Here is a 237,012-nt window from a genome sequence, read left to right on the forward strand (position 1 = left end):
TTAGAGACTGAGGTGCACTCAGAATGAGTCTCCTAGAAAAGGCTCAACTGGCCAATGACAAAGCAGCCAGGCTGACTGCCGTCTCGGAGCAGTCCATCTTAGGCCAAGGGCGGCCACCAAGGCTGAGAGCTGCCTGCTCGTTCCTGCAGAGGTGAGGAGATGATATATAAGGAGAGAGGCTGGCAGGTATACAAGGAGCAGGCCCTGGGGAAGGGAAGGGACCATAAAGGGCCCTGGATACTGGGGCGGGGGTTATGAGTTTATCTTGGCATGAATGAGAGGCAGCTTTTGCAGGGTTCACGGCAGAGGAGGCACAGGACCTGTGCCTTGAGAGTTCACAGTGTGATGTCGAGAACTGCCAGAGATGTTGAGAACTGCGAAGTGTTTGGATTCTGGGTGTATTTTCATTAAGATAGCTATTCTAGTGTATGGGATATGGGCTGTGGTGAGAAGACACAGGCTGCGGTGACATGACATGACATGACATGAAGAGCAACCAGTATGCTGCCAAGCCTCCTGACAGAACCAAAGGATGTTTGCAGCACCAGGATGCAGTTGGGAGAGGCATCAGTTCAATCAGGTTTCAGAGGAGGATTAAGAGTTCCATTTGGGGTTGTTGTGGTAGTGCAGTAGGTTAAGCTGCTACTTGCATTGCAAACATCCCAAGTGCCTGGTTCAAATCCTGCTTCCATTTCCTAATACAGCTCTTGCCAACATGCCTGGGAAAGCAGCACAAGAGGCCCTAGGTGCTTGGGCCCCTGCATCCACGTGAGACCAGGTTGAAGTTCCTGGCTCCTGGCTTTGGTTTGGCCCAGTCCCAACTGTCACACCCATTTGAGGAATGAACCAGCAGATGGAAGATGCCTGGGCAGCGCTCTCTAACTCTGCTTTACAAATAAATAAGAAATCTCTGTTTTATCTCTCTCTTCTTTTTTTTTAATTTTTTTAAATTAGAAAGTCAGATTTATAGAGAGGAGAGACAGAGAAGATCTTGCATCCACTGGTTCACCCCTCAAATTGGCCACCACATCACACTTCCTTATCCATCAGTTGACAGACATTGGGTTTTTACTTTGGGGTCCTAATCAATAATGCTATCAGTGTCCGTGTGAAAGTTTTCGCATGAACACACGTGTTCAGTTGTTCCAAGTGGATGGTGAGGTCTCAGTGTAATTCTCTCCCTTTGAGAAACTGTCAGACTGTTTCCCCAGGCAGCTGTGCCATTTCACATTTGTTTAAAAGGCTTTATTTCTTTGAAAGGCTGAGTTGCAAAAAGAGAGGCAGAGACACAGAGAGATTTTCCATCTGCTGGTTCATTTCCCAAATGGCCGCAACAGTCAGTTCTGGGTTTGGTCAAATTCAGGAACCTGAAGCTCCATGCAGATCTCCCACTTGGTGGCCGGGGCCCAAGAACTTGAGCCATCCTCTGCTGCTTTCCCAGGCTGTTAACGGGGAACTGGAAGTGGAGTGTCCGTGACTTACACTGGCGCTCAGATGCCGGCATCGCAGGCAGTGGCTTCTACCGCTGAGCACAATGCCAGCCCCACCCAGTGTTTTCCATGTTCACCTGCAAGCCGTGAAGGTTGCTGCCAATATGTGCTGGTGTTATCCTGGTGAAACGCAATCTCACTAGTTTTACTTTACGTTCCCCAAATGACCAGTGACATTCTGTTCCTTCTCATGTGCCTCTTGGCCTTCAAATGTCGGTTCAAATCCCTTACCCATATTTATTAAAGAGTGGAAAAAGAAAATATACGTGTTAGTTCAAAGGGAGAGTGGCAGAAGGGGAGAGACACACAGAGAGGTAGCTTCCCTAGCAGTCTCCGTTACTAGACCTCACACCGCCTTTTTGTTATTTTTAATTGTCTATTTATTTGGGAGACAGAGTCAGACTGAGACACTCCCCTGATGTCCACAACGGCTGAGAGTCCAAGTGGAGCTCCAGCTCCGCCCAGGCCCAGGTGGGCAGCTCCCACGGTCCACCTTCTCCGAAAGCTGGAATCAACGCTGGAGCCAGGACCCATACCCAATACTGTGGTACAGATCACATGCGTTCTAACTGGGGTCTTAACCACTAGGCCAAGCATCTCTCCTCTTCATTATTGAATTGCAAGCGCTCTTTATATATTCTGGATACCAGATCCTAACAGGCATATCTTACAAGTATCTTTTCCCACTCTGTAGGGTGTGTGTTGTAAGATTATTTATGTATTTGAAGAGATGGAGAAAGAGGGAGGGAAGGAGAGAGAGAGAGAGGGAAAGATCTCATCTACTACTTCACTGCAGAAATGTCTTAGGCCAGGGCACTGTGAGACCAAAGCCGGGAGCCAAAAGTTGCTGCAAATCAGCTCTAGCTCCAGGATGGGCAGGGTTCTACTCCGTGAGCCCTGAGCCACTGCCTCCCAACCACAAGCAGCAGCCTGGTTCTGGCCCATGCAGCTCAGGTGTGCAAGGTGAGCGTCTTCACCCCAGGGCCACAGCTGGGCTCCTGCAGTCTTGGATTCCAAGCCGCATTCGGAGGTCTCTCCCTCCGTGAAGCCTCTGACCCCAGACTGGGCCGCAGCCTCCTGAGCGGGGGTTTTCACCTGCTCTCTGCCCCCAGCGTATGAAAGAATGAGTGAGCCGCGGCAGGCCTGGGGCACTGGCTTTGAGTGCTTTTCAGAGGATCCTGACTCCTGAAGCAACACTTTGAGCACCCCTGCTGGACCAGAATTCGCCCTCTCCCATCTCCCACCGCACTCCCCGCCCCACCCCGCCCTTGCAGCACGGACTCTGCGGCTTTAAGGACCGCCCCCACATCCCCAGCCGGGCGGTGGTTGGTGCTTTATTCTAACGGATGCAGGATGAGCTCATCTGCAGCCAATAGTCGGGGCCAAAGCCGGCGGGGACCCCCTGCACCTGCTCCGAGCGCGGTGCCGGCTCGCCCGCGCGAGTGAAGGGGAGGCAGCGGTGGCCAGGGTAGGTCTGGCCCAGCGAACCGAGCCCCTGACTCGAGCAGGTATGGTGTTTGCTCGGCTCCTCCTGTCGCTGCATGGTCGTTTTCCGCAGGGCGATGCACCTTGCGTGTCGGGGAGACCCATCGGCCGGGTGGGGTAGCCCCCAGAGGCTGAGCTTCCTGGAGAAGCTGGGTCCAGGTCTCAAAGCCAAGGATGCTGGGCTGGGCGAGCAGGGTCGGTGTGGCCACCCTCTGCCTCCTGACCGCACGCTGGCAGGCTCGGGATGCAGGTTGCCTCCCCACTCACTGCCTGCCTATGGTCCTTCCTTGTCTGTCTTAATAGAGACACCTTGCCCATGGCGAGGAGTGGTCACGCCCATGGCCGGAGGACCGGAGTGGGGGGCAGCAGAGTGTCTCAGAGGTGCCCCCCTTTCCCGCAGCCACCGCTCTCATCCCTCTAACCCCAGGGAGGAGCTGCTTTCAGGGGAGGCCACGTGGCTTCCGGGCCTGCTCAGCATTAGGGTGATCACCCTACCGGCCATCCTGGGCCAATCGCCTCTCAGCTCCGTGGCCTTGTGGTTGCCCATTCCCGGGCTTGTGGGCAGAGATCCTTGCTAATGGACCACACTGAGCCTGGCCCGGATGAGACCAACACATGGGACAGCACGTCCTGCCCAAGTACAGGGGCCCTCTGGAGGAGCAGGCGAGGTGAACCAGGGTGCAGAGGGGCCTGAGGATCTGGGTGTGTGCTCCTGCGCCCCCCTGTGCAGCCCAGAAAGGCAGGGGAGGAGGGGGAGCAGCGCAAGTACCTGCAGATCCGTGGTGGTTGCTTTCGGAATCCTGTGGCGTAGAATTGGAACAAGCAGTGTCATGTCCCTTGAAGACCCACTAAGAAGGATCCTGCCCCACAAGGAACCTTGCCCCCATTAGCTCTGATCCTCTGACTCCCGACCCGGCTCCTTCCAGATCCCGGGCTGCAAGCCGGCCATGAGCCTGGTGGCCTGCGAGTGCCCGCCCAGTCCCAGCCTGGAGACTGAGCCCTGCTCACGAGCCCGGTCCCAGGCTCAAGTGTACCTCGAGCAGATTCGTAACCGAGTGGCCGCGGGGACCTCTGACATGACCAAGCGCGACTATCTAGTGGACGCAGCCACTCAGATCCGGCTGGCCCTGGAGCGGGACGTTAGTGAGGACTACGAGGCGGCCTTCAACCATTACCAGAACGGCGTGGACGTGCTGCTCCGCGGAGTGCACGGTAAGGGCAGCGTCAGCCCAGCGGGCGGGAGGGGCATGGCCCATCTCCCGAGCGGAGCACCTCGCGTGTGGGAGTGGGGAGTGTGTCAGAACAGACATCATTCATTCATGCATTAAGAGGTTCCTACAAAGATGTTGCCAGGAGTTTTTGGGGAAATGCAATTTAAGGTCTATTTTTGGTGCAAAACAACTTTTTAAAACTTTTTTTTAAAAAGAGTTGCTTATTTAAAATGTACCGTGTGGTATTAAGCCTTTGCCTGTGCTGCCATCATCCCATATAGGCACTGGTTCGAGTCCCAGCTGCTTCATCTCCCATCCGGCTCCTTGCTTGTGGCCTGAGAACGCAGCTGAGAGTGACTCAGATGCTTGGGTCCCTGCATCCACATGGGAGACGCAAAGGAAGCTCCTGGCTCCAGATTAACTCAGCTCTGGCCATTATGATCTTTGGGGCAGTGATTCAGCACATGAAAGACCTTTTCTTTCCTGTGTAAATATGCCTTTAAATCAAGAATAAATATATTTTTTTATGGCTATGGCAGGAAGCAACGCGATGGCTCAGTGGCTAAATCTTTGCTTTACATGCACCGGGATCCCACATGGGTACCAATTCATGTCGCTTCCCATTCAGCTCCCTGCTTGTGGCCTGGGAAAGCAGTCAAGGACAGCCCAAAGCCTTAGGACCCTACACCTTCATGGGAGACCTGGAGGATGTTCCTGGCTCCCGGCTTCAGGCTGACTCAGCTTTAGCTGCTGTGGCCACTTGGGGAGTGAACCAGCAGATGGAAGATTTTTCTCTCTGTCTCTCCTTCTCTTTGTAAATCTGTCTTTTCAATAAAAAATAAATAAATCTTTAAAAATGGCTGCGGGAGCAAGGATAAACCAGACCAAAACCAGGAACCAGGAGCTCTGTTCGAATTTCCCTTGTTGGTGTCAGGGGCCTGTGTAGTTAGGCCTTGTCCTGGTGCTGCCCCAAGCACATGAGCGAGCAGCTACCCCAGAAGTGGAGCAACCCGGACTCGAATCAGCACTCTAATGTGGGATACCAGCAGTCCAAGCAGTGGCTTTACCCACTACACCACAATACTGGCCTTGGTGCAAAAAAAAAAAAAATTGAAATCTGTGTGTGATGTTTTCATAATATGTATTTTCCAGGAACTCTTTTTTTAAGAAATTGATTTGAAAGGCAGAGAGACAAGGAGTTCTTTCATCAGTCAGTTCATTCCCCCAAATGCCTACAACAGCTGGGGCTGGACCTGGCTGAAGCCAAGATCCCGGAACTCCATCCAGGTCTCCCATCTGCGTGGCAGGGACTCAAGTCCTTGAGCCACCACCTGCTGGCTGTCAGGATGTGCACTGGCAGGAAACTGGGGTGGGCTGCGGAACTGGGACTGAACCCCGGGCGCTCTGCCGTGCGTTGTCCCGAGCAGCATCTTACCCACTGTGCCAGATGCCCTTCCCTGGAAACCCTTTGCACACATGAACTTGGAAATTGCTTGCAGCAAAATCATCTTCTCACATTTTTTCCATGAACTTCAAATGCCTTCATGGATACCAGGCAGGGTTTTACCTGTCACATGGGCCTCACAGTCACAGAAGCTTCTCTATTTGCTGTTGACTGTCGCTCTCCATCACATAGGAAACGTTTTGGTACGGACTGATCTTTTTCTGGGGAGGGGACCAAGATGAGGGCAATTTGGACACCAAAGTTGTCAAACGGCAAAACAGAAATCAGAACCATGTTGGCTCCAGAGGCCTGTACTGGACACATTTCACTTGACTGGCTGGGCTGGGCTAGGCTGGGCTGGGCTGGGCTGGACTGGGTTGGGCTGGGCTGGGCTGGGCTGGGCTGGGCTGGGCTGGGTTGGACTGGACTGGGCTGGACTGGGCTGGACTGGGCTGGGCTGGGCTGGACTGGGCTGGACTGGGCTGGGCTGGACTGGGCTGGGCTGGGCTGGACTGGGCTGGGCTGGGCTGGGCTGGGCTGGGCTGGGCTGGGCTAGGCTGGACTGGGCTGGGTTGGGCTGGGCTGCGCCTCTGCCCTTGGGAGCTTGGTGCCAGGAGACTGACAGGTTGATGATGGATAATTGTAGTGGCAGGTGCAAAGAGTGATGAGGGAAAGGTACCGTGCAGGGAGGGAAGGGGACATGGAGCCAGCCTGGGGCTGAGGCTTGGGGCAGACCGTAGGCCCTATGTCCCCCACCCCTCCCACCTGCCTGCCCAGGACATCTCTCCAGGCCTCAGCTTTAAGTCTGTTTCCACCCTGACCTTTGACTCACCGGGCATCACAGAGAGAAGAAGCAATGCCTCTGGAAGCTTCTATATTCTGCTCTGAACCAGATGGGTGTGGTACCCCCACCCTGTGTGAGGTTGGCTTGTGCCACCTGGAAAGCAGGGTGGGTCAGGGAAGCGTGGCAGCCAGCCCAGAGGAGGGGCTCCAAAGTGGCTGGAGATCAGGGTCCCTGGCACCCTTGTCCCCACAGTTGACCCCAACAAGGAGCGATGCGAGGCTGTGAAGCTGAAGATTGCCAAGTACCTTCGGCGGGCAGAGGAGATCTTTAACTGTCACCTGCAGTGCACACTGGGCAGCGGCACCAGCCCGGGCACGGTGAGATGTCTTTCCCCAAAAGCCTGAGCTGCTGGTGCAAGCGAGGGCTACTGCTCCTCGGCTCCTCCAGCTTCCTGCTCCCCCAGCCTGCACACTGCGTTCCTTTTGGTTTCTGCACACTCCCTATCTAGCATCACATGCCTGGGCAGAGCCCTGGTCACAGTGATCAGCACACAGCCTCTCTGGGCACAGGCTGGCACATGTGTGTGCATCAAGGTATCTGGTCTGGTTTCTATTGTGAATTCACACACGTGACAAGTGTGTGGGGCGCGGGCAGCTGTGAATGTGTGGGGGCTTGAGGAAGCTTGTGGAGCAAGAGATAGAAAAATATATTTACCTGTAGTGCTAGAATATTGTGACCATGCACCTCCATGTGCCTGGGACTTTGCCCAGTCCAGGGGGCTTGCAGGAACCTGTGCTCAGGTCACAGGTGCACTCAGGAAGATGCACACAGACCCACAGGCGTGCCCCCCATGGACTGCCTGTGTCTGGGAGGCTACCTGGCCCCAGAACAGGTGCTAGGTGATCCCAGGTTCTTGCCCATCCCATGCTGGGAGCACCTGCCAGCTGGGGAGAGGACTTCAGACACTGGGTTCTGAGGCCCCCAGGACGTCCTGGGCCTTAAATAAGACAGGGTGGTTGGCATGCATGCTGAGTGAAGAGATTAAGCTGGGTCCCCATGGCTGAGTGGGTGCGCAACATGTATTTCCCTTCTGCAGGGTTTCAGCAGCCTGAGGCTCAGGCCCATCCGCACGCTGAGCTCTGCCCTGGAACAACTCAGGGGCTGCAGGGTGGTCGGGGTGCTGGAGAAGGTGAGTGGCGCCCCCTGGTGGCGGTGGGCAGAAAGCAGCACGTGAGCTGAGAGCCTTGAGGGACAGTGCAGGGAAGGACAGAGCAGCTAGGGGGCCCCTCCCAGAGCCCCCCTGCTCCCCTGGAGTCTGAAGACAGAACCCTCAGGGGAAGCTGCGCCCTCGATAACCTGCCAGCACTCCCTCAAGCACCCCATGGCTGCAGCCAAGAATCTGTCCCCACCAGGCCCCATGGAGAACTTCCTGCAGCTGGGGTGTGCCAGTTTCCAGACACCTATTGGGCACCTCCCTCCCCACCAGGATGGTTGGAGGCCCTCTCCACTGTCCCCGTCTTTCCTGAATTAGGGCAGAGGGGGTTCAGGATGGGGTTGGGAGGTGCCAGTTCAGTCTCCAAAGCAAGCCTGACCCAGCCTGGGTCTTTATCACGATCACCTGGGGCAGCCTTTGGAAAATGCAGATGTCCAGGCTCCACCTTCCTCTTGTGCAGTTGAGTATTGTGCATTGGACTGTGTAGTTCAATGCCCCACCACGGCTGCAGGAGGGCAGAGAGAGGGGGTGGTCTCAGGCTGATAGAAACAGGAGGGTAGGGTGTGGTCGTGCAGCTCAAGCTCTTCTCTCCAACTTCCTCTTTATCCAGGCCAGGGCTGGGGTGAAAAGACGGAGGGGAATCTTCCCGCCAAGGCACCATCTGGGAAGGGAAGCCAAATCATTTTTGGGAAAGGCCTGGCACACGCTAAGGCGTTTGGTGTGTGTCTGGTGGCTGTGGAGAGAAGTGACAAGGGAGTGAGCGTGGCGGACTCCCAGCCCCGGGTCTGCCTACAGCTGCTGATCCCAGGCCCTGGACGAGGCCCCGGCTGTCCGCAGAGGCCCAGCCAGTCTCTCACCGAGCTGGTGGCCATGGCTGCAGCCAGACCTCGACCAAGCACAGCTGCTTGCTAGCTGCGCAGGCCAGGGTGGACCACGAGATCACAGCGAACTGTGGGTGAGAGGCAAGAAGGCTACTACAATCAAGGAGTAAGGAGAGGGGACAGCGACCTAAATTCAGAGCAATTAAAACAACAAAAAAGAGATTTATTTATTTTTATTGGAAAGGCAGGTCAGATTTACAGAAAGAAAGATCTTCCATCCACTGGTTCACTCTCCAAATGGCTGCAACAGCCCAAGCTGAGCTGATCCGAAAGCAGGAGTCAGGAGCTCTTCGGGTCTCCCACACAGGTGAAGGATCCCAAGGCTTTGGACCATCCTTTGCTGCTTCCCCAGGCCATAGGCAGGGAGCAGGATGGGAAGTGGGGCAGTTGGATCACAAACCAGTGCTCACATGGGATCCTGGCGCTTGCAAGGTGAGAATTCAGCTCTCAAGCATTGCGCCAGACTCAAAGTTCTATTACTACGTGTGTGTGTGAGTGTGCTATTACTTTTTTTAATATTTATTTTATTTTTTATTGCAAAGTTAGATATACAGAGAGGAGGAGAGACAGAGAGGAAGATATTCCATCCAGTGAGTCACTCCCTAAGCTGCCACAATGACCAGTGCTACACCAATCTGAAGCCAGGAGCCAGGAGCCTTCTCCAGGTCTCCCACGTGGGTGCAGGGTCCCAAGGCTTTGGGCCGTCCTTGACTGCTTTCCCAAGCTACAAGCAGGGAGTTGGAAGGGAAGCGGGACCACCAGGATTAGAATTGGCTCCCATAAGAGATTCTAGCACATGCAAGGCAAGGACTTTAGCCACTAGGTTACCATACCGGGGCCAAGGTTCTATTACTTTAAAACACAATTATATGTATTGAATCATTACTTTTTTGAAAGGCATAGAGACAGAATATCTTCCATCCACTGGTTCATTTTTCACAATGTCTGGAACAGCCAGAATTGGGCCAAGCTGAAGCCAGGAGCCTACAACTCGATATGGGTGTCCCTCATGGGTGACAGAGGCCCAAGGACCAGAGCCATTGGCTGCTGCCTCTCGGGCTGTGCATCAGCGGGAAGCTGGGATCGGAGCAGAGTTGGGATTTGCACCCAGGCAGTCTGATGGTGGGGGGTACTTTCAGGAAAAGGCATAGGGTCTCTAAGAGGGTGAGCTGAGGTCCAGAATTCCCAGTTGTGTTCAATCCCAGACCACACAGGAGCTGCGTGCCAGACACATCCCTGGCTCTGGAACCCCAGCAAATGCAAAGCCCAGCTCCAACCAGGCCCCACCTGCTTCCTCTTTCTGTGTCCTGGCCAAGCCAGGAGCAGCCCTTCCTCAAGTTAGGAAAGGGGTGAGGGCACTGGACATGGAGACTGCCTAGGCCGTTGGGACCAGTGGCAGCCTGGCACCCGGACCCAGATGAAAGGGCTTGTCGGGTGAGCCTTCTGTGCTCCCAAAGCCATGGGCTACAGTGAGCTGGGCCAGGCAGAGGCCACCTGGGGTTAGAGAATGAGGAGGGAGTCGCTGGGCAGCAGCATACTGGAGGATCTGCCCCCACCCAGGGCAGGGGGGAGTCTGGCGGACAGGGAGATCTTCCTGGGTGTCTGCCGAGCCCGAGTCAGGATTAGGAAGAAATCGGAATCATCCAGATCACTTCTCGCACTTGGCTCAAGCCCAGAGGTTTCATTCTGTTACCAGCACTTTAAAATGTGCAGATTTCATAGAAAACTCCAGATTTTCTACTTCTTCAAAACTCAGTAAAGTCTGGCTGTGCTGAGCTCACAGTGCCATGTGGCAGCAGGGAACGGGGGAGGGACAGGGCCCTGCTGCCCACGTCTATGCTCACGCTGCCCACGGGCACCACCAGACATCCCCTTCTGCTTTTGATCTAAACTTCCAAGCCTCGAGCCATCCTTTTCTATTGCGTTACTTATTGCAGCTTTTCTTGTCTTTTATTTCCTTTCTCTGATTTTTCCACCAAGTTAACCTTTTTTTTTTAATGTAAAGATTGATTGATTGGAAAGTCAAATTTATAGAGAGAAGGAGAAAGATGTCCCATCCACTGGTTCACTCCCCAAGTGGCCACAACAACTGGAGCTGAGCCAACCCAAAGCCAGGAGCTTCTTCTGGGTTTCCCATGAGGGTGCAGTGTTCTAAGGCTTTGGGCTGTCTTCCACTGCTTTCCCAGGCCACAGTCAGGGAGCTGGAAGGAAAGTGGAGCAGCCGGGATATGAACCGTCAGCCATATGGGATCCTGGTGCATGCAAGGCAAGAACGTTAGCCACTATGCTATCACACCAGCCCCTCCTTTTAAAAAATTATATTACTAATTTTTTAATTGGAAAGGCAGATGTACAGAGAGAAGAGAGAGAGAAAGCTCTTTCATCATCTCAAGTGGCTGAGATGGCTGGAGTTGAGCTGGTGAAGCCAGGAGCCAGGAGTGTCTTCTGGGTCTCCCATGCAGGGTTCCAGGGCTTTGGGCCATCCTGACTGCTCTCCCAGGCCACAGGCAAGGAGCTGAATGGGAAGCGGAGCAGCTGGGAAACAAGCAGCATCTATATGAGATTCTAGCACATGCAAGGCGAAGGGAGTGAATCAGTGGACAGCTTCCTCTTTGTCTCTCCTCTTTGTGTATCTGACTTTGCAATAAAAATAAATAAATCTTTAAAAAACAAAACTAAACTAAACAAAAAGCAAAGCAGCCAGGACTGCAAGGGCACTCAAATGGGATGTTGGCATTGCGAATGTCAGCTTAAGCTGCAGTGCCACCATACTGCCCCTCCCCCTTTCTTTTTTGGACTCTCAAGTTTGTGCGTCAGCTTGAAGCTTTGGGGCCTGTGGGTCCCAGGGGAGGTCAGAGGGTCTTGGTTGCCATTGGTTTCAAGGCCAGTGGCTGCACATGGTGGTCAGCCCATGTGTGTGGCATGGCACAGGTGCATGCACTCTTTCCACCATAGGAGTAAGTGTTGTTGTTTCAAGACTTTGAGAAACAGAGGGACAAAAAGAGAACTCCCACCTGCTGACTTACTCCCCATGTGCCAGGAGCCAGAAACTCAACCCAGATCTCCCACGTGGGTGGCAGGGATCCAAGGACTTGGGCCATCATAGCTGCCTGCCAGGGTTGGCATGAACAGGAAGCTGGAGTTGGGAGGCGGCTCCGGGGATTCCAGCATGGGAGCTGCCGGTATCTTCGTCTGATCTTAGCCTGCCTGTTCCAGGGCTGCCTTGTAATTCTCACCCCAGCGGAGGTAAAACTGGAGCACAGAGGTCCAGAAAGGCATCTTTCTTCGGGTTGCATTCATGAGAAAATACCTCTGCTGTTGTACTTTGGAGATGTGATGGAAAAGAAAGGGGTTTCAAAAGCCCCTACATCCCCCAGCTCCAGATAAGCGCTATTCTTGTTTTTATCTGACTCCTTCTGGATGAGCAGGAAGATTGAAATGCTCACACAGATTGCTTCCAAGTGTGGGTCTAGTTTTCCATCTGGCTGCCCCCACCCTTCCCCGCTAATCCTTGTGGGGAGTCCCACTTGGCAAGGGACGGTGGGGAATTATCTGGGGCGGCGGCACTTGTGGGAAACTCTGTTCTCCTAAGTGACCCTGGGGTTTTCTTGCTTTCTCTTTCACACGTTATGCAAGATGGGGCAGGAGCCAGGACCACTATCGCTGTTGGAGGAGCGCCCCCTGGTGGTTGGAAGGCACACCTGCTGCAGGCAGGACAGGAGTGCTGTCTTGGCCATTGCCCTTGGGCAGTCCAGTGAGGACACAGGACACTGAACACTGTGCTCTAGATTCTAACCTCATCAGGGCATCTTGGAGGAGGTAGCACCTGAGCTGATACCTGCAGGCTTAGCATGGGTAGACCAATAGGCCAAGATCACGGCCAGCTTAGAAAATGGGGGAACTCTGTACCCCAGTACTTGCCCTGCTGCCTTCCACAGGAGGAAGCAAGTACCTGAACCAGTGCCTTCTGACTTTGGCAGGTGCAGCTGGTCCAGGACCCAGCCACAGGAGGAACCTTCGTGGTGAAGGCAGGTGCTGCCCAGTCCCTGCCCTTTGGCCATCTCCCTGGGGCATTCTCGGGGCGGTCCCCAGAGATTGCAACAGAAGTCCACACTTCTCCCAATGCAAAAGCTGCTCTTGCTCTGCCCCTAGGCACCCCTGCGTATTGGGGACACATGCACACTGAACTCACACCTACCTGATCACACACACACTCATGTACACACATTCCCACATGCACTCACACGCACAGTCTCACACACAGACATATTCATACACAAGCGCTGGCAGCCACATACACACAGTTACACATACACTGAACACACAAGCACTTGGACATTCATTCACATACTCGGACACACATACAGTCGCCATTTCCCTCTTGGCTGGGCGGGCTGTGGGAGGACCTGGGGTAAGGGCCAGGCCAGGAGCTAGAAGGCCACTTTCTTTATCCGAGCACCCATGCAGCCAGGGCTGTGATAACCCCAACTGCAGAGGCTTCTGGCCCACCCCCAGCTGACCACTCTGCCCTGCCCCTCTTAGAGCCTCCCTAGATGCCACACAGCAAGCCAGGAGCGGCTGACGGTCATCCCACATGGGGTCCCCTACATGATCAAGTTACTGCGCTACTTCGTCAGTGAGGACTCCATCTTCTTGCACCTGGAACATGTGCCAGGTGAGGGGCCCCGGGCAGCTCCTCAGGCCTGAAGACACCGTCACTGCCTGCACCCTTCAAATGCGGAGCTCTGGGGCAGGCTAGGACTGCCATGAGGGGAGCCAGGCGATCTGGGGCTGGCCAGAGGGACCCCTGCGTGGTGCTGGGGGCAGAGGGTGTTCCAAGGATGAGGTCACCACCCTGGGTGGACAGAGGGCGTTTGTGCAGCCGTCTGGCTGCATAGAATTTGGTGAGGAAGGAAGCTGGAAGGACAGGACTACATGGCAGTTGGCCCTCCTAGTCATGGAGGTAGTTTTTCTTTAAAAGAAAAAAAAGATTAATTTCAAAGGTAGAATTATATATATAGAGAGAGGGAGAAACAGAGATTTTCCATTGGCTAGTTCACTACCTAAGTAGTTGCAATGGCTGGGTTTGGGCTACTCCAAAGCACCTGGACCATCCTCTGTTGCTTTCCCAGGTGCATTGGCAGGGAGCTGGACAAGTAGTGGAATATCCAGGACTCGAACTGGCACCCGTATGGGATGCTGGCACTGCAAACAACTTTATCCACTACCCCACAACACAGGCCGAGTGATGACATTTTTTCTTAGTTATCTACCATCTGTCTAAAGATCATGTAACTATTATTTATCATCTCTGTCATCCATCCATTCATCTATCATGAGCTATCTGCCTACAATTATTTGAAAGCCAGAGAGTTAGAGCCAGAGCAGGGCCAGCCTGAAGCCAGGGGCATGGAACTCAATCTGCATCTCCCACGTGGCTGAGCACACCTTATATTAGAGGCAGAGGTGGGATTGAACCCATACAATCTGACATGGGGTGTAGCCATCCCAAGCAGAGATGTAACTGCTGCAACCCAAAGCCCACCTGGGTCATTTTTCTTGACTTTTTCTTTTCTGTTCTTATTTTTTCTGAGTTATCCACCCTTGAGTGGTGACATAGCAGTCACTGCAAATTGTGCCTAGTCTTCTTTCAATGTCAGCCTGCCAGAATCATGATACTTTGTTCAAACACACCCTATCCCCAAAAACAGGTCCCTGTTTCTCCTCCTTGACATCTGCCCTGGGAGTGAAGGGTCTGTGGTCCAGAGAGGAGGGGAGGATTTCTAGACTGAGGGCTGGGAGGGAGCAGAACAGGACCCCAGCAGGAGTGCAGGGCAACCATGCCCCAGACCAAGAGGAGGTGGGGCTGGGCTGGGCCTAGTGGCCATGCTCTTCTCCCATCCCATGCTTGCTGCTCCTGGCCAGGAGGCACCCTCTGGTCCCACCTGCTCTCCCAGGCGTGTCCCCAGCATCCCAGGCTTGGGTCCAGCTCTACCCAGGAGAGGACAAAGGCTCAACTCAGCAGCTGCCTCAGCCTCCGGACCTCTGTACGGCTCCCTAGCGGCTGCAGCCCCGGGCAGAACAGGACCCCACTGGAGTCTGCGCGGATCTCTCCAGGCGTGCCTCCCCTCACACCCCGCACTGTGGCCAGCCGTGAATCCACAGCCAGGACCTCCTTCTCCACAGACCTTCCACAGACCGCCAGCAGCCTCCTGCACCTTCACATCAGGCAGACGGGCCAGAGCGAGACCCCAGGACTTTCTCGGGGACTATCTTGGGTTCACGAGGGGGCTGGCAGGGTGTTGCGGGGCTGTGGTTGGGGCAGAGGTCAGAGCCAACCACCCACAGCTGCTGCCAGTGCCACTGTCACCACTGCAGCCAGCCTGGGGCATGGTCGGGCCTGGAGCGTGAGCGAGGAGCAGGTGAAGCGGTGGGCAGCCGAGATGCTACTGGCCCTGGAGGCGTTACATGAGCAGGGGGTGCTGTGCCGGGACCTCAACCCCCGTAACCTGCTCCTGGACCAAACAGGTGGGTGTTTTGACCCTTCCCACCCTGCCTCCCAGAGGGGTTCCACTTAGGACTCAGGAATGGGAAACATCTAGCCCATGGACCACATAAGCCCCACAAAACCAGCTGGTCTGGGCAGACAACCGTGGCTGAGTTAAGTTAGTGATTGTGTATGTCTTGGGAATGACACAACGATCCACATACCCAGGGCAGAAAACAGGCTCCCTGCCCCCGCCCCCCCATGACCCAGGATGTCTGCTGCCACCTCCTCCAAGCAGCCTCTCACACAGGGGCCCATGCTGGGGCTGGCTGGCCATGATGGAGCTTCAGAACAGGCTCCCAGGAGCAACCTGTGGCCTCTGCTTCAAGGGACCCCTGGCACCTGCCACGTGGGTGCATGCGGGGTGGGGGAGCCCCTCTCCGTAGTGGCTTGGAGTGACAGCAGCCCTCACCCTTGTCTCCCTCCCCCTCCCTCCACATACCGGCTGAGCAGGTCACATCCGGCTCACATACTTTGGCCAGTGGTCGGAAGTGGAGCCCCAGTGTTGCAGCGAGGCCTCCGAGCGGCTATACAGTGCCCCAGGCAAGAAGGGGTGTGAGGGGACACTAGGTTTGGTGTTGGCAGGGAGCTTTGTGTGGGTTGTGCCTGGGAAGCAGGGGACAGGCAGGGAGGGTCTGAGTGGGATGAGGAGAGACCAGATGGGTTGTTCTTGATCCCGCAGAGGTGGGCGGGGTTTCTGAGCTGACAGAAGCCTGTGACTGGTGGAGCTTCGGGTCTCTGCTCTACGAGCTGCTGACGGGAACGGTGAGTCCTGGGTAGGGCAGGGAGCCCTTCTGGGAGTCTGATTCTTTGGGTCATGCCCACAGGCCACAGCCACAGGAAGTCCCTGCTGCACAGGCCCAGGACCCGCAACAGTGAGTGGCCACGGCTAAGACTGTCAACTTCCGTAAGGCAGTTAGGAAGGGCAGGCTGTTTCAGGAAGAGAGAGCCTGGCCACTGGGGCTGGAGGGAGTGTCCACACTGGCTCAGACCTTCTTCCCTAAACCACCCCTTGCCCATCCCATTTCCCCGCCCCTCCCCCGCCCCAGCACTCACTCCCACCTCCCGGATGTGCAGCCTGGGTTAGTCAAGAGCTCAAGATTCTCTTTCACCAATGCACCACCTTGCTCAGTGTGCCTGTGCTTGCTGACTTAGCATACCTGGGAGAGGCTAAAGTGCAATTGAGCAGGACTCAGCTGTAAGGAGGGCATTACAACCAGACTGGCCCATACTGGCTGCTTCATGCTGGCTGCTTCCTGCAAAATACAGGTTGCCTCCCAGAGCGAGAGCAAGGCTCCTCCTGGGAGCTCCCCCGACTCCCACCCCTTCTCTCACCACGCCCTGACAGGCAGTGTGCCACTGCTGCAGCCATAGGGATTGCGTTCAGGAGCAGGCCAGTTCCAGGGCTGGACCTTGTATTGTAGGCCATCTGCCCTGATTGCAAGCTAAAATGGCTGCTTCTAGCAAGTTTGCAACCAGGGAGACCAGGGCCCAAACCCTGAACTCAGCACAAGCCCCTTCCATTCCCTGAGAACTGCTGATACGTGTCAGGACCTGGGCCAGATGATCCAAAGCTAAGGGGGAACTGTCCACACCCTCATCAGCATCCCATGAGCACTGCCCACAGGCAATGGGACTCAGAGCCAAATCGTGCAGCCTCACAGGTCTCCTCCCCATGTCCTCCCAGGCGCTGTCGCAGAGCCACCCCTCAGGGATCCAGGCCCACACCCAGCTCCAGTTGCCCACTGGGCTCAGCCGCCCAGCAGCCTCCCTACTGACTGAGGTGAGGTGCAGCCCAGCATTTTGACCTAGGGGTAAGGACAGAGGGACTGTCGTGATTTGCTCATGTCTGATGTGGTGTGGGAAAGCATGGGGGTGATAAAGTTTTACATCTTAGTGGCCATTTGCCACCAACATCTCCCCTCCCCAGGGCAAAACTGGAGGAGGGGTCTTCCTTGGGCCTCCTAAGAGCTGTGGTGATCAGAGCTCCTACAAGTGGGCCCACACTGGTGGTGGTATCGGAGTGGGGATGCTGATGGGGTCTCTCTCTGCAGCTGCTGCAGTTCGATCCCGCCAGGCGCCTGGGTGCTGGGGCAAGTGGTGTCAGCAAACTCAAGGCACACCCTTTCTTCAGTTCTATCCAGTGGAGCACATTGACTGGGTAGGGCATGAGATGGCAGTGCCAGCCAGTGCCCATCTGGACCTATTTCGTCTCTGGTTGGCACCAGGGCTGGCCTTCTAATCCGTGAGCTTCAGTCAAAGCCTGCCAGGTAGCTGGCCCTCATGGCCACTGCCAAGAAGGGCCAGTTCTTGGAGAAGCCCCAGGGAAGTGATGGCCAGGTTGACACACCTACAGCCAGCAGGCACCTGTTGCTTGCCAACCAACCACTTGCTGCCACACCGACTCCAGACCACTGACCAGCTGCCAGGCTCTCCACTCCTTCACTGCCATGTGGTGCCCCCTGGAAGACCTGGATTTCCTTCTCAGAGTACCATCCCACTGGCTCAGTGGACCCCAATCAGGGCTGTCTTGATTAGCCCAGTCGTTGCAATGAGCAGGCTAGTCTCATCAGAAGCTCCTGCCACAGGGCTGGGAAGGAAGTGGGATGAATGGGGCACAGAATGACCCGGCCCCATATTGACTTCATACTTTGGAAGGCAATTAGGAGGAGAGGGAAGTGAGGGCAGGAGGGGCAGGAGGTACTGTGTGCAGCTGGGCCACAAGGAGTTGGTATGAAAACACTGCCTTCCCCCAGCAACCACATCAGGGGAGAGCTTCATGGGGATGCAGGAACTGGGGTGAGGAAGTGGCTGACAGGCCCCGTCTCTTAGGAGTCCCTCCTGGGCCCTGGTTCTTCTGGGCATCCTCCTGCACTGACCTTGCGGTTCTCAGCTCCTTGCCCACTGATGCCACGCCCCAGCCCGAGTAAGAACCCACACAGCTCACTAATGGCTTCTGGTATGCTCAGCCAGAGGCAAGATGTTTCTGGACTCTGGTCTGGACAGTGGTGGCTGCAAGAATAACCCCTCTGCCCTAGGCTTGGGGGCTCCTCTCAGCACTTGCTGCGTCACTGCATTGCAGCACTTGAGACACACTCTGGCCGACCAGGGCAAAGACGGGAATAGGCAACTTTGGAGTCTGCCCAGCCTGCTCTTGTCCTTGCTTCAGGGGTACAACAGAGCAGCCTGGGGCTGGAGGAGCAGAAGGGCTGGCTTCCCACCGGGATTCCAGGGTGAAGCGGGGGGTGGGGGGGTGGGGGAGAGTCTCCGGAAGCCAAAGGCAGAGCTGCAAGGAGAGTGGGCCAGCTTGCAACCTGAACTTTGGACCCCAGGACAAGTGGGGGGAGTCTGGGGCTCCACAGAACTGAGCAAAAGCAGCCTGGGAAAGATCTGTGCTGGGAAGGGCACCAGCTCCACCCTCACAGGGACCCTGGGACAGCCATAAGCTCCTGACAAGGACTGGCGCAGGGGCCTGGCGTCACCTCATCCACCTCACTCCTGGGGCTCCAGTCTACCATATGGTAGCGCCAGCCCTCAAAGTATGTTCGGTTGACCTCTTTTTGATAAACTGGGCTAAAGATGCCTACTGTGCAGTTTATTAAAGCTATTCACACCAAATCTGGGACCTAACTCCTTCCCTAAAGACAACCAACAGTATTTTCCGCCTACCAGCCTTAGCCCTCACCCCTGCTGAGGGACAGCCAGCCTCATCACTTGCAACATCAAGGTGGGGCCTCTGGAAAGAGAAGGCAGGACTGAGTCAAGACATAGAGCCCACTGTGCAGTTGGCCTAGCTCAACAACCGGTCCAATCCACCCACCCTTGGGATGCTGCTCCTGGCAGGTGCCATACCTTCAACTATCCCAAGAGTGCTGCAACTTGCATGACCATTCTGAGATGCCCCGCCCCTTGCCAATGCCAACCTGTCCTGAAGGGCAGGTGGGAACAGAGGTGTCCCTTCAGGAGCGGAATGCGGCCCCCGGGGCTTGCTGGGCAGAAGCCAAGCACAGGGACTACACCGCTTTCCTTGCAGTGACCGAGAGGTGGCCTCCTCCTGCTCCAGCCCCACCATGTTTTACAGCTTTCTTGGAATGATATTCTACCCACTGGGTCACTTCTCAGATGGCTACAACAGCCGGGGCTGGGTCAAGCTGAAGCCAGGAGCTTCAGCCATGGGTGGCATAAACTTGACTTGGGCGCCACCCTCACCCCTTCCAGGTGCATGTTAGCCGGAGCTTGAGTACAAGCCAAGCAGCTGCAATACAAACTGGCAGTATGATACAGGAAGTGGTGTCCCTACTGCACCACAAGGCCCACCACGGGGCCCACCTTCTACCTACCGTTAAGAACTAGAGCGCCTGGGATGGCATCTCGCTTTTTCGCATCCAGCTTCCAGCTAATGCACCGAGAGAGATTTTGACCACATTGTTTGAATCCCATACACTCAGGCCAGGGCCAAGGCACTTACCAAGTGAAACAACTAATCAGGCATCTATCTCCTCTTCCCCACCCCACCCCCAAAAGGAGGGGGAATGAGCCACCACAGGACAGCCAAGGGGACTTTAAGTGGCTTCAAGGTTCATGACCACGAATGGTGCTGCCACTGCTGGGATCTGTTTATTCTCAGTAACCAGAAGATGCAGAACCTTGTTTGAGAATATTTGCCCTTTAATTTTCATTCAAAATCCGTTTCTTTAAATACTTTAGTTACAAGTTCTGAGCAGTGGAGACAGAGTAGTAGATGCTGCAGGCACTCAGTACTGGCACCCCCATCCCACCCCTCCCCCCACCCCCAGGTCTTGTTTCTTGGTTCAAGATACAAAAGGGCAGTCTGCACTAAGCAACAGCCCAGTGGCCAGGGTCAGCAGCCTCAGACCTAAATGCAGCTGGTGACAGTCATAGAGCCCCATGGCTTCTACCATGCTCCAAGGAATTCTTCTGACTGTGCCCAGACCCACAGGACAGCTCCCCAGAGACGCCATCAGCATTTCACCAGGGAACATGAACACCTGAAGCTGGGCCCCCCGCCTGTCTTCTGCATACTCCCATACTCCCATCCCGCCCTGCAGAGTGCAGACCCCCCACTTGCCCTGGGCCAAAGTGGGAAGAGCAGGGCCTTGTCAGTCCACTCGCCCACCCGCCCAGTTAGCTGGCGGTGCTCCAGGGAATGCCTGCCCTCCCCTGGCTCTGCCAGGGCCTCCTTTGGCCCACAATCTGCCCCATGGCCAGGACATGCCAGAATCTGCTCTAAGTATGCCCAAATGGGTCCCAGCAGCCTGGGAAGGGATCAGGAAAGGTTGGCTTGAGTGAGGTTGTGATTGTGCCCAAACCCATTTTCCTGGCATGGGCCTATGACAATGTGAGGGCCAGCCCGGGGCTGCTCCCACCCTGATTCCAACATAGGGACCCCCCCCCAAACCCTGCCCACTCCTCCCACATGCGAGTCCCTGGCATGTGCTTCCTGCAAGAGGTAGAAGAGGCAGCTGACAATCAACCGCAGCTGAGAATGCGGGTGCCACTGAAGAAGCAAAGCAGCCCTTCCCAGCTGCATCCACAACCTCTGCAGAGCCAGGACAGTGGCTGCCCTGGGCGCCGGGGCACGGCAGCCCCCCGGATGTCTCTGGAAAGCAGCTTCTAAGACCTGCAATTCCGTGGTCCCCAGGGACTCCCCCAGCACCCTGGCACTGGGGGGAGATGAGGCATCTCTGCAGAGGGCTGCTGGGAGGCCAGCAGGAGAGTCACTACGCATCCAGGCCGGCTCTCTCGCTCCCTACGAGCCTTAGGACAGCTGCTATGTGAGGGTGGGAGGACTGAGCAGAGAGGGAGAGAGCCTGGCAGGAAACCAAGACAAGACCTGCCGGTTGACACAGCGCCCTGGCTTCCCTGCTTGAGGCCAACAGCATGTGCCTGCCTGTCCCCAGGCTAACCCAGGACCCCGAGGGGACTGGGAGAAGAGTGGTTCTCAGTTCCTGTGTGGTCAATTTGTAGGGCATGTGGCTTCCTCCTAAAGGTCCAGGAGGAGGACTCTGGGATCCTCTACCGCTGCCTTGATTTTTCGGAGAAAAGTCACGGCCTCTCTGCCATCAATCAGCCGGTGATCGTAGGTCAATGCCACGTACATCATGGGCCGCACTTCCACCTAGAGAGAAGAGGTCAACAGGTTTGCCGGCAGGAAAGCTCCCAGCTCCAGAGCCGTCCCCACTGATGTGGCCTCTGGGGACTTCAGACCCACATCCGAGCCTTGGCACAGGCAGCCACTCCCGACTCTGAAGCAGTTGGAGAGAGCAGCACTGTCCTCAGGGCCACTGCCTCAGGCCTCACTGCTGCCAGGCAGGCTTCCTTCGGATCCTTGCTGCTCACAGCAGCTTTTTGGGGTTACAATTTTAAAAAACTGACAAAAATTCTCAACCTAGGGTCCACAGAATGCAGTTAGAGACACAGGTTTCTCTGGGGAAATTGATGGTTTTTGAATTCATAAAGGAGTTAGTGGCCCCAAAAGGTTCTAAACACAGAAGTCCCAGAAATGTTTTTCCCACTAATACAGGAAGGAGGGCATTTTGAGAAATGGAATCCACAGAAAATGGAATTCCAAGGTGAGTTTATTTTGGTGCAACAACTTGTGAAATCCATGAGTAGTTTTTCCTCATAATATACATTTTCCATGAACTTTTTGAAGACTTCCTATGTCTTCCAAGATTAGCTGAAACCCCTCTGACTTCCTGCCCTGAACTCTCCCAGCACCTAAGCCTAGAGCTTAGAGACCTGTGTGCTGAGTGAGGACCCTGTACCTCCCTCCCCCCCAGCCCTCAGCCCCCAGTGGAACAACTTTCTGGCTGGTCCCAGACCAAGACCTGAGCCTTCCCAGCCTTAATCAGAACCATCTGCCAGTCTGCTTCCACAGGTCTGGACAGGGTCCAAGAGCGAGCATTTTTAACAGGTCCCTGGATGATGCCAATTCAAAGGCATGCTCTGAGAACCAGCACCTCCTCTAGACATCAGAAACTGAGAAACGGGGCTGAGGCCTGCAATTACAATTAGCTAGACCCTCTCATAGTCACTCGGCCACAGGGACATCAGAAACAAAAGTGCCTACCTTGCCTCCCACGGCCACTGGCCTGTCGAAGATGCCATGCATGCCCAGGATGGCAGACTGAGGGGGATTGATGATGGGCGTTCCAAACAGTGAGCCAAAAACGCCTCCATTGCTGATGGTGAAAGTACCTCCATCCATGTCTTCAATGGCAAGTTCATTCTTTCTGGCCTAGAAAGGTTTCATAATGGAAATGTTAACCCAACCCAGTGCAGAAAGCTCCAAGAACAATAGGCTCTGGTCTCAACGGAAAGCTGTTCAACTGAGGGACTCATACTCTGCGAAGAGACACGCTCACCGTGTCAGAGGCTCACGTCAGGAGTCTGGTCACCAGCACACCCTGAGCTCCACTTCTCAGGGCCCCGCACTTCTTACAGGATAAGCGGAGCTTCCACAGCTTGAGTGCTGCTTGCTGGCGAGCCTAGTCTCCCACATTCTCCTTGCACACCTGCCCAGGAACCAACACACACTTCTTCCTGCATTTACCTTTTCTCCCAGTTCGTTGATAGTTCGTTCGATGTCAGCATAATTCATGGTTTCCACATTCCGGATGACAGGAACCACCAGACCCTGAGAAGAGTGAAAAAGTCTTTCAGCTCCAAGTTAACAGAACCCTTTCTGGTGGCAAGTTACTGATCTTCTCTCTCAGTACCTTCAGCACATAATATATTTAACAGAAAGCCTATACTATTTAGTCTTGATGTTAACAATGTGGTATGCTAAATGGGATACTGTTACCAATTCCCTCCTAAAAACACAGCACTACAGAAATGAGCTCTGCCATGCGACCTGCTTCTTCACAAGGCTGAGTAGGGTGAGGATCTAAGACCAGCACTCCCGCCTGCTGTCTCAACATACCCGTGGGGTGGCCACTGCAACACTGATGTCGATATAATCCCTGTACACCACCTCTTTGGTTGAATCATCAATCACTACAAGAGAGAAAGCACATGTTATGCAGGACTTCCCAGGCCGAGGCCATGGACAATATTTGCACCAAGAGTGAAAACCCACAGAGCTGGTGCAGTGTGGGCCGACATCCGACAGGACAACCCGCTGCCCTACAGGTGGCACCTGGCAGTCCACTTCCTACCATCTGAGCAACAGTGGCCTAGGCTAAGTGATGGCTGTCCCCAAGCTGCCTGGCAGGGGATGCCAGCGCACACTAAGTTCCTGCCAACTTGCTCTACACAGGCCCACCTCTGACAGAGAACAGCTACAGTTATGAAGCACTCCCACAAAGGGTAAATCAGCCAAGGAGAGGGGGTATGGGCATGCTGCCCATCCCGTTGCCCACATCCAGAGCTGGGAAGGAGGAAGCCTCTCTCCAGGAGACTGAAGAGGCAGCAGGTGGTCTGGCCTCAGATATGCGTGGCAGACAACAGCTGGAAACTTCCCTCCAGCACTCCTGAGGGAATAAAGGCTTGGGAACCTTCACACCCAGTTTGTATCATATCATCACATGTGACACCCAGGGAAGGCAAGTGGACTGAAAAAAAGAGAACTTGTATTATGTCTAAATAAAGGGAGCCCACAAAACAGAGAACCAGTCAAGAAGACACGAGTGAAATGGGGCAAGGCTTCTAGTCCTAGTTCTTTAGGTACCTCGGCATTGCTCAGGACTGCCCTCTCAATGATACGAGAAGTGTCTCAACAGAAATAAGAACTGCTCATTAGGCCAACACTTAAATGACACAGGTGGGTAAAAGAAAATGAGCCCTAGGAGCATGCCTCACATCAGGGACCCTGGGGTGGCGTCAGGTGGCTGTCCTCCATCCCAGGGTGCAGAGGCAGTTGGGAGGCTGGGTGTGGCTTCTCTGCTTGTTCCCCATCATTCCAGCATACAGGAAGGAAAAAGTTTGTGGAAATGGTGATCTCACCCACTTTCCTGTAGCCCTTCACCCTTATCATCCTAATCAACTATCAAAAATAAATATAGTTATTTAAAAAATACTAAATTGGGCCCAGCAGCGTGGCCTAGCAGCTTAAGTCCTCGCCTTGAACGTGCCGGGATCCCATATGGACGCTGGTTCTAATCCTGGCAGCCTCACTTCCCATCCAGCTGCCTGGTTGTGGCCTGGGAAAGCAGTCAAGGATGGCCCAGGGCCTTGGGACCCTGCACCCATATGGGAAACGCGGAAGAGGTTCCAGGTTCCCGGCTTCGAATCGGCATAGCATTGGCTGTTGCACTCGCTTGGGGAGTGAATCATCAGACGGAAAATCTTCCTGTCTCTCCTCTCTGTATATCTGACTTTGTAATAAAAATAAATAAATCTTTTAAAAAAATACTAAATTAATTTTTTTAAAGTATCAAGTCCAAAAAAGAGGGACGAGACTTCCCAGTGACCTGAGAGAGCTTACACTGGGCAAGAGGCAGCCCAGGCCTGTGCTGCCAGAGCCACTGCTGAGCTCTGCAGTAGGAGGAAAAGCTAACTATTCTCTCCAGCTGCAGGGAAAGGACTCAAGGTGCTGTTCAGGACAGTCACTCAGAAATACCAGGGGAAGACACTCCTACGTCCACAGCCAGGAGAGCAGAGCCCGCCTGGGAAGGGGCAGGCCTGCGTCCACAGGGCCACCTCCCAGGGCCCCCATGATCCTGGTCCCAGGCTACTCACCTGCATTGACGACAGGCTGCTCCTGCAACGCAAAGGCCGAGGCCTTCACGAATGCCGACATGAAGCCGAGTTTGAGGTTGTGTTTCTTCAGGAAAGCCTCTTTATGCCGGGCTCTCATCTCCTGGATGTTACTGTGGAGACAAGTGATGAGATCCTGACCACCAGTGAAGCCTTGAGCGGACTTTCAAGTGGGAACTGACATCACCACTAAGATACAAAGATAAGACAAGGCTCCTGCCCTTGAGATTAGTTTAATGGGGGCAGGTTTTTTGGCACAGCGGTTATTAACCCTGTTTGGGACATCTACATCCCATATCTGAGTGCCATGGTCCAGACTGAGGCTCTTCTTTCGCTCTAACCTCCTGTTAATGTTCATCAAGAGGCAGCAGGTGGATGGCTCAAGTGTCTAGACCTCTGTCGTCCACATGAGAGACCTAGATTTCAGTTCCTATCTCCTGGTTTCAGACTGACCAGTCTTCACTGTTGGGGGAATTTCTGGAAAGTAACACAGCAGAAGGGAGCTGTGTTTCAAAAAGATATCAACAGTGACCATGTGTGGACCCAAGCTCTTCCCTCCAGGTGAAGTGGCAGGGCCTTCTGAGAAGCTTCTGCAGCACCAACAGCCTTTGCTCCGTCAGAATTGGGGTCTTTACATACACGCTGCAGTTTGTGGAAGAAGGCTTCCCCATCATTGTGCTGCCGAAACTTCGGTATTTATAGGAACAGAGTTCATACTGAAATTTGAGTTTAACTTCATCTCAGGTCCCAATGTCCAGCTCTCTCCTTCTCCCTGTAATGGCCTGATTCAACATTAGACAAAGATAAGATGTGGTGCAACTTTAACTGCCCCCCACAGACCCTTTTGCTTCTGAAAAAGGACATTTTCCCAGGGAGACTTATTGGGTTTAAAATGTTTATTTTCCTGAGTCTAACCTTATTTAGTGCTAGGATTACCACCCTAAAGACATTACCAGTTCCCAAGATGCAAGAGCAGCAGCAGAAGGAGGGCGAAGTGATAAACATCTCTGCTCTCAGCCCTGCTGAAATGCGATTGTGTGGTCATTAAGCAGTTTCTGTTTCAGAATTCGGCTCTTGGAGGCAGCAGTTGGGGCTCCGGGGGAAAGCAGGAGCTCAGAAAGGCCCCTCAGAGGGTAGCTGGCCAGTACAAGACCCAGAGGACACTCGATCTAAACCAGATTACTCTGCAGCAAGATGCCAGGCCTTTGTTAGGTGACACCTTGATTAGCTGCTAAAAGGAGGCCCCACAACCATCCCTTACTTCCAATCAAAGCTGCTGGATCAACAGTGTCTTTCAAGGCCACAAATATTTACATGTTTTGTCTTAAGAAATGGAGTAGGATTTCAAAGTCCAATTTAATTTGTGTACCATTCGGGCTTAATGCACTGAAACCCAAGCTGCAGTCCAGGAGTCATTACTCGGTGTCCTTCCCCCTGCACACTACAGGAGAGAAAGCCTGGGCATGGGTGATTGTCCAGCGTCCTTAGAAAGCTTCCTGACATCAGCCACATAGCCCTATCTGGTGAAAAACGCCAAGAGCGTAGTCAAACCACACCCTTCTTTATTTGTCAGACTCTTTCCAAAGGAAATCAAAATTTCCTAGTGAGATTAGAAGACTAAATATTCAGGATGGAAAAAAGCCACAAGCCGGCCTGAAAACTGAGTAATCTGCTTCCTAAATCCAACGATAACTCTGAACCTGGCATTCACAACATGCTGAACTATGGCCGTTCTGCCCTGTGCTCTGGTCCTTCCTTTATGTTCCTGGTTACGTCTCCGTCTCAGCGTGTTTTCTACTGCCCTGCCTGTTAGGGTCCACACCACAAACAGCAGCTGGAATGCCACCCGAAGGCCTAATAACGGTCTCTTTGCTCCAGGAATTTCCAGGTCTACACCTGCTACCTCTACCCCCAATCTCAAAAACAAATTATCTCACTTTCTTCTCCAAACTGTTATTCTTCTGATTTTTAATTTTTCTAGATTTCACTTTATGTCTACCCAAAACAGCAAGTTTAGGAGGCTATGGTTCTTGTTCACTCATCATTATACCCTCTTGAAATCCGCAGCGTAAGACCTTATAAACACCCAGAAAAAAAAAAAAAAAAGATAATTTGTGCTTTAACCTGCCTGACTGTGAACTACTCAATAACACACATGAGGAAAGTCACTAGTATACTAGGCATGGTGCCCTGGTCCTGGGCAGGCTGTTAAGGATTCTCTAGCAAAGGCGTTAGCTCTGGGCAGAAGCTCTGTCCATCTGGGTGCACCATATCTTCTAGACAACCCAACAAAGGTCACCAGAGTCTGAAGAATATTACCAACCTCACTGATCAGAAATCCCAAGATTTGGGTCAAAGATCAGAGATGAACCAGGCATAGTATCAGCAAAGTCAAACACGGGATTAAACTAGGGGGTCACATTCTTAAGTCAACAATCAGGAAAGGAAAGAAGCACCTCCTTCCCATCAAGCTAGTGTTGGCATTGGCACTAGGTAAGAACTGGGACAAGCTCACGTGTTCTCCAAGAAAGAAAGGGCATGGGAGCGAGAGGGGCTGGAGACCCCACCTCATGTCAATCTCATTGAAAGTCGTCAGCATTGCACATGTATTCTGGGCCTCCTTCAGACGCTGGGCAATGCGCTGCCGCATCCTGTTCATTTTCTCCTGCAAGTGAAAGTGCAGCAAGTATTGAGGTGCTGGTCTCACGGGATCAGAGAGGAATCAGCTTGCCACGAGGGGATGGCCAAGAACTGGCTCCAGTATCTGAGTACAACATGCACTTGTTGCTTCCCACTTCCTGTGGTGGCCTTTCTGCTTCAAGCAGAACAAAACACAAGCCAAAACTGTTCTCTCCGATGTGCCTCATGTTTAACCAAGAATGGAGGCTCAGGAAATGGTCTGATTTAAAAACCAAAACCAGTTTATAAAAAGGAAGAATGTGGTGGAGGTTTAGCCAGCCTAAGAATCATCACAGGAAAGGCAATTTCTGTTTAGAAAGACTTACATGAGAACAGTGGGAACTCACAGGCAACAGACTGGAGGCTACAGTATTTTTAGGAAGTATTCTCAGGCAGGGGAACCCACATTCTTGACCACACTTCCTTGAGGTTTTATGTCTGCCCTAACAGCTAGTGCTAATGTTTCGTATCCCCTAGCAACAGCCAAATATTCCGCAAGCATAGGAATAAAGCACTCTCAGAGCCATCTCTCTGAAGCAGACATCACCGTAGGAGGGAGAGGGTTGTGTTACCAAGCTACCACCTCTGCAAATACATTTAACTTACCCAAGGCATTTCCCTGGTAACATCATACAGTGGAAAAAACCACTGGACAAGCAGGCAGAAAACCTTGTAGTATTATCCTTTGATGGATACAGAGAGATGAACACGTCACTTCCTAGACCTGAATCTTTGTCAAGGTCAAGGAAATGAGTTGCTGCTCACACAAAGGTATATACCACACCCAGATTCCACTAGCCTCACACTGGCCAAGGCTTACCCGATGTTCTGAACGCAGTCCTGTGTCAGCTGGCGAAGGGGCAGCAGCAGGTTTTATTGCAGACACTACAGAGAGGACACAGTGGCATCAGAGGGAAGGAAACATGTATGTGAGTACATACCAGTATTTCCAGGCTACATTAGCATTTAATCCTGAAGAGATTCAGAAGTGGATCAGTAACAGATGAACTTCTGCTCAGAGAAGTAAAGTGATTAGCTAAAAGTCACACAGTTACACACAAACAGAAAGCTAGGAAGCAAACCCAGGTCTTCCATGTTTACAGTTCTACGAACAGCCAAGCCACTAATCAGGGCCACGATTAGTCTCAGACTGCACGACACTACATAGATGGTCTTTCTCCACATGAGACATGGGAGGGAGTTCACCTGGTTTGCTAGAAGGAGGCTGTGAAGGTGAGGGCACCGGAGGCATCTGAGTGGGTATGGGTGCTGCAGGAGGCGGAGGAGCTGCTGCAGGCTCTGCCTTGGGGGCCGCAGCAGGGGCTTCAGCTGGTTTGGCCTTGGCAGGAGCAGCTGGAAAATGAGAACAGAAAAATAAGAACATCAACACTGCCTGGAACTAAAAGCAGCCCAATCAGTTCAGTGGCAAGCGCTCTATCTCAATCCTTGCTGTGTACAAGGAACTAAGCCAGAGTACTCTACCATAGTCCCAGTGTCTCAAACTGTCCCGTATCAGCTACTCACTCCACTCAACTGCCTTCCTGACTGCTCAGCAAACTCAACAAGCCGTTTCGGAACCAGCTCTCTGCTTACAGCCTGGGAAAGCAAAGGAGGATGGCCTAAGTGCTTTGGCCTGGCTTAGCCCTGGCCTTTGTGCCACCAGAGGGCTCAACCAGTGAATAAAGAGCTGTGTTCCTTTGTAGCTCTTGTAAAGCCTTGGGACCCTGCACCCACGTGGGAGACCTAGAAGAGCTCCTAGCTCCAGATTGGCTCAGCTCCAGCCGTTGTGGCCACGTGCGGAGGGAATCATCAGATGGAAGATCTTCCTCTCCGTCTCTCCTCCTCTCTATAGATCTGCCTTTCCAATAAAAGTAAATAATCTTTAAAAATAAATTTTTGCAACATCTTTAAAAAGTTTCTTTCATTCTGACAGTAACGAATAGGATGAACATTTCACCTGGTCTTTTTCCTAGTTAGCTACTACATATTTTTCCCACTTTGAGCTTCTGATTTGAGTCTGATTACAATGTCAGAAGTAGCCCGACTTCCATAGCCCAACTTCAAGAGCCTGACTACATTAATAATGAAAAGGAAACAGACTTTGGTATTACAGCATTTAATTAAGAGCAACCTGAGGGCCTGGCACAGTAGCCTAGCGGTGAAAGTCCTCACCTTGAACCAATCACTCCAGGAAACATTTTAAAACTATGTCATATTACCAGGCTCTAACAAATCAGGATCTCTGGGCCATGGGGCATCATCATCTGCATTACTTTAAAAAGCTCCCATGTGGGCCTGGCGTGGTGGCGCAGTGGTTAAGGTCCTTGCCTTGCACGCCCAGGATCCCATATGGGCGCTGGTTCTTATCCCGGTGGCCCTGCTTCCCATCCAGCTCCCTGCCTGTGGCCAGGAAAGCAGTCAAAGACAGCCCAAAGCCTTGGGACCCTGTATCCGCGTGGGAGACCCGGAAAAGCTCCTAGCTTTGGATTGGCTCAGCTAGAGCCGTTGTGGCCGCTTATAGAGTGAACCACCCGGATGGAAGATCTTCCTCTCTGTCCTACTCTATATATCTGCCTTTCCAATAAAAAAATAAATAAATACATAGGTCTTTAAACAAAAAAAAAGAAAAAAAGAAAAAGGAAATCCAAGGCAGGCATCGCTATCACTTGGGATACCTACATTCTATATCAGAGTGCCTGACTTGCTTCTAGGCCAGCTTCCTGCTAATACACCTAGGGGCATCACACAATGGTGTAAATACCTGTGTCCCTGCCACCTGAACAGGACACAAAGATGGAGTTCCTGATTCATGGCTCCTGCCTGGACCAACTCTCGCTGTCAGATGTTTGGGGAATGAGCCAATGAATGCAAGATAGCTTTCTTTTTTCTTTCCTTTTCTAAGATTTATTTATTTTGAAAGTCATTTACAAAGAGATTTTCCATACACTGGTTTACTCCCCAGACAGCCCAACAACCAGCACTGGGCCAGGCCAGAGCCAGGAGTCTGGAGCTTCATCCCAGTCTCCAAAGTGTGTGGCAGCGACCCAACACTTAGGCCATCCTCTACTGCTTTTCCAACACATGGAACTGCATTAGAAGTGGAGTTGCTTCCGCCCAGCATGATGGCTCGATGGCTAAATCCTCACCTTGCATGCACCAGGATCCCATGTGGGCGCCAGTTCGTATCCCAGCTGCCCCACTTCCAATCCAGCTCCCTGTCCATGGCCTGGGAAAGCAGAGGACTGCCTAAAACCTTGGGCCTGAACCTACATAGGAGGTTCAGCTCCAGCCTTTGTAGCCACGTGGGGAGTGAATCAGAGGACAGAAGATCTTTATCTCTCCTTCTCAATTTGACTTTGCAATAAAACATAAATATTAAGAAGGAAAAAAGATACAAAAGCAGAGCTTGGACATGAACCAGCACCCATACCAGATGCCAGGATCACAATCAGCAGCTCTACCTGCCATTCCACAAGGCTGGTCCTGAAAGGTCTTCATCACCCTGCCTTTCAAATACATAAAAAAATTTAAAATCCAGAATAAGAAAATCTGCAGGAAGGGATCAGCATTGTCATGTAGTACGTTGAGCTGCCATCGGTGACACTAGCACCCTATAAGCACCAGTTTGATACTGGCTGCTTTTCTTCCAATCCAGTTCTGTGCTAATGACCTGAGAAAGCACAGGAAGAAGGGCCAAGTATCTGAGTCCCTGCTACTCATGTGGGAAACATGTTCTAGGCTTCAGGTTTCAGCCTAACCCAGCTCTGACCATTTTGGTGATTTGAGGAAATGAACCAGGGGATGGAAGATAGCTGTGTGTGTGTGTCCCTGTTTCCCCTTCTTTCTCAAACTGCCTTTCAAATAAATCTATTAAATAGAAGAAAAAAAAATAAAAACAGATCATGAGGGTTTTTTTTTTTTAAATACTCCTTTTTTCCTGAATTTTAAATACTCCTTTTTTCCTGAAGGGTAGCTCATACTACCCTTCTTAGTCCCTCAACTAAGAGCAGTTGGACTATGAAGTATCAGCCCCAAGCCCAACGGAAGACCTTGACCACCAAGAGAACTTCTTTACCACCAGTTTTCCTGAGTGTGAAAAGAGGAGTGCCTCCTTCGACCTTCCCCCCATCAGGTACTAAAAGAGCTTCGATCACGCCATGGGCCGGTGACGGAACCTGTACAGACGTCTGGAAAAAGAAGATAGAGTCTGAATTTTTACACAGTATTAGAAAATTAACTATACAGAATCTCCAATATGAGTCACAGACTTGCTGCACAGTTATAAAAGACCTTGCACGTAAAAGCGCCTAGAGCCCCCTCCAGTTTCAGAGCGATTACAAGCAGTGGCACTGTGACATGTAAACTAAGCCATCCCGAGAAGCCTGCATCCTCTTCGGAAGTGTTTGGTCTAGTCCTGGATTTTCTCCCAATTCCAGCTTCCTGCTAATGCCCAAGAACCTGGGTTTGTCCCCCACATGAGGCCTGCGTGGATTTCTAGCTTCTAACTTTAGCTTGGCCCATCCTGACTGTTATGAACATTTGCTAAACAGCCCAGGGATTAGGTGATCTTTGTTACTCTGACTTTACACGAATTAAGTTGGAAAGAAAAAAAATAAAAAACCATAAAGAAAAGTGATCACGACCCTTGTTATCGTGAAGATTGGCCCCTTCTGTCCTTTCTCAGAAATACTAAGGCAAAAATTCAGTTTCTATGTTTCCAAATGATACACAAAAGCTAGAAATTGTTCAAACATCACACACACAAAAAGCTGCTACAAACTAAACATACTCTAGTTTATGGCATACATGTAGAACTATCTACAACTAAACCTGAATTGTATCCTCTTAATGAACTATTATTTCTAATTGAGGTTACAGTCAATTAAAAATGATCTCTAATGCTTAAGCCCCTGTTTCTTTCATTAGGTCAAGAGACTAAGGGAAGACCATACAAAATTGGCATTAACACAGGTCAAGCCTACCTTATCAGTTTCAATCTCACAAACCACTTCATCTTCCGCAACGGTGTCTCCAACAGCTGAGAAGACAACCAAAGGCTGCTGGTCAGTGGGAGCTCCCTTCTGTTTTCTGGTTCCAAGGTCCCTCTCCCTCAGGCCCAGGGCAACATGCAAGTGTAGGGGTGGGAGCTAACCGGCGGAGCTGGTGGGTCCACGGGGGTAGGCAGGGAAGGGAGACTGAGAGGGCAGAGGAACAAACACCTTACCTTTCTCCCACCTGACATCGCCCTCTGTGACAGACTCTGCAAACGCTGGGGTTTTTACTGTAATCACATCATCCTCTAGGAGAAACAGGAAAGTCATAGTAGTTTTTTTTGTTTTTTTTATTAAATTCAGTCAGTTCTGCTCTTCCCATTCAATCTCCATTCCCAAGCGGGTGGTGTCGGGAGTTATGACGCCAGTGACGATGCCTGCATCCCACATCACAGCGCCTCAGTCCAATTCCTGCTCTATCTCCAGACCCCAGAAAGCAAGTGATGGCGGCTCAGGTAACTAAGTTCCTCTCACCAATGTGGGAAACCCGGATCGAGTTCTGACTCCCCACTTCAGCCTAGCCCAGACTGTTGCAGGCACTTGGAGAATGAACCAAGCACACTGTCTCTCAATAAACAAGCAAACGAAACAACCACAACACCCCACACCCAAGAAGGCACTGAGGTGCGGGAGGGTACTTACTGCATGCAGCTGTAGTTCTGAAGAAGCGAACGCTGAAGACACTACTGCTGTTAATGCTACAAAAGAAATGCCAACTTTAATGCCTAAAGCAGATAAACCACTCACATTTTAGTCCAGTTCAAGTGCCGCATGCTGCCCCTCCTGAAACAGTGATTGCTCACCAGGGGTGTTCACTAATGTCACACAATGGAATTTTTCCAACATGCACGTGCCCCAGCTCCATCTGTAAACATTCCACCTGGCCGGGGGAATTGGCACAGCCTGATGCCCTGGGTGTCTTGAGCAGTGTGCCCTGTGTTGCAATAGAATGCCAGTTCTCACAAAACAGATCTACCACTGGTTCTCTGAGGAAAACAGTAAGCCTCGTGGTCCTTTGCAGATCCACCAAAATGATTTAACCTATTAACCAGGTGTTGTTTTTAAGTAACCACACCCACATGAGAAATGGTAAGCTTCAGGGTTAATTGTCATTATGCCAAGCATAATGGAATCTGTCCTCAGGATTATGGGTTTAGATAAGGCAGCAAGATGAGACACTTGATTTGGAGGTAAATGCTATGGGGGTGAAAGAAAACCTACCAAGTCAATATGACAACTCCTGTTTTTTTGGAAGGCAGCTACATTAGCCCATTCTGGGCTAATCAAAAAGAATTTCAAAGACCAAGGCATTTTCTGGTATGACATATACTATAAAAACTTAACTGGAGAATGACAGACCCTTGTACACATAAAATCATTAACTGGTTACTTCTGGAAGTGCTAGATACAGACACACACAGTATCTACGGCTATCAGGCACACAGCTTGGGAGAATGAATTGGACTGATGAGAGCTTTCACTTTTACACTTTCAGAACTGTCAATATTCTACAAAAAAGCAATTTCATAATAACAAAGTAAAATAGATTTAAATGCTTTTTGATAATTTTACTCCTGTAATGTCAAAACAGCTGTGGTCTATGTATAGTCACATGACATGCAGACTGCTTTTAAAGATAGTGTTCACAGGCCCGGCACGATAGCATTGCAGTTAAGGTCCTCGCCTTGAACGTGCCAGGATCCCATATGGGTGCCAGTTCTAATCCCGGCAGCTCCACTTCCCATCCAGCTCCCTGCTTGTGGCCTGGGAAAGCAGTCGAGGACAGCCCAAAGCCTTGGGACCCTGCACCCATGTGGGAGACCAGGAAAGAAGCTCCTGGCTTTGGATCGGCTCAGCACTGGCCATTGCGGCCGCTTGTGGAGTGAATTATCAGACGGAAGATCTTCCTCTCTGTCTCTCCTCCTCTCTGTATATCTGACTTTGTAATAAAATAAATAAATCTTAAAAAAAAAAAAATCCCAGAAACGCAACTGTTGAGCCAACTAGTACACACAATTCAAAGACAGGACAGCCAAACTGCCCCTCCAAGAGAAGCGCAGGAATTCAAAATTACAGTACTAAGGGAGAGAAGTGCTTTTTCAACTGAAGAAAAAAAAACAGGGGCAAGTGCCATGGCATTAAGGGTTAACTGGCTGCTTGGAAAGACTATTGCAAATTGTCTAGAATGGAGTTCTGGCACTTCCACTTCTGATCTAGCTTCCTGCTAATGCCTCTGGGTAGGCAGCAGCTGATGGCTCAAATGTTTGCACCCCTGCCATTCCCATGGGATTCCTGGATTAAGCTCCAGGCTCCAGGCTTCAGCCCTAGTATAGCCCTAGCTGTTGTGGGCATCCTGGGAGTCAAGCAGTGGGACCACACTTAAAAGACAGTATTAGATAGATATTAAAGGGAAATGCCCACCTTTAATTGCACAGAAAGAAGTTGACCTGCTGTTTACACTGAAGAACCTCCCTGCAGAACCAGCAGCTTCCCAGCTGCTGAACAAGCTGCTAGACAGCATCCTCGCCCCATCGCCTTTTCACACAAGGAATGCCAAGCCAGCACTTAAGTCACAGTCAGAAGTTAATCTGAAACCCAAGTGGTGGCCTTTCTCCAAGCTATATTATGCAACCACCACATTTCCTCCAAACCAGCCCAAGGCTCCAAGCTCCACTAGTCTCCTGAACTGTTCCTTAAACAAGTAACTATGCTACCAAGAGGATGCTCTCAATCTCCACAATAAATGCAACCTCTAGCCCCTGGCTGCACATACACCCACAGATTCTTCAGGAATACTCTTTGGTTGACCTCAACTTCATTATAATCTAAACACATTTGGCAGACAGGTACTTCACACACACATTAAAAAATATGTAACATGAAGGTTATATCTAGGAACTCAATATAACCACTTCATTTCTAGTCCTGGGAGCCAATGAGGAAATGAGAAGGCAAATTTAGTACTGGTGTCATGGTCACGTTTTCTGTACTCCCCCGTGATACTTACACAATCTTCCTGCTGTCGGGGCAACTTGGTCCCTGACATGAGGAGACCCCTACAAGAAACAAAACAACTCTTAGCCAACTCTGATCTGATGCAGGACACAAACAGGAAGTAAGGCTGTTAGCCCAGGTCCCAACTCAGCAGGGCCAACTGCAGACAGCACAATCCGAGTCCCCTTTCTCACTTTTCCACCAAGGTAGCCTTAATGGTTACATGGGACTGGGGTTAAGAGCAGGCTTTGTTTGGAAAAGGGGAGAAATATAATGGCACAGCCCATTATAGTCACCTTAAAAATCCAAGAAACAGGGTTGTAGTGGGGTAAAGCATTAGGCTGCTGCCTGCAGGACCAACACTCAATACGGCGACAGCTGGAGTTCCAGCTGCTTCACTTCCGATCCAGCTTCCTAACAAGCCTTGGAACCCAGGGGAAGGTGGCCCAAGTGGTTGGGTTCCTGCCACCCACATGGGAGACCTGGCTCTTGGCTTCAAACTGGCCTGGCCTCAGGTGACTTGCTGAAGCCACTTAAGGAGTAAACCAGGAGATAAAGTTCCAAAAGATTTCATCAAAACATACATGGATACCTCTATACTTTCATACATCTCTACTCCTCACAGCTCTCCAAACAACTAAAGCTTGAGAAACGATGGTTGATTCTGCAACTATCTAGCCTAACCTCAGACACAGGGGAGCGTTAGAGCTGCGTTCACAGCCCGAAGCCCAGCAGCAGAGCCTGGGCTATTTGAGGCCCAAGACAGAGCAAACCATCTCCTCACCCCTCAGTTTACCCTCCTCCCATTCTCCTTTTAAAGATGTCTGCCTTCCTCATCACCCTCAACAAGCTGCAAGCCCTTTCTACCCGCCAGCTGCCCTTATCATAGATAACTGCATGTTCCTACTTGATAACCAGAAACTACAGCCACCTCAAATATATCCTTTCTAATGGTTTTTGTGTTTGCAGGTCTATTAACAATTCCTCCTGCATACTGGGCTCAGGGAGCCACCCATCCGGCTCAGAATTCATCCTCCTCTGACAGGTGTCATTTACACAGTGCTTGAAAGCTTATAAAAGCTTCCCACGGTGAGCTCACTTTGATGCTCACATCTCACAGCAGCTCTGCAGGACCACACCACCTACCACCATCCCCACCTCATACACGAGATGACAACTCGTCCCGGAGGAGCGGGGGAATCCTACCCAAGAAGCAACCTCATATGCCAGGGCCTTGCCCTTGTCCTGCCACTTTGCAGGACTCCTACCCCAGAAATCCCTCATGGAGCTGGCCCGGTGGTAGGCTTCCAGCGATCTCATGATTAAGAAGCAAGTCCAGACACCCAACATGGTCCTGCCCCGCCCAGACCATCCCATTTCTCTGACCGTGAGATTCCTGTCCTCTTCCCTCACTGGCCAAGTCCCTTCCCCACCTTCACCCAGAAGTCTGCTTCCACGGAACCTCTTCAGGGAAGTCTGTACCACACGCCCACAATACCTCCTCTCCCAAGCTGGGGATACCATCCCATCCCAGCCTTCTCTTGGTAACCACGTTGCAAGTACGTCCTTCTGTACACACACACACACACACCCCACACTCCCCCACCCCTGTTTTCCATCCCTTCCAGGAGCGGGCTCATGTTCCTGGAGAATGGAGCCTATTTGTTTCCCTATGGCCAGGCATGGGGGGCCGGCGCTGTAACACCCGATAAATCATTTATTGAGCACACAAGTTAACAAGGACCTAAGCGATTCAGCGTCCAGGCCTGAGAAAGAACTCAGGTAGCCTGGCTTAACCAGCGGCTGACTGAGTGACCTTGACCCAGGGACCTAACGCCTCTTGCCTTAGCTTCGGCATTTACAGACACCATCTCTCATTGGGCTTTGTGATGATGAACTAAACAACGCACAGGATACACCGAGCAGTGGACGTGACACCACGGAAGCCTTCAACAAGTTGAACTCAACTGACACATATCTTATCCAAGACAGAGTGTAAAAAGTTGTGGACCATGAACTATTAATAATCTCTGCACCCCACCCCGGGAGGGATTAATAAATCCAAAATCATTCCAACAATCTCCACACCATTTTCTCTCTCACGCCTCTCTCTCCCTTAGCCACACGGCCCTAGCCAAAACCCCATTTCCTCCAGCTGCCCAACACCTGCAACCCCTCTCCTTCCTCAGGGGCCTAGTGTAAGTCCCTCCGGCTCTCCCTCCTGCTTCACACCTGTGCCTCCATCACACCCCAGGGGATGCACCTGGTCCCAAGAGTCTCTGACACCCACCTGCCCGGCTTCCCTCCTCAGCCTACTGTCCACAGTGTGCCTGGTAAGGCATGCTGAGCTGGCAGCCATAGGAGGGCTAGTTAGTGCGAACAGTTGCTGCTGGATTCCCAGCTTGGTGCCTGAATACCCACACAACTAAGAAAAACTCCTGAAATGGCACGAACCCTAACGAACCAGGTATGCAGCTGCGACTACCAGAACTGCAGGTGTCTTTGGCGCTGGCGGGGAGGGCACGCGGGAGGGACAGCCCCACTTCCTGACACATGCACACGCCAGGGGGTGACGCCAAGGGCAGTACTCACCGGGCAGGGAGCGTCTCCCCAGAGGGCAGTTCCCCTGTTGAGAAAGACAAGACATCACCCCAGGCTTAACAAAGGGGGAAAAAAAGAACGGTTTTTGGTACACCTCCAAGCTGCACTGGTTTGGGGACGGGGCCATCTCCCATGGACAAATGTGACACCTGCAGACCCAGCCCAGCGACACGTAGCTTCCCAAGGGAGGAGAGCGGAGGGTCCCTCCATCCTGGCACCCCAGCACCCCCAAGCCGAGCCCGTGCAGGGCGTATGCCGCAGCGCAGCCCCCCAAGGCCAGGCGGCCTCCGCGTCCCGGTGCCCTTGGTGCCCGGCCTGGCCGGCGCGGCTGCGCCCTCTGCCTGAAAGGCCCCGCCCGGGTGTGTCCACCGGCAGGCGGCTCTCCCCGCGACCACCGCCCGCAGCCGTGCAGCTCAGGGCCCCGGCCGGACCGCACCTTCTGGAAGGCGGAGAGCGAGCGGCTGAAAGCCCGGGACACGCAGCGGGAGCGGGACAGCATCGCGGAGCTGCGCCGAGGGCGGGCGGGCGGACACCGGATAAAGGGCCCGGCAACAACCGGAAGCGGGGCGGGCCTCTGCACCCGCCACCCCGCGGCGGGGGAGTATGGTTAGGAGCAAACCATTGGCCGGGCGGGGCAGGGGCAGGCGTTCAGGTTTAGGCAGCTGGTGGGATGGTGGAGGGATGGGGCACGGGGAACGCTGGGCTGCCACGCTTCTCGCCTGCCTGGGCTGTTCCTCTTGAGGGTGCCGACGACTGTAGGCGATCGGAGAGCTCCCGGGGTGGCGCCTTCCCGGGCCTTTCCGCAGAGCTGGCTTGGAGTTTGGCCGCCTTCTCGGGAGATTCTGGGGCTCCCGAGGTCCCTGAGCCATTTTGCCCTAACCCGGAACAGAGAGCCAAAGGCCAGGGCTCGCATCTTGAACTCGGAACCTGGCGGACATGGATGCCAGATCTTACCCTTGTGTGACCTTGGGCTGATGTCCTTACTTCTCCTTGCTACACACACACACACACACACACACACACACACACAAACACACACGTGTGTGACTCTCCTGGATCCCTTACCCAGAAACAGTTCAAGGGCTCCCATTGTCCTTTTAGGAGCCAAAGCTCTCCTGCCAAGCTAGGACCTCACTACAGCCTGTTGGTTGCTACCCCAGCACAAGAACAGGTCTAGCGTAGGGGAGCAGTATTGGTGGGCCAAATTTGGGCCTCCTGCTATCAGTGCACAGCTGTGCTAGTGCCTTAAAGTAAAACCACGGGGCCTCCTCCTCCTCAAATTCCTAGGACCCTGTGGTATGGTTCACCTTTCTAACAGAGAGCTTGTGCCATACACCTTTGTTGTTGTTAAAGATTTACTTAGTTTTTATTGCAATGGCAGATTTATAGAGAGAAGGAGAGATGGAGAAAAAGATCTTGCATCCACTGGATCACTCCCCCAAATGGCCACCACAGCCAGAGCTGAGTCAACCAAAGCCAGGAGCTTTCTTCTGGGTCTCCCACTTGGGTGCAGAGTCCCAAGGTTTTAGGCCGTCCTCGACTGTTTTCCCAGGCCACAAGCAGGGAGCTGGATGGGAAGTAGAGCAGCTGGGACATGAACCAGTGCCCATATGAGATGCTGGCACTTGTAGGTGGAGATTTGGCCACTTGAGCTGTCACACCAGCCCCCCTACACCTGTTGGCTGAACCGAGGCGTGAAAGAGCGAGTGAGCTGCCTGCCCTATACCTGTCCATGCTGCTGTCGTCGCCTGAATCAGCCCACCTGGTCAGGAATCTCCCAGTAAACCTCTCACCCACCTGCCCTCTCACTACCACTACCCTTCTGGATGAATGAGCAGAGGCGGCCCCCAGAAACAGGGAGGAGAAAGGATGGGCATGGGCACTGTGGTTCAGTCACTGCCTTGGATTGCCCACAGCTCACGTCACAGTGCCTGAGTCAAGACCTGGTTCCTCCGCTTCCCCCTGGTCTGTGGCCCCGGAAGGATACAGGAGATCTGAGCCCCCTGGGTGCCTGCCACCCACACGGGAGACCCAGATGGGGTCCTAGGCTCCTGGCTGCAGCTAGCCCAGTCCTGGACGTTACAGGCATTTGGGGAAGTGAGCCCACGGATGGGAGATCTCTCTCTTAATCTTTCTCTGTATTTCAAATAGAATAAAAATAAGCAGATAAGTTAAACAAATGTAACAAGGGAAATATCCATGTCCAACTGCTGCCATGACATTCTTCCTTACCCAGGTTATTTTCAGAGCAAGCGAGCAAGCAAGCAAGCTCTCTCAGATTTATTTATTTATTTATTTATTATTTATTTATTTATTATTTGAAAGACAGATTACAAAGAGAGAGGGAGAGCAAGATCTTCCATCCCCTGGTTCATTCCATACTCTGCAATGGCCAGGGCTGGGCAAGGCAGAAACCTGGAGTCTCCCATGCAGGTACAAGAGCCCAGGTACTTGGACCATCTTCTACTGCTTTCCCAGGTGCATTAGCAGGGAGCTGGGTCACAAGTGGAGGCAGAGCAGGTAGGACTCAAACTGGTGCCCAGATGGGATGCTGCTGTTACAGGCAGTGGTTGTATCCAGAGAATTTGAAAGACAAACCTAATCCTGCCAAAATTCCTTCTCCCTCTTTGTCCAAACTCCCTCAAGTCCAAACTCTTTTTTTAAAAATTTTTTTAATTTATCACTAAGTCAGATATACAGAGAGGAGGAGCGACAGAGAGGAAGATTTTTTGTCCAATGACTCAATTCCCTAGTGAGCGCAACGGCCGATGCTATACCGATCCAAAGCCAGGATCCAGGAACTTCTTACAGGTCTCCCACATGGGTGCAGGATCCCAATGCCTTGGGCTGTCCTCGACTGCTTTCCCAGGCCACAAGCAGGGAGCTGGATGGGAAGTGGAGCTGCCGGGATTAGAACCGGCACCCATATGGGATCCTGGCATTCAAGGCAAGGACTTTAGCCGCTGGCCACTGCACCGTGCCCTGAAGTCCAAACTCTTTAACTTGCCCAGGCACCTGATAACCTGGCTTCTCTGACCTATGCCAGTCTTTGTTCCAGCCACCCACTGCTGGCCAGGGTGCTGTTTCACTGGCTGGCATCTTTGCCCAGTCATTCCCTATTTACCTAGGCACTAGCAATCATCCTTTAAGTCTCCTTCTGGAACCCTCCCTAATGCCCTCTGGCAGCCGCAGTGGTACTTTCTCTAGACTTTCAAGGCAATGTGGCTGTACCTCTCATTTGGATTGTATTATAACGTTCCGCTCACCTGGCTATTTCTTCTATTGGGCAGAGCAATAGGTGGGAGAAACAATGGGCTCAGCTTTGCTGAACCTTCTGAGTTTGACACAGTGCCTCATTCTCTTTAGGCTCTCCAGGAACATTTGGAAAAATGACCATCCTTCTATGTGTGACATTGATAGACACAGTCAAGGAGGCCAACAGCAGAAATTAGGAGCTGAGGCAGTCTTTAGCTGCTGTTGCTGTTAATGGTTCTTACATAGCTACTTAATCCTTTCACTGTTTTTAATCATTAATTTTTTAATTCTTATCTAAGGTTTAGAAGCTCAAGCCTGGTTATGATGGTAGCAAAGAACAGATCTGAAGTTTTAGGGTTCACCCAAGTTAACCTTAAATTTTATGGCCTTAGACATAGCATATATGCACAGCCTCATGTAGGTACCATGCAAAGTCCTTCTCAGAGGCCAAAGACTGAAATTGATTTTCTTGTATTTCACATCTATGCTTCCGTGGAGTCCAAGGTACAGCCCAGTCAGCTAGCGTCACCTTCAACATTCAGAGTCTCTCAGAACACAGCATTATTAGGACAAAAGTTATAAATTCAAAATGTGACAGGGTTCAGAAGAGAAAGAAAAAAAAAGGAGGGGAACATTCATATGCCCAGTTCTGTGGCATAGCAAGCTATGCTCCTGCCTGCAAGTGCCAGCATCCCATAGTATGGGCACCAGTTCAAGTCCTGGCGGCTCCACTTGCCATTCAGCTCCTTGCCTGTGGCCTGAAAAAGCCATTGAGGATGGCCCAGTGCTTTGGGATCCTGCTCCCGTGTGGGGGACCTGGAGGAAGTTCCTGGCTCCTGGCTTCGAACAGTGGCTGTTGCGCTCACTTGGGGTGTGAATCATCAGACGGAAAATCTTCCTCTCTGTCTCTCCTCCTCTCTATATATCTGACTTTGTGATAAAGATAAACTAAATATTTTAAAAAATATATAATGAATAGATGAATACACCATGAAAATCTAGACTGACTTTAGGTGGGTTTGGGGGGTGCCTAGTTTTGAACTTCCTGGAAAGGTAGCATTCTGTGGCTTCCCTTTCCCCTCCCCTGCTATGATTGGGGGAGTTCTGCATGTTTTTCAGTCGAACAGAAACAGTCGAGCAAAAACACAGGTTTTTGTTCCTGTGTTTTGGCCCACCTCGGGGGACGGCCGCATGCCAGGGTTTGGTGCTGGGCCAATCCTAGGCTCTTCCGGATGCTTCTGGGACAGGAGGAAAATGGCTCTCTTTGGAGCTGTCTCGCTAGAGAATTTGGAGGCAAAGGAACAGAGTACCTCGTAGGGCCATAGGGCCTAGGGAGCAGCTGGGCAGTTCAGAGTTCAGTCCCTGCAGGTCCTCTCTCCTGTGCCTTTTCAGGCCACCTGAGTTGGAGTAGGGTTGGGAAATGGCAGGGGTGGTCAGCCAACCAGCTCTGGCCTCCGTTTGCATATTCATAGGCAGCCCCCAGTGGTTGGCTATGCTGAGCAGCCCCCTAGGTCCCCAGCGGCAGAAGCTGCAGCACAGCCTGGGGCTGTCAGCTGGTGCCTTGCATTGCAAAGGGCAATAGGCTTCCCTTACCCAGCTAGGGGCACCAGGCCTGCCTGGGGAGGAAGCAGGGAAACCAAAATCACTTCCTGACCCAGACTTTGTCTACCCAACACTGGTGACCACCAGCTGGCCGCCTGGATGTAGGGCCTGACCTGTCCAAAGGGCCCAGCCCCGGACCACCTGTGAGGACCTCTGCTTTTCCGTAAGTAACACTGTTTCTTCTCTTTATCTTGCCAGAAGGCTGTTGCTGATGAAGCAAGGTTCCTTAGGAGGTTAACTTGTTTCCATGTATATTTCATCTTTTTGCCTGGGCTAGGAGATTTTCAAGTTAAGTTACTGGTTGTGGACAACTTTTAGCCCCCAGCTCTCCCCTCAGTAACACCCACCCTCCAGCTGGCCAGGGACACCTCCCAGGAGTCCTTTGGGAGTTCTTCTCGCCTTTGCTTCTCAAACCTGTACCAACTGGCAGGGTGACTATTAGTTCAAAAAAATAGAAAGAGCAGCAGTGCAGCCGGGGGGCCAAAGGCTTGGGAGATGGGTCCAGAACTCCTGCCTCCCAGCCAGGGCACCCGGGCACAGCATGCAGGGAGCATGGGGCAGACTTCCTAGAGAGTAACCAGGTGGTGCAGCCCTGGAGTGACCTTGGGCCGGTTGCTTCACCATACGGCGCCAGTCTTCTCTTTCCTCATCCGCTAAGCAAGGGCGTGCTTTGCACAAAGCCTCAGGGATCCCTCACACGAGCTAGTGTGGGTGCTTGTGAGGAATGCTGGTGGGGACAGCTTTTCCCAAAGTTTATTTGCATATTGAAATAGATCCTTCTCTTCAAAATGAACAGCAGCCACTCCCAAACTGGTCCAAACGTTCTGTTCTTCCCCTTTTGTTCATCAGTGAGGCCGGAAGGTCCAGAAAGCAGCGGTTGTATGAGATGCCCCCCCCGACACACCCCCTCCCCTGAGTCTCTTCCAGCACTGGAGTTCATGGCTGCCATCCTCCCACCACCACCTAGGAGGAAGGGAAGCTGTATCTGTACCGGTGTGCTTGGTGTATGTGATCCTCCCCGCCACCCCTGGAGCTGGGATGATATCAACCCAGATGAGAAACTCAGAGAGGCAAGAGGGAATATTGGTTCGCATGAAGTCACACAGAACTAGTAATTCCGACCAAGATGCTGCACTATGTCCTTCCACAGTTCACAGATATCACAGACCACTGTATCTGTAGAGGAGCCCGGTCAGGACCCCCGTGAGCTGTAAGCATATTCCAACATAAATATGATGAAGGGGCCTTTATCATGGTGGACCCTGAGGTCCAGAACCTGCACAGGAAAGGCTGTTCCAGGAGAATGTATACTCTCCCCACCGCCCCACCCCACTCCCCAGTCCCTGCCACCTTAGCATTGGGGGGAGCGTAAGGGGCGCTCCACTATCAGCCATTTGGAATCCAGCTGCAAAAATCCACCTGAATCTAGGAAATGAGCTGGCACAGTACCGCAAAGAAAAGCAACAAAACCCACTAAGCCCTCTTGAGTACAACCTGGCGGGGACTTTACCGAGGAAAGAACAGTAGTAAACCTTGGAAAGATCTGGATTGAGCCTGGAGGGCAGACATGAGAATGGGCTGGTGTCTCTCCAGCTGAGGGGTCCCCACAGCCCACTCTGCTTTGTTGATTGGTGTCCACCCTCCCCCAAGCTCCCTGCTACGGCCCTGGAAGAGAGCACCAGAGGTGTTTGCTAGTCTGGCAGTGTGGACACGCAGCCTTGTGAGCCATGGCCTCTGCTCCACTGATCCCAGAGGCACTGGTCCCCTGGGCCCACGTGGGCAGGCCTTGAAGAGACCTTGGGGGCAGAGGCCGGGACAGGCACAGGCGCACAGTGAGAGCGGCTGACAAGTGGGAGGGGATGTCTGCCCTGGGGAAGTCACTGTCCCCCTGAGGGGCGACCCCACCCATCGTCTGGCTGAGGTGCAAGCCTGCAGCTGCTTCTTTCCAGTGACAAAATCTCACATCTCTGAGTGGTCCTGTTGGCCCTGTCTCCCGTGCTGCGTCGGCAGCGTTTTTTGCTTCTCTCATGGGACTGCTAATGTCTTGGCATCTGGGGAAGAGGTCAGGAGAGAAACTGCGAGTTGGTGTGTCTTCAAGTCAACTTCTCTTTCAGATTTACAGTAGGACTGGGCGACAGAGACAATGATTTCCCTCCTAGCCCCTGCCCCCAGAGGGCCTAGCCGCCCCCATAAATGCAAACTTTTAATGCACAAATGCCAAGTTCATTTTTTTTTTAAGTATGAAGGGAAAACATATTCATTGAAAATATAGAAGAAAATATAGAAGATAAAGAAAAGTAAAAAGATGATCTAGAGAAAAAATGACCTGTGATCCTGTCATCCATAAAAAGTGCTAATACCTTGTTATGTTTCTTATCTTTTCTCATTGAATTTTTCTGTTTAATAACTTTTCAGTTATTGTAAAACAAGGTTATATCACCTTTTTATACTGTGGCCACATACTGACATTCATGAAAAAAAAACCGAGGCTAGATAACGACATAATACTACTTTGTTTTCCAACAACAAAAAACGTGTTTAGTAGCTTAGGTTATTCAATTCAAAGTGTTCAATTATGAGAGCTTACACAGGGGTCGGTGTTGGGATACCCGCTTCCCACACCCAAATGCGTGGGGTCAAGTCTCAGCTTCACTTTTATTTTTAACTAATTTTTTAAAAGTAGTATTTGCATAGTTTAGATGGCTCCATGCCCATGTGAGCCTGCGATTAGGGTGGAGAGAGAGGGTATGGGTGTGGTCCCCTCTACTTCTGGACCATTTTATGGCTAATATGCATCCCACCCTGTCATCCACGTGGGAGCCCACAATAGAGCTGCTGGCTTCACCTGGCTCCACTCTTGCTGTAAGCATCAGAGTGTGGGCAAGCCCATGGAAGATGGTCTCCATTCCTTTCTCCCTCTCCTCCCCTAATCCTTCCTGCCTTTCAAATGCATGAAAAAATATTTAAGACATGATATAAATTGGTCTGCATGGTAGGAGAAAAGCTTAGGTAACAATGCAGAAATGTTCCCTTTGGGTACTCCCCCCGACACATCTCTCCACAGGCGTCCATGATTCCCCAAAAGCAAAGAGGCGGTGTCTGAGGGGTTGGGGTGCGGCTGGTCCTCCCGGGGAGAGCCAGATCGCGGGGACCGCCTCACGCTGGAGCCGGGAAGTTCGCCACCGCCCCAGGGCTGTGGGCGGTGCCCGCTTCCTGCTTCCAGGCTGCGCCCAGGCCGGGCCTGCAGAGGGGCGGAGCGGCCTCCGGGCGGCCTGGCTGCTTCTGGAAGGACACCGGACGGCTCTTACCCTAGTAATTTTACCTCCGTGCAACCTTGGGAAAATGTCTTAAACTTACCAAGGAGACTTGGCAAAGTCGGCGCTGGCCCTACAATCTGCATTTTTAACAAGATGGCAAACCAAGTTATTTACTGGGGGCCTCACATTCTATTTTCTTCCTTTGATTTCAGACACGCCCAAGAGGTCTGCCGCACACCGCCCCCCTTGCCTTCCCAAATCTGCCAAAGCTGTCTTGTGCTGTTCTAAGGACAGACAGGGTTCCCCAGCTCTGGTCCTGAATGCTCTGAAGCCCTTGACTCCTTAGTGCCCTTGCTTTCGTCTTATTCCCAGACTTGCTGCCACCTGGCAGCGCCGTTTCCCATGGAAGGTGAGCAAAGCCCCTTGTCCCCAGAGATGGGTGAAGATGGCCCCTCGTCCTGGAGCCTGGTCCGCAGCTCTGGCCTTGCCCGCCCCAACGGGCTATGGGATGAGCACATCCAGGCCAAGAGGGCCAGAGTAGAGACCATCGTCCAAGGCATGTGTCTCTCACCCCAGCCTCTGGTGCCAGGAGATGCCCGCCGAGCCAGGGGTGGCCCAGGCTTCCTTGAGAAGGCCCGGGCACACAGGAGGAAGCAGAACGTCCCAGCACACCAAGGGCCGTTAAGGTCAGGCGCTGCCCGGAAGGTGGGCCCCCGCGCGGCGGAACAGCTGGGACACTTGCAGCAGTGCACAGGACAGGTTGTGGGGCCTCAGCGTCCAGCGGACTCCAACAAGGCTAAGGGCCCTGGGAGTGGACAGCAGCAGCCCGCCTGCTGCAGACCGGGTCCCTGGAGCATGGACGGCGACCATGGCTATGGCGCCAGCAGGAACCGGTCAAGGGTGGAAAAGGCCAGAGCGGCTGTGGTCCAGTGCCTGTCGGAGCCCAGCTTCCCTCCCCCTGGGACTCAGGCTTTGCTGGAGAGACTGCGGGAAGAGCTGCCCGGGGCTGTGTCCCAAGCTGTGGATGCGGTCTTGCAGAAGATCCTGCTGGACCCACTACGCCTGCCGGCTCAGTGGGACAGAAACTTCCAGGTGCTAGTGCCGAGGGGCAGGAGGGAGCTCTCCCCTCCTGGCACAGATGTCCATCCAGAGTCACTTGCTTTGGCCGCCTTGCCCAGGAGGGTGCAGCTGCAAGCTGGGGTTCCTTGGGGAGACTGGCCGATGGCCAAGCCTCTGGAGTCCCCTCGCCACCCTGGCTCTCCAAGCAGCACCCCCATGCCCTATCAGGCTCCCCCGGCAGAGTGCCCCTTGGCTGGGCCTTCCTACATCCAGGAGAGTCAGCTTCTGGGCCGCTGGGGCGGCAGTGTACGCCAGCCCTCGCCTCTTCTAAGCCACCAATGCTCGGAGTCAGTGCCTGCACCCTGGGAAGCCGCTCGGCCAACGTCGTCGGTGCCGAACCAGCAGCAGCGCCCCCTGCCGGCCTCCGCCACCGGCCTGGGGCGCTTCCCCTTCCTCCCCAAGGTGAGGATGGAGCCGCAGCGCCACCTGCCGGCCGTCACCGAGACACCGGCCTTCGCTCCTGGTCCTATATCCTTTACTAGTCGGTGAGGGGCGTCCCCAGAACCTCCCGCGGTTGTGGAGGAGGTGAGGGTGAGGGGAATTCAGCGATTACGCCAGACACGGTCCCGCCTCCCCAACCGGCTCCCTTCTCATTACATCCTGGGAAAGTGGTAGCACGCCTGTATTCTAGAACGTTGTAGGATGCAAACATGCTAGGGTGTTCTTTTCTCATATGTGACTGTTTGCTACTCTTGGCCGGTTCCTTGGAGAGAGTTTTGATTGTAAACTCAGATGAGCTTCCAGGATGCACTGATCGGGCTACAGTGGCTCTCTGTAGCTTGCCAGCTACCCATGTCCCCAGGTAATTTTGGGGGCACACGCTGCACCCACCCAGCAGCTGGGGGCCAGAGCTGATGGCACCAACCTTCAGGCAGACCCCCCCATGGTCTCTGACAGTGTCTCCCAAAGGAAGGACAGTGGTAGTGGCTGAGTTAGAAGGGAAAACAGATTGGTTTGTAAATTCTGGGTTAGTTCCTTTCCCGGCCAGCTTCTCGGGGGCTTTAGACAGGTTGCAGTCTGATGTGACACGAAGAGTACCATGTATGTAGCCTCCCACTCATGCGACAATAAACACTCTTCCAACAAGTGTCCTGAAGAACTAGTTTCTGAGGACATTTAAAAATTTTTCTCTTAAAGATTTGTTTACTGGAAAGAGTGAAAGAGAGAGAAAAAGGGAGAGACAGATGGCCACAGTAGCTAGGGCTGGGCAAGGCTGGAAATCCATCCAGGTCTCCCACATGGGTGGCAGAGGCCCAAGGACTTGCGCTGCCTTCTTCCGCCTTCCCAGCCACATTGGCAGGGAGCTGGATGACAAGTGGCGCTCTGATCTGGGATGCTAGTGCCAAGAAGCGGTGGCTCAAAGCACCTGCAGGACAACACCAGGCTCTGGAGGGTGTTTTGGGGGTGTTGCCCTTTGAGTGAACTGTGCCCTTGCTGCTGCTTTGTGTGGGCAGCCTTCAGTCCAGACTTAGCAGGTTACCAAGTCCTAGGAGTCTCGTAACCTGCAGGGAACAGGGGTGTCCTATGCTTGGCCGCTGCTACAGAATCCCAGGGGCCGGTTTATTATCTCCTGAGCACTCTACCTAGTGTTCTGGGTGCGCCCTCTGCTGGTCATGGGGGTTAGAAACAGCTAAAAGCTCAGGATTTCCTGGAAGGCAGTGAGCACCTGTTAAACCCAACTCCAAGGACGCTGCCTGGCACCTCATAAGCCGATACCAGCTGGACAGGCCTTGTGCAAGAGAAAGACTACCTGACTGGACCTTTCTTAAGAGACTGATGTTAACACACATCACCCTGGGGTCCCAACTACTCCCTTGGTCCTGCTGCCTATAGCCCAGCACTAGAGTTGGGAGTCTTGGAGGCCCCTACAGCCACCTACAGGCAAGCAGCTTTAAAAATGTGAGAGTATGCTGTCACTCACAAATTCCTGTGGGGCAGGGAGGACGAGTGCAAAGACCAGGAGGAGGAGAGCATCCTTTGGTGCTTTGTGACAAACACTGGGGCTAGAGACTTCCGGGTACATGGTCCTCTCCATTCAGCCACAGTTCTAGATTCCAAGAGACTTGGGAAAGCTCTAGGATTTTTTTCCCTTCTAAGATTGATTCGGACTTTCCCAGTGGCAAAATTTGTGCTCAGCTTGGAGGCTATTTATAGATTCTCTCTCTGCTTAAGCAGTCATGGGTTTGCTTTAGCAATGGCAGTGTATTGGATTACGCAGCGGCTCTGTGTATACACCTCTCACCTCTACAGAACAGCAGTTCTGAGTTCTGAACTCCAGGTGGCCCAGAGGGGCTGATGGGCTTCTCTTATCTCACAATCAAGTAACCCCATTTGGGTCAGGTGCTGACTGGAGCAGCAGGAACAAAGATGTTGAACCAGCTTGTCTGAAGTGGGGAGATGGGATTCAAACCCAGGTTGTGATGGCCAACCACAAGCCTTCATTACACTTTGAGAGTTCAGTGGCTTCCTGAAGGCAGAATCAGCATCTGAAGCTGAGCCTGTGGCTCCCAAGTGCAGGGACTTCCCCTGGCAGATGTGCATCTGCCAGAATTATGAGGACAAAACAGGGTCTTCTGTGCAGTGGCCTGGTGCCCATGGCAGCTGTAACCACAGTTGGTTTGGTTTCTTCTGACCAAACTTAACGATCTTACTGGGAAGTCTTTCTCTCAGATTTATTTATTTGAAAGACAGGGAGAGCCAAGGAGCAGCAAAGAGACTTGTCTAGCTTCTCTGGCTCACTTCCCAAAATAGCTACAAGAGCAAGATCTGGGCCAGGCTGAAGCCAGTAGTCACTTGAACTCCATCTGGATCTCCAAATGAGTGGCAGGGCCCAAGCACTTGGACCATCCTCCAGTGCTTTGCCAGGCACATTGGACGAAAGCTGCAGTACAAGTGGAACAACTGAGACTTGAACCACATGGGAAGCCAGAACTGCAGGTGGCTTTAATGAAGCCACACTAAAGCGCTGCCCCTACTGGGAAGTCCTTAACTGTCCTAAAGCTAGGGCTCTCACATGAGCCATGGTGGTTCTGTGCAATGCTTATTCCTAAGCTGAGCCCTGTCTATGCCACAGCTCCCCAGCTCTTGCTAAATGGGAAGGATCTGCTGCCTGATTTTTTTTTTTTTTTAATTATTTATCTTTTTCATGATACAGTTCCTTAGGCTGAGGTATGATTTTGAACACAGGTTTCCAATGCATGCATATGGATTAATGTTAACCATTCACTCACTCCTTCAGTCAACATTTCTTGGGTACCTATGATGTTTCTAGCACTGGACTAGGCACAGGGAACACAGTGATGAAGAGATGACGTCCTTGCCTTTGGGAGCCCACAGTCTACAAGGGGAGATAAATAGAGCAAAAATTCCTACAAAAAAGGCTTGTACAAAGAACCTTGATGGCCCAGGGCAAGGAAGTCTGACCTAATTCAGAAAGAATGGGTTCCCAGAATAGGCAGCTTTTGGTCTGAGAACTGGGATTCTGGGGAAAGCTTTGCTTGCCAGGCAAATAGGGATGGGGTGCAAGTGCAGGTATACACTTTTTTTTTTTTTTTTTAGGATTGATTTATTTTATTGTAAAGGCAGATCAGATTTACAGAGGAGATAGAAAGCACTCTTGTAGTCACTGATTCACTCCCCAAATAGCTGCAATGTCTGGAGATGAGCTGATCCTAATTCAGGAGCCAGAAGCTTCTTCTGGGCCTCCCATGCAGGTACAGGGTCCCAAGGCTTTGGGCTATCCCCGACTGCTTTCCCAGGCCATTAGCAGGGAATTGGATGGAAAGTCGAGCAGTTAGAACATGAACTGGCACCCACATGGGATCCTGGCACTTGCAAGATAAGAAGTTAGCCAATAAAGCCATCATACTGAGCCCCATCCACATTTCTTGAGCTAGTGCTCAGTTTATTTAGATGTTAGCAGGCAGTGGGGACTACCTCATCACACTCTATCCATCATTCGTCCATCAACTCCACCTTGTTTTAAATGAGGAAACTAAGGCAGACAAGGGCAGTAAATCTCAACTTGGAGTCATCTAGGGTATATTAGCCATCTCATCCCCTCCCATTCTGAAAGCAGGCACCACATAAAGCAAATTGGACAACAGATGTGTCATACAACTTGTGCACACCAAGATGCCTTTAAAATCCTGCAATCTCACTGCGTATATGGTATCCAATTTATTTGATCAGGGCTTTCAGGGACAGAAAAATGGAGCAAAGACATCATTCTGTCAGAAAAAAATCACAAACAGCACAACACATCATTTCGATAATGATATTGGATAAAATTATCGATGACCTCTAGTGTTTTAAGATGTTGGTTTTCCTTGACACTAAGCTAAATCCAGGAGAGCCTCACTCCAGGTCACTTGAAGAAGGCCAAGCTGATGTTTTTCTTCACACGGTACCCCAGCTCCAACCTCCTGAAGGCCTGTTTCCCTGATGTGCAGGTAAAGTCATTCTGCAGAATTCCCAAGTGTGCTCTGCCAGTGTTAGCTCATGGTCACCATCATAATTGTGCATGAGATCTCCTTTGAGTGGTTGATGGAATCAGCACAACTGAATTCTGGGCTGAGATTCTGCCCAAATAATAACACCCTTTGGCTTGGAAGATTTGCCATCCAAAGCTTGAAAGTTTTGACCTGTAGATAACTCCAGAATCAGGTGAAAAGGAAAGTTAGGTGCTGAGAAAAACACCAGTAAGAGGCATCTTGTGCCAAGCTTTCTGTCTCTAGGAGAGAGGGAACATTTAAAAAAAATAAATATGTTGAGCCACACACTGCCTAATGCACACCCAAATTGCCATGATTTAAAATCAGGCCAAGTGTGACAATGAGCAAAACCAAGTTCAGTGGGAAGCAAACTTCACTTGCTCCCACACCGTGTGCAAAGGCATTCTTCATCCTGGGAGCTGGGAGAAGGGCTGCTGATACTTTAGATTGATCTCATCCATGTTTTTCAGGTCTGACTCTCATTTTCAGTTGCGTGGCTGCTCTCTGCACAAACTCTGATTTCAATTTCAGTTCATCCTGCAACTTGGAGTTGCTGATAAACTGCTCTCTGGCTGTGCACCACACCCCTTCTCTTGGCCCTCTTCCCGGCAGAAGGCTACAGGGCTGCCATGCAATTTCCCTGAACATAGCAAAAGTTGGCACCCTTTTGCCTTGACCTGGGTCCCTTCCAGTCCCACTTTACATTGGCGAAAAACCTTTGTAAAAAAAAAAGAGACATTTCTAAAGGGCATTGTAGCTATTTTGGAGTGTAACTGAATAGGCTCAGTAGATAGACATGGCTGGCAGCCCTTGTTAATGTTGGCAACCCCTGCTGAACTGGAAGCTGACTGCTTTCATCCTGAGAGCCTCCTGCCCAGTCTGACTTGATGGGCTCTTTGTCTGCACAGTTCAATCGCTGCATCACCTCCCAGATGATCAAGTGGTTCAGCAACTTCCGTGAGTTTTATTATATCCAAATGGAAAAATCTGCCCGGCAAGCAATTTCGGATGGCATCACAAATCCCAAGATGCTGGTGGTTCTCCGTGATTCAGAACTTTTCCGAGCTCTCAACACGCACTATAACAAGGGAAATGACTTCGAGGTAAGACTAGGTCCTCAGGTCCCCTGAGGTCTGACTTTCAGTCCCCGAGAGGGGCAGTCTCCATCTCTTCCCCAGAGACCACAGTTTCACATCTTGTGGCACACAGCATTCTGAATGAATGTCCTAAGGCTTAGATAGAGGTTGACCAGATGTCCTGCCACTTTAACCTCAATATTTTTCCATGACCAGGTCATGTAATATGTTGCCTTAGTGCCAGGAGGCTCAGGACGAAAAGCTGAGTTCCACTGGAAACCCTCTTCTTAGTCTAGGTTTTCTAAACAATGATTTTTGCCCACCATCTGGCTCTCACTCATATTCTCAGTTGAAGACTTTTCTTTCTGAAATCATGACTAAACAGTGCTAGAGCCACCTAGTCCCTGGCGATCTCCATGAAGGCATGTGGTGGCACCTTAAAGGTCAGGAGGGGGCCCAGGTGTCAAGCGCCACACCTTGCCCCCAGGCAGCTGGCAGCTGTTGGGTTGGCACCTTTTCTTGGAGCTGCCATCTGCATCTGCTCAGCCTTCCCTCTTGTCTTCCTCACTCGACTGTGATGTCAAAGGGCAGGTGACTGACCTCTCCAATAAAGAAAAGAACCACTGGCACCCCCTGGTTGGATGCTCAGATTATCTTTGGGCATCTGTGCCCACCAGATGGGAAATGGACTAGGTAGGCCTCCCTTCTGTGGCTCAAGGGATCCAAGCCAGTGTAGCTCAGGGGTAGTTGTCCCATCTTTCTGCATGGGGATGGTTATGTGCCAACTAGTAGGTACTGCTAGATCTGGAGGACTTGTGGGTGAGGGTTCTGCTAGTTTTGCTCAAATGGCATTGGAAGCAGGAATGCATGCCTCTGGGTTCCAGCCTTGAAGGGCATGGCAGCTGTAAACTTGGAGCGCTCTTTCTACAATAGGTTCTCATGGCAAGGATGACCAGACCAAGCCACAGACCTGATTCCAAGGAGAATATCCTACTCACTAAAGTCATGCTGTGGAATGGGCTCCTCCCACAGGGGAGTGGTCCCAACACCCCTGTCTTTGTGGAGCCTCCTTAAGGGGTTTGTGCTGGACGGGGCTGCAGGGGATTCCTGGGGATGTGGACACCAAGGGCCAGTGGAGCTGCTGCCCGAGGTACAGGGGGCCTGAGCCAGGGGGACCGAGAGGGGGACCGAGTGGCGCCCGTGCTTCCCAGCCTCACGTCTTTCCTTTCTTGGGGGTCTCTTTGTGATCACAGGTACCAGACTGTTTCCTGGAGATCGCCAGCTTGACCTTCCAGGAGTTCTTCAGGGCTGTCTCCGCGGGGAAGGACACAGATCCGTCCTGGAAGAAACCCATTTATAAAATTATTTCCAAACTGGACAGTGACATCCCAGATATATTCAAGTCTTCCAGCTACCCCCAGGAGCTTCTTCAGAGTTAAGGTTCCATTAAAAAAAGAGTGACTTGGCTAGTGTTTCCTAGGTTTGTCTTAAATGGCTGCTCAGCTATCATCCTATCGAAAAGGTGCAAGGACTTGCCTACCCCTCCCCTCCCTGACCTGCCCCTCCACAGCTACCATGATCATTTTGATCATTTATTTCCTTTCCCAGAGTCAGTTCCTGGACTGGAAAGTTCATCACACCAAGTGCAGTGACGTGATGGTAGGATGCTGAAAGAGAACTCAAGTTTGCAATCAGGAGACTTGAATCTCAACTCTAGTGTTTCTGGTCTCTGTACCACGAGGTTGCAGGCACTTGAAGGCCTCATGTCCTCAAGTGGCCTGTAGGGTGTTGTGCCCGGCTCCTTGGCCTTCAGAGATTGTCTGTGGCCTTCACAAACTGCTGTTTTTAATTCTGTGTTGATCAAGGCTCCCTTACCTGCCAGATATTTTTGTGTAAGTTATCTTTCAGCTTTCAACCCTGAAAAGGACTTAACCCTTTTTACAAAATGACCGCGCAGTTAGACTTGGTTTGGGGGTGGGGTGAAGGCTATGAGGCTAGCAGGTTTGGCTGTCTAGGGACTGGCAGGACTGCGAGGAAGCACAATCTTTCCTGCTGCGCTGCCTGCTGGACATGCTGTCGCTTAGGATCTCAAACAGGCCCCCACCCCAGCAGCACTCAGTGCTGATGGCACGCTGTCATCTGACCACTTCTGTCTGGCACCTGGGTGTGTTCCATCACCCAGGAATTTCACTGATCAGAATCTTTGCAAACCTGACACAAGCTTTCTGCAGCACTTGAGCGTTACTGCTGGAAGAGCTTATCGGCCATTTCTAATTAACCAACATAACTGAAGTTCAACTACCTATGTGTGTAAGAAACTGAACTTGAGACTGACAGCCAGTAAGGGCCTCAGGAGCCCGACTGTTCAGCCCGTTTGCTTGAATTGGGAATGAGGAAACCGAGGACTACAGGAGGGTCGCATGGCTTGCACACAGTCCCAGCAAATGTGTTACGCACAGAATTTGGCAATTCTCCCTCCATAAAGAAATTATACTCTATGGCCGACTTTCTGCAGAGAAAGGAATTCATGCAGTCAGTGCCTTTTTTTCACCTACTGGCCGGACACACTGTCACTCACTGTGAGCACATGACCAAGACACATCGCCAAGGCAAAGCTGTTCCCCTGCACTTGTCTTCCAAGCCAGTCAGGATCAAGTCCGTCAGCTCGGCCCAAGATGCGCAGGTTATGGTGGGTAATATGTAGCCTGAGCTTTGCCATCTTCTTCCACGGGCATCTGAGACTTCACTTGCTCAAAACAAGCTTCCTTACATTCAGTTCCTCTGCTTCCTGGGACCTTTTGGGTGGGCTGCGAGCTGGAGAGCAAGAAGACCCCTAAACGAAGCAGATCAGCAGTGAGGATGAAAGACATCTCCCTTGCTTCAAACAGCTGGGAGGAAAAACAGATGTACCAGCTCAAACTGGCCTTGGCAGGTTACTGAGATGTTGTTTCAATGTGTCCTTTAATTCTTCCACTTGCACTCAGATGTTCTTTGCCCTGTTTTCTCTGAGTGCAAGGTATTAAAATGAAGGGCTCTACCAAACTTGGGACACTGAAGCAGGGAGCACCGAACACCTAAGTGAGGCAATGTGCAGGGCCTGGAGGCAGCAGCACGACCCAGCCTCTGCAGGAACGTAACTGAGCCACCCGAGACAGCTGCAAGAAGTTCGAGTTCACGATTGTCTGCATTGGAGCAGTCCTCTTTGTTCCAAAGCTGAAATTCATTAGTGTGTTTGAAAGACTGAGCCAAGTCACCTCTAGGGCAGTGAACCTTGTGTCCCAAGGACAACTAGAAGAAATGTACTTGCTCAAATTGAAAACACTTGTGTACCATGGTCTTTCCAGGAAGCGCGCTCTACTCATTGAGCTAATCACTGAAGAACGCACAAATACATATGTTCTGCCAACAGAGGAATTCTAGTTTATTAGATTTTTATGTTTCCACCAAGAGTGTCTCTTTCTCTGGTGGCAGCATACTCTTGAGTAAGCTGAATTGGCTATTGTGCCCTATAAGCAGGTACAGCATGGCAAAGGGCTAGTCATTCTTTCCATGGTGGGTGCAGTTCTGTCAGGTGAGACGTGCCTAAGGTCTGGTCCGATACTGTGTCATGGGCAAAAGTGTACAATGGGCTGCGGAGTGTGGTTTTTAGTGAAGCTCTCCTGAGGTGTCAACATCCAATTACTGATTAAAAAGCTGGCAATTAACTGGCATTCTAGCCAGAAACAGGTTCATTGGGACGCTCTGATTCAAAGATGGTTTCACACGGTATACACAACTCCAAAGCAGATGCAAACAGTGGAAGGCCAAAAGCATCTCCTGGACACATAAGGCAGCAGAGGGACAGTGGTATCATGGCATCTTCTGTAAAGTCCTCCAGACCAGCTACAGGATGGGAAACCATTTTTAAAATACATTGTTTTCAATGAAAAAAAAAAAAAAACTAGAATCCTCAGAAAAGTTATTTCAAACAGCACTTTCATAGCCTACTTTGTACATACGCTCTTTTCTTTTAAAAATCCTTATACAACTAACCTAAAAATTTGGTAGCTAGCTTCCTGGATGAAATATTCTATGTTCTAAATTTCTATAATTGCTGTTTCTAGTTCATTTCTTCATAGCTTTGATCCTTTGCTCTGTAAAGCAGATCAAACACAGTTGGGTAATGTATGTATTCAAATACAAAATGTTAAAAAATATATTTTCACACAGACTGTTAAAAAGCATCTGAACACATTTCACACATGTAAGATCACTTTTTTTTTTCAGTACTGAGAAAATTAACAAAATCATGAAGCCATGTGACAGGTGGGAAAGAGCTCAAGGATCCTTGAGCTCCAAGATGTTCTGGCTCCGTTGGGCTGGCAAGGGGCTGTCAGGTTCATTATACATGCTTGAGTTTCAGAGGTGCTCTGCAGTTCTTGGCTGCTTCAGGGCTTGATGTGGGGAAAAAGATACACTTGCAGCAGCGTGGCAAACCCAGCAGTTCTCACTAACGTATATGCATGTGCATCTGTTGGGACTGAGCTCGGATGGCCTGCTTGCGGTAAATGAAGCATGGTGGACCATGGTACCTACCCTTAAAGATTTATTTATTTTTATTGGAAAGTTAGATTTATGGAGAGAAAGATCACCCATCATCTGGTTCACTTCCCAAGCAGCACAACAGCTGGAGCTGATTCAATCTGATCTGCAGCCAGGAGTTTCTTCTAGAGCTTCCATTGGAATTCAGGGTCCCAAGGCTTTGGGACATCTTCCATTGCTTTCCAGGCCACAAGCAGGAAGCTGGAAGGGAAAGGGAGCAGCTGGGGATATGAACTGGTGCCCATATGGGATCCTGCTGTGTGCAAGGCAAGGACTTTAGCCATTAGGCTACTGCTGACAATCTGTAAAGCTTAGCTATGCCATGAGGCCTGCCCTTAGATTCCAATCTGCAATCACCAAGGACAGCCTGAGGGTTGGCAGTCTGGAAAGTTCCCCAAAACACTGCTTTCACAAAGCAGCTCTTCACATTTCATCATCTTCCAAACACTGTGTACTGAGCAGAATTCAAGTGATTGTTTCATTGAAAGCTGATTCACGAGTTATGGCCTCTATGTACAACAGCGTTCTCCTCTGCTCTGACAATAAACACTGATCTAGTTAAAGCAGATTACCCTGCAAAAGAGACAACTCTCACAGCATATTTTCCATAAAAGCTTCACTGTGTAAAGCAGATCAACAAGACTCCAGCCACGAAGTAGGCATTCCAGACTTCACTAAATACCTTTAAAAAATTAGTTCTTGGGCCCGGCGCAGTGGCGCAAGTGGTTAAAGGTCCTCGCCTTGCACGCCCGGGATCCCATATGGGCGCTGGTTCTAATCCTGGCAGCCCCACTTCCCTTCCAGCTCCCTGCCTGTGGCCCGGGAAAGCAGTGGAGGACGGCCCAAAGCTTTGGGACCCTGCACCCGTGTGGGAGACCCGGAAGAGGTTCCTGGCATAGCATCGGCCGTTGCGCTCACTTGGGGAGTGAATCATCGGACGGAAGATCTTCCTCTCTGTCTCTCCTCTCTGTATATCTGACTTTGTAATAAAAAAATAATAATAAAATCTTAAAAAAAAATTAGTTCTTTTCTATTTGTTTGACAGAACCCATTCAATCCACTAGTTTACTCTCCCAAATGTCCACAACAGCTGAGGCAAGGCCAGGGGAAAGTTAGAAACCTGAACTCTCATGTGGGTGGCAGGGACCCAAATACTCAAGCCAGCACCTGCTGGTTCCCAGGGTGCACAGCAAAAGGAAGCAGGGATCGGGAACAGAAAGCTGAGACTCTCAATGGGCACCCATGGGTGGTGCGGGTGTGCCAAGCAGCACCTCAGCTCCTCTACCAAACTCCTGTCCCAATAACACCCTTTTGGGGAAGGACACAGAACCAAAATCTTTCCCAGGATAATTTAAACTACCAAGTGCAGTGTGATGCATTTAGCACCTGTGAATCCAGCTGTTGTAATCCTAAAGGGAGTTGAGGCTGATGCGGGAAAAAAAAGAACTGTATGGTGAGGAAGATTATCATTTCAATCAAAGTTTTAATGTTTCCACAACTGAAACATAGCATCTATTCCTGCAGTTCATTAACCATGAACTACGCTACCACTTGAAATCAATCTTACTTGTAGCAATTAAAAAAAAAAAATCTAGATTCAAAAGAATTCAAATGAAAGCGCACATATAACTGGAATTTTAAAATATCAAGAATTGTTTCTGATATTTCATACACTAAGGATTTTTTCCTTCCTTCCCTTTCTTTCTTCTTATTGGAAAAACAGATATAAAGAGAGAAGGAGAGACAGAGAGACAGATCTTGAATTCAACTGCTGGTTCACTTCCCAAGTGTTCTCACAATGGCCGGAGTTGAGCTGAACTGAAGTCAGGAGCCCCTCAGGAGCTTCTTCCAGGTCTCCCACATGAGTGCAGGATCCCAAGGCTTTGGCCCATTCTCTACTGCTTTCCCAGGCCATAAGCAGGGAGCTGGATGGGAAGTAGAGCAGCTGGGACATGAAGTGGCATCCATATGGGATTCTGGCATGTGCAAGGCGAGGACTTTAGCTACTAGGCTATCACACCAGGCCCTAAGGATTCTTTCTTAAACATAGTAATTATATTTCTATTTTCCCTGCAAAAAAAATCTCTACATATTACCAATTACCAGGATGTTTAATATAACATTGTTATGACAGCAGATAATTCAGAGAGAAGGAAAAAACCATTACATATATGCCATGCAATATACACATGCACACTTATGCTTATACATAAATGTGTGTATCCCTAGAAATAGTGGGTCTGTAAAATATGTAAAGAATATCACTCATGAAAGCAATATAATTATATTTTTACAGATGTGTATGTATGTATACCAACACATTAAAAAAGCCAACCTTGGGAAGCCACATTCCAAAACACCAATAGTTACAACCCCTAAGATCTAAGGTATTTGTGCATAAAAATTGATGGTGGTGGTGGGGGTAAATGGTTTTGAGAATGTCCAAAAACACACTTTAATAAATTAGTGTAAGGTATAGCATGATGGCTCAATGGTTAAATCCTCACCTTGCAAGTCCAGGATCCCATATGGGCACTGGTTTGTGTCCCTGCTGTTCCACATTCCATTCAGCTCCGTTTGTGGCCTGGGAAAGCAGTAGAGGATAGCTCAAAGTCTGGGAACCCTGAATCCGTGTGGGAGATCCAGGAGAAGCTCCTGGCTTTGGATGGCTCAGCTCTGGCCATTGTAGCTACTGGGGGAATGAATCAGTGAATGGAAGCTCTTTGTCTCTCCTTCTCTCTGTAAACATGATCTGCATGTACAATAAAAATAAATCTTTAAAGAAAAAAAATTAATGTACTCAAACTATAGCCACCTTGACTGGGGCCAACAAGTTCACTGTAATGACACTGACCCTTTCCCAGAGGAAACAGGACGGAAAGGTTAGGGCAGAACACATGTTCACATCTAGGGATGGCCTCAGTGGCTATACCTTTCCTCCAGCCCAGGTTTGTGTTTGGTGTTAATGGTGTACACAAAAGGTGTTTACATGAGGCTGTCACTGAGGGGTAGGCAGTAATCAGACGCATGTGTGAAAGCGAGCAGTGGCTGAGAATTAATTAAGCACTGCAGATTTAGTGTTGGTGTCATTACTGACACAACACCATCTGGCTGAATGAAGACAGCGCTGCTATGCCCAAGTTAACAATTTTAGTATATGTGCTGCTGAAGCGAGCAACTGCCCAGGATATCAGTAAAATGGTACTGGTCAAAATATGTACAATCTACAAAGTGTAACCTACTGAAAAAAAAATTTTTTTTTTTTTTGAGAAATAGCTTCTTTGCATGGGCCAGGTACTGTGTGGCACATGTGGGTTAAGCCTCTGCATGTGATGCTTCAATCACATATGGGTTCAAGTCTGAGGCCCTTTGATCCAGTTCCCTAATTACGCATCTGGGAAAGCTGCGCAAGATGACCAAGTGGTTTGGCCCCTGTACCCACGTGGGACACTGGGAACAAACTCTTAGCTCTGCAAGCTCTTGGCTTTGACCTGGTCCAGCCTTGGTTTGCAATCATTTGGGAAGTAAACCAAAGGATGGTAAATTCTCTCTACTCCCCTCTAACCCTGCCTTCAAACACGCACACACGCACGGTTAATTTAGGACAAAGGAAAATAAAGGTGGCAGAATGAGGACAAGGACCATGAAAGTTGAATAGGAAGACAGGAAGAGAATAGCTTCAAGGAGGTGGTCGCAGAGACTGGGCCTTCAGATAATTAAAATTCCTGAAGGATGAGAAAGAGAGATGCAAACAGCAATAAGTGGTGGGAGTGCTCAGGGAACAAGTGAACAGTGTCCCGCAGTGCTCGGATGGGGAAGGAGCACTTGGAGGGATGGTTGGGATCACATAAGCAAAGACTCCAATGTCAAGTTGATGAGTTTGTCCTTAATCAGGTAGGAAATTGATCTACCAAGTAAGTAGGCAAGATCTTTGCCACTGCAGCTAAAGCAAACAGACTAGGTACCTAAGAAATTACACATGACAGAGAGCAAAGTACTCTTTGCACACCAATACGAAGATGATTCACTCTGTGCACACCATCATTCTTGTACAAGAACTGAATTCAGTACTCACATTGTCTTCAAGCTTCCATGATCAAAAAGCAAAACCAAAGAAGTAACATACATGCAAGTGAGAGTCTAAGTACACAGTTCAAGAAGAGTTTCTGAGTGACAACACCGCTCCCAACAGAGGCATTCAGACAGAATACACATTCAGGATCACAGGTTAGTGCACACACATGTGCGCGCACACACACACACACACACCACTGTGGAACTCAAAACCCTCAACTTCATGAAGGTCTGCATAAAGGGGGCGTGCCTGAAGACAAAGCGCCACATTGTGTTCTGTTCCATGTTCCGTTCTACTATTGAGTACTAAGATTTATATTCTTTCACTCTTCAAAGTGGCAGCATCAAGTCAGATGTGGCAGGCAGGCTGAATGAGCTAAAACCAAACCACACCAAACTGAAGAAGCCAAAACCTACAGTTCCTGGTGCTGAGTTATCAAATTATCTCACACACACATACATCTCGGCTGTTTTCTTAAAAACTCAGAAAATCTTTCAACAGACATAAATTCCCAGTGCCACAACCTGCCAAGACTGAACAGGTGGTGTCACCTTCTTCCATCGGATCTCTGGCTTCCCTTCTTACCACACTCTTCCCCTCGTCTCACTCCTGTTACCTGCCTAACTCTGAACCCACTGGACTCCTGCCATGTGCACAGGCAGCAGCTCCCCATTTATTATTGTAGAGACACAAGAGTTAAGTGCTGAGCTGAATGGTGTAAATGAACCAAGTGTTAGGGAACACTCCTTCTACTTTAGGAATGAAGTGTTGCTCAATTCTGGTGTCATGACTCAGGTCTTGGAATCTGTTGAAGTTCCTTTTTTTGTTGTTGTTGTTTAAGATTAATTTATTTTTATTGGAAAGGCAGATATACAGAGAGGAGAAGAGACAGAGAGGAAGATCTTCCGCCTGCTGCTTCATTCCCTAAGTGGCTGCAATGGCTGGAGTTTGTGCTGATCTGAAGTTAGGAGCTTCTTCTGGGTCTCCCACACAGAGTCAGGGTCCCAAGGCTTTGGGCCAATTCTCTACTGCTTTCCTAGGCCACAAGCAGGGAGCTGGATGGGAAGTGGGGCCACCAGGATTATAACTGGTGCCCAAATGGGATCCCGGCACGTGCAAGGCGAAGACTTTAGCCACTAGATTACTGCGCCGGGCCCAAAGTTCTGTCTTTTGGCAGAAGTTCTGGAGCTCACATACAGAAACTGGAACTACATCACCGAGTCCTTGGGAGGCCCCAAGAGAGGCCACTGATTGCTGCTGGGCTCCCTCATGCATTGTATGTTACACACACACACACCATACATATCAATGATAACATATGAAATACAAAAGCACAAACATTTGGAAGAAGGTTCAAGCTTCTTCAGTAGAACACTGACATGGTCACGCCTTTCCTTTCACAGTAAACCATGAAATCCATGGGCTCCTAGCCAAGCACTGCCTCAGGCAAGGGGCTGTCCTGCATTATAGCAGCTCAGCCCTTGTGGCATGGCTCTGGCCACATGTGAGACAGAGATGAGAACAGCCACAGAAGCTTAGGTTCAGGAACTACCAGGTCCTGAGCACTCAATTCTTAGATGCGTGCAGGTGGTGCAGCCGACCGTCAGTGTATCTGTCTGCGCTGCTGCTCTTCAAAGATGCACGAGGGCTCTCTGCTTCACCAGAACCTATGAGGCCCTGTCACTGCATTACTGTCATGCCCTCTTGACTGTGGCTTTTGGAGGTGCTGTGCTGGCTCTGAATGTTCATCACCCTACGAGGCCACCCATGTGAAGGATGCGATTGAAATTCTTGCTTTAACAGCTAGAAATCAGGTAAGCAGAGGCATGGAATATATACGAAATCAATGATTTTCAGCTAAGAGACCTGGTAAGTTAAATTGCAGTAAAGACAGAAAATTCTGTAGCCAACAAAGAGAAAGGAATAGCATCCTAGTTAGCAGTGAGACGGAACAAACTGTCAATGGACCCAATGACCTGCACCAGTCTCAAGGGAAACAGGCCAAGTGGAAAAAGCCCAAAATCCCAAAATGTTATGTCCTATACAATGTCACATTTATCTTCTCTTAAATGATGAAATGACTGAAACGGAAAACTGGTTAGTAGTTGTCAAGGGTTGCAGATGGGGTGTGTGTATGGGGGAAGAGAGGAGAAATAGGAAGAAAGCAGAAGATACACAAACTCACACATAATAAGACTGTATACAAATATTACCATACCATATATTACACACCACAAATACAATTCAAATAATTTCTAAAAAAATATCCAGGAAATCTTACGACACCTTTGCAAAACTAAATAGCGGGAAAGAGGGAATATTTTATATATGATTCAAATGACCTCTAATGCGTAAAGGGAGAAAAAACCTGAAGGTAGCCATGTGCATAAAAGCCAGTTGAAAAGGTCACTAGAGCACAGTCACTGATTTCTTCTAGAAGAATATGAATGAAATGTACCTCTACACAGAGGCTTGAGGCTGAGGGCCACTGGGGAGGAACAGCTCACATGTACATCTTCTGCATTTTATGTAATGTGTGTTATTTATACATAAATCACTATCTTCTTTTGAATTTGTGGTCTGGCAACTGCTTCTTGGGATGGTTCATCCCCTCTTGGGTACCTACTTATCTTTTTTTTTTTTTTAAAGATTGATTCATTTGTTGGAGTCAGATGTACAGATAGGAGGAGAGACAGAGAGGAAGATCTTCCATCTGATAATTCACTCCCCAAGTGACCGCAACGGCCGATGCTATGCCAATCCGGAGCCAGGAGCCAGGGACTTCTTCCGGGTATCCCACACGGGTGCAGGGTCCCAAGGCTTTGGGCCATCCTCCACTGCTTTCCCAGGACACAACCAGGGAGCTGGATGGGAAGTGGAGCTGCTGGGATTAGAACCAGTGCCCATATGGGATCCTGGCGCGTTCAAGGCGAGGACTTTAGCCACTAGGCCACGCCGCCGGGCCCTGTAACTGATCTTGAACCTCCACACTAGTTCTGAAGCTCAGGGTCCCTGGCACATCAAAAGCAAGTGCCCATACTTCTCCAACTCAACACATGCTATATTATTTCATAAAGAGCAGTTCAGTCTACAGTAGCTGACTATAAAAAGAAACAACTATCTTCAGGCCAGATGGACATTTTGAATTTCAAAAGAGCATGTGAGAACAAGTGAAAACATAATCACGATACGTTGACAGCCACCGACTGTGGAGATGTCACCATATGCTTGTTAACAGTGCCAAGCAGCTTCCATGCATGATCTCAATTGAATCCTGGCAGCCAACCATTGTGATAGGTGTGTTTTACTATTTTCATTTTATAGTAAATGAGGACAAGGAATATAGATTTTTAAAAAAAGATTACTTAAGGTGTCAAAGCTTCTGAACGTGTACTGAAGTCTGTAAAAATGTGTATTCCATTTCATGGCTTAGTCAAACTCATTAAGTATTAGAAATTATGCCAGTCTTGAGCCTGGTGCAGTGGCCTAGCGGCAAAAGTCTTTGCTTTCAACACCCCAGGATCCCAAATGGGTGCTGGTTCTAATCCTGGCAGCTACAGTTCCCATCCAGCTCCCTGCTTGTGGCCTGGGAAAGCAGTCGAGGACGGCCCAAAGCCTTGAGACCCTGCACCTGCATGGGAGACCTGCAGGAAGTTCCTGGCTCCTGGCTTCGGATTAGCATAGCACTTGCCATTACGGTCACTTGGGGAGTGAATCATCAGACAGAAGATCTTCCTCTGGGTCTCTCCTCCTCTGTGTATATCTGACTTTGCAATAAAAATAAATCTTAAACAAAAAAGAAAAGAAATTATGCCAGAGTCTAAATAACTATCGAGACTTGTAGTAGGTGGGGCAAAATACTTAACAAAAAAGTTGGGGGACATCCAAAGAAAGAAATGCAAATTGAAATTTTTACTCAGTTCAGTTCAAAACTTAATACTTGGTTTCCAGATGAGAGAACACTCACTTTGGCTCAATCAGCGATCAAATTTCTTCCAATAAGGAAATATAACCAAACAAAAAAATGTAAGGTTTTACCTTTGTCAATAAACTTCTGGATGGATCACTGATATGGGAATCAAATCAACTTCCTAGAAATTACAGACATCAAATTAAATGTCAACAGACAGCATATTATTGATGGCTCCTGATTTCTATAATTTAGTCATTAAATTATTTTGTACACGTCAACTTAATTCTAAATAAGTGATTCCAAAATAGAAAAATAAATTTAAAACTCACCTACTAAGTTCCTTGTGTAGCAAGTTTACTAGTAGAGTTGAACCATGGAATTGAGAGACTATACATGAATGTTATTAAACAAATATGACATGCAAGATTGCCAGAAACTTTTCCTAAAGTCAGATTACTTTGTACTGACACAAGATATCATGAAAGATTTATAATAACAGCACGATTAAAATAAACATTTACAAACATACCAAGTAGTTTTCTGAGGTAAGAACAGTGTGAAATAACCAAATTTCTCCAAGGTACCCCTGCACTTTCTGCTCTATTCTGTTTCTAGTGTTAATACAAATTCAAAATCTATTTAACAATTTCATTACTGGACCAGCAAAATTAAGTATCAACTGATCACCTTAATTAAATACTGCTTTGTGTGTGTGTGTGTGTTTTTTTTTTTTGGGGGGGGTGCCTAACCTCTTTTCATTTTACAATGAGTTTATCTGTTACACCACTTTCCTATAGACAACACTGAGTTAATATCCTAAAATCATGTTAATCTAGATCTCCTAAAAACTGGATGATAATATTTCTACTTCTGAGGACTCTTCCACACCTCCTGATGTGAGTACAGACATAAACCTACAGCTGCAAGGCAAAATCATGATTCTGAAATGATTACCACTGCTTATCCTGCAGGCATTCTGAATACTTTCAGAACAGAGAGGGCAACCATCCTCAGCCTAGAAGAACACACAAGTTCCCATTTCTTCTGAACCAGAGAACACAGTTTGAAAGTTTTGCTTTTGATCACAACAGATATCAGGTAGCTTTAGTAAGCTGCAAATGAGTCTTCATATAATAACAATTCTATCTGGCTACCTTGTGATACATCCTTAGCCAACGAAATAAAGGCAGCTGAGAAAGATCAATGTGTAGAAACGTATTGCAGGCCAATAAGCAATCAACTGCTTATTAAATAGTACAAACAGTGGAAATTACTTTATGCAGCAAATTACACATTCAACATTGACTTGTTAATGAATTTAAAGTCTCTTATGGTTAAACATTCAAATTTCAGGGAACCACATAGAATTGGTCAGGATTTGGATTAAATTAAGCCTTCTGGACTATAAAACCAGGTTGTTGAACTCAAAGTGATACTACTAAGTGTTAGTAAATATTAACTCTATTTACACAATATTTGCTGTAGGCCATGACACTACAGAAAATTTGTCTGTAGCACAAAGATACTCAAAATATTGAAGTCTTCAGTGAATACATTTACCACCTGCTGAATTCAATTACAGAATGGAAACGGTGTTCAAGGAAGAAGGCTCTTCTCCATCTTCTTTCAGGTTAGAAGACGACTTTTTTTCCCTCTCTGCAGAATGAAAAAGGGGAAGAGCCCCTTTATGTAATGAAACGGGAACATTTGGGCTTTAGCTCTGTGTTTTGCACTCTGCGTGGAATTATAGCCACATGAAGGCAGAAGGCCATGCTCCCCAAGAATCGGCAATCTGGCAAGAACCCACAAACCTGACAGGTTTACAGGCTACACGCCAGAGGGCTCAGCAACTCCACTCTACTTCCATGCAATCTTGATTTTTAAAGTTCAAAATAAGGCAATAAGGTTGATTTCCATGAAGTATGGTAGTTCTTTCCACCAGGATTCAACATCAGATCAGGTGAAAACTCAAAGCCTAACAAAAATAAAGGGAGAAACCTGAAAGAAGAGAGGGAATAACAGCAAATGGACTCCAAAAACATTTAAGATAAAACATCACATCAATCAACAGACACACTGTAGGGAGCCCACAATATTTAACTTGGTCTCGGTCAGACTTCAAGACACAAAGATGAAATCAACTACAAAACAAAGACGAGTGTTTCTGAATGTCATCGGACCTTGTGTTATACAGTATGTGCTAACGAATCATAGCACTTTGAAATATCCAACGGGAAAGAAGTTTTGAGGATGTTCAGTTAGCATGTAATTAAGACACACCATATTATAGCAGTAATAAACATGAAACTAAGAAAACAAGAGAAATGGGCCCACTCCATATAGCCCATGAATCTCATTGGCTTTATCATGAAAGTTTATTGTTTTTAATTCTATTACAATCAGCTACCAGTTACATACAGTAAAAAACAAAACCGGTCACAAAGCAATGATGGTAGAGATAGTCTGTGACACTGTACAGTGGAGGAAATATTGTCTGTCGGAATCCTCCAGTGGACTCCCACTTGGTTTCAGTGCTTAAGCTATCACTCCCTCCCTCCCCAAAATAGTTAAAAAGAAAAATTAATGTCTTGCTTGGGTATAGCAAGATCCTAGAAACTCTTGGGGGCACTGAAGAACTTTAAAAAAATGAAAGCAGTAGAAACAAAACAGAACTGAAACGTGGAGGCAAGGTGACACACAAAGAAGCTCCGTGAGGCCTCAGCTTCAGGTCACCTCAAAGCGAACCACCTGGAAAGAAAAGACAAGATGGTCAGGCCAGGAGGGACAGCAGCCCTCCATCTCGCATCCAGCTACTCCTCCCCAGCTCTACAGTGTCCAAGCTCTCCTTAAGGCGTGTCTTTTTTCTAAGTGATCCAGACTGCAGAAGCATCCAGGATGCTTCGTTTTCTAATACTTTTGGCTATATCTATCAGCAACTAGTAATACTTACTCTTCGAGAACTAGAACCACAGGAAGAGGGCATTTCTAGCAAAGCATGCGGTCTTCTTTATCTCAAACCCTTTGAAGCAAACACACAGTAGGCCATTTGCAAACCTGTGCACTCTTACCTCAGAGAAACCATGACTCCGTTCAAACACTAAGTCTCAAATATATTTGGTTCGATTGAGGGCTTTTTCAGCCAGGTGACCACTTTCATCTGTGATCTTCTCCCAATCAGTCTGTCCGACCACAAAACCTATGGCCCTTTTCCTATCTGCATCCTTCTTTTCTTCCAGGTCTGCCCATCTCACCTAAAAAGAATATAGCATTAGGCTGGGCTTCAGAAAAATCAATATGCAAAAGGCCCCCTTCTCTCTGGACAAAGGGGCCAGATAACAAATTTGAAACCATAGTTTGGAAAACTTATCTGGAAGAGGTAGAGAAAGTCATTTAAGCCACACAGCACAAATTCTCTGGTCAATCACCAAGTCCTAGTTGTTTCAACTCACAAAGATCTCTGCTCCTGGCTCTCCCCTGTCCTTGCCATTTCCTCTGCCACTCCTTTGTAACTCAATGACTTCAGGACCAAGCACAATGCCTCAACAGCTAAATCCTCAAAATCCTCACCTTGTAACTTCCAGGATCCTGTACAGGTGCCAATTCCTCTCTCAGCTGCTCCACCTTCCATCCAGCTCTCTACCTACGGCCTGGGAAAGGAGCAGAGGATGGCCCAATACTTTGGGACCCTGCACCTGCATGGGAGACCTGGAAGAAGTTGCTGGCTTTGGATCAGGTCAGCTTTGGCCTTTGTGGCTGTTTGGGGAATGAACCAGTGGATGGAAGAATTTTCCCTCTTCTTCTTTCTGTAAATCTGATCTATCTTTCCAATAAAAAGAAATAAATCTTTAAGAAAAAAAAAAAAAGGAAAGAAACTAGGTTATTATGCCAGGCCCCTGATGTCAATTTTTTTAAGATTCATTTATTTCCACTGCAAAGTCAGATATACAGAAAAGAGAGACAGAGAGGAAGATCTTCCATCCGATGATTCACTCCCCAAGTGACTGCAACGGCTGGTGCTGTGCTGATTCGAAGCTGGGAGCCCGGAACCTCCTCCAGGTTTCCCACGCGGGTGCAGGGTCCCAAGGCTTCAGGCTATCCTCCACTGCTTTCCCAGGCCACAAGCAGGGAACTGGATGGAAAGTGTAGCTGCCAGAATTAGAACCAGCACCCATATGGGATCCCGGCACGTCAAAGGCAAGGACTTTTGCCGCTAGGCCACTGCACCAGGCCCTGATGTCAATTTTTGATGAGTGGCTTGAGAATTAAGATATTTGAAATTAAGACACAAGACAGGGGAAAAGAGTTAAGGAGGAGACATTTTAAAGGAATATACTGGACACCATTCAGATCTTTACTTTTCAACTTAAAACAAAAGAAAACCTAAAAAACTCCTACATGGGATTATTATATTTTTCAGTGCAGAGAATGGCAGTTTTACCTAGATAGAACTAATCAGAGAAAAATAGTCTTCATTTCAGATTATTCATTGTTACCCAACTACAGTGAGCTGTCATTTCCAAGGAGAGCCACCAGCATCCTGCATCGAGTGCCTGCTCCTTGCTGCTAATGTGCACTCTGCAAGGGAAGCAGCAGAGGATCGCTCTAGTACCTGTTATGGAGTTCCCTGGCTTTGGCCTCACCTAGCAGTGGCTGCTGGATATTTGGGGAATAAATCAGTAGATAGATGATTTCTCACTCACTCTCTGCATTTCAAATAAAGTGAAAATAAATTTTAAAAACAAACTGCAGTACCAGTCATCACTTAAGTAGTCCGTGGGGGGGTTGAGCACAAATGGAAGGCCATTAATGGCATCTACCTTCCCCATTCCCTTGAACTACACAGAAAACAGTTGGACACTGGACTTTCTGCAGTATTTGGAAGCTTTGAAACTTGGATTCTTTCAAATGGTATTCACTGTAACACTGTACTGCATTGTTGTTCACCATTTTAATTATCTTAAAATGAAATATTCCATTATTATTGAACACTGAGGAAATTCATAAAATACAAAGAAATGCTGCACAAACATGCACTATTAAGGAAATGCAAAATATCAGATTATCAAATGTGAAACAGTTTGATAACAGCAATAGTAGGCTAACTGTGAAACAACAGGCATTTACAGTTAAGTAAACAGGGCAAACAAATAGAAAATCTATTCAAGAGAATAATCTTTAAGTATGTCAGAAGGACAGCCTATGACCTGCAGCTTTAATGTTAAATATTCTCCTTAAGGATGTATTTACAAAAAGTTGTCAAGACACATGCACTATGATTCTCAATCAATGTTTGTGCTGGCAACAACAACAAAAAAATCAGTAAAAAAAATGTATAAATAACTGATTATACAATCAAACAATGGGACAATGCATTGCCTTTTACAAAGAACAGCAGATCTGTATAAATTTACACAAAGATCAAGGTGGGTAAGCTAAAACAAGTTTGTGTTCAACAGTATATGTACTTTGATCTCTGTTTTAAAGGACATTATAGAACTATCACTCTTACTGAATTTAATATCTGTGTAAAGATGCATCAAGTCCTGCCTTTATTTCTCTGCTCTCTCCCATAACAAAAAAATTTTAATCTTTTCTATTTATACTTTCTTTGTGCAAAATCATTCAGTCCAGTGGTTCTAAATATGATTTCCTCAAATTTTTCAGTCATGAATTTCGTGACTTCATACTAACAGCCTGACATCTTCTCTGAGGTTTCTTAGGTCCCTAGCTTAATGGCTGGTTTTCTCTCTCTTTTCTTTTTCCTTCTTCCTTTTTTTTTTTTTTTAAAGATTTATTTACTTTTTATCAGAAAGGCAAATTTATAGATGGAGAGACAGAAAGATCTTTCATCTGCTGGTTCGTTTGGCCGGAGCTGAGCCAATCTGAACCTAGAAGCCAGGAGGTTATTTTGGGTGCAGGGCCCCAAGGCTTTGGCCATCTTTTGCTGTTTTCCCAGGTTGCAAGCAGAGAGCTGGATGGGAAGTGGAGCAGCTAGGGACATGAACTGGTGCCCATACTGAACACCAGCACTTGCAAGTTGAACCATTGTGCTAACCCCGACTCTCCATTTTCTACCTTCAAGCTTATGACTCCAATTCTCAAACAATGCTCATGACCAGAACCTCCAGGAGTCACCAATGATCCCATCAATTCCTGGACCCTCCATCCTGAATCTGTTTAAGAAATCCCACAGATTCTCTTCAAGACCTGGCCCCTTTGCCCCGTGATGAAACGGCAACTCTCAACTCATTTAGGGTTGGCAACATGCTATTCATGTGAAGTTCTATTGTCCATTTTTAAGTTATTTCTACATTTGATTTAATAATCTGTAAGGCCTGACATTTCTTAGATGTGTACTAGGATACAGCATAAACTAAATTGCTCTTAAACAAAAAAAATTTGTTTCATTTTATGCCTGCAACTTTTTCAAACCAGATGCTTAAATTAACCCTTTATCTGTTGGCAGTTTCTTACAAAAAGTTTCTTACCCTCTTCTTCCCAGGCTCAGAAGCACGAGTATCATAGTCATCAGGCAGTTGAAGATAATCCTCCATTCTGCTGGCAATCGCCTCCCAGTCACGTTTCCTTTTAGTGCCAGTCCTCAAGCCATCCAACTTGTCTGGGGGATAAACACAGAGCCATGGCATTAAGGATGAGTGTGAGATAGCATACAACACATACACAGATGGAAAGAAGGTTGGGGTACTTTTGGAGGGCACAGCCACATGGCTGAGTGAAGCATCACTTGCAGATCCAAATTATCTTCTTGGGTGAGACCACATCAAGTTCTGTGCAACTACTATAGTTTGTCTGCTGTCTATCCATATAGTCATTATATCACGACAGTGGGCTAAGTAGCAAACATGAGCAAAGCACAAAGCAAGCAAAGGCACCTATGTCCTAGCCTTCTTGTCCTCTCACCCTCTAAAATCACAATTCAGCTCTAATATTCTGAAGGAAAGGCAAATTTTCCCCCAAAGACAACGGATTCCTTTTTTCTTTAATGCAGTATTAACACCACCCATTTGATCTTCAATCAGGAGTGATACAATGTTATACGAAAGCGAGACAGTACAAACAATTCAATGAGCCAAGCTAATGTTTAAGAAGGTTTAGATTAACAGCTTCTTAGGAATTTGGTTGTTGTGAGAATATACACCATGAATTAACATTTACAAATCAGCTGACTATATGAAATCACCACTTTCTTTGTTTAATACTGTGAAGTGTTGCTTAACATTCTGAGGCTAAAGGCTGGTTAGCCAAGTGACAAAATGTGATATTTCTCTCTGAACCCTGAATCTGGAAGGGCTATCCAGGGGCTAAAAGCTGTAATCAATTAAATAAAAAGGGATTGTGAATTCAGAAATTATGAGACATAAGTTTAGGAGTCCTACAGAAAACACAATGGAAATGTACCACATCTCTTTTACTGATGTTAATATTCAGTCTGAATATTATATATGGAATACTACGAGTCATACACATTTTTAGCTACACTGAAGTACTAAACTTTTGAATCATTTGAAGTTAGATAAACACACTATTGTTAAGCAGGCCAATAAAAAAGTCCCAAAACTACAGAAGCACATAATAACCACTTATCATCAAACTCCATAAAGGGTGAGAATGTATATAGCAAGTTGGACAGTATTTGATATGAAAAAAAAAAAAAGTGCAATGGAAGCAGTAGGCATAAGAAGGGTGAGTTTATATCTCAAACATAAAAGTTTCACACACAACTAACTGTGTAAGTCACAAAAACCAGCAAGATTTTTCATACTTGGCACAGTTTTTAGTTCTTAGGCCCTTCCCCCATAAATGCAATTAGCACTGAAAAATCAGTAAAGCAAATGACAACACTTTACAAAACTCAAGGAAATTTTATCATCTCATTTGGCAATATTTTAACATAGATGAATTTAGCAGAACCAGTCTTCTAATTCCTCTGTAAACCAACTGCTGTACCAAATGTGCATGGAAATGACACTGTACATGAGCTTAAACAAAGGATCCTTTAACTATACATGATATCTGACAATCAAGTCCCACAAACAAGAAATATGCTCTTTGATCAACGTGTACAGAAGTACTTGAAGAGCAGAAAACTCCAACACACTTAAACAGACCGCGAGAATTCCAAACTTAACACAATCAACTTTGTCATCAACATACTTCATAGGAAAAACCTTCACATCTCACGTTCAAGAACAGAACAGTCAGGCAGCAATGCAGAAGGGCAGTGTGAGCACTGCAGAACTTTCCCAGGCGCTGCAAACAGGATGGGAGTTACAGATCCCGAGTTTTGTATTTTTAATGCGGGAACTCAAAAAAGAAGATCCTTCTCTTGCGAATCTCCTTCTTTGAAAGGTTGACTTTCATATTTCATCCAAACATGCTTAACATTCCCTTCTTAGGGCTGAGGAACGGCTCACACCTTTTCCATAGGGCACACTGGAAACCCAAACACACAAAGGGGTGGCATAAGGTGGAGTATTAACCACACAGATGGATGGCATAAGGTGAGGCATTAACCGCAGAAAGAAGCCTGGTGTCCAATATCCTTACGTGAATGATGTTTTGGAGGCTTGAGTTTCAAAAGATGAAGTTTTAAGATCAGATGAAACTCTATATCTACCTTGAGAGGTCAGAGAACTTTATCACATCTTCTAAACAGCATATATATAAATATATATAATCAGGAAACAAACAAAAAATTTCTGTAGACCCATCTATGCATTTTCTAAATGTAAACAGTATTTGTGAAAATTGGTTCAAGGAGAACATACAAAAGCAATGTGCCTATACAAACAGCAATCATACTCTAACTATGAAAAAATAAATCTGCATGAAAGATAGAAGACCAACACACAAAACAACTCCTAGGTGATACAAATGTCACCGAGACGAGAAAAACAAAAGTACTTCATATGGAGAAACCGGACAGGATGAAACAGTCTCAAATATTCAAGTTCTTACAGTTAAGGAACTAAAATCATGTCGCTGGAATTTAAGTAACAAGAGTGTTGAATTCTAGCAAGCTGAATCCCACACTTGCAACAAGGTGACTGTATCATCTGGAGAGGAACCAGTCAGGCCTGCCTGGAGGTACTGCCTCCATCAATTACATGACATCTCCACCATCTGTGTCTCAGTCTTGTTCTCATTTGTTTTAAAAGCATGCCGTTTCCAATTTAGCATTTAGACATAGACTGAGCAGCATGCTGCTCTTGGTGAGCACTGAATAAGAATCTGCAAGGAATCCCAGCCAACTGTTTTAAAGATTTTAGATAAGTATTTTCTCACTGGCAGACTAATCCATGAATAGATGTTCCTCAGTGTCAGATTCTGTTCCATTGGCTCAATGTGGGCACCGCTAAACCTTAATTTTCCACCAAAGAATTAGAATGTTATCAGGAGCAATCCAAGAACATTGGTAAAGTACTCAGAAGAAAACATTTGTTCCTGAGGTACAATTTGTTATAAGGTAGATCATTTTTTATAAGGAAGACAATATATATAGGCAAAATCTCAGATGCAAGATTCTCAAGTTTTGAAGAACTTTTCAAGTTTTCAAGAGCTTTTTGAAGAATCTTTTTTTTTTTTAAGATTTATTTTTATTTTTATTGTAAAGGTGGATATACAGAGAGGAGAGACAGAGAAGATCCTCTGTCCGATGATTTACTCCCCAAGTGAGCGCAACGGCTGATGCTATGCCGATCCGAAGCCAGGAGCTTCTTCTGGGTCTCCCACATGGGTGCAGGGTCCCAAAGCCTTAGGCCGTCCTCGACTGCTTTCCCAGGCCACAGGCAGGGAGCTGGATGGGAAGTGGGGCTGCCGGGACTAGAACCGGCGTCCACATGGGATCCCGGGCATGCAAGGTGAGGACTTTAACCACTTGCGCCATTGCGCTGGACCCTTGAAGAATCTTTCAACAGGACCAATGGGCCAGTGTCAAAGAAGTAAGTACTTTCAAGAATGCGAACAATCTGCCTTCCTCCATAGCTGGATTAGTTCTCAAGGTAGTACTCATACAATTAGACAAGATCAAGCCCTTACATAAATACTAAAAACAAACAAACCTAACTGTAAACAGGATAAAATTTATTTTCTAGATCTATCACCAGACCTTTAGTGCCTTTAACTGAAGATTTATTTGATAAACTCATTTCTGGTATTCACTGTCCACCACTCAGCTTTTAAAATTGAATGTGTAGAAAATGAATTTTCTGAGAAGCAAATGGTAGATAAGCCAAATAATCCCCAGAAATTAATACCAGCATGATATCACATTTTTGGATAACATAATTCCATTTTCCTTTGTCCTAAAAACTAGACATGAAAGTAGAAAATGGACTGGCTCAAGAGTAAAAAAACATCCTCCCAAATTACACAATATAAATGTCTCTGAAGTGAATTTATTTTGCTAAAGTATTTATCATTTGCACAATCCCCTGGCGTATCTTTGTTGTGATATTTCCTTGATCCCCAAAATAACCACCAATTAGATAATATGAAGCTCTAAGAGTCTTACGGATTATTCTAAAAGTTACAGTTTCAAACAGTTTAATGTCAAAATAAGCAGAAGGCATTATTATTTTAAAAATTAACATGATTATTGTTTCTCTATTTAATCTCATTTTAACACAGAATTACTTCTACAGAAGAAAATAGGTGGTTATCAAAGGTTTCCCAAGATGAAAGACTGGCAGAATAATGTGCTGGGTAAGCACATGGAATTTTCACACCATGAAGTCCTACAAATACTTTATAACAAAGCACCTATCCAAATAATATAGCAATATTATAGTCTGTGGAACTATTTTTAACATCAACTGTTTAAAAAAAAATCGGGGCAAAATGAAAGCAATAATGTATGCAACTGTATTCCAAATGAACCCCTCCAACACCAGAAACACAGATAAACTGCTCAAATATGTGTGAATCCAAGACATTTGAAAGGTTCCTTCCATTTAGCAATGACAGTGTGATGCCAGACACTGAGATCGACAGCCATGCTTCATCTATCACTACGGTTCGTCTCCCAAAAAAGCCCTTAACATGTTTCCTCATATTTTTATTACCACAACTTAGCACGTTAAATGTTCAAATAAAGTAAAAAAGCAAAAAGCAAAAAAAAAAAAAAAAAAAAAACCCTATAAAAATGCTCTGCAGTTTCACTCCAAACTATTGGAGGAATCCTATAGATCCACGATTTTTCGCTCAGAGACATCCTCACATTGAAGTTTCATTTGGGCAAACACCTTAATCAGTATTGTGATCTGGCACTAAAGACAAAGAAAACTTAGCAGGTAATCTTATAAAGCGGGTTCCTCAAAAAATTTTATTCAGAAACTAAAGTATAAGGGAAAAAGCTCTTTTAATCTTAATATTTATTATTATTCTTATCATCACCCACAAGTTTTCATAATCAAGTTCAACTTTGGACTGCAGTTAATTAGCTTGAAAAAAATTCTCATCAGAACCAACATTTCTTATTAATATGAAAGAACAGATGTTAGAAGTGACATTTTTGTTACTAAATTTAACAAATATCCCTGATTACTTTAAAAACTTTAAATGACATTGAAGATAGGTCATTCAAAATAGTCTTTTATTTCACTGTTACAAGATGTAACTACTGACACCAAAAACTAGTGAAACAGACTAAAGGATGTAAGGCAGGTCAAGAATCTTGGTCTAAGCGGAAGTTTTGGGAAAACTTGTTCTTCTTACAGCAGAAAGATCTATGACCATTACCATGAGGTATCACATATAAAAACAGGAAAAAGGAAATACCCACCTAGCTTTGCCTCAGATGTGTCCATCTCCCATTTGCTTTTCGGAATGTAACCCTAAATCGTACACAGAGAGAAGCTCGAAGGGTTAGAAAGAGACACATACATGCATAAAACTTTTGAACTGGAAAAGCATTAAAACTGGGAATGGATTCAGTTTCCACTCAGTAGTTACAAAAATATCCTTAGGGCAAACACAATCTCATTATTTTTGAAGAGACCAAATTGCCAAATTCATCAGACTTCACTGCCCAGATTTCAGAGTAGGCAATTCAGAATGGTATAACAAAGGTGCTTTGAGGCAGTTACAGTTTAAGATTTTAAAAAAAAAGCCTGCAGTTGAACAACATCTGTACAGCAAATATTATAAATTGTACAGGTAGTTATTGTGGTAAGATTATTATTGCTCAGGCTATCAGAGTATTTGTCAATACCACCTAGGTTACTTCCTAAATACAACTGTTGTTTTCAAGTAAGTAGACATGAGGTCCGAAAAGCATTAAGACAGTAACTTTATGTTTTGATGTAATCTTAAGTACTCAAAAGAAAGGAGAAGGATTGCCAGCACTGAACCCAAATACTCAAGCTTGAAGTTCAACCTCATCTTAAAATGATTCAATTTACCAGTTAGGTCTTGCAAAAAGTGGTTATATTCAATCAACTGCCTTCGGCAATCTACAAAGGTAACTTATATCATACATTTCTTAAGAAAGCAGTCTATTCAAGCAAACTCCCAAAAGATTTTCCAATTTCCCATCGTGCCTACAGAACTAAGTATTAACTTATTCTGTTTAATCATCAGCTAGTGGATGCTTTTCCCATGTGATTTATCACAATGTCCTCTTTCTTCACTTGGACTGTTTTTCTGTTAGATTCTACTACACAAAAACTTAACAGAGCTACTAAACAGATTCATCAAAGTGTCAGCATCTTCTTTGATGAGCCACTCTGGCTCACTACTGTTGGGGATGTTCAGGTTCACAGAACAGACTGACACAGAGCTAAGTCAGAAAGCACGTTCAAGATTCAAGACAGTAGCATTAATGTAAGAGTTTGAAAGTATCATCACTATTCCAGGAAAACTATGGATTTTAAACATCTCTAATCTTTAAGCCAGTACTAATACTTCAATTCCAATTTACTTGGTTGTTATTTCAGGTTACAAATTGTCTCACTGTTTCCGAATACATCGTCTAGAATAAACCAAGACAAAGCTAGGCTGAAGTGAGGGTGCTCCAAGTACTGAGGAAACCTGCACAAGTTATGTCAGAAATCATTTGAAAACATTTAGAGTTATTATAGTAATATTTCGTAACTATTAGATTCATTGAGGTATTAAAGACGACAAACTTTCACACCAATGATTCCCCCCAAAAAGATTCTCTTTATTAAGAGAAGTGTTGCTTTAGCCCAGATCTATTAATGAGTCAGAATCAGAAAATTCAGAGTTTACTGAGAAGTCCATTAAACAGTCTGAATGACTTAAAAGCTTTCTCTTAACCCTTTGGTTAATATCCTCCAATAATCTTTTACTCTTGGACTAGCCTCCAACAGTAGAAGATCTGGATATTGCAACCTTCTAGGTTAAGGAAAGTTTCATGACAAAGTTAAGCAGAGGAATATATTAACATCTCCCTGCTGGAACCACCTTATTCTTCCTTAAAACTGCATCATCCTCCCACTGGTTTCAATGGTAGGTGATGAGAAAAAAGAGACAGTCCAGCAGGGTAGAAGTTGAAAGCTTCCTTGCCATGTTTCTGATGTAAAAATACAGTATTACAGTGTGTTTCACTTTTAAAAATACAACTAAATGCCATTTAAAGTAGTTTGAGCTACACCTAAACAAGTCAGATGTTAGGAATCCTACAGTGAACTGAAATCCCCAGAAATTGAAGAAAGAGCTGCAGAAAGCTAGAAAGCTACAGCATTAGACTTCTCACATAACTGTGTTCTGGCCCACACGCTGCAAATGGAATAGAGATCGTTAGCCATATTCCAGAACAGTGTGAACCTTTTAGTGGATTTCCGGCCTACAAGGAATGATGTGTGTCAAAATATAGCTTAATTACAAAAAATAGTTTTAAAAATAAAACAAACATAGTGAAACTCAAATGCCATTAACTTTAAAGCTTAGCTTTTAATCCATGTTTAAAACCTAGGAATGTAGAAATCGACACCATCTCTATATAATCACAGTTTCTCTCGAGAGTCCTTTACGTCACGCATGCACTTATTGGGACCACTCCTTGGAGATTGGCTATGTTCTACAGGGTAGCAAACAGGCTCCTGCTTTCTACATTTTCAGAAGAATGTGAGAAGCAACTTTAGCAAGGGCTGAGTTTTAAGTAAACCAAGTAGTATTCTGGATTTAAAAAGCAACACTATTTCAAGCCATTGCTACTCTTCGTACCTCAACAGCAAACATTGAAAAGTCAACATATCTCTACAGGCCGCATATTTTTGAATGACAGAGTAAGGCAAACATCTCTACAGCAGTGTCATCAAAAGTATTTATAGCAGGTACACAAGAACTTGGAATTCACACATTAAGCTTTTAATCAGTTTAACTAAAATCCATGCTCTACACAAATTATTTCCCATCACTTAACATGATAAAATGCAAAACAACAAATCCAGCAGCCAATGGCAACCCTCAGCCTCCTCATTCAATAAATTCTGCTCAGTTGTCAGAAACTCAATTTTGAAATCTCATAGTGAACAAGAAATAATCAGAAGTTAGATGGGTTACACCACATTATCTGCTGGAATGTAGTAAGCCCTTTAATATCTATGACTAATTTTTTTTAAAAAAGTATACTCCCCTACTAAAAATCACCACAAATATGAGTGCAAGGGCAAGTTTTTTAGCAGCCTGGAAGATTTTCTCTCAGCAACACAGTAGAGGATTCTTTTGGTTTGCAGAAAAGTAAAAACGATCCAAAAGTCTCCTTGATAATGATTATGGCAAACTTGCACCATTTAAATGTATATCAACAGTAGTGATCTGATCATAGATCAGAATTTAAACCCTTAATAATTCTAGTAAAGAGACACTTTGCTCAAAGTGGTTGGTCTGTCTCCTACCAGTTCGCTTTCCTCTTCTTCTGCATCTTTCTTTTCTTCCTTCTGCTCTTCAATATTTGCATCAAAATCTTCCATCTCCACCTACACCATGAAAATAATCATTTAGGAAAAAACCATGTTAACACTTAGGATAACGCTGAGATAGAATGAGAGCAGCAACAGTAGAGAGAAGGCAGGTTGGTCGAGTCATTTTAAACACCCAAATTCTGAAAGAGAACTGATAAAAAACAGAATGATACTTCAGCCTTTAGTTTTCCCTGGATATTTATCTTTTTAATTCCCTACATAAACTATAAAGCTCTGTTTTGAGAAAATGTCTCGTTATTTTAATTATCTATGGATTACCACAATTTCTTCTTAATATTTTTAGCATGTATTTTGCTAAGCAGGTAAAACAAAAAAATGATATGAAACTCAAAATATTAAAAAAAAATGTATAGTGAAAAGTAGGATGAAAGTAGCTAGGCACACATACACACACAAAAAAGTAGCTAGGCTCAGGAGAGCAGTAATGAATATTAGAGTAGAAGGAGTAGTAAAAATATTTGAAAAGAAAATATTTTAATTATTGAACTATATTAAATATATTTAAATGTATTAAGTATTTTAAATATTTTAAAACATAGTATTTCAGGTGTTTAAATTATTTTAAATATTTAAGAATATTTTAAATAGAAATTTTTAAAAAGCTGACAGCACTCGTTAACTGACCGCACAGTGGAAGGTCAGGGCTGACTGCACACTGCTCAGCATTCGAATGACTGCTGGATCTAATTACTAAAATCAAGAATAATAGCAAAGAAAAACATTTGGATGAATTACATTTTGGACAGGTTGTATTTGAGGTATACCAAGAAAATATATAGTCTTTTGGTAGAAAATTTTAAAAACAATCATAATTGTTAAGGAGTCGAGAGAATGCAAAGCACAGGGAGGAGGAAGATGGTCGTTGAGAAGAGTGACACAATGACAACAAAGAGGAAAATGGCAAATCTCCCCTTTTCCACGGTAAAATTCTCTTCCAACAAATTAACAGTTAATTCAGAAAAGTATTAATGACCTATGAAATGATGTTGGGGACAGAATATTAACCAAGTATTTGCTATGGATTACTTACTACTAAATAAAAGGTAGTGAAAAATCAAGAGACACTACCTAAACCAAATGATCAAATCACCAACAACAAAACAAAGCGACATCTTACAGCTTCCAGTACAACTCACTGAGGACATACCAGCAATAAGCAGCATTTCTGTAACTATTTAACCTAAACCTCAGCATGTACAACCAACCAACCAACGCTAAACTGAGCAGCACTCCGTCAGGCACCTAGCCAGTTCTCTTCAAAAGTTCTTATGTCTTTCATGACAGCTTCTCTCTACATTAAAAGAGGGACTGAATCCTGGAGTTGTGAAAATTGTTATGGATCTGGTGCAGTGGCCTAGCGTCTAAAATTCTTGCCTTGAACGCACTGGGACACCACAAGGGTGCCGGTTCTAATCTTGGCGGCCCCACTTCGCATCCGGTTTCTTGCCTGTGGCCTGGGAAGGCAGTCAAGGACAGCCCGAAGCCTTGGGACCCTGCACCCGTGTGGGAGACCTGGAAGAAGTTCCTGGCTCCTGGCTTTGGATTGGCACAGCACCAGCCGTTGCAGTCACTTGTGGAGTTAATCATCGAATGGAAGATCTTCCTCTCTATCTCCCCTCCACTATATATCTGACTTTGCAATAACAAATAAATAAATCTTAAAAAAAAAAAAAGAAAAGAAAATTGTTATAAAAGGAGCCCGGCACAGTAGCCTACTGGCTAAAGTTCTCACCTTACATGTACTAGAATCCCATATGTGCACTAGTTCATATCCTGGTGGCCCCACTTTCCACACAGCTTCCTGCTTGTGGCCTGGGAAAACAGTAAAGGATAACCCAAAGCCTTGGGACCCTGAATCCACCTGGGAGACCGCGAAGAAGCTCCTGGCTTCAGATCAGATCAGCTCTGGCCACCGGGGCCACCTGGGGAGTGAACTGCAGAAGGAAGATCTTTCCTTTCTGTCTCTTCTCCTCTCTGTAAATCTTTCAAGTAAATAAATAAATAAATCTTAAAAAAAAAATCACTCTAAAACACAGCATGAGGACAACTGACAAAATCTGAGCATGGCTACATGACAAGTTAATCCAGGGAATTTTTATTGCTTAATATAGTACAGTATCCATGTTACCTTTTTGGAATTTGATAATTAATTGGTTTAGGACCTCTCTTCTTGGGAGTTACATGCTAAAGTCTTTTTTTCTTTTTAAGATTTATTTTATTTTAATTACAAAGTCAGATATACAGAGAAGAGGAGAGACAGAGAGGAAGTGGAGCTGTCCGGATTAGAACTGGCGACTATATGGGATCCCAATGCATTCAAGGCGAGGCCCTTAGGCACTAGGCCACGCCGCCAGGCCCTACATGCTAAAGTCTTAGAGATGAAGGCTGTGCTTCCCTCTTAACTCTCAGATGGTCCCACAACAATAATGACATTAATAAAAATAATAAACAGAAAAACATTAACAGATGGTGAATTTCAATTAAAGTTTTACAGGCGTTTTCACATTTTACATGTGACTTTTCTGTAAGATTCTTAGCGCAAAAATGTGGAGTAAAAGCTTGTTGTGCAATGCTTTCGAGCTGCAGTCACTTACTTCTTCAATAGCAGCATCCTGCAGCAAAGAACGAATGTCCAGGCGCATCATGTGCCGAGGCGCAGCTTCCCAGTGGTCGGCCATCTAGGGACATTCAGTTACGTTACTTCTACAGTGCTTGGGAAACTCCGCAAACAAAGACCCCGTGAGCATCCCAGATATACTTAACTAATACCAGGCCACACCTTTTTACAAAAAGAAAAAATTACAAATAAAAACATTTACTAAAGCAACTAGAAAAGATATTCTGAAGGATAAAGAAGAGGTTCCAGATAGCAATGCTCATGTCAATAAAATGAAGTTTAGTGTGCTCCACCACAGTATGTGTCTGAAAATCACCTTATTTATTTCTTTAAGTTTTCTTCCATGAATATTTCTCTTGCCACAAGTCTGGTTATCTGCACTCATTTCAGCCAAATACACCTATGCAAGAATGAGAAATGATTAAGAAATATTCACTTACATAGTAATACAAACGCTTGGAAGATCTCTTAATACCATACCTCAAATCCTTTAGTTTTTGCTGCACTCCAAAACTGGTCAAAATGTCGTACTCTGTCATTGATGGCATCCAGAATGATGAAGGGGAAAAAGCCATCGTCCAGAGTCTTTTTGAAGGTTTTGAACATGCTGGTGCGGTAGGTCTCTTCCATCTCCGCTTCATACTCATACTCCATTACCTATGAACCCCCAAGAGAGAGCTGGCATTAGCAAAAGCAAAGAATCATCTTAAACCCCTTCCTCAGTTTAGTATAAGGATACAGATGACTTTACAGTCCGTCACTCACCCCTAAGTTATAAAATTCAGATTCAGGGGCCCAGTGTGGTAGCCTAGCGGCTCAAGTCCTTGCCTTGTACATGCCTCTGGGAACCCATGTGGACGCAGGTTCTAATCTCGGCAGCCCTGTTTCCCAACCAGCTCCCTGCTTCTAGCCTGGGAAAGCAGTGGAGGACAGCCCAAAGCCTTGAGACCCTACACCCACGTGGGAGACCTAGAAGAGCTCCTGGCTCCTGGCTTCAGATCGGCACAGCTCTAGCCATTGTGGCTGCTTGGGGAATGAATCAACGGATGGAAGATCTTCCTCTCTGTCTTTCCTCCTCTCTGTATATCTGCCTTTCCAATAAAGACAAATAAATCTTTAAAAAAAAAAGTTCAGGTTCAGAAAAGAAAGAAGTTTTTGTCTTCAAATATGTCCCCTCTCTCTCCAGGCACTTTTTCCTTTATGTACTATTAGTGAATCAGAGTGTGATTCAAGAGGAACACCTCACCTTCTTTTTCACTTTCTTTCCAGAATCTGGATCCTTTTCTTCTTTTTCCACTTCAGTGATGAAGTAGTCATCCAAGCTTAGAACTCTGGGTGCTGGTCCTCCAAATTCTACCTCCTTATCCTAAGAAGCACATAGTTAAGAAGGTTAAAATGAATTACAGAACAAATTAATGTTCACATCAAAGTTCCTTCTCATGGTGAAAGAATACACAATCTGGGTGATTCCAACAGAAGCACATACACTTATCTAAGTTTGATGCAGCAGTTAACATGTCACTTAGGATACACACACCCCTTGTCGGAGTGCCTGGCTCGAGTCTTAGTTCCACTTCTGATTTTGTGCTTCCTCCTCATGCATACCCTGGGAGGCAGTAGGTGATAGCTCAAGAGCCTGGCTCCCAACCACACATGTGGAAAACCCAGAATAAATTCTACATTCCCAGCTTTGGCGTGGCCCAGTCCTTTTTGGGGGCACCTGGAAAGTGAATCAGAGGATGGAAGAGCTCTTCTCTCTGCCTTTCAAACAAAATTAAACTAATTTAAATGAGTATCAGGGGCCATAGGTCAATTGAGAGTTACCTAAGTCAACCTAACTCTGCTTACTAAGAAAGCCAAGTGGCTAACACAAGCAACTGGCTTAGTTAGCTTTCACATACTCACTCGAATAAGCTTTGCAACATGAGTCTTCCCGCTGCCAGGCAATCCTCTCATTATAACAACAATCTGAAACAAAACAGATCAAAAAAGTCACTTAGATACTCGTTTTGCAGTAAGAGCTCAGTTAACAATGATCTGTCCTCACCAAATGATCACACAACAGGTCACGAACCAAATCTTCCCACGTTGAGAGGGAAGTAATTGAGTTAAGTTATCTGACCATATGGAATGAGATCAGAAAGTAACTGGGGTAGGGGAAGGGGACAGTAATGCTGTACAACAGGGTAAGTCGCCAGCTGGGATGCTGACATTCCACAGTGGAGTATCAGTCAAGTTCCAGCTGCTCTCCACTAACAAACTTAGGAAAATAGAAAACAATGGTGGAAGTAGTTAGGTCCCTGCTACCCCATGTGAGAAATCAGGATGGAGTTCCTGGAACCAGATTTCAGTTTGACCCAACCCTGGTTGCTGTGGTTATCTGGCAAAGGAACCAGTGGATCCAAGGTCTCTGCCTCAGTCTTTCTCCCTCTTTATAAGCCAGTTAAAAAAAAAAGTAACAGGAGAAAAAAAAAAAACCTGGTAAAATTACAAAATATGTGGAAATAATACATTCCTAAAAAATCGTTGATCCAAACCACAACAGAAATTAGGAGTTACTCAGAGAAAAACAAAAATGAAAATATAACACCAAAACTATGTATGGGATGAAACTAAGACAACCATTTGAAGGAAAACTTAGGCTGGTGTTGATGCTCTACTGGCACCTCCTTTCAGTTACGGCATAGTGGATTAAGCTACAGTCATCTGTGATGTCAGCACCCTATACTGGAACGCTAGTTCAAGTTCTATCTGCTCTGCTTCCAATCCAGCTCCCTGTTATTTACCTGGGAAGGCAGCTAAAGATTGTCCTAGTACTCACACACTTTCCAGCTCCTGGCTTCCCTGTCATGGCCATGTGAGGAATGAACAGGCAGATGAAGTACTCATCTGGGTACAACTGCTGGAGCTGAGACATTCTAAACCCAGAACCCAGGAGCTTCCATGTCTCCTATGTGGGTGCAGGAGCCCAAGGATCTGGACCATCTTCTGCTGCTTTCCCAGGTTGTATGCAGAGAACTGATCAGAAGTGGAACAGCTGCGACACAAACAAGTGACCATATAGGATGTTGGCACTGTGGATGAAGGATTGGTCTAATACGCTTCCATGCTGCCCTCCACCCCCACCCCACTGTTCCACTTTAGATCCAGCTTCCTGTTAGTGGACCTGGATAGGAAGCAAAAGATTGTCCAAGTGTTGGGCCCTGGACACCTGCATGGGAGACCACAAGTGTTCCTTCTCCTATTGCGATCATCAAAGGAGTGAACCACTAGGTGCAAGATATTCTATTTCTTCCTCTCTCTGTCATCTTGCCTTTCAAATAAATAATTCTTAGAAAAGCAAAGAATACCATGACCAACAGAATTTATTTCAGGGATGCAAGTTAACATGCAAAATTAATTAATATGGACTGTAAAGAGTGGCCCCTCCACTTCCTTCCAGTGGACACGGGAGAAAAAAAGTTGAAACTTTTGCTCCACTCTCTTCAACCTAATCAGAGATCCAGAGACCCTCTCAACTAGGTAAACAATATTAAAAATAAAGATACAATACCAATAGACTATAAAATAAAAACAAGCATGTTAAATTGATGCAAAATAAGGCATTCAATAAAATCTAATTTCCTTTCATTGTAAAAACATTCACCAGACTAAAAATAGAACTTTCTTAACCTGATAAAATGCATCTCTGAAAATCTATAGCTAACACCATCCTTAATGGTAAAAGAGAAGATGCCTAAGATCACAAGTCCATTTTTGCCACATATATTCATTACTATGCTCGAAGGTTTAGTCAGAGGAAGAAAAGGCGTTCAATGTAGAAATGAAGAAGGAGAACTGCATTTCCAGATGATAGGCAGAAATCCTAATAGAATTCAATAAAAACCTGCTACAACTGACAAGCGAGTTCAGCAATGCTATAGAAAGCAAAATGGGCACACAAGTCAAATGTATTGTTATACACTGCACTTGCAATAATCCAAACAGTGAAATCAATCAATTATATATTTAAAATGTGAACAAGAAATCGATTAAGCAACACACTCAAAAGATGCAGGCCTCTGACTGCATAAAAAAATACAACCCAATTAATTTTTTCCTACAGGAGACATATTTCACAAAGACAGGAAGAAACTGGAAGTAAAAGAATGGTGGAAGACATACAGTAGTACCCCTTTAACCACGGGGAATACATTCCAAGACCCTCAGTAGAACACTACTGAATCCTCTATACAAGCACTGTAATACTGTGACAGCTGATGTGATAACCAAGAGAACTAATTAAACAACTAACAGGTGAACAGCATATATAGCAAAGAAAAACTGGGTAAAATTATGGTTTGCTTCCTGAGTAGGACTGGCAGAAGATATCATCACACTACTGTAGAATGATTTATTCCTGGAACTTCTTAATACTTTACTTTTACTGCTGACGATGGGCAGTAAAAACTAAGAAAAGACAAAGTGGACTTCCATATCATGCAAGCAGTAAACACAGAATAGATGAAGTAGCCAAGCATTAAGCCTGCAACAGACTTTAAAGATTTCTCTTGTGATACGTAAGCACACTTGTCAGCTGAGACGAACTCACTCTTTCTGGTCGGCTTTCTCGGCCTGGTGGCTTCAGAATGTCATCCACATTCTTTGACTCAGGCTTCTTTTCAACCCGAGGAGCTGGAGGCGGCTGATGGCTTAGCGAAGGGGCAGGCAAAGGCATCCGCTCCTCTGGGTAAGTCCTCCGTTCTCCTAGGATCCCAGCAGTCGAGCAAAATTAATATTTATACTATAATTATCCTGAACATGAGTAAGGAGGTGATTGTCTTCTTGGAACTGTATTTATGAAATGCACAAAAACCTGTTCTCTTTATATATAAATAATAAAAGTTCATACAATACTATCACGTCTGTATTATGTAACAGTGTTATTTTATTATATTCATAACTTTCCGTAAAACAGCTATCCCCAACTTATCTTAATCAGAATTTACCTTGAGCGAAATTTATATCAAGTTTTAATGGTTCAAGAGCTACTTTTAATAAATAGAAAAGATTAATATAATTCCACGGAAATCAAGATTTACTTATACTTTCTAGCAAACAGAATATTCTGCAAAATACTGAACACATCTTTGAATGTATTAAATGCAGGAAAAAGGGGAGTGGGTGTCATGGTGCAACAGGTTAAACCACCACGGGATGCCATATCAGAATCTTGGCAACTCTACTTCTGATCCAGCTCCCTGCTAATGTGCCTACGAAGCAGCGGATGATGATTCAAATACCTGGGTCCCTGACACCCATGTTGAAGATCCAGATGGATCTAAAAGCAGTGCCTGGCCTGCTCTGTCAGTTTTACAAATGACAGTTTTACAGAGCCACTGACAGTTTTACACATGGAAAAATATGTATTGTGTTGCATTGTCAGAAAAAAACACTAGAGTTTAGTGTTGTGGCACAGTGAATTAAGCTGCTGCCTACAAAGCCAGAGAGAGTACTGGTTTGGGTCCTGGCTATTCTATTTCTAGTTCAGTTTCCTGCTAATATACTGTACTTTAATGACAACAGATGATGGCCCAAGTACTTGGGACCGTGCGACTCACGTTAGAGAAGAGGTGGAGTTCATGACTCCTGCTTCAGCCTGGTCTATTGCAGGCTATTGCAGTTATTTGGAGAATGAAATCAGAGGATAGAAGACTTCTTTCTCACATTGCCTTTCATCTTAGAAAAAGCACTATAAAGAAATTATATTTTGTTACTATATTTGATATCCTTCTAATCATAAGAATCACTCTACCTCCAAACATGGACGGGCCTTCATAGGCTGGCCGGTCAGACTTCCGGTCATAGGATGGCCTATCAAACCCCCCTCTTCTGGAGGAAGAATGGTCTTTTTTGTCTCGATACGACTGAGTCCTAGAAGGTAAAACAGGAGATGCTTTGGCAAACAAAACACCAGTGGGAGTCCCTGTCTTAGAATGTAATACAATCATTTGCCCAATCTTCTCTCCAGACAGTTTCTACACTTAGCCAAGGTGTATATTTGCTTTTGATTTTTGACTTAATCTGTTTCACAAAAATATCTAAAAAGCTCAAAAATTGCAAACATTAATCAGTTACCTACTAATTAAGACATGAATGCCCCTAAACTGACAATAACATTTCCTTTCCTTTCTGTCTCCATTTCTTATTTAATTCTCTGTAATTCAAGCTAGCAAACCTCCGTTACCTACTTTTCTGAACACTCGTTCATAAACATTCTTCCCTTCCCAGATTAGACATCCACACGCACGAGAAAATGCCATCAACTACATTTCCTTTAAATATCCTGACTTTTGCTGAACTGCTGCCACCCAGTAACTTGCACACCTGCTGAAGACATTTTTGGTAGCACACCTGTCATCTCGGGGGCGGCGCTCTCTGTCAAAGCGATCACGGTCATACTCGATAACACCACGATCCCGCTCTCGATCTCTATGTGTCTCTCGATCTCTTTTAAAATCCCGATGATCTGCTATAATATTACTTTGACGATCAAAATAAGGCTCACGGTCCCTGTCCCTATCGTAACGATCACGTTGGCCTGCATGCTCTATAAAAACAATTAGCACAAACAACAATTATATCCCTTTTTCAGCAAGAAAATTGGAAAAGCACAAATCTAACTTTAGAACTATGATAAACTGCTGCCTTAAATCCAGTAAGATTTTATCCACAATAAAAGAAGGCCCTCATAATCTCACCAAGAGGAAATTGGTATTACAGTGTGGGCCTAAAATGCGTAAAATACTACTCTTGGGAGCTGGAGCCATGGGTCACTGACTAAATCCTCACCTTGCAAGACTTAAGATCCTATACAGGTGCCGGTTCTAATCCTGGCTGCTCCACTTCCTATGCAGCACCCTGCTTATTGCCTGGGAAAGCAAAGATGGCCCAAGTCCTTGGGTTCTTGTACTCATGTGGGGATCAGAAGTAGTCCTGGCTCCTGGCTTCGGAATGACTTAGCTCAGGCCTTTGCAGCCATTTGGGGAATGAACTACTGAACGAGAAAACTGTCTCGTTCTCTCTGTAATTCTGCCTTTCCAAAAAAAAAAAAAATCTTAAAATCTACATCAAAACCTACTCTAGGTGCCCATGCAATAATACAATGGGTTAAGCCAACACTTGCAACGCTGGCATGCTATTTGGGTGCTGGTTTGAGTCCTAGACGTTCCACTTATGATCTGGCTCCCTGCTAATTTGCCCGGGAAAGCAGCAGAGGACAACCTCTGAGGGTGGGTCCCTAGACCCACATGACACACAGATGAAGCTCTTGGCTTCCGTCTCATCATTTGGGAGTGTATCAGCAGATGGAAGATCCTTCTTTCTCTGTTTCTCCCTCTAATTCTAATTTTTTTAAAAAATAAATCTATTCTGGGCCCGGCGCGGTGGCGCAAGTGGTTAAAGGTCCTCGCCTTGCACGCCCGGGATCCCATATGGGCGCCGGTTCTAATCCCGGCAGCCCCGCTTCCCTTCCAGCTCCCTGCCTGTGGCCTGGGAAAGCAGTCGAGGACGGCCCAAAGCTTTGGGAACCTGCACCCGCGTGGGAGACCCGGAAGAGGCTCCTGGCTTCGGATCGGCATAGTATCGGCCTGTTGCGCTCACTTGGGGAGTGAATCATCGGACGGAAGATCTTCCTCTCTGTCTCTCCTCTCTGTATATCCGCCTTTCCAATGAAAAAATAATAAAAATAAATCTTTAAAAAAAAAAATAAAATAAATCTATTCTGACTCTGATAGTTAAATGTTTTTTTTTTTTAAGATTTTTATTATGTTTTTATTGGAAAGGCGGATATACAGAGAGGAGAGACAGAGAGGAAGATCTGTTGTCCAGTGAGTCACTCCCCAAGTGAGCGCAACGGCCGATGTTATGCCGATCCGAAGCCAGGAGCCTCTTTCAGGTCTCCCACGCGGGTGCAGGGTCCCAAAGCTTTGGGCCGTCCTCGACTGCTTTCCGGGGCCACAGGCAGGGAGCTGGAAGGGAAGCGGGGCTGCCGGGATAGAACCAGCAACCATATGGGATCCCGGGCGTGCAAGGCGAGGACCTTAACCACTTGCGCCACCGTGCTGGGCCCTAATTCTAATTTTCAAATAAATACATAAATCTTTAAAAGATAAAATTTAAAAAGTTACTACTCTCTCTGGAAATCCTACCTGTCTCAAAGGTTGACCTTTCTGGTAGTGGATCTGGGCGCAGAGTTATTCTTTCTCCATAGGGTATCTGCTCAACTTTATTTGAGGACATATCTGGTAAACAAAACCAGAATAAAATATAACCATGAGCTTAAGGAAACAGTGAACGCTTAAGATCTAAGGCTAATAATTGCCACAGAAACCCAAATGTCAGCGCACTACCATTACTCACCTCGACCATGGCCATAATCAACAGTCTGCTGCACAGGTGGAGGCTTGGACATTGGTGGCATACCTATAGGCATCGGGCCAGGAGGTGGCATGGAAGGGTGAATAGGTGGGGGTGGTAACACTGGAGCAGGTGGAATAGGTGTCGTTTCTGCCTTAAATTCTGAATTTAATCCTTGTTCATCATTGGTATCCCAGAGCCCATAGAAAGAATCTTCATCCCAGCGTTCCTGTTCCACAGCTGCACTCTGTGGTTTCATCACTGGAGGTGGAGGCGGAGGCGGAGGTGGCAGAGGAGGAGGTATTGGGACAGGAGGTCTGGTCAGAGGAACAGACGATCTTGGTGGAGCAGGGGGTCTGACAATTGGACCTGGTGGTTTGCCCATGGGAGGGGGTGGCCTATAGGATCCTGGAGGCTGGAGAATAGAGCAAATGGTTTAGTGGATGAGCACATGGCAATCTTTTCCCAGACTAGCAGAAATTAAAATCAGGTTCTGACACATAAAAGAAAAAGTTAGGAGTGGAATCGTTACACAGAGGATTGAACCACTGTCTACGACATTAGCATCCCATATAAGCACTGGTTCAGGCCTGGCTGCTCCATTTCTAATCCCAGCTAATGGTCCTGATCCAGGCACATCCAAGATGACTTTCTTATTGCGCCAGGGCCCAGATACATGACTCTTAGAACTCAGTTAAAAAAAATTAGTGAGATATATTTGAAGAGTTATGTCTCCAAAGCAGATATTTTAAGGTCAATAAGCACAGAAAAAAATACTCAGTCATTAGAGAAATGCAAATTAAAATCATAAGGCAGTACCATTTCATAAACAAGAAAAACTCTAATAAGACAGATTAAAAGCAAAGAATGCCAAGGAAATGTTACTACATTAGAAAATAGTTTTGTCATTCTGAAAGCATATGGAAATATCATTCCTAGGCACTATCCAAGAAAAATAAGAACATATGCTGACCTAAAGACTGCATACAAATATTCACAGCAGCATTAGGCAACAACCCTAATGTCTGTCAACTGGTGAATGGATAAACAAAATGTAGTGGGGCCTGTGTGATGGCTCAATGGCTAACAAGAGGCAACACCCAACTCCCTGCTTGTGGCCTGGGAAAGCAGTAGAGGATGGCTCAAAGTATTGGGGCATGAACCCGCATGGGAGACCTGGAAGAAGCTCCCAGCTCCTAGGTCCTAGCTTTGGACTAGATCAGCTCCAGCCATTGTGGAAACAGCAGATAAAAGATCTTTCTCCCTGTATTTCCTTCTCTCTATAAATCTACCTTTCAAACAAAATAATTTTTTATGTAAAAAACAAGAAACTGCTCTGTATATTATCATTCTCTCCATTATGTACCACATCCTTTCTTTCCTCCCCTTAATTCAAACTAGGGTAGTATTCATCTAGAATCTAACGTTTCAGGCCAACCCTTTGGGTTGAATTTCTGTGTCTGGGGTCCTGGCCAATCGTTCCTCCTCATTTTATTTTAAAGATTTATTTATTTTTATAACAAAGCCAGATATACAGAGGAAGATCTTCCATCCAATGGTTCACTCCCCAAATGGCTGCAATGGCTGGAGCTGTGCCAATCTGAAGCCAGGAGCCAGGAGCTCTTCCAGGTCTCCCACATGGGTACAGGGTCCCAAAGCTTTGGGCCGTCCTCAACTGCTTTCCCAGGCCATAAGCAGGAACGTGGATGGGAAGCAGGGCCGCCGGGATTAGAACCTGCGTCCATATGGGATCCCGGCGTGTTCAAGGAGAGGACTTTAGCCACTACACTATCGCGCCAGGCCCTTATTTTATTTCTTAATGTATTTTATATTATGATTATTATTTTACAAAGTGGCTCCATAGGCTCTGGGCTGCCCTTATTTTAAAACAAAAACCAAACCTTCACAATAACTATGATGTTCACCCACTTGATTAAGAACTTTAGCTACAGCCCAACATGGTAGGCTGGTGGATAAAGTCCTCGCCTTGGATGTGCTGGGATCCCATATGGGAGCCAGTTCTAATCCCGGCAGCTTCCTGCTTGTGGCTTGTGAAAGCAGTCGAGAACGGCCCAAAGCCTTGGGACCCTGCACCCATGCGAGAGACCTGGAAGAAACTCCTGGCTCCTGGCTTCAGATCAGCTCAGCACCGGCTATTGCAGCCACGTGGGGAGCAAATCAGCAGATGGAAGACCTTTCTCTCTGCCTCTCCTTCTCTCTGTAAATGTGACTTTATAATAAAAAAAAAAAAACAAAAAAACAAAAAAACCCAGCTATGAACTTCTTCCCACCCTCAGCTCCTTAAACAAAAGCAGTAACTTTCTAGATGAGAAATGCAGTATAAAAGGCCTCTGGAAAGCTACTTCTTCTTCTTTTTTTTTTTAAAAAGATTTATTTATTTTTATTGCAGTCAGATATACAGAGAGGAGTAGAGATGGAGAGGAAGATCTTCCATCCAATGATTCATTCCTCAAGTGGCTGCATTGTTAAGGAGCATCTTTATGGAGGGAAAGTGTAGCACAAGAACAGAGAAGCAGGACGTGAAGAACAGAGAAGCAGGACGTGAAGAGCAGAGGTCAGTCAGGCCAGCTTTGGAAGCTCACAAAGAATCATGCAAAGCACTCAGATTTTAAAAAAATCACACACACACACACACACGTATAAATGCATGAACGTGCACACAATGCAGAGTGTGAGCTTCCATCTGCTGGCTCACTCCCCATACGTCACAATAGCCATGCCTGGGACTATAACCCAGTTCTCCTTGGTGGGTGGCAGGAGCCCAGTTACTTGAGCTATCACACTGCCTCTACAGCATGCACTAGCAGGAACCTGGAATGAGCCGTTGGGAACTGAACCCATGTGCTCTGATGTGGGATGCAGGCATATTAGCCACTAGACAGCCTTTCTAACAAGGTAAGCATCTTTAAAAAACAGAAGTTTTGACCCCACACCATAGCCTAGAGGCTAAAGTCCTTGCCTTGCACATGCCAGAATCCCATATGGTGCCAGTTCTAATCCTGGAGGCTCCACTTCCCATCCAGTTCCTTACTTGCTGCTGGGAAAGCAGTTGAGGATGGCCCAAGACCCTGAGACCTTGCACCTACATGGGAGATCCAGGAGAGGCTCCTGGCTTTAGACAGGTGCAGCTCTGGCTGTTGTGGCCACTTGGGGATCGAATCAACAAAGATCTTCCTATCTATCTCTCCTCTCTGAGTATCTGCCTTTTCAGTAAAAATAAATCAAATCTTTAAAAATCTAAAAAGAAAAGTTATTTTAGGCAAAAATCACATCAACACAGTCTGGAATATGAGAGCAGTCCTTACTAAAACTAAGAGTTTGAGAGAACTTTTTGAAATAATGGATATTTTCTTTACTCCTTGGTATTTACTCACCAAAATTCAAACTACAGGTTTCAAATGGATATATGCTACTATATGTAAATTCTACCTCAAATTTTGATTCAAAACATCAGATAGAAGCAGGCACTGTGGCACCATATGTTAAACCACTTCATGTGATGCCCACGTCCATACTGGAGTGCCTGCTTTAAGAGTCCTGATGCATCCTGGGAGGCAGTAGATGACAGACCAAACACTTGTGCTCCTGCTGTATCTGTAGAAGACCCAGATGGAGTTTTTGGCTCCTGACTTCAATCTGGCCTATCCTTGGATGTTGCAGATGTTGTCTTTCATGAAGATGAAAGACAATATTTGTGAAGTCATCTAGGCAAGAACTGAGATTATAGCCATATCTGAAGAGTATTAAAAAAGGTATTAAAAAGATAGCAAAATGATGCATAGGACAGAGAAAAGAGATGAGGCACATTTTCAGGTTTTGAGTGATTATCAGTAGGAAAAAGAACAGTTTAATCAGAGACAATTGTGAGATCCCTTCTGAGCATGTTGTGTTTGACCAGAGACAGAACTACAGACAGGATATGGTGTCAACAACTGCGCATGAGTGTAACACGTTAGATCAAAATGGAAAAGAATATTGAGAAATGAAGCTATTTTGACAACATGGCTCAACAGTCATTTTTCAATGTGTTACCATTAAATTATTTGCATAATTTAAAAGAGTATCACTGGCTTAAAGGTTAATCACAAGCAAGAGAAACAAATTTCAAAGCAAAACAAAATATAAGCACCACTTTCTACAATACAGTGAACAGTAGTAAAGTAGGTAGTGCGGTGTGATATTGGATGCCTTCTGTGGCTGGTGTGCTGCTAGTTGAAATGGGCAGGTGTCAACTACAGGTTCACATCTAATCCTGCCTCAATGGACTTGAAACACCTCATTAGGAAAATGCTACAATTCTGCAAACATGAAGCCATACAGTTCACTTCGCTTGATATCCACCTCAAAACCTGGGAAGAAGAGCAACTTCTGCCACGTTTTTGACTACACCCAAGATGTGAAAAAGTCAATTACTACTATTTTTTCAAAATGTACACCTTCCACAAATATTTACGCTTCTTGTAACAGGAAAAAAAATCAAACAGCATTTAAATGTACCCATCTCATTGTCTGAGAACACCTTTTCCCGTACCGGGTACATGGTGGGTCTTGACGCATTCTGTAATCTTGAGTCCTGCGGCGGTGGGTGGTCAGCCATCTGTGGCTCACACCCAAAGTCCTTCATTTTTTGAAGCTGTTCTTTCTGTTCCCTGTAAACGATAAAATCACCACTGCACATAAGGCACATTTATTCCATTCCTAAATGACTACAGTTAGTATCAAAACTTAAAAAGAGGAGAGAGAGAAAGCTCAAAACCTGGCCCTACAACCCTCAGCAGTGCCCAGATCACACATCTAGGTAGCTACTCCTGCTTTCATGCTGTTAACTCATCAGTTATATGTGATATGTAATTATATATTATTGAGATATTCCAGATCCCACAATTTGCTTCTTCAACAGTAATTCTAACATATCATCTACTTGTCAGGTTTTTCTTTCATTCAACCAAAACCTCTATTATTTTTTTTTAATTATACTTTAGATCAGAGAATGCAAAATGGTCTAAAAAAAGTTCTTTACTGGGCATTCACATTAATTCTATAAGCTTGAATTGATTGCTCTTATTTACTAAGCAAAATATTTCACATATAAACTCTAATTCTAAAGAGATTTGTAACATAAAGCTTATGTGCCTAGATGCCAACAATGAACCAAGCGGAGCAGTAGTTACACATGTTAAAGAGTTTTCCATAATTCCCACCACACTACACTGCTCCACTTTTACCCATTTTTGTTAACTTTCTGATTATTGTGGATATTTTAATCATAGGCCAAGGCACAGAAGAAGAACAAATGTTAGCCTAATTATGTAGTCCTAGGTTTTTCTTTAAATTCTAGTTAAATCCTCTCCCCCCTTTTTTTCTTACCAAGCCTACGTCAAACATGTTTAACTCTCTACAGCTTTCTAAAACCATTGCGAATTCCTGCTCACAAATTACACAGTGAAGTGGTCCAAAGGGACATAAGGTAACACTTTAAGTATATAAGATTATTTTCAGCTTCAAGTGAATCACATTCCTGTGATACTACCTACAGCTGCACCCCAATGCAACATAATCCATTTCTATTCACCTACATCACTGGTAATGATTCTTTCATTTATTTTAATTATGTTCATGTTGCCTAGACAGAGCTTTACACAAAAATTTTAAGCAAGGGAGTGTGGGGGGGAAAATGATGAAGAAGAAGCACCTTTTACCCAGCCAAAGCAGTAGTGGATGAAAAGGAAATTTTAAAAAAGGAAAGTAAAGAAATCCTGGCAGGTTAGCAACAGCAATCAGCCTGATGTTCTCCAAATATCAAACAGATCTTACAGAAGAACAGAGTCTGAATTCTTAGTTTGCCACTTGATGGTGGAGTAAACTTAGCTTGTCTGAGCCTTTGTGTCATTTGTGAAGTGGAGGTGATTCCACTTATCTTGGCAGGCCTTTGAGAGATATAAAGATTTGAGATTATAAGAGCATTGAGACAATACCCTTAAGTTATTAGCACAGTGCCTGGCACACAGTAGGTGTCAATCAGAGGTATCCACAGTTCAGATGAGAACAGGGCAGCAGCTAAACATTCTGACACGCTTTCCACAACTTGCTCATGATGGATCTGGCAAGAATAAACCTCTCATACTGTATTCTCCAGAGGCAACAGAGCCTGTTTCACTTCCTGAGGCAAGGGGTCTTTCATCTGTTGTCCGAATAAATGTCCTTCCTCATACTTTCCTAGACCTAAGATTTCTATTAAAATTTCTATTGCATAATCCACAAGTATAAACCAAAACAGAAAGATGAAAGTACCCCATTACATTAGAATCTATTCAAAACATATTCATTTTAACTTATTTTCTCAAAAAAATTGCTTTAAAAGCTATCATGGACTTAACTTCCTCTCTTGGGATATAGTTGGTTTAAGGATTACATGAGTTATTATACAAACACTTTAGATCAGTTCCTGGTAGAGTTAAGCATGCAGTGTTAGCTTTGTTATCATTGCCACTACACGGGAAACATTACTTAGATACCAATACATGGCTGATTGTAAGTCAAGAAATCCAAATTTTTATTTTTCACAAACATCTGATTATAAACACACAAGTAAAACCCTCAAGTAGAAAATATCTGATTCATTGTAACGAAAAGATAACTAAAAAGAAAGTACCAAAAGTTAGACAAACCTGGGGATGCTCCCAAGTGAATCACTCAACAGAGAAAAAAAATACAGCACTTTCCAAAGTTTCTTATCAAAGATTAGTGAACATAAAGTCTAGCAGATTTAATACCAAAGGAAAAAAAACTGCCTACTGGAAAGAGGACGTTAGGTAGGAGCCCTGAGAGGCCCACGGCCTGAGAAGGTCAAGGTTGATACTTGAAACATGCACAGGCATGGCAGGGCAGCAGCACAGGGACAAGGGTCAAGAACAGCAAGCCTTTCTCACACCTCGGGCACAGGTGTGAGAACACAGCTCCCAAACACCCACCCTAGCCCTAAAATGTGCTGGATGATGAGAAACAGAAATTAAAAGGATGGGACAGGAACTTGAAGTAAAAGGATTCCATTCAAATACATCACGTCACTTTAAAAAAGAGCAGTCTGAATTGTGGTGTTGAGTTAAAAAAAAAAAAAAAAGAAAGAAAGAAAAAGAAATGATCTTAAGGTGTCAACTTACCGAAGCATTTTCAGTTCTTGTGCAGCTTTCAAAATGATTTCGTGCTGCCTCTGACTGAGAACCATCACCCCTCCAAGGCCTTGATCAGAGTCTAAGTTTGCATCGGACCCCATCATTTCAGAGGAGTGATGTGAGGAGGTCACATGCTCCGCCATGGGGGAATGTCTCTCCACATCAGATGGGTACCATCTGTCTGACAACCGTTCTCTTTCCCAGTCCATTCTGTCAGGAACATAATCTCGCTTTTCCCGCCATGTATCTCCTCTTTCTGGATACTCTCGGATTCTCAACTCACCCCTATCACGGAAATCTCGATCATACCCATGGTCTCGATTTCTTTCTTCTCTCCATCTATCATCCCGATATCTATCCAGAGATGGAAGAGGTGGGAGGGGTGGTAAAGGCGGAAGAGACGGAATATCACGTTCATGAAACTGTGATTCTTGTTCATCCAGTGGTCTCCCATAATCTCTGTCCCACTCATTATCCAGATTTCTATCATATAGCTCCATGGGTCTTCCGATTCGATCCACATCCCTATCCAGGTCCCTGTCCATTTCCCTATTGTACTCCTCGTCCATATCCTGGTCTCTTTCCCAATCATCCCACCAAGGGCCTCGCCTATCTCCGTCATGAGATCGAGATGGGGGCCCTGAGAACCTGTCCTCTCTGTTATAGGGATCTAGTGTATCATCTTGATAGTCATGCTCACACTCTCTCCAGTACCTTTCTCTGTCCCAATCGTCAAGTCTCTCTCGGTCTACTGGAGCATTTCTACCATCTAATGGGAACTCTTCATGCCCTCTCTCTTCCCCGTGGTTCCATGGAGCCCTAGGAGGCTCATCTCGGTGGTATGGATACATTTTTTCCCCACCATCTCCTGGTTCTGGTCTAAACGGGCCTCTCTCACGACCAAAATCTGGTCTTCCCAGGCCCCTTTCCCGACTGCCAGGCCCTCGAGGAGGTCCCCTTTCCCTGCTCCCAGCTCTGCGAGGTGGTACTCTCTCCCTACTCCCAGCCCTTCGAGGGAGACCTCTCTCCAGACTTCCGGCCCTCCGAGGTAGCCCCCTTTCCCGGCTACCTGCTCTACCCCTTTCCTGGCTGCCTTGCAGACCACCTGGCATTTTCTCCCGACTGCTTCCTGGTCTCATCAAACCCCTCTCCCGGTTGCCTTCTCCTCTGTTCATCTTCTGACTGTCTTCTCTCCTGCCCATCATCTTATCACGAAAATCTTCTGGTTTGACCAACCCTGGACCTCGATTAATTGGCTGGCCACGCCCTCTGTTTACTAGTCCTTTGTCTCGTGTATCTTCCATCCTACTTTGCCCTGGACTTCTGTAAGCTGAGCTGCTCCCTCGATTGCCTTCTAACCTATTATCTCTGCTATCTAGCCGGGGCAACCCTTTTTCTTGGCTGTTTTCTGAATGGGGTAGATCAATGCCCATAGGTTTAAAATCACTATCTGTAGTTACTGATGATGATGGTGCTACTGCTGCTCCTCCCTCCATCCCCCCAGCTTTTGAGGGAAAAGTAGATTGAGTAGGTACAGGTTTATTTGCAAGAGATACAGGCTGAGTAACAGCTTGGGCTTTGTCCATGTGAGTGTCCACACTTTGAGAATTCGGGTCCCAGTCAGAAGGCTCTATGGGCCCTTCCGAGACTTCGCTTTTAGGTGGCTCTTGTTGAGAGTCGCTTAGATTCTCATCTGCCTGAGCCGCCTTGGCATCCTTTACATCTGCAGCCACGGGAAATGCAGCTGATTGCATTTTAAAATTCTTCTGATGGTTACTATTGGTGTCTGCTAATGGTTCTTTGCTTCCTGAAAGAGGCTCTGCTTGTGACTTAGGCTGCTGCTGCTGTTGCTGTCCAAAAGCTGGTTTGGGGCCTTTCCACTGTGGTCCACTCTGTCGAGGACTTAGGGATGTATTGGGGGTAATATAAAATTGAGATGCTGGCCCCCGGGGAATCATTCCCCATTTGCTTTTAGTGCCCTCTGCTGGGTGACCTTCATATCTGGGTCTTGGCCCATCTGGGCGATTTCCTTCAAAACGAGGCCCTTTGGGTCTCGGTCCTTCACACCTTGACCCTAAATCCTCAAATCTTCGAGGACCATCAAATCTACAAGTAAAACAAAAGATATTACTCAAGACAGTAAAGCAGAAAAAAAATTCTCCATGTAAGTATATTTAAGACACTCTTGTCTTAGAGTTTGTTTACAACAATGACTCTTGCAGCCATTAGCAATTCTGAGCCACCTCTACATTCAAACCAGGCTGTTAAGGTGGCAGTGCTCAGAAGGTCTCAGGACAAGCTTTGGAAATCATGTCAGTATTATTAATCCACTTCAACACATTTCCTGTAGCAAGTCACAAATATGCTTAATCGTTAAAAAGCCATGACAAACATTGTTGTCTTAAAAACAGCAAAGCCCACTCATTTTAAATGAAAAAATATTCAACAAACTGCATAACTAATTCTGAGTACTTAATTTAAAACAAGAAAATATAGAGTGGTTACAAATATCATTGGAGCAAGCACTCACACCTTAACAGACACAATTTTAGAAGAAAAAAAAAACAGACATATTTTAAGAGTGTGCACTGACATTTTAAAAAGTCTACACAGAGATGTATTCTGCTAGGAAGCCACTCAGTCGGTAAATATTTATTGCACATCTCCTGTCTGTCAGGCACTGTACTATTTTCCAAGAGATTTAGGAGTGACATGTCATCTGTGATCCCAAAGAACTTACAATCAAGCACAAAGGGAATCTAAGCATAAGTAAGTGCCAACTGATGGAATGGTTAACACAGATCTGCAAACAAAGCAACAGAGAAGGGCACAGCCAATGGCACCGGGCTGGGGGTTGGGATGAAGGGGAGGAGGAGCAGAGTGCTGTCCAGTAAGGGCTGCAGGTGAGTGCAGAAAGACAACCCCTCAGAGAGCAGGCCCAGAGCATGTGGCAGATGAGAACATAAGGTGGCCAGAGGGCAGAGAAACACAAAGCAACAGAGCAGAGTTGAGCAGGAGAGATGGGGCTGAGGGAGGAATGGAAAAATCAGCACATAAACAAACAGGAAAGAAAGCATCAGTCTTTAGAGACCTGGCAGGTCTCCTGTGACACAACCTGCTACTGCTCCTCCAAACACCCACTCCACCATTCTTGGACAGAGCCTGACACAAGGCCGCCCAGGCTAGAGACGCTCATTTCCAACTTCTCTTACAGGGCAAGGAACGAAATGAAAATGAGTTATATATCTTTCTGGAAGGAGGCACATCTTCCTCTTTCTCATTTTCTTTTTCATGTTATCTCAGGACCGTGGAATCAGAGACAACATACTGAGGGGTGGCTAAGATACAAACCAGAAAGAGTCTGGATTTCTGACACTGCACATCTTTCATGTAAGTTCTAAGATATATATATAGTTCACAAACATATAAATTGTTAAAGCTACCTGCTTCTGGATCTACTAAACAGATGAATTCTACAGGTTAAGGAGTTTAGAATTGCCTTCTAAAAGCCCTTAAAGCCACTAAACATGATTTTGAAAAGATGGCTTTAGCAGAAAAAAAAGAGAGCAGTAAAATTTTTTTAAATTATTTTTTCATTTCAATAGGAGAAATGGGAGAAGAGAAAAGGGACAGAGAGACTGAATGAAGGAATAAATATCTTCCACCTCTTTGTTTACTTCTTAAATGCTAACAGCAGCTAGGGTCGGACTAGGCTAAAGCCAGGAGCCTAGAACTCAACCCAAGGGTGGCAGGGACCCAAGTACCGGAGCCATCACTTAAGCTCTGCCCGAGCAGGATGCTGGAACTGGAAGCAGGTCCAGCACTCAAATTCAAGCTCTACAATGGAATATAGGCAATCCAAGTGACACCTCATCCACTGCATCAAACACCCATGTGATGAGCGAAAAGAATTCAGACTATTTCTACAATCTGAGTAGCTTAAGATGAGACCTACTCTCTTAAAAAAAAAGTGTTTACTTTCAAAGGCAGAGAGAGATCTTATCTTCCATCTACTAGTTCATTCCTCAAATGATTGTAGCAGCTGGGGCTGGGTCATGCTGAATCCAGGAGTCAAGAACTTTACCCAGGTGGCAGGAACCCCAAATATCAAGCAGGCCATCACCTGCTGCCTCTCAGGTGCATTACCAGGAAGCTGGATCAGAAGCGGAGATGGAGCTTAATTTCAGGCACTTTGATATGGGATACAGGCAACCCAAACAGTGGCTGAACTCAGTTATACCACAACACCCACCCTGGAGATGTCTACTCTACCATAGTAACTGATATAATGATTCAGAGGAGGGGATAGAAGTGAGATGTCCAAGAACGTAGAACTTACAGGATTCTCTAAGGGGGAAAGAGGGGAATAGTGATAAGAAAAGGGAGGAATTTAGGATGCTTCCAACTGCTCAGAAGACTGAGTGGCCAGTGATAACCTTTCATGCTTTTAAAGCCAGTAACACGGCCTGTTTAACTTGGGGAATCAATGAACAATAAACTTATTTTAGCGAAAAATAAAAAAATAAAATTCATCCCTGTGACTTAAGGCTTTGCTGGTGTAACACTTTAGCCAGAGAATATAGCAAGCATTCTATGAAGCTGACGTTGAGACTCTGGAAAGGGTTTACTGTACTGAATGGGAGTGACTAAGCCTGATTTTGGAAGGGACACTTGGGTCACTGTGACACAAGGCGGGTAAGAGAGTACGTCTGAATGAAATACAAGAGATCTTTGAGGATGCCTTGCAGCACGTCCTGAGATTACAGTCTGCAGACAGGAATCCAACCAACCAAAGAACCAGGACCAGGTGAGCTGCTTGCTGAGAACAAGGGGAGCATGGAACAAGTATGGAAGAGTTATGACTACATGACCAGCTGTAGAAATAACATTACAATGTTTATAAATATCTCTTCCTTAATTTAATGTGTTTCCCATTATACTGTAAAGTATTTTGGGTTCACCCTGCTTTTGTTCCTTATCATTTAATGTAAAGTATGCTAACAGTTACCTTTCTATTTCAGCATTTATATTATGGAAAATCCAAAACAAGGAATGTGACCCAGATAGAAAAACGAATGGCAGCCCCCTCAAGACTTCGTATTCTCTTCCAAGCAAAGGGTTACAGAGGCTTTAATGGTCCAGGGATACGTGCTTTACATCAGGTACAAAAACTTCCCTGTGGTCTGCACTGATTAGAAAAAAGTTAGAAAAGGAATTCTAGGAAATGTACTTCTGCACAGCCAGGTCAACACGTTACAAACCAATACAAGGAATTTAAAAATAAAATAACCCACACTAAATAGAGAAGGGGCTAACAGTAGTTAGGAACCTTTTAAATTCCATATGCAAATATGAGTAATAACTTACAGAGCTGAAAGAAGCTGTGACTTAGGGTACTGGCAGCAAATGGGCACAAAATAAAAGGTAGGCCAGGCTTTTCAGACACCATGGGTGCTGAGGAAGAACAGGAGTGAAACTTGGGGCTAAAAACATGTCAACTATGCCCAGCATGGTGGCCTAGCAGCTAAAGTCCTCGCCATATGGAAGCTGGTTCTAACCCCGGCAGCCCTGCTTCCCATCCACGTTCCTGCTTGTGGCCTGGGAAAGCAGCCAAGGATGGCCCAAAGCTTTGGGAACCTGCACCCGCATGGGAGACCCGGAAGAGCTCTTGTCTCCTGGCTTTGGATTGGCGCAGCTCTGGCCGCTGTGGTCACTTGGGGAGTGAATCAGCAGAAGGAAGAGCTTCGTCTCTGTCTCTCCTCTTCTCTAAATAGCTGACGTTGTAATAAAAAGAAATAAATCTTTAAAAAAAAAAAAAGGTCAACTAACATCCACATATAGAACCATAAACCAGCCTTTCCCTAAGCTAAATGTCTCTAAATTCCTGCATCTGGGAATTCCCTAGCAGTATCTGACAGTTCTTGGCCCTATCACCTAAAACAAAACTTCAAGGCTGGCATGCATCTTCCAGACACACAGGGCCCCATCCTTCAATACACTGAAAGAATTAAAAGTCAAGGTGTATCAGTACAACGAAACAAGAGACAAAGACAACCAATTCATTGGACCCAAAGAAATTTCTCAGGGTTAAGACACATCACTCTCCAACAAAATCTATAGCCAAATTACTAGTCAAGTGTAAGGTAAGGATAAAAACTTCTTCAGACAAAAGAGAACTCAGAAAAACAATCTTGCTATCCACACTTTGTAAGTCCTACCAAGAAGCCAAAGACTCCATGGCAAATACAAGTCAGAGGGTGGCCAAGGGAGATGCAGTGCTGCCAGCCACGTGTCAGTCCAGGAATGAGGATGCCTCATTTTGTGAAACGGATTGGATTTCTCCCAGGAGAGGGAGGAGATGGTGCTTTCAAGAGTGGGTGTGGGAGAATATTTGAAAGGATAAATGATGAGAAAAAGGAGAAATGGAAAATCTCAAAAAAAAAGTTACACAAAAGAAAATGTGATGCTGGTATCCTACTCAGCTCTACAACATGCATTTATCAATATCACAGTCTTTTCAGCAGTGATAGAAATATATTGAGGAGATGGAGTTAGACAGCAGAGGAAGAATGAAACCTTTATCAGAACAGGAAGTAAATAGATCTAAATTGGTAAGAGAGCAGCAGGATAGTACTGAGGGTTTGAAGCTAGTTCCCAAAAGAGAGCTGAAAAACCCAGAGAAACTGCCATTGGAAAACACATCTAGGGCTGTGCAGAGCAGCAAAGGGCCATTTCATTTGATTTATTTTTAAACCATATCAACATAAAGGCAAACTTCAATAAAAATGTAAATGTTTTTAAAAGCACAGAAAGGACCAGGCATTTGGTCTAAAGGTTAACACACTGGTATGCCCACAGCCCATATGGGAGGTCTTGCGTTAGAGTTCCAGCTGCACCCATGATTCTACCTTGTACGCAAGGTACCCCTTGCAAGGGAACATGTGATGGCTCAAGTAGATGGGACCTTTCACACACACACACGAGTTCCTAGCTTCTGACTTTGGCCTGGCCCAGCCCTAGCCATTGCAGGAATCTGGGAGTAACCAGCAGATGGGCATAGTCTCTGTTACTCCACCTCTTTCGGGAACCAGGGGCAGGGGGAGAAAAACAGGGGATTTGTCTTCAACTGAACATGGACTGGGCTAGTTCTGACACAAGAAAGATGAACACGGTAAGGTCATCTTAAGGGGTGAGGGGTGGAAGTGAGGCATTGCACTGAGCCTGACGGATGTCCCTGATTCTCCTGTGAGGAGGTAGGAAGCTAAATGGAAGATATAAAACAAAACAAAGACATCTGCTCATACTGAGAAGTACTAGTATAGACTGGGAATGGCTATCAAGAGAACAGGGGAAAGAAGATGAGTGGAAACTCAGGTGCTATGACTCAGTCAACAACAAATCCAATCTGCAAGCTGACCAGGGACTCACTGAGAACCGTGTCAGGCATGGAGAACATACCTACAGAGTGCAATAAATATGCTGTTTCAGCGCTTGTGATTGCTGGGCTCCTTTTTTTTTTTTGAGTTACATTTACTAGTTCCAAGTGTTAGAAAAATACTATAGACCATTCAAAGTATATAAACTTATCTGCTCAATTAGATTATTATTAGTTTACATAGTGAAGAGACTATCTTTCACAATGTAAAAGTTGGTACAAAAACTATCAACACGTTATCTGATATTATAAGGTATGAATATGAAATAAGCTGCTTTCCTAATTTAACTGTGAATACCTTGACAATTTTTATCCAATCCATGACGCATTTTACTGGACACCTACTAATGGCAGGTACTGTGCTAATATCAGAAATAGAATCCGACTTGTATGGAATCCACAAGAAGAATAAAACAAGCAACAAAACAGAATCTGATGAACATGGAACATGTTTTTCTTGCTAAATAAATTATCCCCAATGTCTGACTCATTAAAAGATCCCAATTGATAATTAATAAAGTGCTACCCCTAGGGCAGGAAAAAAAAAAGGAATTAGTAAAGCCAAGTATGGCAGGAAGGAGACTTCAGTGCAAGAGAAGAGAGAGTGTATACAGGCAGAGGGAGGAGAAAGGAGGTAGGAAGTACTAAGTGGGGTTCAGATGAGGACACAGCAGGAAGACTGGTCACATGATACCAGGGTAAGGTGATTGACTTGCAGAATTCCCCATGCACAGACAAGGACCACCATTTTTATCTTCATATTGGAGAGAAAGAAAATGTTGAGGTCACTTGAAACATGTATTCAACATGACATATAAATGGCAATTACTTATCACTATTGTACTTTAAAAGCTTCAAAGCTTAAAGATACACAAAATGGTAACAAGCAAGCACATTTACATTTATAAAACTAAAAGTCATTTACACTTTTGAAAGCAAAGTTATTTAAAAATTAGCGATGATTGGTGTTTAGACCAGTGGTTAAGGTATTGCTTGAACATCTGTTTCACACTGGAATGTCTCAGTTGATGGCTCAAATACACTTGGATCCCTGCAACCCACATGGGAAACTTGAACTGAGTTCCAGGCTTCCGGATTCAACCTGACCCAGCACTGGCTGCTGTGGACATTTGGAGGGTGAAATAGTAAATGAAAATCTCTTTCAAATAAATAAATTTTTGAAAATTTGTATAAAAAGACACCACCTCCACATAAACAAAATAACTTTTTAACATATAAAAACATGTATTTGAAACAACATAAAAGCATAAGATTTACTACAGTCACATAAAACTACACACATTACATATTTGATAAAAACAAAAATTAACAAATATTTGGTATTCAAATATCTTAAAAACTAATTTCATAAATTCACAAAAATGAAAACCTTAAAACTCAGTACAAAAATTATGCCTTAGGTTTAAAAATTTCAAAATTTAATATATAAACTTTTAAACTAAATATAAAAATTCAAGAGGTATGCAGAAATACAATTACCCTTAAATGAGTTGTTATCTGTATCACACCATTTGCATAAACACTAAAATCAACAGACCATTGGAAATAAGATACCAAAGTTTGGGAACAAACTTCTTCCTTCTCAGTTTTTATGTGAAACAATCACTATTTTCTATTAGCCAATGTACTAAAATAAAAACTCTCAAAAGTAAGTAATCATGATAAATGGGAACAATCATGACAAATGAAAATGAAGAAAACTATAGACCCTTGTCCTGGAATTGTGGCACAGGGTGTTAAAGCACTACTTGTGGTGCTGGAATCCCATGTCAGAGTGACAGCTGAAGTCTAAGCTACTCTGCTTCACATTCAGTTTCCAGCTAATGTGCCCAGCCCCAGAAAGGCAACAGAGGTGGTCCAATGGTTTTGGGTCATAGACACATATATAGGAGAACCAGAAGGAATGTCTGCTTCCTAGCTTTTGTCTGGCCTAAACATGAATAATGTGACAATTGAGGGAGTGGGGTAGGTATGAATAAATGAATGGAAGCTCTGTGGTGTGTGTGTGTGTGTGTGTGTGTGTGTGTGTGTATCTCCCTCTGTCACTCTTTCAAATAAATACCACAGCCAAACAACTCTCCCCTCCCGTCATCGACAAAAATCCGCTGGGCCCAACACTGCAGTTCAGCAGGCCAAGCCACTATCTGTGATGCTGGCGTCCCATGAGTGCTGGTGCAGGTCTGGCTGCTCCACTTTCAATCCAGATCCTTGTAATACGTCTGCAGCACAAGATGTCTCAAATGTCTGGGCCTCTTGCGCCCATGTGAAAAGTGTGAATGAAGCTTCTAACTTCAGCTTGAATCAGCCCTGGCCACTATAGCCATCTGGAGAGTGAAACAGTGGATAGAAGATCTCTCTACTCTCCCTCTCTGTAATTCTACCTTTCAAATAAATAAGTAAATCTTAAAAATGATTAATTTTAAAATCTACAGTCCCTTATTAATCCTACCAAGACATCTAAAACTGAACAGCTCCGTAACTCCAATCCTTTTTTTAAAAACATTATTTTCAAAAAAGATTTATTTTATTTATTTTTATTGCAAAGTCAGATATACAGATAGGAAGAGAGACAGAAAGGAAGATCTTCCGTCCGATGATTCACTTCCCAAATGACTGCAATGGCCAATGCTGCGCTGATCTGAAGCAAGAAGCCAGGAACTTCTTCCGGGTATCCCACGTGGGTGCAGGATCCCAAGACTTTGGGGCCATCCTTGACTGCTTTCCCAAGTCACAAGAAGGGAGCTGGATGGGAAGAGGAGCTGCCGGGATTAGAACTCGCATCCATATGGGATCCCGGTGTGTTCTAGGTGAGGACTTTTGCCACTAGGTCACCATACTGGGCCCAAGATTTAATTTTTTTTTTTTTTATTGGAAAGTCAAATATACAGAGAAGAAGAGAGAAAGAGAGGAAGACCTTCCATCCAGTGGTTCACTTCCCAAGTGACCGCACAGCTGGAGCTGAGCCAATCCAAAACCAGGAGCCAGGAGCCTCTTCCAGGTCTCCCACATGGGTGCAGGGTCCCAAGCCTTTGGGTTGTCCTAGACTGCGCTTTCCCAAGCCACAGACAGGGAGCTGGATGGGAAGCGGACTGCCAGGATTAGAACCACACCCATATGGGATCCGTGTGTGTTCAAGGTGAGGATTATAGCCACTAGGCCACCATGCTGGGCCCCAAACAAATCTTTAGAAAAAAAATTCCACTGGCCCAGGCATTAAGCCTAGCAGTTCAGCTATTCCATGCCACACTGAAAGGCTCACAGTTGGAGTCCCAGCTCCAGCTCCTGACTTCAGCTTCCCCCCCCAGCCCACCCTCAGAGGCAATGGGTGAACACTCAGTAGTTGAGACCCTCTGGCCCCCAGAGACCTGAATTGAATTTCTGGCTCTTGGCTACAGAGCCAATACCACTGTGGACATCTGGGGATGAATTAGCAGGTAGGAGCCTTGTCTGCTTCCTTCACTCTCCCCCTTTCAAAGTATGTGTGTGTGTGTCCTCTTTAGAGTGTATCAGGTTGGATTTATTTTATTTGTAAAGTTTATTTCCTGGCTTTCCTATGTCTCAAATTAAAATCTCTTGCCCCACCTCCTATTTCCAGTTGCCTGCCAATCTAGATCATGAGAGGCAGCAATGATGTTTCAAGGTCCTGCCATTTTTTACATTAGCCAAGAAATTCCAAAAGCCATCAATATTAGAATAGACAGACTATGGTATTTTCACATAACAGGGAAACTTGGATTATGTTCTCACCAACTGGCTTTGGACTTGGCCCAATCCTAGCACTGCCAGCATTTGAGCCAGCAGATGGAAATTCTTCATTTTAAATATTTTATTTGAATAAAACAGATACTTGAAATCCTGCATTGCCTTGCAATTACTAGAAGGATCTACTGAATCCTTTAATGAATCTAAGAAACAAGAGCGAATTCTACTAAAATTTTCTCTATATTTTTAAGCATTCTGCAATTTCCTCACCCTATATTATATGTCAGTTGTCCTGAGGTATAATTTTTTTAAAGACTTATTATTTTTATTGCAAATTCAGATACACAGAGAGGAAGAGAGACAGACAGGAACATCTTCCATCCAATGATTCACTTCCCAACGGCCGATGCTGCGCCAATCCGAAGCCAGGAGCCAGGAACTTCCTCCAGGTTTCCTATGCAGGGTCCCAAGGCTTTGGGCCGTCCTAAACTGTTTTCCCAGTCCACAAGCAGGGAGCTGGACGGGAAGTGGAGCTGCTGGGATTAGAACCAGTGCCCATATGGGATCCCTGCGAGTTCAATGCAAGGATTTCAGCTGCTAGGCCACCACACCAGGCCCTGAGGTATAATTTTTAAAAATTAAAATAAGAAAACAAAAGATAAAATTGTCTAGAAGGATGGAATAAGGGTGAAATAAATTTTCACTAACCTAAATATTATGTTTTACTTATAAGCTTCATTAAGTACAAGTGAAAATTAATAATTTTTCATTTCCTGATAGCCAAGAAAACTAAAAGTCCATTCAAAATTATTAGCCAAATCAAAAATACAGAGATATGGGGTTAGCATGACAGCCTAACTGATTAGTCTGCCACCTGCAAGCACTGGGATCCCATATGGGCACCAGTTACTGTCCTGGCAGCTCTGCTTCCCATCCTGCTCCATACTATGGAATGGTATATTCCACAGCAGAAGGCAGAAGAGATTGGCCCAAGTCCTTGGCTTGCTGCTCCCATGTAGCAGACCTGGAGGAAGCTCCTGGCTCCTGATCAGCTCAGCTTCAGCAACTGCAGCCATCTGGGGAATGAACAAATGGATGGAAGATCTTTCTGTCTCTCCTCCTCTCTATAAATCTGATTTTCCAATAAAAATAAATAAATCTTTGAAAAACAAAAAAGCTTAGAGCATTCAAGGCTCTCTAAAAATGTTATCAAATTATCATATAAGTGAAATCTGCACATGAGTCCTCAGATGACAATATCCTAGATGAATATTCTCAATCTCAAAACACAATCAGCAAGCAATTTCTGAGGTACAAACGAAATGTGGTACTGTTACACACTTAAAGCCTAAATAGGAAGGAAGAACCTGGATATCTTGAGTTGTTAAAAGGATATCTCACAGGATCATATTGTTCTTTATAATATTTGTGTATCAAAATTTATTGGATGCAACATAAATTTATTCTTTAATGTTTTGATTAAAATTCATAATTAGGAGCCTGGCACAAAGACTCAACTGGCTAATCCGCCCTCTTTAACCACTGGGCTTTCACATGAGTGCCAGTTCGTGTTCTGGCAGCTCTACTTCCCATCCAGCTCCCTGCTTGTGGCCTGGGAAAGCAGTCCAGGACAGCCCAAAGTTTTGGGATCCTGTACCCACATGGGAGACCTGGAAGAAGCTCCTGGCTCGTGGCTTCAGATCGGCTCAGCTCTGGTCATTGTGGCCACATGGGTAGTGAACCAATGGGTAGATCTTTCTGTACCCCCATCTCTGTGTAAATCTGACTTTCCAATAAAAATAAATAATTTTTAAAGTAATTAAATAGAAAGAAATGTAACCTCAAAAGCCATCAGAAAGTATAAATCAAAAGTTACCAGAATTCACCAAAATTATTAAAATTTAAAGTTTAATGCAACCAAGTGTTCCATAAGGATAAAAAGAAAAAAATAGAACACTGAAACACTACCAATTCAGCAGAAACGAAAAGCCACTTGGGAAAACTGTTTAACAGCACTTATCAATGCAAAACATGTATATACCAAAGAAAATCAATTCCATTCCTTTAAACTGATAGTCATATAGTTACAACATGGACTATAGTACAGGAATCAGAATGAATAAATGACTGATGCAAACAATAAAACAATGTAAAGTGAAAATATCAGACTCAGGAGAGTACATAAACATGATTCCATTTGATACATTCAATATATCCAGACAAAATTAAATACAGACCAACATACACATTGCACACCTACAGGGACATACACAGCACTAGGGGACACAACATATTTTGTTAAATAATCAAAAAAAAATTGCAATTACCATCAATATTGTAATAGACCACGGTATTTTCATACAGCAGAATACTGTCCAGAATGAAAATGAAAAAAACCACCACACTGTCCACTACAGATGAAGCTTATGATAATATAATGTCAAGTGAAAGATTCAAAATGATAAATACAATGGAGGGATGTGTATTTAGCGTAGCAGCTAAAAGGCCAGTGGATGTACCAGTATTTCCCTACTGGGGTTCACAGGCTCAATATTTGTCTCTTTTTACAACTCAAATAAAAACAAATAAATGAAAAAGTATAAGAAAGAATATACATAAATTACAATTCCATAAATATGAAATCCAGAAATGAGCAATTTTGGGTAATAAAAAAATCAATCTACTGGTTATTTTCAGGCTGGGAAACAATGACTGAGAAAGGGACAGAAGAGGCTTCCTTAACTATGTAGTGACAATCTCGACATTCTATTTTGTTAAAATGTACTGAGCACAGTTGAGAGCATGTACGCTATCCTTCAATAAGTAAGCTAAATTAATGAAATATAAAATATTTTAAGAAGTCAGCATCCACTGACAGGACAGTTTTCTGGGGAACAGTGGTCTTCTGGAAGACTTAGTAAATCCAATGGGGTAGGGGTGCGTGACCTGCACATTTAATTATGTGGTACACTATCTATATGTAATGCAATGTTGTCACTTGATGTTTTTAAATCTTGAGTTTTTAGAAAGCAGACCAAAATCTGGATTTTGCAATAATTCAAAGCTATTGAAACACTTCATTTTTTTTTATGACTTACTTTATTTTTATTTGAAAGGTAGAGTTATGAAGAGTAAGACAGAGAGATCCTCCATCTGCTGATTCATACTCCAAATGGCAGCAACTGCCAGAGCTGAGCTGATCTGATCTGAAGCCAGGAGTTCCCTCCAAGTCCCCCACTTGGGTGCAGGGACCAAGGACCCAAGCCATTCTTTTCTACTTTTCCAGGCCACAGGCAGGGAGCTGGATCAGAAGTGGAACAGCGAACAGGCGCCATTGGGATGACAACACTGCATCCCACAGAGGCTTAGACCACTACACCAGCCCAAAGTACTTCATTTGAACAGAATGCTGCTGATAAATTAGTTTGGGTATGTTCTCAATTCTTATTTCTCTATTCAGCTTTAAAAAAAAAAAAAAAGAATAATTAAGCAAAATCTGAATTCAACTAATAAAGATCCCGATTTTCCTTAATAATGTGATTTACTCTTTCATTCAATAACCAAGTTTGCAAAAGACAGAATGTGTATTGTGGGGGAGGGCTGGTTACATTGTACGAAAAAAGAACTAGGCTTAGGTGATAGTAAAAAATTGTTGTACTCTGTGGGAGTTCAGTAAGCAAAAAGTAAAAGTGTGACACAAATGCCAACATAAGCTGCCTTAGGGAAAGGCTTTCAGAATAAGGAGGACAATATGAGCAAAATCAATTCAAGGATCAAAAAAGCCATCCTCATCGAAATCAGCAGAAAAAAAACATACCTAGAGCAATATAATTAAAATTCAAAACATTTCAGCAAGCTAAAATGTTGGCCCAACCATGGCAAGATGAAATTTAAAGACAATATAACTTAAAAACTAAAAATGAAAAACAACTATACAAGTTCAAGTGTAATAACCTCCAATGTGGGCGCTAGCATTATGGCACAATGGGTAAACTGTTGCCTATGATGCCAGAACCCCCTGAGCACCAGATTAAGTCCTGGCTGACCCACTTCCAATCTAGCTCTCTGCTAATAAACTGGGAAAACTTGAAAGCTGGGCCAAGTTTGTGAGCCCAGTGACCCAAGCTGGGACACCTGGACTGGGATTCTGGGTTCCAGTTTCATGGCTTTGGCCTAGCCCAGCCCCATCCATGGCAGCCAACACAGAGAATCTGTGGCTGTCGTTCTCTCTCTCTCTGTCACTCAAATAAATAAATAAGTTTTGGTGCTTTTTTTTAAAAGACATTTTTATTGGAAAGTCAGATATACAGAGAGGAGGAGAGACAGAAACATCTTACATCCACAGATTCACTTCCCAAATGATTGCAATGGCTGAACCTGAGTTCATCAGAAACCAGGAGCCAGGAACCTCTTCCAGGTCTCCCAAGTGGGTGCAGGGTCCCAAGGCTCTGGGCCATCCTGTACTGCTTTTCCAGGCCACAAGCAGGGCACTGGATGGGGCGAGGGGCTGCTGAGATTAGAACCGGCAGACATGTAGGGCTGCGGGCATGTAAGGCAAGAACTTTAGCCACTAGGCTACTGCACTAGGCCCTGTTTGTGCTGTTTTTAAAAATTAGCTAATGTGAAAAGGCCTGGGAAGCCCAACTGATGGTAAGGCTCTTCATCAGTCAATACTGTGTAAATGCTGATTTAAAAAGTTTGCTAGTTTATAAGCATACTACTTATAGCAAGGTTGGTAATAGGCCTTGGTGTTCTGTAGCTGATGTAAGTGCTCATTCAAAGGTATGGTTACAAAGATATGGGGGTGAGAGAGGCAGTGATGAAGAGAGGGAGCTTGGAGAAAAAGAGAGGAAGTCTTCCATCTGCTAGTTCACTTGCCTAATGATCACAACAGCCAATATTGGGGTAGGCCAAAACCAGGATCCAGCAGCTTCTTCTGGGTTTCCCATGAGGGTGCAGAGACCCAAGCACTTGGACCATCCTCCACTGGTTTCCTAGGCACATTATCAGGGAGCTGGATTAGAAGTGAAGCAGCCAGGTTTCAAAAAACCAGCACTTTAGGCAGCACCTTAATGTGCTATGCCACAGCACTGGCCCTAGTTAAGTGTTCATTTTAAGGAAGACTAACAAACACAAGGCTCCTCCAAAGACAGTGATCAATGCAGACAGAAACTACAGCTAGAGTTATTTGAAAAGAAAAGGTGAGTTCGTGATGGTCAGAGCAGGAGGAGGAAGATGGGTGGCAGAGACTAGCAGGCACATTTACAGTAACTGGCTGACACATGCAGAAGGACAGCTCAGCTAACTGCTGCTCCACAGAAGCAGATCTAGACAGAATCCAAGTTGCAGAGATTTATTTAGGATCCAGGTAAAACATAAACATCCCAGAAAAAATTGTCAATGACTTGCATGGCAGTGTTCCTTATCACACTGCCAGTATTTTGGTTTTTTTCTTATGTTTGCTTGTTTTTTTTTTTTAAGATTTACTTTTATTTGAAAGGCAGAGTTACAGTGAGAAGGAAAGATGGAGAGATAAAGATCTTGTACCCACTGGTTCACTTCCTAAAAAAACCAGAGCTGAGCTCAGCTGACCCAAAGCCCAGAGCCAGAGGCTTCTTCCAGGTCTCCCTAACGGCTATAGGGGCCAAAGGATTTGGGCCATCCTCCACTGCTTTCCCAGGCCACAAGCAGTGAGTTTGTGGAGCAAGCTGCAATATAAGCCGGCACCCATATGGGATCCTGGCAATTGCAAGGTGAGGATTTAGCCATTGAGCCATCATGCTAGGGCCAAGAGAAAAATTTAAAATAGGTCCTAAACTTATAAAACCAAGACTTGGTAGACAAAGAAAGAAAATACTGAAAGAAATCCAGGGAGCAAGAAATATCCTTCTTGAGGGATTAAAAAGGTAATTCACTGACAGCAAATTATTCACCAGGTCTGAGAGACAATGCTCAATCCAGGAGACAGATACAAGTTGAAATAAGAAAGATGCATTCACTAAATAAAGACTACAAATGTGTCAGTAATTACTGACTGCATGATCTGAATCATGGCATTCAAACCAGTGCTTACAGGTACCTTTTGCTACAGCTCCATCTAAGTATAGACTCAGCTTCTACTACCCCAGCACCGTGATCCCAACTGAGTACACCACCTTCGCCACTCAGCTCCCACTTGCAGGGCACAGAAGCAGAATAAGCTACCTCACTTACAAGAGATAACACCGTGTGTGAAGAAGTCTCTATCAAGGCTTCTTAGCATAAACTTAGGAAACAAAGTAAAAGTTCTGTTTTATAAGACAATGTACACAGTGTCTTATAGTAGTTATCTCCTGATGGGAAAATTACGACTTTCACTTTTTTCCTGTAATGTTTGAATTTTATGTAAGAAGCATGTATTTCTCTCCAACTGATTTTTTTTTAAATCAGATTGAAAACTCACTTTTTTCTATAAGAAAATGATCATTGATGTAGACATGGGAAGAAAGTATGTTTACAAACTTGAAAAAAATGAAATTAATAATTTTTAACATATAGAAAAAGACAGAAATCACTACTTTCTAAAATTTTTCCTACAGAAAGATGTAGTTCAGACAAAAGATAAGCAAGTCTCTACTTGAGGAAACTATAAAGGATGTAAGTTCCATGGGAGCAGAGATTCTGTCTAGTTATTTTTACTGCTCTAAGCACAAAATAGGAACTTAATAAACATTTGCTGAACAAATGGAGAAAAATAAAGTTCCATTTACTCTTACACTAAATTTAATAATTGCTTTCCTTATTCCTGTAGAATATCACCTTAATTCAGTTTCATCTCTAAAAACTGGCAAATTACCTAATAAAATGAATTTGTCTATTCATCAATGAAAAGCAAATAAAATCAGTTGTGTAAATGTTATTTCTGAAGCTAAAAAGTCAGTAAGTAGGATAAGCATTATTCTAAAACACTATATTCATTCTGGACTGTAATCTCCACATGTGTGATAAAAGCAGCCATATCACATCATATTATGTTCAGTAAGTGAGCAATAATAACATCATTAACTGTAAACTAGAAGTGTACAAAAAGCACAGAATAAAAATTGTATAAATGAAGTTTTGATTCTTTCAAAGTCTAAGCGCATAAAATAAGCAAATTCAAGAAAACAAACAAAAAAAAAGTGGACCTACCTTGGGCCTCTTGGACCTTCCATATAACTGCTTCTAGGAGGATCTGGAAGCAGTCCACCTGACCTCCCTGGCATGTCCTTGGCTGTAATGATTGGCTGTGGTGGAGCAGCTGAAGACTCCCCAAGTCCTTGCTCAGATGAGAATGAACCATATGGTAGAGTAGACTTGCTCAGAGGACCTTTAGAATTCATTTGATCCGACGGACCAATAGAGGACTGCAATGGAGGATGGTAAATGGAGGGTGGGGCTGAACCAAAAGACACAGGAGTGGGAAGTAGTGCTGGTCTAGGCTTCTCTGGATGCTGTGAGCTCTGAGACCCAGAGGCTGGAGGAATTGGGACTGTTGCTAGTGGTGGAGGCATCCCTTGTGGAACTCCAGGAGGCGGTATTCCTGGAGGAGGTGTAGCTGAAGACAGCGGTGGGAGGGGTATAACAGGTGGTGGTGCCGAGGAAGAGAGTGACGGTGGGGGGAGAACTGGCGGTGGCCCTGTAGAAGAGAGGGAAGGAGGGGGGAGAACTGGAGGCGGCCCTGCTGAAGAGAGAGATGGAGGTAGCCCTGGTGGGGGGACAGAGGTTGGTAGAGAAGGAGGCATCACTGGTGGGGGCATGCCAGGTGGTGGCACAGTTGTAGGTAGGGCGGGGGGCATCACTGGCGGTGGCAATGATGGAGGCAACACTGGAGGGGGTATTGCTGGTAGAGGTGGAGGCATCTGAGAATATGGCCCAAAAGGAGGTGGCATTGACATGTTCCCCATAAACTGGTTCTTCACGTTCTGAAATGTGGTGACTCTCTCCTGGAGATAGCTCTGGGCGGCCTTCATGTGCCCCTGCCACGTTTTCCACTGCTTCTCATACTCCTGAAGCTGGTCTTTGTGAGGATAGGCACGGAGCTGCTCCTCCCACAGCTGGAACTCTCTCTCCCACTCCTGGTAAAGATGCTGAAACTGTTGCTGCTGCATCTCGTAATGCCGCAGCTGCACATCCACAGACATGGTCTACAAACAAAAGGGGAACATCGGGTCAAGACACTCATGAGAAGAAGTCCCAAATGAAAGCAGTAAGGAACCAGAGACATATGAAGTCTTAGGGAATGAGATCTCAAGAAACTTTAGCAGGGCCTGGCGGCGTGGCTTAGCGGCTTAAGTCCTCACCTTGAACACCCCGGGATCCCATGTGGGTGCCGGTTCTAATCCCGGCAGCTCAACTTTCCATCCAGCTCCTTGCTTGTGCCCTGGGAAAGCAGTCAAAGCTTTGGGACCCTGCACCCACGTGGGAGACCTGGAAAGAAGTTCCTGGATCCTGGCTTCGGATTGGCATAGTATCGGTCGTTGCGCTCACTTGGGGAGTGAATCATTGGACAGAAGATCTTCCTCTCTGTCTCTCCTCTCTGTGTATCTGACTTTCCAATAAAATAAACAAATCTTTAAAAAAAAAAAAAAAAGAAACTTTAGCAGGCTAAGGATAAACCTGTTTAATCTCCTTTCAATGATAATCATTGTTCTTTCTACTTACTTATGTAATTTATCACAGATATGGAAAATCCTATTGTATATTAAAGCATACAGCTATCTCAGCAATATATATTTTTCATGTTGTTAATATTACTGAGTTATTTTAAGAACTGAAAATTGGGGGAGAGCAAATTGGGTAGCTGGGTTCAGGTCCTGGGGTCTACCTATATAGTGGGGGCTCGGTTCCTGAGCCCCAGGGACAGGGGAACTGGTGGGACTTGGGCTGCTTGGCCCAGATCCTGGGACCTGTCTTCTAGGTGGATGTTGTTTTTGTGAACCCCGGGAGTGGGGAATATAGTGGTGCTTGGGTTTCCTGGCCCAGGTCCCAAGGCCCACCTACTAGGTATGTGTCATGTTTGTGAACTCCAATGGTGGGGAATTTGGCGAGGCTTGGGTTGCCTGACCTGCGTCCTAAGCTCCACCTTCTAGATGCGTGTCAGGTTCATGAACCTCAGGGGTAGGGGACTCAGTGGGGCTCAGGTCACCTGGTCTGGGTCCTGAGGCCTACCCGCGGGGTGGGTGCTAGGTTTAGGGGGATCCAGTGGGGCTTGGGTTGTCTGACCCGGGTCTCAGGGCCTGCCTACTAGGTGGGTACTAGTTCTGTGAGCCCCAAGAGTGGGGGATCCAGCAATGCTTGGGATGCCTGGCCCGGATACTTAGACTCATCTGTAAGAACATGTCCTACTTAATGAAAAAGGTGGAGCAGGGGACACGGACCCTGTTGCAAAAGGAGAATATGGCAGCACATTTGGTGCTGCAGCAGAAGGAGAACAGAACAAACTGGACAACAACCCCAAGCAAACGAAGAGAGGAAATAACTTTGGTGAATGGAGCCAATGGACATTGGGAGGGTGACACCATCCTCGGATCAGTGAAATCGGCAGCATTTCAGAATTATCCAAACCACTTGGACAGAACCTTCAGAACATGTACACAGTGAGACTCTAGGTTGATATGAGGTGGCGGTTCCTCATTCCTGGGTACTGGGATTTGTGGAAAGTCATGCATGAGTGGTATTCCCTTTTGCCTTTCCCTTTTCCCCAGGAACAACAAGAAGAAATAGCAAATTTGGAAGCAATGAGTTCACCCAACTTTCCCTAAATCTTGATCCTTCCCACCCTGATCAACCATGTAATCATTATTTTTAAAAATAACATTAAAGGGCCCGGCCCAATAGCGTAATGGTTAAGGTCCTGGCCTTGAACACACACAGATCCCATATGGGCACCGGTTCTAATTCTGACAGTTCCACTCCCATCCAGCTCCTTGCTTGTGGCCTGGGAAAAGCAGCTGAGAACGGCCCAAAGCCTTGGGACCCTGCACCCACTTGGGAGACCTGGAAAGAAGTTCCTGGCTCCTGGCTTCAGATCAGCGCAGCACCAGCCATTGCGGCCACTTGGGGAGTGAATCATCAGATGGAAGATCTTCCTCTCTGTCTCTCCTCTTCTCTGCCTTTCCAATAAAATTAATAATAATAATAATATTTTTTAAAAAACCTGAAAATTGGGGGACAGCACCATTACACAATAGGTTAGGCCTCTGCCTGTGATGCTGGCATCATATATAGGTGCTGGTTCGAGTCCCAGCAGATGGAAATGTTGCATTTCCAATCCAGTTCCAGCAAATGTTCCTGGGAAAGCAGCAGGATGGCCCAAGTCCTTCAGCCCCTGCAACCACATAGGAGACTGGGAAGAAGCTCCAGGCTCCTGGCTCCAGAGCTTCCTCTGGGTCTTCCATGTGGGTGCAGGGGCTCAAGAATTTGAGCCATCCTCCATGCTTTCCCAGTCCATAAGCAGGAAGCTGGAGTGGAAGTAGAGTAGCCAGACTTAGAACTGACAACCATATGGGGTGCCAGCACTGTAAGGAAGAACATTAGCCTTTGAGCCACCACACCGGCCCCAATTTTTAAAATTTATTTATTCCTTATAAAAGTCAGAGTTATAAAGAAAGAGGCAGAGGCAAAGATAGAATCTTCCATTTGCTTGTTCACTCCCCAGAAGTCATAATGGCCAGGGCTGGGCCAGGTGACTCCTCTGTGTCTCTCAAACGGGTGGCAGAGGCCCAAACATTTGAGTCATCTTCTGCGAGGCCACTATAGGCAGCTGGATTAGAAGTGGAATAGCCAGGACAGGAACTGGTACCCATATGGGACACTGGCGATGCAGGCTGTGGCTTTTACCTGCTATGCCACAATTTTAGTCCCATAAAACTATTTTTTATACTTTCAACGTAGTGAGATGGAAGAACAAAGGAGAAACAGAAGAGAGAAATACACTCTCACACGCTGGTTCACTTCTGAGATGTTTGCAAAGGCTGGACCAGGGTAGAAGCCAGGAGCCACAAATGCTAGGCAGGTATCCCCACTCGAGGGACAGGGACCCAAACAGTTGAGATGCCTCCCAGGGTGTGCATCAGCAGGAAGCCAGAGTCAAAAATGAGAGCTGAGTATCAAGCCCAGGTACTCAGATTTGGAACATGGGCATCTTAGCCACCAAATGCCAGCCAGGCCCTCACATTCATTATCTTTTACATCACATTTGCTTAGATTTTCTTGGTGAGGGTTGTTTTAGTCTTTTGGGTGGGTTTATTTTCTTGTCTGTTAACTAGGGATTTGCAGCAAATCACAAGCAAACTTAGAGCTACATGACAAATTCCTCAGCAACAGTACTCCAGCATCTGTCCTAGGCTTACACACTAAAAGCCTTCACCACAGCTACCACACCCCAATCCCCAGGGCACCCCAACTGATAAGAAAGTGGGCAACCCTTGGAAAATAAGTGTCAACACTCCACACTGTTTTTCACACTTCTTGCAGGAGTTAACAAATCCTTAAATGTCTTAGAGCAACAACGACCGTGTGTCCGCTCCAGAAGCACTCGCCTGCATATGTGGCGGCTGCTGTATCATCTGCTGGTACTGCTGCAGGATCTGCTGTAACTGGGTGTGCTTCTGCATGATTCCCTGATACTGGAAGCCGACCCGGTGTTGCTGGTGCTGCTGCCAGTGCGCTGCTGCAGCCTGCAACTGTTTTAATCTGGCATTTTCTTCTGGGTCCTCAGACTAAAGACAACAAATGAAAGTTTCTTTATGCAAGTCATCAAATAAAAAATCACACTAACATCTCATAAATGTATTATCAAATCAAGATATGGTTGACAAAAGCCATTCTAAAGCACCTAGCTTCATCTTGTTATCATGGATACTCACACACAGTTTATCAACTCCACACGCCTCACTTTTCCTAGAACAAAAACGACTTCATCAGCAGGAAGTGAACCTACAGTGATAGCCTTCTTCACTCAAGAAGCCATCCCTTCCTTTTGGGGGGCAATGGAGTCACTTATCACCAGTGGAATACAAAGCAGTCATTATGGATCAATGAAATTTTTACATAAGGTTCTTGAGAGACTAAAGACCCCTGGATGGATGTGAGAATTTTCCATGTGCCAATTATTACAGTTAAGATTTCAGCAACTCTCCAAGTTGACTTCTGGTTGGAAAGTGCATGTTTCAGATGAAAACACTGAAAACACTTGCCCACAGCTGTCATGAGCAAGTGACAGGACCTGGACTGCAGCCTGGACAGTCTGACCTTAAAACCTGGAGCTTTAAACCACTGCCCGGTGCGGTCATCATGAACACATCCTGGCATTTCCCTGGAGTGCTGAGACATTCAGAAAACTTTCTGATTTTTCACTCTCAAACTAGGAAAAAAAATCTCTCTAAACATGATGTTGTAACATACTACATTAGTACAAACACAATTTTATCTAAACATGAAAACACAAAAACTAAACAGCTTCACAAATACCAAATCATCGTATGGTTACCTGGGGCTCCTCAGGTGGGAGAGGGGGCGCAGCCTCTTCCTTCAGAGGAGGTAAGGGGGGCTCCTCAGATGCAGGCGGTTCTGAAACTTGACTTGTGCCAGGCACTGTGACTTCTTCTTTCACTGGCTCTGGTGCATCCTTTGCTACCACAGGACCCTTTTTGTGGCCTGGCAAATGCACCTTAGTCCTCTGCTGCAAACTGAGCAAGTGCTGTCGATACCAATACTGCTGCTGTTCCTACAACAGAAACCATTTTTAAGGATCTTAATTGACAGGCATCTATCTTTGCAACTTGGTAGTAACAGGAAACTACACCAATATGAGTTCAATTGTCTATATAGGTAAGAAAGGCAAAGATGGTCTGATAGAGGCAGTTTAACAAAAAGCTGGAAAAAAAAATCCAGTTTCCCTCTCAAATTGATACATTTAATTCAGCATACGACTTTACTACTTAAAATGTGCTTCTAGGGACCAGCATTGTGGCACAGCACATGAAGGTGCTATCTGCAATGTCTGTATTCCATATGTGTTCCAGCCGCTCCACTTGTGATTCAATTCTTGCTGAAGGTCTGGCAAAACCAGATAACCCAAGTACCCAGGCTCCTGTCACCCTCACAGCAGACCTGGAAGAAGCTCCTCGCCTCAGCTTGGCCGAATCATGGTTAATGAAGAGTCAACGTGGAAGTGAATCAGCAGAGGGAAGACCTTTCTCTGTTTCTCCTTCTTCCTGTAACTCTTTCAAATAAAAAATAAATAACTCTTTAGGGCCTGGCATGGTGGCCTAGCAACTAAATTCCTTGTCTTGAAAGCGCTGGGATACCTATATAAGTGCTGGTTCTAATCCCAGCAGCCCTTCTTCCATCCAGCTCCCTGCCTGTGGCCTGGGAAAGCAGTCCAAGATGGCCCAAACCCTTGGGACCCTGCACCCACATGGGAGACCTGGAAGGGGCTCTGGCTCCTGGCTTCGGATCAGCGCAGCACCAGCCATTGCAGTCACTTGGGAAGTGAATCATTGGACAGAAGTTCTTCCTCTCTGTCTCTCCTCCTCTCTGTATATCTGCCTTTCAAATAAAAATAAAATAAATCTTAAATAAATAACTCTTAAAAAAAAAAACAGGGCCTGACGCAATCTTCACAATCAACAAAAAACAGCAACAATCAACCAAACGAACGAACAAAAAAACACCAAAAACTTGCTTCAGGAGAGAACAGCAGATGTCTTGCTAAGCAATAAAAGTAAATTCTGTCAATATTCTAAGTATTTAATTTTGGGGATGGACAGTACCTTTTATTTTTTTAAAGATTTGGTTATTTTTATTGGAAAGACAGATTTGCAGAGAGGTGAGAGAAGATCCTCTGTCTGCTGGTTCACTCCCAAGTAGCTGCAATAGCTGGAGCCGAGCCAATCTGGAGCCTGGAGCCAGGAACTTCTTCCTGGTCTCTCATATGAGTGCAGAATCCCAAGGACTTCAGCCATCCTCCACTGCTTTTCCAGGCCACAAGCAGGGCGCTGGATGGGAAGTGGAGCGGCCAGGACATGAACCAGCACCCAATTGGGGATGCTGGTGCTTGGAAATGGAAGATAGCAGTAAGTTTTATTAATTTTCTTGAGAGGCAGGGAGAGACTATTGCTGGTTCACTCTCCAAATGCCCAGGAAGAAGGAACTCAAAGATCTCCTATGTGGGAAGCAAAAATTTAACTTATCACCTGATGCCTCCCAGGATATGCATTTGCAGGAGGCTGGAATCAGCAGCAGAAGGGATTCACACCCACACATTCAGTGATATCAGATGTGGGCAGCCCACGCAGCATCTTAACTGCTACACCAAACATTCATCTCTACTTGTTCTTAATCTCCCTTTAATCTATACAGATGAATCCACAGGGGCTCTTATGTAATGAGAATATCCAATCTGCCTTTTGATCTCACCAGTGTTCCTCCCTTAATTTTTAAAATTTTTATTTGCTGGGCCTGGTGCAATGGCTAAGTGGCTAAAGTCCTCACCTTGCACGTGCCAGAGTCCCAAAGCCTTGGGACCCTGTACCCGTATGAGAGACCCTGAAGAAGTTCCTGGCTTCATATAGGCTCAGCTTTGGACACTGCGACCATTTGGGGAATGAACAAGTGGACAAAAGATTTTTCTGTCTCCCCTTCACTCTGTGAATCTGCCTTTCCAATAAGTATTTAAATAAATCTTTAAAAAATTTTAGAGAATACATTTAAGCTTCATTATTTGTGAATTTGCTACTTACTAAGATTTTTATATCTAATCCTAAAATCCACACTCATCTTTCCAGGTCATTCATGAACATGCAAAGGTCCATGAAAACTGCATGTGGCTTGGAACACAGTGATGCCCTGCTTTTTTGTTTCTACCTTCTCTTTAATAAACAAAGTACCCTTTTTTCTTTTTTTTCTTTCTTTTTTTTTTTTTAAATTGGAAGGTCAGATTTACAGAGAGAAGGAGAGACAGAGAGAAAAATCCTTTGACCACTGGTTCACTCCCTAAGTGGCTACAACAGCCAAGGCTGAGCTGTGCAGATCCAAAGCCAGGAGGCAGGAACTTCTTCTGGGTCTCCCACGTAGGTACAAGGTCCCAAGGCTTTGGGCTGCCCTCCACCGCTTTCCCAGACCACAAGCAGGGAGCTGGATGGGAAGCGGAGCTGGAAAGAAACCAGCTATAAGGGACCCTGGTGCATGAAAGACAAGTACTTTAGCCACTAGGTCATTGTGCCAGGCCCAAAGTATCCTTTTCATGATCTATTTAGTGCCTCATTTTCCACACTTGGTTGCGCTTTTGCACTTTAAAATGGCCCTCAAGCATAGTGTTCAAGTGCTGCTCAGTATTTTTTCTCCCCCCCCCCCTTTTTTTTAAGATTTATTTTATTTGAAAGGCAAAGCTACAGAGAAAGAGAGGGAAAGACATCTCCAAGCTCCCCTCCATTGATTCATTCCTCAAATGCCTACAATGGCAAGTGCTGGGCCAGGCCAAACACAGGAGCCTCATTTGGGTCTTCCGTTTGTGTAGAGGCCCAAAGACTTAGGCCATCCTCTACTGCTTTCCTAGGTATATTAGCAGAGAACTGGATTGGATGTGTAACAGCTGAGAATTGAACTGGTGCACAAATGGCCAACACTGCAGATGGTAGCTTAACCAGTCACACCACAATGCTAGTTTCACTGCCCAGTGCTGCTGCTTTTTTTTTTTTTTTAAGATTTATTTATTTTTATTGCAAAGTCAGATATACAGAGAGGAGGAGAGACTGAAAGGAAGATCTTCTGCCTGATGATTCACTCCCCAAGTGACTGCAATGGCTGGTGCTGTGCTGATCCAAAGCCAGGAGCCAGGAGCCCCTTCTGGGTCTCCCACACGGGTACAGGGTCCCAAGGGTTTGGGCCATCCTTGACTGCTTTCCCAGGCCACAGGCAGGGAGCTGGATGGGAAGCGGGGCTGCCTGGATTAGAACCAGTGCCATATGGGATCCCGGTGCATTCAAGGTGAGGACTTTGGCAGCTAGGCCACCGCGCTGGGCACTGCTCAGTGCTCCTAAGAACAATAAGCTGTGATGTGCCTCAGTGTTGCTGGCTGTAATGTTCAAGGTTTGACTGGTTGATGAGAAGGTAGCCACAGAATCACCTAACTTTGCATGTCCCCAGAAGCAATGGTTCAGAGCCATAATTCAGGTGACCAGAACTGCAATGCAGAGGGTTAAGCCACAGCTTGAGACACCAGCACCCTGACAGCCCAGGCACTTGCCACTCATTCCAGGCTTCTTTCTCCAGCCTGGACCTTTTGGGGAGTAAACCAGAATGAAAGGTCACTCTTCCAAATACATAAATAAGTCATTTTTTTTTAAAAAAAAGCAGCAATTGTCCAGTATTCACTAATTCAGAACACAAACAAGAAAATTTTTTTAAAAAGTATAACCAAAACAAGCAAAATCTTAAAAATGGAACGTTCAGATAAGCAGTGACTAACTGAAGCATCACCTCTCAGAAACAACTACAAGGGGGGGGAAGAAAGAGAAACAACTACAGGACTTCAATATCCTAGTAACCATTATATAATACTCCAGCTACAAGGGTGTTTAAGAAAAAACAAACGTTGCCTTAACCCTAAATTGTCCAATGAAGAACAGCCCCATCTACCAGCACTTCTATGATTCACAACACTACACTGACGAGGCTGTAAGATCTTATGACCGCTACACTGGAGAACTTCACAACCCGTTACTGACAGTTGGGCATCTGACAGCAGTGCTTCAATACAACAAGACAGGATCTTACAATAAGTGATGTAAGAGAGAATGACCGAAATACCAAAGGTTGACAGACAGTCCTGCAAAAACTGGTAAATCCTTGCAATGTGTTTTCAGTAGATCTAAAAATAAAAAATGATATAGAATATCACTGTAAAACTTCACACCCAAAACTGCAAAGAAACCAGATTTGCACTTTAACATTCAAATATAATCACATTTATTAAAAGTCTGAAATTTGCCTATTCTTATCATTTTGAGATTTTTTTTCGCAGACTATGTTCCAACAAACTTTACTTTTTACAATAATCTTTTGGTCTCTGTGTTAAATGAATTAATCTGCTTTTATCTGTCATTTTACAATCTTTGGAGAACCAGGATTCTTACTTTAATATTTTATTACATAATTCCCCCCAATTTTCCATTTGCAAATATATATATATATATCTTTTTAAAACAAATTACAGATTTCTTATCTTTTTAAATAATTACTTTTTCATTTAAAAGGCAGAGTATCAGGGAGCAAGAGAGAAAGAAAGATCTTCCACCTGCTGATTCACCCTCCCACAAGCTACATCAACCAGGGCTGGGCTAGGCCAAAGCCAGGAGCCAGAAAATCTATCTGGGTCTCCCCCAAGTGCCAGGGATCTGAGTCCATGGGCCATCTTCTGATGCCTTCCCAGCTGCATGAATAGGAAGCTGAAGGGGAAGCAGAGCCCTGGGACGAACGAAAACCAGCTCTCCTAAACAAGATGCAAATTATAGCAAGCAGTAATTAAATCTACTGTCCTACAACACCAGTTCCCTTACTTTTTTTTTTTAAAGGACAGTGTTTTTGGGCCCTGTGCGATGGCATAGTGGTTAAAGTCCTCGCCTTGCAAACCCAGGATCCCATATGCCTGCCGGTTCTAATCCCAGCGGCACTGCTTCCCACGCAGCTCCCTGCTTGTGGCCAGGGAAGGCAGTTGAAGACAGCCCAGGGCCCTGGGACCCTGCACTCATGTGGGAGACCCAGAAGAGTTTAAGGCTCCTGGCTTCGGATTGGCTCAGCTCCGGCTGTTGTGGTCACTTGAGGAGTGAACCATCGGACGGAAGATCTTCCTCTCTCTCTCCTCCTCTCTGTATATCCACCGTTCAATAAAAATAAATAAATCTTAAAAAAAAAGTGTTTTCATTGCATTTTTTTTTTTTAAGATTTATTTGAAAGGTAGCATTACAGAGAAACAGGAAAAGACAAAGTGAACTTCCACCCACTGGTTGATTCCCCAAATGGCTGCAAGAGCCAGGGCTGGGCCAGACTCAAAGTCAAGAGCCAGGAGCTTCATCCAGTTATCCCACGTGCATCCAGAGGCCCAAGGACTTGGGCCATCTTCCATTGCTTTCCCAGATATATTAGCATGAAGCTGGAGCCAAAATGCAACAGCTGACAATCAAACTGACACCCCTATGGGATGCCAACATTGCCAAGCAACAACTTAATCCTCTATAGCACTATGTTGACCCCAAGGATATTGTTACAACTAATAAATAATGTTTTTTAATTTTTAAAATTTATTCTCACTGCTTCTAACAATCACAGAGATGGAGATCACTCATTCGCTCTCCAAGCATCCCTTGTATCCACCACGGAGCCAGGCTGCAGCCAGCAGCCAAGAACTCAAAGTAACCCATGCAATTGGCAGGCACTCACGGCTTGACAGCCACCACCTGCTGCCTTCTGGATGCACTGTAGCAGGAAGCTGGAATCAGGAAAAAGTCAGGACTCGAATCCTGGCATTATTATATGGGAATGCAGAGTCCCAAACACCATCATACCTACCCCTGTTCCTTTTTTTCATGCACAGAACTTAATTTTCTTGGAGAAATGCCTTCTGCTTTTCCCACACCCCATCTGGCACTAACCCAGAGTAGGATGTCAGTGAGTGTTTATTAATCAACTGAAGACTTCCCCTCCTGGCCACATTCTCATTTGTACCTGAAACTTGTTCAAATCTATAGGGAACAATCAATTCTAACTTACTAACTCCATCTTGAAGTACAACTCATAACTGTTAGTTTTGTTTTTAATTACCAAACACAGAAACAGTTCCCAAGATATAATTATTTTCTATTCAACATAAAAAAGAGCACACTGATCATAAAAATAGACAATAAAATAGAATTTAAAAATTTTTTTAATTTCAATCTTCTTCCATTATTTTAAGAACAAAATTTTTTTTTAATCAATAGGGTTATCTTTTAGCTTTTAAAAATAAATTATAGTTCTTCAAACAAAAGCTAAAAGTTGCCCTTGCTTTGGTTGCTTTGAAAGTAACCAAGGGGCCCAGTGTGGTAGCCTAGTGGCTAAAAGTCCTCACCTTGCACGGGCCAGAATCCCATATGGGCACCAGTTCTAATCCCAGCTGCTCCACTTCCCTTCTAGCATCCTGCTTCTGATCTGGGAAAGCAGTAGAGAACGGCCCAAAGCTTTGGGACCCTGCAACCGTGTGGGAGACCCGAAGAAGCTCCTGGGTCCTGGTTTCAGATCAGCTCAGCTCTGGCCATTGCAGCTACTTTGGGGAGTGAACCAGCAGATGGAAGATCTCTCTGTAGCTCTTCCTTTCACATAAAAACAAGTACATCTTTTAAAGACAGAGTGAATGAAGGGATTCAAAATTCCCTACAAATAACATTACTAAAAATATGTTGATCTAATCAGGAAGCCGTTTCTGCCCACTGGCTCCTGCCACAGCTGTAAAAAAGGTACTAAATGATTTCCAGGGAAGGAAATGTAAGGCAGGTTGTTCGTGTGTAATGATTTAAAGTGAAGAGTTACTTTCTCTATACTAGCTGATTATTATAAATACCTGCAATACTGAATATTCAGTCTTATATCCTAAAGCAAAGAGGGAAAAGCCTGGTAAAATAATAATAAAACAGATTTCCACTTTAGAAGTTTGTTAAAAATATTCTGACCTAAATACTTTTTAGGTTTGCATTCTACTCAAGGAATTGGGATCAACAGGTAAACTCAGCCCAAACCTTCCTCCAGCCTTCCTCAGTCTCTCTCCTTCATTCCAGCTTCTTGCAAGAACTGTCTTTCCCTACTACCCGCTCTCCCTCATCTTCCATCTCTTCTGATCAGTGCTATATGGCTTTGCTTACTACGAAACTGCTCTTGCCAGCATCAATACAATCTATGTTATTAGTACACTAACTTAGCCGCACTCTCTTGCCTGACTTCTGAGTAGGACTTGACCCAGCTAACCATTCTCTTCCGGCTGAGAAGTATCTTCCCTTCTTGTCTGAGGTGCTCGGGCCTTTCTTCAGTGGATCTCTTAGCTGTTGCTCTTCTGCGGTGAGGGTGTGGAGTGAGCTGGCCAGTGTTAAACCTCTCACTCTACATGCATTGCCTAGGAGACCTTATCTACTTCTGTATCTTCACTGACCTTTTTCTTGCTAACTTTCACCTGAACTTTATTTCTGAAGGGCCTCAAACTCAGGAGTAAAACAACTCATTTCCTCCTCATCCCCAGATTCCCTCCTTCCTGGGTGCGGTCCAGGGACCCAGGACTCATCCTCAATGTCTCCTACCTCTTTACAAAAATTTAATCTCCACTTGAATCCTAGCAAATAAGCATTTCCAGTCTTTCCACTTCACTCCATTTCTGCTGATACCATCCAAGTCCCATCCACTTTTATCTTTTGCCTGGGGTTATTTCAATAATCATTCTCTCCTTTCAATCCACTCTACAATCCAAGCACAGCAGGCTTACAAAAATACCAACGTGTCACATTCATCTATACCAAATCCTTCAGTGGCTTCCAACTGCCCATACAATAAAGTCTTTGTAGGCCTTTTATTTTTTTTAAGATTTATTTATTTTTATTGCAAAGTCAGATATACAGAGAGGAGGAGAAACAAGAGAGGAAGATCTTCCATCTGATGATTCACTCCCCAAGTGGGCGCAACGGCCGGTGCAGCGCTAATCTGAAGCCAGGAGCCACCAGCCACCTTCGGTCTCCCACGCATGTGCAGGGTCCCAAGGCTTTGGACCATCCTCGACTGCCTTCCCAGGCCACAAGCAGGAAGCTCGATGGGAAGCGGGGCTGCAGGATTAGAACCAGCGCCCATATGGGGTCCTGGTGTGTTCAAGGCGAGGACCTTAACCACTGTGCCACCGCGCCAGGCCCTAGGCACTGGTTCTAATCCCGGCAGCTCCACTTCCCATCCAGCTCCCTGCCTGTGGCCTGGGAAAGCAGTGGAGGACGGCCCAAAACCTTGGGACCCTGTACCCGTGTGGGAGACCTGGAACAGGTTCCTGGTTCCCGGCTTCACACGGCACAGTACCGGCCATTGCGCTCACTTGGGGAGTGAATCATCAGACGGAAGATCTTCCTCTCTGTCTCTCCTCCTCTCTGTATATCTGACTTTGCAATAAAAATAAATAAATCTTTAAAAAAAAAAAAAGAAATGGATCAGACAGAACCTGAACGTGCACTGCAACATGGGATACCAACCAATGTCCTAAGTGACAGCTTCACCTGCTGCACCACAACGACAGTATCCCAAGGATCTCTTCGGTATTTTGTGTGGATCCTGACTTCAACAAGACAAGAGAGCCCAGCGCAATAGCGTAATGTTTAAGGTCCTCGCCTTTGAATGCACACCAGGATCCCATGTGGGCGCTGGTTCTAATCCTGACAGCTCCACTTCCCATCCAGCTCCCTGCTTGTGGCCTGGGAAAGCAACCAAGGACATCCCAAAGCTTTGGGACCCTGCACCTGCATGGGAGACCTGGAGGAAGTTCCTGACTCCTGGCTTCAGATCAGCGCAGCACCAGCCGTTGTCGTCACTTGGGGTGTGAAACATCAGACGTTGATTTTCCTCTGACTCTCCTCCTCTCTGTGTATCTGACTTTCCAATAAATATAAAATAAATCTCTAAAAAAAAATAAGCAAAACAGTCCTTGTCTGCAAGGAACTTCCAATCTGAAGCACAGAATCAAACCAAATGCATGAGGTTAGGCATGGCTTCATGGAGATCTTGCCACTAGACATGGTCCTGAATCAGAACACTACAGTGAAGGAGGGAACTAGCCTGAGTTCAAGATGGAGGTAAAAGACTCATGGATTTACCAAGCCCTTTGTACACTCACCCCTCAATTTACACCTTCTGCCACTTTCCCTCTGCCTTTCAGAATGGAAGTACAGAGGCCAGCAGGTGAAGATGCTGCCTGCAACAATGACATCCCAATTTCAATGCCAGGTAGGAGTCCTGGCTGCACCTCTTTTGATCCAGCTCTCTGTTAATGTACCTGGGAAAAGTAGCAAAGCATGGAACCAGTGCTTGGGCCCCTGACACCCACGTGGGAGACCTAAATGGACTCCAAGCTCCCGGTTTTGGGCCTAGCACAACCTAGACCTTTAAGGCCACTTGGGGAGTAAGTCAGCAGATGGAAGACCTCCCTCCTTGTAAGTCTTTCAAATAAATAAGTCTTTAAAAGCAAAGGAATGGAGGCACAGAATGCGTATACTCAAAGTACTTAATAAACTTAACTGCACTTAAGCAAACAAAGGCGGAAAAGCAGTTTATAGTAAGTATTTCTGTTGGGACCCAGTCCAACATACATTGTCCTCCCCCAAAACTGTCAGAAACATTTCTGGCTTTGGCAATTGCAGGCGTCCAGGGGGTGAGAAGGGGGTTGAACAAGTGGATGTGAAATTCTTATATTCTGTCTTCTTTTGAAACAAAAATTGGGTTTTTGTTTTTACGATTTATTTTTTTTTTTATTAGAAAGTCAGATAGGAGGAGAGGAAGATCTTCTGTCCAATGATTCACTCCACAAGTGACCACCACAGCTGGAGTTCCGCCGATCCAAAGCCAGGAGCCTGGAATCTCCTTCAGGTCTCCCACACAGGTGCAGGGTCCCGAGGCTTTGGGCCGTCCTCCACTGCTTTTCCAGGCCACAAGCAGGGAGCTGGATGGGAAGTGGGGCTGCCGGGATTAGAACCTACACCCATATGGGATACCGGTGTGCATTCAAGGAGAGGATTTCAGCTGCTAGGCCACCATGTCAGGCCCTCAAACAAAAGTTTTTAAAAACCCAAGAACATAATACATGTGTTCCTGTAAAGGGCCAGAAAATCATTCTAGCAGAGACTAAGCAATAAATGTTACATTTTAGTGTGAGACAACTCTAACAGGATTTGACAGTAAAACACACTTGCTAACAGAGAAATCTGCAGCGATCAACCTGGTGGGGATGTACAAATTTGGTGCTGGTGGGCAAAGCATCAATTCCTGGAACAACCTGCTGCTTCCCTGAGGTTCTCATGTCAAATTACTGCATGGCCCAAACACTGCATCCCTTACTTTTAGAAACCTTTGCATATGCAAATAGGAGCTTAGCTTTACAGGAGCCTCATTCTATTTTCTTAAGAGACTGTAACTTAGGTTGGTAACCATCAAAACTGTTTTTTTTTTTTTTAAGAAACAACAAATGATTAATTCTCTTTCATTTCTACCTTCCCTTACAGAAGAGTTGAATTATTTCTTATTCTTCTCACCCTGTCAACCTGTGACTGTTGCGTGGGCAGCAATCCTTCAAATCCAAGTTCACAGGGAGGGCTCTAGCTCACACAACTTTTGTCTCCCTGCACCAAATTCCATAGCTATTGCTTACAAGTGAGTGGCAGCAATAATCAAACCCAACAAATTGGCCCAGTAAAAAACTATCTTCCAACTGAGAAAAGGATGTATGGATGGATCCTAAAACAGGACCAACACACTCCCTTAACACAGACTCATCTCCACACAGCACATACACCTGTAAGCAGACTGGAACATTCAGGTCAAATTTTGCATACTTTATTTGCTCGCATCTCTAAATCAGAACACTGACGTGATCTTGGGCCCCTAAATAACATCAAACCTACCCCCTAGGAAACTAACTAATCACACAGATTGCCAGCCCTTTCAGAAACTTTTTTACCATGCAAATGCAAATGATAGTTTAAAACCCAATTTTACAACCAGGCCCTTTGAAGTCGGGCCAAGAACATCAAAGAAGGATCTGAAGCAGTGTCTCTTGAGCCTGCCCGCTCTTTGTGGCATGCAGACACACCTGCACACACACCTCCCGTTCAGTAACAGACACTTTCAAATCACTCAGAAGCCGGCTGTCAAACCAGTCGCCACAGAATCCGTGTGCTTGCAGGAATGCGGCTAAGCACTGCTCAAAGCCCAGCAGCCCCGTTCTTCACTGGGCCGTCCACGGAACAACAGGCACCCAGTGGGATGCTTTCTTACCTGTGGAGTCATCGTGGAGGGGTCTGGCTCCGGGGCGGCTTGCTGCTGCTGCTCGCTACTCTTGATCTTGGCCCCACTTTCCAAAGGTTCTTGTTGGCCACCTGTCCTAGTTCCAGCGGGGGTGGACGGTGGTGGTGGGGGGAGCAGGCCTTTCGAATGGCCCTGGGAGGGGCGGGAAGGGGATGCCTGAGAAGACGGCAGGTAGGACTGGGAATGGCTCAAATAGGATTGCGAGGAAGAGGAGGAGGAAGAATAAGAAGGGGTAGGCCCTAGGTAGGATTGGGAAGGTGGGGACTGCGAAGGAGACGGCTGAGCAGGAGGAAGGTAGGGCTGAGACGAGGACGGAGGGTAGAAGGAGGGTGGTGGGTGAGGCGGGGGCATGTAAGATTGAGACGGGGGCATATAGGACCCGGGAGGTACAGGGGGAGATTCAGGGGGAGAGTCCAGCTCCATCGGAACCAAACCAGGAGGCCCGTCTCGTTGGTGGTGGAGCATCTGGTGTTTGTACTGCTGCTGCTTCTGATAGCTGAGGGCCGGACCGGGTGGCGGGGGCATCGGTGGCGGTGGCGGCTGCCAGTCTCCATAGCCACCCCCGGGCATCCCCGGCGGGGGCGGCAGCGGGGGCGGAGGAAGGTGGTGGGGCTGGAGCACGCACTGCATTTGCTTCTGATGCATCTGCTGCAGCTGCTGGAGCTGCGCCAGGTGCTGCTCGCGGAAGCTCATGAAGCCCGAAGAGGAAGGGGCCGCAGAAGTCGTCGAGCTCGAGTAACCGGGCCCCGGCGAGGCCTCAGGAAGCGCCACCGGAGGCGGCGGCGGGACCGGCGGCGGCAGGTAGTGGCTGCTGCCGCCATACCGGCCCCAATTCGGGTACATATCGGAAAAGGAGGCGCAAGGCCCGTCCTGGCGCCGTTACTCGTCGCAACCGACCTCCAAGAGCCACGGCGTTGACGGCGACGGCCGGAACTCGCGGCGTCTCCAGGCCCCGGAGCGTGTAAACGGAGCGCGCCAGTGCGCCGGCGCTACCGAACTGGGCCTGCGACCGGGAAGGCGGGGACGGCCCTGGACCGACTACGCCTGCGCAGAAGCAGCGAGAGGAGAACAAAGGCGAGATAGAGCTGCCCGTGGCTTGCTGGCTCGCGGTTGCCATCTTCCGTCGTATTCTGATAAAGCAGGCGTGCGTCGAATGTTCTCATAGAACCGACGAACCATAGAGTCTCGCAGCTGAAAGGGGGGCCGAGATCCTGCGGCTCCAGGGGTTCATTTTTGAATGGGGGGAGGGGAAAAAAAGGTTCCATTCACAATGGCAACAACCGATGCATCAACCAAAAAGAAAAAGGAAAAGAAAAACCCGCATAAAACCGCTAGAAGTTTACTCTAGTAAAGATGTATCGCTTATATGAAGAAACTTGCAGAATCACAGATTTGAAGTAATAGGCTTTTCTCATGGTCCTGAGCTGAAAAGAGGAAAAATGGTGAAGATGCGAGCAGTTGTTTCTGAATTAAATAGCTTCCCTTCAGTTCTGCCAAGAAAAAAAAAAAAAATCCAGTTGGGAACAAAACTGTTCCCAGGAACAGAGAGGACCCTATTTAGAACGGCCCCCAATTCCTGCCGGAGTGTCATGGATTAAAGTAGAGAAATGGAGCCTTTCCGATTCACACACAGAGAGATCCATGTCGGACACCCTCGAAGCTAAAGCCAAGATAGCAAGGTTTGGCCACAGAGATTGTCTAAAGAAGATGGCCCAGGTGATAATCCACCGAAAAATGTTTCGTCCTAATGCCACGGGGCACCTGCTTTAGCTTGCGGGAGTTGTTGAAAAACACAGATGACACAATGAATTCTGAAGATGGGGGTAAGAACTAGCAGACTTTTTTTTTAAAGTGTATTTATTTATTTGAAAGGCAGAGTAACAGAGAGAGAGAGAATTTATATTTTTTACATTTTAGCTTAAATCCTCTTTGGAAAAATGAATAAATGTAACTGTAGTACAAATAAATGTAATTCACAGTAAGAGACTAAAGGAGAAAAACATGGTGGTCTTTTTAGAGGAAAAGCAGATATACAGAGAGAAGGAGAAACAGAGAGAAAGATTTTCCATCCACATGTTCACTCCACCAGTAGCTGCAGTGGCTGAAGCTAAACTGATCTGAAGCCAGGAGCCAAGAGCTTCTTCTGGGTCTCTTGCATGGATGCAAGGTCCCAAGGACATGGACCATGGTCTACTGCTTTCCCAGGACACAAGCAGGGAGCTGGATCAGAAGTTGAACAGGCAGGACATGAACCGGTGCCCATATGGGATCCTGGTGGATGCAAGGTGAGGACCTTGGCCACTAGGGTATCGCACTGGGGCTAGTGTAGTGTTATGGGGTAAAGCTGTTGCCTGTAACATCAGCATCCCCTACAGGTCATCATGGCTCATGTCCCAGCTGCTCTACTTCCTATCTAACCCCTTGCTAATGGCCTGGGAAAAGCAGCATGAGATAACCCAAGTGCTTGGGCCTGCAGCACCCACATATGAGATTTGGAAGAAGCTCCTAGCTCCTGACCTTGTATTGGCTCAACTCTGGCCATTGCGTATATTTGGGAAGTTAACAGGTAAGTGGAAGACCTCTCTGTCTCTCCCTCTCTCTAACTGCCTTTCAAATAAATAAATGATGAAATCTTTTTTCAAAACACCAAGTTGAAAGGAACAATTAGGCTCATGATTGACTTCTCAATAAAAACAAAATCCAGTGGAATGATATTATCTTTCATTTTTTAAAGAGATTTATTTATTTTCATTACGAAGTCAGATACACACAGAGGAGAGAGGAGGATCTTCTATCCGATGATTCATTCACCAAGTGGTCACCACAGCTGGAGTTCCGCCGATCCAAAGATCTTTCTCTCTGTCTCTCCTCCTCTCTGTATACCTGACTTTGTAATAAAAACAAATAAATCTTAAAAAAAATTCCTTTCTGTCTCTGAATTTTCATATAACCTTATCTTCATTTTTTTTTAAGATTTATTTATTGGAAAGTTAGATATACAGAGAGGAGGAGAGACAGAGAGGAAGATCCTCTGTCCAATGATTCACTCCCCAAGTGAGCGCAATGGCCGATGCTATGCCGATCTGAAGCCGGGAACCAGGAACCTTCTCCAGGTCTCCCACACGGGTACAGTGTCCCAAGGCTTTGGGCTGTCCTCCACTGCTTTCCCAGGCCACAGGCAGGGAGCTGGAGGGGAAGTGGAGCTGCCAGGATTAGAACCGGCGCCCACATGGGATCCCGGGGCTTTCAAGCCAAGGACTTTAGCCGCTAGGCCACACTGCCAGGCCCCTGTTCTGATTTCTATCCTCCAATGAGGCAGGGATTGTCCCCTGCTAGCTTAGATGAGCTGGGTATCATAGCCCCCATGTACATCTGGACATGGCTATTCACTGCACAGGCATCAGCAACTAAGGAGGCCTACTCCCAGTATATGCTCTCCAAGGCCAGACCACACCCCTTGTGATTTTCCCTGTGGGCAGGAACTGAGTTGGGTAGTCCCCCAAGAAACCTTACCTGAGGTGACCTCAGACTTTTGTATGCACCAACCAGTGCAACATCGGGTCCAGTCTGTCATCTGCACCAGCCAACACACATACTGGTGGACGCAGCTGCCTGGTCAGTTCTGCCCCAGTCCCATATCTCAGATGAAGTGATGGGTGCTACATCCCAGCCCAGCCAGCCCGCCACAGGCCAGACTTCACACATATTGGTGGGTGCCTCAGCATTGTCAGGATGATCCTCAGTAATACCCACCAGACCCTCCCCACGTCCTGGCTTTTTGCCAGCCTCTGCTGCAGCCTAACCCGGCCCAACCCATATCCCAGGCAGCTCTCATGCACATGTACGGGTGCTGTGGCTTAGCTTAGCCTGCCCTGCCCCAAACCTGACCCTCACATATGCTAACAGGTACTACTGCCTTGTCCAGATTGGTTTGTTCCCAGCCCTGGTTCTTGTGTTTACCAGCAGAAGGTAATGCCTAGCAGGGGAGTGCCCACCGTTTCCCTAGCAGACATGTTCCCAGCATTGAATCTTAAACCTGCCAGGGTACTGTGGTCCAGCCTGACATGACTCGTACCCAGTTCTAGCACTTGGCAGCTGGTGCTGCAGCCTAGCCTGGCTAGCCTACACCCAGTCCCAGGTTTCAGGCTCACCCATGGAAGCAGCAGCATAGCAAGGAAGTCCCCAAAGCAGCCCCAGGTCTTGTGTGTGCCTACAGGTTCTGCAGCCCAGTCCAAGATGGGTCACCTCCCATCTCAGCATTTACCAGCAGGTGCTACAGCCTGGCTCAGCCTGGCCTGCACCTAGTTGTAGTTCTTGCCAGCAGGTATACCAGCCTGGCCCAGCCTGGCCCACTCCCAAGCCTCATGTGAACTAGCAGGTGTTATGGTCCAACCTAGCCTGGCCTGTGTCCTGTCCTGGACCAACCCAGCCCACCCCTGATCCAGCTCACATATATGCAACAGGTGCTGCTGCAGCTTAGCCTGGCCTGCCTCCAGCACTGCCCCTTGTGCTCACCAGTGAGAGCTGCAGCCTAGCAAGAAAATTTCCAAGTTTCCTGTCAGACTCACTCCCAGCCTCAGATATTGCATGAGCCAGCGGGCGTTGTGGCCCAACCTGATCCAGCTTGCTTTTGCACTCACCAGTGGATACTGTAACCTAGCAAGGGAGTCCCCTAAGTTCCCTTACAAGGCATATTCCCAGAGCCAGTCTATTTTAAGTGTTTTAGTATTCATCTCCAGTTTTAAAAAAATTACTTTTTTTAAAAGCTTCATTTATTTTTATTGGAAAGTCTGATATACAGAGAGCAGGAGAGACTGAGAGAAAGATCTTCTATCCACCGTTTCACTCCCCAAGGGGCTGCAGCCAGAACTGAGCCAGTCTGGAGCCAGGGGCCAGGAGCTTCCTCTGGGTCTCCCACGCAGGTGCAGGGTCTCAAGGCTTTGGACCATCTTCTATGCTTTCCCAGGTCACAACAAGGAGCTGGATGGGAAGTAGAGCAACTGGGATACAAACTGGTGCCCATATGGAATCCTGGCGCATGCAAGGTGAGGACTTTAGCCACTAGGCTACCGCAGCTGGCACTGTATGTGGTATCTTTAGGAAATTTTACGTACAAGCATATCACTCATGAGCAAAGATAATTTTACATATTTTTCAACTGAATGCCTTTTCTTTTTTTAAGGCTTATTTACTTTCATTGGAAAGACAGACTTCTTATAAAGAGAAGGGGATACAGAGAAAGCTCTTTCACCCACTGATTCATGCCCGAGTAGCTGTCAGAGCCAGAACTGTGTCGATCCAAAGTCAGGAGCACAGTGAGCACAGTGAGCGAGTCCTGGGCTTGCCTGGACCCAAGAGGTTTCTCTCTTCCTGGTAAGTATGCTGGGAAGGGATCTTTTGGGAGCAAAGGCAGGGCCTGGCTCCACCCACTGCCACCATTGTGCAGCTGGAGAGACCTTGGGGAGTTCGACCTTAGGGCCTGGTTGGAGAAAGCTTCCAGCAGCCTGGCAGCTACTGGGAGTACCCAAGCCAGGTTGGATTCAATGCTTGGGGCCCTGGCCAAAGCCATCGCTGCTGCACAATGAGTTAGTCCTGGGCTTTGGACAGCCAGCATGCTAATTGGCACCGGGCTCTGCATGCTGGCCACCTGGTGGCAAGCTCTGGGGTCTTGGGGGTGTGGAATTGCTGCTTATGTACATTCATGAATGAGGCCACTCTGTGTGTTGGTGAGGCATCAATCCTAAGGGACTCCCAATGTCAGGGTAACTTTACTTGAAGGTAAGCGAGGGTACTGAGACCTGCTGATTTGGAGGGTAGAGGCTGGACGATCTGCATGGGTCAGATTGATAGACCAGCCTACATGTGAATCCTGTGTAGGACTTTGTTACCACCAAACAATGCTGACCACCACATGCCTGTCCATGTGAAAGCTAGAGCTGTGGGCACGTCCAGCAGGGCTAGATCTAGTACTTGACAGAATGTTGGAACAGAGGATGGATCACATTAGGCAGGGCTGTAACACTGACCAGCACATGAGAGCCAGGTCTGGGGTAGATTCTGTTGGGGATATTTGGGCCCAACCCTGTTAAAATACAAGTCTTGCTGGTTAGCTCAAGAATTGGGGTGGTGATAGGGTGAGCTAGGTGTGGCCACGGAACCTGCCATCCCTCACGGGTGCAGGGACCAATAACAGTCTGGGCAGGTCCAGGCTGTAATACCTGCATGAGCATCCTAAAAGAATATGTGGGGCAGGACAAGCCACAGTGTTCACCAGCTCATTTAAGGTCAAGATGGAAGGGTAGATTATGCTGGGCACTGGCCTAACACCCACTGGCATGCATGAAATATGAGTCTGGGAGTGGGTTAAGTGGGGGAACTTAAGAAACTCCCTTAAGTGAGAGTCATAACTCACTGATGATCACATGGTCCAGGCCTGGGGGTGGGGCAAACTGGACAAAGTAGCTCCAACTGTTGGCTAATGTACGAGTTGGTATGGATGGGGCAGACCAGGCAGGGCCCAGCAAACCTTAGCTCACCAGTAAGAACAAAAATCAGGCTGGAGCACAGGTCATGCTGAGCTAGGCTCTCACACCTACTGGTTTGCATGAGTCAGGGATGGGAGTAGACTGAGCAGGGCCAGGTTCTATCACTTGCTAGCGAGAATCGGGATGGGTGGGGGGAGGCCAAGTCAGGCCAGGCTACACATTTAAGGCAAAGGCCAGGACAGGTGAGGGACTATGCCAAGCTGGGTCAGAGCAACCATTGGCACATGCATAATCTAGGGCTGGAAACAGGCCTGGTTGGGGAGCTAAGGGGACATCCTAGCTGGGTTGGGGTTCCCACTGGTATGTGCAGGTGCTGGAGTGGGAGCTGCATTCTGGTCTGGATATGGCTGCAGTGTTCCTCAGCACAAGTGTGGGCTGGGGCTGGGCACACTGAACTGGGCTAGATTCCAGCACCAACGGGTGCTCTGGAAGACCAGGGTAGGTGGAGGACAGCCTAGGCTAAGTCTCTGCCCCTACTGAGACATGTGTGAACTGTGTCTGGGTGTGGACCAGCTTGGCCCAGTAATTGTAACCACCAGCACAGGCATAAGTTGATTGGGATGACGGACTGTGATGGAACCTGTTCTGGCATGTACACACAAGAATCAGGTCTGGTATCCTTCCAACTGAACTGCTGAACTCGGAACCTCAACTATGAAGAGAAGTGTAGGTTCTATGGTCTGATCATGGAGTGCATGTGTCAAAACTGAGCCTTTTGAGGCTCAGACAGGGCAGTGGACAGCATATCAGGGCAGTGGACAGCATATCCAGGTGCACATGGAGGATATGGCAGTCCATCAGAACCTGAAGAGGACAGCTCACACCAAAACAGAGGACGGAGGACAGAACAAATCAATCAACTACCCCAGCCACGTTGGCAGTGAAAATCTGGGCAAACGGAGACTCTACGGTGGACTATGTCAGCCAGTAGATTCTGGAGAGATTTCATTGTGCTGGAAATCATGAGACTGGCAGCAATTCAGAACTGCTGAACTATCATAACCACTTGAGCAGTGACCTCGGAACATACCCCATATCAGGGACCCTGGGATGGGTGAGAGGCTGGGTGGGGCTTCTTCTTATCTCCCTCCAAGCCCCAGGTACAGAAAAAAAAAAATTAAAAAAAGAATGTGGAAACAATGGTCTTACCTGTTTTTCTGTAGCCCTTGACCCTTTGTGCCCTAATCAACTATGTAAAGATTATCAAAATAAAATAATAATTAAAAAACAAAAAGAAGTGAAGAACTGATCTGTCATCTCCCTGTTCAAAATTAATAGTAAAACACACGATTGTTCTCAGGATCACAGCCAAACCCTTGAGCATTCCATGTAACGATCCTTCTCCCCAGAACCTCAGATGTGGGTACTGGTCCCTTCTCCCCCAGGATTTCCCAACGCAAGTCACGAACCTTTTCTGGCAGCTCTCTGCTTAAGCCAAGCACATCCATGCCTATGGCATTCATCCTGCCATCTTTTCTTGACATCGCTTCCCATGCCCCATCTTCTCTCTCTCATTTACAAGGGCAAGCCTCTTTTCATTGTGAACTCAAACAGCATCACCTTTAGCCTTTTCTCTCTCCCCACCCAGCCAAGGATAAAGACTCCATACTGCCCTCATTTACGCATTCACAATTTCCCTGACACTTTCACCTCCATCACTGTTATTTCACCATTTACATGTTACACAGATATGAGTGTGCTGAAGGCAGGACTGTGTATCATTAAGTCTGCAGGATAAACTGAGTCCCATAGATTAGCATAAAACAATGACCATCCAATTATGTAAGCCTTAAGTGGGATATCTATATCAAATAAGACAAAATACCACTTTCAAATCAGCATTAAAAAGTGAGTATATTTAATCATATTGAGTTCATAACACAGCAAATTTGTGAAAAAAATAATAATTCCTTCTACAGCATGTCCAATGAACTAGCAACAGATAAAGTTGGTCGTGTGCAGGTCAGGAAACTTCACCTTGGCAGGATTAGAACCGGGGGGCTCCATAATCATCTGGCATCCGCTCGATGTTGTATCTGAATGGGATGAAAAGATAACAGTGGAGACAAAGGTCCCATGTGAAACCCCCCGCTTACCACATCCAACACTCTCATTGCACTGATGCTGCTTTTGATGATAAGAACACTTTAGAGGGATGTTGGAGTGACTGATTTACAGGGAAATGTCAACTGTAATGTGTTTTCTCTCTCTTTCAAATGAAAAGGAAAAAAATTATATTTTGGGCCAAAAAGATTATCTTGATTTAAATGAATGCTTTATATTTAAAATAATGTATCTGTTTCTGCTTGTAATCTTACTTTAAATGTAACTACACAAACATTTGATTCAGTAACTTCTTTCAAGCAGTTGTTGTATAACTCTAAAACATGAACCAATTTTAACTGACATCAAGCACATACTTCCAATCACTTCCCAAAGGGAAATTTCTTACCTGTGGTTGGAGATGTACATGATAGGAACTCCAGGGATCTTTCGGATTCTTCGTTTAAGGTCCCTGTCAACTGTGGCCACAATGTAACACTTGTGCTGGAAGACACATTCATCCATATTTACACAGAGCTCAGTATGCACCTCAATGAGCAATGCAGAATGGTACAAGCACTGACTGGTCCTTCCCTTCCACTTTCAGAATCAAAGGGAAGGCTTCCATGAATGTCATTCATATTTACAAAAACATACAATAAATTGCCTGGGCTAAATGGAGCCCTAACAATATTATGAGCAAGAACACCAGTTACAAGCTGTGACTAGTTTTCTGTCTCCTGAGTGGAAGGGAATATGTTAGAACGGGAGGTTGGGGATCTTGGTCTTTTGAATCTCAGGCTGGGATGAGGTCTCAGATCTGCAGGTGGCACCGGTAGCCTGCCCGGGAGAAGGAAGCAAGACAAGGATCTCCAGGATCTTAAGCTTGAATCTAGCAGCTCTGAAAGCAGTAACACCTAGCAGTCAGCTGAAGTTATTTTGGGATTGTACTTTGCTTCTTTATAGGCTCCCACTGGATCTTTTTTGTTTGTTTGTTTGTTTTTACTCTTATATCTTTTTATTGGAAAGGCAGATTTTCAGAAAGAAGGAGAGACAAAGAAAGAAAGATCTTTCATCTGCTGGTTTACTCCCCAAAGTCAGGAGTCTCTGCCAGGTATCCTAAGCAGGTGCAGGAGGATGAATGGGAAGTGGCACCCATATGGGATGCTAGTGCTTGTAGGCAGGGAATTAGCCAAGTAAGACATGCACAAGCCTTAATTTGGTCTTAAGTTACAGCATGGTGTAAGGTGTGCTGTGAAAAATTAAGAGAAATTCTGGGCCACCCAAAGGATCAAGTGGCTACAGGGATGGCTGGGATGGTATTATCGTCACCAGATGAAGACGATCACATTTAGCAGAGAGAGGTTCTTACAAGAGCAATCAGTCATAGAAATTGTAGAGTGCTTGACAAGGAAGCCAGCAAGGAAGAATTAAAAAGCTACTTATGGGCCCAGTGCAGAAGCCTAGTGGCTAAAGTCATCATCTTGCATGCCCGGGATTCCAAACAGGTGCCAATTTGTGTTCCGGCTGCTCTGCTTCCCCTCCAGCTCCCTGCTTGTGGCCTGGGAAAGCAGCCAAGGATGGTGCAAAGCCTTGGAAACCTGCACCCGTGTGGGAGACCTGGAAGAAGTTCCTGGCTCCAGATGGGCTTAGCACCAGCTGTTGTGGTCGGAAGATCTTTCTGTCTCTCCTCCCCTCTGACTTTGCAATAAATATAAATATATTAAATAAATAAATAAAACTATAAATATATCTGACTTTGCAATAAAAATAACTAAATTAAAAAAAAAAAGGCTATATATTCCAACTGACATATGACACAGTTCCCTGACAGACGCTGGGGAAGAACTGACACAATTTTGGGGGCAGGCTAGTGGATGCAAAAATTTATTTATTTATTTATATCACAAAGTCAGATATACAGAGAGGAGGAGAGACAGACAGGAAGATCTTCTGTCCGATGATTCACTCCCCGAGTGACTGCAATGGCTGGTGCAGTGCCGATCTGAAGCCAGGAGCCAGGAACTTCCTCTAGATCTCCTGCATGGGTGTAGGGTCCCAAGGCTTTGGGCCGTCCTGGACTGCTTTCCCAGGCCACATGCAGAGAGCTGGATAGGAAGTGGGGTGGCTGGGACTAGAACTGGCGCCTGTAAGGGGTCCCAGTGTGTTCAAGGCAAGGACTTTGGCTGCTAGGCCACTGCACCAGGCACAGAGACAAAATTCTTTACTGAGGAGTAAACGGAAATGGAACCTCATCTCAGATCCAGAGGAAGGTAGAATCTGACACATCTATATTTACTCATAATCCTTTCACAGAAGTTTGTGGAATGAAAGTCAGTAAATGTCCCAAATCACCAACCTAGGAAATACAGGTGTGCTGAGAACTGCAACTCGTGCCTGCTCCCAAGCCTGTGCAAATGCTCTGCAGATTTTCAGTGCATTTCCACCAGTGAAGACACTATGCTCTTACGAAGGGATGCTATAGGTTTTTTTTCTCCCCATTTATTTTCCTAGATGCTTTACTGACTGAACATTCAGGAAATAAATCTACCTATATATGTATACTTTTAAAGTAAACCCAGAGAACTGATGGTACCTGAGTCACTCTCTGGACGAGGCAGTCGTCCGCATAGGTTCCTTTGTGTGAACATGGTAATCGTTCAAATCGCGGATCCTTGGCAATCCTGTAGGATTATAAAAGTGGTTTAAACATTCAAGTAATCCATTTATCTTTCTCTTTGCATGTGAAGCACAAGTAACACTATCTTAGGAGATTTTCAGGTATTGCCTCTGCCACCCTGAAACTCACACTGTAACTGGAAACACAACTTACTCGTAAGGAAAAGAGAATTGTGCATGCTGTTGGCCACTGCATCACCTCAAAATTGAATTATTTTATTTTCACTTTAGAGATAAGAAAGCAGGCTCGAGAGGGTCAATTAATTTACCCAAGGCTACACAGCTGGGAAAAGCCAGGAGTCAAAACATGAAGAACATTAACTGTCACTTTACTTGTAGGAAGTTGTCTCTATACAAATGAATACCTACATAGGCATAAGGGTGGTAATTGCAGCACAATTTCAAAGACTGAAATATTGGGGGCTGGCAAGGTAGCCTAGTGGCTTAAGTCCCCACCTTGCACACACTGGCATCCCATATGGGCGCTGGTTCTAATCCCGGCTACTCCACTTCCCACCTAGCTCCCTGCTTGTGACCTGGGAAAGCAGTAGAGGATGGGCCAAAGCCTTGGAATGCTGCACCTGTGTGGGAGACCTGGAAGGGGCTCCTGGCTCCTGGCTTTGGGTCGGAACAGTTCCAGTAGTTGCAGCCGCTTGGGAAGTGAATCAACAAATGAAAGATAATCCTCTCTGTCTCTCCAACTCTCTGCATATCTGACTTTCCAATAAAAATAAAATAAATTTAAAAAAAAGAAAAAAGACTGAAATATTGGAGACCATCTAAATATCAGCAAGATGAAAGTGAAACATTCTTGTACACTCATCCTATTTTTAAAATTGAAGCAGAGTTGTATATAAGAGGGACCTACTAAATTGTTGAATGAATACAGCAATACATATTGAATATGATCCAATTAATACAGTACAAATCCCTTTCACTGACACTCTTCCTCTAGATTTATCCCCACCTTTTTTTTTAAATATATTTAAAGAGGTAGAAAAAAAATTGTGTTGTGTTTGGTAAAGCTGACCCAGCTCTCCGGAATAGCAGTGAAAGATGACCCAAACGTTTGGGCTTCTGCCACTGATGTCAAACACCCAGATGAAGCTCCTGGCTCTTGGATTTGCCCTGGCACAGCCCTGACCACCTGGGCAATGAACCAACAGATGTAAGATCAGCCATCTGAAAAAGAGTTGGCCAGTCTTCAGGGAAGTCTGAGCTCATCTTCAGGTGGCAGAGACACCAGTGCCAGCTGAGAAGTGGGCATTTCTTCACACAGGTGAGTCCATCACTGAAAGACTTCTGAGCAAAGTGTGGTCTCAGGAAGTCTAAGCAGGCTGTGGCAAGGAGCACGCGCTAGTAGGAAGAGAGAATACTGGCTGAGAAATGTGGTAGGCAACAGTCTAGCAGGGGTGGGGAGTGTCTAGCCCATGCAGCATAGAAGGCCTGTGAAATCATTTGATCTAGTTCTGCCAAAATAACCGCAGGCGGGACTCAAAATCCAGCAAATTTACAGCAGGCTAATTTTTAACTTAATAATTTTGTATGGCCCATGAATGATGTTATAAATATTCAAACTGCTCTTGGCAGGAAAAAAGATTCCCCACTCCTGCCTGGTCTTAGAGCTTTGCTCTGTACATTACCACTTTAGGAACCACTCAGCTCTTCTCTACTAGCTCTCTCTCTTTCTCTCTCTTTTTTCTCTTTGTAAGATTTTCTTTCTTAAATTGGAAAGGCAGATACACAGAGAGAAGGAGGGACAGAGAGAAAGATCATTCATCTGCTGGTTCACTACACAAGTGGACTCAATGGCTGAAACTGAGAAAATCTGAAGCCAGGAGAAAGGAGCTTCCTCTGGGTCTCCCATGAGGGTGCAGGGTCCCAAGGCCATGAGCCATCTTGACTGCTTTCCCAGGCTACAAGCACGGAGCTGGAAGGGAAGTTGAGCTGCTGGGACATGAACCACAGTCCATACAGGATCCCAGCGGATGCAAAGTGAGGATTTTAGGCACTAGGCTATTGTACCGAGCCCTTTTCTACTATTTATTAACAAACCAAAACAAAAAACAAAAACAAAACAAACCAAACCAAAACAAAACAAAAAAATGAACAAACAAGCTAGCAACATTTTTTTTTGTTCACACCTGTCTCCAGTTCTCCAGTTAATATTTCTATTTCTCCTTGCGGCCAAACTACTTCCATCTACTAATACTTTTCAGTATACACTACAACATGATAAAGAAAACATCATATCTCCGTTGGTGTTGCAGAAAGGTCTTTTAGTATTGGGCTTGTGATAAGCTCACAGTCTTTCAAATCTAATTTTCACCTAGAGCAGCTCAAATTTAACAATGGCAACACACATTGTACATTGTTTCCCTTGAAGTGACAGAGTGGATCCCCTGCTGTTCATGTAGGAGAAGTGGCCAGCATTAGGGGCAGCAGTAAGATGCTGCTGGGGCACCTACACCAGAAAGGAGGGCTGGGTTCAGATCCTGGCTTCCCTCCCAAGTCTAGGGTCCTGCTAATGAGCACCTGAGAGACAGGAGCTGATGCCTTAGTACTTGGGTTCCTGCCACCCATGTGGGAAATCTAGACTGAGATCTAGACTTCTGGTTTCAGCCTGGAACAGTTTCAGCTATTACAGGCATTTGCAATAAAACAGCAGAAGGGTCCTGGCATGATAGCATAGTGGTTAAAGTCCTTGCCTTGAATTTGCTGGGATCCCATATGGGCGCTGGTTCTAATCCCAGCAGTTCCACTTCCCATCTAGCTCCCTGCTTGTGGCCTGGGAAAGCAGCCGAAAGACGGCCCAAACCCTTGGGAGCCTGCACCTGCGTGGGAGACCAGGAAAGAAGTTCCTGGCTCCTGGCTTCGGATTGACGCAGCACTAGCCGTTGCGGCCACTTGGGGAGTGAATCATCGGACAGAAGATCTTCCTCTCTGTCTCTCCTCCTCTCTCCATGTCTGACTTTGTGATAAAAATAAATAAATCTTTAAAAAAATTAAAAAAACAACAACAGCAGAAGGGAGACCCCACCCTGCTACTGTCTTTTGCTTTTCAGCCTTTCAAATAACTAAAAACAAAGAATTATTTTAAAAGCCTGCCAAGAGTTGGTAGTAAAGAGTGTAACCAATACAAGAATTGTATGAGTCCGTTGCTTTGATTTGTGCTAAGGCAAGTTTGCAATCAGCATAGGTGCTAACATAGTTACAAAGGCAAGGTCTCTGTGTTACCATGGAAACCATTTTGTGGACTCCCTGCCAAGATCTTTGAGAACTAGGAGGTCAGGTCAGCAGATATTCTTTGAAAACACTGACTGTAATTCCAACAATGCTTCTTGGAGAAATCCAGAAATCTTATTTTAAGATTATTTATCAATTTGAGAGGGAAAGCAATAAAGAAAGAGATGGAGAGAAAGAGAAAATGGGAATATTCTGTTTGCTAGTTTGGTACCCAAATGGCCACAACAGCCAGGTTTGGGCCAAGCTGAAGTCGGGAACTCCATCATGCACACAGGCGGCAAGGGTTCGTGCACTTGGGCCATCCTCCACCCCCTTTTGAGGCTCATCAGTGGGGACCTGAATCAGAAGTGGAGTACCAAGGACTCAAAACTGTGCTGCTGTATGTGGCACAGGTGTCGCAGCAGTAGCTTCCCTCACTGCACCACAGGGCCAGCCCCAAGACTAAACTAAAAATTAAATGCCAATCTGAGTGTGGGATTGTGAAGACATCTAGGGAAGTAACTGACAGTTGAACATAACATAACATCAGTATGACCATGTAATTCAGTTCAGAGCCTCAGTTTAAGGCTTTTTAAAAAAGATTTTATCTTTTTATTAGAAAGACAGACCAGATTTTTGGAGAGGAGAAACAGAGAGAAAGATCTTCCACCAGCTGGTTCACTTCCCAAATGGCTGCGACAATTAGAGCTGAGCCAATCTGAAGCCAGGAGCTTCCTTGAGGTCTCCCACTCGGGTGCAGGGTCCCAAGGGTTTGGGTCATCCTCTACTTGTGCCTTCCCGGCCCATAAGCAAGGAAGTGGAGCAGCTGGGATACTAATCAGTACCTATATGAGATTCTGACGTTTGCAAGGTGAGGATTTAGCCATTGGGCCATCACACTGGGCCCAGTTTAAAACTTTCTAAAAGTGAAATACTTGCTTTGTAAATTTCATAGAGTATTTGAATGCTGCTATACTTCTGATCCAACCCATTCCTTATGACCTGGGAAGGCAATGGAGGATAGCTCAAGTCGCTGAGTGATTATACCCATGTGGGAGACTCAGAAAAAGCTTGTGCCTTATGCCTTTCGGCTGTCCCAGCTCCAGCTGCTGTAGCCAATTGGGAAGTCAACCAATGGATGGAGGTACTCTCTCTGTAAAATCTGCATGTCAAATAAAATAAATAAATCTTTTTATAAAAAGAAAGTAATTGCTCAAGGAATATTTGGACAGTAACCAGAAGAAGGAGAGTCAACAGAATCTTCAATATACACATCTAAGAAAAATCCAGACTGGATCTTCCTTACCTTAGTGCCACTCGATACTTCTGCCCCAATTTTTCAATTTCTGCCATGACACAATCAGTTATACAAGGGATACCTGCCAGGAAAAAACAAACAGATATTAGTAACTCAACCAGTGAAAAAATTCTGTGAAATATATCCTGTTTAGAATCTTTGAAAGACCCAGGAGACTTCTGGAAGGACAAAAGACAAAGAACTAGAGAAGAAACCCCTAGTCAACATTAACAGTAATGGGGGAATTGCTCCAACCCCACACCACAGTTCCCAAAGGTATGTGTCAGCATCTGGGAGAAACAAATTTAAGTTAGATTCTGTTGTTACTTTTATTTTAATTAAATTTTTATTTTTTAAAGACTTGTTCGTTTATCTGTTTTTTAATTAGAAAGTCAGATATACAGAGAGGCAGAAAGACAAGAAGATCTTTAGTTCGATGATTTACTTTCCAAGCAGCTGCAACAGCTGGAACTGTGGGGATCCTAAGCCAAGAGCCAGGAGCCGCTTCTGGGTCTTCCACACAGGTGCAAGGTCTCAAGCCTTTTTGGCCGTCCTCGACTGCTTTCCCAGGCCACAAGCAGGGAGCTGGATGGGAAGTGGAACTGCTGGGATTAGAACCGGTGACCAAATGGGATCCTGGCACATGAAAGACCAAGATTCTGGCCAATAAGCTACAGAACCAGGCCTTTAGTTTTATTTTAAAGCGCTTATTTTGGGCCTGATGTGGTAGTCTAGCAGCTGAAGTCCTCGCCTTTTATGCGGCAGGATCCCAAATGGGTACTGTGGCCAAGCTGCTGTTTGGGTTGGCTGAATCTTCCATCAGCATGCCGGGGTTTGGGTCTTTCCTCCAATTCTGACCCAGCTTCCTGCTGATACACACCCCAGAGGCAGCAAGTATAGGTTCAAGTACTATTACTTCTCTGTCACCCACGTGGGACATTTGGAAATTCTAGCTTCTGGCTAGAATTGGGCATTTGGGGAATTTAGGGAATAAATCAACAGATGGAAGGTATGTCTCTTTGCTTTTCAAATAAATATAAACAAGTAAAATTTCTGTAAGAAGTACTTTATCAATTTTAAAAGGACCTACATGAAAAAATAACTATGTTCTATTTTCTACCCTACCAAGCCTGATCCTCACTGATGACTAGTTTACTACACTCTGCCTCATTTTTCTCAATTGGCGTTATCTTCACAGATAATAAGCATATATAGTAGTTCTTATATATTAATTTTAGCTCCCTGCTTGTGGCCTGGGAAAGCAGTTGAGGATGGCCCAAAGCTTTGGGACCCTGCACCTGTGTGGGAGACCCAGTAGAGGCTCTGGGCTCCTGGCTTCAGATCAACTCAGCTCCAGCTGTTGTGGCTACTTGGGGAGTGAACATCAGGATGGAAGATCTTCCTTTCAGTCTCTCCTTCTCTCTGTATATCTGCCTTTCCATTAAAAACAAATAAATACATCAGCTTTCCTATTTATTCCAAATTTTAAAATATCTAGCATTCTAAAAAGCATTTATTCGTATTGGAAAGAGAGGTTCACAGAGAAAAGGAGAGACATAGAGAAAGATCTTCCATCTGCTGGTTCACTCTGCAAATGGGCTACAATGGGTGGAGCTGATCCAATCTGAAGCCAGAAGCCTCTTCCAGGTCTCCCACACCAGTGCAGGGTCCCAAGGCTTTGGGCCATCTTCTGCTGCTTTCCCAGACCATAACCCAGGAACTAAATGGGAAATGGAGAAGCCAGGACATGCGCTAGTGCCCATATGGGACATTACTGCTTGCAGGTGGAAGATTAGTCAATTGAGCCATTTGCATGCCCCCAAAATCTAACATTCTAAAACAGAAATTTTTCACTATAGGCCCGGCATGGTAGCCTAACAGATGAAAGTCCACGCCTTGCACACACTGGGATGCCATATGGTCTCTGATTCCAATCCCAGTAGCTTTGCTTCCCATCCAGCTCCCTGCTTGTGGCCTGGGAAAGCAGTTGAGTACAGCCCAAGGCCTTGGGACCCTGCACCCGTGTGGGAGACCTGGAAGAGGTTCCGGGCTCCTGGCTTCGGATTACCACAGTTCTATTTGTTGCAGCCATTTGGGGAGTGAATCAACAGATGGAATATCTTCCTCTCTGCTTCTCTTCCTCTCTAATAAAAAAAAAAATCTTAAAAAAATTTTCCCACTTTGTTAAAAATTACTGTCCAGAATGATGGTTAAAGCATTCTGTTTTCTGAACCTTGAGTGCTAGCTATTCCCAGTCAAATATGCATTACTTCAGTTTTCTGAGAATGGTTATTCTCTGGTGACCACTGCAAAGTGAATGGCCAACAATCCTATTAACTAGAACTCCACATCCCTCCTTGCATGCAGATCATTTTGTACAAGTGTTGCACAGATTTGAAAACATAATACTCACACTTGGCATACAGACAATCCATCATTGATTGTACTAAGTCCAGCTTGGCTTTAATGGAAAAGTTGATAAAGTTAGTGTCAACGAGGATGTGGTAAGGTGGGCCCAGTTGTGTGTTATACTGGAAGAATAAGCAGGAAGGGTGCTGTGGGCTGATGGGAAAACAAAAACATAGAGTCAAGCCTACTTGGCACTTTGGAGTTATCAACAAAAACAAAAAAGGAAGTCTCCAGAAAGTCTGCTACACATTAAACTTGTTGGCGCTTATTGGAAGGGAGGAAGATAATGGTATGGCTTAACTTCAGGTTTGTTACCACACCTCACATGAGGTGGATCCACTCCAGGGGCCCTCTAGTGGACACCGTCCAGCAGCTCAGGCTGTGGGAAGGTAGAACAGAGCTAAGGTGGTGAGAACTTGGCTGCAGGTCTGTGCTTCTCACAGGCTCCTGAGATGGCCCATGTGCAGGCAGTGTGGAGAGCAGCCTGCCCCATGTCAGGATCCTGCACTGGACACAGCAGTGTCTGCTTTTCCTCTAACAGCCCGAGATGTCTGGGCTGAACCTGACAGTGACTCTCAGCACTAGTTTATCTGTCGAGTATCCAAAAACAAAACAAAACACAATCCATTTATTTAAAAGCAATAACCTTCATTCTAAACATATATCCTTACTTCTTTTTTAAGGTGTTTATCATGATCAAGACTTTAAAAAGACTCCTGGTAACATAAGAGATTAGCAGTATATTATACTGCTAGGATTTCAGAGGCTATTTCACTGCTCTTTGAAATCCCAAAACCTTCAGTTCGCTGGAAGTGACATATGTCCACCAATACTTCTTTTATTTGCATCATTGTGCCAGGCACACTAATAAAAATTGAGCAGACTGGTTATGGGAAAGCAAGGCTTTTTTTTTTAAGAGGTTTATGGTTTTAGAATGTCTCTTCTAACTTAAGTCAACATTTTGACTACTTACACTTCTCTTTCCTTCAGTGCACTGGGATCTTTCTTCTCCTTCTTCTTAGGTTTTAATCTATCCTTTTCTTTACTGAAATAAAAAAAAACCCACATAGTAGTTATCATCTCATTCTACAATCAAATCTCTGTTTGTTTTCAGTTCACATTTACTTTGTGACTGCTCTATGGCAGCATCAGCGTACACTTTCTGAGCAAATAACCACAGTGCGAAGTCACCAGGAAGCATCAAGCTTAGTTTATAAACCCTGTACTTCAGACTGTCAATGCCTAAACAGAAACTGATGAGATGCATGAACAGATTCTCCCACAGACCTCTTCCCAAGGCTAAACCCTCGAAATGCACCAACATTTAACTGCTGGAAACAAAATACTACAAAATGGAGTGTCATTAAAAACGACATGATCAACTCATTAAGGATAAACTGTGAATCTCTTAAACTCCTCCAAGACCAATCCTTCCTTCCTAACTTTACACCCTTCCCTAGAACAGAGTTAGGGGCCACCTGGCAGCAGGGTCTCAAACACCACTCTTCTTCCACAGCGACCTGGCTTCCTACAGGATTTGTAAAATGGAGAATGTTTCCTATTCTCTTTCAAAAGGAGGCTGGACACAACCAATGCCTAGGGTCTCAGATCTCAGTATCCTTCAACAACGGCTTAAAAAATAAATAAATAAACCCAAGCCAAAGCATATTTCCCTCCACTTGTAAATATAGTACGCAATAATAGCAAGACAAAAACCATCGAGCTCACAACCCTGATAATCCTTAATCATAATAGGATCGACAACCCCAGGGCGGAACAAAGTGGACACTCAAGAAACATTGAATCCCTCGTGTAACCCCTCAGGAATTAAAGGAACACTACCCCACGGTACATAAATCTGAAACAATAACATCCAAAACAAACCCCAAAACCTTTTATTGCTTATTCCCTCCAGTCTCCTGGGTCCCCGGCCATCTACGGACCCCGTTGACCATGGACACTTACAGCCGCTCGTCTCTGAGACTCAGCATTCGCTTCATGGTCGCATACTTCCTCGCTTTCTTCTGCTTCCCCTTGAGACAGAAATAATAAAGTTAAAAACACTGAAAATACCCTGACTTTTATTTATTAAGATTTAATTTTTCTTGCAAAGTTAAATACACAGAACAAAGAAAAGACAGAGAGGAAGATCTTCTGTCTGATGATTCCCCAAGCGGCCGCAACAACCAGGGCTGAACTGATCTGGAGCCAGGAGGCAGGACCTTCCAGGTCTCCCATATGGGTGCAGGGTCCCAAAGCTTTGGGTCGTCTTGGAGTGCTTTCCCAGGCCACAAGCAGGGAGCTAGATGGGAAGTGGGGCTGCCGGGATTAGAACTGGTGCCCATATGTGATCACCGGCATTTCCAAGGCGAGGACTTTAGCCGCGAGACCACCGCGCCAGGCCCCAATACACTGGCTTTTTAAAGGCCCCTTTCTTTTTCCTTGTCCATACTGCCCTTATTCCCCGAAGCACAAGTCCCTTCTCCCCATGTTGTAAGGAGTCACCTGCTCCGCTCGAGGCACTTAAGAAGACCAGAAGGGGCACAAGCAAGGCTGAGGTGGGTGGAATACTGCCTAGCCCCAGTTTGCCTCACTGTGGGGTCTCACAACACTTTTTCCAGGACCCTCCCCTCTCACCATGCTGCCGCCGCGGTCTTGTTTCTTCCGGAATCACCGACAGCGCGATGATTCTACGTCATCGACCACTGTTTCCGGCCGAGGCGAGCCCGGAAGCGGAAAAGCCCCGAGCCGAGCCGGCTCATCTTCCCCAGCAGAATCTTTTACTGAGGGGTTTTTTGGTGGGGGGAAGGGTTGCGGGCTGGTGTTCTTCTCCTGGGTGTCACTGTCACTCTATGGCAGCCCCAGGGCTGGCCCTAGGCCGCGCTGTCAACTTCCCTCGCCCCCGCCCCCGGCTCGGGTAACGTTCCTCTCCAAGCCTGAGGCACAAGAGCTGGCTGCACCTGTGTTCCAGAAGCAGGGAGAACAGACAGGGTAGGGAAATCGGGAGCTTGGGGTTGCCCGGCGGTGTGGGGAGACACGTCCTGCTCCCCCAGGGCTCTGCGTCAAGCCTCTGCCGGCCAGCTAGCCCTGCGGCGTTGGCTGCTCATGGGGCTGGGGACGTCAGGGAGGGCGACTCTGGGCGAGGTGCCACTTTGCTGGCGCGACAGGGGGTCTCCCCTAGAGGGCCCCCGCCTGGCAGGGAGGATGGTGGGGAACGGTTGACCGTTTATTATAAAGGGGAAGGGAGATTGGTGACTACAAAAAGGGGAAGATAATTTTTTTTTAGTACCTTCTTAACCGTTTAAAGAGTGCCTATCCTTTAAGAGTCGGTGGGAAGCCAGAGATGGGTCTTTTAAGGAAGAGGGTGCGCACTCCTCCGTGGATGGGCGAGGTCTGTAAACTTGAAGGACTGGTGTCCCGTACGTGTGACTTACGTGTTCTGTGCTTCACCATCACTTCAGGACCCTCGCTTTACAACCTGGGGAAGCGGCGCCGACACTCTCCTGGTGCTAGAATGCCAGTAGTATTCTCAGATATCAAAACAAAAACGGCTGCGGTTTAACCCTTACCGTGAAGAATAGTGTACTGGTGAACCGGGGCTCCCCAGGTGAGGAGAAGGCGTACCTTCCTTCTTGGCTCTCACAAGCAGCATGGGTTGGCCGGCGTGTCCGGTGGTGGTAGCCCTCAAGTACCTTCTGGAGTGTTCGGTGCAGGGTGGTTTTCTGGTGTTGGTCTGGGGATAGACAGTATTCTTTCTGTTTCTCGTTGAGGCATGCGTTCAGAATGCTTTACTTCACCTTCCAGAAGGTTTTAGGTTTTTGATGTTGAGCTAATGTTAGAGGTGAGGCTCTGCTGTGATTGAAGGGGCATCTCTCTGCTAGACTGTATTTCATGAACAGGGCCAGAACAGCCACTTTTCTGCCTGCGTTTGACCTTTTGGCAAATAGACATACATACATACATACATACATATGTATTTTTGCAACAGTGGTCAGATTTTTCTTTTCTAACAGTAAAGGGGTTGTATAAAGGTTCAGAGGGAATCTTGTGTGCATTTAAGTAGTAATTTGCATGTAAATTGCTTCAGCCCAGGCCCAGCCCTGGCTGGTTGACCAGCCATTGTGGCTGTTGGGATAGTAAACTAGCCAATGGAAGATCTCTCTCTTTTCTGTGAGTCTGCTGTTCAGATAAATAAATCCTTAAAAAAAAATTAAGACACTCCTTTGAGAATGTGTATTTTGTAATCCATGAACAGTAACATTATTTTTAAAGGTTGTAGAAATTTCTGTTCTGAGAATTTTCTGATTTCCTTGAGCGTTAATACTTCGTGAGGATTAAGTGAGTGTAACAACAGCATGCAGATCAGAAAATACTTATAGAAATAGGTTCAGTTGTATTGTAATGCATTGCAGTCTAGCGTTTTTGGTAGCCTGGAATTAAAGCAGTAGGATACTCTATTGCGTTCGTTGAGATAGGGATTGGGGCGGTTGTGTTGACTTGTATTGAATGGGAGTAGAAAGCAAATGCTTTAGGATACATGCTTGCGAAAAAAAGATTATTTTAGTACTTCTCATGAAGAAGGAAAATAAAAGCCAGGAGAATTGTGTTCTGCTCTCCTGCACACTTACAGATAAAGAATCTCAAAGCATCTGGCCCGGAAATCATCTGCACTCTGATCCATCTACGTTATCATTGAAGCTGACAGCACTTTCTAAATTGTGGATAATGAAAGCTTCCTTAAAGAACGCCTTGTATTTCAGTATTAGAAAATTTTAGGTAGATCCGCTTTTGCAGCTGTCATGGAACAAGTATAATTTATTTTCTTTCAAGTTAGAGTTTTTACATTTATTTTTATATATCATGACACCCCACTCCCCGCACCAATAAACATTGGTTGCTGTTAAATGTTGTTTGGTAATTGTGGTAGCTTTGGGTCTTGAGATTGAATTAGCTTGTAAGGGGACATCAGAGAGAGAGATTGCATTGGCATGTTTGTTCATTCAGAAAGCTTTTCCTGAGGGCCATTCTGTCCTAGAAAATGTGCTAGATATTCTATAAGACTTCAGTCCTGTGGTGCAGAAAAGATGGGTGAAGAGATCAATTATGGCAGGAAGTTGAATTAAGGAATATAAATTGAAATTTTTGAGAGAATTACTCTACCAATCCACCTTTCTGGAAGTGGTCTCAGGTTAGAGTACTGTTGTATAATACTTAGTTAATATGTCAATATGCATATGGTAGATGCTGTGGTATGAACAGATTCTGATATATTCTTTTTCTTTTTTTTTTTTTAAAGATTTGATTGTTTTTTTTTGAAAGATAGAGAAGTAGAGACAGATACATCTTCCATTTGTTGCATCACCCTCCAAATGGCCGCAATGGCCAGAGCTGAGCTGATCTGAAGTCAGGAGCTTCTTCCAGATTTCCCTTTGTGGATACAGGGGCCCAAGAAACTCGAGCCATCCCGCACTACTTTCTTAGACCATAAGCAGTGAGCTAAATTAGAAGTAGAGCAGCCAGAAACAAGAGCTGGTTCTTACACAGGATGCTTGTCAGGGGTGTAGGTGGATGATTAGACTACTGTGCCACTTGCTGGCTCTGACTCATGTTATTTTAACCCTTTTCTTGTTCACTTTGGTAAGCTCTAATCCAAAGATCCTTGCTAGTGTATGTAGTGAAGCTATTAAAAAGAGAAAGTAATTAGGACTTCCCAGTCTAGTTTTTCATGTCTTGAGGAAACAGAAACCCAACTGGGTTATGGAGATAGTTTGTAGAAAAGGGATTGAAGGGAATTTGAAAGAAGTTTTAGCCCAGCACCAACTAATGAATTGAGACAGTGATTATGGCACTGTGGTTAGAATCCCAAGGGATGGGCCTACCGCAGTAGCTAAGTGGCTAAATCCTCACCTTGCAAGAGCCAGGATCTCATATGCATGCAGGCTCATGTCCTGGCTGCTCCACTTTCCATACAGCTCCCTGCTTGTGGCCTGGGAAAACAGTAAAGGATGGCCCAAAATCTTGGGACCCTCTACCCCTGAAAGACTCAGAAGAAGCTCCTGTCTCCTGGCTTCAGATCAGCTCAGCTCTGGCTGTTGTGATTGCTTGGGGAGTGAACAGATGGAAGATCTTTGTTTCTCCTTTCTGTAAATCTGCCTTTCCAATAAAAATAAATCTTAAAAAAAAATCCCAAGGGAGAGTGAGAATATAGATTTGGGAACCATGTACAAATTAAAAATTACTGTCTAATGGTTTTGAATTTCTAGAACATTGGAAAGACTTCCCAGTGTTTCTGTATACCTTTCCCCCAGCTTCTTCTGTGCTAGCTTCTTACATAACCATGATTCACTTGTCATATTTAAGAAATTAATGTTGATGTAATGCTGTTAGCTAAAGTACAGCCCTCATATGCATTTCACTGATTTTTTTCATTGATCTCCTTTTTCTGTCCTAAGATCCAGTTCAGAATAGCACATGGCATTTAGACGTGTGGAATTCTGATAAATAGGTCGAGGCTTCAGTGAGTACCTTTTTGGTGCTCTGTATGTGGTCCAGTTATCTCCTCCGACCCATGCTGAAGAGTGGAAGTTGTTGGCCGTGAGGATGAAGAACTGCCTAGATGGTTTTGTATCCCTTGATTCCCAGAGTGCTGCTGAGTACACGCAGGAATGTGGCATGATGCCCCTGAGAAGCTAAAAGCCAGTCCTGCATGAGGCCCCCTCCTGAGCTCCAGTAGCACCGGTGCCCATCTTGGAGCGTTCATTATGTAAGACAAGAATGGATTGGATACTTGTCAGTCTTAGCTAACTTGTATGGTTCTAGAGCACTGAGGGCTGTTTTACTCATTTTAGAATCCCCAAGGGCCAGCATATTGCTTGGTATGCAGAAGGTTCTCAGTGCACTTTTGAAGAAATTCATAAATCCTCGTGTATGTGTGTTTTAAGATTTATTTGAAAGGCAAATGGTAGTGGAAAGAGATCAGTGTTCTTCCACTGGTTCATTCCCCAGATGGCTGAGTGAGGGGCTGGGCCAGGCTGAAGCCAGAAGGCCAGAACTCCGTCTGCATCTCCCACATGACTGGCAGGGGCCCAAGCAGTTGGGCCATCTTCTACTGCTTTCCCAGGTGCATTTACACAGGGAGCTGGATCAGAAGTGAAGCATCCGGGATTCAAATTATTATTCCTGTGGGTGCTGGCGGTGCAGGTGGCAACTTAACTTGCTGGCCTCAATAAATTTTTGCTTCATTTCATTGATTGGTTTAAAAATTTTTTCACTTGACCTAACAATTATCTATTTGAAGTTAAGCCATTTCTGATTGTCATTTCTGTGACTATGACTAAGTTTCTCTTCTTGTAATATTAAATGCAGAACTATTCAATGTCTATTTAAAGTTGTTCTTCATTTCAGCTACATCAATAATCCATTTTATTTAAGGTAAGAGAATTGGAAGCAATGGATTATAGTAACCATAGAAAATTTTGTTGGCTTTTAAGTCTGTGAGTGACAATTCTAGTTCATCCCACTGGGCTGAAGGTCTGGCCTTTTGCCTGTCACTTCATGCACAGTTAATGAAATAACAACTTTCTAGACTTATTGAGGGAGACGGCCTGTCAGATTCAGCGAATTTGTTTAAAAATCTTAATAGCCAAAACTCAGTTCCCAGAGTCACCTAAGCATAAACGCTGCCATGGGATGGGGACATGGGGGCCTGTCCTAGTTCTGCGGGTCAGCATGTAGAGTCCATTTTACTACAGAAAAAACACCAGGATAAGAGGGAGGAGTAAATTGAAGCTAGTATTGTTTTTAAATACTTGAACAAAAATGAATAGAGCTTTATGAATTTGTTGTTTAGATACCATCCTTAATCTTTCTGACTTGGGACTGTTGCAGTGGCTCAATTGACTGGTCCTCTGCCTGCAAGCACTGGTGTCTACTGGGCACCGGTTTGTGTTCTAGCTGCTCCACTTCCTATCCAGCTCCCTCCTTATGACCTGGGAAAGCAGTGGAAGATGACCCTAAATTTTGGGACCCTGCACTCTTGTGGGAGACCCAAGGGAAGCTCCTGATTCTTGGCTTTGAACCAACTCAGCTCCAACCATAGTGACCATTTGGAGAATGAACCAGTAGATGGAAGAGCTTTTTCTTCTTCTCTCGCTTTCTCTCCTTCTCTGTAATTCTGCCTTTCTAGTAAAAATCTTTAAAAAAAAAAATCTGTCTGAGCTAAGCTAGGTTTCATGAAGACTGACTTGGTGACACATACATTGGATGAATGTTTAGAGGGAATACCAGGGGAAATATAAATTCTAGCGGAAGGAATAGAATTGTGCTTTAAACTTATTTAATGTCTACATAACTGGCAGTTACTACTTATGCTTTTTTTTTTTTTTTTTTTTTTTAAAGATTTATTTTTATTATTTTTTATTGGAAAGGCGGATATACAGAGAGGAGAGACAGAGAAGAAGATCTTCCATCCGATGATTCACTCCCCAAGTGAGCCGCAACGGGCCGATACTATGCCGATCCGAAGCCAGGAGCCTCTTCCGGGTCTCCCACGCGGGTGCAGGGTCCCAAAGCTTTGGGCCGTCCTCAACTGCTTTCCCAGGCCACAGGCAGGGAGCTGGAAGGGAAGCGGGGCTGCCGGGATTAGAACCGGCGCCCATATGGGATCCCGGGCGTGCAAGGCGAGGACTTAACCACTTGCGCCACCGCGCCGGGCCCTACTTATGCTTTTTTAAAGGATTTTTTTAAAGATTTATTTATTTTTGTTACAAAGTCAGATATATATATACAGGAGAAGAGACAGAGAGGAAGATCTTCTGTCTGATGTTTCACTCCCCTAGTGAGCGCAATGGCTGGTCCTGTGCCGATCTGGAGCCAGGAGCCAGGAACTTCCTCCAGGTCTCTCACACAGGTACAGGATCCCAAAGCCTTGAACCATCCTCTGCTGCTTTCCCAGGCCACAAGCAGGGAGGTGGAAGGGAAGCAGGATTAGAACTGGCACCCATATGTAATCCCAGTGGATGTAAAACGAGGACTTAGCCACTATGCTAACTCTCCAGGCCTGGGTTTATTCATTTTTAAGGAATCGGTTTCATTGTCTCCACTTTCTTCACTCTCCAAAGCAGAGTCATCTTTCTATTTTTTTAAGATTTATTTATTTTTATTGGAAAGTCAGGTATACAGACAGGAAAAGAGACAGAGAGATCTTCCATGATCCAATGATCCAATGATTCACTCCCCAAGTGAGCGCAACAGCTGATGCAATGCCGATCTGAAGCCAAGAGCCAGGAACTTCTTCCAGGTCTCCCATAGGGGTGCAGAGTCCCAAGGCTTTGGGCCATCCTCGACTGCTTTCCCAGGCCACAAGCAGGGAGCTGGGGGGGGAAGTGGAGCTGCTGGGATTAGAACCGGCATCCATATGGGATCCCAGTGCGTTTAAAGCGAGGACTTTAGCCGCTAGGCCATGCCGCCGGGCCCCAGAGTCATCTTTGTCCTCTTTTTGTCCTCCACATTTTGTTTATGCCTCCTGTATGAATAAACAATTTCCTGTCTCCATGTTCCGCCAAGATCATCAAGGTTAGGAGAGCACTTGTCTTATCTACCCTTGTGACTTTAGCATTTGGTACACAGCCTGTCATACAGCAGATGCTTAAGCAATATGAAACGTGCAGAATGAGTGATGTAAAAGAACCTAAACATGTTGGTAGTCTAAATTATAAAATATAATGCAATAGAAAGTTTTAGCAAATGAATTTAGGCAGAAAACAGAATAAATAAGAAAACCTTGAGTTGTGGAAACAGCAGAAAAATGTTAAGATGTGAGAATGGGCAGTTGTTTGGCCTGTTAAGATGCTTGTTAGGGTGTTGGGATGTCCTTGCCCTACTTTAGAGAGTTTGGCTTGGACTCCCAGCTCCGAACTCCACCTTACCTGTGCAGCAGCAGGTGATTGCTTAAGCACTTGGGTTCCTGCCATTCCTGTGAGTCCAAATTGGGTTCCTGGCTGCTGGCTTTAACTCCCCCTGGCCATTGCAAGCATTTGGGAAGTGAACCATAGATAGGAGTGGTGATATTGCAGGTGGTAGTAGCTTTACCTGTTATAACACTGGGCTCACCCCGTGTTTGTTTTAACATAAAAATATTTGCATCTCCCTATTCTCTGTTAGTAAAACAGGTATTTCAGGAACATTTGTCCTTTATCCTCTGGCTCTAGCACATTCATGCCGGAGTGCCCAAACCTGGGAAGCAAGGAAAGGGGTTAGAGTTTGATATGGCAACATGTTAGCATTTTGTGATTTGGGGGCTTGCCAGCTCAGGAATATTGTGTTGTGGAACCAAGGAGAGTGAGCTCATCTTGTTCTGGCCATTTCTGGAATGCTACAGTCAGTTGGAGGCACCTCATTACTGGATTGCTGGGGACTGGCTGGACAGAGTTCACAGAAGACCTGCAGAAATGAGTAAGAGACTGAAGGGGCTGGACTCAGGCAGAAAGAATATAAACAAAAATTTATAACTTGGCTGGACCAAGATATCAGAAATGTACAACTGTATAAATATCTCAGTGATGTATTCTTGATAGCAGAGGGCCATCTCTTGCAGTGCATTTGGGAATGGGCAGAATGAGGATGAAATTAAGCCCAGGTAAATACAAACTGTAATTCAAAGTGTCTGATGGCACAGTTTAGTTCTTGCAACATATTATAATTATTATTATTTTAAATATGGACTTATTTATTTGGGTGGAGTTGGTGGAGGACAGACACAAAGAGAGTGAGACAGAGTTCCTCCCTCTACTGGTTTACTCTCCAAGTGGCTGCAACTGTTGGAACTGGGCCAGTCCAAAGCCAGGAGCATCTTCTAAGTCTCCCTTGTGTTACAGAGGCTCCAGCACCTGGGCAGTCTTCTGTTGCCTTTCCAGGTGTACTAGCAAGGAGCTGAATTGGAAGAAAAACAGCCAGGGATCCACTTGGCACCCATAAAGGATACTTGCACTGTACCACAGTGCTGGCTCTGGTTCTTGCATGTTTTTTATTGCTGTACTCTAGGTTAGACTACTGAAACTCATGAGTCTTTTGTGAATTGAATAATTTGGTATTTCTGGAAATGTGGCTGGTGCTCTGTTCAGAAAATGCTGGAGACTACTTGCTGCTAAGCAGGTATCTTTTATCCTCTTGTATTTTGTGGAGATGAGTAGGTGATATCAGATCATTTTTGTGTTGTCATTGGATCTATATAACAGAATTCTGAAATAGGCTTATTTTTTTGCATGGATTTTTAATTTTGTCAAAAATACATATTTATTTTGAAAGTCACTGAGAGAGAAGGGAGAGCCAGAGAGAAATGTGCCATCCACTGGTTTACTGTCCAGATCACTGCATTGGCCAGCACTGGGCCAAGCTGGTAAGAACCTTGTTTCCCATGTGGGTGACAGTGGTCCAAACACTTGGGCCAGATTTTTCCCAGGCCATTAGCAGGGAGCTGGATTAGAATTGGAGCAGCCAGGACTCACATTGACATCCCTGTGGGATGTGAGGATTGCAGCTAATGATTTTTCTTGCTATGCTACAGTACTGATGCCTAATTTATTTTCATTTTATTTGAAATGTAAACAGAAAAATCTGCTGGTTCACTGCCAAAATGCCTGCAATAGCCAAAGCCTTGCCAAAAGCCTGGAATGCAGTCTGGGTCTCTCACAGGAATGGCAAGGACCCAGGTACTTGAGCGATCATCTGCTGCCTCCCGGAGGCACATTACCAGAGAAGTGGAATCAAGTGGAGCTGAGATTTGAACCCAGCACACCAATATGGGATGCGGATGTCTTAGCCCTGCACCAAACACCCACCCTTCATGGCTTTTTAGAATAGCACTTTAAAAAGTAGATGGAGTCAGTAATATATACTGCATCATGAGGAACCTGGACTCAGTATTTGATCCCTGAGATACTACTTCTAGGAAATAGTTAGCCTTGATGAAATTTAAGCGCAATTGCATACAAAACATACTTTGGGAAATGATTGTTTTACTTCCTAATTGGATTATGGGTGGCATGAAGCTTTTAAATAATAATTGAAATTGGAAACATTTACATACCTTTTTGAGTTTTACAGCCCTTTTCCTAAGAGGAAGAATAATTTTTATGATTTCTCTGAATTGTAATAAAGCATTAATTTATCAAAGACAGTTACATACTCTAAGACCTCTACCCTAAGAATCGGGGCACTTGTTCTGTGAAGGGTCGGAGAGCAACATTGCAGGGTTTAGATTTCTCCCACAGCTGTTGGGCTCTGCTCTTGTAGAGGGAATTCAGCCACAGATAGTTATGTGAGTGAAGGAACTTGACTGTTTTGCTGAGGCAGAAAGATGTGTGGATCTGGCTTGCTGTCTGCTGACTCCTGTTCTGGACTCTGGCTCCTGAAAACATGGTCTAGGATGTGGCACAAGGAACGTCAGCAGAACCTAGGAGCCTGTTAGAGACGGGGAGTAGTGGGCGTCTGCAGGCCTGACTTCTGCAGTCCAGACCGTGCTTCAGACTTTTGCATGCGTAGGACTCACCCAAGGTTCTTGTGAAAGTACAGACTGTGAGCTAGTAAAGATGGCCACCATTCTAGTCATGGAGAAAGAAAGATGGACAGGACCTAGCTAATATCCTCAGGATGTCAGTCTAATACATTAGGAAAGACTGCTACATAATTCACTATTTACTATATGGCCTTACAAATGCTGTACTAGAGGGATCATCAGCATAGCAGTGTTCCAAAGGAGGAAGTTACTGATTCTGCCTGGTGTGGGTCAAGTCCTCTTTGTGTTCTGGGAGCTGGGCGAGGCAGAGGGGTGTGGGATACTTGAATGGAGTGCTGCAACTCATTACAGGCATTGAAGCATTGGCATGAATATGGTGGCTCATGATAGAGACAGTGAAGGTTCTGAAGGATCGATGAGGTAACTCAGCACAGGGTAATGAGTACAAGTAAGAGTTGAGTGCATTGTAATCCTAACTTCATTATTCCAGTTCTTTATCTGAGGGATAAAAAGGATAACTTGTCTAAGCTGCTTTTGTAGAAATTATTTTTCAGGTTTTTACAAGGGTTATATTTATTTAAAAGGGTGACAGAGGAAGAAACAGATCATCCGTCTGATGGTTCACTCCCCAAGTGGTTTCGACATCTGGGGCTGGGCCAAGCTAAAGTTAGGAGCCAGGAGCTCTATCTAAGGCCCCCATGTGGGTGGCACTTGGGCCATCATGTGCTTTCCCAGGCTCGCTAGCAAGGAGCTGGATTGCTTCCAATACAGGGTAGTACATTGTGGTGCACAACAGTGCTACCTCCTGTTCTCCTTAAAGGAAGATTGATCCCTAAAAAGTATTTGTCACCCATCAGTGCAAACTTGTATTGTATACCCTTGTGCCATTATAAATTTACAAAGCACTGAAAGGTACAGGTAAAATTGGGAGCAGCACTATGGCATAGTAGGCAAAGCTTCCACCTGTGGTGCCAGCATCTCAAATGGGCACTGGTTTGTGTCCCAGCTGCTCTACTTTAATTCCAGCTCCCTGCTTAAGGCCTGGGAAAGCAGTGGGGGATGGCTCAAGGCCTTGGGCTGCTATACCCATATGGGAGACCTGGCAGGATAAGCTCCTGACTTTGGTTTAGCTCTGGCAGTTGTGGCCTTTGGAGAGTGAACCAGCAGATGAAAGACCTCTGTGTTTCTCCTTCTCTCTGTAACTCTGCCTTTCAAATAGAGATAAAATAAATCTTGAAACAAAACTATTATTAACATTTTGGTTTTGCCTTTCAGTCTGCTGCTTTTTTGTTTGTTTTTGTTCTAAGATCTATTTATTTACTTGAAAAGTAGAATTACAGAGAGGAAAAAAGACAATGTGATCTTCCAGCCACTGGATTACTCCTGAGATGGCCACATTGGTTGCAGTTGGGCCAGGCTGAACCTGGAGTTTCTTTTAGGTTTCCCATGTGGGTGGCAGGGCCCCAAGGGCTTAGGACATCGACTGCTGCTTTCCCAGGCGTGTTAGCAAGGGACTAGATAGGAAGTGGAGGAGCTGGGACTTGAGCCAGTGCTCACTTGAGATGCTGACACTACGCGCAGTAGCTTAACCTCTTGTGCCACAGCACCAGCCCTAGTGTGCTGCCTTTTTTTTTTTTTTTTGGTAAAGATGTGGTTAGTTATTTGAAAGGCAGAGTGACAGACACAGAGAGAGATCTCCCATTCACTGTTCACTCCCCAAATGGTTGTAACAGCTTGGGCTGGGTCAGGCCCAAGCCAGGGTCCTGGAATGCTGTTGCAGTCTCCCATATGGGTGGCAGATACTCAACTATGTGGACCATCACCTACCACCTCCCATTATGTGCATAGCAGAAAGTTAGATTGAAGTTAAGGGATCCAGGGTTTGAACTAGCACCCCAATGTTGGATGCAGCGTCTCCAGCCCTGGTTTTATCTGCTGTGCCATGATGCCTGCCACTTTCAGTTTCCTTTGTGTAATCTTTTTTAAAGGTTGGTCTCATGTTGTATTAACAGTTTGGTGCCTGGTTTTTAATTTAACATTTGTGAGCATTTCCCCGTGTTGTCATCCTTTAAAAGTGTTGTTTTAAAAATCCTTGCGAAACATTCTATCACAGGGATCTCTTGTGGTTTATGTAACTCTCTCATGTTTGTGGATCCTTTAAACCAGTTCCAATTGCTAGCTGACCCAGGTTTTGGCTCACGTACTTGGCAAGTCTATTGCCATGCTTTTTTTTCAAAGTACATAACTTGTTTATTTTTAATTATAAACGTTTGCCAACTTACTTGAGCGGCTGGCCTTCTCTCATTCTTTGTTCTTGCTAGCATTACATGTGTCCCTCCTTGGTTTCTCTGAAAGTATGCTCTTCAGGTATAATCTAGCTCTTTGGTTTGGATGTCCTCTTGGGAAGGTACCTCCGTTTCCCCATCTGTAAGGTAGGGATAGGTGTCTTCTCTCAGGGCCGTGATTTAGTGCTCAGAGAACACCAAGAACAGTTGCAGTTAGGGCTCAGTAAGTCCCCTTTTCAGCCATCCTAACAATGGTTCTATATGCGTTACCTGCTTCTTGCTTTGTTTAGTCCATGAGTATCTTTGAGAGTTACCAACCGACTGTACTGGACTGTGTGACTTTGTTTTTGAAAGTTCACAGATTTTCCCCCCTTACTTGTAATAGCAGATTTTACTGTTCTGAAGATAAAAAGTTATCTTTGTTTAACCAGATTTTAGTAATACACAAAAGAAAAGCAGACTGCGTAGGCAGCTAGATTAGGTTTTAGAGCTCTTTGCTGGGTCCTCTGTAACAGCTGTTGTCCTGGTTCCCTCCCATACACACCAAGCCAGGGTATTGGTGACCTGGTTCTACCTGCCTGTGCTTTCATCTTGTTTCTCTTCAGGCTTGGTCCCGGACCCTGCCCTCCTGCCTCGTAAATGGAAATGGACATGTGGTTGTGATAAAGTGCCTTCTTTAAGGCCTGTCCTGGTTTGCCTCTGTTCAAGGACTACATTCACCAGCAATGGTGGAGTGTCCTTCCAGGGAGAGACATGGTTACCAGCCATGAACTTAGTTGCTAGTTGACTTTTTTTGGTTTTGTAAGATTGATTTATTTAAAAGGCAGAGTTAACAGAGAGCCAGGGAGAGACAGGGATCTTTGCTGGTTCACGCGCCAGAATGCCTGGGCCAGTTGAAGCCGGAAGATTCATCTGGATCTCCTGGTGTCAGGAGCCCAAATATTTGGTCCATCTTCTGCTGCTTTACCAGGCACATTGGCAGGGAACTCAGAGTATGTGGAACAGCCAGAATATGCACCTGCACCCATGGGATGCCAGTGTGATACAGCACTAGCTCTAGCAGTTGACTTTTGGTGTGGGCTTGGAGGGCTGACCCCAGGGAAACTAACCAGTGCCTGGTTAGTTCACCAGTCTTTGGCTATTTTTTGTGTCTCAGGGTTCTCCTACCTGTTCTAACTCTTCTTTGTTGTTTTCTAGGGACTTACTTTCAGAAATAAAAACCTATTCTACTCATCTGTTTTTCTTTCAGGGTAAGATCCTGGGATACTGGACCAGATGTACCCTTTGGCAATTGGCTGCGACCTGTGCTGGAGAGACATATAGGAATGATATATTCCTGGGCTGTATTTCTCCTTCTTGGGATTCATTCAGTTCATTCTAGAAACGCTGATCCTCGGCTTACTGTGAAATACCCTCAGTGAAGGTCTAATGGACAATGACCTTCTGGTGATTTTGTAACTTTTTTCCTTCATGTGAAAAGTTGGAAGACAAAAGGAGGAAGCCAAAAATTACCTGCTCTGGTCAGTAGAGTGCTGTGCTTGGTTCTCGGAACATGGGCCCTCGGTTAAAGGTAAGGTGAGAGTAAGTTCCTGGGAAGTAGAACATGGATCCAGTGACTAGTTCTTAAGACTTGGCAGGCAGTTCTGAGTATGAAGAACCAATTCTTCATTGTTAGAAAATAACTTTCTCATAACTGATTTTCAAGGTTGGGGCCTATACATCTGTAATTATACATCTTTATACACAAAAGGAAAGTTTTAACAATAGAAAAGGTTGCTTCTAAAAGATCATGGACATACATATTATGAAAGACTATGCATGAATTTCAATTTTTTTGGTACCGAATAAATTTACCTTTCAATTCCCTTTCCCATGAGCTTTTTGAAGCACCCTGTTAACAACTTTCTAACATTCTCTTGAGGCAAGCCTTTTTTCAAGTATTCCCCCCTTTTTGCCTTTTTTGTAGGTAATGTGAGGCAGAGTATGTAATTTTTGTTTTTTAAGATTTATTTTTATTGCAAAGTCAGATATACAGAAAGAAGGAGAGAGAGAGAGGAAGACCTTTCGTCCAATGATTCACTCCCCAGGCGATTACAACGGGCGGCACTGCACCGATCCGAAGTCAGGAGCCAGGAGCTTCCTCCAGGTCTCCCATATAGGTGCAGTGTCCCAAGGCTTTGGGCCGTCCTGGACTGCTTTCCCAGGCCACAAGCAGGGAGCTGGATGGGAAACGGTTCTGCTGGAATTAGAACTGGCATCCATATGGGATCCCGGCATGTTCAAGGCGAGGACTTTAGCTGCTAGTCACCATGCTGGACCCAGAGTATGTAATGTTAAACAGATTGCCCAGGACCCTAAACTAAGCAAGTGGTATTTCTGCACTAGATAATTAGTGCTGCATTCCACTTTTGTTCGTCATTTTTATTTTTATTTCAAAAGATAAAGGGTTGTAAAGGTTTATCTTGCTAATTTTAGCCTGACTGAGATTCTTCACAGTAGGATTGGGTAATGTTTTTCATACTTTGTTTTACCTATTTTTCTTCCCAAGAACTTTGCTAAACCTATGACTTCATCGGATTTGATGATTCAGTGTTGTGTGAGGTTAAGGGACCTGGGCCTGCGAGTTAGACACTGGCTGGAGCTGCAGCCCTGTCTCTTAACCAGCTGTGAGATGTTAACTTCTCTAAGCCTTGCTTTAAAAAAAAAAGTGTCTGTAAAATGAGTTTTATAGTGGTTATCTCACCAAGTTGTTGTGGAAACAATTACAGTACTTGGACTTACACAAGTAAAGCACTTAAGACAGTGTTTGGCCAATGATAAGGCTGAGAAGGTGGCAGAGTTACTGCTTTACTTACTACCATTTGCTTTCTGCTAGCTTCCAGTATCATAGTTTACTAAATTGTATAAGGGCAGGAGAAGAGATAAATTTGAAAACGTACAAAATACTTTTGTAACTGTATTGTGTGAAATAACCTAGGAACAACTTAAAATACTTGTTTATATTCGCATTTTAGACTACCAAAATAATTTTATACAGGAGAAGCATAAGCCACTGAAAGTAGGGATAGAAGGTAGAAACTGCTGTAGAGAAACGCCAGGCCCAAGACTTGAAGCCCTGGTGGTGGGTGTTTGGCAATGTGTTTATCATACAGAATTTTCAACTGTCTCATGTGAATGCTGATTAAGGAAGATTTGACACTGTAACTCAAAAAGCATTCTCTGGAAAATTCCTGACCTTTAGGTATTCTGTGTGTATTTAAGATTTATTCCTTTTTAAATTAGAAAGCTTTATAGAGAGGAGAGACAGAGAGAAAGATCTTCCACCTGCTAATTGATTCCCCAAGTGGCCACAACGGCTGAAGCTGAACTGATCCAAACCTAGGAGCCTTCCTCCGGGTCTCCCACACGCGTGCAGGGTCCCAAGGCTTTGGGCTGTCCTCCACTGCTTTCCCAGGCCACAAGCAGGGAGCTGGAAGCTGGAAGGGAAGAGGGGCCTCCAGGATACAAATTAGCACCAGTATGGGATCCTGGTTCATGCAAGGTGATGATTTTTAGCCACCAAGCTACTGCTCCAGGCCCAGTATATAAATTATTTTTAAGATTTTTTTTTGGGCCCGGCACGATGGCGCAGTGGTTAAGGTCCTCGCCTTGCACACCTGGGATCCCATATGGGCGCTGGTTCTAATCCCGGCAGCCCCGCTTCCCATCCAGCTCCCTGCTTGTGACCTGGGAAAGCAGTCGAGGATGGCCCACACCCTTGAAACCCTGCACCCATGTGGGAGACCTGGAAGGGGCTCCTGACTCTGGCTTCGGATTGGCTCAGCTCCAGCCGTTGCGGCCGCTTGGGGAGTGAATCAATGGATGGAAGACCTTCCTCTCTGTCTGTCCTCCTCTATATACATCTGACTTTTCAATAATAAATATGTAAATCTTTAAAAAAATTTTAAAGGTCTCCCACATGGGTGCAGGATCCCAAGGTTTGGGCTGTTCTCAACTGCTTTTCCCATGGCACAAGCAGGGACTGGATGGGAAGTGGAGCAGCTTGGACAGAAACAAGAGCCCATATGGGATCATGGTGGTTGGAAGGTGAGAATTTAGCCACTAGTGTCACACAGAGCCTGAGTACCAGTTTTAGTTTTGAGTCCAAGCTGTTCCAGGACTTGCCCTCTAGCTTTCTGCTAATGTGTCTGAGAAAGCAAAAGATGTTCCACGTGTTTGGGCCCCTGCCATTCATGTCGGAGACCCCTGGCTCTTAATTTCAGCCTCTCTCAGCCCTTGTCATTGTGACAATTTTGTGGGAATGAACCAGCAAATAAAAGATCTCTACTCTGCCCCCCTCTCTCTTTAACTTAACCTTTCAAATAAAATTTTTTAAATCTTTTAAAAATAAAAGGTTACTTCCATGAGTTACCCTGGTCGTTAACAAAGGGAATGACTTTTTCTTTTGACCATGCTAATATATTTCAGTGAGGATATAATAAGGCTAGGGGTTGAATAGTGACTGGTGAATCTGGACCCCTTGTTAGATCCACTCAGTTTGTACCTTAATCTGATCAGCTTTTACTGTTGTATGATCTTAGCAAAACCCTGTTTTGCTGTCTAGCTTTGGCAACCAGGGGACTGCTACAGATGTCTCATTTGTATTGTCTCCTTATGCTACTCTTGATAAGCATAATGTGTATTGACAATTCTAATATTATCTCTGTGTGGGTTTCCTTTCTAATAGGATTTTAGACACCAGTCTAAAAAGGGCTATCCATGGAATTTGACAGTCATTCCTCAGATTACCTACTCTCTGTGGGCGCTCTTGAGTAAATAGGCCTCAAAGGGGCGACTGGCTCATTTTCTCTTTCTAGCTTTTTTCCAAGCATAAGTAGACATAAAAGCATATCTTCTCAAACAAACAAGCAAGCACAATTAACTTCAGTGTTTCCAAGATTTGATCCTAGACATTTTACCTAAGTTAATATTCTAATGTTGATACATGATTCTCAGTGGAGATAACGTGGATAACCTTGATATAGACTGACTTGAAAAGAGTGAATCCAGCGCATTGTAGAGGAGGCAGCCTGGATAGCCTGTACCAAGGTCAAACTCAGTGATAGGATATGAACATCAGTGTATGTTGCGTTTTTCCTGGGTGGACCTTTCATGATTCAGATGATCCAGTGAGTAATGAAGATTACAGACTGCTTGTGGTCATGAGTTTTACGACAGAGTTTGCCCTCAGTCTCTCATCTTGGCAGGCTTCCCTCGGGATGAGAAACGCCATGTCCTCCCTGGCCTTTCTGCCGAGCTCATCTTCCAGAGGGCCCATTAGTTTGTCTAATTGGCAATGGAGTAAATGGCTTCTCTTACATGCTTACTGCTTATTAGGGAATGACCCGGAGTTCATTTTAATAGTATAATGCAAATAAAGTGAAAATAATACTTTAAAAAATCAACTTTTTATGTAGCTATTTTTACTTAGCTGGATTACTTCCAGAAGGCTGATACTGTATAAGGGGAAAGTGTCTCCATTGTTCTCTCTGCTTGTGCTAATTGGCACCACTAGCATGGGGAGGGCAGCTGTCTTGGGAGTCCTGGATCTAGGAAGATGAAAGCTGTGTTGCTGCCTTTGTAATTCACAGTAGAACAGGAGGAGTCTGTGTGTGGTATTCCTAGGTGGCCAGAGACTTGAAGGTCTTAAGGGAGAATGATGCAGTGTCTCATGCTAGGAGACATGCGCTGTGTCATAGGGCACCTGTCATGCTGGAGAGAGGGGAATGTGGATAGGAAGGGCTGGATTAGCACGTTGGTTAGCTCAAGCCTTGCGCTTTGCTTTTTCTCTCCCTGAGAAGGCTGTAGGGATGGGCTGCAGAAAAAAACTAAACACAATTTCTTTTGCAGCTACAGCTGTGATCCTCGGCTCTCTGTGGCATTGAAGGGACCTGATGTTTTACGTTATTGGTATGTTATAGAAAGAGTTCTTTATTATCTTTTTTTTTTTAAGATTTATTATTTGCTTAGTTGAAAAGCAAAGCTAGAAAAGGAAAGACAGAGAGAGAGGTCTTCATTCACTGGTTCACTCTTCAAATGGCCACAATGGCTGGAGCTAGGCTGGTGTGAACCTAGGAACCAGGAGCTTCCTCTGAATCTCCCAATCGAGTGCAGAATCTTAAGCACTTGTGCCATCCTGTACTGCTTTGCATGGTGCAATAGCATGGAAATGGATGGGAGGTAGAGCAGCTAGGACTCAGGCCATTTCCAATATGTGATGCTGGCACCGCAGGCGGTGACTTAGATGCACCCCATCTCTTTGCTGTCTTTTTGTCAGAGTTGCTTAAGTCCCTTTTCTTCCCTGACCACATTTTTCAAAGAGAGCTGGAAATACTTGTTGTGGTGCTATGTTGTGCCCTCCAGACTTGGCAGAACTTATTTGGGAATCTGCATCAGTGCCAGGCACTGCCTCCTGTGGCATCCCATTGAGTGAGGCAGGAATCTGCCTTCAGGGAGCTGGCAGTACCCAGAGAGAGGTGGTGTGGAGGACTGTACCTGCTGCAGGCAGAGAGGACTCTATGGTCCAGTGAGCAAGGGAGGGGAAGGGTTACAAGTGGAGGGAATCGAACATGTATACTTTTCCAGCTTCTTTGAGGGCCTGGCACAAGTGGGAAGGTGGGAGAATGGTGGGAGCATTGTGCTGTGGAGTTCACAATACAGAATAGGGTCAACAAACTTGTTCTGTAAAAGGACAGTTTGTAAATAGTTTTGGTTTCAAAGACTATCATGCAGTTTCGTTACAGTTACTCAGCTCAACCACAGTGTTGTTCAAAAACAGCTATAGCCAGTTTGTAAACAAATGTGTGTAGCTGTAGTCCGCTGGAGCTTGATCTCAAAAATAGGCAGTGGGTGGGACTTACCCTGAGGACTGTGGCTGACCCCGGTGTTGAAGCTTCTCTTCACCCTCTGTGTCAGTCCTGTGATCTCATCCTGACTTCCTTCGGGTTTTGAGAGATGGCTAGCCTGTGCCATCCAGAGAAGTTGCAATGGTTTGTGTGTTTTCTTTCATTTAGGTGGCATCACAGTGTCTGTCGTTGCATTCTTCTTCACAATTAAGTTCCTCTTTGAACTTGCCGCACGTGTAGTCAGCTTCCTCCAGAATGAGGACCGTGAGCGCCGAGGGGACCGGACCATTTATGACTACGTGCGGGGAAATTACTTGGATCCCCGGTCTTGCAAAGTCTCTTGGGATTGGAAGGATCCCTATGAGGTGGGCCACAGCATGGCCTTCCGAGTGCATGTAAGGGAATGTTTCTGTCTCCCTACCCTTTGGGATTTCTAAGTCATTTACTTTCCCCAGAACTTGGTTCAGTCCATTGGTAGTACTAGCCTGCAATGTTCACATTTTTTCTTGTTTTTGTCTCCTTCCAGAAACTTGGGAATTGTTGATATCTGAAGAGTTACTGATTTCTCTATCCTCATTTTATGCAGTTAGCTTTAAAGAAGTATAAAGCTTAGGGTTACTGTTTCAGACTAAAATGATTATTACTGTCAAGAATAGGGTGAACTACAATCTGGGGCACAGACAGGGCCATCTGCTCCTTCTCTCTCTTCTCCTCCGTCCCTCCCATCTACTCTCCTCCCCTTCTCTTTTTCCCTTTCCCCTCCCCTACTTTCTTTTCTCTTCCAAGAGATTTATCTATTTATTTGAAAAGTGGAGTTACATAAAGAGACAGGGGCACACACACATACACCCAATCTGTGAGTTCGCACTTCAGATATTCACAGAAGCCAGGACTGGACCAGAATGTACATCAGGAGTTTCGTCCAGGTCTACTGCATTGGTGCAGTGGCCCAAATCATTTCTGCCTTCCCAGGCAATCAGCAAGGAGCTGAATCAGAAGTGAAGCAGCCAGGATTCAAACTGATGCCTGTAGGGGATGACAGTGTTATAGGCAGCAGCCTAAGCCACTACACCACAGTGCTGGCCCGTTTTCAGTCCCTTTTTGTAGGCACCCATCCACACCTGTTCCTCATTAGTGATGATAGCCTTTCACACTTGATAGGTCCAAAAATATGTATTGCCTGCTACACAGACTGCCATCCTCCTTGATGACTTCTGTAGCATTGAGCCTCCCCACCTTACCTGGTACATGCCAGTGCTATTGACTGACTTTTACCTTTCTTTAAATTTAAGTTCGCATTAATAATATACTATACAGGGCCATAAGACCAAGGAAGCAGCGTTTGTGGTTCAAAAGTAGAAAACTGAAATTTTAATTTGCTCTTTCTGAATTTTAGTTTAATGTTGTATTCTGCCTGTGTCTCTCTGAGCAGCTTAAGGGTTTGGAAATCATTGGTTTCTCTTTTGAGTTTCTAAGTAGGACTGTAGGAGTAGGTAGGTGCTGGGATTTCTCGGTGTGACTTCTACAAGCTACCTCCTTCCCCACCCACCCCACCCCCACATCTACTGAAACGGAAATTGGTTTCTCTACTCCAGCCCACTAATAGGTGTCCGTCTTCTCTCTCTCCTGCAGCTGTTCTATAAGAACGGGCAGCCTTTCCCTGCACATCGGCCTGTGGGTCTGAGAGTTCACATCTCTCATGTGGAGCTAGCAGTGGAAATTCCAGTCACCCAGGAAGTCCTTCAGGAGCCCAACTCCAATGTGGTCAAGGTGGCCTTCACCGTGCGCAGGGCAGGGCGCTATGAGATCACCGTGAAGCTGGGTGGATTAAATGTAGCCTACAGTCCCTACTACAAAATTTTTCAACCTGGTAGGTTCTTTGTTCTTTTTCCTTGTTCTTTGCTTTCTTTTACCTTACTACTTCCATCCCCTCTCCTTTCTTTCTCTTTATTTTTAAAAATATTTATTTTATTTAAAAGGTAGGATTGCTGGCAGAGTGGTCTTCCATCTGCTGCTGGCTCACTCCCCAAATGATCACCATGGCTAGAGCTGGGCCGGGTTGAAGCCAGAAGCCAGACACTTCATTCAGCTCTTCCACATGTGTGCAAGGTACTTTGTGCTGTTATCCAAGGGACAGTGGAGCAGCTCGGACTCAAACTGGTGTCCATAGGTGATGTCAGGATTGTAGGTGGCAGCTTACTGTGCTATGCTACACCTTCTTTCTTTAAATGTTACTTTTATTGTAATTTAATTCATGTGCCATTCAATTTATTCACTTTAAAATATGGTTTATTGTTTTTTAAAATTTGTAGTTAGCCAGTTACCACCAGTCAATTTTAGAGTATTTTCATCACTTCTAAGCCCATGATTCATTAACAGTAACTTTACCCCCAAATCTCCTGGTCTGGAAAATCCGCCCCCCCTCCTTTTTTTTTTCCCTCTGTGACCTAACTGCCCCTGGATGTTCCATATCAGTGCAATCAAATACATAGCTTTTTATGGCTGGCTTGATTTATTCCATGTAATTTTTTTAAAGATTTTTTTTTTAATTGGAAAAACATTTATAGGAGGAGGGACAGAGAGAAAAATCTTCCATCTGCTTGTTCGCTCCCCAAGTAGCCACAAAAGCTGGAGCTGAGCCGATCTAAAACCAGGATCCAGGATCTTCTTCCTGGTCTCCCACATGGGTGCAGGGTCCCAAAGCTTTGGGCCATCCTCAACTGCTTTCCCAGGCCACAAGCAGGGAGCTGGATGAGAAGTGGGACAGCTGGGACAAACCAGTACCCATATGGGATTCTGGAATGTTCAAGGCAAGGATTTAGGCACTAGGCCATCATGCCTGGCCCATTCCATATAATGCTTTTCAAGTTCCCTTTTGCATTGTGCCATGAATTAGTGCTTCCTTTTTATTGCCAGATGGTCCATTGTGTGTGTAGACTATCCCCTTTTAAAATACTTACTATTTTTAAAAAATTGACAGACCCCTTTTATTTATTCTTTATTAGTTGAGAGACATGTCAGTTGCTTTTATGGCTAAAATAAGTAATACTGCTGTGATCATTGGTGTACAAATTTCTGTGGACACATGCTTTTATTTTCTTGGAATAGAAATGCTGAGTCATTAGCCTGGGGAAAATGTTTTTAATTATTATTTTGATAATCTTTACATGGTTGATTAGGGCACAAAAGGTCAAGGGCTATAAGAAAGTGGGTAAGACCATTGTCTCTACATCCTCTCTTCCCACCCCCCCTTCCCTATATCTGGGGTAAGGTAGAAGATAAAGGGAGAAGCCCCACCCAGTCTCCCACCCATCCCAGGGTCCTCTATGTGGGGCTTGCTGAGTTTATCGGTAGTTGTTGCCTTTTTATTGCTCAGTAGTATTCCACAGCATAGATGGATCACAGAGTATGTCAGCTGTACACCCACTGAAGAACACCTGAATTGTTAACAGTTTTTGATTAGTATGAATAAAGCTGCTATAAACATTCATGTATGGGTTTGTGTGAACATGTTTTCATTTTTCTTATACAAATGCCCAAGTTACAGCTCCTGAGATGAACGGAAGTTGCATGCCTAGTTGTTTTTTATTTTTTAGTGAAATTACCAAACTTTTTCCCAGAGCTTCTGTAACATTTTACATATCTGCCAGCAATGTGTGAACAGTCTAGTTTCTTCACATGCTTGCCAGCATTTAATGTAGTCATGGTTTTTTGTTTCAGTCATTCTGAGCAGTGTGTAATGGCATCTCATTATAGTTTTTATTTGCATTTTCCCAAAGGTTAATGACATTAAACATCTTTTCATGTGCTTGCCATCTGTGTGTCCTCTTTGTGGAATTGTCTCTTTTTCTTTTGCCCATTTTCTGATTTACATTTTTTGTTGTTGTTGAACATTGAGAATTCTTTATAGATTCTTCCTGCCAGTGTTGGGAATCTTCTTCCAGTCAGTAGCTTAACTTTTTAATCTTCGTAACAGAGTTTTTTTTTTTTTAATAATCTTACTTTGTTGATTAGGGTACAAAGGGGTCAAAGGCTATAGAAAAGTGGGTAATAACATTGTTGCCACACTAATACATCACTTTTTTCCCCTGTATCTGGGGTCAGGGGACAAACAAACGGAGAAGCCCCACCCAGCCTCCCACCCATCCCAGGTCCACTGCGAAGGTCCTGCTCAAGCAATTGAGCTTTGAGATTTTTATAGATTCTTCATACCAGTGTTTCCTCAGATATGCAGCTTGGAAATATTTTCTTCCAGTCAGTAGCTTAACTTTTTCATCTTCATAACAGGCTTTCACAGAGTGAAAGTTTTTGGCTTTGAGGGAAGTGCAGTTTATCCAGTTTTTATTTTATGGTCATATTTTTAGCATCTTAAAACTCTGGTCCCAGATCCTGATTATTTTCTCTTTTTTTTCTAAAAAAAAGTTTTATAATTTTAGATGTAAGGTCATCACATATTTGCAGTTGATATATTTTTTAAAGATGTATTTTTATTGGAGAGGTAGATTTTGAGAGAGTGGAAAGACAGAAAGTTCTATCTTCTGTTGCTTGTTCACTCCCCTAATGGCCACATCAGCCAGAACTGAGCCGATCTGAAGCCAGGAACCTCTTATGGTTCTTTCACATGGATGCAAATTCCAAGGGCTTGGACCTTCCTTCACTGTTTTCCCAGGACACAGCAGGGAGCTGGATGGGAAGTGGGGCTGCCGGGATTAGAACTGGTGTCCATATGGGATCCCAGCGCTTCAAGGCAAGGACTTTAGCCATTGCACCAGGCCCAATATATATAAATCTTAAAAAAAGAGAGAGAATTGACATCTTCATTGTGTTAGATAATCCTATTAATAAACATGATTCATCTGTTAGTTTTTTTTTGTTTGTTTGTTTGTTTGAGCAGCATTTTGTAATTTTCGACAGATTAAGTCTTGTTGGAGTTTTGTTAGATTTGCACCTTGAATACTTTGTAGGCTTATTTTGGCAAGTGGAGTTTGTATGTGTGTGTGGTTTTCTTTTTCCAGCAATTTTTTTTTAAGGCCCGCTTTACTCCTAGGTTCCCAGTGAAGACTGGATGCACTCTCACTTTCAGTTCTGTTTCACCTAGGTTTCCTATTTTTGTTAGTACTTGTTTTCGCTATGAATTTGTAGAAACAAGTTCCCAGAATTCATTCGAATTAATGTCTGCTTTCTTTGTATTTCCCTCTGTAGTATCATTAAATTCCCAGGGACTTGGGAGGCTATACAACTCTGTAGACTCCTTGAGAAAAATTTTTGTCCTAAAGAGTACCTCAGTAAATGTTGAATTCCAGTGTATTTGTTCCAGGAATGGTGGTTCCTTCCAAGACCAAAATTGTGTGCCATTTTTCTACTCTTGTATTGACCTGTGGGGAGCCACACACCCTTCAGATAGTGCCCCGAGATGAGTATGATAACCCGACCAACAATTCCACATGCTTGAGAGATGAGCACAATTACAGTCTGTCCATTCATGAGGTGAGTGACACTCCGTCCTTCTCTGTGTTTTGGGAGACCAGGCTCTGTTCTCTGTAGTTCTCAGGCCTTCTCTTCACTTCGACCTCTTGTTCCTTCTCTATGACTTTTGTGGCATCATGTCTTCCTTTGACATTGCCTACCTTTTAAATATTTGTGAGACTTAGATCAAATCCTAGGTGGGTAAGCTTTTGTGTTTTTTAGATATGGGAAATGATATATCTAAAGTACTGCCTTCTGTGCTTCCTCTAGCTTGGCCCTCAAGAAGAAGAGAGTACTGATGTCTTGTTTGAGAAGTCAGTGACATCCAACAGACAGACTTGCCAGGTGTTCTTGCGACTCACCCTACATTCTCGTGGCTGCTTCCATGCCTGTATTTCATACCAAAATCAACCAATCAATAATGGCGAATTTGACATTATCGTCCTAAGTGGTGAGATGAAAGAAATGGAGTGATTTAGTCCTATTGTTTGACCACTTCTTTGCATGTCTGCGGTCTTGTGACTGGTCTCCCAGGCATGTGATGTTTGAAACACAGTTAGCTTCATATCTTGTGGACTAAGCATAGGTCTAGTATTTAGGTCATTTTCTCCTTGATTCCCACCTGAACCCTTGTTTACTTCTCATTGTGCTTCAGAGAATGAGAAGAACATTGTTGAACGCAACGTGTCCACTTCAGGCGTGAGCATCTACTTTGAAGCATATCTGTACAATGCAGCCAACTGCACCAGCGCACCATGGCACCTACCACCCATGCACATGAGCTCTTCCCAGCGCCGGCCTTCCACCGCCATTGAGGAGGAAGATGAAGACTCACCCTCTGAGTGCCACACCCCTGAGAAGGTGAAGAAACCGAAGAAGGTGTACTGCTATGTGTCACCAAAGGTTGGAACCCCCATTCTGCTATAAACCCCTCCTGCCTGAGCCTGCATGTGGTTGATCCTGGGTGGTAGGAACCAAAGCATGACGGTCTGAGGATCGGTAGGGCAAAACCGCTGACTCATAAGATCTCTGGGAAACAAAGGCTTGTTAAAGTCAAGTTCAGATTGGGCCACCCCTGCTGCTGTAGATGCTTGGTTTGGACTAAACTAACTCTGTCTTGAGATTCATGGGTTCTGGTACTTCAGGCACCTTTGATTGCTTCTGGGAAGAGCATTGGCTCTCAGTATTATTTAAAAAACAAAACAAAATGCTACTTGAGCCATTAGAAATTTCTCCCTAGTATAAAAATCACTCTTGGCTGTTTGTGCTGTGTAGAAACAATTTGATCTTTCATTCTGTGATCTGTGAAAACCACAATAAATAGAGGTCGTTTGTCAGGCTACAAGATAGTAACACAGAAATGTTGGCAGAGGCAAGAAGGTGAACTTCCCAAGCCCCTGAGCTTAGAGGTGCTTTGTTTTAAACAGTTTCATTTGGATATTTGTATTTTTTTTTGTTGTTGTTCATTCATCCCTCATAAAAATGAGTGTTTCGAAACACCTTCTTATAGCCTTTCAATCTCATAACCAGAACTGAGTTCAAGTTCTATTAAATTTCAGAACACTGTGTTTTACACCATTTTTTATTTTAAAATCTGTTAATTTGGGCTGGCATTGAGAGTGAATAAATGACACAAGATGGGCTCTGGGTTGATCACTATTCAAGTTGGTGATGGGTTTGTTACTCTGTTCCCTCTTCTGTCTCATGTATCATATGTGTTGGGATTTTCTTTGATGAAACAGTTTTTTTTAAAAGATCTATTTATTTCTATTGCAAAGTCATATGTACAGAGCAGGAGAAGAGACCCTTGTCCAGTGACTTACCCCAAGTGTCCACAATGGCTAGAGCTGAGCCTACCAGGAGCCAGGTGCTTCCCCTGGGTCTCCCATGTGGGTACATGGTCCCAAGGCCCTGAACCGTCCCCCACTGCCCTCACAGGCTGAAGCAGGGAGCTGGATGGGAGACGGTGCCACAGGGGCCAGAACCAGTGCCCATATGGGATCCCAGTGCACTCAAGGCAAGGATCCCAGCCGCTAGGCCACTGCACCAGGCCTGATGAAACAATTTTTTAAACTGAACACACATACACACACACACAAAATACCTCACATGATACACATTCAGAGAACAGGTTTCTTTGTAGATTAAAATTTTATTGTGTTGTTTTTTCTTTGCAAATGGCATAAGAAGACCTTTGTATATTCTTACTGGAGCTATTTTTCTGTAAGTCCTGGTCCCATTGCACTTGATTTCAGCCCTTTCAGCCCCCATGTCTTCCTACCTTCAAAACTCCTTGGTGTCATTCACATCTGGATAAAACCCTGGGCTGCAGGTTTTCCCTGGCCATTGGCTTGGAGGAAGTAGTTCTGAGCAATGCTGGGCCAGGCAGGAAGAAATTTTAATTATATCCAAATGGAATGTTTTCACAAGAAGGCCTGATCTCAGATATTTAGAAATTGTATTGAGTGTTAAGATTATAAATGATCTCTGGACGGGATTGCCTTGCCTCTCTAAAGATATAGTTGATGTAGTAATTTGATATTAGGTACTAACTGCGTTATCCTTTTTGTCTATGGAGGAAGCTGTTTGAACTAAGAGATGAAGAGAATCTGCTCTTTAGTTACAGTACCTAAAGAAAAGTTTTCTGTTTATCATTCACTCGGTTTTCTGTGTGTTGACTCTCCAGCAATTCTCAGTAAAGGAGTTCTACCTGAAAATCATTCCCTGGCGCCTCTACACCTTCCGAGTGTGCCCAGGAACAAAGGTGAGTTGGCTGGAAGTTCTAGTTTGGGTTCTGTAGGCTTCCGCTCTGCAGTGTTCTGCCTTTTCTTTTTCCCGGAGGGCTTTAGGTGGTTCTGGAAGTTCTCACTGCAGACACAGGATTCATTGTTAAATAATAGGCCATTATCTTATCATTGAATGGGATGAAAGATGTATGAATTTTGGAAGGGTGTGTGCCTGCAGAGATGGAAATTAATAGCAACTCAATACTTCAGCAGTTATCTTTGTCTGCAAGACTGGGTTCACAGAGAAGGTGCTGCTATCTTGGGTCCCAGCCTGGTCTGCTAGTGTACTGATACTAACTTTTTAAAGTAGCGTTCTCTCACTGGGGCGGGTACTTCCCGATATTTTGTGTTTTCTTACCTTCCCTCATCTCATGTTTTGGAATCCATAGTGTTGCCTGTGATCATTTCTAAGTGCAATCCCTGCAACTCAAATATTTTGACATAAAATTTGGATTACAGAGCCCTGGGTGTAAAACGAGATGTATTCCCAGTGCTTGGAGGACAAAGCTTGACTCATTCTGTTGACTGATGGAGAGTCTTCTGCTAGGATTGATAGGCTTTTTCCTTTATTGCTAGTTTTCATACCTTGGCCCTGACCCTGTTCATAAGCTCCTCACACTGGTGGTAGATGATGGCATCCAGCCCCCTGTGGAGCTCAGCTGTAAGGAGAGAAACATCCTGGCAGCCACTTTCATCCGCTCCCTCCACAAAAACATAGGTAAGGTTGCATGTTGGGCTGGGATGCTGGGAAGCAAAGCTGCCAGCTCAGTTCCCCTGGGGACCTGGAAGAGAGGTGGTGACAGTGACATATCGTGCTGCTCCTCAGGAGGCTCTGAGACGTTTCAGGACAAGGTGAACTTCTTCCAGCGAGAGCTTCGACAAGTCCACCTGAAAAGGCCACATTCCAGAGTCACCCTGAAGGTCAGCAGACATGCCTTGTTGGAGTCGGTGAGTAAAGTCTCCTGCCTGGCAGCCAGCTAAAAACTTTAGTCTTTGGTTCCATTTTGCAGTTTTTCTTATCTAACCCAAGCCTCTCTCTTTACATATGCCTGTAAATAGCAGTTCATTTCTGTGCATGATTGGGGAGAGATGTTTTAGGTGTGTAACTTGGGGATGACTAGCTGACATGTTGGCTTGCCAGTTTGCGTTGAACTTGTTCCAGGATGTTCTCCTGGAATTCCAGTGTAGGGAGGTGCAAGTTATGGTTCCAAGAGAAAGCTCTTGCTGTTCTGTCCCTGGAATAGAAGATCTCTTGTTAAAGGTAAAGGAAGTGGATTTTTTAGTTTCTTGGGTGTGATGGAAAAGGAAACACCTGACACTTGTGTGTCTCCACTGCATAGTTCCGGGGGTGGTCACCTGTTATTCTCCAAGCATGAGAAGGCTTGGCTTGGTTCCTTGTCCAAAAAATGTTTATGATGTTTGGCTCTTATAGGTGTGACTGAAAATCCTCTCTCTCAGCCACACTTTGTGTGGCATGGCTGCTTGTCTGAATCCTGTCTGGATAAAGGCGTCTGGTGGCTCTTTGAAAACTGAGACTCCCAGGGCTGGCATTGAGGCATAGGGATTTAGCCTCCACCTGTGAGGCCTGCATCCCATATTGGCACTGATTCAAGACCTGCTGTTCTATTTTCCATCTAGTTCCCTGCAGATGGTCCTGGGAAAACAGCAGCAGATGATCCAAGTGCTTGGGCCCTTGTACCCCTGGGTTAGCTCTGGAAGCAGCTCTTGGCTGCTGGTTTCAGCCTGGCCCAGCCCTGGCTGTTATAACCATTTGGGTAGAGAACCAGCAGATGGAAAATTTCTGTTTGTGTGAATGTATGTATTTGTATCTTTCTGTCTTTAACTCTGCACTTCGAATAAACAAAAATCTTTATTTTTTATTTTTATTTTTATTGGAAAGACATATACAGATAGAAGGAGGGACAAAGAGAAAGATTTTCCATCTGCTGGTTCATTCCCAAAGTGGCCACAACAACTGGTGCTACACTGATCCGAAGCCAGGAGCTTTTTCTGGGTCTCCCACGTGGGTGCAGGGTTCCAAGGATTTGGGCTGTACTCCTCTGCTTTTCCAGGCCACAGGCAAGGAGCTAGAAGGGAAGCAGGGCTGCTGGGATACAAACTGGCGCCCATATGGGATCCCAGTGTGTGCGAGGCAAGGACTTTAGTCACTAGGTTCTTGTACCGAGCCCAACAAAAATCTTTTTTAAAAAAAAAAGAAAATTGGATCTCTTTGGTTCTTACGCTTATAGCTTACTGAGTAGAGTCCTTTTTTTTTTTTTTTTTGGTTTATTTATTTTTAGTGGAAAGACAGATTATACAGATAGGAGGAGAGACAGAGAAGATCTTCCGCCCAATGATTCACTCCCCAAGTGGCCGCAATGGCTGGTCCTGTGCCGATCTGAAGCTAGGAGCTAGGAGCTCTTCCAGGTCTCCCACGTAGGTGTAGGGTTCCAAGGCCTTGGGCCATCCTTGACTGCTTTCCCCGGACACAAGCAGGGAGCTGGAGGGGAAGTAGAGCTGCCGGGATTAGAACTGGCGCCCACATGGGATCCTGGCTTGTTCAAGGCGAGGACTTTAGCCACTAGGCCACCATGCCAGACCCGAGTCTTTTTATTTGTTTATTTTTTAAACTTTTTGTACAAGAGTTTCTTACTAATGAGAACTGCTTAAAGAAAAATAAGAGTGGACGTTTGGTTAAGGTGTTGCTTGGGTTACCCACATCTTTCTTTCTTCCTTTCTTTATTTCTTTTTTAAGATTTATTATTGTTTTTATTGAAAAGTCAGATATACAGAGAGGAGGGGAGACAGAGAAGAAGATCTTCATCCGTTGATTCACTCCCCAGGTAGCCACAATGGCCAGAGCTGAGTTGGTCTGAAGCCAGGAACATGGAACCTCTGGGTCTCCTGTGTGGGTGCAGGGTCCCAAGGCCTAGGGTTTTTCTCAACTGCTTTCCCAAGCCACAAGCAGGGAGCTGGAAGGGAAGCGGGGCTGCAGGGATTAGAACCATTACACATATGGGATCCCAGCATGTGCAAGATGAGGACCTTAGCTGCTAGGTTACCGCACTGGGCTCACCCACATCTTAACTTCATAGTGCCTGGGTTCATGGCCTGCCTCTTCTCCCAGTTCTAGCTTCTTGTCAGTGACCACCCTGGAAGGCAGTAGGTGAGGACTCCACTGGTTGGATCCCTGCCACCGAAGTAGAGGAGCTAAATCGAATTTCAGGAAACTGGCTTTGGCCTGGCCCATCTTTGGCTAATACAAACATTTGAGAAGTGAACTGGCAGATGAGAAATCCCTGTCTCCCTTTCAAGTAAATAAAAAACTGAAAAAAAAAATTACCAATTTCAACTTTATAACAAAGTGATGATATAAAGATAATTTCTTGAAGCTCTACATTTCTTCTTGGGATGTGTACATTTTATTTTACTTTTTAAGATATCCTTATTTTTTTTGAAAGCCAGTGTTAGAGAAAAGAGATTTTCCATCCACTGGTTCATTCCTCAAATGGCTGCAGCCGTTGGGACTGGACCAGGCCAAAGCCAAGAACCTAACACTCCATGTGGGTCTCTCACCTGAGTGGCAGGGGCCCTAGCACTTTGACTGTTTCTGCTTTCCACATACATTAGCAACGAGCTGGTTCAAAAGTGAAATGTCTGGGACTCAAATGCTTACACATACAGGATACCAGTGCTGCAGGTGGCAGCTCATCTTGCTGTACCATAGCATCAGCCTCTTGGTATGTGCAAGTTTAAGCACAAGATGGTGTTACATTGACTGTTGAGGAATATGTCTTCTCTAAGTAGTATTGGCTTGCTCAGCAGACAGTGGCAATGCTGTCCTGGTTTTGTGTGTAGCACTCAAGGAACGCCAGTGTTCTGATGGTTCATTTTTTTTTCACTACTCTTAGTCTCTGAAAGCCACTAGAAACTTCTCCATCTCAGACTGGAGCAAGAACTTTGAAGTGGTTTTCCAGGATGAAGAAGGTCAGTTTGTAATTTCATAGTTTTCTTATTAAACTCTGGTCCCTATTCCTATCTCCCTGTCTCTCCACACACACAAAAAGCAACCACCCCTCCCCCCACCATCCTCTTTAAAAATCTTGTTTTTCCCAAGGGAGAAAGAGATCATGCATCAAGAAAAACATAAGGCAGTGTTTAGCAGCTACACAGCCTGGTGGAGCTGGTTAAACACAGGCTGGACAGGAGAGCAATTAAGGTTTGTCCCAGAAGGGACCTTTGCAGAACCAAAAAAAATTTTGATATCCTTGCATTTCTGGTTTTCTGTGGTTCTAAACTTGGAACATTGGTTTAGTGATCAGAATCTCTAATCCTACGGAGAGGGTTGGGATTTCCAAAAGTGTACGTCATTTAATTGAGTTGGCAATGATGAAATAAAAGCGGTGGAATGGATTGAATGAAGGCAATAGTGGATGATGACTAACAGAAGAAAAGTGGTAAGAGTCCCTTTTCATTGTCATTATACTTTTCAGCTCTGGACTGGGGCGGACCTCGCCGGGAATGGTTTGAACTGATCTGCAAAGCCTTGTTTGATACCACCAGTCAGCTCTTCACCCGATTCAGTGACAACAACCAAGCATTAGTGAGTTTGTGACTGCCCCATGTGTGGAGGGGGGTGGTGGAGAGAGGTGGAAATTGAGGGTTATGTTATAATGCATATACCAACAAGGGTTTGAAGTTTGGAAACTTCCCTGGGAGTCTTGACAACCCTCAAGTCTTTTCCAGTGTGGACCATTCAAATCACATCCCTCCTGCTTAGAATCACTATTTCTCTAAAATAAGAGAAAATGCAGACAGGTGAATGTTTGACTAGAAAGTATTAGTGCAATTAATTTTTATTGTAATAATTAAGCTACTTCCTCAAGACATGCCTGAAGTGACTGGCATCTGCATTAGATCCTTGACGAGGTAGGAGTGTTAGGAGTGGAAAGATAGACTTTATCTGAAAGACATTCTAGGGCCCAGCGCAGTAGTGTAGTGGTTAAAGTGCTTTCCTTGAACGCGCCGAGATCCCATATGGGTGCCGGTCCTAATCCCAGCAGTTCCGCTTCTCATCCAGCTACCTGCTTGTGGCCTGGGAAAGCAATCAAAGATGGCCCAAAGCCTTGGGATCCTGCACCCACGTGGGAGACCTGGAAGAGCTCCTGGCTCCTGACTTCGGATTGGCTCAGCTCCAGCTATTGCAGCCACTTGGGGAGTGAACCATTGGATGGAAGACTTTCCTCTCTGTCTCTCCTCTTCTATGTGTATTTGCCTTTCCACTAAAAATAAATGAATGTGTAATTAAAAAAAAAAAAAGACATTCTAGTTCACGGAAAAGGCATCACATCTATACTCGGCTGACAACCACAAGCTTAATACAAGATTTCTTCAACTTCTGAGTCAGTCAGTCAGCCTGTCTGTCTATCTTCCTTCCCCTTTCCCTCTTTCTCTCTCTCTTTGATTTATTTATTTGAAAGGCAGATTTACAGACAGAGAAGGAGAGACAGATCTTCTGTCTGCTTATTCACTTTCCAAATAGCTGCAGTGGTTGAAGCTGGACTGGTCCAAAGCCAGGAGACAAAAGTTTGTTTCAGGTCTCACATGTGGGTGTAGGGGCCCAAGGATTTGGACAGTCCTGCACTGCATTTCCAAGCACATTAGCAGGGAGCTGAGTTGGAAGTAGAGCAGACGGGACTTGAACTGGTACTCTTATAAGATGCCAGCATTGCAGGCAGAGACTTAGCAGGCCATGATGCTGGTCCCTATTTTTATTCTTTATCCTTTGGTCCCTTTGAAGTATTCAGTGGTGGCTACCTATAAAGAACTTTGTCATTTGGATGGACTTTGTGGTCCTATACATTGAAATTTTTGTTCCCTTGGCATAGAATGAAGGATGAAGGATCTTTCCAGAACTAGGCTTGAAGATAAATGGCCCACAGCCTTTCAAATGGTCTCTTTGACAGGTGCATCCCAACCCTAACCGCCCTGCTCATCTGCGCCTAAAGATGTATGAGTTTGCAGGGCGACTGGTTGGCAAGTGTCTCTATGAGTCCTCTCTCGGAGGAGCCTACAAGCAGTTGGTCCGAGCCCGCTTCACTAGATCCTTCCTGGCCCAAATCATAGGACTGCGTATGCATTACAAGGTAACATCCTGGACGTGTGTTTCCTGCTGAGGCTCCCTGATTATTTATAATCTCTTCACTTGAGCTAATTACTGTGAAGGTCAAAAGATAAGTGTTAACAAGTTCCATTTCTGGGCACGAGTATTCATGTTCTCTGTGTTTCTGTCCTCTCAGTACTTTGAAACAGATGACCCAGAATTCTACAAATCCAAAGTCTGTTTTATCCTCAACAATGATATGAGTGAGATGGAGCTGGTCTTCGCGGAAGAGAAGTATAACAAGTCAGGCCAGTTGGAAAAGGTGAGAGGAGAGCGAAGCCTGTGAGCCCTGCGTTCCCCAGGCCCCTCCAGGGAAGTGATAGAAATGTGGCCCACCTGTCGTGGCAATTAATACCCAAAGTTGGCTAATGTGACAAAATAACTGAATTTACAACTTATCCTATTTTACTTATTTTATCTTGTTTTTCATATGTTTATTTATTAGAAAAGGCAAAGAGAGAGGTCAGTCTTCTATATGTTCACTTCTCAAATACCTAAAAGAGCCAGGGGCTGGTCCAGGCTGAAGGCAAGAGCCAGGAACTCAATCTGGGTCTCCCTCATGGGGCCCAAGTGCTTAAGCCATCACCTCCTGCCTGCTGGGATGTTTGTCAGCAGAGAAGTTAGATTACAAGTGGAGCGGGAGGCTGACTCAAATACTCTTCTTATGATATGGGATGTGGATGTCCCCAGCTGTGACTTAATCTCTGTACCAAATGTCTGTCCCTTTTTAAATTAATTTGATAACTGTACTTGTCTAGTGGTTGCCATACATGCTGGACAGTGCAATTTTAGCATCTCATATTCCAGTCTTTGATAACCTGAGTGGGAACAGAAAACACATGCCCATCTGTCCTGCCATTCCTGCTTTCCAGTGAGAAAAGAACTGAGCCATAATGAAGCATCACTGCACAGGCAAGACTTAGAAGCATCACATTGGTGGTGCAGAAGCTTCCTGTTTTGGTATAGTGCCTATGTAAATTAAACCTGCATGCAGGTTTTTCTGGGGCAGATGTGCTTCTGCTTAACTTATGGGATAGACAATAACAAACTATAATGATGAGGTAGATTTGCAAGAATACATGAATATACCATAAAAAGCAATGTAAAAAAAATGTGACCACTAGTGCCACAAGGGCTATCATGAGATATTGCTTGGACAACAGTGGGGATCCTAGTGTTGGCCTTTGTGCACATGGAACCAGAGCCTGCTTCCTGCTGCAGCACAGCAGGACAGCTCATGCCAGCAGAACACTGGTCCAGAGGAATGCTCACTTTCATTGGCTTCAATATGGATACTCAATGTGGGTTGACCTCCTGGACTACTAGATAGAAATGGGTACATGAGATACATAGGCAGAGTTCAGCATAGGTGTAGAAGGAAAGTTGCATTCTGAATCCATTGAGAAGCCCTGCTGTGGAGGAACACGTTGTTCCTGTTGTGTTTTCAGGATTTTAAAATGTGAGTTTGTAATTTGAAGGAGACCTTCATTCACCTATGGAGACAGCCTTGGTCACACGTGCATGTATTTTTTGGAATAAATGATTTTATTTTTATATAAAAATTTTTATTTTTTTATATTTATATTTATTTTATTTTGGAATAAATTTATTTTATTTTTTACATAGTAGGGAAGTATGTATGTCTTTGTGGACCACAGGGTGGTGGTTTTAAACTGTACTTCAGGGCTTCCTCAGAATTCTCTTAGGAACTGTCTCTGGAAGATGCTAATTCTGAGAGTTTATATAGCTTTTCAGTTTTTTCTCTGCAGAGCAGAAAATGAGGGGTCCAAATGACTAAGTGACTGATGATATAGAAGAAGTTAGCATCAGGGCTGGGAATGCAATTGATCTACAAGTTTCAGGTCTTGGCTCCTTTCCAATGACTCACTTTAGAGGTAGAAGAATGTTCAGAAACAACTTGCTAGTCTTGGAATTCCTGAGGCATAAAAAGACATCTTTTATGTGGCTTTTATTCTCAGTTGTCTCAGAGAAGAGATCAGTAGAGGTCTGAATTGTAGATTAAAGTATCTTCCTGTTTCATTCCCACTACTTGGCTAGGTCAGAGAAGACCACACATAGATCTCCACTTCAGAAATAGGAGCAAGTCAGGGCTGAAGTTGAGGTGCAGCATGTGAAGAGTTGCCACCTGTGATCCCGACATTCTAAATGAGCCCCATTTTAAGTCCTGGCTGCTCCACTTTTGACCCAGCTTCCTGGGAAGGGGCTGGAAGATGACCATGAGGTCATGTGAGACTTTAATGGAGTTCTAGTGTCCTGGCTTTAATCTGGCCCACCACTTGAGATCCATGTAGGAGACCCATATGGAGTTCCTGGCTCCTGGCTTTAGTCTGGCCCAGTCCCAGCAATTGCTGCCATTTGGGGAGTGAACCAGCAGATGAAAGAACTCTGGTTTTCAAATAAATAAATAGATAATTATACGTAAAACCAAACAAGTCAAAGCTAGTAAAATACAGCAATCTTGGTACGAACCCAAAAGTATAGTAGCAAAATAAGCCAAACTGTGTCAAACAGATGAATCCCCATCAGGAACTTTTAGTAGACACAAAAATTACTAATGCTTGTGTTTGTGGAACATCCTAGAAAGTTATCATCTTAGAAATTTGTATCCATAACCCCTGCTTGTGTTTGTGCCTGTTTCAGGTGGTAGAACTCATGGCAGGTGGAGCTCAAACACCAGTCACTAATGCAAATAAAATCTTCTATTTAAATTTGCTGGCCCAGTATAGGCTGGCCAGTCAAGTGAAAGAGGAAGTGGAGCATTTCCTAAAAGGTGAGACCGTATCTACTCTTATCTGTGAGGTCAGACTACCTATAATTCTGTTAGGAGCATGGCTTTAACTGGCTGCTTTGTTTCAGGCCTGAATGAGTTGGTCCCTGAAAACCTGTTGGCTATTTTTGATGAGAATGAGCTGGAGGTATGTGCAGAGCCCTGTTGTTGGCACTGTGTTTTAGTGCACTGCTCCCATTCCCAAACCAGTTTCACTTTTGTCACTCTTTCATATTTGTTGACCCTTTCTTCAGCTTTTGAAAAACTAGAATGTGAAAATTCTTGAGTAGCAGATAGCTAATTATTTATGAAGATAAATAATACTCACTTATTCATTGAATAGTATGGATTTAGTTGCGCTCTGAAGACTGTTAACATCATGTACAGCCTTCCTGGGATCCTAAGATATTAAGGAAGTATTTGTTCAGGTACCTATTGAATGCCTCCTTTGTGTTGTGAGTGTCCTGGCAGTGAGGAGGTAGCAGAAATAAGACTGTTTTAGCCCTCCTGCGGCTAGTGAGGAGACAAATTAAAAAATGCAACCGTACTGCGAAGTTTTAGATCACAGTACTCTGTATGTGAATATGCAGACACACACACATATTGCATATTGGTAGCAAATATATACTTATTTCAGATCCTGGAACAACTAAGGATGGTGAATACTATTCTGTAATTAGCAGAACTGGAGTCCACATAAGATGTGGGCAAAAAAAGTACCAGTTTGCTTTTACATGCTGCACAAATGGTGCAGGATGCTAGTTTTTTTTTTTTTTAAGATTTATTTTTTTATTATTATTTTTTCATTGGATATACAGAGAGGAGAGACAGAGAGGAAGATCCTCCATCCGATGATTCACTCCCCAAGTGAGCGCAACGGCCGATACTATGCCGATCCGAAGCCAGGAGCCTCTTCCAGGTCCCCCATGCGGGTGCAGGGTCCCAAAGCTTTGGGCTGTCCTCGACCGCTTTCCCAGGCCACAAGCAGGGAGCTGGATGGGAAGCAGGGCTGCCAGGATTAGAACCGGCGCCCACATGGGATCCCGGGCATGCAAGGCGAGGACCTCAATCTCTTGCGCCACGGCGCTGGGCCCCAGGCTAGTTTTAAGTTCTCTTGGCTTTTGTGAAAAATGTAATTTTGTAAGTTGTAAAGAGGGAATTTTTTTTTAATGGGGGAAAGTAGTTTAACATGATCATGCACAATTCTTAGTAACTGAACTTACTTCAGGAACAAGAATCAAAGTCTTGTACAATTTTTGTCCTGTTCCATTCCTTCAAGTATGAAACCTGAGTGAAATGAATTCTCCACATCTCAGTTCAGCTTTTTTATTGAGCTCTGATTTGCAGACCCTATGCAGCTTCTGATAGGTGTGACAACTGGCTGTTGTCTCTGGGCTTGAGGAATTGCTATTGGCTGAATGTGTCTGCCTGGAGCAGAGCCCCTGCACCAGGTTGCAGAAGGAAGTGGAAAGGAAGGGATTGGAGATATAGGCTCTGACAGTTGTTCCACATCCTGCTCTTGGTTACTCATCGACTGAGTGAGTTCTTGTTGAGGATGCCAAGACTCCTGAGGCATACTTTGGGCTTTTCTTGTCTCTTGATTAGGACGCATCATTCTTTATAACTATTGGATGAGTCTGCTGAGTAACATGCTGGATCCTGAACCAAGTTAGGACATCAACAAAATGTTCAGGGCTCTGATGTCATTAATGTTCTCATGTTTTGGCATAGTCTTTAATTTATCTGATCAAGTAGGGACAGAGCTAGAGAAGGTAGTAAAAGTTTCAATTTGCAAATGAAGGCAGGGTCCCAGAGAAAAGCAGAGATTGGTCTGACAGATCCATCAGTGAGCTGGGGTCTTCATCAAAGGGCAGAGTTGGCCTCTGCTCCCTGGTGTTTTTTAAGCTATGTCCAGAGCAAACTACCAGAAAACATTTGGTTCCTTTCTGGTCCTTTGTTTCATTGAAAAAAGAAGCCTTAGTAGTAGATCTTAATTAGGGGTGCCCATCAGAGAACCCTGGGAATTTCTTCAAAACTACATAAGTACATGGTCTGTCCCTAGAGATTCTGACCCAGTAGCTCTGGTATTGATTAGGCCACATGCATCTGCACTTGTGTGTTTTTACAAGGCTGTGTGATCTTTTTCTCCATACTAGTTTGGAATCATTTATTGCAGTTGATTTTCCCAAGGAGATATTTTGCCTTTTTCATGTTAACATAGGTGATTTTGACTTTCCAGTGGGCTTTTGTCCCTCTGATGTCCTAGGAATGCCTCACCTTCTTTTTTCAGCTACTGATGTGTGGGACCGGAGACATCAGCGTGTCTGACTTCAAAGCCCATGCCGTGGTTGTTGGTGGCTCATGGCATTTCAGAGAAAAGGTGAGTAGCCCTTCTTTCAGGTGGATTTAGTCCGTTATAAAAAGGAAGAAGCTTCAGAAGAAAATAAATACATAGACATGTTGGCTAAGAAAAAATGGTGCTTATAGGGAAGACCCATGGTTGTCCTGGCAGAAGGGAGCCCTGGTCTCTCCAGGTTGGTACGCTGACTGCCATGCGAGCAGTAGGCTGGAAATGTGCAAAAGTAGAGCTAAGGAGTTGGTGACTGCTGTCAGGACCTCGTAAATGCATGGACACGGTGTCAGTCCAAACTCTTCCTTCCCCTGTCTATAGAGAACTGTAACTGAAGGTGTCCAGTTTCTCTCCTGGTGCTCAGAGCCTAGGCTCCTGGGATCAGGTGTGATTCTTCACTTGAATTCTCCCTGCCAGGTCATGAGGTGGTTTTGGACTGTGGTGTCCAGTCTGACCCAGGAGGAGTTGGCCCGGCTACTTCAATTCACAACAGGCTCCTCTCAGCTGCCACCTGGAGGCTTTGCCGCCCTCTGTCCTTCATTTCAGATCATTGCTGCTCCAACCCACAGCACACTCCCCACTGCACACACGTGGTAGGTATCTGGCTGCCTGATGTGTGCCCCAGAGGGGGGTTGGTTCCCTTCTCAGGCCAGGCCTGTGTTCTTGGTAATGTGAGTTAATCACATCTCCCCTTGGCTTTCCAGTTTTAACCAGCTGTGCCTCCCAACATATGACTCGTATGAAGAGGTACACAGGATGCTGCAGCTCGCCATCAGCGAGGGCTGCGAAGGCTTCGGCATGCTCTGAGCACTCTGCTGCCTCCCACTCAGCTCCCATGCTCCCACTGGTGCATGCTAAGAGACTTCATGACTGTAGACCCTAACACAACTCTAGGCGAGGAGATGCCACCTGTTCCCCTGTGTCTGCAGGAGTGTGTCATTCACAAGCCTCCTTCTGACCTCACCCCTCCCTGCCCAAACTCACCCCAGGCCACTGTGGCCCGGTACGGAATCTGAGCTCCTGTGAGTCATGAAAAGAGGATCGTGCTGCTCTTGTTTCATTTGGTCCTTTGAAGATCTCAGTAGCTGGAGCTGCCTCAGTAGCTGTGAGATGTGGCACACAGGACTCAGCTATATGGGGAAGCTGGTGTGCAGAGAGCCTGAAGTCTCCGTCTCACTCCAGCTCCCTTGTGACTTGACCAGACTGAACACGAGACCTTCTCAGGGATAGTGTTGCCCCTTCTTGACAGGATCCAGGAGAAGCCCAGGATGGAAAGTGGTCCACATGAGCAGTCTGTGGGTTAGACCCCCTGCACAATGGCAGGCGTAGCTATGGCACCAGACCAGTTCTAATGAGGACAGATGGCACAGACTGATCTGTTTTTGTAGTGTAAGAACTGGAAAAGGCACTTTCCCTGCAGGCATTTCTGGAAATGATCATTAATCCATAAAGAAGAAGAACTCTAAGCTTTTTCTTGAGTTGGAGCCAGTGAGAAAAGCAACCGGAGAGAAGCACGTGAGGGACAGCTGGACTGCAGCAGTGCCGAGTGCGGTTCTTGCTTTGAGGGAGAGGGCTTGGGGAGGAGACTGCTGGCTGGAGGGCCACTCTTTCCTGAATGTGTTCTTTGCACAGAGGTGTGGCTGGGCCTGGCTGCTGACTTTGAGCCTGCTGGGAGCTGGGGTGTCTTTAGGGTTCTCCTGAAGGAGATCTTACTGCACAGGATTGACAAAGTAAGAATAACATGCCAGCAGTTCTGGGTTCTCTGCCTGGAACACTGAGGCAAGGAACAACACCCACGTGTTGGAACACTGGGGATTAGATAGTGAAAAGCTCACCCCTTCCATATGTCTGCTGGGCTCCATCCCTTACCAACGAGGGAGAGGATTGTTAGGTTCGCTGTTGTGTGATGATTGGAGAGAACCTGCTGCTGTCTCTTTGAAGGTGACAACATCCTTACTCATTACTATTTGAATAAGAACAGTGTCAGTACTCAAAACTCATCAACTTTCCCTAATTTCTGTCAAGAAGGTTTTGCTGCAAGCTACTATTCCCAGTGGGATGTCAACTTTGAGAATATTCCAAGCCATTCCTACTGCCAAAACCAGCAAACACAGAGTTCTGAGACAGGGCAGGACTGTGGCAATGCCTCGGCCTCCTGGAAGCGTGTCTGAGCCCCCTTCTTCCTGGCAAGTGTGAGCAAGAAGCCCTTCAGAGCACTATGGTTCCTGTCAGACCTCACTCCTGCGCAGTTCTCATTCGTCCTCTCCCAGCGTGGGTGCTGGCCTTACTCGTTGTCCTTGGGGTCCAGGATCTAGCATCAGGGCTCTACACCCCAGGATCCTCCATGCCACACAGTCACTGCTTTCCTCAGGGACCCGGACAAGGTGCTGCTGCTTGCCCAAATCTTTCCCATGGAGATCTGTACAAAGAAGTTTAACCCTCACCGTGGGAAACATGCCACCGCCCTTCTGGCACAGACGGGATGGTCCTGAGCAGGGGGCACGTATGGGCTGGCTCTGCTGGTTTTGGCCATCATTTCTCTCTTGCAGTCTGTGTTTTCCCTCCCAGCAGCTCTCCAGAAATTGTTTCTGGAGATGGAGTTGATTTTCTTGGCTGGGCCTGTCACCTGCAGATCTAGTCATAGCACTGCTTTGCAGCGTCGTCAGCACCCCTGCAGCCCCTCTGGGGCAGCTCCATCCCGTGAACCCAGCATCTTTGTTTCACAAGGCCCTTTGGCACTGGTATGGCTTTCTGTTCTTCAAATGCTGTTCTTCTCCACCCTCAAACTCTGTTCGAACTGTCTTTGTTCTTTTCAGCCTTTCCTTTGACTTTTTTTCCCCCCAATTCTGCTTTGGTTCTAGCCAGTGTGAACAAAAGGTACACTATGTCAGAAGGGAAGTTGTGTTATTTCTTGGGCAATGTTCTATTCGTGTTTCATGTTTCTAATTTTGGCCAGTTCTGTAAATTATGCCCTTGTGGCCCAGGTACTTGGTGGGGGCCGGGAGAGTAGAGACGGGAGCAGCTGTCTCCCAGCCTTTTAGTGTCTTTGAAGGAGACCAAGCGTCAGGTGAACACCAAGGGGAGTGTTTGGCATGTTTCCAGGAAAACAGCAGAGACCAAGCCAGGCTGCAATTCATCAGGCCAGGTGAAAGGACCAGATGATTGCAATAGATGATGTAAATATTTTGTTAAGTAAATAAATAAATGGTTTAAGAGAGCTTTGGAGCAAGTGTCTGCTGTAAGTAGATTCAGGACTTAAATTGAAGATGGACAGGGAAAATATTCAGCATTTACCACTTCTGCAGGAACATCTCTGAATTGAGGGGTTGTTGGCTCCAGCTGATGGAACCCCTGGCCTGTCTGTAGGGCGTACTCTTTCCGCTTTCACTGTGAGCTCTCCGGCCAGGCAGGCCCAGCACCCTCACTCTCCCTGGTGGCCCTGCAGGGGGACAGACACAAACTTGTGTTCAGCTGCTGAAGAAGAAACCAGCAGGGCAGAAAAGAGACTGACTGTCCTCATAGGTCCTCTGACCACACAAGATCAGTGTAAAAATTGGAAGAGGAGAAACTAGACAAGGGAAGTAAGCCACCTACCTTGCAGAAGGAACCGCAGTTATCAGCTTGCTCTTGTAGACACACATGGGTTTCCCGACACAAACCCCTGCTCTCCTGGAAGGGCTTCAGGGATGGCAAACAGAAATGCTGCTCAAGAGTCTGGTGGCAGAAGTGCCAGTGCAGCCAGTGGTGAGCTTGTCAGAGATACCAGGCTTCTGATGTGACCCTACAAGGAGAAGTCCAGGGACCCTGATTTCCTCCCACAGGTGGTCATGGTGCTGGGCTTTTGGTTCCTGGTCTGGAAAAATCAAATCCAAGTCTCCTTTCAATTTTTTTTTTTTTAAATACAGATTGTTACTCCTTGCATCCTAATCTAGTGAACTGAAATTTTAGGTTAAAAACATTGTTTTGAGAGTACATCATTCTCTCAGCTCATTATGAACCTTAGCTTTTCTTGCCTCTCCTTTTGGCTTCCCCTGAGTCCTCAGGTACAACAGACTGTGCTAGATACCCTGTCTTAGGAACAGAAAAGATGAATGGCAGAAAAGCATTTCTTGTGTCAGCTTCATGTCCTTCACCAGGTGGCCCTTTTTCATGACAAGAGCCTGCTTGCCTCCTGTGCCTTAGACTCAAGGGCCTTGGACCTCAGACACCACCGTCCCTCGCTCCCACCCCCATCCCCACAACACAGGGTTCTCTTGCCCCTAGAAAATGCCCTTGGGCAGTTTTGTGTCAATCTGCAGGATGGGAGCCATACAGGGCCCGGAGCCATGTGATGGATGGTCTGGGAGCTGTTATTTTCATTCCTGTAGTTTAATCATTGGGGGAGACAAGCTTTCAGGATCAGTTTCCAGGCCTGCAAATTGATGCTATTATGTAACTGGGAAAATTGACCAGGAATGAGAAAGCCACTACGATTTTTTGTATATACTGTGTATATGTCATAATAAATTGACCATGGTTTTGGGCCCTGGTAATTTCCACAGCAGGAGACTATGGATTGAGGGCAGGCAATTTAGGGCAGTAGAGTGATGGACTGGTAGGGAAATCTCAAGGGCTGTGATGGTTCTTTTGCCAGCTTGCTATAACTGGGCTAGAGAGAATGGGTATTCAGTGCGCCACCCTCTAACATTTAGGGAGAAGAGCTTTCTCCCTGACCTGTGTGTGACTCAAATAATCAGAGTGGCTGGCAGGCCTGTTATGTGATAGCCCAGTGCCTTTGAGTCTTTAATTGAAACAGAATCATCATAACTAACTAACTACCCCCGATACCCTCCCACACACAGCTCCTTTTTTCTCTCTCTCTCCTGTATGCCAAGAGTATTGATACTGTCTCCTGTTCACAGTGACTCTACAAATTGGGTGTGCTTTCTGCATTCTATATAGGACACAGCTGAGACACAGTGACCCTAAATCACCACCAGGCTTCCTGAGCTGCCGAGTGCTGGGGCTGCACTTGAATGTGGGTCTGTTTGATGTCAGAGCCCAAGCTCCACATTTCTGGTTTGTCTCTCAGAGATTAGTTTAGACACAGCCCAGACGCTGGGCCACCAGTGCTGAGTCGGCCTCGCGTTCCTTGGTGCTGTGAGAGATGAGCCTTGGTTTACCTTGGTTTACCCTCAGTCGGTCAGATTTGGGGCTTAAGGAGAGAAGACCCCGCGTACCCAGAGAAGGCAGCTTTTAAAAGGTACATCAAGTAATAGTGGCTTATGAAGAGAGTTCTATAGGATATTAACGACTTGAAGTAACTACTAAGTTTAAAGAATGCAAGCTCCCCTTGAGGACTGAACTAAAGGAAAAAGGCCCAAAGTTTTACTATTCCTCCTTGAGCAGAGAATCCATGGGTCACCTGTAAATAAAGTAATGAGAGCGGAGGCAGATATGCCACTCAATCTCCTGATGTTTCTGTAACTAGGTCTGCAGAGCAAGACTCATTTGCATAAATCTTTTGTCTGTAAACTCTCCTTAAACGAAACAGCACTGTTTGGCATAAGCCAAATTCCTGGTGGATATCTCACTGGGAAAGCAGACATTTTCAAGAATGCCAGAGTTAGGAGACACTCCTCCCTCCCTTCCACCTTTTTGCAACAAGACTGTCTGGTTGTGTTGAGGCTGTGAGCACAGTGTCTCCTCCAGGGTGGGGAGCAGCGCCTGTAAGATGAAGTCACTGTTTGGACACCCCCCACCTCACCTGCATTATGGACTGACACGTGAAGGAATCCTGATCTTCCTATTCATTACAGACCCACAGCTCTCCCTTTCGGAACTCCCACAGCAGGGAGCAGCCAAGACATTCCTGTTTGCCCATTAGCCGAGTGTTTGCAAGCCAGCTGGAGAGCCTTTGATGGCTTTTGTGTTACTTTGAAAACAGAATGTGTAAGAGGAAGGGTAGATGGCTGTCATTTGGTGCTAGGTCTCCCAAGCCCTGGACCGAGGCCTACTGCCAAGTTGCCTTGTCACTTCCTATAGATGGACTTTCCCGCTCAACCCTCGCCCGTAAACCTGTTCTTTCTGTTCTATTACTAGGTGTAAGGCCACCCTCTTGCCTCTGGCTCTGTGCATCTCATTTCTGACCAACATTTCCTGTGCAGTGGGTATTGTGCAGGCAGCCAGGGACATCCAAGACAGAATGTGATCCCTGCGGCCGATCTTGTGCAGTAGGTTAAATTGCCTCCTGTGACACTGGCATCCCATATGAGCACCAGTTCCAGTCCCGGTCAAGTTCTCTTCTCATATGCCTAGGAAAGGTAGCAAAGGATGACCTGGGTGCTTGGGCCACTGCATGGGGGTCCCACATGGGGACTTTGATGGAGTCCCAGCTTCCCAGTTTTGACCAGCCAACTGGGGAGTGGACAAGTGACTGGTTCACCCTCTCTCTTTCTCTCTGTAACTGCCTTTCAGGTAAGTATTTTAGAAGAGAATGTGATCCCAGCCTGATCAAGTCGCAGTTCTGCGGGGAGGAGTGGGGTGATCTCTTTTCCCCGGAGTTTGGGCGCTGTGCCCACTCCCGCATCATCTAACTTCCTCCTGTCCCGCGTTGAGGGAGAAGCATGTCTATGCATTTCTGAACTTTCCATATTGTAGAGTAACAGCTGCAAGTGGAATTTGTCTAGCTGCTTACACAAAAGGAGGGAAGTTGACTCTTGCCGTTGACTTTCAGAAGAAATAGAACCCTTGTTAAAGATGGCTTTCAAATCACGACACCCCAGGAGCAAGCCCCTTGTGCTATAAATAGGTCACCCCCTGAGCAAGTCCTGGGATGGGCCTGGAAAGGGAGCTGAGGGCCTCCCGACCTCCCCTTCACACACACACACACACACACACACACACACACACACACACACGCTTTTAAACCTGCCCTTCCAGACAGAGCAGACCCGAGGTGTTGACTTTGGCAATGGGGAACTGGCCAGGAGCCTGCAGCTCGGTGAATGAATTAAAATCTTGAGCGGATCTGCAGAGGGAGACATCTCCAACACCAATAGTGGTCACAAGTTCTATATGAGAGTCAGGATCATCAGGGGGCAGCTGAGGAAAGACAGAATGCTACCACAGCCCGGAAAGCCCTGGAAGCCTGAGGCATGAAAAAGCAAATCAGCTCAATGAGCAAGCCATGAAGTGTGTTGGTTGTGACTGCTGTGGGTGGAAACACAGAGTTGGCTCCAGGTTCTCTGAGAGTTAATCAAACCTGGGACACTGAAGTGGCTGGTCTCTGTTGTGTGTGGCTCCCCAGGCTCTAGACTGATTCTGAAGTTGATTCCTCAAGCTTCTGAACTGGGTCACCACTAGATGGGCCTTGGGGTTGGGCCATGACCTTGAGGAAAACCAGCTCTGCCTTTAGGCTGCCTGTCCCAGAGGAGTTTGTCCTGTGAAACCTGATTCACTGTGATACCAGCTTGTGTTTCCTTGAGAAATCCTAGCAACAGATTTAAACTTGTGGGTTCTGTTGATCCACCACCTGTTGATACCATAGCCTGTGTAGACAAAAGAGTTGGAGCCTGGCAGGCTCTGGAGCAGTCTGGAGGGGTGGGGGTGAGGGGCAGTGAGTACCGCGCCAGAGCTCTGGTGTTAGGGGTTCTGACCAGTTGCCTCTCTGAACCTTGGACATGCTGTAGCCTTGGCATGTCCCAGCAAGGTCCCCCAGACGGCCTCTCACAGCCGGGATCAGCACAAAACCCTTGTCAGACCACATCTTGAGCTTTGGCTCCAAAAATGTCACTGTGGATTAGCTATGGAGGGAGTAAAAGCAAAATTCCAGTCCTGACTTTTGGGGGTAAGGCTGGGCTTAGGGGCTTGGCGTGGTGGGAAAGGGAGGCCGAGATGATGGCTGGCACAAGGATGCGGAGAACTTTGGAAGCAGAGCCAGGGACTCAGGAGTGAGGCCCAGGAAAGTTTGGCACGGGCCACAGCCGGGTATTTAACCGGGAACAGTCTCTCTATTTTTCTCAGCCTTGGCAGCAGGTCAGAGCAACAAGCAGTTCTAGCAGGGTCCACGTCCCTCCTATTGTCTCCACCCCAACTTAACTCATCGTCCCAAACATCTGATTCACATTTGGGTCCTTGCCTTCTTTCCCAGTTCGTATACCAAACCGTGGGTGGCAAAGCCGAGGGGCCGGTCCGCAGGTGTGGGGGAAGAAGGAGAGGAGGAGGTCTCTGGGCTAAGCAACTCCAGTTTCAGTTTCAGGTGCTGCACGAGTAAGCATGGGATTGTGGGATCTGTTCTTTCAAAATATAGATCTCTATCCCCCAAAACTAAGGAAAGGAGAAGCAACCAAGAATGGCAATGGGCAACAGGCAGGGAAATCTTTGGGCTCTCACAGGAACTGTTTGGGGCAGCTCTGAGCAGGACAGGGAGCTGTGGGGGTCAGTGCCCACAGGGAGCAGAGAGGCGCTAACGAGGCAGTAAACACCTCCTCCCCTGCCAGCTGCTGCACACGGTGAGTCAGCAGTGACAACCAGCCTGGAACTGGAGGTGGCCAGGAGAAGAACCACAGCCAGTGCCAGCCCTCCTTCATGGCAGCCTCAGCGGCTCAGCAGGAGGAATTCTAGAAGTTTCTCTAGCACTTGCCCTGAAATCCCAGTTCATTCTAAATAACAGAAGACACTCTAAGGAGAAATACTGGAAACTTTAAGGAGAGTTCAGGGTTCTTGTAATAATGATATGTACTTGTATTGATTCAAATTTTCCATCCATCTATACGCCAGACACTCAATATTGCCATTTTACAGATGAGACAGCTGAGCCACAGAGGAGTAATTCATCCAAGGCTGCACGTGCGGTGGGGGTTTAGGTGTGATGCTTCCCTGGCACCTTATCTCACACAGCCTCAGGAAGGAGTGGAGTTTGGGGCCGTGAGGTAAAAATGCAGGAACCTGGTAAGAGAATGACTAGTATTCAGCAATAAAAACAAAAAGAGAATTGAAACATTTGTCCCACTCACCTTCCTCTATACAGTGACTCCCCCCATCCAAACCCTAACAGATGTGTATTAGAGTAATAAACTTTGTTTTATTTTAAAAAAAGATTTATTGATCTTTTATTAGAAAAGCATATTTACAGAGAAGGAGATACAGAAAGATCTGTCTTACTGGTTCAGTCCCCAAATGGCCACAATGGCTGGAGCTGAGCTGATTCAGACCCAAGAGCCAGGAGCTTCTTCTGGGTCTCCTATGTGAGTTCCAAAGCTTTGGGACATCCTCTACTGCTTTCCTAGGCCACAAGCAGTAAGCTGTATGTGAATTGGAGCAGCTGGGACACAAACTGGCACACTTATGGGATCCTTGCAAGGTGAAGATTTAGTCATTAAGCCATTGCACAAGGCCCCAAATTTGTTTATTTTCATTGGTAAGGCGGAGTTACAGAGAGGAGAATCAGAAAAATCTTCCATCCACTGGTTCACTCCCCAAATGGTTGCAGTGGCTGGAACTGAGTTGATTTGAAGCCAGGAGCCAGGATCCTTATCTGGATCTCCCATGTGCATGCAGGATCCCAAGGCTTTGGGCCAGCCTCCATTACTCTTAGGCCATAAGCAGGCTGCCCCGTCATTAAAAAGAGAGGACCTGGGCCCAGCGCCGTGGCCTAGCGGCTAAAGTCCTCACCTTGAACACGCTGAGATCCCATATGGGTGCCGGTTCTAATCCCGGCAACTCCACTTCCCATCTGGCTCCCTGCTTGTGGCCTGGGAAAGCAGTCGAGGACGGCCCAAAGCTTTGGGATTCTGCACCTGTGTGGGATACCTGGAAGAAGTTCCTGGCTCCTGGCTTCAGATCGGCATAGCATCGGCCGTTGCGCTCACTTGGGGAGTGAATCATCAGACGGAAGATCTTCCTCTCTGTATATCTGACTTTCCAATAAATAAAATAAATCTTAAAAAAAAAGAGAGAGAGAGAGAAGACCCGGTACGGTAACCTAGTGGCTAAAGTCCTCCTTGTGTGTGCCAGGATACCATATAGGCACTGGTTCTAATCCAGCAACCCTGCGAAAGCTGTCTGGGGACATCTAGCTCCCTGCTTGTGGCTTGGGGAAGCAGTTGAGGACAGTCTAAAGCCTTGGGACCCTGCATCCGTGTGGGAGACCAGGAAGAGGCTCTGGGCTCCTGGCTTCAGATGAGTGCAGCTCTGGCCATTGAGGCCGCCTGGGGAGTTAATCAATGGACAAAAGATCTTCCTCTCTTTCTTTCCTCTCTGTATTTCTGACTTTGCAATAAAAATAAATCCCTAAAAAGAGAGAGAGTGGCTAGTGTTCATTTTCCAATCCGGGGGACAGATGGGGACCTCTTGACTTCTGGGACCCCAGGGAGCTCAGTCTGGCAGCATGTCTCCATCCAAGGGCACCACTGTGCCTCCTGAGGTCTCTCACTGCCTTCCAGGGTGAGGCTGGAATCTCTCTACCTTCCCACTCCAGGGTAAGGGGCACCTGCTCCCCTCCCAAGCCAGGTGAGCTGGGGGAGGCATGGTAGGGAGTTGCCCAGTTGCAGATGCCTGATGGGGAAAAAGAGGAATGGAAGGGCAAGCACCGTTGTCCCTGGCCCGGGAGCTGCTGGGAGTTCCCCTGAGCCTCCAGGCTGAGGCATGGGAGCCAAGCTCATCACTTAGTTGGAAACTTGAGAGCCTTGCTGATCCGGCAGCTCCTCCTGGAAGTTTGTGTCTTGCTGAAAAGCATTGGGATGGCGAGTGACAGGCTGCAGATATCTTCCAGCTGCTGCTCTCGGGGCTGTGTTGCAGCCTGGCCTTCTTTCTGCGAGAGCAGCCCCTTTCTGCTAAGAGACAGCAGTGCGTCGATGAGAGACACTTGGGGACCCCATGGACAGTGGCCCCAAAGCATGGCAAACTCTGGGTGGACCTAGTCTCAACAGGCTTTGCTTATGCCCTCCTGTGCCCTGTTGCTGTGTTATGTACTCTCACCAGGATTGGCACCCATCTCAATGCATCCAGCCTCCTCATCCTTCAGACCTAGCTCACATCAGAGAACTGAGGATTGACAAAGCAACCTGTGAAAGGGTGAGCCCCGTGTTTGACATATAGGGAGCCCAAAAGAGAAGTAAATATCACGATTACCACTTTGTTTAACAACCATAATGCAGGATCCACAGTTATCCTTGATGGTGGTGTGGCTTTGACCTGGAAGTTCTCGGCAAATCTTGATCTTGGCACTTTTTAGTTGGATACTACTACACAAACTGCCTCATCCTTAGCTGAAACTGTAAAATGCTGACTCAGTGCATCCCCACAAGAGATAACATGTGAAAACATGTTTTATAGATCGTAAAATATAAATAAACATTGGTGGGGACCAGCGTTGTGGTTCACCTACCACTTTCAACCTTAGCATCCCATATCAGGGCGCTGATTTGAGTCCTGGCTGCTCCACTTCTTATCTACCTCTCTGTTAAGGTGCCTGGAAAGGCAGTAAAGACTGGCCCAAGTTCTCAGACTCTGTCCTCCCATGTGGGAGACGCAGGTGGAGTTGGTGGAGTTCCTGGCTGCTGGCTTTGGCCTGACCCAGACCTGGCGGTTGGAGTACTTGGGGAGTAAACCAATGGATAGAAGATCTTTCTGTCTCTCCTTGTCTCTGTCATTCTACTTTCAAACATACTAATAAATCTTAAAAGAAAAACTGGCATTGCCTCTCCCACTTCCACTAACTCATGTGGGGTTGTGGTCTTGGTCTGGCTGGGTATAGTGAAATATCTGTTTTGTCACTCAGCAAAGATGACCTGGATTTTTTTTCCCCGAGGACTTCAGTTTAAAAATTAGGAAGCTTGAGGCAGGCAGTTGGTTCAGTATTTAAGACTTTGTTAGGATGCCCCTGTCCCATATTAGTACTTGGGTTTGGTTTCCAGATCTAGCTCCTAATTCGAGCTTCCTACTGAATGTAGTAGATATGGAGAGGCAGTGCTGATAGCTTCAGAAATTGAGTTCCTCCACCCACATGGGCGATCCAGTTTGAGCTCCTGGCTTCTGGCTCCTGGCTTTGGCCTTGGGCTAAACCAAGTTGTTGTGGTCACTTGGAGAGTAAACCAGAACATGGGAGTTATGTCTATCTGATTAATGAAAACAAAGATTGATAAAAATTAAGGTGGCAAGCCAAAAGAAGAGGGTGCAAAGCAGGAGCAGTTGGGCTAATGGAACACTGATGTTTCTGCTAATAAGTCCAACCTCAGACCAAAGCTGTGGCTGTAGATCCTGTTTCCTGGCCCTCCTCAGCCTTCCCTGCTGATGCTCCGGGCTCTTCCTGGTGTGGGTCCAAGGTCAAAGGGCACCAAGGAAAGAGGGAGTCTAAAACAATGTGGAACCATCCTTCTCCAGGACACAACCTTGAAATATTCTGTGTCAAAGCATCAAGCAAGTGCAGCCAGCATAGCCCAATCCATGAGGCTTATGCTTAAGGTTCCTCATCTGCTTGAGGGCCTGCCAAGGACACACACTTTTTTCAAGGTCATATATTTTATAATATTTGCTAAGGTTAGGTATTTTTAAAAAGTACTTGATTTCTCAGTCATATCTTCTGTGACAGGTGGGAGTGATCTTGCTGGACATTTGGGGATGTGACTCACAGAACCTGAGCTGGGAATGTATTCTGAGCTTAGAGAAATCTTATTTGGAATATTTGTTTGTGTCATCAAATATGTTGCTGCCAGCTGTTGTGACAACCCATGGCTTTCAGCAGTGTTTTCACCACATACTTGGCTGAAGGCCTGATGAGTAACAGGTGCAGAAATCATATCTAGAACCAGAAAGATGAGAGAGGAAAAAAGAAGGGTTGAAAGGTTTTGAGCCAAAAGTTGGTTTAAAAAAAAAAAAAAAAAAAGGTATCCTGGTCATAATATGGGCAAAACACATTTAGGCTTTTTGTTCCAGAAAATTTATGGAGAATACATCTTACGAGAAAACTATATGGATTTCAGTCTTTTTTGGTATCTAAACAAACTTTTTAAAAAATAATTAAAAAAAAATTTTTTTTGAAAGACAGAGACAGAGATCTTCCATCTACAGTTTTGCTTTCTGACATATCCTCAACAGCCAGGACTGGGCCAGGGCAAAGCCAAAAACTCAATCCAGGGCTTCTATGAGAGTGACAGGGACTCAACTACTTGAGGCATCACTTGCTGTCTCCCAGGGTGCACACAGCAGGAAGTTGGAATCAGAAGAAGGGCTGGGTGGGACTCGAACCCAGGCACTCTGATATGGGATGCAGGGACTAACATGGTATATCTTAACCATGGCATCAAATGCACACTTCCCAAATAAACTTCTTTTTAAAAGATGTATTTATTTCCTTAAAAGGCAAAAAGGGATAATTAGAAAGATTTTCTTTCCCCCCCACGCATTGGTTCATTCCCCAAATGGCCACAACAACTAGATTTGGGTCAAGCAGAGAGGCCAGAAGCCTGGAACTCCATCTGGGTCTCCCATGTGAGTGGTATAGACCCAAGTACTTGAGCCATCTTCTGCTGCCTTCCCAAGCTTCTTAGCAGGAGCTGGATCACAAATGATCTGCCAGGACTCAAATCAGTACTGCTATAATGGATGTGAACAGCCTAAGTGGTGGCTTAACCTGTGGCACCACAATGCTGGGCTCTCTCCACCCCCGAAGAAACTTTGAATTCCACTTTCCATAAATTTTCTGATGTATCCTCATTTAGTTCTGAAGTCCTCTTGAAGGAAAAAAAGTACACAGTTGGGTATAAAGGAGAATGTTTATTTGGAATAAAGGAAAAAGTCACAACACATCACAGAAAAGTAAAAAGCTGGCAGATACCACAGACATCACAAAGTCCAGAAAGCTAATCCAGATGCTTGTTGGGATCTGGCCATACCAGCTGTCTGTGTCTGTGTCCCGTGTAGTACCCCTGCCCCCTCAGATGGCCCACGGGGGTCCCAGGATTGGTGAAAGGTGACAGTCATTCAGCATGCACTTTATGCCATCTTTTGGCCTCCAGTCCCCAGAAACAAGACACTGAGTTCCGAAGCCGGCAGCTCCGATGGTTTCCTTCATTTGGAGCTCAAAGCTGTGTGCCAGGGGCCACAGGGACTGCTTCCCATGGTGCTGGGCTTGCCTTGTTCACATCCAGGGAGCTTGGGCCTCCCTCCAAGTCAGAAGGCTACTGGATTGGGACAGATTCCTTTGTGACTCGGGAGGACTGGCCTCGGCTGGAGGGCCACTCCACAGGAAGACAGCTTAGGCAACACCTCCTTATGTTTACTTAGTGTTTCCCAATCAGCATCTTGTGTTCCTCAGAAGCAGACCCTGCCATGAGGATCTGTGTGAAAGTGATGCTTTCTTAGGAATCTTCCCAGGAGTGGGGGAAGCGAACTGGGAAGGGAGGGGAACCAAAGCAAGGACGCAGGGTCAAGTGCAAGGGGAAGAAGTAGCTGGGTCTGCAAGAGAGCTCTGGAAAGGGAGGAGTTTGCTCCCCTATACTTGAGTGACCAAGTAGGGGCTGCCTGTGGGTGGGTAGGTGCGGGTGGCCCTCCAGGAAGTAACTTCCCTCTATGCAGGTGCTGAAAAGCTTGAGGACACCTGCTGACAAGGAGATACAGGTGCTGGCTGTTGGGAGTGACCTGGGTGGATAGCACACATAGTTCCTTGCCTTTGTCCGCGACCTGCCACATTAGTGATTGATTTGTAGTCATTGTCATCTCATTGACCCCCCCAAATAGCCCTGTGCAGTGGTTAGGTTCACTTTGGGATGGATGTATCTCAGATAGGAGTATCTGGTTCAGGTCCCAGCTCCTCTGCTTCTGATCCTGCTACATGCCAAGGTGCACCATGGCAGGCAGTGGATGACGGCTCAAGCACTGGAGTCCCTGCCACCCATACTGAGTTTGAGTTCTGGGCCTCTGGATTCTGCCTGGCCTAGCCCTGGCTGTGGTAGGCATGATGGATGGAAGAGCTCTATTGTCTTTCAAATAAAAGGAAAATATAGGCAATTTGAAAAAACTCTAAAGCTGCCCTGTGTTCAGCTTTGTTTTCTGGAGGAGCAAGCTGCAGCTTAGAGACTGGCTGCAAAACTGCTCAAGGTCTCCGTGGGCCGCAGGTGCTGTCCCGGGTCTCCCCCATCAGAGACCTCAGCGCCCTGCTTTCATGAGCTGAATCCCACACCTCGTGCCCTGATAGGTTTGCTCACCCTCACACCCACTGCCCTGTAGATTATCAGGCATGTGCACAAGACTCATGGATGCTTCTGCCCAAGGGGCTACAGAGCTAAGCACTTAGCTTAGCCACTACACTAAATGCTGGGAATGCTGTGTAGTGGTGAAGTTCCATTGTTGTGGCGCAGGGCTAGGGACCACAGCATAGCTGCAGATTCTGGAATAAATGCCTGCTGGAAGGAGAAGACAGTCCCTAAGCCCCCGAGGCTTGGTTAGTGCTGGGAGCCCTTGGGAAGTTGCCCTCGAAGCCATTCCAGTTCTTTGGGGGTGGCAGCCTCTTCGTTTTGAATGCTTTTCAGTGTGTCCTTCAAGTTCTTTCTGTTCTCCACCCCCTCCCCAAAATAGGCCCATGTGTCCTGGACAGTCTGTGTATGTTTACAATTCTTTTTGGTGATTGCTGGTGGCTTCTGGAATGTGCCCCAGTTGGGTCTGGACTCTTGCCGGACGGCTCAGGGGGACCAGGGATAGCCCCTCATAAAGGAAAGTCAGACAACTGAATGCAGAGCCTGTATTCGTTGGATGAAGATGTCAGGGCTGCGTACAAGCCAAAGAAAAAGCACTTTGGCTTTTGGAGTTGTCAGGGGATGGCGGGAAGGGGGGCCCCCAGGAGCTGCAAGGGAGAGGCTCTTCTCAGCTCTTCAGAGAGCAGTGGGGGGACACAGACCACGCCCCATCCTGTCCCAAAGCCTCTGCACCTGGGCCTGGGTCTGCCGTATCCAGGCATGCGCTGTCTCTTCTACCGGCTGCTGCCGAGGGCTGATCCCAGGCCAGGAGCAAGGAGAGATGCCACCCTGAATGGGACCTTGGACTGCAGAGTGGCTGGGGCCGAGCTGTAGGCTGGCTGCCTCCTGCCCGCCCCAACCCAGACTAAATATCCAGGCCTGCGGGTAAGCGAGAAATTCTTGGCCTCAGCCGGCCCAGGCCTCTCTTGGCTGGAACTCTGCCTGCTTTCAGGGAACTGAGGGGGCTGCTCTGTCTGCCCTTGGCCTGTTCTTCCTGTTCCTCACCCCAGGGGTGAAAGCTGAATGGCAGACTTATCCGAGCATGACTAGCAGGGGCATTGGCCTTGGGGAATAGCCAAGGAGAGGCGGGGAGGGAGAGACGCAGAGACCAAGGTCAGACCTGGAGGTAGGGAATGAGAAGAGAGACGGGCAGGCATTTAGCAACAGAGGGAGAGAAAGTGAGAGCGAGAGAGCAAGAGAGAGAGAGAGAGAAGAGAGAGCAGATGGAAGAGGGACTGGAGCTCAGTGGCAGGAAACCTCTCCCCTTCCTCGGGTTTGCTCCAACGTGAACCCTGCGGCCCCACAGCCCTGTCTCGCTACTGCCCTACCTTCCTGCGGCCCTGCCACCCTGACTCCCTGCCATCCTGCTGCCTTGCCCCCTGTCAGCCTTACCGCCCTACAGCCTTGTAGCCCTGCAGCTGGAACTTCTTAGTCACAGCTGCATCCCATCCACAGACCTGCTCTCCACCAGAGCCGCGGTCCGCTCAGAACAAACCTGCTGTTCCCTTTGCAGCAATCTTTGGCAGCTCTCTCTTGGGTTATCCCAGACCCTTGTAGTCCTTGTCCCGCCCCTAATAGGGGGAAGACAGAAGCCTGGGGTAGGGGGAAGCTGGTGGTGTGGCAAGTAAAGGCACTGCCTGGGAAATCTGCATCTCAGTGGAGTGCCTGGGTTCAAGTCCTGATTCTGCTTGCTGCTAATGCTTACCCTGGGAGCAGCAGGTGATGGCTCAAGCACCTAGGCCCCTGTCCTCTAATTTGAGAGACCCCAGCACACCTGGTGTGCTGGCAAATGCTACCTGTTTGTCCTTCCCGGATCTGAGAAGTGGGGTGCCAGAGAGAGACTGGTCAGGTCCAAACAACACATACCATGTCCTTGACAAACTGTCTGCTTCTTGCCACCGGCCTTACTAGCTGGCCCAACCCTGCCCGTCTCCTGCTCTGTTCCTCCCTCCCTGAGCTCTCTGACCTCACTGCCGCTGCACCCAGCCCTATTACTGCCTCTGCTTTCTACGCTGTTCATTTATTCACTCATTTGCTCATTTCATCATCCATTTAAGAATTCATTTATTCAGCCACTTGTTTCATCACTTAGTGTTATTTGGCTTCAAGCTAGGCTAATAATCAAGAGGGAAGCTTTTTTTTTCCATTTTTAAAGTTTTTTTTTTTATTCATTTGAAAGGCAAAATTGTATATAGAGAGACGAATTGAGAGGGAAAGAGAGGTTTAAACTGGTTTACTCCCCAGAAGCTAGAAGGAGCCAGGAGCCTCCCATGTGAGTGGCAGGAACCCAAGGAACTGGGCCATCCTCTGCTGCCTTCCCACGCATAGGAGTTGGGAACTGGATCAAAAGTGGGGCCAGTGGAGGAGGGGTTGGTATGGCAGCCTAGTGGCTAAAGTCCTCACCTTGCATGTGGATCCCATATGGGTATTTGTTTGTATCCCATTCAGCTCCATGCTAGTGGCCTGGGAAAGCAGTGGAGTACGGCCCAAAGCCTCGGGATCTTGTGCCCATGTGGGAGACTCAGAAGAAACTCCTGGATTAGGATCAGCTCAGCTCTGGTCATTGCTGCCGCTTGGCGGAGTGAACCAGTGGATGAAAGATCTTTTTCTATATATATCTGCCTTTCCAATAAAAATAAACAAATAATTTTTTTAAATTGGTCCGTGTATGGGATGCTGGTGCTGTAAGTGGCGGCCCCACCTACCATGCCATAACACTGACTCCAAGAGGGAAATCATATAGTCAATGAAAGTTACCTGCAGAAGAGGTGGAAAATAGTACCAGTATGTTCACAAGTCAGGGCCTTCAGGATTTTCCTTCCACCCTGGGCTCTGCCATTCTCATCAGCATACACTTTGTTCCCCTGGGGCCATCCCCAACCCCTGCAGTTCTGGGCTTATGGAGTTCTTACCAAGAGCAGCGAAAGTCTTCCTGGTGCTGATTGGGTGGCTTGAACCAATCATAGTGGCAAGGACAAATGCAATGCTTTGATTGGCTGAGGTTTGTGTCACCTGCTCCCAGGGGAGGGCTCCTCAGAGGAAGACAGGTGCTTCAATCAGGAAAAGCCCAATGATGTTGCTGGAGTTTTGTTTTGCTTTGTTTCTTGTTTTTGTTTGCTTGGTTTTGGTTGGGTTGCACCGTTTCTGTGGCAGGAGAACCTAAGCTAGAGAGCAGTGTCCTTATCTCTGTTGTTCCTGACCAGAGCTGGAACTCACAGCAGTGCCTGCTACAATGTGGATGCTCAGTAAGCTCTGGATCAACGAATTCAGCAGCACAAGCTCATCTTTGTGAAGGCCAGTGAGGTATGGGCCACTCCTTGAGCAACAACAGGTTCAAGTGTAGTGGGAGAGTAGCCCAGGCATATCCATGCCAGAGTTAGAGTCGGCAAGTGACCTGCGCAGTGAAAGCTAAGACCACAGAGACCGGAGCCCTATCAGAGGAGGCTCCTCCAGGCTGTATATGCCTCCTGGATCCCAGAAGCAGTGACCAGTTTGTTTTCTCTCAAGCCTCTGGCTGCAGTCTCACTGGGTCAGGCCAGACAGGGCTAAGCAAAAAGAGGCAGGTGCAGAGTAACGGGTGTGTTTGGAATTTCCTGCCAGGCTGTAAGAACCTGGGCCTAGGGTGGTTTGCTTGTGTTTCCTCAGAAGACAGAGAACAGCAAGGCACAATTTTGCCAAGGATTTTCCAAGTGTTGTCCAGGAGGATGATTTATGTATTTTTATTTTTAAAATATTTTTTTTCATTTGAAAGGTGTGGTGACAGAGGAGAGACAGAGAAAGATTGTCCATCTGCTGATTCAATACACAGATGGCTGCAATGGCTGGGGCTGGGCCAAAGCCAGGAACCTGGAACATCATCTGTGTCTCTCACGTTGAGTGCAAGGGGGTCCTAAGTACTAGAGCTGTCTTCTGGCACTTTCCTGGGTGCATTAACAGGGAGCTGGTACTCATGGGATGCTGGTGTCACAGGTGGTGGCTTAACCTTCTGTGCCATACTGCTGGTCCTTCTAATGATTTCTTGACCAAAACCTAAACATCTATCAGATGGAGCTATGGACTAGCACCAAACCATTCTCTTTAGGACCAAGGTGGCTGAGTCAAATCCCCCCATCTGACTGACTGAGGCCCTCCAGACCCAGCTCCTTTCTGTAGGGAGTTGAGAGCAGATTTGGCCCCCAGTTCTTCTCCTTGTAGTTTGTGTGACCTGGACAAGGTGTGCCGCCTGTCTGAGGACTAAGGATGATCATCCATGTCTCCTTGGGCATCCCTGAGAACAAAGCAGGATAACTGTAGGTTGAGAGCACATCATAGAGCCAGATCCTGGGCATCCCCGGAAGCTATCACTATTACCTTAGGTTAGGATATGAAAACTGTATTGTAGGTTCTCCCTTTTCCAGATTTTTGACATTTTATGTTCTTATTTAGTTCTGTTTTCTTACAGATTCCCTCGAGCTGCTCCTTGTGGAAAGTTCTGGCCATACTTTGCCTAAATTCTGGAAAAAATGGACATACCCATCCGTGGAACAGCAAGGCAGAACCATTTAAGTCCAGCTACCGGAGCAGCAGTTGAAGGCCTAAGGAAACTGAGGCAGGTGGGAAAGAAAAACAGAATGAGTAGCTCTGGATGATGAAACAGATGTTGCTATTTCGTCTGTTGTTGTTGGGGCTACTCCTTGTGGTCTTGCTTCCCCAACATCTACCAGTCCCACCCTAGGTTAAGATTCTTAATCATCTTGTGTCTTGGTTTCTCAACTCGAAAAACAGGAGTAATAAATAAAGCTGATATGAGGATTAAATGAGATAATACTCTTCGAGGCTTCGCACCAAGCCTGGCTAAGGTGGCATGTACTCAACAAATAGTAATGTTTACTATTCTACGGAGTCTATGACAGTTGGCACTGCCAGGCACAAAGTGAGGTTCATGGAGTTCTGAATTCCTGGCTGTCTTCCAACCCCTGTGGTTCCCTGCTACCCACCCCAAGTTCAGCCTCACCTGTTGACTCACCCAGGAGGTGATGTTGAAAGCAGCTGGTGGTGTCTGGCTGGGGCCTCTGCCTTGTGCCTGGCCCTTATCAGTGGGGCCGAGGGCCAGGTTACAGCCACATACACACATACACGTAATGAGGAAAGCAGGCGCTATGGTGCTGCCAGAGGGCAGCACAGCCCGGGACCAGCCCTTCCTCCAGAGGAGACGCCGTCTGCCCAGGCTATTGGCTGCTCAGCACTGGGAAATTGGACTTCCACTCTGCTTTCTTTAGGATAAAAAACTTCCCCACCTTGTCCCTCACCACTCACTGTCCAGCCTGGCCTCTAACTTTTGGAAATGGAGGTTGAGATTTTTTGGAAGTATTCCTTTTAGAAAATGCAGAGCCCCCTCCCGCCCTTTCTTTCTCTCTCATCTCATGAAGAGTGCCGGGGCAAGGCTGTCATCTTCATTTACTCACATCTGAAAAGCTGAACTTGGTACTTCTCTCCTTCCTCCCCACCACCACCAGGAGAGGGAAGCAGAAACCCAGAGAGGTTGAGGTCTTTGCTGTAGATCACACAGCAGGAATGAGGAGCAGCCAGACTTGCATTCGGGCCTCATGACACCTGATCCCTTTGTTGCTCCCTATCCCCTTCCTCTAGGGGAAGTTTGTAGGAATCTAGGGCTCCTGGAGTGCTGGGCCAGGAGAGGGACAGACAGGACAAGAGAGAAAGGAGGCTGTTACACTTCTGTCTCAGGATAGTGAAGCCACCTACCAAGCTCTAAGAGACATTTCTCTTCACAGCTCCTTTGGATCTGACCCAAGGTCATTGCCTGTATCACCTGTCTCCTGCTGGGGATGTCTGGGTCCAGGTGCTATCTCCAAGCTGCCTTTGGCTTCTGCCCTAGGGGATTCCAGACAGGCGTGTGTGTGTGTGTGTGTGTGTGTGTGTGTGTGTGTGTGTGTGTGTGTGTGTGTGTGTGTGTGTGTGTGTGTGTAGAGGCCTGCAGAAGGGCTAGACCCTGGTTTTAGTGGAAGACCAGCTGGCTTGGGGAAGGAACATTCAGCCTCATATGGAGGCAAACAGAACCTCCCTGCCAACTCTTTGCTACTTCTTGGGGTGGGGGTTGGGGGAGTGTTCATCACCAGTCTGCTATCCCTTGCAGCCCAGCTGACTGCTCTGGTCTTCAGCCCTTGGGTCTGGGTAGTAACTGCAGATATCTGGGATCATTCCCCAGAGCTTGGGAAAATACCCTACACTTGATCTTGACCCCTGGGTGGAGAAGAATGTTGAGGTTGGAGCTCGGGTAGACTCGACTGTCTTGGCAGGCTGCCTGCCTATGTCTCAAAGCAATGATGGGGACAATGCCGCAGGGGTCAGGGACTCTCCCAGCACAAAGAGATAGCCTGAGAGCCTTGAGTTGGGATATTAGTCATATCTTCTCAGAGTGGTCCTCCAAACCAGAGCCCCTGGCTGTCTCCTGAGGCTGGCCCCTCCTTCTTGGACTGTTGATACTGCATTGTCTTGGGGGTGGGGTTGGCTATCCCCAGGACCACCCTCCCTCTCCAGGGAGGCTAAGTGAGCTTTCCAGGACTAACAGTGAAGGTCCTGGGGGTCAGTGATGAGCAATTCTTGGTCTCTTATCTGAAAATGGCAGGTGCAGCTAGACTGTGATCCCCCACAGTACTGCAAGGCTGGACAAGCAGATGTGTATTTGTGTGGAGGAGGCTCCTGGATGGGTCTCCTTTTCATGCATGGCAGCTCCTCTGTTTCCAGTGCACAGCCCCTGGGGGCTCCATTTGGTCTGTGCCTCCACCCAACTCCATGCCATGCTCCCTGCTGCTCTTGCCCACCACAGCCATCTTCTGCACCTTCTTTCCACACAAACACTTTCCTAACTCAGGGGTTTCCCCCTAACATCTCCCACTTGACCCACTTTGCCCATTCCCTTCTTTTCTTGCCAGCTGTGCCCCCTTAGATCTCAACTCTCTGAGGATGCCTTCCTCACTTTCCAGATCTGACACCTATCTGTTGACACCTCTTTCTGAGCTCTGCTTCCAAGAACACTCATTATCAATGGTTGATCCACTGATCCATTTAATTGATCAATGTTCTTTGTCCTTATCACCCTCTAAGATCTGGAGGTACTGTGGCTCATCAGATTAAGCCTCTGCCTGTGGTGCTAGCATTCCTTTGTGCCCTGGTTCAAGTCTTGGATGCTCCACTTCTTCAGCAATTTGTTTGTGGCCTGGGAAAGCAATGAAGGATGGCCTGGGTTCTTGGGATCCTGTACTCACACAGGAGAGGCAGAAGAAGCTCCTGGTTCTTGGCTTCAGACTAGCCCAGCTCTGGCCATTGCGGCCATTTGGGGCGTGAACTGGAGGATGGAAGCTCTCTTTCCTTTCTCTCTCTCTGTAACTCTGTCCTTCAAATAAAAATAGATATTTTAAAAAGAAAATACCTGGGTGGCAGGATTGAGGTGTGCATTATGGGCAACCAGTAAGCATTTCTTGGGTGTTGAAATGCTGCACAAAGGTTTTTGCTGCTTAATTAAAAATAGATATATATTTTGAAACTCATTGTCCTGGAGGTTATCTCAGCACCTTCCAGTTCTTCATTCAACAAACATGGATGCAGTCACTGTTACTGCCTGAATATGTCTGGCCCTCCCTCTTAAAATCTTGCTGGCCCTTTTCTTATCATCCAGGGTGCTTCTAAGGCAGTTGTGTGGGCAGTAATGGGAAGAACCATATAGGAATCTCAAGGAAGGCCACCCAAATAATCCTTTACACCTGGCTGGAGAAGTGGCTCGGGGTGGGGACAGGCACTAGCTGAAGGATAAAGGTGGGGCCCAGGGGTCATGCTGGTCTCCAGGCACACCTGTCCTACAGCCCTTGATGGGGGGGAAGGGTAGGCAGCTGCTCAGGCCACAGGGCGCACAGCTCTTGGGCCAGCTGTTTCCTTGCCTCACAGTCGGAGGCTGACCCTGTGTTGTCCCCAGCCCGTTCCAAGCAGCCTGGGAGACTTCCAAGCACGGCTTTGACAGGCCGGCCAGCTGTGCGTCCCCTGGCTGTGAGCTCGATGCGTGGATAACAGGTGGGTGGTAATTGCTCCAGCAGGAGCTGAGCAGGGCTGGAAGCGGAGGAGACAACTCTATCAAGCTGTCAAGAGCACAAGCCACAGTGTTCTCCCGCGCCTGCTCTTGCAAGCAGAGAGAGGTGGGCTGGGTCTGGAGCAGGAGTCTTGGCCCCTTATAATGGATTCTGGCATGTCCTGGAAATTCCCACACCCCGCCCCTACGCCTCTCCCTCGTCTCTAAATGGATAACCCATGTGGAGTGAATGTCTGCTGTGTGCAAAAATCCAACGCTCTGTCCCTTGCCTGCTCTAACAGAAACTCTGGGGAGTTCTACCTGCCCACTTCCAAGTGCGGCCTGTGGAGCTCTCTACTGCTCTGTTCCCAGCCATATGCACAGGCTCTCTGCCAGGGGGTGGGGGACTTGGAGTCTGGGTTGGAGTCACTACCTGCAATGGAAGGTGCTTGGCTTAGAACCATCCTGAGCCAGACAGTTCTCACATTCCGGCCCCCAGGCCCCCAGAGCTGCCTGGAACCCTGGTTTCCCAGACCTGGTTACGAAGTGCCTCCATGAGTACCCTGGGTCTTGCCAGTGAATTCTTTTCTCTGTTTCACTTGGCCAAAGCCGGTTTCTATAACTAGGCATCCCATATGCTGTATGCCAGCCATCATTTCCACGTTCTACCTGCAAAGCCAGTTTTTCTTCCCACACCCTGACCACCTGTGTTCCCCTCCCATTCTCTCCCATCAGGGGAGTCACCATCAGGTGTACTTTGAGGTCAGGGAAAGCTTTGTCTTTTCTCTCATGGAGATGGATGCATTGCTAGCTCCATGTCTGAGTGTCTGCCACAGCTTGTCTTTGCTTCTTGTTTTAGGGATTAGGGACGCTCAAGAAGAGGTGGAAGGATCTCCAGGGCACTGCTTTGAAAATCTGTGGATGCACAAATCTGTTATCTAAAATGGTAGGGTTTTTTTTCCCTAAGATTTATTTATTTTTAGTTAAAAGATTTACAGGGAGGAGAGACTGAGAAGGAAATGATGCAATGGCCAGAGCTAAGCCGATCTGAAGCCAGGAGTCATGAGTTTCTTTCAGGACTCCCACTTGGATGCAGGGTCCCAAGACTTTGGGCCGTCCTCCACTGCTCTCGCAGGCCACAAGCAGGGAGCTGGATAGGAGATGGAGCAGCCGGGAAGTGAACCAGCGCCCAATGGGATGCTGGCACTTTCAGGTGGAGGATTAACCAGAAAGATTTCAGGAGCCAATAGAAAAGAACAAAGAGCTGAACAGGTAGGAATCAAGAAAACCAGGAATCTGGGCCAACATGGGGCTCACAGCCCCAGGAGCTCATTAGAACAAGTGTTCCAGGGAGCACTGTTACAGGTTCAGATGTCAAATCTTAGCAGAGAACCAGACTGGGCCAGTTTGGGTTTTGTGCCCTGTGGTCAGTATTGCAGTCTGTCAAAGGACCGAGGAAGTGGGAGGGCAGTTCCACAGGAGGGAAAGATGCTGGGAACAGAACGGGAAGACAGGGGCTGGACAGGCAGAGCCCGCAGTGGTCTGCAGTTAGAGGGTAACACTTGGCCTTGAGCTAGCCCCATGGCCACCACAGACTCCACAAAGTGAATCTCGGTGGCTGCAAGGAAGGCTCAGTTGTCTCACATGACAGGTGAGTAAACTGAGGCCTCAAGAAGGGAAGTGGTCACAGTCTAGGTTCTTTGTAACCCTGCTCACAGCCAGGGTTCAAGCCTACAGCCTGCTGTACCCCGACTCTTCGCCTGGACTTCCCAGGCTCAGCTTCTGCTAGAAGCTTTTCCCTGCCAAGAAGTAGTGTTGGGGTGAGGTTTGCCTGGAGGCCACAGGAAAACTCACCCTGCGTGGGTCCTGGCCCACCCCAGCAGCTGGAAGGCAGACTCCACTCCCTGGTGCTTCTGGCTCCACACTCACAGTGCAAACGAAAACCCACCCTCAAGCCCCTAGGGTGTTGGACCCCAGAGAGGAACAAACTGCCCATGCAAATGCAAACCGTAACACTCATTCTAGCAAGGTTTGCTGGGTTGTTCCTATAGGGTGTCAGGAGGAGTCCAAGGCAGCGAGGGACGCCGGGCTGACCTCTTGGCCCCAGCCCCACCCTGGCAGCCACAGAGCCAGACAAGCCCATCCCTGCTGCTGTTGCTGTCTGTGTGTCCTTGTGGCTGTTTCTGCCATGCTGGGGTGCTGCCCGGCCCTGGTGAAGTCACCAGTCACCTGGCCCTCACCTCTGCCCACAGCACTCCACGGGGCCTGTGGCTGCAGCTGAACCTGCTGCATCCCTTCTCCAGCCCCCACTGAGCCCACTGCCTCCCCAGGGCTGGCAGGGTATCCCTGAAGCCCTTTGGCTGTCTCTTCCCCCATGGCAAGATCCTCTGGCATCCTTCTAATCCCCTCTCCCTCAGGAGGCCATGTTCTAGCCAGAGCCTCCCAGGCCCTTCTGGAAGTTCCAGCCTTGCGCTTGGGACCCCAGGGTGCGGAGAGCAGACAAATCTTGCTTTTCTAGCCAGCTTGTTGTTTCCTGTCCAGCTGGCATGGGGACGCCCCTGTGTGCAGGCGCTGGCCTTTGCACACTGGGCTGCTTCCGCCAGTTTCCACCTCATTAGTGCAGGTAGAACAGGAGCCAGGTCTGCCTCTTGCCCGGTGCTGAGCTCATGGCATGGGTCCAGGCATGCGGGGCCCCTCTCCACCCTCCTGCTTGGCTCCTGTGCTTCCCACCCAGTCTAGAACACTTGGCCCATGGCATTGGCCTCATCCTCTCTCTCTCTCTCTGGCTGTCCCTGGTCTGGCTCTTTTGCCAGCATCAGGTCCCATTCTCTCAGTCAGCCCTGAGCTGAGGGCTGAATGAGTTGTAAGTCCTTCCCCTGTCTCCTGGGAAAATAGGAAACTGTCCCAGATGGCCAGAAGTGTGACCAGTTCCTAGGACAGCTGCCTCCTCCTTCCCGTCTGTCCCACAAACCTTTCCCAGTGCGTGAATTCTCTTGCTACCCCGCTCCCACGGCTACTTCCCTGCCCATTCTATTTCCCACTGCCCTTCTGTTTGTACCCTGCATTCTGCCCCTGAAAAGAAGGGAGGATACACAACTTTTAGCTTAAAGAGAAGGCAAAGAAGAAGACTGGGTGAAATCTGCCCTTTGCCTGCTAGTTCTCTTGGGAGAAGGGTTTCCAGAATCTTTTTGGAGTGTGCTATCCTGTCGGCCAGCTCTGTTGCTGCTTCATGGCTTGTCCTCTTGATTTGCCCGCTGTCATCCCAACATTTGCCCCAGATTCCAGTGGTGGGGCCAATGACCCATTTGTGGGGTTGCAAAATCACTGTAGGAAACTGCAACCAGCTTTAAAAAGCAAAATTGGGGTCTGGTGATAGCCTAGTATCTAAATTTTTGCCTTGCATCTGCCAGGATCCCATATGGGCACCAGTTTGTGTCCCAGCTGATCCACTTCCTATCCAGCTCTCTGCTAATGGCCTGGGAAAGCAGTAAAGGATGACCCAACATCTGGGATCCTGCACCCGTGTGGGATACCTAGAGAATCTCGTAGCTTCAGATCGGCTCAGCAACAGTGGTTGAAACCACTTGGGGAGTGAGCCAATGGATAGAAGATCTTTCCAACTCTCCTTCTCTCTGTAAACCTGCCTCTCTATTTAAAAAATGAGAGCAAATAGAAAACTTGAAAATACATCACATGTAGGAAGAGAATGTGGTCTCCCCTACAGATAGATGGGGGGCACTTCCAAAAGTTTGAGGAAATGTAGTCAAAAGACAAGTTTAGGGGTGGGCACTTGCGGTGGCTAAGCTGTTGGTTAGGATGCTTGCTTACCACGTGGGGGCGCTCTGCTGCTGCTCCAGCTTCCTGCTAATGCACACCCTGGAAGGCAGCAGATGGCGGCTCATGTACTTGGGTTCCTGCCACTCACGCAGGAAATTCAGGTGGAGTTCCTGGCTCCTGACTCTAGCCTGGTGCAGCCCTGCCTGTTGTAGACATTAGGGGAGTAAACCAGCAGAGGAAATATTTTTTTTTTCCCTCTCTCTCTCCTGATCACTCTGCCTTTCAGTAAATAAATAAGTAAAAGAAAAAAAGAAAGAGAAGCAGAGTGGGTACCTGAGTGCTTGAACACATGGGCAGTTAGGAGATGTGAGTGTCCAAGGCTCAGCTTCAGAGACATGCCTACTGCCCTCCCCCATGGCTAGTTTCTTTTTTTAAATTAAAGATTATTTTATTGGAAAGTCAGATATAGAGGAGGAGAGACAGAGAGGAAGATCCTCCATCCGCTGATTCACTCAAGTGGCTGCAATGGCCGGAGCTGAGCTTATCTGAGGCCAGAAGCCAGGAGCTTTTGTGGGTCTCCCATGCAGGTGCAGGGTCCCAAGGCCTTGGGCCATCCTTTAGTGCTTTCCCAGGCCACAGGCAAGGAGCTGAGTGGGAAGTGGGACTGCCGGGACACAAACCGGTGCCCATATGGGTTCCTGGTGGATGCAAGGCAAGGACCTTAGCCGTTAGGCTCCTGTGCCGGCCCCCGTGGTTAGGTTTGAATGCTTGGCCGCTCATCCCCAGCTCTGCTAATCACATGTCCCTGAGACGTGGAAACAGTCTCCTCATACCTGGGAATATGTAGCTGCAGGCTCTGTGAGGGATCTGACGGAGAAAATGTCCAACACATGCCAACTGGAAGAGGGGTTGCCTCTTGAGTATTTGTCGGCTAGACAGCGCTCGAGCTTGTCAGGAGCTCTGGGAGAGGGATTCCTTGCCCTTGGCCATGGTGTTGGTGCAAGGACTTAGAACTGGCCACAACTTCAGTCATGGCCAGTGACAGCTCCACCAGCATTCCAAGCCTTTGAAACCCAAACTCGTCTGCCTCCCAGAAGCTCCGGCGCGGGCTTTGGTTTCTACACCACCACGGTGAACATTCCCGGTGGGTGACTAACCCGGCCAACGAATCCCCAGTCAGAAAACCAGTGTTACATTCTTCACATTCCTCTTTCAGACCACCTCACTTTCCCCAGCTGCCCCGTCTTCCATACTAACGTCCCCCTCACTCCCCGCCAAGGAGGTGGGCAGACAGAGCTGTGGGTTTGGGTTTTTTCTTTAATTTTTGATTAATTAATTAATCTTATTCCTTTAAAGAACACACACAGAGGGAGAAATCTTCTATTTGCTTGTTCACCCCCCAAATGCTCTCAATAGCTGACCCATTCTGGGTCCCACGGGTGGGAGGAACCCAGGTCCTATGACCAGCTGCCACATTTGTAGAAAGGTGCAATTGAAAGTGAAGCTGGGATTTGAATTCAGCACTCTAACATGGGATCTGGCATCCCATGGCAGCCCTAACCAGCATGCCGATGCCCATCCCTACATCCTGCTTCCTATCTCGGGCATCCTCTGCTTGTTCACGGAAGCTTCCTCTTGCATCTATTCCATCTCATGTCTTCTCCCTCCATCTTCTCTCAGGGCAAACTCTCAATGGAGCCCAAGGCCAAGAGTGGAGACTGTGACCCAGAGAGATAATGATACTTTGAGAGTGGGTCTGTTCTGCTGATAGACAACCCCAAATGTTGCATTTACTGGCTGTGGAAATCTGGGCTGGCAGGTGTTTTTCTGGCTCCTGATCCTGGATTTGGACCCCGTCCCCACTGTGAAGCCCACTACACCAGAGACAAGGCTGCTAACTTCCCTGTAACCAGCACTTTGGTGTAGAATGTAGTTGGCAACGCCCCTTGTTTAACTCTCAGATTCTGCGCCTCTCCCTCTCCCATTTGGCTATTCCTCCATGCTCTTTGTCTTTTTCTTCTACATGCTCAAAATGGGAATCCCTGAACTCTCTAAACAAACCATGGAAGCATATTTTGCTTATCTTATCATTCCACACTTTCAAGTTATTTTTAGTAAATTTACCACATTTTGTAGTCAACACCATAAATCAATGGTAGAACATTTTAATCACCCCCCCACTAATACCTTATTTATGATTACACCCCATTAATCTCTTCCCTCAACATCTGCTTGTGTCCTTAGAGGCTCCTTTGTCTATCTTTGCTTTTTCTGCAGTTTTAATATAAATGGAATGGTACACTATGTGATGGTAGGTGGCCTTTCTTTTCCCATTGAGCATGCTATTTCTGCAGTTTCTCCAGGTGGGAGCAGGTACTCATAGTTAACACCGTTTTCTTTTTGTCAAACGAGATTTCATCATGGGACTACACCAGATTTTGTCTCCTCACCAGTTGCTGGACGTTTTGCCACCAGCCAATACAGGGCTTTCATGCTGTTACAGATCCATGAGCCCTCTAACTCTTCTACTGCTTATTTTTTCAAGCCTTTACTGTGACTGCCGCAGTTACAAAGCCCACACCCGCAGCCTTTTTCTCCTGATTGCAGAGTTACATGACATGTCTCAGCCTTCCTTGAGGAAAGGTACAGCGAGCTACAGGACCGAGCCTTGCCTGGCCAACAGCAGAGATGTTCTCTTTGTCTGCTTGTGGCTGACTGTGGAGGAAGAAGAATCTCGTCAGATGTTGGAACGCTGTGCTGGATGGATCCCTGGATGTTCCTGTGGATGCAAACCTCCCAACACTGTGGTGGAGGCGAGCACGGGGTTAATTCAGGGGCTGCTTGTGCAGGCAGGCAGTCTGTTTTGAGTGATGAAGACACACAACAAGCTAAACCCCTCTCTGACCCCAAGGTCCCCAAAAACCTTGCGGATGGCCAGGCTGCCCACCAAGTTGCTCTTTCCCAGTTTCTTGGTTACCCCTTCTAGGATCACTCATCTTCATTCAGGCCACAGTCCTCTAGATACAACTCAGGGTTGTAATATGCCCTTTAATACTCAGCAGTAGAATCAGCGTAAAACTTCCATTATGTCTGAGCAGTGTGGAGGCCCTGTACCAAACCCTGGATTCTAGCTGAGGTGGAATGAGAGCCTCTGCAAAGTTGTGTGTTGTTATTCTTTATTTTCTTTAAAGATTTATTTATTTTTACTAAAAAGGCAAATTTACAGAGAGAAAGATTTTCCATCCACTGGTTCACTCCTTAAGTGGCCACAACGGCCAGAGGTAAGCTTATCTGAAGCCAGGAGCCTGTTGCTTCTTCTGGGTCTCCCACATAGGTGCACCATCCCAAGGCTTTGGGCCATCCTCTACTGCTTTTCCAGGCCACAAGCAGGGAACTGGATGGGAAGTAGAGCATCCGGGACACAAAGCAGTGCCCATATGGGATCCCAATGCTTGCAGGTAGAGGTTTAGCCAATTGAGCCATCACACAGGCCCTATCACTTCGGTCTAGTTTAAATCGAGGGCTCATCAGGCTCTGCCTTTTCAACAGTCTCTGCTCTGCCATACCCCACCCCCCAAACCAGGCCTTTTCCCAGGAGCAGCTCTCAGAGCAAGGACTCCCCCCACAACTGCTGTTATCCTTAAATAAATGATTGATTTTTCTTGGACCAAGATGCAACACTTTTCTGCTTATCTCCATAAAAAATTTTGAACTTATCTAGACCAACTTCTATCTTGCTTTCATAATTCAAGTCTATCATTCTTTCCTTCAGCTTTAGGACATGCAAAAATTTGATTAAAATGCTGCTTGTGACCTCAGATGGTGCCAAGGCTTACAGAGATCACAGCCCTGATTCACACACCACTGTGGATCGCGAGGACATCCGCTCTTTGGTGCGGGGAATGAGTGACTAAACATTGACAGATAGGAACGGCCGCATTATTGAGAGCACCACACTGTCTCAGTCTTCCCATGAACACTAGAATTTGGATATAATTAAGACTATTACAATGTCTCTTCAGAAATGAAAAAAGCAAATAGGTGTCTGTTTTGGTTCATTTACTTTTTTAGGAAATGGGAGACAACATACGCATTTAATGCAAATACTACTTGATTTTTTTTTTTTTTTTAAAAAAGACCTGTTCATTTATCTGAAAGGCAGGTCGACACACTGAGAGTGACAGAGACATCTTTCGGCTGTTGGTTCATGCCCCGAAGACCCATAAAAGCCAGATCTAGATCACACCCAAGTCAGGAGCCAGAAACTCCATCCAGGTTTCACACATGGGTGGCAGGGTCTCCAGTACTTGAATCATCACCTGCTACCTGCAAGGACGCATTAGCAGGGAGCTAGACTCGAAGCAGAGCAGCTGGGACTCCAACCAGCACGATGAAATGGGCATTCCAAGTGGTGGCTTAACCCATTGTGCCCCACATTCTCCCCTGGGGTGGTTTTACTTTTGCATGCCTGACTCAGACAATCACTTCTCTCCTTGCCCTCCTTCCTAGCTCAGGCTTGCCCAGACTTCCAGATCCAGTGCAGATGGCATCTTTTCTAGACTCTTCCTGGATCAGTCATCCCATACTCCCAGCTGGGTTGTGGGTTCCATCCTTGAACGCACACTGCATCCTACACTTAGCTCAGTCCAAGCACTCCCCACAGTTTCTGCTGTCTGCTTGTCCTGCGATGCGGGGAACTCTGTGAGCACTGGGCATTTCCTCAGCTTCATTGTTGTTGCTGTTGATCCTGACGAGGGAGGTCCCGAAAAATGAAGGCTGTAGGACCTGGTACTGTAGCCTAGCAGTTAAAGTCCTCACTTTGCACATACCAGTATTCCATATGGATGCTGATTGTAATCTCGGTGGCCCCACTTCTCATGCAGCTTCCTGCTTGTGGCCTGGGAAAGCAGTGGAGGAGGGCCCAAAGCTTTGGGACCCTGCACCCATGTGGGAGACCTGGAAGAGGCTCTGGCTCCTGGTTTTGGATTGGTTGAGCTCTGGCCATTGCGGCCACTTGGGGATTGGATCAATGGACAGAGATCTTCCTCTCTGTCTCTCCTCCTCTCTCTCTATCTGACTTTGCAATAAAAATACATAAAAACATATTTTTAAAAAAGAATGATGGCTGCAATGCCTCCATCAATGCCCTGGCTATCTCTGTTGTTCCATGGGTTATCTATATATAGGGCAAAGCTGGGGTGAGACTGCAGGGTGTGTGTATGGGGAGGGATGAGGCTGTGACATCTAGGCCTGGTATGGGCTTCTGAAATCAGGGTGAGCCTAAGGGATAAGTGGTAGACTCACTAAAGTGGGGTGGCCCCAGGATCCCAGGACCCTAAGGAAGACAGGGATTCAGACAGGGTTAGGCAAGAGACGATGCTGTGGAGAGGGTGGGGAAGGAAGGGACTCAGGGTGTCGGTGGATCTTGGCAACAGAATCTTGGGACCAAGCCAGACTGGCCACAGGGGCACCCCAAGATCTCTATAAATGACGAGTTGCAGTGGGGTGGGGTATAGACTGGTTGGAAGTGGCACCCGAGTGGGGGGTGGGATGGTGAGTTTAAGCCTGGTGAACTCGTGACTGGTGTTTAATTAGGGTGGCTTTGTCTGGGTGACAGATGGCATTTACACTGCTTCTTCCTCCTGCAAGTGACTCCTGGCTATTGACCAGGAGATGTGAGTTTCAGGATTCCAGATGGAGTCTGTCCACTCCGGGTTGTGGAGAACCTGCCCTCCTTGCGGAGGGAAGGGTTTTCACCAGAGCTAGCCTCTCCCATCTACAGATCGACCCCCAACTAATTTCTTCAGCTTACTCTCCATTCATAACCCTTCCCATATCTACGCTCTAAGCACCTGAGGTCCATGTGTCTCAGGCTTCCTGTGGTCCAAAGCTGGGAACCAGGAGTCTTCCATGTGGGTACAGGGGCCCAAGGATTTAGGCCATCTTCTGCTGCCTTCCCAGGCCATTAGCAGGGAGTTGGGTAGGAAATGGTGCAGCCAAGTCTTGAGCTGCTGCCTATATGGGATTTTAGAAGATTAGCCTGTTGAGTCACCATGTTGGCCCTGGTGAGCTCCAATTTAGCTGTCAAGATCCAAGTGGGAGCTCTGACTGCCTGAGAACTGCTCCCTGCCTGCCCCTGCCCCGCAAGGCATGCACCTGTTCCAGGGTACTGAGAACCTTTGTTCATTGCCCATCACATGGTCTCCCATCTGCACTGTGGTCAAGACGTGAGCCTGGTACCCCTAGTCACTCAGACATGTTCTGTTGTCCTAAGAAGGAGTTGGGATCCTGGCTGAATGAGCCGAGCTTAGAAACAGGAGCTGAGGAGTGTCTCAGTCAGCTAGAGGAGTAACAGATCTGCACTCCAATGGAGAGAGAGTGCTCTTCCAACCATCAGGTTACGTCCCAAATTGTTAGAGTGACCAGGGCTTGGCCCAGTCAAAGCTAAGTGCTTGGGCCCCTGCCACCCACCTGAGAGACCTGGATAGAGTTCCAGGTCCCTAGTTTTGGCCTGGCCCAGCCCTGGCTATTCTGGACATTTGGGTATGAGCTACTAGATGGAAGCTTCCTTTCCTTTCCTTTCCTTTCCTTTCCTTTCCTTTCCTTTCCTTTCCTTTCCTTTCCTTTTCCTTTCCTTTCCTTTCCTTTCCTTTCCTTTCCTTTCCTTTCCTTTCCTTTCCTTTCCTTTCCTTTCCTTTCCTTTCCTTTCCTTTCCTTTCCTTTCCTTTCCTTTCCTTTCCTTTCCTTTCCTTTCCTTTCCTTTCCTTTCCTTTCCTTTCCTTCTCTCTCCCTCCCTCCCTCCCTCCCTCTCTCCCTCTCTCTCTCTCTCTCCTTCCCTCCCTCCCTCTCTCTCTTTCTTTCTTTGAAAAGAAGCAAGAGATTCATTCCAGGTCTCCCAAGTGGGTGGCAGCGACTCCAACTACTTAGACCATGACCTGCTGCTTTCTGGGGAGCATATTAGCAGGAAACTGGAATTGCTTACAGAGCTGGGACTTCCATCCAGGGCTTCTGGTCAGGAGTGTGGACATTGCAGGTGGCTTTGTAACTGCTGAGCTAAATGCCTGCCAGACCAGCACACATCTTAGGACTGAAAGTGCAGGTGGCTGGGTTGCACACCTAATCAGGGATGGAGGGGAAGATTGTGTATGTGTGTGTGTGTGTGAGAGAGAGAGAGAGAGAAAGAGAGAGAGAGTTGCAATGGCCCCACCAGAACACAAGAAACAGGGACAGTATCCCCTCAGTGGTCCTGGCCCTTTCCCCGTCTTTCTCACTCACAAGCACTGCTGACAGCTCACCGGCCCCCAGTCCCACTCCTCTCCTCTGGCATTTCCCACCAGAGATGCTCCCAAGCCCTGAACCCTGATTTTGATGGGCACAGGAACTCTTGGCTTCCCTGGACTGGCCAGCAAATAGTTCCCAGCTTCTTGTAGGAGCTGAGAGAAGAAAGTGTTGAAAGGCCTGGAAGCCAGCAGACCCCAGTGCAAGCAGCCGGCTGTTGCCAATAACCGGTCACCTGATCGTGGGCAGGCGTCTCTCCCCCTGAGGGCCTCGGGCTCCTTAACTGGTGGCTGGTCTCTGGCAGAGCATAGAGTCTATGGACTGTGCAGTTCTTGGGCGCACCTCTACTTCCTGTCTTTCTGCTTCTCCGAGGCAATCTGAGTTTATCCAGAGAGGTTCTGTATAGATGAGAAACTGAGCTTTAGGGAAAGGAAAGGGGCATGACCAGGGAGGCCTAGGGAGGGGCACATTGAGATCCAGGCTGTGCTCCCTGCCAGGGAGCTGACTTCAGCTTCCAATGGTGGCTTTGGATGGAAGAAACTTTTGCTCTCAAAGCAGCATGAGGGCCCAGTCTGGGTATACACAGGGTACAGTGACTCTTTCATTTCTTTTTAAAGATTTATTTATTTTTATTTGAAAGGTTGATTTCTGCAGAGAGAATTGAGACACAGAGAAGCTGAAGTAATCTGAAGCCAGGAGCTTCTTTCGGATCTTCTATGGTGGTGCAAGGCACTCAAGGACTTCAGACATCTTCCACTGCTTTCCCAGACCATAGGCAGCGAGCCAGAAGGGAAGTGGAGCAACTGGGATATGAACCAGTGCCCAGATGGGATGCCAGTGCTGGCAGGCAGAGGATTAGCCTGATATGCCACTGTGCCAGCCCCAGGCATGGTGATTTTTCAGTCTTCGGGGCAGCAGCTTGGGGATACAGGGCTTTTGAACTTTTAGTGGGAGCACACTGAGGTAGACTGAAGCCAGGTCCCAAGATCTGAGCTCCAGCTCTCTCTCTGTGTTACTGGCCAGCAATGTGGCCCCGGGCAAACCACTTTACTTCTCTGTTATCACTGTATGGGTTATAGGAGCCCCAGGGAACCAAGGAACAGGGACCTGCTCATCCTGTTTTAATCTCAGACTTTTGTTTTCAGAGTAAAATCGCATAGCTGCAGGTTTCAGAGAGAATCTTATGGGCCCAATAACCAATGATGTTTGTATTCAGTCAGGCTACAGGACTCATAGGTCATCAAGCAATGAGAGAGCTGTTTCAGGGTCAAAGCTCATTCACGGTCCAATCAGCTTGGAGCGTTATGTCAACTGATCAACAAGTAAAGAACAGAGGGTTAGGGGAAGTGGTTAAAAACTTTCATGGAAAGCAAAATTAAAACATGAGCTTATTTTCCTGCTTAAGAAAAAAAGTTGAAATCATGAAGAGAAGGAGTCTTCACAAACTTCATGGGAAATGTGTCTTACAAATAAATCATGCATGAATTAAATCTTTTTGAAAGATTGAGCCATCTGACAGGCAGAGAAAGAGAGAGAGAGATCTTCCACTCAGTGGTTCACTCTCCAGATACCTGTAATGGCCAGACATGGGCTGGAGTCCAAGCCAGGAGCACTGTCCAGGTCACCCATGGGTGGCAGACACTGTTTCTTGAGCCATCGCTGCTATTCCTGTATCAGCAAAAGCTGTAGTCAGGAGCCAAGCCAGACACCCTGATGCGGGTCACAAGTATATTTTTAGAAAAAGATTAATTAATTAATGAAAAGGCAGATATACAGAGAGAAGGAGAGATAGAAAGATCTTCTGTCTGCTGATTCACTCCTCAAACAGCCATAATGGCCAGAAGCCAGTAGACTCTTCTGTATCTTTCATAGGGATGCAGGGTCCCAAGGCTTTGGGCCATCCTTAACTGCTTTCCCGAACCACAAGCAGGGAGCTGGATGGGAAGTGGAGTAGGCAGGATATGAACCAAGCACCCATATGGGATCTTGGCAGCTGCAAGGCAAGGATTTCGCCACTAGTCTACGGTTCTGGGCCTGGACGCAGGGATTTTGACCATTGGAACAAATCCCTACCCAATGAATATTTTGAAGTACCCTTATACAATTATTTTCTCCAGCCACTGTGTGTAAAAAGATTTTTATTCTGTCTTTTAAAATTTTTGTTTGTTTATTTATTTATTTTTGTTATAAATGTAGGTCAGATTTATGGAGGAAAGGAGAAACAGAAAGAAAGATCTCACATGTGCTGGTTCACTCCTCAAGTGGTCATGACAGCTGGAGCTGGGCCAATTCAAAGCCAGGAGCCAGGAACTTCTTCTAGGTCTCCCTCATGGGTGCAGGATCCCAAGGCATTGGGCTTTCCTCCACTGCTTTTCCAGGCCACAAGCAGGGAGCTAGATGGAAAATGAGGCAGCCTGGACACAAACTGGCATTTGTAAGGTGAAGATCCTGCCACTTGCAAAGTCAGGATTTAGTCATTGAACCATTGCACTGGAGCCCTCGATCTTTTTAAAGATTTATTTGATAGGCATGACGACTTTGTGTATGTGTGTGTGTGTGAGAGAGAGAGAGACAGATTCCATCTGCTGGTTTGCCCCCAAACGGCCCAAGTGCTTGGAGCATATTCTGCTGCTGTGCCACTATCCCAGGTACACTAGCAGGGAGCTGAATTAGAAGTGGAATAGCCATAAAGCCAGTCCCTTCATCTTTATTTTATTGATAAGGAAACCATCTCACAGAGCCCCTTAGCTCAGGTCCCATCTCTGGTAAATAATAGGGCTGAGGTTAGAGCTACAAAACCCCTATGTTCTTCCCACTGCGCCAGAACCAAGAGTCATGGACCAGAGTAACCCACATTGAGAGCAGTGGGTTTCCCAGAGGGGGTGGTGGTCTTTGGATGGAAGTCAAAGGACAGTTGGGAGGTGGTACAGAACATTCCAAGGCATGTGGCTGAGAGGGCGGGGGTGCAAGATGCAGTATACATTAAGGGGAGGGGTGTGAGAAAGCTTGTGTCCCAAGTTTGGGCTAGATCTGTGAAGCCGAGGGGAACCATGGCAGGGTGGTGGGCCAGGGGTGACCCTATCAGTATTCGGAAACTGCATGGTGAATTGTTCACAAGCCTGCTTTCACCCAGAAAGCACAGGGGGCTTCACCTTCACCATGGAGTCCCCAAGGGGCTGGTGTCCTGCAATAGAGCAGGACAGAGGAGAGATAGAGGGGAGCTGCGGAGACGCTGGTGGTACGGCCACCCTCGGGCCGACACCAGAGCGGGAGGGAGAAGGCAGCTGGCAGTGCCCGTGGCCGGACAGCGGGCCGTGGGGGGTGAGGAGGAGGAGCTGAGGCCGCCCTTCCTGCCGCCCTTGGCCTCCAGCCTCCTCTGGCCGGCGGGTCGGTCTGGCGAGGCGGAGCGCAGAGTGTGCCGGCGCTGTCTGTGTGAGTTCCTGAGCGCTGAGATCTTTCATTTGTGTCTGCTGAGCCCTGATGGGCGAGGGGCCAGGCTGCGTTACAACCTCCCAGAGGCCTCCAGGCCAAGGCGCTCAGACCAGGGGGGGACGGAAACGAGGCGTGAGTCACGGAGCCCAGCGTGGCCGCCTGGACCTCTGCACCCATCCCTCCCCTACAACACCCTCCATTCTCCCCGCCCTGGTCCTAAGGCTGCCCAAGCCTCCTGTCTGTGCCCTCCTGGGGGATTTTAAGGTCTGGGTTTGCCTCTACAGGCTTGAGGGGCTGGAGAGAGTAGCGGGCACCAGGGCAAACCCCAATGAGTGTCCCCACTCTCAAAATACACTCCCTTCAGGAAAGCTGGTCAAGGGCTTAGGCCTGAAGGTACCCTCTTCCCAGCCCTGCCTGGGAGTGGGGAGGGCTTTGTAGGCCTCTCTGACCAGAGCTTGTCCTCACAGCAGCCCCTCCCCTCTGCCAAATGTCACCCCTCAGATGGCAGGAATGTCACTGTGCCCCTACAGGAACTAAGCTTGGGGACTGGCCAGGAGAGCTCAGTGACAGCCATGGGTCCCTGTCCACTTTGGCCTGATTCCTGCATAGCCATGTCAGAGTCCTGGCTTCACCAGCATCATCCCCCGGCCCACAGAGCTTGCCTCTGGGGACAGAGATGGGGTGGTCCCCTCTGTGACCCCTCCTCCCCCTCCAGCTACCCCACTCTCCCCCAGTGGAGGAAAGGAAGTCCCTGTAGGTTTCCTGAGTAGGATTAAAAGGCGGGAGGTCTCCAATTACTCCACTGACCTGATCTCAAAAATTCTATCAGAAAAGCTACAAGTTTCCCTAAGAGTTCTATCTCTAGCTCTAGGAGTTCTAGAGGATTCCACCCCAGCCCCAGAGACTGCAAGAATTAATGCAGCTAAATAGGAAATGATGCTTGAATTTATGCTAAATGCCCAGAGCCTTTGGATCAGCCTGCTCTGCACCTAAGCTTGCCCTGTTCACCTTGCTGTGGGACATGCTGGAGCAAGCGCAGTGTGCTGTAGTGGACAAAGCCTGGGATCCAGAGCCAGGCAGATGGCTGAGTTCTGGCTCCAGTGCTCAGGGTGAGGCTGGGGTTTGCCAACGGGAATCACAAAGACAGCTGCTCGGAGATGCACAGCCGGTCACTGATCACTGGCCATCGTTTTTGCTGAGGGTCAGAGCCACAGGGGTGGGGAAGGGATAGGTATGGTCAGCCTCAGTCAGTCCTGGCCAGCTCCTGGGGGTAGGGTGAGCTTATCTGCCTCCTGCCTGGTGGATGGGAATTGGATTCAATGAAATTTAGCCTAATGGTTTTTGGTGGTCCTGACCCAAAGCAGAACTCTGACTGGCATGCTGTGGCATCGGGAGGGGAGGAGAGGATGGCAATTGGGTACAGCCAACAGCACTCATGCCACAAACAGCTGGAATGCAGCTGGATGGCAGGGGGTATCTCTCCTCTCCTGGAAGCTGGTTTGGAGCATGGGACCAGGAACACTGGGAACAACTCGGAGTGCAGTCACTTGGAGCTCTATGACTGTAGGGGACTCCCGTCACCTCTCTGTGCCTTCACTGTCCCATCTGCTACAGGTGAGGGAGTTGCATTTCCTGTGTGGAGCATCAGAGAAGAACGCAACAGTTAGACCCTCCGTGTAGCATTCTGTTGTTGGAGCACTCCAGCAACCCTCACAGGGGACCCCAGCTGCGGCTGGCCTGCTCCCACATGGGCCACACAGGACTGTGATGTTGTGGGAGTTGAAGCAGACACTGGCAAGAGTACATTGAGATCTCCCTTCATACATGAGAAGACAGCAGCCAAAGAGGTGGGTGTCTGGACGAGTGGTCCAGCAGTCAGCCAGGGTGCCCACCTCCCCCCTTGCTTATAGACTCTGCTCCCACTTCCAGCTTCCTGCTAAGGCACGCCCGGGGAGGCAACAGTGATGGCTCCTGCAGCTGAATCCCCCCTTGCACATGGGAGACCCACTTCCTGACTCCTGGCTTTGGCCTTAGCCCTGTCTGGGCCATTGCAAGCACTTGGGGAGTAAAGCAGAAGATGAAGGCTCTCTCTTTCTCTGAAATAAATTCATAAAAATAAACTATAATAAAGGTGAAAACAGAACTTCATTCACAGGAGACAGAAATGCTCACCACAGAGTGAATGAGAGGGCCCTTTCTAGAATACTCTGCAAGGACAGGTCACTTGCCTGCCCCCTGCATGGGCATCCTCTTGATGGCCACCCAGCCATCAAGTCAGGCTCGTACAGGGTGGTAAGGGTGGGGGAGACCCTGGCTGATCAAGGCAGTGTGGCTCTGAGCTCTAAGGGAGCAGATTCCAGCAGCTTCCAAGAGCCTCACCGTGGAGGGAGCCAGAGCCTTCACCACTGGCCGGATGCAGCAGCTGCACAGAGCCGGGCTCCCAGCTGCGGGGCATCTGCAGAAGGCCCATGGAGCCCGCGGCTGTGGGCTGCTCCCATCTGGAAGGCAGGGTGGCCAGCTGGCCTCCCTGCAGCCTTCTGACTCCTGATTAACCAGGAAGTGTGTGATCTGTTCTGAGCAGGGGAACAACAGAGCTCTCCCGGGGAGAGGAATTCAGGGCTGGAGGTCCAGTCACTTCTAGGGGAGAAACATCCCTGGAATTTTGCTGTGGGCTCACAGGGACCTGTTCTCCCCTGCTTTGGGTCCTTATTTCCTGCATCAGGTTCAGGTTCCGGGAGTTCGCTGGCTGCCAGCACCATTCCCAGCAAGGGGGAAGCCGGGAGGCAGTCTTTCATCCCTGTCCCCTCCTGGCCTGCTGGAATCTCTTTCTCAGCCCCTTGGGACTCGGTTGGTGGGTTTTTCCAGGGATGGGTGATTGGGCTCAGCCTCAATTCTCCTGCCTCATCAGGGAGGAAGATGGGGTCAGGGTGTGGAGGTGACATGAAGTGACTCAGGCATCCAGGCACCCTCCTGCAAATAGTCAGGAGGAGGGGGAGGGGCAGAAAGCTCCAAGAACTCCACATCCAGGAATGGGAACGGTGGCCATTTGGGACTGTGGGATTTGGGCAGTGACTACTGAGGAAGGCCAGGGTGACCCCTCCAGTTGGGAGCGGGGGAAGGGTACAGTCACAAGAACTCTCTCAGGCTTCCGTAGGAAAGGGACCAAGGGTCAACACTGCACTTGCCACTTTTCAGCTAGCTGTGTGACAGTGGGCAAGCCCCCAGGGGTTCTCAGCCCGTTTTCTCCTTTATCTGAGTGCAAAGTAAACCGCCTCACTCTTGCTTAGTGAGAGGAGCCAAGTTATGGAGCACGCTCAGCCCTGTGCCTGGCCAGCAGCAGACTCCATAAATTCTGGCAGCTTTAACACACACACACACACAGATGAACAGAACTCAAGTGTCTCTAAGATGGAAGACTGAAACTCAGCACCCACGGGCTCCAGTGCTTCCAGGTCAGGCCACAGGAGAGATGAACGGGCAGCCGGGGTGGGCAGAGGATGGAGGGCAGATGCCAGGCCCCAGATGGGGTTGGGTCCCCTGGAGAACAGGGTGGGGATTTCCAAGGATCACTTGTGCTCACTACAAAATGGGAGGGTGCAGGGTGGTGGCAAGGGAAGCGTGTCTACAGGAAGGTTTTGGCTGAGGTCACGGTCAGAGGCTGAATGGGCGGCCGACTTCCAGCCAGGCAGACGGAGGAGACGGAGCAGTAATAATGATTTGGACACATAGGAGGAAAAAATAGCTCAGGGACGAAGATGACGCCAAAGTTTCTGGCCTAAAGGGGCGGGGAGCTCCTGGGGATGAGGTGAGCGCTAGGGGCAGGAGGAAGAGGAGGGTACTGAGCAGGTAGGGCACAGGAGGAGCGTAGGGTCCTGCCACCTGGGCAAGCGGGGGTGGGGAGCATTCAGCGGATGCTTCCTTCTGTGGAGGGAGGGGGCTGGGCATTCCAAGGAGGGAGGTGACAGCTCCTTTGGAGCCCATAAACCCGGACCACCAGCTCCCACCCAGGATTCAGTCCTGCCTCCTAAAATGGGGGTTTGAATGCCAGCCCTCCTTCCTTGAGGGGCTCCATTCTATTATTCGTTCAGCCACTCCACTGCTGGGCTGTTTTGCAGAGTCAAAGACAGTTCTAAGTTCTGGGGAGGTGAAAGCTGTCATCTGGGCTTGGGTGAATGGTTTTGCCGGTTGCTGGACAAGACTTTTCTGGCTGAAACCGTGAAACACAGCCAGGGGAGGGCACATATTTCACCCTAGATGTCTTTACTCAAGGCAGAGCTGGATCCAGGTGCATCAGAACATGTGCCTCTATGCAGGTCTATAAACAGCAGGGAGCAGGCTGGGGCCGCCCTTGCAGAAGCCAAGGGGGCATGAAGCATGTGCATGAAGAGGGGACAGACCCAGCTCCCTACTGCGTCCCCTGCACGGCTACTATGGCTAAGCTACTCCATGTCCCAGGTACTCCAGGGTCCCAACACACAACCAGAAAGTTCATGGGAGACTCCAACACCTGTCTTTAGGGATTGAGGGTGCACCTAAAAGGAAGAGACTTGTGTGTACTTCTGGGCTGTGAACCCTGGCAGGAGTAGTTCCCACGGCCAGGCCACGGGCAGCCAGCTCTCCATGACTTTGCCTACTGGGAGTGGGACTGTCTCATGGCTGGCAGGGGCACAGAGCTCTGCAAGCAGTTGGGCCAACAGTGTAGTGCATGTTGGCGATATGCCCAAGAACCTGCCAGGGTATTCAGCGGGAAGGACCAGGACTTGGCACCTGCCAACCAGGGGCACCTGCCACAGCAGCCTTTGCTTGTTTTCCACCAATTCCTTTCCCTGAACCTTAACTAGGAGAGGCCACAGCAGAATGGGCTGCTCAGAACGAAGGACCCCTCTCCTTTTGGATCCCTACTATCGGATCTCCACCAAGGACCAGGCCTGGGGACAGGGGCAAGCTTAGGAATAGCTGTAGTAGTCATTGCAAGGGTGAGGCTTTGATTGACTGACTTCAGTGCGTGGGAACTCTCCCAGCTGCTGAAAGGGAAGGATCCTGGAGCTTGGCAAGGGAATACAGGTGCCCTGGGCTGTCCACCTGCAGGCTCAGTTCCTTCAAGGTATCAGCTACCTCAGACAAGCCATGGATGCCAGGAAGACACCACCAGGTGGTGTTTCGGGCAGAGAGGAGCCCTGGGGCTCAACTCAGGACGATGTTCACATTCACATGTATTCACGGAGCTCCTGGCAGAGATTACTGGAATTCCTCCCCTTGGAGAAATTCTCCCTGGAGTGAGGGGCTGGGGTGGACTTTGTTTCTTTCTTCCTGATTCACACACGTTGTCTCTTCTGTGACCTTGTTCAGCAGGCTCCATATTCCAGGCTCCGGGAAAATGAGCAGCCACTGTCCACACGGCCATCCCAGGCCTAGGCCGAGCCTGGACCCCGCAAGGAGGGCACTGATGGATAAGCCCCAGAGGCGAAGGCTGCTGGCAGGCCTGGCTCCATCCTCTGCGCCAGCACCGCCGTCCAGTACGCGAGACCGGTTCCACCAGGGGGCGCGCGCGCCCATCGTGCAGCACCAGCGAGCTAGCCGGCGCCTGATCCTGCGGAGGGCGCCCCTAGTGGCCGGGGCAGACCCCGAGTGCACCTGCCTTGGGTTTCTGTACCTGCAACTGGGGTCGTCTGTACTTCTCTGGAACTCCTGCCTGCAGGTTGCCGCTCTGGTCATTCGAATGACCAGGAGTTTGTCCTTGGAGTTAGGGACAGAAAATCAGCTGGGTACAGGTTCACCATGGAAGCTCGCCCGGGGCAGGAGAAGGTGTCCTGACCCTTCCACCCCTAGGCCCGGCAGACATCTGTCCTACCAGCCCCCAGCTCCTCACGGGTTAATCCCCCTCGCCGCCCGCTTGCTTCCTGGTGCCAAAGTGGGTGT

The 237,012-nt window shown here is 46.7% G+C and overlaps 6 protein-coding genes across 12 annotated transcripts; 3 read left to right on the plus strand and 3 right to left on the minus strand.

The window, feature by feature from the left end:
- The first annotated feature begins 2,970 nt into the window (after positions 1-2,970).
- RPS6KL1 (ribosomal protein S6 kinase like 1) lies at positions 2,971-17,373 on the plus strand. Of its 2 annotated transcripts, XM_040975276.1 has the most exons (11): positions 2,971-2,998; positions 3,902-4,187; positions 6,667-6,791; positions 7,511-7,603; positions 12,489-12,536; positions 13,051-13,183; positions 14,434-15,036; positions 15,509-15,598; positions 15,738-15,820; positions 16,743-16,838; positions 17,110-17,373. In XM_040975276.1, exons 2-11 carry the CDS (start codon positions 3,923-3,925, stop codon positions 17,218-17,220), a joined length of 1,647 nt encoding a protein of 548 aa, XP_040831210.1. In that variant the 5' UTR covers positions 2,971-2,998; positions 3,902-3,922; the 3' UTR covers positions 17,221-17,373. The 2 variants fall into 2 exon arrangements, with proteins under 2 accessions (XP_040831210.1, XP_040831211.1); XM_040975277.1 differs by lacking the exon at positions 2,971-2,998 and having other exon boundaries at positions 3,705-4,187.
- Positions 17,374-19,702: 2,329 nt separating this feature from the next.
- On the minus strand, positions 19,703-38,633 carry DLST (dihydrolipoamide S-succinyltransferase). 2 transcript variants are annotated; one of them, XM_040975278.1, is made up of 15 exons: positions 38,540-38,633; positions 38,095-38,128; positions 35,516-35,564; positions 33,151-33,206; positions 32,682-32,756; positions 32,440-32,495; positions 31,533-31,644; positions 28,664-28,810; positions 28,278-28,342; positions 27,346-27,443; positions 24,761-24,891; positions 23,004-23,077; positions 22,632-22,715; positions 22,149-22,316; positions 19,703-21,194 (listed from the first exon to the last, which is right to left on the minus strand). In XM_040975278.1, the coding sequence occupies exons 1-15, from the start codon at positions 38,600-38,602 to the stop codon at positions 21,060-21,062; spliced, it is 1,347 nt and encodes a 448-aa protein (XP_040831212.1). In that variant the 5' UTR covers positions 38,603-38,633; the 3' UTR covers positions 19,703-21,059. The 2 variants fall into 2 exon arrangements, with proteins under 2 accessions (XP_040831212.1, XP_040831213.1); XM_040975279.1 differs by lacking the exons at positions 19,703-21,194; positions 22,149-22,316; positions 22,632-22,715; ... (2 more) ...; positions 27,346-27,443; positions 28,664-28,810 and having other exon boundaries at positions 28,277-28,663; positions 31,507-31,644.
- An 8,019-nt stretch (positions 38,634-46,652) lies between these two features.
- Positions 46,653-54,344, plus strand: PROX2 (prospero homeobox 2). Its single transcript, XM_040975701.1, is given in 5 exon segments — positions 46,653-47,799; positions 49,792-49,795; positions 51,676-51,787; positions 52,738-52,932; positions 54,159-54,344. Coding segments are annotated over 5 exon segments (1,644 nt in total).
- A 12,014-nt stretch (positions 54,345-66,358) lies between these two features.
- YLPM1 (YLP motif containing 1) lies at positions 66,359-134,918 on the minus strand. Its single transcript, XM_040975281.1, has 21 exons — positions 133,872-134,918; positions 122,320-122,556; positions 121,370-121,549; positions 116,979-117,973; positions 98,639-100,756; positions 96,010-96,127; positions 91,461-91,872; positions 91,250-91,342; positions 89,454-89,649; positions 88,855-88,973; positions 87,652-87,806; positions 84,966-85,028; positions 84,307-84,426; positions 83,541-83,717; positions 83,377-83,460; positions 83,038-83,121; positions 80,357-80,437; positions 77,278-77,329; positions 71,963-72,093; positions 68,543-68,725; positions 66,359-68,222 (listed from the first exon to the last, which is right to left on the minus strand). The coding sequence occupies exons 1-20, from the start codon at positions 134,742-134,744 to the stop codon at positions 68,579-68,581; spliced, it is 6,435 nt and encodes a 2,144-aa protein (XP_040831215.1). The 5' UTR covers positions 134,745-134,918; the 3' UTR covers positions 66,359-68,222; positions 68,543-68,578.
- A 7,363-nt stretch (positions 134,919-142,281) lies between these two features.
- Positions 142,282-154,810, minus strand: FCF1 (FCF1 rRNA-processing protein). 2 transcript variants are annotated; one of them, XM_040975282.1, is made up of 8 exons: positions 154,737-154,810; positions 154,065-154,132; positions 153,073-153,144; positions 152,104-152,252; positions 149,700-149,772; positions 145,086-145,173; positions 142,899-142,993; positions 142,282-142,482 (listed from the first exon to the last, which is right to left on the minus strand). In XM_040975282.1, exons 1-8 carry the CDS (start codon positions 154,737-154,739, stop codon positions 142,434-142,436), a joined length of 597 nt encoding a protein of 198 aa, XP_040831216.1. In that variant the 5' UTR covers positions 154,740-154,810; the 3' UTR covers positions 142,282-142,433. The 2 variants fall into 2 exon arrangements, with proteins under 2 accessions (XP_040831216.1, XP_040831217.1); XM_040975283.1 differs by lacking the exon at positions 145,086-145,173.
- A 37-nt stretch (positions 154,811-154,847) lies between these two features.
- AREL1 (apoptosis resistant E3 ubiquitin protein ligase 1) lies at positions 154,848-197,429 on the plus strand. 4 transcript variants are annotated; one of them, XM_040975284.1, is made up of 21 exons: positions 154,848-155,090; positions 155,561-155,706; positions 168,148-168,468; positions 172,788-172,847; positions 173,951-174,177; positions 175,415-175,652; positions 179,100-179,269; positions 179,519-179,699; positions 179,904-180,151; positions 181,935-182,012; positions 182,611-182,752; positions 182,861-182,982; positions 185,946-186,021; positions 186,528-186,637; positions 188,001-188,180; positions 188,334-188,459; positions 190,859-190,988; positions 191,075-191,133; positions 193,276-193,365; positions 193,753-193,928; positions 194,040-197,429. In XM_040975284.1, the coding sequence occupies exons 4-21, from the start codon at positions 172,832-172,834 to the stop codon at positions 194,140-194,142; spliced, it is 2,472 nt and encodes an 823-aa protein (XP_040831218.1). In that variant the 5' UTR covers positions 154,848-155,090; positions 155,561-155,706; positions 168,148-168,468; positions 172,788-172,831; the 3' UTR covers positions 194,143-197,429. The 4 variants fall into 4 exon arrangements, with proteins under 4 accessions (XP_040831218.1, XP_040831219.1, XP_040831220.1 ...); XM_040975285.1 differs by lacking the exon at positions 155,561-155,706; XM_040975286.1 differs by lacking the exon at positions 155,561-155,706 and having other exon boundaries at positions 154,848-155,016.
- Positions 197,430-237,012: the final 39,583 nt, after the last annotated feature.

This window comes from Ochotona curzoniae, unplaced genomic scaffold, assembly GCF_017591425.1.
Source record: "Ochotona curzoniae isolate NIBS_2020 unplaced genomic scaffold, NIBS_Ocur_1.0 contig_2688, whole genome shotgun sequence".
Taxonomy (NCBI): domain Eukaryota; kingdom Metazoa; phylum Chordata; class Mammalia; order Lagomorpha; family Ochotonidae; genus Ochotona; species Ochotona curzoniae.

Bases quoted from the DNA above. Each gene is read 5' to 3' on its own strand.
- AREL1 (XM_040975284.1), top strand. The intron at 174,178-175,414 runs GTAAGGGAATGT...TCTCTCCTGCAG, and splicing joins GCATGGCCTTCCGAGTGCAT to CTGTTCTATAAGAACGGGCA. The intron at 186,022-186,527 runs GTCAGTTTGTAA...TATACTTTTCAG, and splicing joins GGTTTTCCAGGATGAAGAAG to CTCTGGACTGGGGCGGACCT.
- FCF1 (XM_040975282.1), bottom strand. The intron at 149,773-152,103 runs GTGAGTATTATG...TTTTCCTGGCAG, and splicing joins GGATTGTCTGTATGCCAAGT to GTATCCCTTGTATAACTGAT. The intron at 145,174-149,699 runs GTAAGGAAGATC...ATAATCCTACAG, and splicing joins AAGTATCGAGTGGCACTAAG to GATTGCCAAGGATCCGCGAT.
- DLST (XM_040975278.1), bottom strand. From the start codon at position 38,602: ATGCTGTCCCGCTCCCGCTGCGTGTCCCGGGCTTTCAGCCGCTCGCTC. The intron at 35,565-38,094 runs GTGAGTACTGCC...TGTTTCTTGTAG, and splicing joins GGGGAGACGCTCCCTGCCCG to GGGTCTCCTCATGTCAGGGA. The intron at 28,343-28,663 runs GTGAACTCCCTC...TCCTCTCTGTAG, and splicing joins GCCTCCTTCTAGCAAACCAG to TGTCTGCAATAAAACCTGCT.
- YLPM1 (XM_040975281.1), bottom strand. From the start codon at position 134,744: ATGTACCCGAATTGGGGCCGGTATGGCGGCAGCAGCCACTACCTGCCG. The intron at 85,029-87,651 runs GTGAGTTCGTCT...GTTTTGTTTCAG, and splicing joins GAGAAAGCCGACCAGAAAGA to ATTGTTGTTATAATGAGAGG. The intron at 83,718-84,306 runs GTGAGGTGTTCC...GGGGGTTCATAG, and splicing joins GAAAGAAAGTGAAAAAGAAG to GTAATGGAGTATGAGTATGA.
- RPS6KL1 (XM_040975276.1), top strand. From the start codon at position 3,923: ATGAGCCTGGTGGCCTGCGAGTGCCCGCCCAGTCCCAGCCTGGAGACT. The intron at 4,188-6,666 runs GTAAGGGCAGCG...TTGTCCCCACAG, and splicing joins GCTGCTCCGCGGAGTGCACG to TTGACCCCAACAAGGAGCGA. The intron at 13,184-14,433 runs GTGAGGGGCCCC...GCTCCTGGCCAG, and splicing joins GCACCTGGAACATGTGCCAG to GAGGCACCCTCTGGTCCCAC.